The sequence below is a fragment of the Suncus etruscus genome, chromosome 19 (assembly GCF_024139225.1).
Source record: "Suncus etruscus isolate mSunEtr1 chromosome 19, mSunEtr1.pri.cur, whole genome shotgun sequence".
Lineage (NCBI taxonomy): Eukaryota > Metazoa > Chordata > Mammalia > Eulipotyphla > Soricidae > Suncus > Suncus etruscus.
This window is the reverse complement of record NC_064866.1, coordinates 27780517-28064841: the sequence shown is the minus strand read 5'-3', so window position 1 is coordinate 28064841 and position 284325 is coordinate 27780517. Positions and strand designations below refer to the sequence as shown.

Here is a 284325-nt window from a genome sequence, read left to right as displayed (position 1 = left end):
CCTCCCGTCGCTTCAGGGGCGCCTCTCGCTCCCCGCACTCGCGTCCTAGCCGGTCCCCGCACTCGGGAGACGGCGGTGGGAGGCGCTGGGGCTCCCTCGGGGCACGAAGAGCCGAGAACCAAGCGAGGCTGCTTGCAATGGGCGCTGCCACGGGCCGACCTGTGAGGCGCCTCCGCTGAGGCAGGCCGCGAACCCCGTCCTGAAACGCCGAGCAGGTACCGTGAGTGGAGCCCCAGGAGCTGGGGAGCAAATTGCACAGACCCCCTAGCAGACCTCAGGGAGCCTCCCGGTGCTCCTGGGGCGCCCTGCCCCTCCAGGTGCCCTGCTGACCTTTCCTCGAACCCCGCCCCTACCCCCCCATGCTGACACCCCCATTCCTGAGACGCTGGCTGGGCCCCCAGTTTGCATCTCCACAACTCTGCATCCTCCTCCACCTAATGCCTGGAGACCTCTTGCCTGCAGGATGCCCAGGTGAGTGACTGCCGACACCCCCATTCCAGAGACGCTGGCTGGACCCCCAATCTGCACCCTCGCACCTCAGCAACTCCATTCTCCCCACCTAGTATCTGGAGACCTTGTGCATGCTGGGGGCCCAGGTGAGTGGCTGTTCTGCTTCTTGCTCTGCTAGCCCCTAAGGAGACAGACTTGGGGAGCCATGCAGGACAGCAGAGGGGTGACCTTCTCTGCTGTGGCCTCTTCCTGCAGTCTCTAGTGGCACGACCCATCACTTCCCCCCTCTGCTGGCCCCTGAGAAGACAGACTTGGGGGGTCATGCAGGAGAGCAGAGGGGTGACCTTCTCTGCTGTGACCTCTTCTTTAAGTCTCTAGTGACACAGCCCATCACTTCTCCACCACCACCACCACCACCAGAACATGCCTGGGTGAACTCTCTGTGTGGCTCTCTCCTGTGGCCTCCTTAGTCCCATCCGTCCAGCGAGACACTATGCAACCCCAGCGCCATCACCTTCCAGGCCTCTGCCTCCTGCTTCTCTCCTGGTTCCTGCTCCACCTCACAGCAGTCGAAGCTGGACGTCCAGGGGTGACCTGCCCCGCCGCCTGCTTGTGCGCCAGCAACATCCTGAGCTGCTCCAAGCAGCAGCTGCCCAACGTCCCCCAGGCCCTGCCCAGCTACACGGCGCTTCTGGACCTCAGCCACAACAACCTGAGCCGCCTGCGGGCCGAGTGGACCCCCATCCGGCTCCCCCACCTGCACTCGCTGCTGCTGAGCCACAACCACCTGCACTTCATCTCCTCCGAGGCCTTCACCCCCGTCCCCAACCTCCGCTACCTGGATCTGTCCTCCAACCAGTTGAGGACGCTGGATGAGTTCCTATTCAGCGAGCTCCAGTCCTTGGAGGTTCTGCTGCTCTACAACAACCACATCATGGCAGTGGACCGCTGCGCCTTCGACGACGTGGGCCAGTTGCAGAAACTCTACTTGAGCCAGAACCAGATCACCCGCTTCCCTCTGGAGCTGGTCAAGAAAGGAGCCAAGTTCCCCAAACTTACCCTCCTGGATCTCTCCTCCAACAAGCTCAACAACTTACCCCTGCCTGAACTGCAGAAGCTGCCCGCGTGGATCAAGAACGGGCTGTACCTGCACAACAACCCCCTCACGTGCGACTGTGAGCTCTACCAGCTCTTTTCCCACTGGCAGTACCGGCAGCTGAGCTCCGTGCTGGACTTCCAGGAAGACCTGTACTGCATGAAATTCAAGAAGCTCCACAACGTCTTCAACCTGGACTTCCTCAACTGCAGCGAGTACAAGGAGCGTGCCTGGGAGGTCCACCTGGGCGACACCTTTTCCATCAAGTGTGACACCAAACAGCAGGGCATGACCAAGGTGTGGGTCGCACCGAACAGCGAGCGGGTGCCGGACAAGGCGGCCAATAGTTCTGTGACCGTTGAGAACGGCAGCCTTCACTTCCATCAGGTGCAGGTGGAAGATGGGGGTGTGTACACCTGCTATGCCATGGGGGAAGCTTTCAACGAGACATTGTCCGTGGAGCTAAAAGTGTACAATTTCACTCTGCATGGGCATCACGACACCTTCAACACCGCCTATACAACCCTGGTGGGCTGTATCCTCAGCGTGGTCCTGGTCCTCATATACCTGTACCTCACCCCTTGCCGCTGCTGGTGCCGGGGTGTGGAGAAGCCTTCCAGCCATCAAGGGGACAGTCTCAGCTCTTCCATGCTCAGTACCACACCCAACCACGAGCCCGTGGCTGTCGAGGAAAAGGATGATGGCTTTGATCGGCGGGTGGCCTTCCTGGAACCTGCTGGACCCGGCCAGGGTCAGAATGGCAAGCTCAAGCCGGGCAACACCCTGCCTGTGCCTGAGGCAGCCGGCAAGGGCCAGCGGCGGCTGTCGGATCCCGAGTCCGTTAGCTCGGTCTTCTCTGATACACCCATTGTGGTGTGAGCAGGGTGCGTTGGTGGGGAGCTTGTACCCCCAGAGAGGTGATGCACTCAGAAGGCTCTGAGGGGATGGAAGAGAGGGCTGACTGCCTCCAAGGGGTGGGTTCCCCAGCCTGGAGGGAATGGGTCACCAATATAACCGCAGGCAAGACCCCAGCCAAGATGTGGCTGTCCCATTTTTCCAAGGCTGGTGGATGAATGTCAGGTGAAAGCGATACTCCTCCCTGAGGCCTGACAGTCTTGCTTGAGTGGGAGAGGGAGTGCCTGTGTTGGGGAGGCAAAAGGAAGAGTGGAATCCCTCAACTTTTTCAAGGTCATTTCTAGCTTCTTCAGAGAAAATCATTCGGGGGCACCATTTTTTTCATTCCATCTTGGCTCACCCACACCTATATTATTGTGCATGTTGGAGAGAGCTCCCTACAGCAGGCAGAAGCTATGGAGGGGGTGGTCTTCTTGGCCAAGAAGTCATATGTCACAGCAGGGAAAATGGGAACCTTGGGAAAATAAGTCAGGGAGAGGGTAAGGGTGAGATGTTAACCAGAAAACTCACCACAGCTGGGGTACAGCTTCCCACTTCTTCCTTCCTCCTTCCCAGTGAGCTGGGTAGATCTGGGTGGGAGCTCGGCCTCTGTTGGTCGATATGGCAACAGTGTGAGATGGCGGGGCCAATCGACTTTGGCCCAGAGAATAGCTTTGCTGAGGATAACAGTATGAACTAGGGTCCACATCCCAGCACGAAGACATATAGGTGAGGGGCAACCTTAAACAGGCCGATTCCCTGGCTGCTGACACCCATGGTGTGTCAGGTGTGGCCACTGAAGGCAGAGAGAGTGTTGGGGCCTTCTGCCACAGATGTGAGGGGTGAAGCTGCCTCCCACCAGGATGGGCAACTGCCTCTATTATGTAGCACCCACTCGGACCAACCTTATTTTTGGGGGATGCCCTCTCTTCCACGTTCTTATCGTGCCTGGTGGGGTTTGCAGTTTTACCTAATTTGCTGCCCTACAACAGTAGGAGTTGCTGAAAAATCTGGTCCCCCACTGTGTGAGATTGGGCTTGGCCTGGGGAGCAACCCCTGTGCAATCTCCTTAGCTCCAAAGAATCTCACTTTTGCACCAGGCCAAAGCCTGGGACATCACCAGAAGGTTGGGATGGAGTCGTCATCACTTCACCCTTCCCCACATCCCCAATCCTTGAGAAGTTTGGAGGGTGACTGAGTTCTCTTTCCTCTCCACACAGTCCATGTAGCACTTACCTAGAGGCATGAGGACAGCATCAGCCACCACTGTCCCTCAGCCAGACTGGTTGAGTTCCACATTCTGGTGGTGAGGGCAGAGGAACTTAAGAACAGGCCCATGCCCCATCCCATCCAGGATCTAGGAATATTGGGGAGCAGAGATCACAGTTCTTTCTATGCAAGCCTGGCAGATGGTCCCTTAGAGTTTAGGCTTGGGCACTGGGCAGGGCAGATGTGAAAGTGTCTTCCGATGTGGGTCTTTCATGGAGTCTTCTCCTGTCTCCCTGGGTTCCCTTTCTACTGGGCTTGTCCAAATCTTGTTTCTTCACCTGGCCTTTAGGGTCCAACAAACATCACGTTCCTGTGGGTGCAGATGCAGGCTGGGACTGACCCTCCCTGCTGCTTAGTGGGAAGGGCTGCTCGTCCTTGGGTAGGGAACTGCCTGTGTGGAGTGAGCTAGCCATGGGCCCCCCTATGCCCTTCCTCCAGTCCCTGCATGCTCACAGGTGTGCATGCTCGCACTCAGGTATGCATTTTGAGGCGGACATGCACATCTGCACCTGCCTTCCATTGATATGCTGCATCCTACCTCTGCTGATTTCCACCACTCAGAATGGCCTCTCTTTGTGTGCAGCTCATACCCACAAGTTTCTTTCCTGTAGGAGAGACAGTGACCATGCCAGGCTCCCCCATTACAGCTAGTGTTCCCCCCCCCAAAAAAACCGTGTTTTTAATTTCTGAAGTTTCAGAAATTAAATCTTTGTGGCCCCAAATAACTGCAAAGGATTCAGCAGCACAGGTCAAAAGCCTTTGCAGGGATGGGATGGTGAGGAGCCAGTTGTTCCTTTGGGCCCCTCAGGAACCTACCTTGGATCCAAGACTGGAGGAGAAATGAGTGTAGAAGTAGGCCACCAAAGGGCTCAGAAGGGAGCTGGCAGGGCCTTAAGCAGCTGAATTGTTCTTCCTACGTTAACTGCTGTGGTGTGCTAAGGGCATGAGGAAAACGGTTCTATTCCAGAGACTACTGGGGATTTAGTGACAGGAGCAGCAAACAGCCACCCCTTCCTCAGATTCCTCAGGGAACCTGACTGACTTCACACCAAAGTTTCCCTGCTAGGTCTCCTGGATGTCCACTCTGAAGGGGCTGAAAGTAAAAGTGGGAGAAGGGCATTCTTATTGCACTCCTGAGTCAGTGGGCCATCTTCTTCATCTGTCCTACCCAGCTCAATGTGAAACAAGGCCCCCAGACATCCAGTTGGCTATGGCCAACCATAGCCCCTCAGGGGAGATGGTGACTGTCAGCCCCAGGGGGTGGAAATGGACCAGGTGTGTCCATGTTTTCAGGTGACAGAACTTCTGATGGGGGATTGGGTTCTCAGCAGATGCAAGCTGACTGGAACCCTTAAAAACTTCCCATCTGGTTCCAAGGAAAGATGGAAAGCCTCCCTTTAATACTAATAACTAGCCCTGCCTCCTGGGAAGCAGGTGTTTCTGTACGGGCTTTACAATCTGTCAGTCTTCGTCACTTTATCTCTTAGCCCATGTTTATGGCCCTCTTCAGGATGGGCCTTGGGTTGTCGAGCTGAGCTTGGAGTCCAGCTTCCTGTGTGTTCTCACCTCTATGATTCCCTTTCTGGGTCCTGTAGCACACAAGAGTTTGGGACCCCCTCTCCTCGTGTGACCCCAGGCTAGCCAACCTTAGGAGCCTGGAAATTAGACAGTGATCATTAAACCTGGCTTGAGTCTCTTTTAGCAGAGTCTGTGACTGGTTTATTTAGATTTGCAGTATGTACATGGGGTTTATTATGCCTCGGAAGGGTGTCGCATATCTGGGGAGAGAATACTTAACTGTAATTATTATGGGAGACATAGATTCTGCATCTTAGCACTAAAATGACATGGGGGTTCAGCTGTAGCCTTTTTTCTGTAAAGAACCAGACAGCAAATATTTTTGCCTTTAGAGGCCAGAGTGTCTTAGATTTACTTGACGGGGTTTCAGTGAGTGGATGCTGCCACAGATAGTACATAAACACATTATTGTGGCTCAGTTCCATTCAGACTTTATTATGGACAACATTTGAATTTCACGGCATTTTCACTTGGTTTTTGAGTTATTTCAACTATTTGAAAATGAAAGCTCATTTGTAAAATGTATTAGCTCATAAACCACACAAAACCAGACACGGGGTTCATTTGGGCCTATGGATCATTGTTTACCAACGTAGTTGGTAGATTCTTACTGTTTTTTCCTTTTTGGGTTGGTGGTGGTATTGGACCACATTAGGTAATGCTCAGGGGTCACTCCTGGTGTGGCTGGAGGTTGAACCAGGGTCAGCCATATAAAAGGCAAATACCTTAACTATTATACTATCTCTGACCCTCTAATAGGCAGATTCTCAAAGGAAATGTCCCTGATGCTTTAGAAGCATTGAAAAACTATGGGGGCTGGAACTAGTAGATATTGATGGCTTCCTAAATCCCTGGAGAGAGTGTGTCCCCTTATTCATACCCCCCACTCGAGTTCTCTTAAATGTTCACATCAGACCTTACTAATTGCACTTGAGCAAAATGCATGGACTCGGTTTAAAAATGGCAGGCAGATCACTTTCACAGTATTTTAATAACCAGCACTTTTTGATTTGTAAGTGGTAACCATCTTAGTTTGGCCAAGAGTATTTAATCATTTTAATGGGCAGGATACTATCATTGACAGTTCAGTGTGCCCTCTGTGTTGTGTAGAACAGAGACCTGTTCCCATTTTCTTGGTAAAGCCTGCCAAAATTGGACTGGATTCCATTAAACTCTGAACTTGCAAATTCTTTGGCTATTATCTCAGTACTTCTGGAAAGGGGCTGTCATGGTGGACGTCAAAAGTTGGGGGTGGAACTGGTCTGAGAATCAAACAAATGAAAGTACTTGGAATTTGTGTTACTACCTCTTACACTGGTAAAGCTTTGATCAAAGGGCTTCTGACTCTTTCATCTGGAAAGTTGTCTTTTAGACGCAGGACAAACCTGGTAAGGAATAGATACCTCAAAGCCAGCCATACTTGGTAAATCACTCATGTCAGTCAGTAAATTGATGATTTCCCCATAATGGACATCTGTATAGCGTTTGCTTATCTCCTCAAAGCACTTTTTGCCATGGCTAACAGTTTATCTGAGCATTTGAAGCTGGTAAAGAGAACAGGCAAGGGAGAACTCTCCTCTTTTGGCCAGTACCAAGTCTCCAAATGTGCAGTGTTCTGCTCTCCTCACCACTTTTATCTTAGTGAAACCCATGATTGCTTCTCAACCGACCTTCCCTGCCCCTAGTTCCCTAGATCCTGGTCTAGTCTGAAATTCTGTGCTGTGTTTTGCAGCCCTTGGCCTGGCTCTTCCTGGGGGCACATTGAAAGGCGTGGAGGACGACACCAGTTTGACAGAGCTAAAAGTCCAGTGGTGGGCCTTTATGGTCTCTCTCACTCTCACCTCATCTCTTAATTCCTTTCTTTTCAGTAACTGCAGTTCTTGTACTATTTCTCATGTCTTCCTAGGAAATCAGTGGAGAAGCTTCATTTTCCCTGCCTACACAGTAGGGAAGGCTCAGCCAGTGCACAGGAAGGCTTTAGCTTTGGTGGCCTGGCCACAGCAACCCCCTGCTAGCTGCTTTCTCTCCTGAGCCTGAGAGAGGAAAGCTAAAGCTATTACCACTTCAAGTTCCTTCTTCGGACTAGTTATTGTTTATGGAAAGTGGTAAAGGTAGCAGGACATCTCCACTGCCCCCTCCAGGTCAGATTGTCTAGTGGTCTATATGATTACTGCTCTAGAATCCCAGAGTGCATAGAACCAGTGAAAGTAGTTGTCAGTGACCAGGGTAAAGACTCCCAAGTCTCTCCAGCAGTGACCCCAAGGTTGCGGGGAGGACACACACAGTGCACACAGGTAGGAGAGCACTTTATATTGTCTCTCTGCCCAGCCTCCACATTTAGCTGCACTTTTGCTATTAGTGTGGATCTAAGCAAAAGACCTGGCACTGTTAGAGATCCTTAGGAAGCACCATGCAGGCTGGGAACTGAGAAAGGAAGCTGAAAGTGCCCCCCCCCCCCCCAACATCTACTCAGACGGGTCTGAGGCCTGAAGGAGGGAGATTATATGCTTCCAATAGGTTAGAAAGAATTGTCTGGGAGACTGACAACTGCAGGTTGATTTCAACATGTCTGGGGGTGGGAGACAGGCATGAGGGAGACTGGCTTGTGCAAGGTGGCCTGTGTCTGCTTATAGTTTAGCTGGGCACTGAGAAGGCTGAGCTGCAGCCAGCGCTTCGGTGGGGCCTTTAGGGCAGGCTCTGGTGTGTGCTGGGCTGTGCACATATTTGACCAGTGTTCCATTCCTAGGTCCCATGACAGAATCAAACAATTCACACAGAAGGAGCAATAGCACAGCGGTAGGGCATTTGCTTTGCACACGGCCAACCTGAGAGAGATACGGGTTTAATCCCCGGCATCCCATATGGTCCCTGAATCTGCCAGGAACAATTTTTCTGAGCACAGAACCAGAAGTAACATGAATGCCTTGGGGGTGTGGCCCAAAGAAGAAAACAAAAACAACAGACGTGGCGCTAAAGGTAAGGTGCCTGCCTTGCCTGCGCTAGCCTTGGATGGACCGCGGTTCGATCCCCCGGTGTCCCATATGGTCCCCCAAGCCAGGAGCAACTTCTGAGCACATAGCCAGGAGTAACCGCTGAGCATTACCGGGTGTGGCCCAAAAACCAAAAAAAAAAAAAAAAAAGAGCTGGAAGCCCCAGTGTCACTGCTGCTCCTAAGTGTCTTGCTTCAAGGAGATAAGTCACTTGTCCTCAAATAGATGAGATGGAAAGCAGACTTCCCTGCCCTGAATATGGCACGTTTTCTTGATGGATGGTGAATGTATTCCAATCAAGTTTATTCAGTAGGGGAGCTTCCCAACTAGTGCTCGGAATGGCCAGACCTCCCAGTGAGTCTCAGCCAGTTGTGTTGGAGTTTCAATGTGAGGGCCCAAGGATTATGTTCTTGGAATTACCCAGGTTACTGTCAGTGACCAGCAGCCAGTAGGGCTACACCCAGAGATACTTGGGAGGCCGTACAATGCCAGGAATCGAATCTGGATCATTTCCATCAATGCAAGGGATGTGCCCCAACTCCCCCCCCCCCCAAAAGTGCTTTGATGAAAGGACCCTGGAATGTGGAAAAGGAAACAAACCAGTGAGTAAGCCATGGCTCAAGCTCTGCATCTCAAGGGCCTGGTGCACTGGCTGGAACCAGGCATGATTCGGCCTGTGGACGGAGAAGGGCAGGGTGGCCACTCCAGTCCATTCCCTATGTTTCTCACTGTCTGCCTTGTCTGCAAAGAGATAGCAGAGGTTTAGAGACTCTAATCACCAGTTCCAGGACCTGAGGGACCTGTAAACTTGTAAAACGTATCAATTATGCTGTAATTCCTCAGCAGAAAGCCTGCAGCATCCAAGCATTCCTGGGAGGAGAGTTGCTCTGGCATCTACGGAGATGATGTCAAAGATGATGTTCTCCTACAACAGCCCCCAACACAGCTTCTGGGAGACCCAGATCACCTCCCTGTCACTGTCAAATTACCACCTCATCTCCCTGAGAGCAGTGGGAGCCACAGAGCTGGCTGAGCAGTCTGGACAGGAACCAAGAGCAGAGTTAGAGCAGCTGACATTGATTTACTTCCTTTAGTCTCCCAGTGCCTGACTCCATGTGTGTGATTATCCAGCCCCCACCAGATAACCTGGGAGTAGGTTTGAGCAGGAAGTGGTTTGCCCTGGCCACAGACATGTGGGAAGCTAAGACCCCACTTTTCTCATTCCCAAGTCAATACTTGCTTTCACCATCTCTTTCTCTGCCCACCATCAGCAACATTCATCCCCAAGCTCCTTGCCCCTTCAGCCTGCTGCGGGCCGCCTAAACTGCAATGGTGGGGGGCCCTGAGGACCAGATATGTCCCCTGGAAGCCAAGACAGATCAACAAAAAGGGGCAGGGCTACCAGTGGATGTGTCAACATCTGTTGCCTGTGCCCAGCCAGTGCTGAGTGCAGGTAGAGTAGTCCTTTCAATCCAGCCCTGGCTCAGGCCTACAAATGGACCATGTAGTCACAGTCACTTGCTGTTTACTCGAGAAGGCTGGGAAATCTGTGTGTGCCCCCCCCCACCCCCCAACACACTCTGATGCGCTGTGACACTCCGCAGCCCAGGAGAAGGGGGTAGGTAAGGCTGGGTGAGTCAGCCAGCAAGTGCTTAGAGATCTACAGCTGAAAGGCCCTGGCACTGCTCAGCTAATGATTATTATTAACTCGGAACAGGTCTTGACACAACAGCCAGCTGGCTCAGGGAGGATGCCTGGATCTCCCATAGTGAGGTTTGAAAAAACAAGACCCATCGCAGCAATCCGGGGGTGGGTGGGTGGGGACAATGAAAAAGAAGGGGCAGGCCAATGTCAAGGGGGAAGATGAGGATGGGCTGGTGGGAAGCGAAAGGTCCTCGGGCCCTGAACCCCTACGGCCCACACTCCCCCACCCACCTCAGGCTCAAGTTAAGGGGGTAACTGGGGGAGAGCATGGGGATCTGATGACAGCACAATCATCTTTTCAACACTTGGATCAGGATACAAAAGCCATCTCTTTCTAATGGCCTCAAGGTTGAGTTTGAATTCAGTTGTACTTGGAATGAAGACTAGTGAGCCTGATATGTAAATTTGTGCAAATGACACTTTTTTCTTGCTTCATGTGAGCATCCTGGCATTTATTTTAAGGCAAAAACAAGACAGTGTGCCCTTAACCAGGAGACAAGGGCAAAGGGGTAGACTTTTGTCCTCAACCCCGCTTTCTCTGTCTTTTTGCTGAGCAGCCAGCCACTAGCTGGGGAGAGACACAGGCAAGTGGGGGGCCTGGGGTGCTGAGGGAGGTAGTCAGGACACAACAGAAGGCATATGTGTCCCACAACACGCCAGATCCCAGCGGCAGGAAGATCCCAATCCCACCACTGAGGTCTCATGGGGGTCCAGCTGCTGCCCCAAGTTACAAGGCAGGTGGTGGTGTCGGACGAGCTCTAGCTGGTGACCTCACTCTGCTGCATGGATCCAGCTGGGGGAAGACCCGCGGAGAGCCCGCCTCTCCCAGTGCCCTGTGCGGTCAGAGGGGAGACAGCTGGGGCGCCTGCCTCCCCAGAATATAAATGATTTTCCCTTTCCTCTTAGGGCTGGGAATAGGCATCAGCTGGCACAGCCCCCGCAAACTGCAGGCTGTCAGCCCGCCTGCCGGCCGGCCTGCCCCCGCACCACCTGGGAAGAGGCAGCGCCTCAGCAGAGCTGCCTGGGGGGCAGAGCAGGTGAGGACCCCCTCCCCCAAACGCACCCAGCAGGGATATGGAACCCCACTGAGAGGACCAGGCCAGCCTGTCCGGCCTGTGACCCAAGTTCAGACCTTTGAGACAGGAGAGGGGCTGGTGAAGGGAACCTCACTCTCCAGCCCCCTTTGGCAGCTTAGATTCCACGAAGCACCCAAAAACTGCCATCTGACCCAGGAGACACTTAAGTGAGGGTCCCTCCCGGGACTAGGAGGCTCTTGGGCCTCTATTTGGAATTGTGAAGTCAAGCCAGCCTCCTCTGCTTCTAAGCCCAGACAGGAGGCCCTGGTATATCCAAAGTCCAGCCTGGAAGAAGGTAGCTTGGGCCCAAGACACTCCCATTGTGTGTTGCCCACCCCCACCCCGTACCCAAACTGCACCTCCAGCTCAACACCAGCTTTCGCTGGCTCGCCGTCTGCCGTCCTCGCCAGACACACCACAGCTCACCATCTGGCATCCAGCCCTCAGCAGAGGGCAATCTGGGGAACGACTGGCCTTCTGGAACAAGGAGGGGTCTCTGCAGGGAAGAGGCCCTGCCCTCATTGGCCAGCTGGCACTGAACTTGGCCCTTTCCTGGCCAGAGATGATAAATGAGGAAAATTGAGCTGATGAGGTGAGGAAGGGCAACAGGACGACTTGCTTCATTCCCCCAGTTCTTATTCTGTATTAAAGGCTACAGCATAGCTCCTTAGGGGGTGATGTGCTAATAAGGCAGGAAGCTGAGCCCCATCAGGGAGATAGCATAGTGGGCAGGGTGCCTGTTCTGCACACAACCAACACAGGTTCCATCCCTAGCACCTAATATGGTCTTCCATGACTGGCAGGAGTGATCCCTGAGTGCAGAGCCAGGAGTAAGACCTGTCGGATGTAGCCCCAAAATCAAAATGAAAGCAAAACAGCTGAACTCCAAGAAGAGCCAAGTGTGAGATGCCCAGGCAGTTCTACAGCTAAGAAGGAATAGCAAAGGTAGGGGACAGACCCACTGATCGCATCCATCCCTGAAGCCCTGTTCCTGAGGGGAGACGGAAGGGTGTTCTCAGAAGGGGTAGGCTGGCAGCCAGAAGCTACAATCTGGAAAAGGCAACTCCTTCAGCTCCTAAAGTGACTTTAGTGCCTTCCCTGCCCAGCAATTCAGGAGACCCTCACCAGAGTCCCTTCTCTCCACTGTGCCTGACCGTGTGTGCCTCAAGGTAGTAGCCAAGTGAGCAAAGACTCCTGGAAGGAAGAGCTGTCCCAGAAGAGGTAGGAAGAATGGATCTGAGAACTACTTCCTGAGTTGCCAGTGTGGTCCAGGCCCCAGCACAAAGCTGTGATATCAATGTGACCAATGCGGTATGCTGGAGAGGTTTCGGGAACATTTTGACCCAGATAAGGGAGCTCGGATCCTTATGTGCCTATGGGTTCTACAATGCTACACCAGGCCCCAGGGTGTGCCCTGACACCATCTTCTTTGGAAAGTGATTCCAAGAGTCATAGCTGCCATTCATTAGTGGCAGGAACCCAGCTCTACGTCCAGTATGCAAGCGAGAAGTGACTCAACACCATCACCACCACTACCCCACACTCAGTCTCCTATCGAGAGCAGAGACATGAGAACCAAACTCCCTATCACCATCCATGCCCCCCAGTTACAGGTCCCCTTTCACCCACCACACCCTCTTTTAGCAGTAGTTTGCGTTTCTGCAACCCCAGGCCCAGCCAAGAAGTCTGGCCTTGGAATCCCTGGAAGGTGATCAGTAGAACCTATGAAGTCCAAAGCCCTGCCACACCTAGACTTGGAGGTGGGCGACATTCATATTTCTATTTTCTTCCTGGGCAAGTAGGAGCTAGAAATCTGGTGCATGATAACTAGGGCCGGGTAGAGGGGCAGCGCCAAGCATAGGTACCAGGCTGCACCTTTGATCTGGGCCTGGAACCACACTGAGTACATGCCCAGGAGCACCGTGACCGTGGCCATGAGGTAGACCACCAGTCCGCAGGTCAGATGGTAGAGTTTGAGGCGAGCCACCTTTGAGACCCTGGTCGCCCGGGGGAAGAGGAGGCACAGCCCGCACACCGCCTGCCCAGCCGTGGCCAGCAGGGTCAAAGCCCCTGCCCAGCTGTGCCATGACACCAGGTGCGGCAGCTCACTGCGGGTCTTGCTCGAGATGATGAAGCCCAGACCTAGGGCCGCACAGAGGATGGTGATGGCCTGGCCTGCCCAGTGCAATCGGATCCGGTTCTTCCGAGAGCAGAAGAAGAAGAGGGAGTGCTCCGGTGAGAAAAGGAGAATGGCTTCAGCCATGCAGAGGCAGAACTGTGGACAGAGGAGAGGACCGGTGAGCCTCACGTGCATCTTGGAAAGTCGGGAATTCTGGGCATAACTGGGATTTGCACTTTTTGTTATTTTTCTTTTTTGAGGGCCACACCACGATGCTCAGGATTACTCCTGAACTCGGGAATTATTCCTGGCAGTGCTCAGGGGAACACATGGGATGCCAGGAATCAAGGTGGGTGGGCTGGGTGCCAGGCAAGTGTCCTATCCGCTGTACCATCTCTCTGGCCTGGGAATCATGACTTGGGTAGAAGTCATTCAAACCTCTCCCCCATTTCCCAATCTCATCCCCACCCCATGGCTCCTTCCGATTCTTCCTGCTTCTTGACAAAGTTTTAAAAGTTCCTGGTTAGAGAGGAAAGGGGGTGCTGGGAGAGGATGCGACCTCCCTTTTACTTCCTCCTTTCAGGCTCCAGGGTCATCTCCACCTCCCCTCCTCCACTCCACTCCGCCCTTCAACTTCCTGTCACGACCTGGACAAGACAGCCCACGTTTGTTTCCAGGTCCTGCATTTCACACTGACAAGGAAACTCGGGGCTCTGTCTCTCCCCCCACTCCACTCCCCAAACTACCAGCTAACTGGAGCCTTGGAAAGGCTTGATGATTCCCCAGGGCACATCCAAACAAATCAACCATAGAATGGAGCCCGGACTCACCGCCAAGGCCATGAAGACAGGGTGCCAGGAGAAACGACCTAAGAATGAAAGAGAACAGACTGACTCTGGGCACCGGCTTCTGGCTGGGTGTAAGCAATCTGGCTACCGGGGGTAGGTGCAGGTGCCAGCAGCCCCCCAACACTAATTAGAAACGAGTGATCTGGGAATGAAGCTAGTGGCAAGAGGCCACCGAGAAGGCAAACGTCCAGGGAGAGAGGCAGAGACAGAACAGCAGGCTGCCCTGGGCTGGGGTGCACCTGGCAGGGACACCCCCCCCATTTGCTGAATCTTCCTTCCAGCAAGGACTCCATGCAAGGAGTGCATCCAGGGGATTGCCCCAAAGCTCCGCCCACCGCCTCGCTCTGAGCACAGACGGGGAACCCCTCTCCAGTTGGGGGGACTCCCCAAGATCCGGGGTGCAGCCTCCCGGGCCCACTCACTCGTTCCCGGACGGGACAGCAGCGTCAGGAAGAGGGTGAAGCTCAGGGCCACCAGGTGCGCCAGGATTCCGCTGCCCTTCCGCAGCCAGCGCGTCAGCCTCGGCTCCCCCGGCGCGGCGGGAATCGAACCCACATCCAGGGGCTGCATGGTCGGGCCCGGGCCCGGCGGCGCGCTCCCTCCCGCCCGCCCTCCCAGCAGCCGGGCGCGTCTTCCGGGTGTGCGCCCCGGCCCCTCCCCGGGGATGCGGGCTCGCCCACAGCGCCCCCTGCCGGGGATGGGGAGCGGCGCAGGCCCTGCCCATCCACCCACCCACCCCACCCCACCCCACCCCACCCCAATGTCTGCTGCAGCCTCCCCGGTGTCTCCCTCCTTCTTGTCTACCAGGGAGCCGGGTGGATTGACACTGATGGTATATATTTCATCCATATGCCAACACCTCACCCAGGCTGAGGGAGGGAGATGCCAGGCCGGGGAGCCTGGCTTCTTCAGGAGGTTCCCCCCACCTTCTCTTCTATCATGGTGGGTGAAAGGACAAGACCTGTCTCACCCCTGCAGCATCTTGGGTGTCCCAAGGTGATCAATACAAGAATGAGGGCCCTGGGCATCTTCCCAGCCCCACTGCGGATGCTCACCTGGAGGAAGCACGTGCTCCCACAAAGGGCAAATCCGCAGGCCAGGCAAGAGGCCAAGTCTGGAGGACCCCCCACAAGTCAGGGGCTTCTCCTGAGAGGAGTTGGTCCCTCTGTTGAGTAGGGACCAGCTAAGATTCAGGGTGGGAATGGGCAGCCACAGTGGCCACAGGCCTTCCAGGAAAAAGACCCAAGTTTGGAGCCGTAAGTGTGCCTCCTCCCCATTTCCCGTCTCCAAGAACTCAGTCTGGGGGAACCTTATCGGTCATGGCCTGCACCTACTTCTAAAGTCCTCTAGAGCCAGTCATTACATCTAGTGAGACTTTCCCACCGGCCATTCCACTCTGATGAGGACAAAAGATGCCCATGGTGAATTCTGGGCACAGGCTGCCTGGATCCTTTCAGTCTGGGGTGGGGGAGAGGTACCGCTAGGACTGTAAGGACACTCATTTCACTAATGTTCTTTCCTTTCCCTTTCCCCATTTCTGTTTCGTACATTTTCTTAGCAGCAAGAGAACAGGGAGACAGTCTTGAGGTATTTTAAAGACTTTTTTCTTAAAAAAAATAATATAAAGTTATAAAAAGCGGCAGCAGCCCGGGGCCCGGATCTGGAGGAAGGAGGTGCTGGCGGCTCCATCGCAGGCACTTTCTCATCAATGAGCTTTTGACTGTGGGAAGACAAGAGGCAAGAGGGTCAGGCTAGGAGTCCCCCATCTTCCTGCCCAGTGAACTGTGGGACCCATTAGAATTCAAGCTTGATTTCCTCCGAATGCTCCGGAGAGCAAAAGTGGGCACAGAGGACAATGACTCCCATCTTGAAAGGGCAGAGGGAAATAGAACAACACACATGCATGCCTTCAGCAATTTTCAAAATCTAAAATGCTAAATGGGAGCAGGTGTGGTGCTGGCTTTGGCCTGAACCAGGCTGAATGCTCAGCCACAGCATTCCTTGCCAGGGTTTTTGTGCCAGACTTGGCACTTCAAAGCTTGGAAGTGGGCACAGGTACAAGGGTAGTCCCTGTCTTTCTCCTGTCAACAAGACAGCTCCCACATCCAGTTGCCCAGTTGGGCAAATCCCCGCTCAGGGTCCCAGCTCAACTTCACTGTCCTTATCTTTTGGGGTGGGAGGGGCTGTATTGGGCCATACCCAACAGCACTCAGGGATCACTCCTGGCAGGCTCGGGAACCATATGAGGTGCCACTGATTAGACCAGAGTCAACCATGTGCAAGGCAAGCGTCCCACCTGCGGTGCTATTACTCTAGCACCAGCCCCAGTCCTAACCATTATTAAGCATAGCTTGTCAAGTCTTCAGTTCCTGGAGTGAGGGCCCAATCAATTCAGAGAGGGTCTTGGATTAACAGTAAATACAGGCAGTGAGCAGGTACAGGACTGGACCGGAGGAAAAAAAACATCTCATCCCAAGAGAGAGGGACAGAGCTAGGGGAGAGCTCAGCATTAAAATTTGGGGTCCCCTTCTTAAGAGTAGGCCCTTCTTGTCCTAAAAATGATGGTTCAGGGACCGGAGAGATAGCATGGAAGTAAAGCATTTGCCTTGCATGCAGAAGGTCGGTGATTCGAATCCTGGCATCCCATATGGTCCCCCAAGCCTGCCAAGAGCGATTTCTGAGCATAGTGCCAAGAGTAACCCCTAAGCGCTTCTGGGCGTGACTCAAAAAAAAAAAAAAAAAAAAAAGATGGTTCAGAGGCTGAAGAGGTAGCTCAAAGGACTGAGTACATGCTCAGTACATGCTTGTCCAATCCCTGGTTCAAACTCTGACAGTATACAGTCCCCCTGGCACACTATGGCCCCCGAAGCAAAATGAAGGAATCAAAGAGGCAGTTTAGGAACTCTCGCTCCCTTTCTTCCCTGCCTCGCTTGTTCACTTAGGCCCTGTTCACGTGAGGCTCCCAGTGTGCCCACGAGTGCTCATGCAGCCAGACCCTGGCCTGCCCACAGCCTGTGGGGAGCGGGGCTGGTACCTTCAGTGTGGGACACTTCTCCTCAAAGGCGAGGGCTGGGACCGGCTTCTTGCGGCGCACAGAGCAGGCCACATCAGCAGGGGTGCCAACCTGGCAGTGCTTGGTTTTCACCGGCCGGCAATAAGTGGCCAGGTTTTTCCGCTTCTTGGCGACCTCTTCCTCCGAGAGACAAGTGGCTGGCAGGGGCTTAGCTGGGTGTCCAGTCACTCCCCGGTTGTCCAGCTGAGATGCCTTGACTGGTGTGGGGGTGTGTGGGGAGTTCCGGCAGTCCACGGGTCCTGCCCGCTTCACCCGTGGCCCCATGGTCCCATTGAGTCCTAGGTTCAGGGTTGTTTTCGTCTTGGTTGCGAGGCCCCGGCAGCCGGCGGGCTTCCCTTTCCCACCCGGCTCCAGTATGCAGGTCCGTTTGAACATGGTGGGGCTGGGGGACGATTTCCGCTTCCGGGAAGGGGCTTCCATCTCCGGGCCTTCCTTGCCCTTGGAGGACTTGCTGGCCTTGGAGGGCGGAAGTTTGCTGAAGGATGGGGATGGTGTGTTGGCGGGCAGTGGCGAGGTGATGGCCTGGCTCCCACCCGTGCACTCCGCCTGGCTGCAGGCAGCCGCCACGCTTGGGGAGCCAGTAGGGTAGCTGGGCACAAGGCTGTCCTTGGTAGGGGGCGTGGAGGCCGGACAAGCAGGTCTTGGGGGTGGGCCTGGAGGGCGAGGGCAGCTGCCTGTAGAGGATGGACTCAGGGGAGCCGAGAGGGAAGAGCTGACAAAGTGAGATGGAGGCTCAGCCGCTGGTGGTATCTTCCTGCAGCAAAAAGGGGAGCCCTGCTGTGATGCCAAGCACATAAATAAGAGGGGGTACAGGATGCTCTCCCGCCCCACCTAGAAATGGTCCCAGCGCCCAGCACTGCTGCCACCTGCTGTCAGACAGTGGAACTGATGGTTAGGCAGACGGCCCAGGAAGAGGCAGGAATGAATTGGGCCCAGGAACAGTAAGCCAGAGGCCCCATTTTAAAAGGACATCCCCGTTCCTAATTTCCCCAAAGGGAGTGGGAGAGAAGAGTGGAATTCACAGACCATCCCTCGCCATGCTGAGTCTCAGCAGAGTTCTAAGCCTCTGTCGTCTAGCTGGGTCTTATGGGCAAACGAGGAAGATGGGTAAAGAATTCGGGCCAGGAAAGGGAAGCTCGGGGGTCAGGACTCACTTCCACATGTGTGAGCTGAGGTGCCTCTCCAGCATGGAGCTCAGTGCTGAGCAGAACCGGTCCAGCCGGCGGCTAAACACGTAGCATCCCGGACTCACCAGCCGGCTCCCAAAGGTGCAGAACTGCAAGTAGAGGGAAGAAGTTCCGTGGATACCGGTTTCTGGGATGCACTCAAATGATATGATATGACCTGCTCCCCACAGGATGGGCTCCCCCAGCCCCCAGCTGGTCCTTACCGCCTGTGGCCGTGGGGGCCGGGTGGCGTAATGGCAATCTGAGGGGAGGTGGGGGTCGTCGGAAATCCCCTCTTCCTCACTCTCCTCGCTGGAGGCCTGGGCCCCACCGCGGGGCAGAGGGAATGGGAACAGGCCTGGGTCTCCGTCACCACTGCAGACGCCTTCGTCATCCAACTCACTCTCAGAGGAGGCCTGGGACCTGAAGGGTTAAGGGCACATAAGGGCCATGTAACAGGACAAGGTATGGGGTATGTCTGGGGATCCAGCTCAAGAAGCCAGATGGGCAAAGAGACAAGGCAGAGGGGAGACGATTCCTAGGGGAGGCGGGGTTCTCCCCAGACCCTTCACCTCCCAGCCCTGACTCCTCGGGGTAAACTCGGCTCCAGATTCGCCTCCGCCAGAAAATCTTCCGAGTTTAACTGCACCCAGCTTGGGTCAGACCATCACTGCTCTCAACTCCCTTCTCATATCACAGGTTCTGGGGAGCCCTTCTGGAGGCCTGGGTTTGGTGTCTGCCCTTGTGGGACAGGCGGGGGTGTGTGTCTCCTTGGACCAGGCAAGCTCTCCCCAGGCTCCAAAGCGATCTCTGCACATAAAGGAGCCAGTGAGTGAGTGCCCGGGCGGGGGGGGGGGTGGGGGTGGTAGTGGCAAACCTCCCCCAGCTCTTCCTCACGGCTCCCTAGGCACAAGCTCTGGCCTGCTGGAAGCAGCTGAGAGAAAGTTTTCACTCCAACAGAGACTGGGGTGCTTGATGGGGGTTCACCCACCTGTGTGCAGCTGCAGGGGGCCCGTGTTACCCCCAACAAACTCAATACACCCTCAGGCCACTCCTGCACCTCTGTCTGGGGCTCCCAGAGACCAAGGGCCCAGTGTCCCCTGGTGAGAGGGGGCTGACTTACGTACCTGGGTAGTGCAGAACACGGGTAGGGCGGCTTGGCACGGGCCACAAAGACGTTGCTGGGAGCAGCTGCCACTGCCGTGGCCTGGACGGAGGCGGGGGGCTCCTGGGCGGGGCGCTCCAGAGCTGGCTCCTTGCGACCCGGGCTCTTCTCTTTGGGGGACTCCCCTTTGCGGGAGCTGGCCTTCAGCTCTGCCACTAGTACGTCAAAGTCCTTGGCCCGGCCCTGGACCTCCCGGCGCTGGTGCACCGAGTGGATCTAGAACACAGCAGGGTGGAGGGGTGGTGTGGTGTGAGCGGAGCAGGGGTGAGGGGGAGCGGTGTGCTCTGGCCTGGGCAAGCAGAGAGAGAGGGGGGATGAGTGTGTTTTTGGGTACGTCTACAGGCCTTTGTTCCATTCCCCCCACACACAGGGTCAGCGCCCACCTTTGGATGTGTGATGGAATTGGAAGGTCAACCCCTGCCCAACCTTGGGTCTACTAGGAGGGTAGCCGCCTGTCCCACTGCCTGATCGGGCATGACCCAGTCCCTGAGCTGGGTCTTTGCTGCCACGCCGCGACTCCCGCCTTGCTCAGGGCCTGTGTCTGCTGCCCCCTCACCCTGAGCGCCATGGGAGTGGGGCTTACTTTGCAGGTCAGCAGGCGGGTGCAAATCTTCTTGGTCTCAGGGTTTATCACTCCGCACTGCCTGTTGAGGTCGCACTCCTTCCCTGTGAGGAAATGGTCCCTGTGAGGAGTACTGGGGCCAAGTCTAGGAGGCCCACAGGTGGGAGGATGTGGCCAGGAAAAGCTGAGCCTGAGGTACAAAAGCATGGTCCCCCCAGTCTCAGCCTCCAGTGTGGCAGGAAAACTGATCTGGGCCTCGCAACCATCCTCTCCCCAGTTCCTAGTCCAAGCGCTTCTAGGGAGAAGGGGGGTACCTTTCAAGTCCAAATCAGGGAAACAGATCAGAGAGTCAGGGGCCCTGGATCTCAGGAGGGAAGATGGCATAAAGGTCACAGCCCTAGGAGCAAGATAGGAACCTGACCTACTAAAGCACAGGTTTGCTCCTGGGGATTTGGCAAAAGGGTGAATGTTTCTGAGCTGCACAGAACAAGCAGGCTAAGCTCCAGTACCGTGTGGACCACCACTCAGCGATGGCCAGGCAGGGCCAGGCGTATGCATTCTTTTGTTTTGTTTTGTTTTTTGGGCCACACCCTGTGACGCTCAGGGGTCACTCCTGGATATGCACTCAGAAAACAACCCCTGGCTTGGGGGACCCTATGGGACACCAGGGGATCGAACCACGGTCTGTGCTAGGCCTGCAAGGCAAATGCCCTACTGCCTGAGCCACCGCTCCAGCCCCATGAGTCTGCATTCTACCTTCTTGATTCCCAAGACCACAGCTACTCACGAGCCATCTTCCGGTGGGTTTTGAGGGGAAGCCTGGCTCCACTAGGCCCCTTTTCAGGGGGGCTGCCTTCGACCCGGTGACCGCTGGGGCCCTCGCTGGGGATGATCTCAATGTTCTCTCTGCAAGGAGGTTCTTTTGAAGGGGGGGCAATTGGGGGTTTTCCAGGGGAGTCCTTGGTGAGGCTGCCAGGTTGGCTGAGGAAAGAAGCTGGCGGGGCCACCCTGATCCCAGGCCCGTCGGGCTTCGGGAGACTGGACATCTTCTCCAGATTCACCACAGGCACGAAGAGGCTACAGGGGAGAGCGAGTGTGGGCTGGGAGGAGGAGAGGCTGTGCCCTGCACTCCGGTCTGAGCCAACCCCTCCCCAGCCTGGAACCAGACCTGGCTCTAGTCGGGGGTGCAGGCTGGGGGGAAGGGACAACCCCCAATTCCCTGCAGCCCCAGAGAGAGGTAGCAGCCTGTGCTGCAGACTATGCTTATGGCCCCTCAATGGGTCCCCAACTGTGTCTCCCTTCCTTAGGTAGGGCATGTGCTGTCTGAGGGGTCCCCAGCCTCTCCTTACCAGAGGTTGTCCTTCTGGGTCTTCTCAGGAGGTGGGTGGCCACGGCTCCGGGACCCCTGGCCCTTTTCCCTGGATGAGCTTTTGGCAGATCCAGGAGCCCTGCAGGCTGGGCCTTGCCCATTCACTACATGGCATTTCTGGGAGCTGGCAGGGGCTGGAGGGGGTGGTGGAGCCCGGGCATAAAGCTTGCTGAGGGGTCCATGTCTTCTTTCTGTCACCAAGTGAGGTAAGTGGCATCAATGGTTTCCTTCCCCCACGCTTTCCAGCTCTTCACCCTGACTCAGTCTCTAGGTGAATATGCCCTTCCTCTGACTTCACATTCCAACATGTCTCCTCCCTTGGATGAAAGCTTGGAGGCACCAGCTTTCTGAGACCCCCAAGTTCTTGCCTTAACCTCACCACATGTTTAGCAGTTTGTTCCAATGACAATGTGGACCCACTACAGGCCTCTAGACTCTCCCACCAGGACATTCCGACCCCCAACACATCCCTGCACACCTGCCCTCTGACCCTGTGCTCCGAGCCCTGTTTTCTGAATGCTCAGCCCCTCTAGCTCCACCTTGGAGCGCCCCTCACCGCAGTGCTTCTGGAAAGCTTGAGGCTTCACCACTTGGCTGCAGTGGTTACACACAACCAAATAGAAGTCGTCATGGGCAGGGCAGTGCCCGAAGATGGACATGTCTGCAATGACAGAAATCCTAGTCACCTGGGGGGGACGAGCATACAGTCCCGCCTACCTCTAGGGGGTGCTTGCCTTGGATGGGGGTGACCCTGAACTCCTTCAAATCCGTAGCAGAAGAAGGGGTGTCAACCCATGACACAGTCCCAGAGGAAGGGGGCAGTTGGTGGCACCAATCCATCACCTAGGGCGGACCTTCCCCCTTAGATGACCTCAGAGGAATGGCTGCTTGGAGCAGCCACATCCTGGGATGTGGCGGGAGGGCGCTGTCCTACTGTGTGCAATGCCCACCTTCTTTAATCAGGGTCATGGCATCCAGCTTCTTCGTGGATTTGTTACAGTCCTCCAGCTCAGGCCCTGGGGAGGAACACAGCTCAGAAACACCGTCCCCTGGCAGAAGCCCCATGCCTGCTGCTCCCTGTACTGTCTCGGGGAACCCCAATCCCCACAGCGCGTCATTCTTCAGCACCCACTTTTCCTTCATCAGTTCCCACTTCAGGCTTCAGGGGCTGGCCCCTGGGAGGGATGTGGTTGCACCTTCCCCGCCATGTGCTAGGTTGAAGGGTAGGTTTAAGCCCATCTCTGTGGGACCTGCCCTCTACGGAAAAGCATACATTCTCCCACAGCTCTGTCTCAGACAGGTCTTGCCTGCCACTCAGTGATATCCCTGACAGTCACGCTCCCGTGCCACCACACGAACAAAAACTCAATTTTGTTGAGCTCATTATGTCAGTAACCCACCTGGGTTACCAGAGCACTGTCAAAGTGACACCCGGTTTCTTGGGTCCTCCGCTGGATATGATGGCCACAGCTGAGAAACTGCTGCCTTGGGGACCTCTGGCATCTTCAGTGTCCCCTGGGGCAGCTAAGCAAGCCTTTGCCCTTCTCAGGAGGACTTTGGGCAAGGGCTGCCCTTGTTACCTCAGTGTCTGGGTTGATAACAAAAACATCTTAGTCGTGTGAGGTAGTGCTAGCCCCCTCCTCCTACAGAATTTTCCCCCCTCCTTGTCCTTTGGAAGGGGGGAAAAATCAATTCTGAGTCACCAAACCCATCGAATTCCATTTCTGGTGCTCAGTGCACCCAGAACCTGACAATGGTCCTGTCTTCACCATCCAGCACAGGGCACTCCTGGGTGGCCTGGGGGATGAGAAGATTGCTAACAGTCTTATACAATCTCCAGATTTGTGGGGTGGTGGGTGCCTGCTAGAGACCAGGGGCAGGTGGCCCACTCTAAGTCCTTTATAGAGTTGCAATGCAGACAGAACTGAGCTGGGGAGTCCCCGGTCTCAGAGGAGAACAAGAGTCATCATCAGAGACTGCTCCAAGCAGTCTGTCTCCTCCTCCCCCACTTCTGACTTGCAAAAGTTCTTCAGGGGTGTGATGCCTTGCTTGTCACCTCAGAGGCCACGCATGCCAAGAGACAAAGATGAAGAGAAGGGGCTGTCACCAAAGGCACTCCCTTTGAGGGGGGCCGTAGAGAGATGGTTCCAGTCAGGGGTGAGAGACAGAGAGAGAGAGAGAGAGCCAAGAGGCAGGGCAAGAGGCCTGGAAAAAGGACAGGGGAGGAGAAAGGGGGGGGGGGGGGACTGGAGGAGGCGTGGATGGATGAACAGAAGAAGGGGTGGGAGGATGCATAAATGGATGAGACTGAGAACTAATGCAGAGAGAGGAAAGGAAAGGAGTCCACCAGTTATATATAGCCTTGCAACGGAAAAAAGGGAGCAGAAGAAAAGAAAGAAAGAAAGAAAGAAAGAAAGAAAGAAAGAAAGAAAGAAAGAAAGAAAGAAAGAAAGAAAGAAAGAAAGAAAGAAAGAAAGAAAGGAAGGAAACAAGGGAGGTTGAGAAGGAGGAGACACACACACACACACACAAAAAGTGGGGTGCGTGGGAAACACGTGGAGAGTCTGTGATGGATAGGGGAAAGAAGAGAAAAAAAACCCAGCCAAGGCAAAAGAGCTGGAAGAGCAGAAGCTAGAAGCCAGTAGAAGAAAAAAAATTAAATAAATAAATAAATAAAATAAATGCATCAAGCTAGGAGGGCACGGCTAGGAGAAGGCAGGCAGGGGTGAGTAGGGAGGGCTGCAGACGACGGGTCGGCGCTAGGACCCGGAGGCGCGCGGGCGGCGGGGCGGGCGGGCACTAGGACCCGGCGGGTCCTTTGTTTGGGGGGTCGGGAAGCCCGGACCGCGGCTCGGCTCGGCGGGCGGGGGGCGCGGCGGGGGAGGGCGGGGGAGGGGCGGCGCGCAGGGGTGGGGCGGGGGGGCCCCGCTTACCGTCGGCGGCGTGCAAGTCGGCCCGTTCTACCCACGAGCTCCAGCTCTGCCCTGCGAAGTCATCGAGACTCGGCACCCGCCGCTCCAGAGCGGCCATTGCTGCCGCCGCGCGTTCACGCCCCGCCATCACCGCCGCGGACGCGCGCCCGCGCGGCGCCCGGGCCTCGCGCTCTGCGCATGCGCGGCGCGCCCGGAGCCCCGCCCACCCGCGCGCAAGGTCTTCTGGGAAATGTAGTTCCTCGGCGTCGCGCCTTGTCTCCCGCCGCTGAGCTGGCAAGCCAGAGCAAGAGCCCGTGGGCGCCAATGCACTAACCGTTAGAGCGAGGCGACCAACCCCATCTCATCGTTCTTTTCTTCACCCTGGCGCACGCACATGCTTGATGCTCCTTTAATGCATTCTCCCAAGCTCACCCTAATCTCACTTGCCCAAGATTGCCCCTCCTAGCTAGAGGCCCCCCCTGAAGCGACTTGGCTCCCCTGTAGGATGCAAGAGGGGAGGTAGTTGCAAGGGAGGTGGACGCGCTGTGCTGTGTGCATCCGAAGGGCAAAGAGGGAGGTTTGTAGGATGTGCTGAAGGACACACAGGGGTTGGAGTAAGGGGGGGTTCTGGGCTCCTCGGGATGGGAAACCCCATGCTGTCTTGGTGCACAGTGGAGGCTTGGCCTAGGCCTGGGAGGATCTCACAGAGCTGACCCAGATCACCTGTCAGGATGACAGAAGACTCTCTCCAGAACTGGGGTGGCTTCCGAGGCTGCGGGGGTTTTGCAGCATCTCTCTGCCACTCCTTTTTCTCTCCCCAGCACAGCAGATCGATACCCGCCTCTGTGCTTCTTCCCAAAAAATCCTGGCTGGACCTTAACTCTCCATCCATCACTTTGGCTCTTCTCTTTTCTGATGAATATTTTCTTCCGCTGCAAGGGCTCTGTATGACCAGAGCCCCATCGTGAGAAGATTTCTCATCAGATGTGGCATTCTCCTGACTAAGACTGGGAAAATACCTTAATCATCCCATCTCTTTCTCTCTCTCTTTTTTTTTTTTCTCAGCTGATAACATTTCTTCCCACTCTCCCACAATCAAGAGACAAAAGCCTGTGCTCCCCAGCTCCCATGCTCCCCAAGAAAAGAGAAGACTAATTTTATTTTTATTTTTAATTCTTCCTCAGTCTTTACAATCTCACTTCATGTTCATTCCTGCAGCTAAAGTGTAGCCAAATTGAAGACAAATAAATCAAGATCTGGGACTTCAAGAACTCAGACTCCCTTGTCATGTTTACATAGTGAAGGCTTAAGTACTTCAGGGATAATCTCTTGGGCTAGAGACTGAACCTGAGCATCACAGGTTATCTCCAGGGAGTTGAGGAACCAGGTGACATGGAATGTCATTCATCATGCCCACTGTGTTTTCTAAGGAATGTAGATGTAGCATATGATTGTCAGCAAGGGGGCAGAGGGGAAAGTTTGTTCCTTACAGGTCAAACATCTATGGTACCTCAACTCCAGCCAGGAAGGTAGTCTGGATCATATGCAGTTGGAGAGCAAAGGGAAACAGCGTGTGAAGGCCATTTTTTTTTCTTTTAAGTTTGTTCCAAATTCCCTAGTGAGTCTATTATCTCAGCCTAATTGATTCCATCACAAGAAGACAGACATGTGACCCAAAGTCAGAGAGATAGCCCAGTGGGTTGGAGTACATACTTTGCATGCACTCTCCCAAGGGAGACCTGGGTTTGATCATCAGTACTCCAGGATCAATCCCTGAGTACCAATCCGGGAGTCTTTTAGCATCACCAGGTATTAGTCCAAAACAAACCCCCCAAAAGTGAAAGAAGTCACTCAACTGGGCAGGGCAACTTCTCAGTCTGTCAATTCTGCTGGTATATGAAGTGGAATAATGTCTTGGTGGAAATGTATTTGTCCAGTAATTAGTTAGTGTTTGTTTAACTTGAGGCAAAGTGAAGAATTATTAAACAAAACAAAACCAAAAATCCAATCCCCAGAAGGGCTCCAGTCTGGGCTCCTTCATGGCAAATGCTCACAGCACTGTTTTATTCAAATATATAATAACAAGCACCAGAAAACAACATGCAGCATTCACTCCCCTCCCAGTCCCCCCCCCCCCATTTGCAGCCCTGGATATAAGGCTTGTAAATATGATGCTGACAGGAACCCTTGTTCAGAAAAGGTCCTAGATGGACATCCTGGCAGGGTCAGAGTTCACTAGGACAAAAGGCAAGTGTTTCAGCCTCCAAAGAGTGCTGGAGAAACCACACACCTTTTCCTGCCTCAGACTTAGGCCAAGCAGAGATGCCAGCGCCTGGGCGGAGGTTATAACAGTCAGTTCTATAAGGGCAGCCCAGCTCCCTGGATGTAATGAGGTCAGAATGCCTCAGAGAAAGGCCATCGCTGAAATCAAGGCTGTTCTGGCTGAGAACAAGGCAGAAAGTCTGGACTAGAGGCCCAGGCCATAGCATCCTGTTACCAACCTCTCCCATTCCCTTTTCATTCTCTGAAGGGCCCATTCCTACCATCCATTAATCCCCAACCCACCCCAGAATACTTTACCCCTCACATTTCAAATAAATTATAAATACAAACACAGAATTCAAAGAAAGTTCCAGTAGAAAGCTGCTCATAGACCCTGAGAGGAGCCAGACTGAAGGAAAATGGTTACCCCTTTATTCTCTATATCTCCAGCAGGTTGTAGTCAAAACTGCCCCTCTTGTCTTTGAGTAATGAGGATGGCTCAGAAGAGAGAGGTTCAGAATTGGACATAGGCTCTTCCACCTCTCTCCTCCTTCCTCAAATTCCTTTCCCCAAATCTGAAAGGCCCAGTCCAATAAATGACCCATGTTTTTTTTTTTCCACTGAGAGACTCTAGAAAGTCTGGAGCACAGTAGAGGGGAAAAGGATAGAAATACTGTGTTTGTTCCATCAGGTAGGAGAATTCTGAGCCAAAGAAAGTAATGGACCTGATATCTGAGTGCCCCAGTAATGCACAGCGGTGGCAGGAGGGATTGAATCTGTCCTGAGGAGTAAGTGGCCTGGACAGACACTGTTGGGATGATAAATGGGTCAATTGACACTGGCCTAGAAAATGGCTGGAGTCTTCCTTCTACATCCCTCCCAGGGTATCTGTGGCCAGGGCCAACTGAAGAGCTTCAAGTTGGGTGGGAGACCCAAGCAGCTCTTATTCAGTCAGTGCTGACTCTGAAGTCTCAGGGTCCAGAAAAAGCCTGAAGGAAGTTTCAGAAAGAGGGGACACAGCAAAGACAAATATAGAACTGGGTCCCAAAGTGAAGAAGCACCAATAGCATTAGACTGCCCTGGACTGGGGAAGGGATGGCACCTGGGAGAAATGAGGTCTGGCAAGAAACAGAGAGCACAGGGGAATGGGGGGGGGGGCTGTCCTTTTCTAGAGGGGCAGACAGGGAAGGGTAAAAAAAAAAATGGGCCAGAGTGGGATCCAGAAGGGCTGGGAAAGAAAAACCTGAGGGTGAAATGGGCCCATTCATCCATCTTTGAGGGCCTGGACCAACTTAGCTTTGGGATGGTTCTTTGGGTTCTTCCCAAGTCCCACTCTGGTCCTGCAGGAATGAAAGGAAGGCCTGGGCAGACTTTGAAATGAATTTTAAATATCTCCAACCTAAAGGCAGGGAAGGAAGATGAACATCTGAAATGGACCAATTGCTTATGCCCCAATTGTGTGAGACCAGGTCCAAGTAAAAGGGAAAGAGGTCAAAAGGGAAAGAATTTTAAGGGCAAGTGTGAACTCAGACTTGGTGGACAGTTTTCCAGCCCTATCACCCCACAAATTCCACCAGAAATAGAAGAAACTCATTCCCCAGCAAGCTTTCTACCTTATGTTTCTTGAAGCTATAACTTATTCAGAATTTATCTAATTGTGGGCCCAGACTATGTCTAGACCCCAGCAGGTGCCTCTGAATTCAGGGTTGTTTTCAAGGCTAGTTGAACTGCTCTATTTCCAGGTTGGGACTCTGAGGACTGGTCGTGGCTGGAGGAGAATGGGGGTGAGGAAATATTCTGAGCCCGAAGGCTGGAGGTCAGTGCAGGCACAGGTCTGGATGACAGCAATTCAAGAGGGGCTGCTAAACCCTGTGTAAGAAAGCAGGGAGAAGGCTGCCGGCCAATTTCCCCGACCCCCACTTTTATTGAAGCTGGACAGATTGATGGAAAGGCCTGGTAGAAATCGGTCTCAGGACAGTGTTCTGCTCCCACCCCCTCACCTGCTACAGTGGTTGGTGCTCAGGCTGTAAGAAGGATCTGGGTATGACCCTAAGTAAGACGCCTGAATCCAGCCAGAAAAGCTCTAAGCTCCTGCAGTCCCAGCAAGAGGCAAGGGGAGGGTTGCCCAAGTTTTTGCCTCCAAAACTCAAAGTCCAGAATGCTGGGGGAGGGACCTGGAGGAGAGAGAGGGCTGTCCTGGAAGCCAGAAGTGGCTGAAGAGGTGCCATCCGGATCAGGAGAAACCAAGTGGAACGGCTTACTGCTTCTCCACAGCTCCTTGCTCTGCAGCGCTCTCCGGGGTGGGGCCCTGGTCCTGATCTTGCCTCTGTCCATGCCATGGAGTCTCCTTGAACACAAACCAACAGTTCCCAGCCCACAGGAAGAAATTGATGAAGCCGAAGAGCTGCAAAAACATAAAGGCAACTAGTGAGAATAGCCACAGGGCATGCCTGGAAGTAAGGGAAGAGGCATTGAAGGTTAGAAAAATGGAAAAAAAAAAAACGGAAAAAAAAAAAACAACCCAAACAACTGGCTATAAAGTTGTTGGTTCAAGGCTACCATTTTATTTTATTTTTTTTTTCTTTTATTTATTTATTTTTGGTTTTTGGGCCACACCCGGCAGTGCTCAGGGGTTACTCCTGGCTGTCTGCTCAGAAATAGCTCCTGGCAGGCACGGGGGAACCATATGGGATACCGGGAATCGAACCGACCACCTTTGGTCCTGGATTGGCTGCTTGCAAGGCAAATGCCGCTCTGCTATCTCTCCAGGCCCCTAGGGCTACCATTTTCTAAGGGGGATCTCTGCAGGCAGCTGATCTCAGCATGCAACCAACTTGTAGTTTGGTCCCTAGAGGAGTGTAACCCCAGGAGTGAATCTTTGTGGAAAGGAGAAGAGAGATGTGATTAGGGGTGCTTCCAGAGGTTCAGGGAGGAGGGCTGCATGGGACCATTTTCTGATGCATCCTTCCCTTCATCAGTAGGTGTGGGCAGAGCTGTCCAAGGTGCTTCTCACTTAGAGGCCCAGACACTGCCAAAGGTTCTATTCAAATGATTATTTTGGGGGATTGGTGGGGGCATACCCAGTTATGCTCAGGGTTTATTCCTGACTCTGATTAGGGATCACTCCTGGCAGAGCTCAGGAGATCATATATGATGCTGGGAATCAAACTGGGTTTGTAGGGGCCGGAGTGGTGGCACAGTGGTAGGGCGTTTGCCTTGCACGTGGCTGACCTAGGATGAACCGCAGTTCAATCCCCCCAGTGTCCCATATGATCCCCCAAGCCAGGAGCAATTTCTGAGTGCATAGCCAGCAGTAACCCCTGAGCGTAACTGGATGTGGCCCCAAAACCAACCAACCAAACAAACTGGGTTTGTCCTTGTGCAAGGTAGGTGCCTTAACCCCTATACTATCTGTTTGGTTTCACCAGCTATTTTCAAATATTAGGAAGTCTATCAGCAAGAAGCATTTAGGGAGACATGTACTGATGTCTGCAATTCACTTGAAAGGCATTAAGAAGATGGATTAATGGATAGAGAGAGGCAAAGAGACGACAAAACAAGTCTAGAAAAATATTAATGGTACAGTCTGGACGAGGACTATGTGGGTGTTCATTATAAAATTCTTTCGACTTTCTCTTTGCGTGAACATTTTAAAAATTCTTTGGTGAGGGAGTCACACTTAGTGGTGTTCAGGGGCTATCCGTGGCTCTGTACTTATTCCTGCTGTTGCTGGGATCAAATAAGAATCAGTCGTATGCAAGGCAAGAGCCTTAAACCCTGCACTATGTCTTTGGACCTTGTGTTTAACTTTTTGTTTTTGTTTTTGGGATCACACCCAGCAGCGCTCAGGGGTTACTCCTGGCTCTGAGCTCAGAAATTGCTCCTGGCAGGCATGAGGGACTATATGGGATGACGGGATTTGAACCACCATCTGGCTGCGTGCAAGGCAAACACCCTATTGCTGTGCTATCTCTCCCGCCCCAGTGTTTAACATATTTGCAATAAAATTGGGTGTGTGTTGGGTATCTATCAGCAGGACTCTAGAAAGGTTCAGAAAGTTCCCAACTGTGATTCATCTAATTCTTCCCTTGCAGCACACATGAAAGTCTACTGCACTTTCAGGGCCCGGAGAGATAGCACAGCGGCGTTTGCCTTGCAAGCAGCTGATCCAGGACCAAAGGTGGTTGGTTCGAATCCCGGTGTCCCATATGGTCCCCTGTGCCTGCCAGGAGTAACCCCTGAGCACCGCCGGGTGTGACCCCCCCCCAAAAAAAGAAAGTCTACTGCACTTTCAAGGTGGGGCTCAAGCAACTAGATAACAGGGGACACTGGAAAACCTCAGGTCTCAGGTCTTACAAATTGATAGGAAACTCTTTCCATATTTATTGGGGGTTTTTGGGGGGAGGGGTTACACCTGGCAGCACTCAAGGGTTACTCCTGGCTCTACACTCAGAAATTGCTCCTGGCAGGCTCAGGGGACCATATGGGATGGGGGATTTGAACCACCGTCCTTCTGCATGCAAGGCAAATGCCCTACGTCCATGCTATCTCTCCACCCCCCTCTTTTCATATTTAAATAACTGCTGGGATGGCAAATATGTGCATGTCAGCTAAATAACAAACCCCCCTCCAACACACACACAAACACACTGCTCCAAAGCTTTGCACACTGGGACCTGAGTGGCCATGAGCCACTTTCCATCTACTCTGGACTGGCCCCCAGCTTTGAGCCCAGACCCACCCCCTAGACTCCAAGTGCTCACCTGTGTACACATATATAAAGAAACAGGAAGTATGGCTCCCAGAGAGCCCCCCTAGAGGGAGGAGGATGGAGGTCATGAAGGAGATGGAGCACAGGAGAAGAAAGGAAGAAGAGGCTGATGGCTCTTAAGTTTGCCAAAAATGCCTTCCTAGGGTTCTAGGGGGGTGTAAGGGGGACAGATGGGGCCAGGAGACAGCATTGGGCTCAAGGAGCACAGGCTCTGGTGCTGGGACTCCAGCCCTGGGATCATGCTCCTATTTCTCTCAGGTCCTGCAAACAGGATGGGCCCAGGCAGCATCGTTCAGCAGCCCCAGTCTCACCACAGAGAGGTTGGCCAGTCCCATGGAAGGTGTGGCACCGGTGCTGCACACTGCATCGTCTCCATGACACACTGACATGGCTGTGGTCAGGCTGGAGGGCCGCGTGGCAACCTTTACATCTGTCAGGCCCTTGCCCCAGGCTGCTGCAGCGACCAGCCAGAAGAAGGTGAAAGAGACCGTCACACAGAAATCCTGGATAGAGCAGAGGAACAGAAATGGTCATCAGAAAATTCCTTGGTTCTGCTTTTTTTCTTCTAGTCAGATGCAGGGAAATCTTGGCGATCCGAAGAGATAGGCCTCTTCCATCCCAACCAATATTCATAGCCTCCAGGAGCCCTGCTCATCCTGGGGCATCTGTCCACCAAAAAACCTGCCACCCACAGCCAATCCCTCCCAAGTGCTCAGAACTGAGGTTCAGGCTATAGTGTTCCAAAGCTTCTGTTGGTCTGTGTCACCCCCAAGTGGCCAAAATTCTCTATGCCTCTCAATGCCTCCTGTGATCACCATTACTGAGTAGTACACGGTGTGGGAAACAAATAGGGTCCCTCTACATTTCAGGGTTGGGACAGAAAACAAAAAAAGGAGAATTGAAACAACAATGGTTAACATTGAGAGCACATCCTGTGCACCAACCTTTTATGTGCACTTTTGTACTTTATGTGTATTTTCATCCCTAAAATACTAAAAGACATTCTTTTCTCATTTTTTCAGATAGGCTTAATTATTGTTGTTATTAGTGATGGTGGTTGGTTTAGGATTCCCACCGTGGTCTTCACTGACCATGCAGTGCAAGGTTGAACCCAGTCCTCCAGCATACAAAGCATATGCACCACCCTTTGAACTTTCTCCCCAGACCAAGCTTATTATTTTGATTCCATTTGATAGTTGAGAAAACTGAGGTTTACATAGTATACGTTACTTGTTCAAGAGCCCATAGTCAGTGAGGAACTGTACTAAATTGAACCCAGTCAACTCTATACGCTCTTGGTCAGCAATGATCTCTCCCTTCCAAGAGCAGAGAGTAGAGGTGGGAGGTTGTCAGGGTCAACATCCAAGACAGAGCCCTTCACTGGCTGAGCTGCAGGAAGCACAGGTCATCAGCAGGATCAGGCAAGGAGTCAGGAGGTTGTATCATTGGTGCTAGGGACCCAGGAAAGCCACATTGTGTGGTCTCCCCTACAGCTCTGACTTCCTCTCCATATCTCCACCCACACTTTTGACTCATGTTCACTCACCACCAATGGGAAGCGCTGGTTTTCTGTGTAGAGTAAGTGGAAACGCAGGTAGAGGACTAGTGCGGCCATTGTGTAGAAGAAGGAAAAGATGCCCAGGGTCACAAAGAACTCGGCAGGAGCTGAGAAGTCCCCCAAGAGATGCATGGTCTTGGTGGCAGAATCCTCATCACAGAGGGGCATCTCATACTCAACTCGGTTCAACCTGTAGGTTACAGGGGGGACCATCTTGAGCTCTGCTATCCTCTCTCTGGGGAAGCCCTACCTGCCCCGGAAGAGTTCAATGCAAGTTCTCACCTTGGGACTGGTACAGGGAGGAGAAGGGGATGGGGAGTAGGGGATGCTCCTAGAGTTAACCCTGTAGCCTAGCTGGCAAGTTCCTCAGGATTCTGGCAATTCAAACTCATCTTTCATTCAGCCACCACCCGACTCTCATCCACCCTGCTCAAAATAGCATATTTACAAGTATATGGGACCCTTCTGGTCACAACCTTCATATATGTGGTCTATGTAGTTTGGTTGTCATTTGGTGACTGGCTGGCGGCCTCATTCTAGGAAAGTACAAACTCACAGTGACCAAGTCAAGGGTGAAAACATCCATTCTCTGGGGCCGGGAAGGTGGCGCTAGAGGTAAGGTGACTGCCTTGCAAGCGCTAGCGTAGGATGGACCGCGGTTCGATCCCCCGGTGTCCCATATGGTCCCCCCAAGCCAGGGGCGATTTCTGAGTGCATAGCCAGGAGTAACCCCTGAGTGTCAAACGGGTGTGGCCCAAAAACAAAAAAAAAAACCCAACAAAATAAAAACAAAAAAACAAAACAAAAAAAAACATCCATTCTCATATCTTATTTTGACACCCCAGGGAGACTAAAATGAACAAAATAAGTGAAAAAAGTCTCTAATTTGGCGGTTGATATTGGAAATGTTTAGAAAAGAGAATCCCATGCTCTGAACAAGCACATTCCTTTTTCCCAAGTACTCAGGGTCGAGTATTAACTTCTGCCTTCTAGTAAGGGGAATTTATGTATTCTTATGATAGCTGGTGAGCATGCTGCACAGTGCTTCAAGGTTCCTGAGCATCAAGGTTTCCGAGGAAGCCCTGGAGGACAGAGACCTCTCTCACTCTCATATGCCCCCTTGCTCAGAATTCTGAAGTTCTACCCCAAAGTGCATGGGATATGCCCCCAGGAACTTTGGTCACTGCTCTTGGGTTACCCCAGTCCTGGAACAGTATCCTTAGAGCAGCCTTCAAGTTTCCCTGTTTCTCTCAAGTCAGGGTATCTGATTATGAGATGGCAGAAAGGAGCCTGGGTCTTTAATCTAAAGACCATCTTATGGTGGTCTTTCTGTTTCTCAAGAAAGAGGAGACTCACCCAGTCCCACGGGTGTACCTGCTTACCTGAAGGGATAGCCGAATAAAACGATGATGGAGCTCACGTCCTTGGCTTCGTTGTTGCAGCGAACCATTGCTCCTGTCTCCCCGCTATAGGAGCCGCAGGACCCGAAGGCAAAAATAGCAAAGAGCTGAGAGGAAGAGTGAAGCCCCAGGCAAATCAGAAGACCTCAAATGGCCAAGCCAAGTCATCCCAGAATCCCTGTCTGATTGATTCACAATAGGTGCAGTTATGGGAGTGGGGTAGGATTCTCCTTCAGTTGAGTTTTCCTAGGCAAAGACCCTGGCAACCACTAGTCTTTCAAACTCAGGCTACTGTGTGCATTGCACAGGGTGCTACACAAATAGCCCAAAGTACAGGACTGACTTGGAGTTGATTTACATCACCTTGGAGTTGATGTGAGCAGAAATGGACAGTATACAGGCCTTCCTGTTTGATTTCACAGTTGCAGACCAGAGGTACCTTCTTAAGACGATGACTAAGGCAATTTAGGCTTTTGGAAACTTCAATCTCAAAGCTGAACTTGAATTTCCTTCCCAAGGGAGAAGCAGCCTAGAATAGATTCTCCTGCACCAACCTCCATTAAGCAAACATGGAGTGCTTTCATTTCTCCTTTGACTCTTGCTATATTAGCTTGTTACTCCCAGGGACCTCCTGCTATGAGGGAGGAAGAAACTGGAGGGGTCATTTTGGCCAAGTCTTCAAGGGTTCCCCATTGTTGTCCGGCGGATCCCCAACAGATTTCCTCTTCCCTCAGAGGTGAATTTCCTTACAACAGTGCTGGTCACTTTGCTATTGATAGCCCTGGCTCAAGCTCAGGCAGAGCAAAGCATCTTCCACTCGTTTTTATTAGCTTTTGCTGTCCTCAATGCTGCTTCTCTATGTTGTTTATATATGAGTGCTGTCTTTTCACGGCCTTTCAGAGGTGTTTCTGGTTGCTTAAACTATTTTCTCTTCACCTTTTATCACCTTTACGAAACCTTCTTTCTGTCTGTAATGAGGTCAAATTCCCTAATCCAGTGGTATGCAAATCTTTTCCCCAAGGAAAAGACAGCCTTGCTTTGGATTAGGAGTAGAGAAAGTGATCTCTCTCTCTCTCTCTCTCTCTCTCTCTCTCTCTCTCTCTCTCTCCCCCTCTCTCTCCCCCCTCTCTCTCTCCTCTCTCCTCTCTCTCTCTCTCTCTCTCTCTCTCTCTCTCTCTCTTTTCCATCTCTGTTAGATTTAGATTTTGAGCCACACCTGATGATGTTCAGGGCTTACTCCTGGCCCTACACTTAGGGGTCACTCCTGGAGGGGCTAGTGGAACCATATATGGTACCAGGGATCAAACTCAGATCAGTTTGTGCAAGGCAAGGGTCCTGTCCAGCCTCAAAGTTGGAATCATTTAACCCCCCACATCTGTTCAGATAAGTTTACTGACTATTGATTTGTCACTGAGTGATCATAGTTATGAGCCCTGACCTTATTATATCAATCATTCATTTGATGCACTTCTCTAGGTATCTGGAACCCCTAGAAGATAGCTAATCTACATTCTAGTCTAACCTCCAGGGTTTAGAGTTGCATGCATATAATTTCAATAATGCTTGACTTTTTTGAAAAAGACTGGGATTAGCAATCTGAAAATCTGGTGTTGATCCTGGACCTGCTATTCATTAGCTGGCTGATTTAGAGGGAGAGTGGATCTGAGGCCTTTTCAGCTCTGCAAGGCTCTCCCTCTTGCAGGCTAATACCATTACTGTGCTCTTGGCTGGGTTTGCTAGCAGCTGTGCTCTGTCCCTGGGTGGTGTCCGGTGCCATAGCCTCACCCTGAACTGCGTTGCCTGGCAAGATTTCTCCATGCTGGAGTCACTGACCACTTTCTAAAGGTCATAATGGCATCTCTCTATTTCTGGGAAGTTTTGTTCAGACAAATGAGAATGGGCTACCTTCTTTCTTCCATTCATTTTTTTTTGTGTGGTTTTTGGGTCACACCTGGCAGTGCTCAGGGGTTATTCCTGGCTCTACGCTCAGAAATTGCTCCTGGCAGGCACAGGGGACCATATGGGATGCCGGGATTCGAACCAATGACCTCCTGCATGAAAGGCAAACGCCTTACCTCCATGCTATCTCTCCGGCCCCTTCCATTCATTTTTTTTTAACATCAATTTTTTTTTTGGTATGGCCTGAACAACTTCCTCATCTGTCCCCAAAGCCTGAACAACCTTCTTATCTAACTTGCATTGCACGGGGTGAAGGAGGGCCCTGTTTGTTCATCTTCTTGACAGAAGCAAATATTCACCCAAAGCCTCAGCAGCACCTTTCTACACAGTTAGCCTAATAGGTAGAGGAGGGGGAGGGACCTCACTCATTCTTCCTTGGAGGAATTCGCTCATCTATTATGAGCTCTGCCAGGCTCATATTTGATTCCTATCACAAGTTTCTTTATCCTCCCCTCCATTCTGAGAACCAGAACTGGAGACCATTAGGACAGCACATTTGAAGAAGGGCAGCATAGCATGGTTGGATATGGCAATTGTTGAGTCAGTGAAAAGTTTTGAGTAGATTCCCTCACAAAGCTGGGATTGTGGGCTGAAGAGTGTTCTCATCACCCTCCTGGACATCCCCAGAAAGAGGAAACTGTCTGACAATCATATATGTGCTCAACACTGTTCTAGGCATTATCATTTAGTGATGAACAAAAGAGAAAAAAGACCCTCATTCACAGAACAATACTTCTAAAACTGTACCATCCAAGGGGCCGGAGAGATAGCATAGTGGTAAGGCATTTGACTTAGACGCAGAAGGATGGTGGTTCGAATCCTAGGCATCCCATATGTTCCCCCAAGCCTGCCAGGAGCGATTTCTGAGCATAGAGCTAGGAGTAACCCCTGAGCACTGCTGGGTGTGACCCAAAAACCAAAACCAAAACCAAAAAAACAAAAAAACAAAAAACAAAAAAAAGCTACCATCCAGCACACAGCTGCTAACCAAATGTAGTATTACATATAAACATACAATAGTCTCACTCATATGTGGGATCTAAGAAAAATAAAAGACATGGGACTGGAGTGATAGCACTGCGGTAAGTGCCTTGCACTCGGCTTTCTAGGATGAACCTGGGTTTGATCCAGGCATCCCATATGGTCCCTGAGCCAGGGGCAATTTTTGAGCGCATAGCCAGGAGTAACCTCTAAGCATCACTGGGTGTGGCCCCCCAAAAAAAGAAAGAAAGAAAAAGAAAAAGAAAAGACATTATTGTAATAATACCCAGAGACAATAGAGATGGACAAACCAGCACACGATATGAAGCTTACCACTAAGAGTGGTGAGTGCAGTTAGAGAAATAACACTGACAACTATCATGACAATCAATAGTAGTAAGTGAGAGAAGTAGATTCACTGTCTTGAATAGAGCCAGGGTGTGGGGAAGGAGGGAGATGGGGGGCACTGGTGGTGGCAATGTTGCCCTGGTGAAGGGAGTATTCTTTTTATGACTGGAACCCAACTACAAACATGTTTATAATCATGGTGCTTAAATAAATGTATTATTTTAAAAAATTAAAAAAATTGAATTGTAGGGCCAGAGCAGTTAGGGTGTTTGCTTTGTGTGCTTCAGACTCAGTTTGGTCCTCAGCATCCCATATGGTTTCCCCAAGAATAACTCATGACTACAGAATCAGAAGTACTCCTGAACACAGCTGGGGATGGCCTCAAAACCAAAATAATGATGATGATGATTAATAATAATAATAATAATAATAATAAAGAAATTGAGATGCTCAATCATGCTAACCATGATTCAAGTGTTCAAGGTTCACTTGTGACTAGGAGGACACACACTGGACAATACCAGTTAGATAACTTCCCATCCTGAGGGGCCGGAGAGCTAGCATAGAGGTAGAGCGTTTACATTGCATGCAGAAGAATGGTGGTTCAAATCCTGGCATCCCATTTGGTCCTCTGAGCCTGCCAGGAATGATTTCTGAGTGTATAGCCAGGAGTAAGCCCTGAGCACTGCCGGTGTGACCCAAGAATCAAAAAAAAAAAAAACAAAAAACTTTCGGGGCCGGGAAGGTGGCGCTAGAGGTAAGGTGTCTGCCTTGCAAGTGCTAGCATAGAATGGACCTCGGTTCGATCTGCCAATGTCCCATATGGTCCCCCCAAGCCAGGAGCTATTTCTGAGCATATAGTAACCCCTGAGTGTCAAATGGGTGTGGCCCAAAAACCAATAAAGTAAAAAAGAAAAAAGAAACTTCCCATCCTGGGCTGGAGTAATAGCGCAGTGGTAGAGCATTTTTCTTGCATGCAGTTGACCCAGGACGAACCTGGGTTTGATCCCCAGGATCCCATATGGTCCTCCCAAGCCAGTAGCAAATTCTGAGTGCATAACCAGGAGTAACCACTGAGCGTCACTGGGTGTGGCCCAAAAATCAAAAGGGAAAAAATAAACTTTCCATCATGACTGAGACTTACCTGAGATCTAGAATAGTGTCTTCTAATGCACATGACATTTGGGGCCTAAATGATGGTAGGGTACATACCTTGCACTTGGCTAACATGGGCTCAACCCACAGCTTTCCATATGGTCCCCCGAATCTGCAAAGCTAAGAGAAACCCCTGAGCACTACCAGGTATGCCTGCCCCCACAAAAATCTTAAAAGTGACCAAAGAACATAACTCTGTGTGTATGTGTGTGTGTGACAGAGCGAGAGAGAGAACCATGAGGAGAAACAGTTGCCTGAGTGCACTTGGGAGGTGCTTTCTACTTATTTGGTTAAAGAAAGTTTATTTTTAGGGGGTGCTGAGAGATTTTGTTTTATTCTAGGTGAAAAAAAGCAGTAAATCAAATAGATTTGGGAACCCTGTGGTTCTCAAACTTGAATCTTATTTTATGATTCTTCAGAGAATAAAATTATGCCAACAATAACTTCAGAATTACCTATATACTCTTCTTTGAAAGTCAAGATTCACTAAACACCTTCTAGCACTCTTCAGAATATATGGTTAAATCTAAATGTCACACAGACAGCAAGTGCCAGATAACGAACAACTTGCTACATAGATGTAGAAGGGGGAAAGTCAGAGGAGAATCTCAACAGGTTCATAAAACAGCAGAGCATAAAGGAGCAAACCATTTCATTTATTTTTTGGCCACACCCGTTTGACACTCAGAGGTTACTCCTGGCTTTGTGCTCAGAAATTGCCTCTGGCTTGGGGGACCATATGGGATGCCAGGAATCGAACCTCGGTCTGTCCTAGGTTAGCGCTTGCAAGGAAGATACCTTACCTCTAGTGCCACGTCTCCAGCCCCAAACCATCTCATTTTTATGAAAGGTGAAAAATGAGGCCCCAAAAGATTAAGTACTATTCCAAAGTCACCTTTGAATCCCCTATGAAAGGGAATCTCTTCATTGATATATAGTTTTGGCCAGCCCAGTGCTCTTTAACTACTTCACTCATGCATCCATCACACAATGACTGAGAGTCTATTCTGTGCCTAATAAATAGGAAGATGCGAACAAAGTCAGGAGCCTGCCCTCGAGGGCTTACTGTTCATGAACCAGAGATATAGTACAGTGGGTAAGGTACTTGCCTTGCATGCAACCAGCCAGGGTTTGATCTTCAGCATAGCTTATGGTCCCCAAGCCCCATCAGGAGTAATCCCTGAGTGTAGAGCCAAGAATAAGCCCTGACTGCAGCCAATGTATCCCAAAAGCATACAAATTAGTAAAGAGCTTATACTCAGATAGGAGTGTCATACTCAAACAAAACCCTGAATGACAGAGTTATTAAGGGAAAGAAAGAAAGAGAAAATGGGAAAGAAGGGAAGAATGAGAGACAAAGAAAAGGAGAAAAAAAGAAATAGAGAAGAGTAAGAAAAAAGAAGAGAAATAAAAAGAACTAGAGAAGGAGAAAGAAAAGAAAAATAAGAAAGGAAGGAAAAGAGGAAAAAGAAAGAAAAAGAGAACTAGAGAAAGAAAGAAAAGAAAAATAAGAAAGGAAGGAAGAGTGAGGTAGAAATAAAGACCCAAGCAAAAGTACAGTGGGTAGGACATTTGCTTTGCATATGACTGAGCTGGGGATTTTATCCCAGTGCCCCATATGGTCCCCTGGTTCTCTAGAAGTGATCCCTGAGCTTAGAACCAGGAGTAATCCCAGAGCATGGCTGGGTATGACCCACAAACAATAAAAGGGGGAAAGAAAGAGCAAAAAATAGAGAAAGCAAGAGAGGAGAAAGAAAAGAAAGAAAAATAATAAAAGTGATAGAGAAATGGGAAGAAAAGAGAGAAATAAAGAGGAAAGAGAAAGAATAAAATAAAATAAAGATCAGGAAGAAAAAAAGACAATGAGAAAAAGAAGAAAAAGAAATCCCTATTATGCATGGGTTGAATAAGGAAGACCCTCCTCCTCCAGCTTCTTACTGCTGTCTCCTCCCACCACCACCACCCCTCTACCCCCCAAGCCAGATAACTGAGCCACCTGGAAGTGTCACACAGAACAGAAATGGCTCTTGCACTAGAGTCCAGCTGGACTGAGCGAAGAGGCTGAAAGAATCAGAGTCAAGGGGAGGTGACTTGGGAGCTGACCAGCCTTCCTCCATTCTGAGCTGGAAGGCTGAGAATAGTGAAGTTCCCATGTGTATCCTTCTCCTCCTCCTAAGATTCCCTCTCCTTTGGAAAAGGGACAGAAGAACCTGCCATCGGAGGCAAAAGAACAGGCTCCCCTTTTGTGCTGACTTGCTTGTTGGTGATAATTCCCAGAACTCATCTCCTGGGTGAATGCAAACATAAAAAAGACAAATGCTGTTTGTTTGTTTTTCAGGGGCACACTCCCAGGTGCTCAGGGCTTACTCCTGGCTCTGTAGGCATAAATCACTCCAGGGGGGCTCAGGGGACCAAATGGGATGTCAGGGATAGAACCCAGGTCGGCTGTGTGCAAGGTAAGTGCTCTACCTTCTGTATTCCAGCCCAAAAGAATACATATTTTTCCTCCCACATTTCCTGGGGTTTATGGAATCTGGTGATATGTATATTTTTTTCTTCTAGGTTTTTGAGCCACACTTGGTGATACTAAGGGTTTGTTCCTGGCTGTGCTCAGGAATCACTCCTGGAAGTATTCAGGGAATCAGTATTCAGGTGCCTGAGATCACACCAGGATCTTCCCGATACAAGGCAAACACCTTAACTACTGGGCTCCTCTCTGGCCCTTTTGGTGGTCTGCTTCTGCCTCTCCCACAACTTCTTCAAACTACTTATTTTATTTTAATTACAGAGCCAAAGAAATGACTTTGGTCCCCAGAGGTGATTTGTTGGATATGGAACAGTGACTGAGCCAGGAAAAATTTCTGAACCTTATACTCTAGTTGAGGATTTGGCATTGACATTTGAATAACCTCACTAGTGGACACTTCTCCCTGACAGTTTGCCAAAGCTGGGGAAAGCATAGATGCAGGAATGGGAGGAAAGGGAACAAAATCCATCCTCATGGGCTGCTTGAAATCCTGAATACCAGATCTTTGACAGATCTTACTTCTTGCCTGCAGTCCTTTGGGAATGTCAGCAGGCTAGAGACAAGAAAAGAGAGAGCCACAAAGGGCCTGAGAGATAGTACAATGGGAAGGGCACTAGCTGGGCCAACCCAGGTTTGATCCATGCATCACTTATGGTGTCCCCATGAACCCTAAATCCATGAGGAATGATTCCTGAGTGCAGTCAGGAGTAAACTCTGAGCATCTCTGGTATTGCCCATAAAAAAATGGGGGAGAACCCCAGAGATTTAGTCACTTGCCTTAGGTTCCATAGCTTAAGCAGAAACTGGATAAAAATCTAACTTAAATCTAAATTAAATCTTCTGACTTCAAAGTCTGCCTTCTTTCTTTTTTAAAAAAATATTACTTCTTCACCCAGGAGACTGACTGGCTCACATCTTGAAATGTGTACTCTTGACTTTTTTCCTTATGGAAAAGCTTATGTTTTCTCCTTTCTATTTCTTTCCTCTAATATTTCTCTATAACTTTAATTCACATTTATATATTTATTTCCCCAATAATTGATCTGTGCTCATTTTATCACCTTAGTATAGAATAGAATAGATTAATAGAATTAGAATTCAGATGAAATCAAATTTTGAACTTTTTTTTAACTAAGTAGCCAGTGGTGGTTGGAGGCTACTCCTAGCCCTGTTCTCAGGGGTCACTCCTGGTAATGTTTTAGACTCTTGTGATGCCATAGATTAGACAAGGTTGCTACATACAAGGCAAGTCCCTTACCCCCTGTGCCATTTCTCTGCAATTTCTGAACTTTAAAAAGACACTAAAAGGGCTTCAGTAATAGTATCACAGATAGAGAGCTTGCCTTGCATAAAACTGCCTCAGGTTTGATCCCTGACACCCGATATGGTCCCTGGATCCCTGCCAGGAGTGATCCCTGGGCATAGAGCCAGGAGCAAGCCCTGAACATCACCAAGTATGGCAAAAACAAATCCCCTAAATAAAAAATTTAATATTAATAATAATAATAATAATAATAATAATAATAATAATAATAAGAAGAAGAAGAAGAAGAAGAAGAAGAAGAAGAAGAAGAAGAAGAAGAAGAAGAAGAAGAAGAAGAAACACTGAATAAGCTCTAGTAAGTAAAATTATATTTTGGTAGTATGGACAACAAAAAATGTCAATGATTATTTCAATAACTTTGAGATTTTGGGGGGTCTTGGCACATTGTTATTTGGGTATATGATTCCCAAGCAATGTCATTCATGATCCCCTCTTAAGATGTGAGCTCCTATACTTTCCTGCTGAAATGTGTGCTGGGACTCACTCCCCCTTTGAAAAAACCCACACTCTTTACTCTCTCTTTCCCATCTTCCCTCCCCTTCCTCAAAATTTTTCAATAAAATCTTTTTTTTTTTTACTTCAAAAGCAAATAAAAAAAAAAGAGGGGTCTGTGGAGATAGTCCAGTGGATTAGGTACTTGCATTTCATCCTATCAACCTAGTTTTTATACCCAGCACACCATATGCGCCCCCTTCAACTTTGACTAGGAATGATCCCTGAGCACAGGGTCAGAAATAAGTCCTGAGCACCTGTGGCTATTATTCCCCTGGCACATACAACTATAATAATTGTGTTTCTCTTTCTTTTTTTTTTTTTATTTTCTAGTCAGGAGCATTTGATCCCTCCAAACTGAAAATAAGTCAGAATCTCAAATGGCTTTGTCATTGTTATTTCTGACATGGTTCCTATGCACTTTTATGTTAGCTCTTATGAAACTGGGGGCAAGTGAAACCCACACTCTGAATTCACAACACCAAGACTGCAATAAAGCCAACTGTGTCTTTATATGACGCTACTACTTAAATGAAGGCTCAATTCCAAGTGCTGCTCTAAGTTCCTTGTGTCAGCATTATGAGAGAACAGAATAAATTCTCCTGATGAAGTCAAACAGGCTCTATTCTTAGGGTATCAGTATTAACTCAGGATCATGTCCTTGTGTCCCCAGGCTTTGCTTTGTGTGGTCTTTATAGAAATATTGGCAGAAGGAGATATGAGTTGAGCAAAGAACATCAAGTTTGGAGATGAAAGCTTTTTTCACTTTTTTAAGAGATTGAATCTGCGGGGGGGGGGGGCCTTCATCCATGCAAAGCACATACTATAACACTGAGCCATATTCCCTGCCCTGGAAGGAAGCATTTTAGAATTCCCCCATGGAAGATAATTCGATAGTCTAATAACCTCATTGTTTCCTTCATCCCTTGACTGTCTTTTTCAAATTTCCCTTAGAGCCATTTGTCTCGTTTAACGATCAAATTGTACCCTTACATTCAGGTTCTGTTTCTTTGGAGCACTCATAATGGCTCCCCAGTTCTGAATGACAGATATTTGGAGTCTTACAATCACTTTTCAATAGCCCCCTCTGGTGCCCAAGTGGTGGCTGCAAGCAAGGCAAGAGAGCAGGAGACAAGCTCCCTTAGCACTTGGTCCAACTACTCGAGGTGCCAGGGAGAATGGAAAGTCTGCTCTTGGGAGCTCCCCAGACTGACCCTGTCACCCCAAGAAGAATCTCAGTTTTCTGGAAAACAATGTTAAATGTGTTGTTGCCCTTAAATTTAAGACTTGTCAATTCCCACCCATATAAGGAAGGCTTGACACTCTTCTAACTCCTACCTCCAAAAAGCTATAAAGCCTTTTAGAACTCAGTGCTTAGTATGAATGTTAACTTATTCCCTAGCTGAATTCTGTGCTCAGAGTCCATTAAATTATTCACACACCACTTGTTGTACGGATTGTCTTACTTAGATTTCTTCAAAAAGTGACTGCACCTTTCCACATTTCTAAACTGTACCCAGGAAGCCTGGACCTAGATTTTTGGGCCATATACAGCAGTGCTCAGTTAGCTAGGTCACTTCTGACTCTTCCATTCCAAGATCACTTCTGGTGGGTCTTGGGGGACTATATGTGTTGCCAGGAATTGAACCCCTATCTGCAGAGTACAAAACATGTGCTCTGCTATTTGTACTATTGCTCTGGACTGGGTCCTAGGAAGGATAGAGAGCATAGCAATGTCTCAAAGTACCAGCGAAGCATTTCCCCTCTACCAGTATTGGGGAAACCAAAGTTTAGGCAAGACATTACTTCAAGGTCACAGGAAGAAAACCAAGCGAGACCCTAGGAGACCCTAGGGATGCTCCACATGTGGTTAATGACTAATGTTGGAGATAGCAACCTCAAGAAGTGATTTGTCCAAGGTCATCTCTCTGCCAAAGGTAGTCTAGATTTGGAGCTCAGGGTTCCAAGTTCCCAAAGTAATTGAGCTCTACAACCACGTTTTAAGCCACGCTGTGATTTTTATTTTCAGTGTCTTCTCTTTCTTTCTCTTACTCCCAGAGTCCAAAGCGCCATTCATTCATCCACTCCAAATATGCATGATTCCAAGGCCTCAGATTACACTAAGGCGAGGCTGACTTCTGTCCTGTCTCCCCTGCACCCCCATGCCCTCCCTTGCAGGGGGAGTCCACCTCCAGGATCTGGGGGTGGGGGGAGACAGTGAGACAGCCATGGCCTGCCTTCTGCTTGCCCTTGTCCTTCCAGGGCTTTCCCAGTGAAGAAGGTGGACCTCGTCCCTCTGCCCTCCCTCCCCCTCCTGCCACAGAGGAAGTAAGTGGTATGTGCAGGGTCAGAGTTCTGGGAAGGTTACACTCTCCCTGCTCGCTCACGGGGGGTGAAATGTGAACCCCCCTGGGCAAAGGCTCCTTGTACATAGAAGGACCGGACTCTGGGGCTCTCGTAGGCCTAGGCCTTGTCGCTGGCCCTCTGGGCTGGCCAGGGCAGCAGCCCTTCCCCCGCCCACCTGTCACCGCCCCCCAGCTTTCCAGCCCCCACTCGGGCCAAATGTCTCCCGAAATAGCCCTTGCCCAGGGCAGGCAGCACCCCAAGACTCACCCACTGGAGGACTTTGATGAAGCCCAAGGGTTCCTCCAGCCGCCTCCAGCGCAGCCCCACAAGCAGACGGTCCACCTGCAGGGGCAAACAGACAGGCTGTCATTATGGGGAGCAGCCCCAGGATAAGGGGACCAGGGGTGGTAATCCGAGGAGAGAGATCTGGGGGAACAGGGGTACCCACCTGCTGGCGTGGGGACTTGTCCGCCCCACGACTCGAGCCTTCCGTGGAGGACATGCTGTGGGCTCTGAGGGGTCCACGGGTTCGGTTCCCTGGACCAGGGCTGCGGGGGCTGGGGATGTTGGGGTGCAGGTGCTGCCGTCGGGGTCACCTCAGGTCCAGGCCGGAGGAATGGGGTGTTGCTGATACTGAGGCCTCCCTCTGCACCTGCCGAGGTCACCCACCGAGGCAGATGCACCGGCTGCAGGGAGCCCCGAGTCCGGTGCAAACTCCTGCCCAAATGGGGAGAGCACTGGGCAGCAGTCACGTGGCGCCGGGCACCCTCCGCCCACCCAGGCTCTCTCGCCCTCCTGGGGCTCGGCCCAGCCGCGCCCTTAAAGGGACCCGTGGCCTCTCGGGCCGCCCCGTCGAGAGCAGGGAGCCAGCAGTGGCGGCTGAACCCCCAAAGCCCCCCCCCCGCTTGCAGTCCCGCCAAGGCCACAGCCTTGAACCTCCTTCCACGCGGGGATGCCCCAAGCCCAAAGAAAGGCGTTCTCAGGACTGGGATTAAGTTCTGGAATGGAAGGTGGACAGAGAGGGCTTGCTAGCTGCCCAAGTTGTTGAGGGCTGCGTCACAGAACTGAAGGAAGGGGGAGAGGAGAAGGGAGTAAGAAGAGAGAAAGAGGGAGACAGACAGACAGACAGACAGACAGAGACATAGAGACAGAGACACAGGGAGAGACAGAGACAGAGACACAGAGAGAGACATAGAGACAGAGACAGAGACACAGAGAGACAGACAGAGACAGAGAGAAGATGAGACACTGAGACAAGAGAGACAAAGAGACATAGAGACAGAGACAGAGTCACAGACACAGAGAGAGACAAAGACAGAAAGACAGAGACAGAGACAGACAGAGACAGGAGAGACAGAGAGAGACTCAGAGAGACAGAAAGACAGCTGACAGAGAGAAAGAGAGACAGAGATAGAGTCAGAGAGAGACAGAGGCAGAGACACACAGAGCGACAGAGACAAAGAGACAGAGACAGACAGAGACAAACACAGAGAGACAGAGAGACAGAGACAGAGTGAGACAGAGAGTCAGAGAGACATAGAGAGAGACAGAGACACAGAGAGAGGCAGAGACAGAGTCAGAAAGACAGAGACAGGCATAGACAGAGACAGAGACAGACAGACAGAGACAGGTGAGATAGAAAGAGAAAGAGACTCAGAGAGAGAAAGAGAGCCAGAGAGAAAGAGACTCAGAGAGAAACAGAGAATAGATGATCCACCGCTCACTTGTTTTCTATAAGGTGCTTCCCAATCCCAAGCAGCGCTTAGAGGGTCCATGTGCAAGGTGCCCCACAGTTCAGTGTTTCGGTCAGGAGCTGTGGCCAGGTGCTGTTCTGGCTCTCTTTCTCTCTCTCTTTCTCTCTCTCTCTCTCTCTCTCTCTCTCTCTCTCTCTCTCTCTCTCTCTCTCTCTCTCTCTCTCTCTCTCTCTCTCTCTCTCTCCTCTCTCTCCTCTCCCCCCCTCTCCCATGTAGTTCAATTTCCAACACTAACATGTTTCCCAGCATCAGAGCAGGCACTCTGCAGCACACTTAAACACATATCCTGCTCCTTTTAAATTTTGCATTTTTAAATTTTATTTTAAGTTGGGCTTTGGGACTATACTCACCATACTCAGGGGGCTAGTTTGGTTCTGAAGACCCCTGCTGGTACAGGGGAGGCGGGGAACCCATGCCTGGTACCTGGGACCAAATAAGTTGGCTACATATGAGGCAAGCCCCTGATCCCTGATAGAATCTTACCAACCCCATAAAATTTTATTTTATTAATTAAAAGAATTTTGGGGGGCCGGGAAGGTGGCGCTAGAGGTAAGGTGTCTGCCTTGCGAGCGCTAGCGTAGGACGGACCGCGGTTCGATCCCCGGGGTCCCATATGGTCCCCCCAAGCCAGGGGCGATTTCTGAGCGCATAGCCAGGAGTAACCCCTGAGCATCAAACGGGTGTGGCCCAAAAACCAAAAAATAAATAAATAAATAAAAAATAAAAAAAATTTTGGCCACGATTAACAGTGCTAAGGGACTATTCCAGGCTTTGTGCTTGGGGGTGAAGGATGTGGTTACTTCCTTTGATGCTTGGGAAACTGTGTGGTGCCAGGATCCAACTGCTCATGCAAGGCAACAACATTAACCCCTTTCCTATCTTTCCAGCCCCTTTTCTGTTTTATTTCTTTGGTTTTGGACCACACCTAATGATGCTCAGGACTTTCTCCTGGCTCTGCGCTCAGGGATCATTCCTGGCAGAATTCATAGTGCCAGGTGTTGAACCTGGGTCAGCTGCATGCAAGGCAAACACCCTACCTGCTGTACTATCTCTTCATCCCCTTAAATTTTTTAAGAAAATTAATTAAATTTTATTGATTTATTTTTGGTTTTGGGGCCACACCTAGCAGTGCTCAGGAGTTACTCTTGGATCTGCACTCAGAAGTCGCTTCAGGCTGGCTCAGGAAATCGTATGGGATGCCGGGGTTCAAGCCTGGGTCCATCCTGGGTCATCTATGTGCAAGGCAAATGTCCTACTGCCGTGCTATCTTTCTGGGCCCAGAATTAACTGAATTTTAGTCTGAATACAATTTCGTCATTTGGATTTTTTAAAATTTTTTGGCCACACCCAGCAGTGCTCAGGGCTTACTCCTGACTCCATGCTGAGGGTTCATTCTTTATAAGGCTCAGGAGACTATGCAGCACCAGCCACATGTAAGGCAGTCCAGAACTATCTCTTACTGGGTATAAGCCCAATACTTTCTCTTTTAGCAATTATAAGCTGCTAAAAGTACCTCTATCTAATATAATAATCTTTTACAAGATATGTATTTTTCAAATATTTTCTCAGTCTCCTTGTCTCCTTATCTTCCCCAATGCCAATGTCATTTACATAGTAAAAAGTTTTAATTTTAGCAATATTCAATTTGGTGATGGGAGATGGTACATCACTTACCTGCCATGCAGCAGAGCTGCATGATCCCTGGAGCCCCAGATAATTCCTCAAGTCTTCCAGGAGTGAACCTAGAGCATAGAGCCAAGAGTAAGCCTTGATATGCACCAGGTGTGGCTGGACAATAAAATAAAGAAATCAAAAACTTTTGTTGTTTTTCTCATAGACCTATACTTAGGTATTTAAAAAAGTGATTACAGGGCCGGGCGGTGGCGCTAAAGGTAAGGTGCGCCTGCCTTGCCTGCGCTAGCCTTGGACGGACCGTGGTTCGATCCCCCGGTGTCCCATATGGTCCCCCAAGCCAGGAGCAACTTCTGAGCGCATAGCCAGGAGTACCCCTGAGCGTTACCGGGTGTGGCCCAAAAACCAAAAAAAAAAAAAAGTGATTACAAATCCATGCCCATCCAGATATTTTCCCATGTTTTTAATGAATGTAATAGTTTTTGGAGGCTGAACCAGGTTTAATTTCTGGCATCCCAGATAGTCTCCAGAGCAATCAGAAATGACCTCTGAGCACCACCTTGTGTGACCCAAAAACAAAAAAGAGAGAATGTCATAGTTTTGATTTTATATTTATGTACATGATCCATTTTAAGTTTTTTTGTGAAATGTAAGAATTGTGTCTAGATAGTTTTGGGGGGCATTGATTGTCCATATCTTCCAGGACTACATGTTGAAACAACCGTCCTTTCTCTCACTGAATTACCTTTTATTTTTTTTTGAAGATCATTTGCATTTCTTCCTTTCTTCCTTCCATTTCTTTCTTGTTTTTCCATTTCTTCCTTTCTTCCTTTCATTTCTTCCTTCCTTCCCTCCCTCCTTCCTTCCTTCTTCTTTCTTTCTTTCTTTCTTCTTTCTTTCTTCCTTCCTGCTTTCTTTCCTTCTCTTTCTTTCTTTCTTCCTTCTTTCCTTTCTTTCTTCCTTCCTTCCTTCCTTTCTTCCTTCCTTCCTTCCTTCCTTTCTTCTTTCTTTCTTTCTTTCTTTCTTTCTTTCTTTCTTTCTTTCTTTCTTTCTTTCTTTCTTTCTTTCTTTCTTTCTTTCTTTCTTTCTTTCTTTCTTTTCTTTCTTTTCTTTCTTTTTTCTTTTCTTTCTTTCATGGTCAGGAGCTTGGTCCAAAACCTATAACGTGATTTGGAAAATGTTTTCTGTACTAAGTTTTCTGAGAAACTATTTAAAAAGCTGAAACTAGCAGCTATAGAGATAGTACAAGGGTTAAGGTGCTTGCCTTTTATGCAACTTTGGTTTGATCCCTGGCACCACATATGGGATTCTGGGGATTGAACCCAGGTTAGCCACATGCAAGGTAAGTGCCTTACCTGCTGTATGTTCACTTCAGCTCCCCATTTATTTCTGCTTTTATTTTCTTTCCCAATAAAGTTGTATTATTGAATATTCTTCTGAGGTCAATGTCTTGAGGGTCCTGTCCATGTTCTCCTTGAAAAAGAAAATAGTATAAAAATATATACATAAGAATAAAACCCATTTTTTGCAATAAAAATTTAAATCATGGCGCTTATTGTGTGAATAAAGAATGGTAAGATTCATAATTTTTTCTGAAGTAGTGATACAGAAATCATTCCTTCATAACAAAGGCCTGGAAATGTAACCCTGGCAATCACATAAACATCTATTTGTTCTCAAAATGGGCTGTATGAAGAGGGATTATAGAAAATTGAAATAGTGGTTGGGTGTAAGACAGTAAATAATAAGCCTTTAGATTTTATTAATTAATCATTTCAGAGATACACCCAGCAGTACTAAGGGACTACTCTCAGCTCCATCCTTTCGTGAGGGATCACCCCTGGCAGTGCTTTGAGAACATGTGGTACTGGGGATCACAGGGTTGACTACATGATAGGCTTGTGCCTTAACCTCTGTAATAGCTCTCTGGCACTTAAGTTTTAAACAAAGGGGTCATATAGATCATTGGCAAGGATCCAAAATCTAGAGTCAGATGGCTCTGAGAGCCAAACCCAACTCTGCCATTTAGTCTTTATGTTTTCTTTTCGAGAACTGTTATTTATCTATGTTTCTATTTTCTTGTCTTCAAAACCAGGCTAATGGTCAGACCTACTCCAAAAGGCTGTCATGAAGGTTAAATCATTTTTATACAAAGAGCTGATGCTTGGGACGAGGTAGCAAAGGACCTACTTTAAGAATATTAATCTGGCCACAGTAGGTATAAGTGATGTAAGCATATGGCTTTCCTTTTTCAAGTGAAAATGGGAGCTTTCCAAGACTTATGCCAAGAATATTTCAGAAAGTAGAATCTCCAGGAGGAATGGTATGTCTCTGAAATTGAATTAACAAGATTTAGAGGCTACTCTGACTGAAGGTCAGAAAGGGGGAGTTGAGATTTCATTACTGTTTCCTATATCCCATATTCCGGTACACTGTGCTATTTATAAACACTGTGATTTAGGGTTTTTTTCCTCTTTTTTGCTGGTGGAATACCATTACTTTTGACATTGATTATCTGCTTTTTATGCTCTTCTCTCTCTTCAACTCCTCCTGCTTCTGTCCAGCCCCTCTGCTCATCATGATGGCTACAAACCCTCCCACCATCTCTTTATCACTCAATTCCAGTAACTTCCTGCCTCTTCCAACACTGTCATCCTCTGCTACTCTCAACCAAAAGGCTGGGAGTAAAAAGGCAGGAGGGTATTGTGAAGTGGAACATTTCTCTAATGGGGCTGGGGCAGGGGCAGCTGACCCCAGTAAGGCAGTCATTCCAAGGCAAGGAATCTTGAAAACATCCCCCCTACCCCATCCGCTGTCCCCAATCTACACTAAAGCTATTCCAAATCAACTCCAGCTGAACTGATCTCTGTATAAGGGTGTGAGTGCAAGGGCGGAGAGGAGAAGCTGCATAAAGCAACAGACAGGAGTGTTTAAAAGAATTTTTGGTAACAGAGCTATAATTTTTTATTTAAAAATGTGTTCAGGGGCCAGAGAGATAGCACAGTGGTAGGGCATTTGCCTTGTGTGAGGCTAACCCAGGATGGACCAGGGTTCAATTCCTGGCATCTCATATGATCCCCATGCCTGCCAGGAGTGATTTCTGAGCACAGAGCCAGTAGTAATCCCTGAAAGCCATTGGCTGTGGCCCCCAAAAAACAAACAAACAAAAAATGTGTTCAGGAGGCCAGAAAGATAGTACTATGGGTAGGGCTCTTGCCTTGCATGCAGCGGACACAGACTCAATACCCAGCACCTCATATGGTATCCTGTCAGGAGTAATCTCTGTATTCAACTCAAGAGTAAGCCCTGAGCACCACAAACCAACCACAATTAAAATGTGCTCAGAAATATTTCATTTTGCCGGAGTGGTAGCAGAGCCATAGGCGTTTGCCCTGCATGCAGCTGACCCAGGACAGACATGGGTTCGATCCCTCTGGCATCTCATATGGTCCCCCGAGCCAGGAGCGATTTCTGAGCATAGAACCAGAAGTAGCCCCTGAGCACCACCGAGTGTGGCCCAAAAAAACACCAAAAAAATTTATTTCATGTATTATAAAAAATACTTTAAAAATTTTAAATATGCAAAGAAAATAATGAGCATTTTGGCTTTGCAGGTGTGAGGATAGAAAAGTAAAATGACTAAGTTTTACTGTAGTACTGTTAACTACACACTAAGAGAACACAAAGACAGTTTTACTGTAGTACTGTTAAATACACACTAAGAGAACATAAAGACAGTTTTAAACAACAGATTGTTGAAGACACATAAAATCAGGAATATTAGATGCCAGGGAGGAAGGAGATGGATAGAGTGCAGATGGGTAGGGCCCTAAATTCAAGCCCTTGCACCCTTACCAAGCACTGCCTACCCTGCTGGCTCCAGCTCCACCAGCAGGTTGCTGCTAGGACAAGGCATCACACTGAGCCTGGACAATGCCAGGAAGGATTTCATTTAGAAAATCAGAAGTGGAGCCTGAGCTCAAGAATGGAATGGGGGGGCCGGGCGGTGGCGCTAGAGGTAAGGTGCCTGCCTTGCCTGCGCTAGGCCTTGGACGGACCACAGTTCGATCCCCCGGCGTCCCATATGGTCCCCCAAGCCAGGAGCAACTTCTGAGCGCATAGCCAGGAGTAACCCCTGAGCGTCAAGGGGTGTGGCCCAAAAACCAAAAAAAAAAATAATAATAATAATGGAATGGGAAGGGGCTGAAGAGATAACTCACAGGGTTCTTAATCAACCCCTGACACCACATGATCTTGGCAACCATAGTGGAATGACAACCAAGCAGTAAGCTCCCAGCACTGTCATGTGTGGCCCCAAATATCTCCCCTACCCCCATAGGCAGTATTTTCAGGACTAATAGACATTGCCCTGTCCTGTAAGATTCTGTACCATAGAATGTGGTGTTACCTTTAGTGACTCAGACACTTCTTTTCTTTTAGTTTTTTGCAGGATTATTGGGGGGTGTTGGGCCATACTCAGCTGTGCTCAGGGGCTAGTGCCAACTTTTTGCTCAGGAGTGATCTCTGGCAGTCCTTGAGAGACTGGATGTGGTAATAGGGAACAGAATTAGGGTTAGCTGCATGTAAGGCAAGTATCTTACATATCTGCCCCTTCTTAGTTTTCTTTATCTATAGAGTGATGGGTTCGGGCTGGAGCAATAGCACAGTGGTAGGACATTTGCCTTGCACATGACTGACCTGGGACAGACCTGGGTTTAATTCCTGGCATCCCATATGGTCCCCCAAACCTGTCAGGAGCCATTTCTGAGCCCAGAGCCAGGAGTGACCTAAATACCGCCAGGTGTGGCTCAGAAAAAAAAAGAGAGAGAGAGAGAGAGAGAAAGAGAGTGAGGATAGGGGGCAGAGAGATAGCCCAGGGGATTGAGACAAGGCACAGGTTTGACCCTGGTATTGCATAATCCCACTCATCACTACCAGGAGTGACTTCTACCACTGAACCTGGAGTAGCTCCTGAGCACCGTTAGGTGTGTCCCCATCCCCCCTCAAAGAGCAAAAGAGTGGAAAGAATATATGGAAGAAAACATAGACTGAACCCTTCATGGCATCAACTTCAGAGGTGTCCTCAATGATTTTATTCTATTAGAAAAAGCAAATATAAACAAATGGACTACATAAAACGAAAAAGGTTTTGCTTTGTGAAATAAACTGAAGCTTAAACAAAAAGGCATCCAACAGGAAGGAAGGGAATATTTGCATGCACATATCTGATAAGGACTAATATCCAATATAGATAAACTCTGGGGTTCAGCTTCTGACAGACCCTGCAAAAGAGAAAAAAGCATGCTTTTTTTTTTTTTTTTTTTTTTTTTTGCTTCTAAGCAAAACCATCTTCCACTATTGTGTCTAATTTGCTTAAACTAGAAAAATAAATTAGTTAAGACTTTCTTTGGGGGAGCCAGAAAAATAGTAAGGATTTAAAGTTATTGCCTTGCACACCACATATATTATCATAATCATGGTCAGGATTCACTCCTGAACACAAAATTAGGAAAAGCCCATGAATTCTGCTGGGTCTGTTCCCAAACCCCAAAACCCTTGCACCTGAAAAATCTTTCCTTTGATTCAGAGCCTCAGCTCAATAGACCTACAGAAAAGAGAAAATGTTGCTCCTTAAAGCTGCAAAGTACAAGAGTTGTAGTCAAGGTCCCATAAGATCCAAATGACTTGGTTCCAGGTGTTAAGTATGTAGAAGATTTTATAATATTTCTCTTTTGTGTATGTTTGTCTGCCTGCGTTCCCACCTCCGACCTTTCAGGTAGGGGGGCGCTGTTTGGATCTGAGTAAATTGGAGTAAAGCTCCAGTTGAAGTTCTTTGCTGCTGGCTAGCTAGCCCTAGAGTTGGGAGCAGCTGGTGGGTTGGCAAAGGATTTTGTGTCCGACCTTCTTGCCTCAATTTACCCTCTTGCTTTGTGGATTATTTACTGCGGATCTATACAACTGGACTTGCTTCCCCTGTCCTTGTTGGACAGAGGATTAGGAATTGCCTTCTCTTCCTGGGAGCTCTGGGGAAATCAAACCTCAACCAATCTAGAGAACCTGGCCCATCACGAGGTGTGCAAATGATAATATCGTAACTCAGTTTTTTTTTTTCTAGCTCCTTCTGTCTCTTCTCATCTTGACTTCGTTGTCTTTTTTCCTTCCTTGTGTGTGTGTGTGGGGGGGGGTGTTGTTGGGACATACCCAGCGGCGCTCATGGCTTTCTCCGGGCTCTGCTCTCAGAAATCTCCCCTGGCAGGCTCAGGATACCATGTGGGATGCCAGGAACCGAACCGGGGTCTGTCTGGGATTGGCTCTTTGTTGTCTTTTATATGGCATAATTTCCCAGATGATTCTCCCTGAGACTAGAATGCATCTTTCTGGTTTGCATCTTAATATAGCAACCATACAAGAGTATAGGTCAAGTCTTGGGTGGGTCTTTTAATAGCCCCCAATGAGCTATATTCCCATTTTTGAAATCCATCTCTGGGACCCAGAACTGGCCTAGTCTGGGGCATGTGCCTACTTTTAGACCTTCTGAGTAGAATCAATCTGACTACAACTACAGACCAGAATGCAAGAAAGAATTAATTTCTCCAAAGGAAAAGCAGGAAATTTTTGCCTAAAGTATAGACAGTGAATAAGCAAAAACAACAGATGTGAACTGCATCAGATAGAACTGTATCTAGTGTCTTGATTTGGGGGGGGAGCACCCCTGGCAGCACTCAGTGGTTACTCCTGGCTCTGTGCTCAGAAATTGCTGCTGGCAGGCTCGGGGGACCATATGGGATGCTGGGGATCGAAGGTAGGTTGGCCCTGGGTCGACTGTGTGCAAAGCAAATGCCCTACCCACTTTGCGATTGTTCTGGCTTGATTTTTAGAGTCTTGATTTTTAAAAAGTGCAGCCATGGCCATGATTCTATACTGCTGTATATCAGTAAAAAGGAATTAGAAATGTTTCCATATACTTTAGTGAATGGACTCTGCATCAGCTATTTTAGTAATACTGCATGGCTTCATGGGGCTGAGTGCAAAGAGATGGTCTTTTGCAGAATCGCCTTCCTCTATAAGCTCTTTAAGAGATGGCACATTTTAGCTTTTATTTTCTAAATAATTACATTGTCATATAAATGATCTCTAGGGAAGATGGTTGTTCCTATAATCTAACAAGTCACATTTCTCTTTTTGAAATTGCACTAACAATTAGATTCAAGGGGGAACTCAAAGAAGCAGTTGGAGAACAAACTTAAATTCTTGCAGCAAAGAATTTAAGAAGTGAAAGTATCTGAGGTTGTTTTCCAGAATGCAGCTAAATTTCAAAAGGAGGAGTCAGTTTAATAAACACAGCTCAACACTCAGCTTGTCATTACCTATAGCTCCCACAGGATTCATTTCCCCATTTTTCTCACAATAGAACCCAAATTTTGCTTAAAGTAAATCATTTAAATCACACTGCTAAGAGAAGAGACATTTTTACCTCTGGTAGCAGAGGAAGATTCTGATTGACTTATGACAATATTTGTGGTCATGTTGATTCATTGGAGGTTGAACCTATTGCTCAATTTAGGTCAACTATACTCAATCCCACTGACATTAACTTGATGAATCAGACTGTTCGCCTATCTCTTCTCAATTGAATGTAAATGTCTAAGCACAGAGTCTCAGGAACTATGAACACCAGAAAGGGAGAACAGTTTGCAGAACAAGAAGCCAGACTCAGGAAAAAAACAAAATGCAGGTGGGGCTAGAATCACAGTGCATCCGGTAGGGTGTTTGCTTTCCACTTGGCAGACCTGGGTTTGATCCTTGGCATCCCGTATGGTCCTCTGAGCCTGCCAGGAGTGATTCCTGAGTGCAGAGCTCAGGAGTAATCCCTGAGCACTGCTGGGTGTAGCCCCCATATCAAAAACCAAAAACCAACCAAACAGAAAACACCAGGTCTTGGTCACAATATCAGAATTATTAGAATTGGTGGATCAAACTGTTCCCAAAGCTATATATACATGTACACTTTTCAGTAATGTACATTTTATATATATTTTTTCCACCATCACTACTAACACTATTACTTCTATTATTACTAGTGGTAGCCATAGTAGTATTTGCAGTTTTGGGGATTAGTCCCTGGACACCCACACCTGTGAGGCAAGCACTACATTACTGAGCTATATTTCTGATCCCTTTACTTTTTAAAATCAGTTTTGGTGTTATTCTGACTCCAACTCTATCAATGATCCTACTCAGATGTTGACTACCTGGAGGTAGTGTCAAACTCTAAACAGGGTTATTTTTATTTGGAGTAAAATAGTTTTATTGAGGGAAGATTATGTGATATTTCCAGAGTGCTAAAGATAGAAAAAAGAAAGACCAAAGTCAAAGGAAATTCAGGGGACAAAGAGATAGTGTAGATGTTAAGATGCTTGCCTTTCATGCTGTTGACACAGATTAGAGTTCCTGCACCACACATGGTGTCCTGACCCCACCAGAACTCACTCCTAAGCAAAGAGCCAGGAATAGTTCTTGAATGTGCTTTATCCCCAATGGGGCTGGAGAAATAGTTCGATGCCTTGGATTCATTGACCCTAATTCAATCCCTGGCACCACATATATTTTTCTGATCACTACCAGGAATAATCCTTAAGCACAGAACCAGGAATAAGCCCTGAACACTGTCAGGTATGGCCCCAAATCCTTCCTTCCCCAAAAGCAAAAGAAATGTGTGTCCTAAAGAAAGACACAGGCAATCTCAGGGCAGATGCAGTGAAGTAAAGGAGAGATTTTGCATCTATGACAGGAATGTGGATGACCTAGAGTAGATGCCAAACTCCACAGGGTTACGGGCACAGTTCTCAGCAAGATGCCCTTTATTTTGAGTCCTAGCTATATCCTAGGTGTCCTCAGGATTCCTGCCTTTATGACTAATTGGCAAAAGTTCAGGGGACATTGTCACTCACTCAGGATCAATAATTCACAAAACTATGGGGCTTCAGCAATAGTAAGAACAGTGGGCAGGGTGCTTGCCTTGCATATGGCTGTCTGGATTTGATCCTCAGCATTCCACATGATTCCTAGAGTACCACCGGAAGTCACATCCTGAGTACAGAGTCAGAAGTAACCTCTGAGTAGTGGGGAAAAAAAAAAAAAAGAAGTAACCTCTGAGCATCATTGGGTGTGTTCCAAACGCAAATAAAACAAAATCCCCCCCAAATGATTCTACTATTCTTACAGATAAAGTTTGAAAGTGTTAAAGTTTGATTTGAAGGTTATAAATCAACAGAATGAAGTGTCTAAAGCAAGACTTGGGGAGAGAGTCCAGAACAAAGAATTTTCATGGCCTCACACCGTGGCACATGAATGATCACCCACTGAAATCTTCTCTAAGCCCAATATCCTGAAATGTTACTAGGATCCCATTACATAGATAGGATTTGTTGAAACTGCCACATGTTCAAACTCAATCCACAGCACATCAGTGATGCCTGCTAAAGGTCTCCTTCCTTTTGTCTCTTGTGTCTCTATATTAGTTCAATCTCTTATAACCTAGCACTTGAACTGCTGTATTTTGCTCTCATATTAGGTTTCCATGGTTTTGGATTTTCTCTGCAAGTTTCTTTCTCCTTTTTTTATGCCCCGAGAGACTGACTTAGTCTGGAACAACAGGAGTGGAATTTCTTTAAACCTATTTCAACTAACAATTCCACAGGCATTCTTTTCTTGTTTTGTTTTATTTTTGTTTTGGGTTTTCACCCAGCAGCGTTCAGGGGTTATTCCTGGTTCTGCACTTGGAAACCACGCCTTGCAGTCTTGGGGGACCATATGGAATGCCAGAAATCAAATCTGGGTTGGCCGCTTGCAAGGCATATACACTACCCACTGTGCTATTGCTCTAGCCCCACCGCAGACATTCTTAAATATCCTCTTTGTCTGAAATATATTATAAAGTCATTGGGAAATTGAGATTATTCCTCCCCATTACTCCTTTTATTACATTTTTTAGATTCGTGTCACCTACTCATTCATCTTTTCTTCTTTCTCAATGCATTTCTAGTTTCTTAGCAATTTTCTTCATTTTTGAGTGATTTTCAGGCAGCTTAGGATAATGTTCTAGACTCCTATCATATACTACAAAGACTTGCATGAGAGTTCTCTATAGTCTTTCTAGCTTGTTCTCTTACCACTCTCCTTATTCACTGGATTACAAGAAGGTTGTCTTCTTCCTTTTCTGACATGTCAAGCTCTCATGTGCTTCAGAAGGTTCATACATACAATTCCTTTACTTTGAACATTTCTATGATCTGCTCCATCTCCACTTACCTGCTAAAGTATGGCTGGCACTCTGGCCTGAGTGAGGCATATCTTTCTTCCCTTAAGACACTCATGGTGGGCCTGGAGAGATAGCACAGCGGTGTTTGCCTTGCAAGCAGCTGATCCAGGACCTAAGGTGGTTGGTTCGAATCCCGGTGTCCCATATGGTCCCCCATGCCTGCCAGGAGCTGTTTCTGAGCAGACAGCCAGGAGAAACCCCTAAGCAACGCCGGATGTGGCCCAAAAACAAAACAAAACAAAAAAGACACTCATGGAACATCTACATAATAATAATATTTCAGCACAGAATGATAAACATGACAAAAATATAGCTAAAAGAAGAAATATATATGTCTCAAGAGTCAGGAAAGGACATTGAAGTAGAAAATCTAGCACAATGAAGAAGACAGAGCAAAACATATGGAGATATAAGCAGTTTGTTTCTGCTAGGAAGTAAAGGTCAGGAGGTGTCAAGAGAGCTACCTAGCAATGTCTTGGGTGACATTAAGATGCTTGAACTTTACCAAATATGAAAAGAACAAAAAAAAGTATCCTCTATAAAGGTAGAGAGAAAAGAATAGAGATCAATTTTAGTTTTATCAACTTGGTAATAATGTGGAGTGAAGTTTCGGATAGAAGGTTGAGGCCAAAAGTCAAGTAGAGAATGTGGTTCCAGTGAGTGATAATGGCAACTGAACTAAGAAACAGTACTGACAATGGAAGAAATGGGCATGTCTATGTCCATCTTTGAGCATGTTATGTGCATCTCACCCCTGTCCCCAGGAGACTAGTCCTGGTTCCTGTGTTCAAGAAGCCACTACTACTGTTAGTGTGGGTGACTGCCAGTCCCCGATGTGGCCAGGTTACACTGTCACCCTAAGCAACTTTGCCAATACCTTCCAGGCTAGCTCCAAGATCTACAGAGTTCTGGAAAGAGATTGTGCTTTAGAAGCAGGAATTCATTGACCATATTGTAAAAACCCACTCCAATTCTTTGTACAGAGGATCCAGGCTCTAGATGTAGTTTCCTTGCAATTTTGGATAATGTTTTAGGGTTACACCCTGTGGCACAGTGCTGGGATAGTAATCAGGAGATATGAGTAATATAGGAGTAATCAGGAGTAATCTGGCATAGTAATCAGGAGACTATGCAGTTCTGGGAATCAAAATTGGGCCATCAACTACATAGGGTTTTTTGGCGACACCAGGTGGTGCTCAGGGGTTATTCCTAGCTCTATGTTCAAGGGTCATTCCTGGCAGTACTCGGGGGACCACATGAGATACTGGGGATCAAACCTGGGTCACATGTGGGCAGGAAAATGCCTTACCCACTGTGCTATCACTTCAGCCCCCAACCACATAATTTTTTGTTGTTGTCGTTGTTTTAGGGTCACACCCGGCAGCATTCAGGGGTTATTCCTGGCTCTGCTCTCAGAAATAGCTTCTGGTAGTCTCTGGGGAACCATATGGGATGCCAGGATTTGAACCAGAGTCCATCCTGTGTTGGCCGCGTGCAAGACAAATGCTTTACCGCTGTGCTATCGCTCCGGCCCCTCAACCACATAGTTTTTAATGGAAGAATAAAGGCTTTGAATATTAAAATCTCTGCTCATGTTCACTTTGAATAATATAAGAGCCAAGTAGAGTAGCTAGTGGAGAAACGGAGTTCTGAAATTCAGGATTGAGGCTCTGAGTACAAACTTTTTGAATATAAATATATTCATTTCAATATATTAATGTACAAGATATTTTTATGTTTTATTTTTGTTTGTTTCTGGCTGTGGAGATTGAACCCGGTATGTAGAGTACATGCTAAATACTGATATTTCCACATTTCAACATTTCCAACTTAGAAGATTTTGGGGGGGCCTGGCAGTGCTCAGGGGTTACTTCTGGCTTTATGCTCAGAAATTGCTCCTGAAGGCTCGGGGGACCATATGGGATGCCAGGATTCGAACCACTATCCTTCCTAGACCAGCTTTGTGAAAGGCAAATGCCGTACCACTGTGCTATTTCTTTGGCCCCCACTGCCTAGAAGATATTTTAAATGTTTAAGATTTTCTAAGTTTTTTTTAAATATTTATTTTATTATTTTTTTAAGGTTTTGGGCCACATCCAATGATGTTCAGAGGTTACTCCTGGCTATAAACTCAGAAATTGCTCCTGGCTTGGGGGATCATATGGGATGCCAGGGGATCGAACCTTAGTCTGTCCTAAGTCAGCCGCTTGCAAGGCAAATGCCCTACCACTGTGCCACCGCACCGGCCCCAAGATTTTTTAAGTTTTGAGATACTACAGTGGGCAAGATGCTTGCCTTGTACACAGCTGACTCTAGTTTGATTGCCAGCAGCATATAAACCAGAAAACAAAACAAAAATCAATCAAGCAAACAAAAAGAACAGCAAAAAAAATTTTCTAAGCAAAAGCTGATAGAAATCAAGGATAGTGACTGGAGATAGAGAGAGAGATAGAATAGCTGGTTGAATACTTGTCTTGAACATGATTGTCCTAGATCCAATTCCCAGACCTTACATGGTTTCTGTGCCCCAGCAATAAACCCTCAGAATGATACATTGAACCAAGCACTGCTGAGTTTCTCCCTTTTATACCTGTGGAAAAGAAAAGTTAAGATGCACTAGAACGGGGAGCCGGAGAGATAGCATGGCATTTGCCTTGCATGCAGAAGGATGATGGATTGAATCCCGGCATCCCATATGGTCCCCCAAGTCTTCCAGGAGCGACTTCTGAGCGTAGAGTCAGGAGGAACCCTTGAATGCTGTCGATGTGACCCAAAAACAAACAAACAGAAAAAGATGCACTAGAAAGGAAGAAAGATAAGTTTTTATTCTACAAGGGATGCAGATATAATGTAGTTATTGGAGAGTTGTGCCATCAAGAAAGTCTTTTCAAGAAGGGAGAAAAGAGAGAAGCTTGCTTGTGTGACGCCCTGGACTCAATAAATAACATCAGCAATAAGAAAAAAGGAGGGGTTTGATGGAGCGGTGGCACAAGGGGTAAGGTGTCTGCCTTGCCAGTGCTAGCCTAGGACAGACCTTGGTTGGATTCTCCAGCGTCCCATATGGTCCTCCAAGCCAGGAGCGATTTCTGAGCTTATATCCAGGAGTAACCCCTGAGCATCACTAAGTGTGGCCCAAAAAGAAAAAAGAGGGGGCTAATACTATTGGTGTAGAAAGATGGAGAGAAGGGATATATGTGGGCCCATAGTCATTATTTTCTAGTGTTTTTAATGCCCAGGCTTCCTGGAACATCATTCAACTCTCATGCACAGAAAGCTTTCCCTCTTCTGGATTCATCCTTCCCTCTCCTAGCACTTTATATTATATATAACTTTATTAGCATTTATTTCACTGCATTTACATGGTATGTCTGGTTTTCCCATCAGCCTGAAATCTCCCTCTGCCAAAAATATTCCTCTTTATGTCTTTATCTCAATATAGTGTATAGTAGGTGCTAAATGAATGATGCATAGAAGAAGGGGAAAATTAAGCCACAAATAGAGAGTGTGATATATAAGCATTAGAAAGTGTGAATACATCTTTTATGCTCCTCTAAAAGCAATATAAATGTTGGAAAGATTTTTACCAGTGAAACCATCTGGAGTTTTTCTTTGTAGAAAGATTTGTAATTATGAGTTCAAGATATAAAATATAGATAGTTCTATTTATCTGGTTTTAGCCTTTTTAGGTTTTGTTTTGCAATAAAGTTTTTCATTTCATTTGAATTGTCAAATTATTGGCATTAGGTTGCTTGTAAGATTCTCTTATATTTATGTCTCTAGGACCTGTAATCATGTCCAATTTTTTACTGCTGATATCGGTAATAAGTATTCTTATACTTTTCCATGAGTAGTGTAGAAAGAAGTTGATTGGTTTTATTTATATTTTTGGAAGACTATCAGGTTTTAGTTTTTGTTGATTTTCTTTATTATGTACTTACTTTTTATTTCATTAATTATTTTTGTTATGGGTCATACCCATGGTCCTCTTTTTGCTCTACAGATGTACTTTGTCATGCAGGTATGGAGAAGAAATTTTCAGATTTCCATAAGTCTCTCATCCTAAAGGAAGACTTAAATTAGGAAGGTTGGGATGGAGAGACTATACCAGGCTAAGGTGTTTGCCTTGCCTCAATTTGGTCACTTTAAGCTTTTAAGTTCACTCCAGTTTGGTGTGCTAAGCCCTTCAGTGACTATCTCCTGAGGGTTCCCAGGTGTAGCCCAAACCCTCCTCTGCTTCACCAAAAAGAAAACAAAACTGTATTTTGTTTGTTTGTTTTTTGGTTTTGGGACCACAGCGGTGGATGCTCAGGGGTTACTCCTAGCTATGCGCTCAGAAATCGCTCCTGGCTTGGGGGACCACATGGGACACCGGGGGATTGAATTTAGGACCATCCTAAGTCAGCAGTGTGCAAGGCAAATGCCATACTGCTGCGCCACTGCTCCGCCCCAAAACTGTATTTTAAAACCTTTTTTGACACCCATATCCATTTACATGACCTGATATGGGGCCACAACCCCTAGTTTAAGAATCTCAGGTCTCTAGTGGGTGGGTGGTGTGCAGGTAGGAGGGGCTGTTACATCCACTCCTTACTTCATGGATGCAGGTGGTCTTCCTATAAGGTCGAAGAGCCAGTGATTTGATGTGATGACACATCTTGAACAGCATCCAGTTCTTTAGAGGCTTGGCTTTAGTGGTACATTGCCTAGATCTTTGATTTGTGGGGCCTTCAACAGCAAAGCTCAGGGCCCTGGGGCCACTCTCAGTGATATTCAGCCTGGTGATGAGTCCAGTGGTTCAGTGCTTGGTCAGGTGATATTAAATTGCTCAGCCTGGCAGTGTCAGAGGCATTCATGGCTGGCCAGTGAATCTGGGGGACCACCGGGGCCACACCTGGGAGTGGAGTGGGCCACCAGGGATACACTTATTGGTTTTGGATGTGTCTTATAGTGCTGAATATTCAACTCAAGACTTTGCACATGCAAGGCACAAACTCCAGCCCTTAGACTTGTCCCCCTGTCTTTTTATTTATACATTTAAAAAGCCATGTTTAAGGGTGCCCGGAGCAATAGCATAGCAGGTAGGACATTTGACTTGCCCATGAGTGCAGAGTCAGGAGTAATCCCTGAGCACTGTCTCGTGTGGCCCCAAAACCAAACCAAAATAAAGCAAAAAGTCATGTTTGAGGCTGGTGAGATAATATAGTGGGTAAGGTGTTTTTCTTGCATGTGCTGACAGATTTTTAATTCCCAGCACTACATATGGTTTCTCGAGTTGTGCCAATCTTCACTTGTGAGTGCAGAGCCAGGAGTAATTGCTGGGCATTGCCAGGTGTGGCGCCTCCACCCCACCTCCCGGAGGGATTTTTTTTTTTTTTTGCTTTATTTAAGCACCCTGGTTACAAAATTGTTCACTGTTGAGTTTAGTCATACAATGTACATCATCCTTCATCAGTGTAGTGTACACTTCCTGTCACCAAAGTTTCCAGTTTCTCTCTCACCTCTGACTGGCTCTAGGGCAGGCAAATTGCTTCTCTCTCTTTCTTTCTCTTTCTTTCTCTCCTACCCTTCTCTGTCTCTGTCTCTCTCTCCCCTGTCTTTGTTTCTCTCCCTCTCTTTGCCTCTCTCTCCCCTCTCTGTCTCTCTCTACATCTCTCTGTCTCTGTCCTCTGTTTTTCCCCCACCTCTCTTTGCTTTTTTTTATTTTTATATTTTTTTTCTCTCTTTGTTTTTTGATGCTGTGGTTTGCACTATTGTTAATGGAGGTATCCCTTGCCTGCCAGTTTATCCACTTTCAGCACCTAGTTCTTGTCCAGAGTGATAGTTCCAACTATCATTGTCCTAGCGGACCCTTCTCTACTCTAGCTACATTCACAGCTCTTTGTGGTGTGGTCCCTGGGCTGGACCTCCTGACTTTTATCTCTATTGTCTTCCGGTTTCATTATCTCTTGATTGATTGATTGATTGGTTGTTGGGCCAATATAATATCTCTTAGTAATAACTCTTTGCACATGCAAAGGTAATATCTCTTGCTTTTCTTATATCTCACAATTGAGTGAGATTATTCTAATCTTCTGACTCATTTCACTCAGCATAATAGTCTCCATGTTAATCTATGTAATAAGCAAATTTCATGACTTCATTTTTCCTAATGACTGCATAGCATTCCATTGTATAGATGTATCACAGTTTCTTTAGCCACTCATCGGTTGTCATTCACCTAGGCTGTTTTCAGATTCTAGTTTTTCCAGATTTCCAGTTGTTTTTTTGAAAGAAAGAAAGAAAGAAAGAAAGAAAGAAAGAAAGAAAGAAAGAAAGAAAGAAAGAAAGAAAGAAAGAAAGAAAGAAAGAAAGAAAGAAAGAAAGAAAGAAAGAAGAGAAAGAAAGAAAGAAGAAAGAAAGAAAGAAAGAAAGAAAGAAAGAAAGAAAGAAGAAAGAAAGAAAGAAAGAAAGAAAGAAAGAAAGAAAGAAAGAAAGAAGAAGAAAGAAAGAAAGAAAGAAGAAAGAAAGAAAGAAAGAAAGAAAGAAGAAAAGAAAGAATAAGAAGAAAGAAAGAAAGAAAGAAAGAAAAAAAGGAAGGAAGGAAGGAAGAAAGAAAGAAAGAAAGAAAGAAAGAAAGAAAGAAAGAAAGAAAGAAAGAAAGAAAGAAAGAAAGAAAGAAAGAAAGAAAGAAAGAAAGAAAGAAAGAAAGAAAGAAAGAAAGAAAGAAAGAAAGAAAGAAAGAAAGAAAGAAAGAAGAAAAAGAAAAAACATTCTAACTATAAGAGGTCTTGGTTTACTTTTGCTCTATGGTCCATGTTCAACAGTATTTGAGGACCTTTTTTTTTGGGGGGCCACACCCGTTTGATGCTCAGGGGTTACTCCTGGCTAAGCGCTCAGAAATTGCCCTTGGCTTGGGGGGACGGAACCGAGGTCCTTCCTTGGCTAACGCGTGCAAGGACAGACACCTTACCTCTAGCGCCACCTCACTGGCCCCAGAGGACCATTTTTGTAGTGCTTGGGAAACTGCATGCCTAGAAGTCCTGGTGGCAAAACCGCCACTTCAGTGCTTTTTGAGCCATCTCCCCAGCCCATTTGAGGTCATTTTCATCAGATGAGGTTTGACTATATTATGTCAGTCATTGTCCCATCCCCTCACTTCTTTGACCAGGAAGTGAAAGTCTGGTCAGATGCTATTAGGTATAATCTATGTCTGAGGATCCGGTCTTCCCAAAAGTGCCATAGAGAGGAGCTAGCTGACTATTTGAAGGGAAAAAGAAACCCCAAATCCCACATGAGTGTCTATCACTGTGACAATGAACACAGTCCAAAGAACACATTGTCCAAAGACAATGGTCCTTCCAGGAGGGAAGGACTCCATGGGAGTCAAATTATCAAGTGGCCAGTTAGTGTACTTGTGTGAGAGCCCAGGCCTTTAGGTGTCCACAGCAAGAGCAGTCCTGGAAAGTGGTGATTCTCCCTCTTGGGGTCTGACCATGGCCTCTATTTCTTCACTTGTCATATAGACTTAAATAGAGACATAAATAGGCGTTTATGTGCTCAGGGGTGAATTAACAAAGTTGGGAGCGGGGCAGAAAGATAAAGCAGCTGTATGGTGTTTGCCTTGCATTTGGCCCATCCAGGAGGGACCAGATTCCTGGCATCTATATGGTCCCCCAGCCTCCCAGGGGCAACTTCTGAGTGCAGATTTAGGGATAACCCCTGAGTATCTCTGGGTATGGCCCAACAACCAATCAATCAATTAATCAATCAATAAAGTTTAAAAAGAGTTCTGGGCATTCAAAGAAAGGAAATTAATTTTCTCATTGTTCTGAAGAGGCTGGAAGCCTGAAATCGAGGTGTCTGTAGCTTACTTAATTCTTGGGACTGTGACGTTTTATCTGTTCCTCTTTTTTAACTCTTCTTTTGGGGGGCGGGGCTGTGGGTCAGACCGAGGATGTTTAGAGTTTAGTTTTGGCTCTGTGCTCAGGAGTAACTTCCGGAGGGGTGTTGGAGTTTATATGTAGTGCCAGGGATTGAATCCAGATTGGTTATGTTCAAAATAAGTGCCTTACCTTCTGAATTATCTCTCCAGTTCTCATTCTTTGGGGGAAAAAAAGTATTTTAGTTCATTTTCCTTTTCTCTTTGTTATGGTGGTGGCAGTGAGTGTTATACACCTGGGTGTGGTATACCAGGAGTTGTGTTTGTCAGTGTGCTGAGGTCACAGCAGACAGAAGTGGGTGATCACACTCAGAAATACAAAGCATTAGAGCAATTTATGACTGAAACTCAATCGTGAGCAACTTTGTAACTGTCTACCTCACTGTAATTCAGTTTTAAAAATTTTAAAAATGTTTAAAGAAATACAGTGTAGTGCAGGCAAAGCAGGCTCTCCACCACTGAGCCCCATCCCCAGATCCTTCAACATAGGAATGGGGGGAGGGAGTGCACTATAATAAAACAAGATATTCCTCAAGTCTGGTTCCAAATGAGCTAATTATTAAGGCAGGTCAGGACAATTAGATAAGTCCTTTTTTGTTTGTTTGTTTGTTTGTTTTGTTTTGGGGCAGTCACACCTAGCAGCAGTCAGAGGTCACTCCTGGCTCTAAGCTCAGAAATCGCTTCTGGCAGGCTTGGGGGACCATATGAGATGTTGGGATTCGATCCACCGTCCTTCTGCATGCAAGGCAAATGCCTTACCTCCATGCTATCTCTCCAGTCCCAGATAAGGCCTTTTTTTTAGTTTTTTTGTTTTGGGGGACTCAGCTTATGGTGCTTGTACGCAGAGATAACTCCTGGTGGGGTTCAGGGGCTGGTATTAAACCTAGATTGGTGTCTGCAAGGCAAGTGCCCTACTTTCTTTCAGGCAAATCATTTTATAAACTTGATTGATGCTTCTTCCCTGGTGGATGCAAGTGATACCAAAACCATTACAATTTATAGCCTATATATTCTTCCATAGCACAGTGTTCCAGAACTTCATGTTAGGACAGCTTGAGAATATATATTATATATGTACATACACATATATATCATACTAGTCTTTTCCATATACACAAAGTAGAAAACAAGGGCAATGTTGGCAACTCTCCCCATTGCAAAGACTTACTCTTTCTGCTGTTTTACAAAGTGTCTCAAGAATGTGAGGTAATGGCCCAGCCATCTAGCTTTGATTCATACTACATTTTATTTTATTTTATTTTATTTATTTTTTTAAATAATATTTTTATTGGGGCCAGATAGATATCATGGAGGTAGGGCATTTGACTTGCATGCAGAAGGACAGTGGTTTGAATCCTGGCATCGCATATGGTCCCCCGAGCCTGCCAGGGGCGATTTCTGAGCATAGAGCCAGGAGTAACTCAGAAGCCCTGAATGCTGTTGGGTATGCCCTCCCACAAATAATATCTTTATTTAAACACTATGATTACAAACATGATTGTAGTTGGGTTTCGGCCGTGAAAAGAACACCCCCTTCACCATGCAACATTCCCATCACCAATGCCCCCATCTCCTTCCTTCTCCACTCCCACCTGTATTTGAGACAGGCATTCTACTTCCCTCACTCATTGACACTGTTATGATAGTTCTCAGTACAGTTATTTCTCTAACTGCACTCACCACTCTTTGTGGTGAGCTTCATATAGTGACCCGCTCTTTCTGGCCCTCATCTCTGGAAATTATTTCAATAATGTCTTTTATTTTCCCTAAAAGTCATAGATGAGTGAGACTATTCTGTATGTGTGTGTCTCTCTGACTTATTTCACTCATCATAATAGATTCCATGTACATCCATGTATAGGAAAATTTCATGACTTCATCTCTCCTGATGGCTGTGTAATATTCCATTGTGTATATGTACCACAGTTTCTTTAGTCACTCATCTGTTGAAGGGCATCTTGGTTGTTTCTAGAGTCTAGCTATTGTAAATAGCGCTGTAATGAATATAGGTGTGAGGGAGGGATTTTTTTTTTTTTTTTTGGTTTTTGGGCCACACCCAGTGACGCTCAGGGGTTACTCCTGGCTATGCGCTCAGAATTCGCTCCTGGCTTGGGGGACCATATGGGACACCGGGGTCCGTCCTAGGCTAGTGCAGGCAAGGCAGGCACCTTACCTCTAGCGCCACTGCCTGGCCCCAAGGGAGGGATTTTTGTATTGCGTTTTTGTGTTCCTAAGGTATATTCCTAGAAGTAGTATTGCTGGATCTGAAATTGAGAAAAAGCTAAATTTCCAGGTGTTTTTTTTTTTTTTGAGGAATTTCCATGTTGTTTTTCATAAGGGCTGGACTAGACGGCATTCCCGCCAGCAGTGAAAGTTCCTTTCTCCCCACATCCCCGCCAGCACTGATTGTTCTTGTTCTTTGTGATGTGTACCAGTCTCTGTGGAGTGAGATCATAACCACATTTTAAACTATAAACAAACTCTGACTTTAACCCATTTCCTTCAGTAGGTCATGGTACTGGTAAGGTAGATGATGTGGGAGTTTGGATTTTGGATCATGTGGTTGGCATGTATCCTGGTCATGTCTGAATTCCATTTTATGTGCCATTTCTATTTTTACAGTACATGTGGCTGGGTCTACCCAAACTAATAGACTTCAATCCATCATAGAAGTTCTGGAGGGCACGTGGTCACTTAGTATTCTATAGAATTTAGTATTCTTAGAACTCCAGTGTATCACACTAGAGTATCACTATCACTATCACTATCACTATCACTATCACACTAGTAGCTTGTTTGTAATAAATAAATAAATAAAAAGTGTGTCATTTTCTATACTACATGTTATTGTCTTAGCTATTGTCTTAGCTCAGAGTATCAGAAGTTGCACTATAATGTTTCTATTGAGGCTTGTTTTGAGCTCTGTCTGCTCTTGCTGCCACAACAAAGTAACACAGACTGGATGTATTTAAAGCAGAAATGGGAGGGCCTCAGGCAAATCTGAACGGGCTGGAGTGTGTGCTCTGCATGTAGGATTCTTAGATTGAATCCTTGGCACTGCCAGGAATGACCTCTGAGGATTAAACTAGGAATAACCCCAGAGAAATGCCAGATGTAGCCCAAATCTCTCTTCCTCTACCCCTCCAACCCTCCTACAATAACAAAAATTGTTTTTCTCCCAGTTCTGTAAGCTGGAAGTTGGGAGCAGGAGGCCAGCACGGTCAGGGTCTGGTGGAACTAACTGTCTTCCTCACTTACTGATGGCAACCTTTTCTAAGAAAGTGCTGAGGTCAGAGAGATAGAACAGAGGTTTTGGCCTAGCACCACAAAATTCCTTCAGTATCACTGGTATAGCTCAGGTCCCCCAGGCACTGCTGGCTGAAGCCCTGATAATCCCTGATAATCCCTGACAAATAGGACTCAAGTAGCACTCTATCCTTGGATCCTTGCATTGAACAGCTAGCCTGGTTGGCCTAGATTCCCAGGCGAAGATTTTGAATCTCTTGTGAAACCCACAAAAGCAAAACAAAACAAAAAATCTTAAAAAATAAACCAGAAACAAACAAAAAGGGCAGTAGTTCAGCACATATAAACTTATAAATTTTTCATCAACTATAATTAATCATTCCTTTGGTATTTTCTTTAGAATATTCCTTCCCAAGTTATTAAACTAGATATATACTACAAATTTTCTAAATCATCCAGTTCTGCTTTCTTTTTTGCATAATAATTTGTTCTTTAATTTATTTTTCTCTTTTCACATTTTACTCTAGTTAGGAAAAAGGTCTCTCACATCACTATTTGGCTTAGAAATCTAATTTTTATTTTTTTGTTTTTGTTTTTGGGTCACACCCGACCACGCTCAGGGGTTACTCCTGGTTCCATGCTCAAAAATCGCTCCTGGCAGGCTCAGGGGACCATATGGGATGCCGGGATTCGAACCACCGACCTTCTATACGCAAGGCAAATGCCTTACTCCATGCTATCTCTCCGGCTAATTTTGATTTTTTTTTTTGAGGGGAGCACACCAGTGATGTTCAGGTGTTACTTCTGGCTCTGCACTTAGGAGGAGTAACTCCTGTTGGGCTTAGGGGACCAGAGGGGATGGTGGTGACTGAACCTGGGGTTGGCTGCTTGTAAGGCAAACACCTTACCTACTGTACTATCACTCCAGCTCCAATGATACCTAATACTATTGTTCATAATCATGCTGTCTTCAAAACACCACAACCCAGGTAAACAAATAATTTGCTACCGCACAACTATATTTATCTTTCTTCCAATCCCTTCCAATGTCTGTCATAACCAAGCTCTCAGAGGAATTTCCCTCTAAATATTTATTCTTGACATGCACTTAAAAACTTAGTCCTTTTCCTTAGTTCGTTTCCAAAAGCCAAAGCTAAGCTTACCTTTCAATCAAGGGGTGGGTGTGTTGGGCCACACATGGCAGTTCTTTTTTTTGGGGGGGGGGGCACACCTGGCGGTGCTCAGGGGTTACTCCTGGCTGTCTGCTCAGAAATAGCTCCTGGCAGGCACAGGGGACCATATGGAACACCGGGATTCGAACCAACCACCTTTGGTCCTGGATCAGCTGCTTGCAAGGCAAACCGCCACTGTGCTATCTCTCCGGGCCCCACATGGCAGTTCTCAGGGCTTACTCTTGGCTCTGCACTCAGAAATTATTACCACAGGCTTGGGGTACCATATGGGATATTGGGGATCAAACTTGGGTTGGCTATGTATAAGAAAAACACTTTACACACTGTACTATTTCTCTGACAATTTCAATTTTATTATTGCTATTATTGGTGCTATTTTATCTGTTGGGTCACTCCAGTGATGCAAAGAATTACTCCTGCTTTGGTGTTTAGGAGTCTCTTCCACTGGTGCTTGAGACAGTACATAGTCCAGGGGATCAAACCTATGCATGCACTCATCCTATTGAGCCATCTGTCCAACTCTAATTCCACATTTTTTGATGTTTTTATGCAGCAGCACCCCACTGCAGTACAAAAATCTGAATTGGTAATGATTCTCTAGAGAAATACAAGGAAAAAGAGTGATGTTTATTATAATTCTTCAAATGATTTATTATAATTCTTCACATGAAGTACCCACATCTCTGGTCAGCAACTTGGAGACCAGAATAACCACTCTGTGTTTCCACTTTGACTTTGAAGATCTGAAAAAGTGAAAGAGTCCCTACTTAAGGTTTCAGTGTGAAATCTGGCAGACTCAACATTTCAGAAGAATTTTAAACTTAGTATGAATGCCAGAAAAGACAAACATCTGAGCTCGTCAATCAGGAAAGAGTCCCTATTGGCGTTTACCCATACTGGGAAGGCAGTCTGCTTTACTCAGTCTACCAGATTGAATGTTTATTGCATCCAGAAACACACTCCTAGACCCACCTAGAAAAATGTTTGGGGGTGCGATAGATGAGGATGCCAGGGCATGGTCAGCATAAAGTTATTCATCATGATTTAAAAAATATTGTAGGTTTTACCACTCTGTCTCCTCTAACCCAGAGAGCCAGTAAAATTTATAATCAGGGGCCGGGAAGGTGGCGCTAGAGGTAAGGTGTCTGCCTTGCAAGCGCTAGCGTAGGACAGACCGGACCGCGGTTCGATCCCCTGGTGTCCCATAAGTTCCCCGCAAGCCAGGAGCGATTTCTGAGCACATAGCCAGGAATAACCCCTGAGTGTCAAACGGGTGTGGCCCAAAAACCAAACACAAAAAACAAAAAAACAAAAACAAAAAAAAAAAAGAATTTATGGCCAAAGTGGCAGAGTTGCATACACTGTAGCTTTGACCTTCTAAAGACCTCTTCTTCTGCTCTGGAGTCCACTGGTATATAGTAGACTGCAGCAATATTTGTAGGTATAGAAATATGCCTCGAGACATTAAAGGACTCTTTCTTTATGCTGGAAGAATGTATTGCACAGATCTTCTATTTGACCCTTAAAAACCATTTAAGTGGCCTTTCCTTGAGTCATTATAGCATTTTATTGTCTACTCTCTGGAGTGTGGGTCTTCCTAATGCCTTTAGCATACTAACCACCTCTTGCTTGTGCTGACTGACTAGCATTCCAAATGACTGATGCAATGAATCAATATGGCATTCTCTGGTATGTACAAGAGGGACATAATGGACTATATTATGGCAGAGGTCAGAATGTTAACCTACAATGATAATCTATTTATAAATAAATGTTTTCTGCCCTACATATATGTGAACCATTTCTGATGATCTTCACCAATTAGAATGGAAAATTCATTCATTCAACAAGTCACACACAATATTTTAAATCTTTTAAATCTGTTATGATGCCATCACCACACCACACCCAGCAAAAGTGATTAGGATTGTTACTTCGTGAAGCCTGAAATAGTTCTTCAGTCATCCTCGAAGATGGGTCTATTTTTGTTTGTTTGTTTATTTGTTTTTGTATAACACACAGCAGTGCTCGGTAATTATTCATGACTCTGCATTAAGAAAACATTCCTGGGGCTGGGCGGTGGCGCTAAAGGTAAGGTGCCTGCCTTGCCTGCGCTAGCCTTGGACGGACCGCGGTTCGATCCCCCGGTGTCCCATATGGTCCCCAAGCCAGGAGCAACTTCTGAGCACATAGCCAGGAGTAACCCCTGAGCGTTACCGGGTGTGGCCCAAAAACCAAAAAAAAAAAAAAAAAAAAAGAAAACATTCCTAAAAAAAAAAAAAAAAGAAAGAAAGAAAGAAAAAAGAAAACATTCCTGGGAGCTTGAGTGACCATATGGGATGCTGGGGATTGAACCCAGGTTTGCCACATGCAAGGCAAACACACTACCTAGCTATATTGTTGCTCCATTTCTGATTTGTCTAATTTCTACAGGGGTCATTCCAATGACTAATAAATGGACATATAACAAGAACTGGCTCTGTCTCAGTCCATCCTTTTGGTCTTTAATGGGGACATTAATTTCTACCATGGGCCTTGATAGGTAATCTTTTTATTATATTGGCAGGGGAGAGGTTTTAATTTTTTCCACCAATCTGATAGCTCTTCTTTCACAGAGATTTCATAGGAGTATTTCACCAACTGCTGAGTAAGTTATTTCCAATTACACACTCTAAACTTGGAGAATCAATGACTGGCTGAGTCCACAGATGTGACCAACTGTCATCTGGTTTATCCAGAACTTTATGCATTCCCTGACTGCCAGAAGACTCACTCTAAAAGTGCATCCCCATTACTAAGATTCAGAGTCCAATAGTCTTCCTAATTCCTGGTATTCCTCTCTGTACTGTTACCAAGTAAATGGCCACAGAGTCTCTTTAGGGAAAGGACTAGAGAATTCATTCTCTATAGGACTGCAGCATCAACCATGTCCTAACTCAATGTTTCAGATCTAAAAAGGGCCTTGGGATCAGACCATATCACAATCCTCAGGCAGTTGCTCTTTTACCTTCTCTTGAAATTTTTGGATTGTTTTTATGTTAGCAGGTTGCCTATTTCACCTTGTGGATGCCAAGGTCTATATCTATCTTGACAACTTGTGGGCAAAGTCCTCATGGCTGTCACTCTTGTAATATTTTTTCTTCAATAATTGTGACTTCCTGACTAAATGCAAAGCATATGGCCTTAGGACATGGAGGACGTAGACTGTAAGTTACTGAAGGACCTAAGCTCTCTGTTCTTGTCTGTTGTCAGCCCAAGGCTGCAAAGAACTTCTTGGGGTTGCTGTTGCTTCTCTAACTAGAGGCTTCCTGGTAGCATTTTCTGAGCTTTTTTTGTGGAGCATAAATCTTTGCTATGTCTCTGTCCCCACACATATATAGTCTTGTGTATCCACTTGCTTGTCTTTTTATTCATGTCACTACCATATTCCAGAATATCTGTGACATTTCTACCTTGCTTGGCATTTGCCATCACTTTCTCATTTCTAAGTGTCCCTTAGCATTGCCTAATCCCCAGAAGTCTCCTTGCCTGAGTGGTCAATCTTGTGTCTCAAGAAAGTAGCTCTTTAATTATACCTCAAAGTAAAAAAATGAAATGAAAAAGGGATAAAGTGGGATTGGAGAGACAGTACAAAGACTAAGGCACTTATGTTACAAGCTGCAGGCTCCAACACTTGATCCCCAACACCACATAAGGTCTTTTGAGCAGAGGCCAGGAGTAAGCATTGAGCACAGTTGGATGTGACCCCAAAATAAAAATAAGGAAATAAATCATGAAAGTGTCCCAAAATCAATACATTCTTGACTACCTGGTCAGATGAACCAGTTCTCTAAAAATATTTTTTTTAATTTATCCCCAGTTGAACCCTTGGTTTCAGTTTCTCTCTCTGTTTCTGACTTTCTCTGTCTCTGTCTGTCTCTTTCTTTGGTTTTTGGCTTTAGAGTCATAACCAGTGGTGCTCTGGGGTTATTCATGACTCTATATTCAGAAATTATTTCTCACAGGCTTGGAGGACCACATGGAATACTGTGGATTAAAGTTGGGCTGACCATATATGAGGCAAACACCCTACCCACTGTGCTGTTGCTCCAGACACCTGTCTCATTTTTACAGCTCCTTTGAGAGAACCTAATTATTTCCTTTTGATGGTCCCAAAATGTTTTCAGTTAGATGATGCTAGGATTTAATTCTAGTCATTAGCCTGACAGTGAGGAGAGGAGGTTGAATCATCTTCTGGCAGAGCTTAATGTGGAAATGGTTCTGCAGTGTCCTGCAGCTTGGGGCTAGGGAAGAGCTCCTAGTGTGAAGAGGTGGACCACCTCTATCTATAAGCTTTTAAGCTATAGAAATGATCCATGGTTGCCAGGGTCTGCAGATGTCCTGCTCTGATTCAGGATCTCAGGTTTTCTTAGCCAAGATCCTTATTTGTTTGCTCTGTACATTTAAATGTCTCGAGTGCTGTGCTTCTAGTATGCTCTGAATCTGCAGTTTAACTGAGTCAATTCTAGGAGCAGGAGAGAAAAGGCCTCTTTGTAAGCTAAAGAGGCCCACTGTCTCTCACACTTGGCTCTTACCCATTGGAGAGCCTCGTATTTCATCAGTCCTCTTCAGAATGTCAATATAACGTAGTGGTACTAGCTGTTACACTGTCCTCATAGATGCTATTCCTTTTATGTATTTCAAATGCCTAAAAGTGTACCTGTAAGAATTTTTTCCTCCACTTTGATACGTTCCCCAGATAACCACTAAATCTTTAAAAACCAGGTCAGCATTGTTTGCTAGAAAATACCCTTTTATTATTATTATTATTATTATTATTATAACAAAATACTACAAATTGAAGATTTAAATAGCATAAATTTATTTTCACAGTTCTGAAGGGGATTTGTCCAAGATCAAGTTGACAATAAGTTTTTTTTTGTTTTTTATTTTGTTTTGTTTTTTTCGGCCACACCCGTTTGATGCTCAGGGGTTACTCCTGGCTAAGCACTCAGAAATTGCCCCTGGCTTGAGGGACCATATGGGACGCTGGGGGATTGAACTGCGGTCCTTCCTTCGCTAGCGCTTGCAAGGCAGACACCTTACCTCTAGCGCCACCTTGCCAGCCCCAACAATAAGTTTTATCCTGGGCATTACAATCTCTATATCACCATCTCTCTACATCACCTCTTTTTTTTTTTTTTTTTTTGGTTTTTGGGCCACACCCTGTGACGCTCAGGGGTTACTCCTGGCTATGTGCTCAGAAGTTGCTCCTGGCTTCTTGGGGGACCATATGGGACGCCGGGGGATCGAACCGAGGTCCGTCCTAGGCTAGCGCAGGCAAGGCAGGCACCTTACCTCCAGCGCCACCGCCCGGCCCCTCTACATCACCTCTTACCATCTCACTATGCCAACAAGGTCCTTCTTTTGTATCTTAGTGTCTCTGTGTATCCAAATTTTTTTTTTTTTTTGGTTTTTTGGGCCACACCCGGTGGTGCTCAGGGGTTACTCCTGGTTCTCTGCTCAGAAATAGCTCCTGGCAGGCACGGGGGACCATATGGGACACCGGGATTCGAACCAACCACCTTTGGTCCTGGATCGGCTGCTTGCAAGGCAAACACCGCTGTGCTATCTCTCCGGGCCCGTATCCAAATATTTTTACAAGGAGAAGAGTCAGACTTAATTTGGCTTAACCCTATAGGCTTCACTTAGTTGCCTTTCTAAAGCCGTGTCTTAGGCCAGAATAATAGCCCAACAGGCTGGAGCATTTGCTTGATCCCTGGCAAGTCATGGTCCCCTGAGCACAGCCAGAAGTCCCTGAGCAACACCAGGTATTGTCCCCCCAACAAAAGACTCTCTCCAAATATAGTCACCTCTGAGGTTAAATACGTACATTTCAAACCTTTAATAAATAAATTGGGGGACACAATATAGCCAATAAAACATGCAAAGAAATTAATTAGGGGGAAACCTGTAAAAGATAAAATGGAAGAGAGCAGAAAGTAGGAGAGTTTGGAAACTGTAGTCCAGGTCTGAAAGCTGTATAGAAGAGAATAGGCCAATTATCCTTTCACGTGGTAGCACCCATCAATTAAACAGGATGGGTGCTTCTCAGTATATTCAATTGCAATGGAGGAACAGTCCACTGTGGTGATGTATTTTCTCCTCAGGGTGTACTGCTGGCAGTGTTCTAAGTTCTCCACGAGATCCCCCAACCCAGTCATAAATAAATAAAGCAAGCAGACTTGGATCCAAAGCAAGATTGTATCAGAATTGTGTGTGGCAGTGACCACAAGTGTTTACTTGTTAAGGGTGTAATCTATGACAAACTTGTCATGCTGTTTGATAGGTAAAGTTTCTGAATTCTTTAGGCTGTTACTGAAAAGAAGCCAGTGTACGGCTCTAGAATTCAGGGGTCTCAAACTCGCGGCCCATGGACCGCAAACAGCCCTCCGTACAACATTTTGTGGCCCTGCCCTAGAGGAATCTTTTTTTTTGGTTTTGTTTTGTTTTAGTTGTTTGGGTCACACACCCCCAATGCTCAAGGCTTACTACTGACTTTGCACTCAAGGATCACCCCGACTTTGCCTCCTGCGGCCCGCAGGTAAATTGAGTTTGAGACCCCTGCGTCTAGATGATGAATTTTTACTGGTCTGGTAATGACTTCATATACACATTCTTTGAAGTTCTCCTCATTGATTCATTTTATAAAGCCATCAAAAGACTTTCTGACACCCAGAAGATCATCTAATCTAATCCCTCAGCACAGAGTTAAAATTTGCAGGTTATTAGAGCCATGAGCCTGGAAAAGGTAAATTCTATTATACTATTGATGGTTCTTCCGGTACAGCTTGAACAAAGTAGATTTTCTTTTTCTTTTCTTTTTTTCTTTTTCTTTTTTTTTTTTTTTTTTGTAGTTTTTGGGTCATACCCAGCAGTGCTCAGGGGTTATTCCTGGCTCCAGGCTCAGAAATTGCTCCTGGCAGGCACGGGGGACATATGGGACGCCGGGATTCCAACCGATGACCTCCTGCATGAAAGGCAAATGCCTTACTTCCATGCTATCTCTCCGGCCCCGACAAAATATATTTTCATTTCACTTCTGCTCAATAATGTTTGTAAAATTCTTACCTAATAACAATTTAAGTGAAAAAAGAGAAAGTAAGGAAGGATAAGAAAGAATAAGCAAGCAAGGAAGGATGGAAGAAAGGAAGGAAGGAAAGAAGTTTAGAAGAAAGGATTTAGGCAGTATTTCAGAGAGTAGCACAATTGTAAGGAAGTTTTGCAAAGGCTAATTGGAAACTCTCAAACCAAAGCTTCCCATAAAAGAAATCTCAAATACTGGGCTGGAGCAATAGCACAGGGATAGGGCCTTTGCCTTGCATGCAGCCAATACAGAATAAACCTGAGTTTGATCCCCGGCACTCCATATGGTCCCCCAAGCCAGGAGCGATTTCTGAGCACAGAGTCAGGTGTAAATCCCTGAGCATCACTGGGTGTGGCCCCCCCAAAAAAAGAAAGAAATCTCATGGGGGCTGGAGAGATATCACAGCTGTAGTGCATTTGCCCTGCATGCAGCCAACCCAGGACCTATGGTGGTTCGAATCCCGGCATCCCATATGGTTCCCTGAGACTGGTTGGGGACAATTTCTGAGAGCCAGGAGTAACCCCTGAGCATCACCAGGTGGGACTAAAAAAAAAAAACTCAAATATTTTAGCCATGACTCTGAATTAATAATTCTACTCTATTCACTTATTGGCCCGTTACCATGTCCTGAGAGACTTTCAAGAATCAAAGCTACTGAAGCCACAGTGATTGTATACTATATTGCATATTAGGTATTAGTGATTGTATATTAGATAGGGCACTTGCCTTGCATGTGGCCTAATCAGATTTAATTCCTGGTACCACATATGATTGTCCAAGCAAGCAGGAATGGTCCCTGAGCACAGAACCAGGAGTAAGCCCTGAGCACCACTGGGTATGATCTCCAAAACAAACAGAAAAGAATCAAAGCTACCTAAACCTCTCAATAGCCTTTTTATAAAACCTTTGCTTGTTTACTCAAGAATGGGGCCAGAGAGATAGAACAGTGGGTAGGGAAATTGCCTTGCACACAGCTAATCAATCCCAGGCATTCCATATGGTCCCCCCCATGCCTGCCAGGAGTGATTTCTGTATCCAGGAGTAACCCAAGTGCTGCCGGGTGTAACCCAAAAACAAACCATGAACAAAAACAAAAAAGATAAAATTTTAAGTAATAAGTTGAAGTACTGAAATGTCCAATCTAATCCTCCAAGTTACACACACATATTAATCTCCATGTGGCTAGTATACTTGTAGCAATCAATATTTACTTAAATATTTACAAGGTATTAACTACATGACAGATGTGAGGCTCGCTAAATCACAGCACTGGCCCTCAAAAGCTCATATTTCAGGGCCTGGATAGTACAGAAAGCAGAGCTCTTGCCTTAAATGTGGTTATTAGGTCTTGATCTGCAGCACCTCAGAGGATTCTCCAATCTGCCAGAAGCGATCCCTGAGCTCAGAGCCAAGAGTAAATATGCTAGTGTGTCCACCTCCTCCCAACCCCTGCAAAAAACAGAAACCTCGGGCCCGGAGAGATTAGCACAGCGGTGTTTGCCTTGCAAGCAGCCAATCCAGGACCAAAGGTGGTTGGTTCGAATCCCGGTGTCCCATATGGTCCCCCGTGCCTGCCGGGAGCTATTTCTGAGCAGACAGCCTGGAGTAACCCCTGAGCACCGCTGGGTGTGGCCCCCCCAAAAAAACCCACAAACCTCTTTATATTTTATATTTTTTAATTTGGGTATTTGTAGACACCTCTAGCTAATTCTTAGATCACTCCTTGCTTTTACTTTCTTCCATCCACCTTTTTGAGTTGTAAAAAATCCTACCTATGCTTGATAGAGACCCACCTAAGTTTGATTTTTTGTTTTGTTAACTATGCCCCCCCACAAGTAAATTACCTTTGTTCTGGTCAATAAAAGTTGTCAGGCAAAGCTGGCTTGGCTCAGCTTGATTCATGAAGCTGGAAGCATCCTGGCCCTAGCCTCTTCTCTCTTGAATCTATTTTTTGTATGTGCGTTGACTCTGCTGCAGACCATCCATCCGAGGTTGGACTATGGCAAGGGAAGGGAGCAGCAGCAGGTATAATCTATTGTCCACTCTGATCATCACTTTCCCTTTAATTCATTCCTTCCTGCTTTAAGTATGCTCTTTTCCTTCCTGCCTTACATGGTTCATTCTTCTTATTTTTATTATCTTATATGACTCACCTTTACACAGAGGGATATCTTTTTATTTAATTTACTTTATTAAAAAGCATATATCGGGGCCGGGCGGTGGCGCTGGAGGTAAGGTGCCTGCCTTACCTGCGCTAGCCTAGGAGACGGACCGCGGTTCGATCCCCCGGCGTCCCATATGGTCCCCCAAGCCAGGAGCGACTTCTGAGCGCATAGCCAGGAGTAACCCCTGAGCGTTACCGGGTGTGGCCCAAAAACCAAAAAAAAAAAAAAAAAAAAAAGCATATATCACATAGTTGACTAAGTTATAATACATTTGTTTCCAGAGAAGTGAGAACAAAAAAAGCAAGCAAAGAAAGATAAGGGAGAGGAAAAACAAACAAAAAAGAATTACAGTGACAAGTAAATGTGTTATTCTATCCCCCCAATGAGGTCATTAAGTCATTGTCATACTTAGCTGCTTAGTTTAGTTTAGCTGTCTAGTAACCTCTTGTTACTAGCTGACCATTCTGATACTTTGTTCCTGAACATTAGGTGACTTCATATAGCATTGGCATCTAAACTGGTGTATTCCTATGGGGAGGGATGACAGTATTAAACAAATGAAGTGGTTGCATGGCTGCAAATGTAGCCCCATGCTCCAGGAATTCAAACCACTATTGTTGGTACTGTGGTTTTTATGGGTGTAGTCACAGCTGTCCCGTCTCCTAAAAGTAGGAAATGGGAGTTAGGAGGCAGGGGCAGTACCTATAATCACTCCAAAAAAGTCCTGGTGATATCAGCCCAAATACTGGCATACCTGGAGTTTGGTTAGATTGGTATCTCTGAAGAGAATTTTAGAGGAGTGGTGAAGCAGGGCCATGATAGATGCAGCAAGTTTGGCTTTGGAAGGACAGGGGCTTGGTCTGCCCTAAGAAGGATATCTTGTTTGTTTGTTTGTTTTTGGTTTTTGGTTGTTGGTTGGTTTTTGGGCCACACCAGTCAGTGCTCAGGCATTACTCCTGGCAGGCTCAGGGGATCATATGAGATGCTGGGAATCAATCCAGGTCAGCCGTGCACACGGCAAATGCCCTTTCTGCTATGCTATCTCTCCAGCATGAGACATATCGTTGTTGTTGTTGTTGTTTTTGGAGGAATATCTTTTTATAAAGTTTTATAAAATAAAATTATTTACTAAGTTGAATTATGGACAAGAAGCTTTATTTGGTGCTAAATTTCATGTCATATAGATTCCTCTTCTAGGGAGAACACTACCAGACTATCCATGTTGTTCCTTCATTTTCTATTGACAGCACGAAACCACATTTATTTAGAGGAGAGTCGACATTCAAGCTATTTTATAAAAGTTATGACTAAATCTAAAATTAGTCACAGAACACCTTGCATGGCCAGGTACTCAGGAATGACTGTTCCAGTAATTAAGCTAGTCATTTATTCAAAGGCACTACTCACTAGATATTTAAAAAAAAAAAAAACTTGGAAAGAGTAGTGTGGTGGGAAGGGACCTTGGGAACATACACTGAAAGTGGTGGTAGAGGGGCTGGAGAGATAGCATGGAGGTAAGGCGTTTGCCTTGAATGCAAAAGATCACTGATTCGAATCTCGGCATTCCATATGGTCCCCTGAGCCTGCCAGGAGCAATTTCTGAGCATGAAGCCAGGAGTAACCCCTGAGTGCTGCCGGGTGTGACCCAAACACCCCCCCCCCTAAAAAGTGGTGGTAGATGTAGAGATGGAACATTGTGTGCCTGAAGTGGCTTTATAAATATCCAATGCTTATTTACTAAAAAAAATTCTGAAGAGCAAACCTAGTGAATTTAACAAATCTACTCAGAAGTTTTATTTTTTATTTTTCTCTAGAAATTCGGTCCCGTTTCTAGACTAGAAATCTACCATTTTTTCCCCCCTTGGAAAACCAACAAACGGATTTCCCCAAGGATCACTATTTGGATTTTTCCCTGTTTTACTAGTGTCAAGTACCTGGCTAAAAGCAAAATGCCATTCCGGTGGAATGAATTAAAGTTGAACAATTAATGATGGGAGAAACAGACGATCAATACTCAAAGGCACGTTTCTTTATTTACCTAGTCTAGTCTAGCTGCAAATAGAAACTTGACCTGAAAACTAGCAACCTTGAAGTTAATTAAGGACTGCACCAGCCATGTCAAAGCTATGCAGGCATTTCCTTTTCGAACATGCAGTGCCTCTAAGTGTCCAAGCAATGTGCTTTCTTTCCAGAACAAGACCTTTGATAAGCACTTTTAAAAAGCAGTAAGCTGAGGGCCAGAGAGATAATCTGAGAAGTGGTAGGGCTTTTGCCTTGCAGGTAGCCGACCCAGGACAGATGGTGGTTTGAATCCTGGCATCCCATAGGGTCCCCCAAGCCAGGAGCAGTTTCTAAGCACAGAGCCAGTAGTAACCCCTGAGGGCCACTAAATGTGAACCAAAAACCAAAAATAAATAAATAAATAAATAAATAAATAAATAAATAAATAAATAAATAAATAAATAAATAAATATATAAACGCAGGCAGCCGACCCCAGGACAGATGGTGGTTCCCCAAGCCAGGAGAAATTTCTGAGTGCATAACCAGGAGTAACCCCTAGGGGCCGCCAAGAGTGACCGCAAAATTATTAAACAAACAAACAAACAAATAAATAAATGCGGCAGCCGACCCAGGACAGATGGTTTGAAACTTGGCATCTCATATGGTCCCCCAAGCCAGGAGCAATTTCTGAGTGCATAGCCAGAAGTAACTCATGAGGGCCAAAAACTGTGATCCAAAACCCAAAACCATAAAATAAATAAAAATAAATAAAATAATAAATAGATAGATAAATAAAAGCAGCCCCCTAGTCACTGCATTGGAGTCCCTGCCTCCTACAAGCAGCACCTCCAAGGAGGCCGCAGCCTTGGCCGGAAGTACAGGGGAAACCCAGGCAGAGGCCACTGGAAGTGGGTAACGTGGCGGAAGTAGAACCACAAAACTTCGGGCCTATCAAAAGAGAGTTCAGACATCTTCGCTCTCTGGATAGGTTGTTTCAGCTGCCAATCATCATGTGAGGTCACGCCCCTTCCCTAAAAAGGAGCATCCGGGCCCTCTCACAGCGCCCTTAGCAACCACGGCGGTCGCCAGCGGAAGTACGCATATGGCCACGCCCTCTGGCCAATACGTTCACCCAATCATATTGGCAGGAGTCATGATTAGCCAATTGGAAAGAGGCATTGGGTGGGCGGGCTAAAGGGATCGAGCCAATAGGAGAGAGGCACTGGAGGGCGGGCTCTAGGGGTCGGCGGCGCATGCGCAGGAGTGCGGGAGCAGGACCCGAGTTCGGAGGCGGCGTGGACTCGTGGTGGGCCCCGTCAGAGATTCCCGCGTCACCGCTGCCGCCGTCTCCGTCCTCACCATGTTTCTCACCCGGTCTGAGTACGACAGGTCAGTGCGGCTGAGGGAAGACATGCGGGAGGCGTGAGGGGGAGCGGGCCCGGGTTCTGCAGTGTCATGGGGATGCCCCGGGAACTCGCTCTGGGCCTCTTTCCCGGCGTCTCCAGCCGCCCACGGCGAGGGCCTTCAGGTAAAGCCAACGCCAGAGCGTCGGACGAAGCAACCGCTGAGTCACCACTGGGTCCTGCCTCAGTGTGGGGCATCAGTGTGGAAAAACTACGGGGGACTTCCGGGGTCTTGACCTCTGACCTTTGACCCGGAAGGACTCCGGCCTGGTCTCTTGCCTGGGGTACTGCATGGATTTTGGAAAGTCTATTTTTTTTTCCAGGTTAGTTTGTTTTTTATTTATTGTGACTGATGGACTTTATTTACTTAGAACTATATTTGCATTTAAAATTTTAAACCTATGTTACTTCACTCAGACTTGGATCATCTGCTGTCATTGGATTAGAGCATGACATTCATTTATTTCATCTTTTTTTTCCTATAAGAAAGTCCATTTATTTATTTATTTTTAACAAAACTCCTGATTTCATGTCCCCCTCAGTACTTTTTTTTTTTTTTGCAAGTGTCGCATGTAAGAACATCGGAGTGCTCCCTCTGCTCAAGGGTGTCAGGATGTTGATTTTTTTAAATTATTATTATTATTTTGGTTTTTGAGTCACACCCGGCAGCGCTCAGGGAAAGTTTACTCCTGACTACGCTCAGAAATCATTCCTGGCAGGCACGGGGGATCACATGGGGTGCTGAGGATCGAACCTGGGTCCATTCTTGGTCGTCTGCATGCAAGGCAAATGCCCTACCGCTGTGCTATCTCTCCGGCCCCTAATTTTATTATCTTCTTAAAAACTTGATTGGTTGGTTGGTTGGTTGTTGGGCCACACCCAACGGTGCTCAGGGGTTACTCCTGGCTCTGCACTCAGAAATCGCCCCTCTGGCAGGCTGGGGGACCCTAGGGGATGCTGAGAATTGAACCGGGTCCCTCCTGGGTCCACCGCATGCAAGGCAAAATGCCCTACTAACCGTGCTATCTCTCCAGCCCCGATTTTTTTTTTTTTAAACAGGAGCTGGAGTTTAAAGGGTTTGTATGTATGTGTTGAAGGAAGGCCTCGTGTGATGTCTGCGAGAATCACTGTTGAGAACTTTTTGAGTTTTTTGTTTTTTTTGTTTTTGGCCACACCCGGCGGTGCTCAGGGGTTCCTCCTGGCTGTCTGCTCAGAAATAGCTCCTGGCAGGCAGGGGGGACCATATGGGACACCGGGATTTGAACCAACCACCTTTGGTCCTGGATCGGCTGCTTGCAAGGCAAACACCGCTGTGCTATCTCTCCGGGCCCTTGAGTCATTTTTTTTAAAGACTGACTTTCGGGCCCTGGAAATACTCGTGTTAAACTGCACATTCATTGCACTTTCATGCTTTCAGTTTCTGTTTTGATCATAGTTTCAGTTCTCTTAAAGCTATCAAGGTGTGAGTGAATGTGTGTGTGTGTGTGTGTGTGTGTGTGTAAATATTCGTGTTAAACTGCACATTCATTGCACTTTCATGCTTTCAGTTTCTGTTTTGATCATAGTTTCAGTTCTCTTAAAGCTATCAAGGTGTGAGTGAATATGTGTGTGTATGTGTGTAAGTGTGTAAATATTCGTGTTAAACTGCACATTCATTGCACTTTCATGCTTTCAGTTTCTGTTTTGATCATGGTTTCAGTTCTCTTAAAGCTATCAAGGTGTGAGTGAATGGGTGTGTGTGTGTGTGTGTGGCACTTGTAAGCTATCAAGGTATGAGTGAATGGGGGTGTGTGGCGCGTGTAAGCTATCAAGGTGTGAGTGAATGGGGTGTGTGTGTGTGTGTGTGTGTGTGTGTGTGTGTGGCGCGCACAGTAGCTTGAGATGCAGCATTTCTTTTCAAGTATGGTGTGTGTGTGTGTGTGTGTGCGCGCAGTATCTTGAGATGCAGCATTTCTTTTCAAGTATAAATGGACTCTGTCAGAAGTTTGATTAGCTATTCCTCGACTTCGAGGATGTTTTGAAGTTTTGAGATGGCTGTATTTCCCTACTTTTTCTATAAATGGCTTCAGTATTCAGTGTTTTACTTTCAGAATTTACAGAGAATCCTCTTTGAGTGATACAACTTTGGGTTGGGCTGTGTATGATATTGTTATACTTATCAAAAATCTTTTTCGGATGGATCCCAAAGATAGATCTCTTTTGAGACAGACAGACCTCAGCAGGCTTGAGCTCATGCTTTGTATCTGGGAGTCCCAGCCTCAATCCCCACCGCTGTTTGGCTTGACCCAAAGCCAAACATTGTATTGTGGATTTTGATCATTTTCATAATATCTTTATAAACTGCTTTGTTATTCTTTTTTTTGTATCTTAATACTTAAAATATACCCTTTATGGGGCCGGAGAGATAGCTTGGAGGTAAGGCGTTTGCCTTTCATGCAGAAGGTCATCAGTTCGAATCCCGGTGTCCCATATGGTCCCCCGTGCCTGCCAGGAGCGATTTCTGAGCATGGAGCCAGGAGTAACCTTGAGCACTGCCAGGTGTGACCCAAAAACCACCAAACAAACAAAACAAAACAAAACTATATATATATATATATATATACACACACATATACCCTTTATAGTCACTTAGCTAATGATTATTTGTTGCAAAGAGATATTTTCGGGTACTAGTCTTCTGAAGACATAGTACAGCAAATTGGATGTTTGCCTTACATGCTGCTGGCCCTGATTTAATCACATATGATTCCCCCTCCCCTAGAGTACTTTGGGGCAATAATTCATAGGGAACTGATAGCCTTGAAACACCAGTTTCACAAAAAAGCATTTAAGGAGCTTCTTTTTTTTTTTTTTTTTTTTTTGGTTTTTGGGTCTCACCCGGCAGTGTTCAGGGGTTATTCTTGGCTCCACGCTCAGAAGTCGCTCCTAGCAAGCACGGGGGACCATATGGGACGCCGGGATTCGAACCAATGACCTTCTGCATGAGAGGCAAACGCCTTACCTCCATGCTATCTCTCCGGCCCCTTAAGGAGCTTCTTAAAAAGACAAGTCAAACTTCTCAGTACTTTGCCATGAGTAATAGCATTTACTCATGGTGCTTATGATTGCCCCTCCTCATGCCCCAAATCAAGATCCTTCCTCTTGGGCAACTTTTTTTTGATTGCTATTTCATGGGCCACACCCAGCAGTCTTTTGGGCTTACTTCTGACAGGGTTGGGGGACTGTAAGTGATGTTAGATGTCTAAACTGTGTTGACTACAACCTGGGTCAGCTACCTGCATGGCAAATGCCCTACCTACTTTACTACTTTCTCCAGTCCGTCTTTTAAAGAACTTTATTCAAAAATTAACTTACATGACTTATGTATTGTCATCAGAGAAATTCACATCAATACGTGGAGTTTAGATGAGATCTTATTCAATATTATAGAATTGTAGAAAGCTTCACAAAGGAGCTGATCTTTACTTTGAATCTTGAAAAAGTTTCATTAAGTATGAATTTTAAGAGTCAGTAGTTTTGAGACAGAGTTTTAGGTAAAGGAGGGGTAGTAGAAGACCTCAAGATAATGCCAGATCCTGGATGTTTATTTTGGGGTGGATGGGTGGGATTAGGAGAAGAGTATTTCAAATAGTCGTCCGGGGCTCCACTCCTGGTTATTGGACTCTTGACCTATGGTTTAGTGCTGGAGGCAACCATGGTTTACTGGACCATATGTGGCAAGGTTTAGGAGGCCTTAGGATCAAAACTGAATTGGATGAATCCTAACCCCTATACTAATCCTCATACTGGATGGTTGTTTTTGTTTTGTTTTTCTCTTTCTTTTGGAAGCATCATGATTTACAATACTGTTAACTGGGTTTTGATGCACACAACCAAATGTTCTTAATATAGGGTTAAGGAGTTTGGGGCTTATTGTGTAAGCAATTGTGTGCGTTACTTTTTGTTTTTCGAAGTTTTGTAATCGTACTTGTGTTCTATAGCATTGGTTGGATTAGATCAAAGAGGTAGTCAGTGCCAGTTAGAAGATCATTACAATATGTAGGTGAAAGGTAAAGAGGTCATTGAGAATTGAAAGAAGAGAGTGTAAATTACTGTTCAAGAAGAGTTGATATGCTTTGACATATGGTTAATTATAGGAGATGCTGAAGGGGAATAATTCTGATTATTCAGAACTTTCTAGCTTGGGGGATCTAGGAATTTGAAGCGCCTTTGCTACTGAAGTAGGAATAGAGCTGGTTTTGCTATGGTGGCTGGATTTAAATATATTTCAGGGCCAGCAAAATAGCATAACAGGTAGGGTGCTTACTTTGCACTAACTCCAGTTTGGTCCCTGCATCCTATACAGGTCCCTAAGTACAGCCAGGGGGTGATTCTCAAGCACTGTTACTGTGTCCCTTCTAAGTGCCCCTCAATTTTCTTTTGAACTGGAAAATGTTGAATGGTGTTTAAGGGTTATTACCAAGTGGAAATGCTCAGGTGGTATTTATGATAATCACGAAAGAGGTTAACGTGGTGAAGATTTGAAATTAGTTAAAAATAACTGAGATAGAGGAAATAACCTAGGGGAAAGTTTTAGTAGAGGTTTAGCAGAGCTTGTACTGGGGAAAACTACTTCACTAAGGTGAACTTTCTGGACTGGGGTGAAATGCTATATATTCACACAATGCTGTCACTTTACAAAATTCTTCTATATATTACGTAAATCAGTTCTTAGTGTTTTATCACAGAGGCAGGATAAGTTTTCTTTTCTATTGGAAGAAATTAAAACTGTCAAGTAGCAAAATTGGAATTTAATCCTTGGTCTTTTCCTAGACTTTCTTCAGTGATTGGGGTAGGGTTGGGCCACACCCGCTGTGCTCTGGGGTTACTTCTGGTGGAGTCGGACAGTATATGAATGGGATGCCAGGGATCAAACCCAGGTTGGCTGTGTGTAAGGCAAATGCCCCACCTGCTGTACACTGAAGAGGGGCTCTGTATTCTCCAGTGATTTTTTTTTTTTATAATTGTTCTTTAAAATTCCTTTAGGTGCACTAAGGGCTATTCTTCTGAGACTAATGGGAGTATGGGATTGTAGGAGTCTCATTTCATCCCGGATTTAGCTAGAATATAGAGGAAAGCAAGGGTTGAATGATTTAGTCTCTGTCATCAGATTGTATAAATTTGAAAAAAAAATTTTTTTTTTTTTGCTATTTTTTGGTTTTTGGGTCACACCCGGCAGCGCTCAGGTTACTTCTGGCTCTACACTCAGAAATCACCCCTGGCAGACACTGGGGATCATATGGGATGCTGGGATTCGAACCACCATCCTTCTGCATGCAAGGCAAACACCTTACCTCCATGCTATCTCTCCGGCTCCATAAATTTGAAATTTTGATTCCATTTCACTTTATATGCTGAGTAATTGTACAGATTACTCAATGTTAATTTTTTGCTTTAACTCAATCAGGTATTGATATTACATGTTAAAAAAGTATTTCATAGAATTTGTTATGAGAATTAAATTATCATGCATATAAGTGTCGTGCATATTTGAAAATTAGAGGTTTTTATAAATATGTAATATATATGCTGTATTGTATATCATGTTACATATTATAAAATCCAGACTCTAGTAAGCCAAGGACCATAGTAGATTCAGCTATGGTTCAGATTCAGCGAGCCCAGAGGCTACTCTCTGTGATATGCCTGGGACAAGGGGCAGTGCTAGGGTTCTTAGCTTGTCGTGCTGCTTGGCCCTACAGTGGTGCTCAGGGACCTGCAGAACTATACATATCAATCAATGCTCACTCTGGAGGCTTTGTGTATGGGATCAAATGGCATTTCCTCATGGACGTGCACCCTTACCACTCACTATACTGTCTCTAGATTCTTGTTCAGATATTTATTTTGTTAAATTTAAATGGGGGTGGGACACAAGGGGGATCAGGGATGATAACTGTCTCAGTACTTGATTGCTTAGGGGACTGCCTGGTGTCAAGGATTAAATCTGTCTGCTGTATGCACAGCACATACTTCTCTCTGTACTCTGTTCCCTCAGGTATTTTTAAAGTAATCATTGCATGCTGAAAACTTTGGAGCTCAAATCATGATTGGGTTTGTTGTTTTTTTTTTTTTTTTGTTTTGTTTTTGGATAGGAATTTTCAACAGAATGAAACGAAAGGTGGGGAATGTTTTAGAGGAAGAATTATAATTGGTATAAATACATATTGTATGAATAAACTAGGCTAAGCTTTAGGAACTCCATCGGTATAACAAAGAAAATCATACAAATTCATTGCAGCTAGAGAGATAGTACAGTGTGGAAGGTGCTTGCTTTGCATGTGGCCCCTCCGAATTTGATCCTCAGTATTAAATGTGTGGTCCCCTGAGCAATACCAGAAGTTATTCCTGAACACAGAGCCAGGAGTAAGCTCTGAGCACCTCTAGGAATGACTCATGTCCTCCTTTATCCCCCTAACCCCCACATATTTATATATACAAATAAGTAGGGAAAAACACTCGTGGCTGTCTTTTAATAAAATAAGAGATATTTTCATCAAATGAGCATAAGTTGTGAAGAAGATAAAGATAAGTGCACATTTTGGAGGGGATTGCCTGAGAATTTGTGGGTATAAATTTACTACTCAAGGAACTCTAGAAGATTGACTAAGAATTTAGGTGGAAAATCATAAGCTATCGTTTGATCAGTTTAAAAAAACTTGGAACTGGGGTAAAATGCTGCCTAACATTCCCTAAATAATGAATGTAGCATTAAATAATTAACGATGGGGCTGGATGGCGGTGGATTTCTCTCCGTGCCATCCCAGTCCACGTGGCTCTGCAACCTCCATGCAGAGTCCCAGGCCCAGGTGAAATCACTCACTCACAGTCAGGCGTCAGGAAGCAACAACTTTATTCAAGCCCTAGCCACCACGTGTGTGTGGCCTATTCATAACCTTTCAAGCACAGCAATATTTTGCTAGCCCTGCATCTTATTTCCTGTTAGCCATCTTCCCTTTGGGCTTCATGCTGGTCAAAGACCAGAACACAGAAATCCAGAAGCCAGAGCGCACAACAGCGCAAAAAGGGCAAGGAGCCAAAAGGGGGCAAAAAGCCAAAAGGGCCGAATTCCCTTGGTCCAAGCCTTATCTAACATTTCCAAGACCCCTCCCAGGAATGGGAGGGTCTCGCAGGTAAGGTTACACCTACTATCCGGTTCCCAAGACCCCTCCCAGAAATGGGTGGGTTTCAGGGTCTTAAAAAGGTACACCCACAAATGAATACAAAATATTGGAAGTGGGACCATTGTGTCTCTGAAATCCTATTGAAAACAACGTTGTAAATTGTGGTGTCTAAATAAAAATTTAGTGTAAAATCTTTTTTTTCTTGGATCACACACACCTGGTGGCGATCAGGAGTTACTCCTGGCAGATTTGGAGGACCATATGGGATGCCGGGATTTGAACCGGTGTCTATCCTGTATTGGCCTCATACAAGGCAAGCACCTTACTGCTGTGCTATCGCTCCGGCCCCAGAGTGTAAAAACTTTTTAAAAGTTTAAAAAAACTGAATGTAAAAAAATATAGCTACAGATTGTGGTTGGCAAATGAATACTATTAGTATGTATATCTTGTAACCATTTGAAGTAGATATCAAAGGATTTGAGTTTAGTTTTCATTATTACTTTTTCTAATAATTTTTAAAACTTTTTTTTTTAATTATAGGGGTGTGAATACTTTTTCTCCTGAAGGAAGATTGTTTCAAGTTGAATATGCCATTGAAGCTATCAAGGTATAGTATCAGGTAGCAATATAATGTTTTACTGACAGAATAATTCGAATATAATTTTAAACATTGCTTAGGAAATGTTCTTTGCTGTCCTTTAACCAGACACACTAACTTTTTAAAATAATTTTAGTTAACATACCTAATATCTATTTTAAAGCTTTGGAACAGATAATTGCTTTACAATTATGTGGGATGTTTTCTCAGTGACATGGAAGAATAAGTTTGTATTTATAATTATGGCTATAGAAACAGAATATATATATGTATAAATATATATGTTTCAGCATATTCTGAAAGATATTTTATTGCCTGGAGCGAGTTTGTAAAATAGTGTTAGTAAAATAGTGAATTATATTAGACACTTTTAGGACTCAGTAAAGATGTGTTCACGGGATATAGTAATAGGTTGAGGGACATTCTTTGCATGCAGCAGACCCCAGTTCAATCCCCAAACATCACTGGATGCAACCCTGGAAGCTCACCAGGGTGACCTGGATTTAATCTGTGGCACTGCAGGGTTTAAGCCTTTTAAGATCTTTTAGATCTTACATTGACTTGTTTGCCTCATTGGCTGAAAACTGTTCAGAGTGGCTCCTGGGCCTTCTGAGCACTGCTTGTGAGACCATTCCCAAACAAAACGATGTATATTGTAATTTAGTAATAAAATAGAATAGTAGCTATCTGTACTTAAAATTACTTACCATAAAGGAATCTATATTTGTTGTATTGTAGGTAATTAAATTCTGACTTAATTTATCTTGCATAGGTCCAGGCATGGTTTTCAGGACTTTCCAGTAAATTTAATGTCTAGTAAAAGTTGATATAGCCGAGATCTTAGTTCTGTGCATTTACTTTCACCTGCCCATTATTTGTCCAATTTTTTTTTTTTTGTTTTTTTTTGGCCACACCCATTTGATGCTCAGTGGTTACTCCTGGTTAAGCACTCAGAAATTGCCCCTGGCTTGGGGGGACCATATGTGACGCGGGGGGACGGAACTGCGGTCCTTCCTTGGCTAGCGCTTGCAAGGCAGACACCTTACCTCTAGCGCCACCTCACCGGCCCCTATTTGTCCAATTTTAATGACAATATTTCTCATTAACTAGTTTTATTAGGAAACACTTCATAAGGGGCCGGAGAGATAGCATGGAGGTAGGGTGTTTACCTTGCATGCAGAAGGACAGTGGTTTGAATCCCGGCATCCCATATGGTCCCCTGAGCCTCCACGAGCTATTTCTGAGCGTAGAGCCAGGAGGAACCCCTGAGCGCTGCCGGGTGTGACCCAAAAACCAAAACTAAAACAACAAAAAAAACCAAAACACTTCATAAAAGGTTTAGGATGATACTACAGTAGGAAGGACGCTTGCCTTGCGTGTGACTGACTCTAGTTCTTTCTCACCATCCCAGAGGTCCCCTAAACACCACCAGGAGTGACCCTTAAGCATCAGTGGATATGGCCCCAAAAACAAACAAACAAAAATATCACTTTATACAAACTTAGAAATGCATCCTTTTACTGAATAAAAATTAGGTTTCCTGGAGGTTTCCTTTAGTTCTTCTTAATTTTGCCTTTGAATCACAGTAAGATGTTTATAAAAGTAACTGTTTTCCCCCTTCCTTTCCCTTTGGATTCCTTTCCCTGTCATTGAATGAACAGGGGTTTGCACAAACTATTCACATTTTTTTGTGGCGCTGGTACACTTTTAATTGCAATGGTAACCAGGGATCACAGAGTTTTCAGTCGTGGTGCTTATTTGCTCTTTGTGAAGATGGCATAGTATTTGATGTAGAACTAAAAATTACTTAGAAACTCTTAGAATGGCACTTAATATGGGATGGTGCCAAACTGGGACTTCATGCCTAAACACTGGACATTGTGCGATTGAGTGGTCCCCACATAGATGTTTTTAAAAAAAAACAAAAACAAAAAAAACTTGATTGATTGATTGGTCTTTGGGCCACACCCAGTGGTGGTTAGGGGTTACTCCTGACTCTGCACTCAAAAATCACTCCTGGAAGGCTGGGGGACCACATGGGATGCTGGGAATCGAACTAGCTCCTCCCAGGTTGGCAACATGCAAGGCAAATAAATACCCTACCCCTGTGCTTAACTCTCACACACACACACACATAGATGTTTAAACCTTGCATAATTGAAGAGATTTACTGTGTGTTTCTCCAAGTTACCTCTTCTAGAAAGGCTATAGTGAGGCAAGCAGTTGATTGAGAAGAGGATCAAAGAGATTCTGATTAATTGAAGACTTTTTGAAGTGAAGGTGGAAGCACTGTAATAAATAGTGAAAATGAAGGGCCAGCTACAAGCATCTATTTTTGTTTCTGATCAGCTTTGACTTACTATAACGTTTGAAACTGTCAGTTCAAAGATGCCACACCAATCTGAACCTCATTTAAGAAATCTGATTGCTGGGGCTGGAGTGATAGTACAGTGGGTAAAATGCTTGCTTTGCATACAGCTGATGAGTTTGAGTAAATAAACATCTATATAATCCCCATAGACTCCCAAGTGCTGCCAAAAGTAGTTCTTAAGCATAAAGCCAGGAGTAAGCTCTAAAGATAGCGAGGCATAAGCCCTAAGGATAGTGAGGCATAGACCTAAAAACAACAACAAACATTGTGGGACAGAGACAGTTCATTGGGTAAAGGTACTTGCTTGCCTTGTACATAGCCAGCCCTGCTTCAGTCTCTGGCAATGCATCTAGTTCCCAAACACTGCCGAATGATCACTGAGCACAGAGTAGTCAAAACAAACAAAAATTTCCCCTATGTCCAGGACAAGAATATCCTCAGTTTGGGTATTCTCCTTTAAGCTCCTTAGCACTAATAGTTTTCAGATTGCTTAGAGATGATGGGGGGGAGGGGTGCCTAATCTCTATAGCATTAAAACTTGAGAGAAATGGGGCTGAGGAGATAACTGCGAGGACTAGTGCATATGCTTTGCATACTGGAGACCCAGATTCCATCCCCAACTGGACACAGTTGCCTAAGAACCTTGAGTTAAGGTATGGCCTCAAGAGTTAGTACAGCAGGTGGATGTTTGTCTGGTTTCGATCCCATATTCGATCCCCTGGACCCACTCGGAGTAATTCCCAAGTGCTGAACCAGGAGTGACTTCTGAGTACCTCCAGATAAATCCCAAAAACCAAAGAAGAAAAGAAGTAAAAATAATTTGTGTTCCATACATGATGAACCTTAACCTGGTTGAAAATGCAAGCTCCTTTGAGTTTAGTTTGTTTTCTGTTGGCTTGGCAATGTAGAAGTATTCAGAAGAGAACTTTTGGGTTTTTTTGTGGGGCTGAGGGGTTCGAGCCATACCCAGTGGTGCTCAGGGTTAACTGGCTCTATGCTCAGAAATTACTCCTGGCAGGCTTGTTGGACCATATGGGATACCGGGGATCAAACACGGGTCAACCACATGCAAGGCAAATGCCCTGCCGGCTGTGCTATTGCTCCATTCCTAGAGGAGAACCATTTGATTACCATATGGTGTTTATAATATTAGAGGACTATGGAAATGACTAAAATTATCACATGGAAATGCTGTATGGATCACATTGGTGAACCAGCCAGCTGATCTTTCAGAATGTATTTCTTTTTTTTTTGTTTTTGTTTTTGTTTTTGGGCCACACCCAGCAGTGCTCAGGGGTTACTCCTGGCTGTCTGCTCAGAAATAGCTCCTGGCAGGCACGGGGGACCATACGGGACACCGGGATTCAAACCAACCACCTTTGGTCCTGGATCGGCTGCTTGCAAGGCAAACACCGCTGTGCTATCTCTCCGGGCCCCAGAATGTATTTCTAAGGGAAGGTAAAGAAGTCTCTTAACTTGTGTTAATTATTATAGGCAGAGGTAATACAGGGTAGGACATTTGCTTTACATGTGTCCAACTCGGCTTTGGCCCCAACACCCTATATTGTACAAGCCTGCCAGAAGTGATCCCTAAATTTAGAACCAAAAGTAATCCCTGAGGTCCATTGACCTCCAAAACAAATTTTGGTCCCAGAAACAAATTATTGGAATACTATGTTATCTCACTTTGGTTACTGTAAGTACACTAAAGAAGTACTGCTGAGAGACTGTTAAGTTGTTCCTTTTCCTTCTTCCTCACCTTAGTTTCCAGTAAAATGGGAGAAAGTAGTTTAGGCAGAGTTGTAATATTCTAGGATCTGATGTAAGCGTATAAAAGAAAATTGCGTTGAATCACCTATCTCAGACCTGAGAGATAGCATGGAGGAAGGGCGTTTGCCTTGCATGCAGGACGGTGGTTCGAATCCCAGCATTCCATATGGTCCCCTGAGCCTGCCAGGAGCGATTTCTGAGCTTAGAGTCAGGAGTAACCCCTAAGTGCTGCTGGGTGTGACCAAAAAACAAACAAACACCTGTCTCTAGGGCCAGAGAGAAAGTTCAGAGAGTTAGAGTGTATACTTTGCATGTAGGAGTCTTAGGTTAAGTCCCCAGCACCACATGGTCTTGATCTCTGCCAGGCATTCTGCTTCCTTCAAAATACTATACTCAAAAAGCAAAACATGTCTCAAAGATAGTGATCTTTTTTTGGAATGGAAACTTTGAGCTTTGAAGATAGAGGATGGATTGAACAACTTGAGAATTTGCTCCCAGACTCTGAGAACACTTCCTTCAAAAAGTAATTGTAGGGGGCCGGAGAGATAGCATGAAGGTAAGGCGTTTGCCTTTCATGCAGAAGGTCATCTTCCCGCTTCCCATATAGTCCCCCGTGCCTGCCAGGAGCAATTTCTGAGCATGGAGCCAGGAGTTTCCCCTGAGCACCGCTGGGTGTGACCCAAAAACCACAAAAAAAAAAAAAAAAAGTAATTGTAGTACCCAGGGACTGATGACCTTTTGAACCAGAAAATTCCTCTTGTGAAGGTTTATCAATATCCCTGGCTTTTTATCTATTTGATACCAGTAGCACTCTTCAAGTTGTGAAAACCAGAAGTCTCCCCAGACTTACCCAAATTTCTTTTAGGGAACAAAATGCGCCTGGGTCAGTGGTTCAGAGCAAGGGCCCATGTTGGTTTAAGTCTTGTAATGTTGGGGAACACCTGGATGACCCCAGAGGTGTTGGGGGTCTGCAGGGCTGCACTTTATGATTCTTGGAGGACCAATGATACTGGGCAATCAAACAAAGGTCAGGCACATGCATCTATCAGCTAACTTAACTGCTGCTGGCACCTATAAATGTATTTAATATAGATTCAAGCCAAAAGGTTATATAAGAAAAAAAAAGCTTCCAGCTTTGTACCTGGAGGGTATTTTTGTGAGCTAAATGGGGAAATAATTATGAAGTTCTAACATGGAATTTGTTATATCCCACTTTCCTTCACTTGGTTGTTGCAGATATGGTGTCATTAGGAGTTACTTTATTGTGGTACATTGGAGAGTGCATATTTGTTGTGGGGTTTGAGACTAGAATTGCTGTAAGCAATGTGAAATAGTGCTAGAATTGCCTACGCATCTTCAAAATAGGCAGCTGTTAATACCACTGAACCACATCTCAGTGCCCCAAGGGGGTAAATTTTTACTTAATTCCTTTTTTTTCACTGTAGTTTTCTGCTTCTGACTTTGTTTGGTGTATCCTTTTTAAAGACCCTCTGTAATATACTCTCAGTTCCTTCAGGAATGGGGTTTAGGGATGCCATCAAGTATTTAGGGGAAGGGATCTGGAAATCTTATTTACTGCAGTCATTGATCTAACCTTAGAATTTTTAACTCCAAAACAGGAAAGTGATAAGGGAGAGAAAGCTTAAAGATGAGAAGATTAGTTGATAAACCATTTAAAATATTGTATTCAGGGGCCAGAGCGGTGGCGCTAGAGGTAAGGCATCTAGCTCTAGTCTAGGACTATCCTCCAGTGTCTCATATGGTCCTCCAAGCCAGGAGTGATTTCTGAGCACATAGCCAGGAGTAACCCCTGAACGTCAATGGGTGTGGTCTCCCAAAAAATAAAATTAAATGCTTTAGTCAGTTTTGTGCTTACCCTTCTTGATGTAGATAACGTTTTACTTATTTTTTGGATTTTGAGCAGCACCCAGTGATGATTAGGGCTTACTCTTTTTCTTTGGTTTTTGGGCCACACCCGGTGGTGCTCAGGGGTTACTCCTGGCTGTCTGCTCAGAAATAGCTCCTGGCAGGCACGGGGGACCATATAGGACACTGGGATTCGAACTAACCACCTTTGGTCCTGGATCGGCTGGCTGTGCTATCTCTCCGGGCCCCTAGGGCTTACTCTTGACCTTCAAGGATCACTGGCAGAGCTTGGAGGACCATATGGCATGCTAAGGACTGAACCCAAGTTGACAGCATGCAAGGCTAGTCAGCTACCCGCTGTACTGTCCCAGCCCACTTGTTTTAATATTTTTAGAGGGGCTGTACCTGGTACTTTTGGGCGTAGATAGGAGGACCCTGGGGCCAATCCTAGCAGTGCTGTAGAGCCACCAGGGCTAAACCCAGCAGTGCTGAAAGACCTAGGGTTACAGTACTGGGAGCTCAGATTTAGGGTTATCACGTATGTGATACATGCATTCTACCTCAGAGTCACATTCCTGGTCCCATTTTTTTTTTTTAAGTAACTTTCCTGGGAGTTAACATACATTTGTGGCATAATCACCCCTTGGGTCAGAGATAATAGCAGCTCAGGGGCAAAAAGTTAATGCTTTCCTGTCCAGTATGCTTAAAAGTTTTTAGAAGTTTAGAATCAACCTTATTCTAAAATACTGACTTTGGAGTTGATAATTTTATAGATCTTTTCTAGGCCGTTATTGAACTTACATAAGTCAGTGCTTTTATTTTGTTGTGTTTGGTTTTGGGCCACACTCAGTGGTGTTTAGGGTTTTTTTTCTGGGTTTATACTGAGGACCATATGGGATACTGTTAATCAAACCTGGGCTCAGCAATGTGCAAGGCAGGCATCTTGCTTGCTTACTGTACTATCACTGTGGCTGTAAATCAGTGCTCTTGCCTTTTATTGAAATAGTAATTACTTTATAGCATGCTCCATATTCTCTCTGCCTATTAGAATATTGTCTGTGAAGATCAACAGATTCCTGGTGAGTAGGTGATACTGGTCTTTGATCTGTGCATAATAACCATCATCTTTTTCTCTTTAGCTTGGTTCTACAGCCATTGGGATCCAGACATCAGAGGGTGTGTGCCTAGCTGTAGAGAAGAGAATCACCTCCCCGCTCATGGAACCCAGCAGCATTGAGAAAATTGTAGAGATTGATGCTCACATAGGTAAGGAATAGAAGAAAGTTAGCATAGATGAGAAATGTTGCAAGGAGGTTTGTTAGATGAACATTGTATCCCCTTGTTAGCTATTGTTTTACAGACAATAGACTCATGTATTATTTCAGGGATAGGAAGAAGCAGTTGCAGAACTCATTTGTGTTTAACCTGCTCCTGAAGTAGATAAAAATAAATAAGTCAATAAAACTGATGTAAAAGGTTCTAATTATTGACTTAACAAAATCAGATTAGAGTTTTAGAAACACCTTGACAGCATTGGACATGGGGGAAGAAGGAAGGGCCTGAGACTGGAGGTAGGTAAAAGTGTTTTATTTGGCCTAATAGAGGATGAAGACTAAACAAGGCAATGATCAGAGAATAAAGAGATTAGAGCCAGAGAAGATCATCTTTTAAGAGAGTGATAGAATTTGGGATCTGATTGGTTATGTGGGACAAAGGAAATGGGAGGCTTAAAGAATCTCTACCTTTTACTTGAGTCTGTGGCATATCCAAGTACATTTAATAAGGGGTCATTGGTTTCATGGTCTGAAATAATGGGCCTAACTATAATAAGAGATTTAGGTTTGAGTTCTGATATATAAAGTAAACCATAATGTTAGCATCTGGGACTGTCAGGCAAACTTGCTAATATGACCAGTAGATTTGTGCTAGGTTAGGGAGGTGGAAAAGTCTTACTCTAGGATCTTCCTAGAATTTAGAGATTCTAGGATTACTTTTGTTCATGGAGACATTTTTTTAATTCTATTGAGGTGTTAGTTTTTACTGGTTTTTACTGTTAGTACATCATGATTTATAAGGAGTTCTCAAGTTATCTTAGTGATGTGATATGTGAAAATTTGTAATTGATTAGCTGTTCTTTTAGTTTGTTTAGTTTTTGGTTTTTGGATCACACCTGTCTGTGCTCAGGGGTGACTCCTGGCTCTGTAGTCAGAAATCGCTCCTCAGGGCTGGAGCGATAATAGCACAGTGGAAGGGTGTTTGCCTTGCACACATCCAATCTAGGATAGACCTTGGTTCGATCTCCCAGCATCCCATATGATCCCTTGAGCCAGGAGCGATTTCTGAGCGCATAGCCAGGAGTAACCCCTGAGCGTCACTGGGTATGGCCCCAAAAGCAAAAAAAAAATAAATAATAATAATAATAATAATAATGAAATCGCTCCTGGCTTGGGGGACCATATGGAGCATTAGGATTCAAATCCAGGTCTTTCCTGGTTTGGCTGCATGCAAAGCAAACCCCTTACCCACTGTGTTATCTCTCTGGCCCCAAGCTGTTCTTTTTAAAAGGCTGGGCTTCTTTGTCATTGTTGGGTTTTTTATTATATTTTTAATATTATTATGCTTGTGGTTAGTGCATATCATTTCCCATCCAGTCTCAGGTATATATATAGGGAATGGCTGAATGACTATAATGATACTCTGCTTCAGAATTTCAGTATTTCCTGAGTGGATGAAAGAGTTCTATAGGTTTGACCTCTGGTCACTGTTGCTTTTACATTGCAGGTTGTGCCATGAGTGGGCTAATTGCTGATGCTAAGACTTTAATTGATAAAGCCAGAGTGGAGACACAGGTAAAATTAGCATAATCTCTCCTTTTAATCTTGATAATGCTTGAGTTCCCCTGGTTAGTAATGATGCAGCCATCTGGACTGGACTGTTGGTATCTGTTAATATCAGATGCAGTTCTTGGGAGGTTTTTTTGATCAGAATATCTAGTTATAACTTTCTGAGTCTTGGAGTGTAGGCATTCCACTGAAGCTTTAAGAAAGCCATGGTAAATAGTGTTGTCAGTCCCTTTCTTTTCTTTTTTATAAATTCTGTAAATAGAGGGGCCGAAGAGATAGCACAGCGGTAAGGCCTTTGCCTTGCACGCAGCTGATTAGAACAGACAGTGATTCAAATCCCGGCATCTCATATGGTCCCCCAAGCCTGCCAGGAGTAACCCTGAACGCCACCAGGTGTGACCCCCCCCCCCAAAAAAAATCCAAAAAATCTCTGTAAACATTGCATTGTATTCTGTTCCCTAGTTGATTTTCTGTGGGAGTGCCCTAGCAAGAGGTGGACATAGCTAAAGGACATTTTCTCCCCCAATGCCTCTGCTGTTAGACTTGTGAAGAGCAGCTCTCCTGTGTAATACTATGTCCAAGTGACAGATATTGGAATGCTGAGATTTCATTTTTTGGGGGTGGGAGGAATTGGGATTCTGGGTCACAGCTGGCGGTGCACTCAGAAGTCATTCTTGGCAAGTTCAGGGGACCATATGGGATGCTGGGATTTGTCCTGTGTTGGCCACATGCAAGGCAGATGCCTTCGCTCCAGCCCACTAAGATTCTTTTAACTGCAGCTGCTGCTATCTGCCGGGAGTAGACTAGTAACAAATCATTTAGGGGCCAGAGATATTGCACAGTTGGTAGGGCATTTGCCTTGCACGCAGCCAAGCTGACCCAGGACAAATGGTAATTCCAATCCCAGCATCCCATATGATCCCCCGAGCCTATAAGGAGCAATTTCTGACTATAGAGCCAGGAGTAACCCCTTAGTGCCGCTGGAGGGAGGGAGGGAGGGAGGGAGGGAGGGAGGGAGGGAGAGAGGGGGAGAGAGAGAGAGAGAGAGAGAGAGAGAGAGAGAGAGAGAGAGAGAGAAAGAGAGAGAGAGAGAGGAGAGAGAGAGAGGAGAGAGAGAGAGAGAGGAGAGAGAGAGAATTTAAATAGCATTAAAAAAGTAAATGTCAATAGAGTGTGTTTGCAAGTAAAAGGTGTACTCATCTATTAGTTAACAATAGATGAGGGGGGTTATTCCATTTTACAAGGGAGTACACTGTTTTGTCATTGTTTAGATTCCTTTTTTTGTTGTTGTTTTTGAGTTACTCCTGGTGACAATCAGGGGTTACTCCTGCTATGCGCTCAGAAATCGATCCTGGCTTGGGGGACCATATGGGACACCAGGGGATTGAACTGCGGTCTGTCCTAGGCTAGCGTGGGCAAGGCAGATGTCTTACTGCTTGCTACTGCTCTGGCCCTAGATTCCTTTTTGATTAATTTATTGCCAGAACTGTTTTTCTTCCTCTTGTCCCAAGTTTTGTGCTTAGAAGAACACACTGGAGCTTGATCCTTCAGGTTCCTTTTTCTTTTTTGGGCGGGGGGGGGGGGGGGGAGGGTCATACCCGACAGCGCTTAGGGTTACTCCTGGCTCTACACTCAGAAATCGCACCTGGCAGGCTCGGGTGACCATTTGGGATGCCGGGATTCGAACCACCATCCTTCAGCATGCAAGGCAAACACCCTGCCTCCATGATATCTCTCCGGCCCCAATCCTCCAGTTTGCAACCACAAGGGAATTTGTGTAGTGGCATGGTGGCTGCTTTAATGCTCTGATTTAAAAGATGATTCGAAAGGTGGACCACATTTTGCTTTTCTTCTAGAACCATTGGTTTACCTACAATGAAACAATGACAGTGGAGAGTGTAACTCAGGCTGTGTCCAACTTGGCTCTCCAGTTTGGGGAAGAGGATGCAGATCCAGGTGCCATGGTGAGTGTAATGCTTGGGTCAGTTTTCTTGCTCTTATTTGGGTCGTCAAGGATATTTGTCCTCTGAACATCTTTTCCCAGCAGGTTTCTGGTGTCACACAAGTGCTCACTGTGGGGAGAGTACTCCATTAGTTGGGCTTGCACATGGATCTGCTGGCCATCATACTTCCTTTCAGTTGTGTTTGTGATTTTCTGTTAGTGCTCACCAGGGATTGTCATGTGCTCATACACATACTTGTATGTCACACTTTCAGGCCATGGTGCATACAAATAATTTTTTGTTAGGTTGACTGGAGATCCCCCTTTTTGACTTATGGGTGTACGCATCTGGCTGTAGAGTGTCTGGAAATTGTTTTCTGTGTCAGGGATCGCAGGCAGCATAGCTGCCTGGCACAGCCAGCAACACTCTTGGACTCCTCCCAAGCAACACTGGGGATTGAACTCTTTATGTGGGGAAGGCACACCCGACTGGCTTAGAGGTTACTCCTGGCTCTGCACTTAGGAATGACACCAGGAAGTCTCAGGGACCATATGGGATGCTGGGGATTGAACCTGGGTTGGTTGCATGCAAGACAAATATCCTTCCCACTGTGCTATCACTCCATCCCCAGGAGGTTGAACTCTTAATGGTACATTCCAAAGTGCTTTTAAGTTACTAGTTCCTGGGCCCCTGATAGTTTCTAATACTTAATAGTTGCTTGATATTTCTTGTTTTTTGTTTGTCTGTTTGGTTTTTTGGTTCTAGTCTCGTCCCTTTGGAGTAGCACTCTTATTTGGCGGAGTTGATGAGAAAGGACCCCAGCTGTAAGTATTATTTTTGCTTTAATATTCTTGATTTATTCTGGGGTGAATTGTTTTTACTTGGGGGACTAGTAGTTTAAATCAGTTAACATTTTAGAGCTGTAAAAAAAAAAAAAAGGAAGGGGGCTGGAGAGATAGCATGGAAGTAGGGTGTTTGCCTTGCATGCAGAAGGATGGTGGTTCGAATCCTGGCATCCCAAATGGTACCCCAAGCCTGCCAGGAGCGATTTCTGAGTGTAGAGCCAGGAGTAACCCCTGAGCACTGCCGGGTGTGACCTCCCAAAAAAAAAAAAAAAGGAAGGGCTTTCATTCTGTACCTCTTACACAAAATGGCGCACAAGAATTTTGTGAAGGTTCCCACCCCCACCCCCTGTTGCAACAATATTAATTATTGAAAGAATAAGAGATGTTAAGATATATTTTACAACCATACTTTGGAATATTGATTTCTTTTTTTTTATTCTCAGATATTTAGATGTTTTCTACAAATATATGCTACATATGCTATATACTATTCTAAATGTCTGAGGAAATTAGTTTTGCTTTGTTTTACTATTTTTTACTGCTAATATCATGATTTGCAATAGTAGTAATAAAATGATAGGCATACACTATTATGACACCACATTAAACTATCTTTTTTTTTTTTTTTTTTTTTTTTGGTTTTTGGGCCACACCCGGTAACGCTCAGGGGTTACTCCTGGCTATGCGCTCAGAAGTCGCTCCTGGCTTGGGGGACCATATGGGACGCCGGGGGATCGAACCGCGGTCCGTCTCCTAGGCTAGCGCAGGTAAGGCAGGCACCTTACCTCCAGCGCCACCGCCCGGCCCCACACATTAAACTATCTCTTTTTGAAAAAAATCACTTTGGGGGCCAGAGAGATTGTACTGGAGGTAAGGTGCTTGCCTTGTATGTAGTTGACTGCTGTTCTATTCCTGTACCACATATGGTCCCCAGAATACTCATCCTGGTCAAAGAGCCAAAAATTACTCCTCAGTATTGCCAAGTGTGCTCTGTTTTCTCCAATCATTGAAAACTTATTTTGAATTATGTGATTCAGTTTCTTGACTGCAGTGCCAAGCACACACATTTTTAGTGACAGTTATACTTCATAGAACGCTACCATTCTTTTTTACCTCTTGGTTCATTTATTTTGTGCTGCTAGGGATGGAACCCAGGCTTCACATACATAAGGCAAATACTCTACAGTTGAGCTATATTCCTAACCTGAAATGCTACCACTCTTAAGTGTTTTAATGATTTCTTTTTCATGTGGCATGGTGCTTTATAGGTTTCATATGGATCCATCCGGGACCTTTGTACAGTGTGATGCCCGAGCCATTGGTTCTGCTTCTGAGGGTGCCCAGAGTTCCTTACAAGAAGTTTACCATAAGGTAATTAAGCATTCTGACAACTTTTGTTATATTTATAAGTGGAGATTTAATTTCCAAAAACAAATGGGGTATGGAGCCTTGGCACATTGGGTAGAGCACTTGCCTTGCATGTAGCTGACCTGGATTTGATATCACTGAGAGTAAGCCCTGAGCATTGTTGGGTGTGTCTCCTACTCATCCCTCCCAAAATTTAAGTGAGTTTTTGAATAATAAAATGTTCATACCTTAAGATTTAGGAGACAGCTGGAATGATAGCATAGTGTGTAGTGTGTTTGCCTTGTACTCGCTAATCTGGGTTCAATCCCTGGCATCCCAAATGGTCCCTGAGCCTGTCAGGAGCAATTTCTGAGTGCAGAGCTAGGAGTAACCCCTGAGTGCCTCTGGGTATGACCCAGAAACCCCCAAAAATAGATTTAGGGAACCATACAGAGGTTAGAGGCCACAGAGGATAGATCATTTGCCTTGCACATGGCTGACCCAGGTTTGATCTCAATATGGTTCCTCAAATACTGCTAGGAGTAATTCCTGAGTGCAGAGTCAGAAGTTACCCCTGAACACTACCAGGTGTGGCCCAGAGAAACAAAAGGGAAAAAAAGTACAATTTTGACAATTATATACAGCCATGTAATCACTAACTACAGATAGAGACTATTTCCATCACCAAATGCTGTCTTCTATATTCAGTCTATCTCCTTTATAACTACATTTAATTTTATAAGTATAATCATACTGTTAGAATTTTTGTGTCTGCCCCTATTTTTTTGATTCGACATACTGTTTAAGATTTGATATCTGGGGGCTGGAGTGATAGCACAGTAGTAGAGTGGTTGCCTTGGGCGGGGCTGATCCAAGACAGACCTGGGTTCGTTCCCTGGCATCCCATATGGCCCCCCAAGCCTGTCAGGAGTGAGCACAGAGCTAGGAGTAACCCTGGTGTGGCCCAAAAACTTTAAGAAAGAGAGAGAGAGAGGTGATAGAGGAATGAGGAGGGACGGAAGGAGGGGGAGAGAGAGAGAGAGACAGGGAGGGGGGAAGAGAGAGAGAACTGGAGATCTAGACTTTCTTTTTACTATTGAATGGTATAGATGGCAGAGATATGCCACAATTAGTCCTATATTTCTATAGTTTTACTTCCTATTCTAGTTCTTGAACAAGTGTGTAGTTGGCGGTTTTTATCTTTGTCCAGAGGCAAGATTTAGCTTTGGATAATCCAGACTTATAATTACTCAGATGAGCCACCTGCATGATAAGTCTGGAAACATAATGAGATGCCTGCTCACATCAATCCTTAATACTGATTTTACCTGGGGAGGAAATTGAAAATAAAAACAAGGTAAAAAGGAGTTTTTCTCTTTTTTACTTGAGATTCTCCCCCTCCCTTTTTTTGTCCCCAAACTGAAGGAACAGATATAGAACATGGACTTAACTTCATCTTCAAATTATTATTTGTAAGATATTACCAATATTGTCTAAATTAAAATAAACATTGGGAGTATAGCTCTTTACCAACTTCTTCGAAGATTATTTATATGAAAGTTGGTGAAATGTGTAAAGGTTCAGCAACTTTCTCTGGATAAATTGATTTACCACTCACTGGAGTGAATTCTGGACATCCCTGTAATGCACTCTACTTAGTAAGATTTAAGACTAGAGGGCTTAGAGTGATAGTATATCATGGGATATATTCAGGGGCCAACCTGGATTTGATCCCCAACATGTTGCCATATGGTCCCAGAGCCCTCCCAGAAAGATTACTAAGTGCAAAGCCAGGACTAGATCCTGTGCCCCCCCCTCAAAAAAAAAGGAAAAAAAATAGAAAGATTTAGGATTGAAGAGATAGTTCAAAAGACTAGAGTGCAAGCTTTTTGTGTAGGATGCTTAGGGTTGCTCTCCTGAGTACTGCCCAAAGCAATGTCTGAGCACCAAGCCAGGAGTAGCCCCTTATAGTTATAGTCCTTCTGCTGCCCCACCCAACAAAGCAAAAATAAAGAATCTTGTTTATTTGTTTGTTTGTTTGTTGGGTCACACTTGGCTGTGTTCAGGGGTTCCTCCTGGCTCTATGCTCAGAAATTGCTCCTGGCAGGCTTGGGGGACCATGTGGGATGCTGGGAATCAAACCACTGTCCTTCTGCATGCAAGGCAAATGCCCTACCTCCATGCCATCTCTCTGGCCCCAAGAATCTTTGATTTATTAATTACTAAATCATTTCTTTTTTTTTTAATTAAATCATTTCTTTAGGGAGTTACAGGGAACTCTGATGAGAGATTACTTATAGTTAATGATTACTCTTCTTAATTTTTTTTTCAAGTCTATGACACTGAAAGAAGCCATCAAGTCTTCACTCATAATCCTCAAGCAAGTAATGGAGGAGAAACTGAATGCAACTAACATAGAGGTATTTTTGTTTGTTTGTTTTACTGCTTTTTTATTGTGATGTGTACCTCTGAGCATCACTGGGTATGGCTCAGAAGCAAAACAAAAAAGAACAGATTACTTTTTTTTTTTTTTTTTTTTTGGTTTTTGGGCCACACCCATTTGACGCTCAGGGGTTACTCCTGGCTATGTGCTCAGAAATCGCCCCTGGCTTGGGGGGACCATATGGGACGCCGGGGGATCGAACCGCGGTCCGTTCCTTGGCTAGCGCTTGTAAGGCAGACACCTTACCTCTAGCGCCACCTTCCCAGCCCCAGAACAGATTACTTTTATAAGGTCAATGAAATGGTTTTATCTCTGGCACTGCATGTGATCACCTGGACACAAAGCCAGGAGTAAGTCCTTGGCACTGCTGGGTATGACCATCAAACAAACAAAAAACCCAGGAAGCAGAGGTAAAATAGAAAGTATCTTCCTCATATATAATGTATTAAGTATCATTCTTTAAAATGCAAAAGGTTGTTTTTAATTATCTAGTGATAAATGCTTCCTGAAGGTAACACTTGGACTAAGTCCTATTCATATTGGCTTACAGCCTGCTTCTATAGGACTGTTCCATTCGGAGTCTGTACAGTTGCTGCCTTGAGGCTCTGCAGTGGTTCAGAGATACTGGCAATGACTAGCCATGAGCCTTGAATGACTTGGCAGAAAATTCTGTAGGAATTCTCTCTCTTCGTGTCCCTAAGGGAAGTAGTAATCACATTCTTGTATTTTTAACTTGGACTAATATTTTCCTTGGACTAAATCCATGGTCTCTATGAACACGAGTTAAAAGTATACTTTGCAAATATATTTGGTTTTGTTTATTTTGTTTTTGGGCCTCCCTTGGTAGTGCTGGGGGAGAGAAGCTCCTCCTGACTTGGTGCTTGGGGTCATTCCTGGCAGTGCTGGAGACTGAACCAGGTTTCCCTTGTGAAAAGCATGAGTTCATTTCATATTACTGGATAAATTTCAAATGGAGACTGCAGACTTTAAAAGAATGCTGGAGCATTAATGCATTGGATAGGGTGCTTGCCTTGCACACACCCAACCCGGCTTTGATCCCCGGCATTCTAAATTCCCAAGCCCCCCAGGAATGATTCTTGAGTGCAGAGGCAGAAATGACTCCAGAGCATTGGCAGTAGTGACCCACAAATTAAAAAAAATAAATCAAAGAGACAATACAACAGCTCGAGTGCTTGCTTGTCTTGACAATTGACCTGATTCATTTCTAGCACTACATATGGTGCCCCAAGCCTCATCAGGATTGATCCCGGAGCACAAAACAAGGAGAATGTTTTGAGTGTGCCTGGGTGTGTTTCCCCGAACACCCTCCCCAAAATAAAATAATTTATAGTCTGATTCAAGATCAGATCTTAAAGTGTTTTGGGAGATGTGTAATTGTCTTTTTCTAAATTTTAAATGATACAGAGAATATTAAGTGCTTCTAAATTTATTTCTAGAGGAATCTTTTTGTTTGTTTTTTGACCACACTTGGTGGTGCTTGGGTTAGTCCTGACTCTTTGCTCAGAAATTGCTCCTGGCAGGCTCATAGGACCTTATGGGATGCTGGAGAACTAAACAGGGTCAGTCTTGGATACGCTGCGTGCAAGGCAAATAGCCTACCGCTGTGCTATTGCTCCAATCCTATTTCTTTTTTTTTTTTTTTTTTTTTTTTTGGTTTTTGGGCCACACCCGGTAATGCTCAGGGGTTACTCCTGGCTATGTGCTCAGAAGTCGCTCCTGGCTTGGGGGACCATATGGGATGCTGGGGGATCGAACCGCGGTCCGTCCAAGGCTAGCGCAGGCAAGGCAGGCAGGCACCTTACCTTTAGCGCCATCGCCCGGCCCCGCTCCAATCCTATTTCTAAAGAAATCTTAAAGAGGAAAAACGTGGTGACTCCATTTAATTTGCTATTGCCTTTGTGATTCTTGTTGAAATAGTATCAATCAATGACTGATAGCATTTAAGCCATTTAAGGCCAACACTGATTTAGTCCCAGGCATCATATATGGTCCACTGAGCACTGCTAGGAGTAAACCCTGAGTTAAAACCTAGAGTAAGTCCTGAATACCACCATGTGAAGCCAAACCACCCCTTTTTCCACCAAAAAAAAGATACAGCACTGATATCAGAATTTCGGCTATAATGTGGTGGGTTGACCTTAAAATAGAAATTAGGTCGATGAGAAATTTTATTTTCAAGTCAGATCTATTTTAAGAGCTCACTGCTGGATAGGATATCCTTGGATAGCAGCTCCCTTCATTCTACTGAACAGCTGCATCACCCACAGAACTTTGACCATACTAGGGCTATCAGCAGGGTGATTGAGCCCAGCTTATTAACCCTTCTCTTTCTTTTCCAGTTAGCCACAGTGCAGCCCGGCCAGAATTTCCACATGTTCACAAAGGAAGAACTTGAGGAGGTTATCAAGGACATTTAAGAAGTATAATCCTCAGGATTTATCTGGAAGAAATTTCAGTTCTCCACATTTCCCTTAACCTTTATTTCCGGCTGTAATTGTCTGGAAAAATCCATTGTTTGTGCTTTTTTTTAAAATGATATGTCTGTACATAAAGGCAATTCTGAAATAAAGGAAACTTTAAAATATTTGGTAATAGGCTATTCTAATGCAGTCTTTTGTTTGAAATGCTTTTATTAGGGAGAAAAGGGACAATGGTATTTTTATCCCTGTCCTATCAGGATATCTAAGATGAAAATGTTCCTGTGGTATTATACCCATGAATCCCTTGATATGTTGGCAAGTAAAAAACCCAGCTACTCTCAGTGGTTTATAGATGTTAATATCCCTGAGTTCATTTCTGTCCTGTAGTTTCTATGGGTATATAGATACTTTTTTGCTTTTCTTGGACAAAGCTGCTACTAGTTGATCATCAGAATATTTCTATGTTTTCCCTTAAAACAGATGGGTTTGGGGCCAGAGTGAAAGCACAGTGGCAGGGCATTTTCCTTGCACGTGGCCAACACAGGATTAACACTGATACGAATACTGGAATCCCATATGGTTCCCCAAGCCTGTCAGGGGTGATTTCTGAGTGTAGAGCCAGGAGTAACCTGAGCACTGCCTGATGTGGCCAAAAAACCCAACAAACAAACAAAAAAACGGATTTGCTAAGTCAGCCACAGTCCTATATCAATTTGGGTCTTACTAGATAATTTAGGAAGAGTTTTTTTACATCTTCAGATTGATCACAATTCCCAATCTAGTGTTGGAAATCAATGTATTAAATCATTTAAACTTACTGAGTTTGGGGCCAGAGTGACGAAATGATAGCACAGTGGATAAGCAGTTTGCCTTGTACACGACTGACCCCAGTTCGGTCCTCGTCATCCCTTATGGTTATCTCCAGGAATGACCTGAGTACAGAGCCAGAAGTAGTCCCTGAGCACCACGAGGTGTGGCCTCAAAACAAACTATACAACTTACTGGTAAAGTAACCCTTTCACCAACTTCCTTTTTCCCTAACCACTTCATTTGAGTTGTTAATCCCACCTGGTTGATCAGACCTGCCCACATCTGGGATGGGGTGGGCTGTTGTAAATAAAGAATAAAAGATGGTGGGGGGGGGGCAATAAAGAAGGGACAAGAAGAGAGAGCGGCAGCAGAAAGTTTAGCAGAGTAGTGAAGGAAAGCATATGGCCGAGAAAGGCCATGGAGTAAAAGCAAGCTAACTCCAACGAAACTTGGACTGCTTTTGAATTACTTCTCTTATGCTGTTACCCTGTTTGATCAGATCTGTCGGCCTAAGTGGTTGGAAACACGATGCCTGAGGTGGCCTCACCCAACGTGGATTTTATATTTTTATATTTTAATTCAAAAATGTGTTCCAAGTGATCTATTATGCTTTGGGCATAGAGCTATGAAAATACTAGATAATTATGATGGGGAAAATGACTCTTGAGAAAAACTGAGATGAAATATGTGTCTCTGAATCAGATATGTAAGAGGGAAAATTTTCTAAGGAATTTTCAAGCCTTCCCTAACACCATTTTACTGCATGGGCAGCATATATAAACCTTAGACTACAGCTGGTAAAATTGCATAATTAAAAGAAATTATTGCCCTTTATTCAAGTATATGATTAAAAGATAATTTTGATTTTCTGTAGAATTTGTTTTGTTTTTGGGCCACACCCGGTGGTGCTCAGGGGTTACTCCTGGCTGTCTGCTCAGAAATAGCTTCTGGCAGGCACGGGGGACCATGTGGGACACCGGGATTCGAACCAACCACCTTAGGTCCTGGATCAGCTGCTTGCAAGGCAAACGCCGCTGTGCTATCTCTCCAGGCCTGATTTTCTGTACAATTTTAAAACCACATGGCAGGAGGATGGGAAAGGGTGGAGGGAGTTAAAAGGAAATATTACAAGTAAGTTTTTTGTCTAATAGACTGAGAGAAAACTTTTAAATGGAATCAATATGAATTACCAAGTTAGTGATAAACAAGTTTCAGGCATACAGTATTTCAATATGAAAACCACCAGTGTTCCCAGTTTACTTTGCATCCCCCTGTGTACCTCTGTGGCCCGGATTTTTCTATTCCTCCTCACAAACACAAACACCCACACCCTGCGGTGTTTAGGGTTTACTCCTAATTCTCTGTTCAGGGATCTCTCCTGGTACACTTGGGAAACCAAATGTTCTGCTAGGGATGGGAGTACATGCAAGGCAAGTGCCCTATCCATTGAACTATCTCTACAGGTCTAAATCAGAGAAGTCATTAGGAAAATATAACAGCTGCTCCACCGCCGATGCCTATTGGTTCAGTCTAGCAAGGGAAATAAAATGGTTTGGTGATGTATAATTGCTTTCTTCCCATCTTTCCATTCTGGTATTTATCCTGGTGGGGTGGGGATAATTTGGGGCCTTGCATTTGGTTGATCCCAGTTGATGCCCCCATAACTCATAGTCCTTCGAGCACTACAGAATGACCTTCCCAACAAGACCACCTTCCCATGGGCTTAGGCTCCCTTATTGCCTGGGGCATTACTGAATATAACCTAATCTTACCCACCAAGTACAGGTTTTAGTAAATTTAGTCCTGCAATTAAGATCTTATGTGGAGTGTTCCACAAAGAACCAGTACAACTTTAATCTTTAGTGCCTGTGTCATTAAGTGAAGAAAAAAAATAAAAGTTTTATATATTATCTCAATCTAGATGCAAAGTACTGTTTCCCAAAACTAACTTTGCTTTTGCTTTTGTTGGGTTTGGAGGCCACACTTAAAAGAGTGTTGGGAGTTCAGGATAACTCCTGGTGATGTTAAGGGCAGAGTCTGCTGGCAATGTCTGGGGTTGAACCCAAGGTTTTCTACAGGTGAAATATGTGCTCCAGCTGAAAGACAATTGACGAGTGTTTGAAGGAGAAAATTTGTATTCTGGAAGCATGCCATAACTACAAGCAACAAATTAAAATACAGGGGCTGGGGAGATAATATAGCGAGGAAGGCAATTATCTTGCATGCAGTGGACCTACGTTCGAACCCTGGCACTACATATGTTTCACCAAGCACCATCAGGAGGAAATCCTGAGCTTAGAGCTAGAAATAAGGCCTGAGCTCAGCCATGTGTACCCGCAAACAAAACCGAAAAGTAAGGTACCCAAGCTCCCTTGCCACAGATTAGTAGTTTTAAGGTGTACTGGGCAGTTTCTCCAGAAGATGGCACTGTTGAGTTAATCTTTTTCTTTCCAGATAGTAAGACAATAGACCATTCATCTTTGTGTCACCCAAACAAAGAAATATTCCTGTATGGCCCTTCTCTACCACCCCCCTCACCCAGCTATCACATGCTGTTGGAACTGACTGTCTTGTGATCTACTCCGTAGCTGACATATATTAAAAACTAATCAGTACTTTAAAAAAATAAGTTGACACATGGAAGATAATAGAAAATTTGTATTGAGTTTCCAGGGAGTTTTATATTGTTAGTTCAGTAGCTTGAGAACTACTGGAAGACTAACTTAGCTGGAAGACTAAGACATTTTCCCATCATCTTGCTCGGGTGCCATTCAAATACCTTTTCACTTTCCAGGTCTTAGTTGTTCATGTGACTGGAAGGATTATAATGTCAACATTGGATAAGGCGCACTGAAAATACTTTGCCTTTTAATGACTACATTGTCTTCCGGGGTTTCTTCCACTTATAATGAAATATTTTACTTGTATAGTTTCCATATGCTACCACTTCTACTGAAACAATTTCTAGCATTCTAAAGGGACAGTGAGTAATATGCAGAACTGGTTTTACTTGCAAAGCATGTTCCAGAAATTAGGAGTAGTTTCTATGATAGAGGAAACAGCACGTAGGGGTTTTGTTTTATTTATGAGAAGTGGGGTGCTAAGAGACCACATTTGAGGCCAGACAGATAGCATGGAGGTAGGGCGTTTGCCTTGCATGTAGAAAGATGGTGGTTCTAATCCCAGCATCCCATATGGTCCCCCGAGCCTGGCAGGAGTGATTTCTGAGTATAGAGCCAGGAGTAACCCCTGAATAGCTCTGATGACCCACAAAATACCAACCATATGATTAATCTCTCAGAGAAAGAGTTTAGAATAGAAATATGGAGGATCCTCATGAAAATCAAAGAAAATATAGCTCTAGCTGAACAGAACACAAAGACACAAATCAGAAAACTCCAAACCGAAATAACAGATCAGGAGTAACCCCTGAGCACTGCAAGGTGTGCCCCCCCCCCCAAAAAAGAGGGCACATCTACTGAAAAATCAAAAGTGTGGGATGCATGTATTACAACATTAAGGTACTATGGCAAAGACAAAATTAGTGATAGCACAGCAGTAGTAGGGGCATTTGCCTTGCACAAGGCCCACCCAGGATGGGCCTAGCCAGGTTCCATCCTCTACATTCCATATGGTCCCCCGAGCCAGCCACAGAGCCTAGAGCCAGGAGTAACCCCTAAGAGCCGCCGAATGTGGCCCCCCTAAAAAAAATAAAGAATTGGGGGCAGGAGATTTTTCACTGTGCTTAATGTCTAAAGCTACTTGATAAATGCAGCTAGCAATTTCTTCCACAGAAGGAAACAAAAAGGGGCTCCAGGTGGGTGTGGAGGAGGAACTTTTCTCTTGCAAGAGTCAAGGACACCCCAAAACCTGTAAAGGGTTCAGCCAACACGGGGGTGCATCTTCCATGACTTTGATGCGAAAACCCTGAAGGAAAGCACTTGGGTCCTCCACAAAGCCCAGTTCCCTCAGCTGAGGTGAGCAAAGAGGGAGAGAAATTCCCTGAGGAGAGAAAACAGGGGGGCATCCCTCAACAGGAGCGATTTCCCGGGGGGGATTGCAGAGTGGGGACCGACTCGACTGCAATTTGGGGGTGCAGGAAACCACTTGGGTTCTCCACAAAGCCCAGTTCCCTCAGCTGAGGTGAGCAAAGAGAGAAATTTACTGAGAGAAAACAGGGGGACATCCCTCATCAGGAGCGGTTTCCCTGGGATTGCAGAGTGAGGGGGACCGACTCCACTACAATTTGGGGGTGCAGGAAATTTGCTGGGGTGCCTCAGGAAAAAAAACGAACAAACAAAACAAAAAACAAAAAAAAAGAGAGAAAAAGTGAGAACTCCTACGCGCACTCCAGGGCAGCTCAGGAGCGAGGGCGAGGGGCGGGGATGACCTCACCGCAAGCCCCGCCCACTCGCCTAGGCCCCGCCCTCTAGGCTTAGCGCCCAGCCCATCAGCGTCGCGCTTCGGCCTCCGAGTCCGGGATCTCCGAAGCCCGCCAATGAGAAGCGCGTCGCCGGAGAGACGGACAGGAGCAGCGACCAATAGGCGCGAAGAGGCCCGGCCGCGCGCGGCCAATCAGCGCGGAGCCCCGGCGCCGAGGGGGCGTGGCCGGGAGTGAGCCGAGGCAGGCGGGCGGCGGGCGGGCGCGCTCGCTGGGCGGCAGGTGTCGGCGATGGAGCGGCCCCGGGGAGCTGCGAGTGCGGGCGGCCTGCGCCTCCTCGTCCGCCTCGTCCACCTCGTCCAGCTCGTCCTCCTGCTGCTGCCGCCGCCTTCCACCGGCCTCGGCCTCGACCGGCTGGACGCGCCGCCGCCCGCGCCCTCGGCCCCGGTGCGCTGGCCCCGGCCCGGGAGGGTCGCGCAGCCCGGACGCCCGCTGCCCCCGCACGGAGGCCGTTGGCGCCGCAGCGTCCCCCGAGGGCCTCGCGACGGCTGCGGCCCCGACGGCCCCGACCTGGCCGCCCGCCTCGCCAACAACACGCACCAGGTGAGCCGGGCCCGAGGCGGACGAGGAGGAGGAGGAGGAGGAGGAGGAGGAGGAGGAGGAGGAGGAGGAGGAGGAGGAGGAGGAGGAGGAGGAGAAGGACGAGGCGGCGGCGGCCCGGTGCGGCGCAGGCCGACACACACGCACGCACGCACACACACACAGACAGACAGACACATACATTCTGCAAACTGAGGCAGCCCGTTCACACACACACGCACCCGCACCCGAAGCACTGCCAAGAGTGACCCTAACACCGAGTCAGGAGCAAGGCTGGATGCCTCCCACATAGACAGAGACACACACACACCCCTGGAACTGCACTGTTGAATAGGCAGACAGACACACACACACACAACACACCCCAAGAGTGACCCCAACACCAAGTCCAGGAGCAAGGCAGGGTGCCTCCCAAACAGACAGACAGACAGACAGACAGACAGACACACACACACACACACACACACACACACACACACACACACACACCCCAAGAGTGACCCTAACACCAAGTCAGAAACAAGGCCTCCCAAATAGACACACACACCTGAAGCTGCACTGTTGGACAGACAGACAGACAGACAGACAGACAGACAGACAGACAGACAGACACACACACACACACACACACACACACACACACACACACACGGTTTTGGTTGGTTTTTCTGTGGCATCAATAATCCTGATTCGATCTCAGTGTTTTGAACCCATCCTGGAAATGATGGGGGTCGGCCTGAGGGGTGTAACCGCCATCTCTAGAAGTTGGCTTGTTGCAAAGCCAAGGGTCCCGACTTACTCTGAAGGCTGGGCCCAGGCGACAGATGACGGATTTCCCCCCACCTCGGGTGACTGACTGGGTGCCATTTAAATAGGATGAAGAATGAGAGCTCGGATGCAAGGATGACATGCATGAGCTCGCATATATAGACATACATACATGCATGCTGTTGATTCTCAAAGAGCTCCCAGAATGAGAAATTGATTCCATTCCCCTATCCCCTTGGAGGGGAAAGAGATTTTGGTGATATTTTTTCATGGCAAATAATCCACACAGACAGGAGGGTAAAAGGGAGCAAGAAGGTTGGATGTAAAGTCCTTTGACAGCCTACCGCCAGCTCCAAAAAACCTCGAGCCAGCTAGTAAAACTGCCTCAAAAGACCCCGAGCACCTCGCTCCCAAACTATTTATTAGGCTCTCCACAGCATCCCCCACCTGGCAGGACATAAGTGGGAAAACAGGAAGAGATAATAGTTTTAAGAAAATGCTTTCATATGTAACACATATGTATATGTATATATATGTCGCTCTATAAGAGTTCTTTCTCCTTTACCTGCTCTGCTCTTCCATCCTGTTTTTAGAAATCATAAGAAATCATTCTGAGCTTTATTAAGGAAATCTAGTGCTTCTGGACCCTTTATAAACGATGAAATGAAAGTATCACTGTGATATATATGTATGTATGTATGTAGGTTGTTGCTTAAGGTTTTCAATATGACCTTCTGTTGAGACTTAGGACTGGCCAGGATGTCCTGATGGGACAAAACCTCTCCAGCAGTTAAGAAACAAGAGATATTTATTTGGTTTTGATCTGGTTCCTTTTCTACAACTTTACATGCTTTCTTCAGGGGCGAGCAGTTCAGGCACTGCACACTTTGGAAGTACAATATTTACTTGTTAGGAATCTCCTGGTTCCTGCGCGGTATAGTCATTTCTCTCTTTCTGTTTATCTCTTTCTCTCTCTCTTTCTCTCTCCCTCGTTTTGCTCAAACGAATGGATCTACCTATGTTAGCATGACATGTTTTTAATTTAGTCTGTTAGCCTTTTTACTGTGCCCTTTTCCTCTTTCGATAAGAGTTGCCTTAGGTGAGTGATTAACTGCCCTTGTTTTTGTGTAGATGCCAATGAGCCTCAGCTCAGTCTTCCCTCGAATCTCTTTTTGCTTTCCCTCCCTGGACTCTATGTACCCTACATGTTTCTCAGACCCGGGAACAGGATGCCAACAGTTGAAGCACAAGCTGTTAGGAATAGCTCTGCCTGATGGAGTCCAAGAAATAGCTGCTTAAAGATGACCAAGCAAGTGCAGAGGGTGTGACCGGTTGGGAAAGATGGGGTGGAGTGAGGCTATCAGAAGGCTTCCTATTTGATGAGTGGGAGAAAAAAAAAAAAAAAGTCAAACCACTGGTGTACCATTTCATAGGCAGAAACATTTTGCAATACTGATGCTTGATATATGGCAGGACTACTTCCTTCCTTGAGCTGTCCGAGTACAGTACTCTTACTCTAAATTTCTGATTTTTCTCTTGACCTCTCCTTGCCTACTACTGTGCCTGCATATTTTTTAAAACTTTATTTAGTTATTTATTGAATAAGTGGTTGGTTCTTGGGCCATACCCAGTGGCGCTCAGGGGTTACTCCTGTCTCTGTACTCAGAAATCACCACTGGGAGGCTGGGGGACCACATTGGATGCTGGGAATCGAACTAGGTCCCTCCTGGTCGGCAGCATGCAGGGCAAATGCCTTACCACTATGCTATCTCTCCAGCCCCTGCTCCTGCATTTTTATTTCTGTAGTCAAAGTCTTTTCTCGTTAGTTTGAGATGATAGTCATATGTATTCAAGGAAGAGATGGATAACCCTGATATACTCAAGAGCAGATTTGAAACCACTTATTCTTCAGTGTTCCTATGATGCAAAGTTTATTTAATTACTGTTTCGTACTCCCCTTCTCAAAGTAACAATCTTAAACAACTCTTTACATTTGTTCATCATCCTTGATGTTGCTTTCACAGCTTGTAACATTTTGGTAAGATGTATATGAGGTAAAAGTGTATCTAATAGTCTTCACCTTAGAAATGGTTGGTTCAAGTAGCCCTGTAATAAATAGGTCTCTCTCCTTTACCTGCTCTGCTCTTCCATCCTGTTTTTAGAAATCATAAGAAATTATTCTGAACTTTATTAAGGAAATCTAGTGCTTCTGGACCCTTTATAAACAGTGAAATGAAAGTATCACTTTCATAGGCAAAAAACAACTAGAAAACGTCATGCCATTAAGAGCACTTTTCCGGGGCCGGAGAGATAGCATGGAGGTAAGGCATTTACCTTTCATGCAGAAGGTCATCGGTTCGAATCCCGGCGTCCCATATGGTCCCCCGTGCATGCCAGGAGCAATTTCTGAGTGCAGAGCCAGGAAAAACCCCTGAGCACTGCCGGGTGTGACCCAAAAACCACAAAAAAAAAAAAAAAAAAAAGAGCACTTTTCCTATATATGCTTATTATGTTTATAGGACTTAATTCCCAAGAAAAGCCAAATGTTCTTGGTTTTCTTCATATTTTTTTAACTTGCTGTTCATTTCAAGCCACATTAATCCACATTTTTAATGTATATGAATGCTCTCCTAAAACACTAGAGCCTGGTGATGCTAAGATACAGAGAAAAGATAATTCAGACAGGAAAATGAAAAGTCCAGGAGGTTTTGGAAATCTCCTAGATAATGTTTTTATAGCCTTCTTGATGTAAGAAAACACATTAGTATTTAATCTTTTTTAGGAACCATAATTGTGCTTTTATATTCTCTTGGTTTTAGGCCTGGGCTTTAATAGCTGTAACTCGGATTTCTTCATTCATGGAATCCAAGTATATGCACTTTTTCATAGATTCAATGAATAACCTTCCCTTTGCCGTAAGTTCTGAATGGACTGATGCCACTGATCCCTTCAAGTGTCTGGGGTTTTCTTAACATGCATAACCTTTGTACACAAGAAAATTGAGCAAGCCTTAAAAAAAATTAATTTTTTTAATGTTGGTTGCTAAGTTGGATTGCTTCAAAACATTCCTCCCATAAGCACCCCTTTGAGGTTAGGCATGAAACACTGTCTTAAAGAAACAGATGATATATCTTGGCCAGAGTTATGGTGGTGGCTGAGATAATTTCCTTCTCATTCTCATGTTCAGCCCATTTGACAGTTTCCTTAAAACTTTTTCAACTTACAATTAATAAAGCCAATAACGATTGCTCATTCTCACCCATCATTACTTCTTGACACATAACTTCCCAACTTCTACTTCAGCATCAAAGCATCTGGTTACTTAAATAAACAAGTGCTGTAGAGAGACTGTGCTGGATGGTGGTGTCAGCTCTGAGAAGAATGTGAGTGTTTGTTTGCTGGGGCTGGCATGGCTGAGTCCAGGCTGACAAGACTGAATGTGCCTTTGGAGGCTTCAGGGAGCTGCTGCTCTCCACCTGTTATGGATCATTTTAATACCCAGAGCTTTGAAGGTCAGTACCTTTAAGTGATCTCGAAACTTTCTAACTGCCCCATTTATTCCACTATTGAGCCTCTCTCCATACTGCCTTACCAAGCACTCCACATCACCCCTCTCTGTTTGAATCTTTGGAATCCTGTTTTATCCATTCTTTCTGGGTCAAGAAAATGAATTCTGTTGGTCTAGGTTAGAAGAAAGAGCAAAATTTTCACGACGTTTCTACCCGCTATTAATCATTCTTAAGTAGTGGAATTATCCAGATGATTTCTGAGTCAGTGGTCTCAGAAATATAGCAGATTTAATAAGGTATGCTATTTCTTTGTGGAAAGGCAGTTCTTCACCTGCAATTTGCTTGAGGTGAGATGGAGAACTAGTCAGTAAGACTACAATGGCTCCCAAAGAGGGCATTGTGACAATAAGTTCTCTATTGATTCAAATATTTGGCTCTGTGCATAGTGATTTTTAATTAGAAATCAAAGAGTCTCCTGTTAGTGGAATAATTGAAAGAAGTCTTACATTCTGCTCAGTTACTAATGATTTTCTTTCTTTCTTTTTTTTTTTTTTCAATAATGGTCATGATACCAGTAGGCTCTTCATCCTCCTGTTTTGATCTGATCTTTCCCGTCAAGTTCACAGAGGTTATTAACCATTTCTTCACCTCTCTCTAATTTCCAATCAGCCCTTGCCAACAGGCATTGAACTCTCAGCGGGTGTCTGCAGAGGCTGGTTGGCCAACTTTGTCCTAGTTGGCTTGTTCCCCTTGCGTGATCCTCATAGGAAGGGCAGTACTTCACGCTGAGTTGTAGCACTCAGAGAAATGTTTCTTTTGCTTCTTCCCTTCCTCTCTCACCCCAGCTCACAATTTTGCATAAAGCGAGCTGTCTTTTACATAAAGGAGGCTGTACTTTGAAACTTGAAAAACTATGATGTGCAGATAATTTTTTGTTTTGTTTTGTTGTATGGGCCACACCCAGTGACACTCAGGGATTACTCCCGGCTATGTGCTCAGAAATCGCTCCTGGCTTGGGGGACCATCTGGGATGCCAGAGATCAAACCACAGTCTGTCCTGGATCAGCCATGCCCTACCACTGTGCTCTTGCTCAGACCCCAATGCTCAGATATTTTATATGTTCAGACACTAATATTAAGATAGATAGGACTGTCAACTTTGACATTTAGTTTACAATCCAGCTTTCCAGGTGGTCCAGAAAGATCATTCAGAAGGTAGGACACTTTGCACATGGCTGACCCAGGTTTGATACGCTGCTCTGTGCCTATGGTCCCCGAGCAACATAGGAGAGATCCCTGAGTACAGAGCCAGGAGTAAGCCCTGGACATCACAGGGTATGGCCATCCCAAACAAAACAAAACAAATACAATTCAGCTTTTTCTACCAAAGAGCTAGATGGAGTAAGTCCAGAAATATTATGAATATGAGGAAAAAATTGGTCAATTTCTAAAACTGTTCAGTTCCCCTTTGTAACCCAGTTTCTATTGCATCTTTAAATCCTCTTTTTTGGAAGTTGGTCAAACATTTTTATTCCTAATCTTTCAGGGGCCTCACTCATCTGTATGTAGGCGAGTTTGGGGGGCAATGGGACTTGAAGAACAAGCTGGTTAATTTCAGTCAGTTCTAAGAAGATTTATTGGTTTTTATAATGGTGACTCTGGTCACAGTGGGGTTGGTAATAAGTGGCTCGAACTTGCCTGAATTGAATGAATTTTTATGGCAGACCCTCGCCTAGTGATGCTGTTGGGTGAATGCTGGGCATGTATGTTGTCTTGTTTTGTTTTTCCAAGATCGAGGCTATTTTTTTCCTCTGTACCCTCAACCCAGACTCAGGAAACCACAGGAACAAAATCTTCCATTAGAGTCTGTAGTGTTTTGTTGAAGAAATTTTCTGTGTATTTATTTTCTGCATTGCATTTCAGTATCTGGCTCTAATTCCTCCTCTATAATATTAAAAGTTTTAGACTAGATTTAAAGTGTTCTTAAAAGTTTTGCGATTTATATGGAAGAAACAGAGGCCAGAGGTTGTGATCACAAATGTTTATTGGTTGATCCTAATTTAGAAGCAAATTGTGGTTATTCTACTTCCCAGTGGAACTTGAACATAGCATAGATTTCACATCTGGGGGTAATTTGTTACCACTTCCAGAGCTTACTTAAGTGAAATATGAGTTTTCTTAAATATAGGCAGAGCCTTCCCCCTATAATTTTGAAAGATATTTGACTGTTATTAATTATAGCACTTTTCTTTCCTTATAAGATAAAACCTATAATGCTAATTAAAGCTCTAATTTAGATGGTCTAAAAGCAAACAATAGTATTACAGAATTGTTTTTCCCTTTCCCTAGAGTATTTGGTTAAAATTGAAGCTTCCCCCCTTTCTTGTTGCTGTCTTGGAAATAGTCATCTTACACTAGCATATTAACCCTGAGCTAATTAGAAACCTAGGGATTTTTGTTACTCTTTTTCTTCGGAGGAGGGCACTTGCCCTCACCCAGATGTGCTCAGGGCTCTGTGCTCAGGGATCACTTCTAGTGGTGCCAGAGATAGAACCCAGATGCCCTACCTGTTGTACTAGTTCTTTGGTCCCTAGAATTTAGTATGTTTAATAAGATGTCATGATTTATTTTCATTTGTAAATAATGTGTTTGCCATCTTATCGAAACTAAAAATTAGTTTGGTTTAGTTTTGCACAGCGGGTAGGGTGTTTGCCTTGCACATGGCCTACGCAGGTTTCATCCCAGGCATCAAATATAGTCCCCTATGCCTGCTAGGAGAGATTTCTGAGCATAAAGCAAGGAGTAAACCCTGAGTACTGCCAGGTATGGCCCAACAACAACAATAACAACAACCATAGTAATAATAATAATAATAATAATAATAATAATACAGCACGTTGGATGTTTACTTTGTATATGTCTGACTCAGGTTCTCTCTCAAGCTCCATACATATATGTTTCTCCTAACCCTGCCAGGGGTGATACCTGAGTGCAGAAAACCAGGAATAAACTGCAAACACTGTTTTGGTTGTGGCCTGAAAACAAAACAAACAAAAAAGAAAATGTATGTTTACCCTTCTTAAAAAGGTAAACTTAAGTGTCTCTCTTGTTTGTTTTGTTAACAGGTTTGTTATTTTCTTCTAGTATGCTCTTAAAGTTTAGCTTCTAACATTACAGTTGAACCAGTTTGCTAGTCTGTTTTTGTTTTTTGTTTCTGGGCCACACCTGGCTTTGCTTACAGATCACTTCTGGCAGTATCCAAGAGGAACATATATATTGTTGGGGATCAAACCAGGGTCAATTGCGTGCCAGGCAAGCACCCTACCTATTGTACTAGCTTTCTAGCCCCCAACACTATTTTAATACCAATATTTGAGTCCTAACTCTGCTGCTTCATAGCTGTGTAATGATAAATAATTGCTTCACTTCTATCACCCTTTAGTTAAAAACATTTTTTTTAACTAGAAAAGGGGTCAGAGAGATGGTACGAGGAGTAAGGCACTTGCTTTGCAGTGGCTGACCCTGCTTTTATTCCCAGCACTGTATGGCCCCTGGGTACTTCCAAGTACTGAGTTCCTTCCAAATAGAGAACCAGGAGTAGCCCCAGAGCATTACTAGGAATGGTCTCAAACTTCCTCCTTCAGGGGCCCCAGAGATAGCATGGAGGTAAGGCATTTGCCTTTCATGCAGAAGGATGGTGGTTCGAATCCCGGCATCCCATATGGTCCCCTGCGCCTGCCAGGGGCGATTTCTGAGCTTAGAGCCTGGAGTAACTCCTGAGTGCTGCCAGGTGTGACCCCCCACCCCCCCCCCCCAAAAAAAAAAGAAACTTCCTCCTTCAAACAAATTAGAAAAGAGACTCTTGGATTATTTGAAGGGTCAACTGAGAAGTTTTGTTTTTGTTGCTTTTCACAGGGGAGGAAGGTGAGTTCACACTTGATGGTGCTCAGTGTTTGGCTTTCTGCTCAGGAATCACTCCTAGTGGTCCTTTGAGGACCATATGTGATGCCAGGAGTTCAAATTGGGGTTAGCGCATGCAAGGTAGTTACCTACTTGCTGTATTACTTTCTGACACCCTACAAATGGGTTTTTTCTGAACACTTGTGAACAAGGTTATCTCTTGAAACTGCTCTTGCTGATAATGGTCTTAACAGTTTGATTTTTCTATTGATTAGCTGATTAAATGTCTTGTTTTCACTAAGAAGCTATGTGACTTATTTGCTTATGGGCCGAGAGCTGGAATAGAACACAGATAGATGTCTCATAACATGGAATTACATTTGGAAGTGTTTCACAAATATTGTAAGTCAACATAGGGATGGAGCAGAGCTGTATACTGGAATTGTAAGTCATCTAATTATGAATTCTCTCCTGCTCCTTAAGGTTATAGTACCCTTAACAGAGCACAGTGATTCTTTTTAAGTCTAGTTATATAAAGTAGAAAATTATCATAAAGTTTTGAAGAGGGCATGTGTATGAAAATGTTTTGAAACCCTACAAGTACCACATGTATAAAAACGTGTGTGTGTGTGTGTGTGAGAGAGAGAGAGAGAGAGAGAGAGAGAAAGAGAGAGAGAGAGAGAGAGAGAGAGAGAGAGAGAGAGAGAGAGAGAGAGAGAGAGAGAGAGAGAGAGAGAGAGAGAGAGATTTGGAGATGCAGGAAGGGTTTGGCCACACCTGGAAGTGCTTCGACTCTACTCCCAATTCTGTGCTAAGGAATCATTCCTGATGACATTTGGAGGACCACATGTAGTGCCAGGAATCAAACTGAGAACTACTGCATGCAAAACAAATGTCCTAATCTCTGTATCTCAGGCTGTGTATGATTTGTGTCATTCCTTAATAAGCTTATTTACTTGTTACTGAATCCACATGACCCAATTATCAGTGAAATGATTTGATAAATGCAGTCCTGGAACCAACTTTAGAGGAACATATGTATAAAACAGATGAGGCACAAATGTATTTAGTTTTATCACTTGGCAGGGTTGAGAGAAAGCTTGAGTAGAGGTGGCAAGAATGAGAGTGAGTCAAGATGGGCAGACGTGGCAGAAATGTTAAGAAGCAAATGTGTTCTTTCAACCTTCATGAGTGCATTAACATTTTTCTTTTGTGGTGCTAGGAATTGAACCCAGGACCTCATACCAGTGCTCACTGATGAGCAACATCCTTGGCTGTGCATCAGAATTTTAATTTGTTACTTTGAGAGCTGAATGAAACAGTGGTTAATTGGGATCATAAATCCAGGCCTGTGGTGACACTGGACACATAGTCTCAGCTGAACCACCTTCATCCTTAATATGCAGTGATGTCTTAAGTATCACAATTGCTCAGGAAAAGTGCAGAGGAAAGTCTTAGGTTTTTTTTTTTTATATGAGATGGATGTACTAATAACATCAGTAACTCCAAGTGGAGCTTGAAATAATATGGAATTTAATATTCATCTGTTTTTACAAGTATCTGAAAGTTTTGGATACATTGATACTTAGATGCTCATATGTGTATATGCCCTTAAATTTTTTCCCCAAGATTGCAATTAAAAAAAATTTTTTTTTGGGGGGGCTGGAGAGATAGCATGGAGGTAAGGCGTTTGCCTTTCATGCAAGAGGTCATCGGTTCGAATCCCAGCGTCCCATATGGTCCCCCGTGCCTGCCAGGAGCAATTTCTGAGCATGGAGCCAGGAGTAACCCCTGAGCACTGCCGGGAGTGACCCAAAAACCACAAAAAAAAAAAAAAATTTTTTTTTGTTTTGTTTTTGGGTCACACCCAGCAGCGCTCAGGGATTACTCCTGGCTCTACACTCAGAAATCACTCCTGGCAGGCTCGGGGGACCATATGGGATGCCAAGATTCGAACCATCGTCCATCTGCATGCAAGGCAAACGCCTTACTTCCATGTTATCTCTCCGGCCCTGCAATTTTTAAAAAATTTTTTGGGTGGAGCTGGAGCAATAGAACAGTGGGTAGGGCATTTGCCTTGCCAGAAGCCCACCCAGCTTCGATTTTGACATCCCTTATGGTCCCCTGGGCCCACCAAGAGTAACTCCTGAGTGCAGAGTTAGGAGTAACCCCTGAACACATTTTTTTGGGGGGTATAAACCAAAAACAAAAAAACTTATAGGTACTCATAGAAATAAAGTCTTAATTATGAGATATGTACAATTTGGGGTTAGGAAAGTAGCTCAAAATTTGGACCCTGTCAGGTCCCCCAAACACCTCTGGGTATGGCCCTGGTAGTACCCCAGCATAATTTGGGATGGCTTGGAGATTCATGTTACTACAGGGCCAAGAAGCTCCACATAGTTCTGCCTGAAGTGGTTGGCTGAATAGTGCCTGGAGTGGCTCCTGGCAAATCCCCTGAGCACTGCTTAGGACCTCCCCAAAATGCAATAAAAAATAATGTACACTTCTTATGTTCTTGGACTTATAATTAAAGAAAAGGGAGGATAAGATGAAGGATACTTCTTCAAAGGCTCTAGATTACTTAGAATTGATGGCTGTAAATTGACAGGGTCTACTCTTTTCATTAACTCAGAGGTTCCCAAACTTATTTGGCTGCCTCCCCCTTTTTAGAAAACAATCACTCAGCACCCCTTTGGAAATATTCCTTCTATAAGCTAGCAAAAGGAAGCACTCTCAGTTGATCCTGCAGCCACTATGGCCTCCCCCATCCACCAGTATCACCCCTATGGGAAACACTGTCCACTGTGCCTTGCTGACCCCTACAGTCTAAGAAATATTCATGAGATGTGATAGAAGTCTCTCAAGAACTTTGCTTGAAACCAGAGCAGACTAATGGAATTTTTTATTACATGCATATTCTTTAAGCTACTCTTGCTTCATCTGCTGGCCTGTGTTAACCCTCTGTTCCAATTTCAATGACCTCATCAGTCTCTTCAGTTGGCCTTGTGCTCTGTTGCTTCCCCATCTTGTTCTCATGGCCTTTTTCTGTCCGAATGGTTGCCCAACTCTGTTTTTTTTTCTGCTCTCCTACAACATTCAACAATACCACTAATACAACACTTATCTGGTATTCTGATTTGTATTGCAGTTTCATTTTTTAATATTTCTTCCCTAGATTATAAACTCCTTAAAGGAATACCACACTTGTACTTTAGTTCCTTTACCACTTTTGCATCAGAGTGTTGGAGAAAGAATACACATTAAATGTATGGTCTCAGGGCCCGATAGTAAAGCAGGTAAAGCATTTGCCTGGCACGGGGCCAACCTGGGTTTGGTCCCCAACATCCCCTATAGTCCTCTGAGCCCACCAAGAGTGGTTCCGGAGCACATAGCCAGTAGTAGTCCCTGAGCATCATCAGTTTTAGCCCCTGCCTCCAAAATATAATATGGTCTAGACGCAGTGGTCCTCAAAATTATTAAACAGGGGGCCAGTTCACTGTCCCTCAACTCGCCGGACTATAGTAAAAACAAAAACTATAAACAAATTCCTATGCACACTGCATATATCTTAATTTGAAGTGAAGAAACAAAACGGGAACAAATACATATGTGGCCTGCGGGCTGTAGTTTGAGGACCACTGGCACAGAGCCTAGCTTCAGAAACTGGTCTACAGCCCCATGTGGGGTTGTGTCACTGAATGTGGGAGATGTAGAAATGTTTTAAAACAAAATATTCTTTGTTATCAGTAAATGTCTGAGTTGTACACCTATTTTATTTGTCCAGGGTTGTTTAAAATTTCCCTCGGCAGAAAGGGAGTGTAAGTGGGAAAGCTCAAGAAGTTCTTGGTTTTGAGTCAGAGCTGAGTTTGAATCCTTGCTCTACCATGTACCAGCTCTCTGCATATGGATCACATATTTGCATTTTAGAGACCTGGGAACTAATGTGTGGCCCAACAGATCAGATCCCTGACCTGATGAACCCACAGACATTAAACAAATATGTTATTATAAATGTGATAAGTGCCACAAAGAAAATAAATAATATGAGAGAATTATCAGCAGAGGCTTTTATAGTGGATACTTCAGGAAGGTCTCACTGAGGCATCATTTAAGTAGATCCTTGATCATGACTAAATGGTTGCCAAGCATTCTTTATAATAGCCAAAATCTGGAAGCAACCCAAGTGTCCAAGAGCAAATGAGTGGATAAAGAAATTGACTCAGATAGATAGTGGAATACTATTCAGCTTGAAGGGAAAAAAAAAGTGGTAGGATTTACTACCATGTGGATGGATATCATGGAGAATTACATGTTGAGTAAAGGCAGCCAGAAAATTTCTCTTCCATTTGGAATATGAAGAAACAGAATTGAGAAATAACTAAAGGCTCAAAGTCAACAGAAACTGAGAATTTGTCTTTAGCAGGAAGCTTACCACAAGGGTGGGGAAGGTAGGTGAGAGACCCTGGGACAGTGGTGGAGGGAAGTAGACAGGCACATGGGAGGAGGATGTGTTGCTGGAATAGTTCCTGTATGAAGTCCTTTTTTTTTTTTTTTTTTTGGTTTTTGGGCCACACCCATTTGACGCTCAGGGGTTACTCCTGGCTCTGTGGTCAGAAATCGCCCCTGGCTTGGGGGGACCATATGGGACGCCGGGGGATCGAACCGTGGTCCTTCCTTGGTTAGCGCTTGCAAGGCAGACACCTTACCTCCAGCGCCACCTACCCGGCCCCTTATGAAGTCCTATTAATAACACTTTGTAAACCACTGTGCTCCCCCACACTCCAAAAAGAAGAAATATAAAGTTGCCAGTGAACTCTCCCCACTGATGGTAACATGTTCAAAGGTGGGGGGCTATATAGAGCTTAGTGTGCCCAAGCACCATGCAGTGGGTGAGCACTGAGACTTTATGGTCCAGTCACCCTCAACAGAGACACTTCTAGTCATGACTTTCTTTTCTTTGAAATGAAAAAGACTGAGTTATGGCAATTAAATGTGAACATTTTAAAATTTGCTAATTTCTAGAAGTTTTTTGGTTGCATCTTTAGGGGTTTCTAGATACAGTATCATGTCATCTGCAAACAGTAAGAGCTTGACTTCTTTCCTATCTGGATGCCCTTAATATCTTTTGCTTGCCTAATCACTATGGCAAGAACTTTCAGCACTATGTTGAATAGGAGTGGTGAGAGAGGGCAGCCTTGTCTTGTACCAGATTTTAAAGAAAAGGCTTTTGGTTTATTTCCTTTGATAATAATATTTGCCATTGGCTTGTGGTAGATAGCCTTGACTATATTGAGAAAAGTTCCTTTTATTTCCATCTTGATGAGAGTTTTTATCATGAATGGATGTTAGACTTTATCAAATGCTTTCTCTGCATCTATTGATATGATCGTATGGTTTTTATTTTTCCTTTTGTTGATATGGTGTACTATGTTGATTGATTTACATACGTTAAACCATCCTTACATTCCTGGAATGAAACCTACTTGGTCATGGTGTATGACCTTGATGAGGTGTGTTGGATCCTATTTGCCAGGATTTTGTTGAGGATCTTTGCATCTGTGTTCATCAGGGATATTGGTCTGTAGTTTTCTTGTTTTCTTTTCTTTTTCTTTTTTTTTTTTTCAGTTTTTGGGTCACACCTGGCAGTGCTCAGGGGTTACTCCTGGCTCTACGCTCAGAAATTGCTCCTGGCAGGCTTGGGGGACCATATGGGATGCCGGGATTCTAACTACTGTCTTTCTGCATGCAAGGCAAATACCCTACCTCCATGCTGTCTTTCTGGCCTGAAGTCTGTAGTTTTGTTTTGTTTCATTTTGTTTTGTGGTTTTTGGGTCACACCCAGCAGTGCTCAGGGGTTATTCCTGACTCCATGCTCAGAAATTGCTCTGGCAGGCACGGGGGACCATATGGGACACCGGGCTTCAAACCAATGACCTTCTGCATGAAAGGCAAACACCTTACCTCCATGCTATCTCTCCAGCCCCAGTCTGTAGTTTTCTTATTTTTACAGTATCTCTCTCTGGTTTTGGTATCAAGGTGATGTTAGCTTCATAAAAATTATTTTGAAGTAAAACTTTTTGGAATGTTTATGTTTCTTCAATTTCCTGAAAGAGCCTGAAAAGTATTGGTATTATTTCCTCTTGAAAGTTTTTTTTTTTTGGTTTTTGGGCCACACCCAGCGGTGCTCAGGGGTTATTCCTGGCTGTCTGCTCAGAAATAGCTCCTGGCAGGCACCGGGGACCATGTGGGACACCGGGATTGGAACCAACCACCTTTGGTCCTGGATCAGCTGCTTGCAAGGCAAACGCCGCTGTGCTATCTCTCCGGGGCCCCCCCTTTTCATTTCTAATCCAGTTTATTAAGTTTCTTTCTCTCCCTTTCTTTGTGAGTTTTGCTAGTGGTTTATCAAACTTGTTTATTTTTTCAAAGGACCACTTTTTGCTTTCATTGATCTTTCTGATGGTTTTTGGATTTTCACCTGGAAGCAGAGAAAAACAGATAGGACTATATTAATCTGAGAAGCTTCTGCACCTCAGTGGAAATAGTGACTAGGATACAAAGGCAACCCACAGAATGGGAGAAACTTTTCCCAAACCCATCAGATAAGGGGTTAATATTTAAGATATACAAGGTACTGACAGAACTTAACAAGAAAAAAACATCTAACCCCATCAAAAAATGAGAAGAAATGAACAGACACAACAGAATACAAATGGCCAGAAGGCACATTAAAAAATGCTCCACATCACTAATTATCAGGGAGATGCAAATCAAAACAATGAGGTATCATCTCACGCCACAGAGACTGGCACACATCACAAAGAACAAGAACAATCTGTACTGGCAGGGATGTGGAGAGAAAGGAATTCTCATTCACTGCTGGTAGAAATGCCGTCTAGTCCAACCTATATGAAAAACAATATGGAGATTCCTAAAACAAAAATTAAAAAAACCCTGGAAATTGAGGGGCTGAAGAGATAGCACAGCAGTAGGGCATTCCCATGCATGCTGGTGACCCAGGACAGACCTGGGTTTGATCCCCGCACCCCATATGGCCTCCTGAGCCTGCCAGGAGCGATTTCTGAGCACAGAGCAAGGAATAACCCCTGAGTGCCACTGGGCTTGGCCCAAAACAACACACAACCGAAACCTGGAAATTGAGTTCCCATATGATCCAGCTATACCACACCTAGGGATATACCCTAGGAATACAAAGCACAATACAAAAATGCCTTCTGCGGGGCCGGGCGGTGGCGCTAAAGGTAAGGTGCCTGCCTTGCCTGCGCTAGCCTTGGACGGACCGCAGTTCGATCCCCCGGTGTCCCATATGGTCCCCCAAGCCAGGAGCAACTTCTGAGCACATAGCCAGGAGTAACCCCTGAGCGTTACTGGGTGTGGCCCAAAAACAAAAAAAAAAAAAAATGCCTTCTGCACACTTATATTCATTGTAGTGCTATTTACAATAGCCAGAATCTGGAAACAACCAAGATGCCTGACAGCATATAAGTGGCTAAAGAAGCTGTGGTACATATACACAATGGAATACTATGCGACCATCATGAAAAATGAAATTCTGAAAATTTTCCTATACATGGATGGACATGGAAACTATTATGCTTAGTGAAATGAGTCAGAGGGAGAGAGATAGACACAGAATAATTTCACTCATCTGTGGGATTTAAGAAAAATCAGGGGCCCGGAGAGATAGCACAGCGGTGTTTGCCTTGCAAGCAGCCAATCCAGGACCTAAGGTGATTGGTTCAAATCCCAGTGTCCCATATGGTCCCCCGTGCCTGCCAGGAGCTATTTTCTGAGCAGACAACCAGGAGTAACCCCTGAGCATCGCCGGGTGTGGCCCAAAAACCAAAAAAAAAAAAAAAAGAGAGAGAAAAATAAGACATTATTGTAATAATATCCAGAGACAAAAGAGATGAGGCCTGGAAGGACCAGCCCATGATATGAAGCTTACCACAAAGAGTGGCGAGTTTAGTCAGAGAAATAACTATACTAACAAATATTATGACAATGGTAGTGAGTGAGTGAGTGAGTGAAAATAGAATGCCTGTCTCGAAGGGGTAGAATTTTCCACAATTATGTTTCTTTAGAATCGAAGCGCATCATTTGAAGTGCAAATGGCCTAGGTTTCCTTGTCTTATTTTTATGGAAAACTTTCCAAATGATTTATCTGCCTTTTTAGTTAGTCTCCCTTAATGATGTGGCTCATTAGAAATGATGATATTTTTCTGTAGCATGACTAATTAATTTTAATATGGTATGGCATTTGTTTCAAACCTGGCCCCATATGTGGTCCCTGAGCACCACTGGGAGTCCGTCCTGAGCACAGAGCCTCATTAGTCGGCCTTGAGCACGGCCAGGTAGGACCCAAATCCCACCACAACCACCACCAAATAGTACCATTCAGCAGATTTTCTCTCAATTCTAAGAGCCTAATTTATATATCTAGTGTTACGATTTGTTTTAAGTTCACTTTTTGTTTTGTTTTGTTTTTTGGGCCATACCCGGTGATGCCCAGGGATTACTCCTAGCTGTGCGCTCAGAAGTCGCTCCTGGGTTGGGGGACCATATGGGACACCGTGGGATCGAACCACAGTCCGTCCTAGGCTGGCGCTGGCAAGGCAGACACCTTACTTCCTGCGCCACCACACCGGCCCCCCAGAAGTAATTCTTGAGTGCAGAGCCAGGAATAGCCGTTGGAGGTCACTGGGTGTGGCCTGTGTGTTGTCACAGGGTGTGCCCTTCCTAAAACAAAACAAAACAATAAAATCAAAATTACCCAAGGAAAATATAATTATGTTGGGAAAGAATTTAATACCAGAGTGGTAGTACAGTGAGAAGGGCTCTTGCTTTGCATGTGGTTGACCTGGGTTTGATTCCCAGAAATCCCATATGATCACTTAGCCCCACCAGGTGTAATTCTTGAGCACAGAGCCAGAATAAGTGCTGAGTACCACTGTGTGACCCCCCCCCCCACAAACACAAAAAGAAAAAGTTAAAATGTTATATAACTTTTCCTCCTTAAGTCAATGATTTTTTTTTTGCCCTTGGGTATTTTTGTTTGGGGTCACGCCCAGAAGTGTTCTCTGGCTCTGCTTTCAGGGATCCCTCTTAACAGGGCTGAGTGACCTTATGGGATGCTGGGGATTGAACCCAGGTTGCTTCATGTAAGGCAAGCTCCCTACCTGCTGTACTATCGTTCTGGCTCAAAGTCACTGAATTTTCTGTAGTGCAGGGGATTAATATTTAAAAAAATATTATTTTGAATCACCATGATTTATAATACTATTAATGATAGTAGGGTTTCTTGCATACAATATCCCAGTATCACACATTCCACCAGATTGTTCCAATATTTCTCTCTTCTCCATCCTGCCTACCCTCCATAGCAAGCTCAGTTTTGTAGACCAGGTTTTGTTGCCTTTGACCACTCATTATCCCATTACAATACTTCCTTATATCCTATGCAGGAGCTCTTAAGATAACTCTGTAATGAGTCATATAATTTTAAAACATAGGGATAAGAAAGATTGGAGGCAGGGCAATAGCTCAAAGTACTAGTGTGCATACTTTACATGCACAAGCTTGGCTTTGATCCCTTTTACAGCATGGTCCCCTGAGTAGCTGCAAGTGTAGCCCCAATTGCCCCATCCCACCCCCAAAATAAAGGAAAGGAAGATTGGCTTTTCAGCTCCCTTGTCCCTATGATAAAGTTAAGTTGTATTGCTTAAATTCACACCAGTTGTGGTAGAATAGGAAACAAAATTCATGACTGATTATTAACTGTGTGCTTTTTTTCCATATCATTCTGCCTCAGAAAACTCTTAATAATTGAGCAGATTTGAAAACTTTTATAATGTTGCATGTGTAACATTTTCATGTCTAAGAATAGTTTCCGTGAGGACTGGAACATTTGTGATCTTATTTTTGACTCATGTTTTATGACCTTAGCAATGTTGTATCTAACAGAACTGTAGTCTGATAAGACTTCCTTCCTGCTTGTAAGGACTTCACCCAGGTTGTGTTCCATATCTCCTTTGCATACCACTGCTTCCTACCTATGATCCCAGTGTTCCCTCGATGGGGATCTGGAAGCCTCCTATTCTCAGGCTTCAGGGATCACCAGTACCTTGGCTTTTTGTATGTTGTCTCATTTGATCCTTATTGTTTCAGTGGGTTAGAGAGCATATTTCCCCCCGAGGAAATGGATTATCAAGAGAAAACGGTATGTGTAGGTAGTTTAAAAAGTAGACATTTTTGTTTGTTTTGGGGCACCCTGCTTTGTTCAGGGCTTATTCTCTTCTTAAGCTCAGAGATGATTTTTGACTGGAATTGAGCCACATAGGGTGCTAGAGATCAAAGTGGGGTCAGCTGCATTCATGGAGGCAGCTGCATACATGATGGCAGCTGCATACAGAGGCACCCTTCCTCTGACAACGAATGGGCTCTTAATTTTATCTCTCTGCCCAAGCTATAGGCTCTTAATATCCTTTGGTAGTCATAGTTTCACTATTGATGGGCTGTCATCTAGAGAATGTCTTAACACTGAGCCTTAGTTTTTAGATTTCTGTCAGAAGTTTTTCCAGAGGGTAAACTTCACGAACCCAGATATGTGTTGTAACTAATGTTTCCCAAGTGCCCCATGTGGCAGGTGCACAGATACATTTGTTGGAGAAGGAACATATGCAGGGATGGTGCTTTAGTTCATTAGTCTTCAGCTGCTGGTCTGTGAACTTGTGCTGCTCTGCATGTGTAGAAAGGCTGCTTTAGTTCACTCCTTTTCTTTAATTGCTTGATAGTGTCTTTGTTTGTTTGCTTGCTTTGTTTTTTTTTTTTTTTGGAGGGGGGGCCCACACCCAGCAATACTCAGGGTTTACTCCTGGCTCTATGCTCAGAAATCACTTCTGGCAGGCAAAGGTGACCATATGGGATGCCAGGATTCGAACCAATGTCCTTCTGTATGCAAGGCAAACACCCTATCTATGTGCTATCTCTCCGGCCCCTAGTTTCTTTTCTTAATTTATCTTTATTTAAGCACTATGATTACAAACATGTTTGTAGTTGGGTTTCAGTTATAAAAAAAGAATACCCCCTTCACCAGTGCAACTTCCCACCACCAATGCCCCCATCTCCTACCTCTCCCACCCCCTGCCTGTATTTGAGACAGGATTCTATTTCTCTCACTACCATTGTCATGATAGTTGTTTGTGCAGTTATTTCTCTAATTGCACTCACCACTCTTTGTGGTAAGCTTCATATCGTGGCCAGTTTTTCTAACCCTCATCTCTGTTATCTCTGGGTATTATTACAATAATGTCTTTTGTTTTTCTTAAATCCTACTAATAGGAGATTATTCTGTCTCTATCTCTCTCCCTGTGACTTATTTCACTTAGCATAATAGTTTCCATGTCCATCCATATGTAGGAAAATTTCTTGACTTCATTTTTCCTGACAACTGCATAGTATTCCATTGTGTATATGTACCACAGTTTCTTTAGCCACTCATCTGTTGTTGGGTATCTGGATTGTTTCCAGATTCTGGCTATTGTAAATAGTGCTACAATGAAGATAGGTGTGCAGAAGGCATTTTTGTATTGTTTTTATGTTCCTAGGGAGTGATATACATACTAGGAGTAGTCTAGATGGATCATATGGAAACTGAAGTTCCAGGATTTTTGAGGAATCTCCATATTGTTTTCCATAAAAGCTGGATTAGACGGCATTCCCACCAACAGTGAATGAGTTCTTTTTCTCCCCATATCCCCACCAACACTGATTGTTCTTGTTCTGATGTGTGTCAGTTTCTGTGGCTTGAGATAGTACCTCATTGTTGTTTTGATTTACATCTCCCTGATGATTAGTGATGTGGAACATTTTTTTTCATGTGCCTTTTGGCCATTTGTATTCCTTCTTTGAGGACATGACTTTGAGACTAAAGGCATCTTTAAGAAGGAAACATCATTGTCCAAATAAGTGAAAGCAGAGATAAATAGATGGGATTATATTAAGCTGAGAAACTTTTGCAACTCAAAGGAAATAATGCCTAGGATACAAAATCCATCCACAGAATGGGAGAAATTACCCAATACCCATCAGATAAGGGGTTAATATCTAAGATATACAAGGTGCTGACGGAACTTATGGAAAAAAACATCTAACCCCACCAAAAAAGTGGGAAGAAGAAATGACCATAGTTTATTTTCTGATTAGGTGTAATAACCCTGAGAGGCAGACAATTCATCTGAGTTTTTCCAAGCTATACCAAGCCTTAGGACCACTTTTTACTACTTCATGCCATAGTAGTATTGAATTCAGCTTTGGGCTTAAGTAGATGGTAAGAGTTATTTTCATAAAGAACTATGTTTTGCCATGGTTCTCTTTTTTGTAGATACAACTAGAAATTTACCATATAACACATTTAGTTATTTTTGTTTATTTGGGTCACACCCAGAAGTACTCAGGGCTTACTCCTGTGGTCAGGGATCACTACTAGTTTTGCTTGGGGGACCATAAAGAATGCTGGGGATCAAATCCAGGTTAATCACTTGCAAGGCAAGTGCCCTACCCACTCTGGTCCATATGATCATTTGTGTTCTTTTTTTGTGGGGTATTGGGTCACACCCGGCAGCACTTAGGGGTTATTCCTGGCTCTGCACTCAGATATCGCTCCTGGCAGGCTCAGGGGACCCTATGTGATGCCGGGATTCGAACCACCATCCTTCTGCATGAAAGGCAAATGCCTTACCACCATGCCATCTCTCAGGCCCCTTGTGTTCATTTTTGGTCTAATTTTTGCACCTTATTGCTTTAACTGTAAACAGTAAGAGTTGAGGGTGCTAACTGGCTAAAAGTGCTAGAGCATTTGCTTTGCACGCTGGCAGCCCAGCTTCTATCCCTGGTATCCTGTGGGCTACTAGGCACCTTCAGAAGCAATCCCTGAGCACCAACCTAGGAGGAGCCCCCAGAAGTAGGCAATAGATGTCGATGTATCTTCTGTCATCAGCTATTTGTGTGGCGCAGGGGGTTGTGTATTTTGAGAAGGTGATACAAGTTGTTCCACATTTTCTAATATGAGCTCAAACAGTCAGTGTAAATAGAAAGCCAGCCAGTGATTTTCTATTCATCAGACTTCTCTGGGAAAGTCTGGAAATGTAAGGAAATGATTGTTTTATCCTCTGGAAAATGAAAAATTCAACAGGTAATGAGCAAAAAACTCTGAATATGACTCAGAAAAGATTAGTTTTTCAGTGGACACCCACTGAGTTGAGTATACCTACCTGAACTCATTGGACCTACTAATAACTCTGTAATCTATACTATATCTGTTACTGGCATATTAGAAGCCAAAGCAACATGTTCCATATTTACCTTTCACTGCACCCTTTCAGAAGCAAATAACTGATATGGGTGGGAGGCAATTTGCTCACTTTAGAAGACCTATAAAGAAAAAAGTATCATCATGTATTCTACCACTCCTGACAGTTGCTATTAACTTCTTTGTATGTTTTTGGGCCACACTCACCAGTATTTATTTGTATGACCACGTGAAGCTGGATTTAATCCCAGGGCTCCTGCATGCAAAGTATGGTCCCTAGCTCTTTGAACATCTTCTTAGCCTATTAGCATTTTGAATACTATCTTTCCAGATAACTCCTCCCAATTTTTTATTAATTAAGGGAAGCCTCACAGTAGTGCTCCAGGGCTTGGGGACCAAATCTGTTGATAATTGGTCTGGTGGTTAGTTGTTGCAGTAGACCTGTTCAGACCAATAGTGCTGGGGAAATCAAGGATACCCCAGCAATACTCAGAGCTAACTGGGACTGTACTTCATGCTTCTCTGGGACCACGTGGTACTGAGGATCAGATCCTAGTCCTCAGATATTTTATAACTATAAACATATATGAGAGATTGTATATTCTCTTTTTGTTTGTTTTTTTGGGCCACCCCTAGTGATGTTCAGGAGGTTATTCCTGACTTAACACAGAGAAATTACTACTGGTGGTGCTTGGGGGATGCCAGGGATTGAACTCAGGTTGACTGCATGCATTGTAAATGCCCTGTTCGCTTGTCTATTGCTCCAGCCCCAAGTATCATTTTATGCCTGAAAATGCCAAAAATATTCTCATTAGCCCCTAGTTTACTGTTTTACTACACGACTTAAGTTATTTACATGTAAGAAATTAAAGATTAATCCATATTTCACACCTTACACAAAAGTCTATTCAAAGAGGATTAAAGACCTTGCGATTAGACCAGAATTCATAAAGTTCATTCAGGAAAACAGGCAGAACAATCCAAGACAGACCTCAAAGAAGCCTTTGAGTACTAGCCTAGGACAGATCTTGGTTCGATCCCCCAGCATCCCATATGGTCCTCCAAGCCAGGAGCTCATAGCCAGGAGTGGACCCTGAGCGTCACTGGGTGTGGCCAGGAAAAAAAAAAGAAGCCTTTGATCAGGGGTCTTCAAACTACGGCCCGCGGGCCACATGCGGCCCGCAGAGGAGTCTGATCCGGCCTGCCAGCAGTGAGCGCTGTTTGGTTGCCGAGATACCTGCCAGCATATACACTCAGTGTATATCCAAATATCAGGAACCATGCACTCAAAATGGTAACCATCTTTGGTAGCACTTATGCCTGTGAACAGACTTTTTCAAGAATGAAACATCTGAAATCTCCAACCAGATCAAGATTAACTGATGCCCACTTGCATCACTTGTTACGGCTGGCAGTGACAAATATGGAACCGGACATTGACCATCTCATTAGCCAAAAGCAGGCCCACAGTTCCCATTGAAATACTGGTGCGTGATCTGTCTATTTATAAATGGCTTTTATTTTATTTATATAAGATATGTGCAGTGTGAGTAGGAATTAGTAGCTCATATAGTCCGTCCCTCCAGCTCTCTAAGCAACCGTAATCCGGCCCCCACTTTAAAAAGTTTTAAGACCCCTGCCTTTGATGATAGGATACCAATGGCAAAGGCTAGAGCATCAAATCTGAATAAAGGGAGTACATCAAACTAAAAAGTTACTTTATGGCAAAAGAAACAAGGGCTGAAATTAAAAGACGGCTAACTGAGTGGAAGAAAATGTTTACACTAAAGATACCAGATAAAGATTTGATATCTAGGAAATACAAGGTATTCACAAAGGTTAACTCCACAAAACCAAAAAACACCATAAAAAAATGGGGAGAAGAAATGAACAGACACTTCTCTGAGGTGGTTATGTGAATAAAATGGTACTATGTGCATGATGCTTAGCAGTTTCTAGCCTGTAATATAAGTGCTCAGTGTGACAGCAAAAGTTATTTACATCTAGGGGCCGGAGAGATAGCATGGAGGTAAGGCATTTGTCTTTCATGTAGAAGGTTGGTAGTTCGAATCCCGGCATCCCATATGGTCCCTCGAGCATGCCAGGAGCGATTTCTTAAAATCAAGCCATGAGTAACCCCTGAGTGCTGCTGAGTGTGACCCACTCCCCCCCCCCCAAAAAAAAAACAAAAAATAAAAGTTGTTTACATCTAGATATACAACATCATTTAAAATATATTTCTAAATTATCCCCCTTGCAATCATCTCTAAAAGTGGGAATGCTAGTTCCCATGATACAGATCCTTCCAGTTTTGTTTTTTGTTTGTTTGTTTTTGTTTTTTCGGGCCACACCTGTTCGATGCTCAGGGGTTACTCCTGGCTAAGTGCTCAGAAATTGCCTCTGGCTTGGGGGGACCATAAGGGACAACGGGGGATGGAACTGCGCTCCTTCCTTGGCTAGCGCTTGCAAGGCAGACACCTTACCTCTAGCACCACCTCGCCAGCCCCAGATCCTTCCAGTTCTTATTCATATCCATTAAATAGTTCTCCGACAAGGTGTAGCTTTGGTCTCCGCACCCCCAAACACACAGACAAGTGCACACAGTGCTTCTGTTAGCCACACCCTCACCAGGTACTTTGTCAGGCTTCTCTGAAAGCTGCAAAAGTGTCATTACAGGGGCGGAAGAGATAGACAGCGGTAGGGTGTTTGCCTTGCACGCAGCTGATTCAAGACAGACGGTAGTTCAAATCCCAGCATCCCATATGGTCGCTTGTGCCTGCCAGGGGTGATTTCTGAGCGCCGCCACATGTGACACAAAACCCAAAAAAATAAGTAAATAAATGTCATTACATTTTGTCTTTGATTTACTTTCAATTCTTCTTGAGATTCAGTAGCTTTTCATGTACAGCCACTTAAGTGTCCTTTTATGACATGCTTGTTCTTGCCCTTCACCTCTTTCTATTGGGGTCTTTGTCATTTTCTTATTATTTGAAAACATTATGTTACCCTTGTAGTACAATAATTCTTTTTTTCCACTTCTCTTTGATAGATTTGCTTTAAAAATTTTGTTTGTTTTTGGGCCCGGAGAGATAGCACAGTGGCGTTTGCTTTGCAAGCAGCCAATCCAGGACCAAAGGTGGTTGGTTGAATCCAGGTGTCCCATATGGTCCCCCGTGCCTGCCAGGAGCTATTTCTGAGCAGACAGCCAGGAGTAACCCCTGAGCATAGCCAGGTGTGACCCAAAAACAAAAAATAAAAATAATTTTTTTTTTGTTTTTAAAAGCCTAGCAGAAGGTTTAATAAGCTTTTCTTTTTTTTTTTTTTTAAGGATAAGTGAAAAACAAAAAGTTAAAAAGTTAGGGGCCGGAGAGATAGCATGGAGGTAAGGCGTTTGCCTCTCATGCAGGAGGTCATCGGTTCGAATCCCGGCGTCCCATATATGGTCCTCCCGTGCCTGCCAGGAGCAATTTCTGAGCCTGGAGCCAGGAATAACCCCTGAGCACTGCCGGGTGTGACCCAAAAACCACAAAAAAAAAAAAAAAAAAAGTTAAAAAGTTAAAGCAAAAACAGTGTTAGAGTGGCAATTGTTGTTTGCATAGGTACAGCAAAATATGGGGGACATGGAAAGGAAAAGCCTTGGCCTAAATACAAGGAGACCTTATCCCTGAAGTTTTCTGGCATAAGACCATTTCTAGGCTCCAGGCATACTAGGTTGTCCAACCCAAGTCTTTGTCTCTAGTGCCAATAAACCTCTCCACCCCACCCCCAGTCGCTGTTGTTGGTGTCAGGTTTCTGTAGTTAAAGATCCTGGAACCTTTGCATATCCTACAATGAAGTCAGGATGATGTGGAACGCCCTCTAGTTTCACCTCACAATTAGAGGGCAATGCAGATAGCCCTGCCCTGAAAGCAGGTTGTTATTAAGTCTTCTCGGTGTTAAGGGAAGTCTCTTTTGAGTAGGTCGATGTCAGAGCAGCAATAGGTCTTCCCTGGTAAGAGGATTGCTTCCGGGTGATGTTATAGACAACCCTGGTTGTTTCGTAGATGGCATCTCTGGTTCAGAGGTGAATGGAGAATGCCCATTCTTCTGAGGCCTGAGCCAGGTCTTTATGACCATGTTCAAGGTGTGAGGCCCCACTGCATTACAGGATTTGTGTGTTCTTATCTCTATTAGATAAGAACTTGCCTGTATATATAGTATTTTCCCATTTTAATGTGCCTATGCAAAAGCGGAAATCGCTCCTGGCGGGTTTGGAGGACCATAAGGGATGTCAGGATTCGAACCACACCTTCCATCCTGGATCCGCTACAGTGCAAAGAAAAAGCCCTGCCAATGAGCTGTCTCTCCTGCCTCCAAGTCTTGTTTGTTCGTTTGTTTGTTTATGGTCACATCTGGCAGAGTTCAGGGTTTACTCCTGGAACAATTCCGGGATCATACAGTGAGTTGCTGGGGATTGAACCCAAGTCAGCTTCATGCAAAACAATTGTCCCTTAAATTTTTGTTTGTTTGTTTTGGGTTGGGGTTGGGCTATACCCAGCGGAGCTCGGGGGTTATTCCTGGCTCTGCACTCAGAAATTATTTCTGGCAGGCTCAGAGGACCATATATCCGGGATGCCAGGGATCGAACTTGGGTCAGCCATATGCAAGGCAAATGCCCTACCCACTGTGCTATTGCTCTGGTTCCTCTTTAAAATGTTTTACATAGACAAACAATCATTCTATTATTCTTATTTTTGTATTATTTTATAATTATTTTAAGGTAAATATTCACTCTTCTAGGATTTTTGTTTATTTATTTTTGACCCACACTTTGTGGTTGGGTCTGTATGCTCAGGGTTCGCTTCTGAGGATGCTCGGGTTCCCTTCTGGGGTACTGGGGATGCAAATCTGCATCAGCAAATTGCAAAGCAACCCCTATACTATCTCTCTAAAACACTAGAATCTTTTAAAAAATGTTTAAATCTTTGCTCGTGGTGGACTTTATTTGGGAGTAGTGATAAGAAAGGAATTATGAATTTACATGTCTTCTTTGTTTTTTGGTCACACCCAGCAGCGCTCAGGGGTTACTTCTGGCTCTATGCTCAGAAATTGCTCCTTGCAGAGTCGGGGGACGACATGGGATGCCGGGATTCGAACCACCATCCTTCTGCATGTAAGGCTAATGCCTTACCTCCATGCTATCTAACCGGCCCCAGGAATTATGAATTTAGCTTTTAGTTTTCTGCCCCAAAATTGGGTTTTCCTATTTATCCAAAAGGATGTATGCAGATTGCTATTTATTGCAGCACTCAGTACTGTAACCAAGACTTGAAATCAACCTAGATGTCCAACAGCAGATGAGTGGATCAAGGAGATGTAGTGCATATACACAATGGAATACTACATAGCTGTAAGGAATGATGAAATTATGCAATTTGCCGCAACAAATGAAGTAAGCCAGAAGAAGAAAGATAAATACAAAATGATATTACTTATATGTGGTATTTAGAATAACTGCATGAAGAAATGCAATGGTCTAAATGGGAGTTGTCTCAAACACCCTAGGCCCCAGAGTATAGCGAGAAGAAGGAAAGAAACTGAGTGGAGGAGGAAAAGCACAATATGAAGGTATGGGGGCCAGGGGCCAAGTGGTCTCAGGTGCATTGGTGGTGTTAAAAAGAAAAAGACAGAATTAAATATCCAACCCAAAGTCAACAACAATGGGATTAAAAGACCCAAACTAACGATCTAAACTTAAAATGACCCTGTTATACTGGCAGGCTGGGGGGCAAAGGGTGGTGGTATAGGATACACTCTGGGAACATGGTGGAGGGAGAGCAACATTGGTGGTGTGATTGGCCCTAATATATTGTATGCCTGAAACCCAACTATGAAGGACTTTGTAAGCCACAGTGGTTTCAATAAAATAAAATTTTATTTTTTTTCATGCAACCAATTTAAGATTGAGCTGTGAAACCACAAATAGTTCCCTAAACACTGCCAGGGGTGATCCCTGAGTGCAGGACCAGGGTAAACCTTGAGCACACAGAATATCAGCCTAAATCAAAAATAAAGAAAAAATAATATATTTTACTTACATCTAGAAAAAGAAAACAATAGAATGTGTTTACATTGGTTTACTTTTTTCCACAGACTTACCATCTTTAATATTTAGAACTGATTTACATTTCATATTTCTGCCTTCTGTTATTTCTGATTGTAAATCTATAATTGATTACTCTTATTCTTTCATATCAACATTTTAATTTATATTATTAGCTTGAAATGTCTTGGCCTCTAAAGAGAATAACTTTAATCATTTTATTATAACTTTTGTTTGTTTGTTATGAGCCACATTGGAGGTGCTTAAAACTTATTCTTGGCTCTGTGCTCAGGAATTACTTCTAGCAGGTCTGAGGGACCATAGTGAATGTTGAGGATTGAACACTGGACCACAATGTGCAATGCAAATACACTATATTCTGTACTATTTCTCTACTACTACTGAAAAAAATAATAAAATAAAATTTTAAAAAAATAATAAAATTAAAGGTTTGTAATGAAAACAAACAAACAAAATTGGGATTTCCTAGCACTTTTTCTTTATCATCAAGTTGAAATGCTAACTTTTATCCTATGCTAAAATTAACTTTGTTCTTTTTTGGGATTTGTTTTGTTCCATTGCTCAGTCCTGTTTATTCCTGTGCCAGTAACTGTGCTAAGAGTTAATAAATCTTTCTAGAAGTGACACATTTCAGCTCATCTGTTCCTGATACAACCAAGCCCACATTCTACATTGTCTTTTTTAAATTGCTTTTTGTTGTGGGGTCACACCCTCTGATGTTCAAAGGTTACTTCTTGCTATGCACTTAGGAATCAATCACTCCTTGCAGCACTTGGTGGACCATGTGGGGTACAGGGAATTGAACTAGGGTTGGCTGTGTGCATGACAAACACTCTATCCATCTTACTATCTCTCCAGCCCAGACATGGCTAGTCTCAAACTCTTGATTCCTGAGTTTCCTATCCTAGAATAGGAATAGGAATCACTATATTTCTCTGGATACTGACTTTTGAATTGTTATACACTGTGTTTTGTCTTTTTTTTTTAAAGCGTGGTTTCAGTTTTGACCTTCTAGATCTTATATTTAGCTGCTTAACAGAATGTAGTGACCAGATCATACTCTCATTGTGGTCAATAATCTACCCTTTAACTGTGGAATACAGTGGAATACAGCTGTTGTTTACCAGAAATTACGTTTCGTCTCTCCCCCACCTCTTTTGTTTCATTCCATGTATACAACATCTAATATCTTTTTTTTCTAATAGTGCTTGAGGTACATTCACTCTGTCATCTGTTGACTGATGTCCTCACTGCCTGGTTGTTCTTCTCTTCTGTGTATATTCAGTAGTTTTATATTGTGAGATCTTGTGATACTGAATGGGAGGTTTGAGGGCTCTTCTTTTCCTACGGGGATTATTTTGCCTTTTAGTTCTTTGTGGCTACAACACTTTGTCCTTGCTCATATTTCTTTTATCCATCTTAGTTGCAGTAACTGGGATTGTTGAACCAGAGCTTACTGGTTGATTATACACAGTTGAATAAACCACTGGAAGCCGTATCTGTGTGATAAATGATTCCATGGCTTCATCTCAACTTTCTTTTGGTATTTCAAGGAGAAGTACTTTTCCCCCCATGCATTTTCTTTTTTTTTTTTTTTTTTTTTTTTTTTTTGGTTTTTGGGCCACACCCTGTGACGCTCAGGGGTTACTCCTGGCTATGCGCTCAGAAGTTGCTCCTGGCTTCTTGGGGGACCATATGGGGCGCCAGGGGATCGAACCGCGGTCCGTCCTAGGCTAGCGCAGGCAAGGCAGGCACCTTACCTCCAGCGCCACCGCCCGGCCCCCCCCCCATGCATTTTCTTCTCTTATTGTATTCCTTCTGTTTTCACCTTAACTTGTTTATCTCTGATAGTCTAATTGTTAGTTTACTTCAGTAATGGCATCTGCCATTACTAGTTGGTAATATTAATATAAACAATGTGTTTCATCTTTTAAAATTAAAAAGTACTGGGGCCGGCGAGTTGGCGCTGAGGTAAGGTGTCTGCCTTGTGAGCGCTAGCCAAGGAAGGACCGCAGTTCGATCCCATGGCGTCCCATATGGTCCCCCAAGCCAGGGGCGATTTCTGAGCGCTTAGCCAGGAGTAACCCCTGAGCATCAAACGAGTGTGGCCCGAAAAAACAAAAAAAAAAAAATTAAAAAATATACCACCATGTTCTGCTTCTGTAGAACTAACTTCCATTTGCCATCATTTCATCATTGCTTATTTCATCAAATATTTTAGTTTCTCTTTTCTGCAGTCCTCTCCTGACTAATATCTCTAAACACTTGGATATTTTTTTGTTTTGTTTTGTTTTGTTTTTGGGTCACAACTGGTGGCGCTCAGGGGTTACTTCTGGCTCTATACTCAGAAATCACTCCTGACAGGTTCAGGGACCTGGGATACCAGGACTTGAACCACACCATTCGTCCTGGATTGGCTACAGTGCAAGGCAAATGCCCTATCGCTGTGCTATCTCTCTTGCCTTCAACTCTTGGATTTGTTAAAGAGCAGAAATTTTCCCCAGTTTTTGACAACATGGAATCAGTGGTCAGTTCAATGTAAAGGAGAAGATGGTTTAAGTTCATTATTATATGTGTGAACACCCAAGAATATATACTCATCTAACAATTTCTTTACTGACCGTGAAGGATAGAAAGAAACCCCATGTGGCCATGATATGATAGTTAGCACTTAAAATGTTTAAGGCTTATATGAGGAATGACAGGAAATACCAATGCTTGGGGTTTACTCCTGGTTCTGCACTCATGGGTATCTTCTGGCAGGCTTAAGGGACCATATGGAGTGCTAAGGGATGAACTGGGTTTAGCTACAGCAAGGCAAGCACCCTTTTACTTTAGCCTTTCTTCTGTATGGTTTTAAGATTTACGTCACTGGTCTTAAACAATTTGAATATATTGGGGCCGCAGAGATAGCATAGTGGTAGGGCATTTGCCTTGCATGCAGAAGGATGGTGGTTCAAATCCTGGCATACCATATGGTTCCCCAAGCCTGTCAGGAGCGATTTCTGAGAGCAGAGCCAGGAGTAACCCCTGAGCACCACCAGGTGTGACCCAAAAACTAAAAACAAACAACAAAAATAATTTGAATACAGTGTGCCTTTGTATAGATTTTTTTTTTTTTGGGTGGAGGAATCACACCCAGCAGCGCTCAGGCGTTACTCCTGGCTCTGCACTCAGAAGTCAATCCTGGCAGGCATGGGGGACCATATGGGATGCCAGGATTTGAATCACTGTCCATCCTGGGTCAGCTGTGTGCAAGGCAAATGCCCTACCACTGTGCTATCTCTCCAGCCTCCTTAGTATAGTTTTAATTTTGCTTGTTGAGTTTGGCTGTTGTGAGTATTATCAGTTTCTGGGTTAATAATATATTTTATTAAATTTGGGAAATTGTAGCTATTTTCCCCTCAATTTTATTTTTTATTCTTGTCATCTTCTAGACATTTCAATATTATATACATAATAGATTCTTTGAAGTTCTACAGGTTTTTGGGGGGGTGTTGAGACACATCCAGTAGTGCTCAGGAGTTACTCCTAGTAGTCTCTGGGGACTATATGGGAGACCTGGGATCAAATTCAGGCCATACATGTACATGCATAATGGAGGATAGCCCTAGGTAGCCCTAGAATAGCTCTACCCACAGTACTATAGCTTCAGCCCCTTCAGTTAATTTTCAGTTAATATATTTTGGGGCCCCACCTGGCAATACTCAGGGGTTACTTCTGCTTCTGCACTCAGAGGTCATACCTATTGTGCTCCAGGATTATTTGAAATGCTGGGGATTGAATTTAGATCAGTTGTGTGCAAGGCAAGTGCATTACCCTTTGTACCATCTCTCTGGTCCCATTATTGTTTTGTTTGGGGGCCCCACCCAGCAGTCCTCAAGGGTTGCTCCTGACGCTGTACTTAGGAATCACTCCTGGATTGGGGAGTCATATGGGATGCCAGAAATTGAACTCAGGTCAGCACATGCAAGGCATGTGCCTACTGTACAGTCTCTCTTACCCTCTCTTCTTTATGTTTAACTTTGGACAATTTTTATTTATATCTTCAGGTTTATTTAGGAGCTTTTTTTGCATTGCCTTGTTAGTCCTACCCAGTGTAATTTTTATACCAGCTACAATAGTGTGTGTGTGTGTGTGTGTGTGTGTGTGTGTGTGTGTGTTTTGCAGGGATTGAACTGAGGACCTCAACATATGGAAGGCAAGTCCTCACTACTGAGATACATCCCTACATTGTAATACTTTATTTTTAATGTTTTAATGTTTTTAAATGTTTTAATATCTTGGCCTGTTATATTATCTGTTATTTCTGCATCATTTTGATTGATTTTCTCCTCAGAGGAATATTGTTTTGTTTCTTTTTATGCCTGGTTTTAAATGGAATGTAGGGCACTGCCAATTTTATAGTGTTGAGTCCTGGATATTTTTTTAGTTCTATTAAAAAAATTCTTGAACTTTGTTTTGGGACATAACTTATTTGGCAGTAGTTGGATTTGGAGGGTGGGTAGGTATTGCTTTTAAACTTTTAAAGACAAGATTACAAAAGTTTGGGGGGGAAAGATTACAAAAGTTTGTAAGCTTAATTTTTCTCATTACTAAGGTACAGGTTTTATGAATACTTTCCAATTCCTTGTAATTTATGTTGTCAGAGACAGGAATTATTTCTACTCTGTGTGAGACACACATATTTTTGCCTTTAGTTCATCCAAATGGCAGTTTCCCTGGTCTCAGGTAGTTTCCCCAGGAGCCTGTGCTCTTCAGCACTGAGTGGAAGACAGTAGCATGATGGGAGAGCTCCAATCTACAGATCTATAGAGTTCTTGCTCCTCTCCAGTTCCCCTCCCTGGAAACCCCAGACAACCACTCAACTCTTGAATGCAGCAGGCTTCTGGGTACTCTGTCTTGATACCTCTTCCTTGCACTGTGATCTGGAAATTCTCTTCATGGCATCCTTTTCTGTCTGAATGTGTCTTGAGCTATGGTTTCATGTGTTTTGTGTTTTTCAGTTGTTTTAGATGGCAGAGTATACTAGATCCCCATTACCCTATCTTGCCTAGAAGAAGAAATACTGTCAAAGTAGATTTTTACATGTCTACTCATTTCCAGGGCTGTGGAGCCGGTAGATAAATGCTTTGACTCTTGACTCCTCAGGTTTTTTTTGTTGTTTGTTTGTTTGTTTTGTACTTCCGACTCCGACTCTGCAGCCCTGCTCTTTTCTGTCTTGCTAACACAGGTGAATTGTTTCCTAATCTTGATCCGTCATCAGTCCTCTCTGGACATCTGAGTTTATTTTTCCATAGATGCCTACAATGATGTCATCCCCCAAACCTCCTGGATTTGTATCTCTTTCACAGGAGCTTTTCCTTTCAGCTGAGCTTTAGTCTGTGGTCACATATTATCCCTTTATTGTCTCTTTTACTTTCACTAGTAGGAGATATTAAAAGAATATCAAAGATTGAACTGTATAAAAAGAAGTTGCAGTTTTTGGGTAGAGTCTTTTTAATGAGTGTGCTTATTTTCTAAAGGAAAAGTTACTTTATTATTGAGAATACCGTGGAAAGCAGAATTAAGGGCAGTATAGTTAATGAATCTGGTCCATGTTTTAGAGGTGAAGGAGGATTGAAGTCAGTTATCCTTTGAATTGTGAAGCCAAAGTAGCTAGTAGCTTCTAATAACCTTCTTCCTCCTCCTTCCCTCCCTCCTCCTCTTCCTGCTCCTGCTTCTCCTCCTTCTCCACCTCTTCCTCCTACTTCTCCTGGGTGTTGGCAGTAGCAAAAGAAAGGCGTGCCAGTGCAGTGCTGATATGGGCATGTGAAGCATTGCCTGAAAAGTGAGCCACGTTGTGGGGACTGATGGGCTCATAACCAGTTCTGTCAAGACCAGTTCACAGCCCCAGAACTCCAGTGTTGGAATTTTCCTTTTAACCTCATCAGTTGCTGTGCTAGAAACTCCCTTAGAAAAACAGTCGATGATTTGATGGCTGAGCCCATGTGGTCTCTTTGGTGGTCCTTTGGTGGTCCGGATCATCTACTTCTCAAGGGATTTACTGATGTCATTTCGGACCCCAAATAAATACTCGTGCTGAAGACTGCATCTTGTTCAGTGTGGACTCTCTGAGAAGATAAACTGTGTTGGATTTGAAGTTTCTGGTTCCAGCTGTCTCTCAGAGCTCTTTTCCCCACTCTGTTTCTCAGATGTATGAATAGCCTTTCTGTCCTGCAGAGGCTGAGACACTCTGCCTGAGTATTTGTGAGTTAACCAGCCAACACTGAGCAAGTCTCAGTGGGGTCTTGGTGGTGCTATTTACAGAAAGTAAACGAGAGATTCGGCAAGCCTCAAAGTTCCATTCTTGGTGGAGGACCACAGAGAAAATGAGATATGCAGTATTTCCTCTGACTTCTCTGTTGGAATTGGCTTGGCTGATGAAGTGGTTGGCATTCCACCATTTATAGACATGTTCTATTTTGAGATTGGGTTTGTGGGTTGAGGAGGATATGTAATCATTTTAAACAAATGCTTACTAAATATGCAAAGGATCTTGGTAGGTACAAGGAATACCAACAGATGCCTAGCTATGTCCTCTGTTTCTAAGAACAGAAGTTTACTGTGTTTGGAAAGGCAAGACATGTTCAAGATGGGAATCTTAGTAGAGATAAATCTTCATCAGATAAGCATGAGTAGAAATACTAAATCATTAACTGTCTGGGAGTGGAACTTGGAGTCACTGGCCATTGGCAGAGGAAAAATGAAAGCTCTTCCTTTTTCACTGTACACATTTTTCTGTGGATCAATATTTTACCAAGGTGGTGAAAGGATGAATATTGGAACTTATATAATTGAAATTCAAACATGAACTACTTTGCAACTGTGTATCATTTCATGGTGATTTGATTAAAATCTTTATTAATTAAAAATACTTTACTCAGTGCCTATTGCCTTTTTTGTTTGTTTGCTTTTGGGCCACACTTGGCCACACACTTAGGGGTTATTCCTGACTCTTTACCCAGGAATTACTCTGGTGGTGTTCAGATGACCATATAGGATGCTGGGAATTGAACCCAGCTCAATCTCATTCAAGGCAAACACTCTACTTGCCTCTACCCTCTAGCTCACATTCTGTAATTATTTTTACCCTTATAGGTTAAAAAATGGTGGAGACTAAAGTATAACTCTATACACACATATATAATGTTAACCTTGTGTTATAGGAGTATGTGATTTGTATTTGCATGATTATGCCTCTATTATATTTCCCTAGTGGATATATATATTATATATAAGTTTACAATCTGTAATGACTATAATAACTATATTTTAGCATATTTACCATAGTTTGAATATAGTACACCAGTTTTCTTATCATTCATACCACAGCCACAATAAAATTGTTCTTTAGTTATTATTATCTTAATCATCCTCATTATTATTTAATGAAAAGGTGAAGCAAGGGCAATTATCCCTGTTTTTATCCCCTGTCTCTTTGAATGAGTTGGCCTAGAAGCAAAAGGAATCCAGTTATTAGCTATTCAACTATCCCCTGAAGGCTCCTTAGAAAAATTAAAATTATGCTGATTAAGTTACAATTATATCTGTCAATGTGGGCTGTGATCTCTTGTTTTAAAGCAGCCTAAGAATACTTTCTGTATCTTTATATTTAGTTCTCTTGGAGAAAGCACTTAGGATTATTCCTTCTTTCCATCTGGTACAGTGAAAAAAATGCATCTGTTTGGCTGACTTTGTATGAGAAAAAAATTTAGATTTCCGAGTAATTTTTAATTCAGGCTAAGTAAAGTTTTAGCTCTCCCAGCCCTGGGAATTTACATCTTCCTAATGATTACTTTAATTATTTTGAAACTGTTGTGTTGTAAATTATTTAAGGACGTTAGAGATCGAAAGAAAGATGTCATTTCTAAATAGTCCTCTCTTCTCCCTTACAGCATGTCTTTGATGATCTCAGTGGCTCAGTGTCCTTGTCTTGGGTTGGAGACAGCACCGGGGTAAGTAACATGTTGAGTCTTTTTGTTTTGTTTATTTTGGGGCCACACCTAGTTGTGCTCAGGCATTACTCCAGACTCTGAACTCAAGAATTAACTCCTGGCAATTCTAGGGGTATCAAATGGGGTTTGGGATTTAACTCGGAAGCAAGCACCCTACCCACTGCACTATTACTCCAGCCCCTATTTTTGAGTCCTTTAATTCACCCAGCAAGAAGATGGCAGATTTGCTTGCTTAAGCATGGAATGTTGATAGTTTCTGGAAGTGTCTCCAATCTATAAACACATAGAAAAATACATGTTTGTGCTTGTGGTCAGTTTGGTGTTTTGCTCTAGACTAGGAACATTTTGTGACCACTCCTTCCATTGGAAGACAGATACCTTTTTAGTCCTTGGTAGCTACTTGGCATGAAGAAAGGGGAGAGTGCTGACTCTTGAGAAGGGAACCTCACAACGCTAGGAGAAGCCCTGCTGGAAGCAAAAACTGCACAGTACACTTCATGGCACATTTCCTTCAAGCTATATTGTTCCTGTGTTAGCATTAGACAATATTGTTCCTATGTGAGAAGTTAGACACTATCGGCACAGTTAGTATCAATATCAAAGGACTGTGGCATCCTTGGGCTCATGGTAGTTCTATTTCATCTGTTGTTCTTCCCCCTACTACAGAGGAATGGGGTGGAGGTAAGGATGGAAAGCCAGTTACTCAGTTCTTTGTCTCTTACAGGATGTGGCATCACACAGAGGAAGGTGATGCTCAGGCTGCATTGGTCTGAGGTCTTGAGCTGGGTTGATGTTATTAGGCTCTGGGACTCTTTCAGACAAGGGGTATGCTGCAGCTCTGACACTCTGGCATTCAGCAATGTGCATATCACAGCATTGAGTCTCATGTTAGCTCTGTCCGGTCCTCAAAGAAAATTCATTTTTCTTCAAAACAGCAAGGTTTTCATGTATTCTAATGAATCTTGAAGCATCAGACAGACATGGCTCAGCTTCTTCTAAAAGTTGAGTTGTGTGGCCTGGGAGATGATTAAATAAATGATTAAATAATTTAATTAAATAAATAAATACTTACTCACTATAGGCCCACATGACCTCTGAGGTCTGATGTTCTCACACTGGAGACCCATCAGCACCCTTGTCTGGTGGATTTGCCTCCAGCACCATACCCCAGGGTCCTAACAGTGAACCAGCCCAGTAGCAAAATATGACCAGAGTGACCCCTGACCTACTAAACACTGCTCAGTCCTCCCAAAAAAAAATTTATTAAATTATTAAATTTATTATCTAAATTTCCCTAGGAGTTGCTATATCGCCAAGATTTCTTTTTATTTGTTTATTTTTGCTTTTATTTTGAATAAAAATCCTGGTAATACTCAGGGTTATTTCTTGTTCTACAGCCAGGATTTACTCCTGGCAGAGCACAGGGGGACCATATGAGATGCTGGAGATTGAATCCAGGTTTGCCTCATGCAAGCAAGTTGCCCTAACCACTGTACTATCTAACCACTGTACTCCAGCCCCCTCACCAAGATTTCTTATATGACGGAGAATGGTCTCTTTACTATCATTTTTCACCTCATGCATATATTTCTCTAGAAAATTACTTAAAAAAAGATTTCATTTGGCGAGATAGTACAGGGGATAAGGAGCTTGCCTTGCTTGCCACCAACTCTGGTTCAAACCTCACCATTGCATATGGTTCCCAACTACAGCAAGGAGTGATCCCTGAGCACAGAGCCAAAGTAAAAACTCTGAACAAAAACCAAGAAAGGAAGGATTTCAGCAGGGGAAATAAAAGTACAGATATGTGTGACTCTGTGATCACAGTTAGATTCCCACAATATCTGACTTTTGCAAACAGAAAGAGATTATTCTGTTTAAGAATTATCTACAGTGATTTTGACACAAAGGGGTTAAATCCTTCCTCTGTTGTGATGTGTAGTTGATGGGCTCTGCCTTACATTAGATGATGGGTGATGGGGTCATTGTGATAAAATGGGTTGAGATATTGAATCATTGCAAGTGTTATTATAAGCGTTACTACAAAGCAGGACTGAGATATTGGCAGTCTTTCCAATACCAATTTAATTATATCACTGAAAACCAGCATTGCACTGTTGTATTTTTTTATTGACTATTTGCTTTTGTCTCTCTCTAGGTCATTTTGGTTTTGACTACCTTCCATGTGCCCCTGGTAATTATGACTTTTGGACAGTCCAAGTTATATCGAAGGTAAGATGTATAGTATTCATAGCTGTGACATTATCTGAGTAATGCAGTATAAACATAACTTTTCTCCCTTTCTTAACTTGATGGAGTTAAAATGGAAAGTTTTCTGATCATCTCAAAATTTCACTATACTGTTACACTCAGAACAAGTTTTAGTATCTCCCCCAGCAACCTAAAGAAATGTAAGAAGAATTACTTCTTCCAGGAGGTTTTAAGTTGACATGACTGCATGACAAAACTAATAAAACCTGGAAGAAGAGTCTAAAGAGAAGTGTGCATTAACTTTAAAAACCTTGTTTTGGGGGCCCGGAGAGATAGCACAGCGGACGTTTGCCTTGCAAGCAGCCAATCCAGGACCAAAGGTGGTTGGTTCGAATCCCGGTGTCCCATATGGTTCCCTGTGCCTGCCAGGAGCTATTTCTGAGCAGACAGCCAGGAGTAACCCCTGAGCACCACCGGGTGTGGCCCAAAAACAAAACAAAACAAAAAAATCTTGTTTTGGGTTTTGTTTTTGGGCCACACATTGCAATGGTCAAGGTTTACTCCTGGTTTACACTTGGGAATGACTCCTGGATATTTCAGGGGATCATATGGGGTGCCAGGGATCAAACCTAGGTTGACTGTGTGCAAGGCCCTTTAAATATACTAATTTGTAGGAGGGTAGCGTGAAACTTAACCATTTTTTCTTTTTATCAGGAAATTAGAAATGGTTTTGAGATCCCTGAAATAAAATATTTTGCCTTATATATTGGCAATAATAACCTATACTGTGACATCCATAATATGTAGAGTTATCTTCTTAGAGGGGCATTTTGGTTAAGTAGTAGGTTATTTTTCTTAACCATAAGATTTGAGACTAGCTGATCCTAGAAATTACTGATTTACCCTCTCATTCATTTATGATTTATCACGTTTTCTCATAAGGGACCTAAGGAAACATGAGCTACCCAGTGAAATGATACAGAATCAGTCTGTTTCTAGGTCCATGGAATCTCCTCAGAGTCATTGTACTTTCTCAGCATTCTTTATTGGACTTAAGTCTTGGTCTAAATCTAATCCTGAAATGAACCCAGCCACAAGTTGGAACACACCTGTCTACCCCAGTAGATATGACATTTGATTGTTGCTGCTCCTGAGCTTGAGCTAGCACTTTCTGCACTTCAGTTCAGAGATGTTGACTGAAAGACTCAGTCAAAGAGATTGTATAGTGGGTGTGGCACTTGCTTTACTGTGGCTATTCTAGGTTGTTTTTTTTTTTTTGATTTTTGGGCCACACCCAGTAATGCTCGGGGGTTACTCCTGGCTATGTGCTCAGAAGTTGCTCCTGGCTTGGGGGACCATATGGGACACCGGGGGATTGAACCGCGGATCGTCCATGGCTAGCGCAGGCAAGGCAGGCACCTTACCTTTAGCGCCACCGCCCGGCCCTATTCTAGGTTTTATCCGTAGAACCCTATATGGACTCTTGAGCCCACAAGGACTGATCCCTGAGCACAGAGCCAGGAGTAACTTCTTAGCATTGACAGATGTGACACTCCCCCCAAATAAAGGTAGGTCAGGAAGTAATTGTTGGGACCAGAAAGATAGTACAGTAGGAATGGTGCTTGTCTTGTTTGCAGGGATCCTGGGTTCAATCCCTGGCACCACATATGGTCCCCTGAGCATAGAGCAAGAAGTAAGACCTTGAACACTTCTAGGGTGGCTCTGAAACAAAGCACGGAAGTAATTGCCTTCTTGGAACTGTGTGCTCCAGAAAGGCAGGGATCTAGATCATCTTTGGGCTCTCTCGCTTCTAGCAAAATGACTGGCACACAGCACGTAAGCTGCACATATTTTGGGGAACCACACCCAGTGATGCTTAGGGGTTCTTCCTGGCTCTGTACTCAGAATCACTTCTGGCAGTGCTTGGGGAAACGTTTGAGATGCTGGGATATAACCAGGTTGACTAAGTACGAGGCAAGTGCTTTATGTGCTGTATTATCTTTCCAACCCCAGGCTGTGCATCTTAAGTAAATGAGTGAATAGGTAAATGCCTGGCCCCTCAATAATTTTTATATTTAAACACCATGGTTATAAGGTTATTCATAGTACACTTTTTCCACAGATAAAGTTGTTCATAATGAGTTTCAATCATACAGTGCACAGTAACCTTCACCAGTGCGCACTTCCCATCATAATGTCCCCAGTTTTCCTCCCACCCTCCTTGATGCCCACACCCCTTCCTGTCTCTGAGGCATACATTTTTCTTCTCTCTCTCTCTATTCTTTCCTTCTTTCCTATTAGACACTTTGATTTTTTTAGTGCAGTGCACATTTCTTGCCCATAATGTCCCCAGTTTCCCTCCATCCACCCTCCCCTCGCAGGCATTTTACCTCTCACTCTTTCTGTCTCTCTTTCTCTCGCTCTTTTCTTTTTGACCATGTAGTTTGAACTATTGTTAATGAAGGGATTCCTTGCGTGCCACTTTAACCCCTTCAGCATCCAGTCCTTGTTCAGAGTGATCAATTCCAGCTGTCATTGTCATAGTAGACCCTTCTATAAAAATTATAAAATTATAGTAAATAGAAAAAAATTATACTATAATTTTTAAACTGATAATTTTATTTGTTTTGGATAGACACTACAATATACTTATTGCATTTATTTATTTTTTAATTGATTGATTGATTGGTTTCTGGGGCACACCCAGTGGTGCTCAGGGGTTACTCCAGGCTCTGTGCTCAGAAATCACCCTTGGCAGGCTGGGGGACCATATGGGATGCTGGGAATCAAACTGGGTTACTCCCGGGTTGGCTGCAATGCTCTACAGCTGTGCTATCTCTCCGGCCCGCATTTATTATTTAGATCAACAATTGACCTTATTCATACAGAAGAAAAGTATCCTGTTTGGGGAAGGGAAATAATTCTATAAGAAAAATTTGTGGGACCAGAGAGATAGTACATCTAGTACAGGGGTAGCAAACAGGATTTTTACTCTCACTCAAAATGGCAAAATGCAATATGTGTTTAATATATTAACGTTAAAATTATATGCTTTTGTGTGAGTGTTTGTCTGTTTTGGCAGGTCACTGCTTGGTGTGGCTCTCTGACTCTCACAGTTTAAAATTTTGGCTCTTTGTGTCGAACTTGTTCGCCACCCCTGAAGTAGGACAATGACTTTGCACACATATGATCCAGTTTTGATACCCAGCAGCCCATTTGGTCCCCTGAGCACTTCCAGGAGTGCAAAGTCAGAAGTAACCCTTGAGCATTTCTGGGTGGTTAGCCCCTGCAAAAAAGAAAGAAAATGTGTAACTTCATTAACTCCAGTCTTTAAGAAACTTGGTGATCATAAAATGTTTCCTGATAGCAATTTCTCTTTCATTATAAAATCATTATATTGATTGTATAAAATATTCGTAAATTTAAATTCACATATTTTGAGCCACACACTCAACAGTACTTAGGGATCCCTCCTGACTCTGTGCTCAGAGATTACTGCTAAGAGGGTTTATGGGACCATGTGTGATGCAGAGATCAAACGTGGATTAGCCATGTACAAGCCAAGTGCCCAATCTGTCATACTATTTCCCAGCTCTATTGGGAAACTTTAATTTTACTTTTTTATTTTAGTTTTTGGGCTACACCTGGTGATGCTCAGGGGTTACTCTACACTCACAAATTACTCCTGGCAGTGCTAAGGGGACCATTTGGGATGCTGGGTATTGCTCCAACCCCTTTATTTGGGTAATCTTAATTTATTTGCAGCTTAATTCTTTTTAATGTCCTAGTTAGTGTTCCAGTATATGGCTGGCTACCTCATCTTGGGAAGCTCCAGGATACAACATAAAGTTGTTGCCAGATTTTGTTGACAAATAGACCAAGGATTGAGTCTCATCACAAGTACAATGGACTCGGATAAGTCGTTTTATCTCCCTCGGTCTTTTTTTTTTTAATTTGTAAAAGTTGATGAGAAAAAGTGACTCCTTTTGAGCTGTTGTTCCTTGTGCTTTGCAGTGCGTTACACAGCACTATTAGCTGCTGCCTTGCCAACAGCCAATGTGGAATGTAGCCAGCCCATACTGTGGGACTGCAGTACCAGTTGTTAAAATGAATTGAAAGCCTTCCCTGCCAGTTGGTAAAACGTGAATGCCCATCTCCAGATGCTTCCACTAATTCTATAAATAATTCACTCTCTCTCTGCCAACATCTAAGCGTTACTAATGCTTGGCATTCTGACCTATATACATTCGGGTAGGTCAGTACTTAATAACATGGTGGATTTCATCTCCTTTGCTCATAAGCCATCACTTTTATTAAACTGACAGGGTTTGCACAATCATTACTTTCAGACATTTAGGCTGTAGCTGTAAAGCAAAGTAAAACAAAATGAGATATGCCTATGTTACTAATGCTATTGTCATAAGTATCATACATCTATTCTCAGAGAAGATGCTAACTTTCATTTCTTTTAACTTTATGTATTGATTGGTTGGTTTTCGGGCACACCCGGCAGCGCACAGGGGTCACTTCTGGCTCTGCACTCAGAAATTATTGCCCCTGACAGGCTGGGGGACCATATGGAATGCCAGGAATCGAAGTGGGTCCCTCCCGGATGGCCACGTGCAAAGCAAACACCCCACTGCTGTGTTATCTCTCCGGCCTCATTTCTTTAAAAAAAAATTATGCTTTGCTTTATGTAGATTTTTTTCTTGGGGTAGGGGCACACCCAATAGTGCTTAGGGTCTGGTCCTGACTCTGCATTCAGAGATCACTCCTGGCAGGCTTGGGGGACCAGATGGGATGCTGGGATGGAATTGGAGTTATCCAAGTCCTACCCACTGTTCTACTCTATGGTCTTATTTAAATACTTAAAAAATTATATATTTTGGGGCCGGAGAGATAGCATGGAGGGAAGGAATTTGCCTTTCATGCAGAAAGATGGTGGTTCGAATCCCAGCATCCCATATTGTCCCCTGTTCCTGCCAGGGGCGATTTCTTTGCCTAGAGCCAGAAGTAACCCCTGAGCACTGCTGGGTGTGACACAAAAAAAATTTATATATTTCTTTTGAGTCACACCTGCAATGCTCAGGGATTATCCCTGGCTCAGGGGCTCCGGGGTAAAACCTAGCAGTGTAACCATATGTGATGCAGGTGTTTGAACCAGAATTGTGGTCACTGCTACATACAAGACAAGTGACTTAACCTTTATATTATTTCTCCAGCTTCCTCCCCAGCTCTTTTTCTGTTTTTGAGCCAAACTTGTTAATGCTCAATTCTTACTCTTTGCTCTGTGCTTAGGAATCATTCCTGCCAGGATTTAGGAGGCCTTATATGGTACCAGGGACTGAGGTTAGCTGCATGCAAAGCAAACGTCCTACCTGTTAGACAGTCTCTCTTACCCTTCTCCCCAGCCAGTTCATTTTTTAGTAGCAGATGCATATCTTCTTTCATGGTTTTGTTTCGTTTTGATTTTGGTTTGATTTGGGGGCCATTCCCAACTGTGCAGAGGGCTTATGCGTGGTTCTGTGCTTAGGGACCACTCCTGGCAAAGTTCTGGGCACCAAATGGGGTGCTAAGGATCAAGTCCAGGTTGGCTCTGTGCAAGGCAAGCACCCTACCTACTGTACTATTGCCAATCTATCTATCCCTATATGTTTTGAAGGTATTTACAAAATTCCTTTTCCAGGTTGAGTCATTTTCTCTACTTGCTATTTCAAGCACTATTTTGCTTGCCTTCTGAATTTATTCTTTATTCTATACATTGCTCTTTTTTGGCTATCATTTTGGTTTATTGTTTGTGTGGTGCTGAGGATCAAATCAGGGCCTCATACATTGCTATCAAATGCTCTGCTGATGAGCTACATTCCCGGCCCTCAATACTTTGAATCATGCAGCTGTCACTGGGCTTGACAGGATCCTGAGCCCTACTCATGGCAAGTGACATGTATTTTCATGACTGTATTCCTAAGTCTTTTTTTTTTTCTTTGGGGGGGGAGGCACACCCGGTGACGCTCAGGGGTTACTCCTGGCTATGTGCTCAGAAATTGCTCCTGGCTTGGGGGACCATATGGCACACTAGGGGATCGAACCGAGGGATAGAACCTCGGTCTGTCCTAGACTAGTGCCTGCAAGGCAGACGCCTTACCACTCTGCACCACCACTCTGGCCCGTCTTTTTCTTTTTGATATTATGCTTACTCTTGCGGGGGAGGAATAGGACTTGGGCCATTCTTGGTGGTACTCAGGAGCTACTCCTTATTCTGTACTAAGGAGGCCATATGCCAACTAGAGTTGGCCACCCTGACCCTTGTTCTATCTCTCTGGCTACTTTATGCTTTTTCTAAACCAGCCATAAACAAACTAAGACAAGATTTCAGTCACAAGGTTTTAGATATTTAAATATCTACCACAAGCTGACTTGGCTTTTTTTTTTTTTACTTTTTTGGACCACATATGGCTGTGCTCAGGATTTATTTCTGGCTCTACTCTCAAAGATCACTCCTAGAGGTACTCAGGGGACCATATGGAATGTCAGGGATCAAATCCAGGTGGACTATATGTACCTACCTATACTATATAGATAGGTGCCTACCACCTATTGCTCTGGTCCCTTGACCAGACATTTTTCATCCTATATTTATTTAGGCTTGTAAGGAAGCCCCTAATACAGACTTCACTTAAGAAGATTTCTGTTTTGGTTTAATAAAATGCTACTAGAGCCTTCCCCCCCCCACACACACACACACAAAAGAAGCACAACAGGATTTATTTGTTTCTGTTTTTAACTAGAGTCATTTAAACATTATTTATTTGCTCCCTGTTGTAAAGTGAAAAGTCTTCCAGAATTTAGGTGGAAGCTGTAAATAATGCTTTGTCTTCAACTTGGCTTGTCTCGCAAGGTCTGAAATGACTCGTGTTACATACTCTTGCCAAGAGCACATGTTCCTTCAGTATGGAAAAGAGAGAAGTTTGAGCGAGTTATGCTAAATGTGCTTATGTCCAGCTGAGGCACCCATGGCATCTACTTTAAAGACTGTCCTGTTTGTCTCAAGAATAATGATTTTATTGTGTATTAGGTCATTTTTGTCTGCTAGACCTTATTTGATCAAAGGTTCGTTTAGGAGACTGGAGTGATAATACAGCAAGTAGAGCATTTGCCTTGCATGGAGCCAACCTGGGTTTGGTCCGAGGCATCCCTGAGTGCTGCCAGGAGTAATTTTTGAGTGTAATTCCTGAGCCAAGAGTAAGCCCCGAGCAGAGATGGGTGCGCCGCCTTCCCCTCCAGATTTGGGATTCAAATCAGAGACAGCTGAACACATGCTCCCTGCTTTAGAGGAGTTTGTCATGGCGACTCACAGTAGTGGGAGGATGCGCCCTCTGTCACTGGGCCAAGTTGCAGGGACCAGATTTTGGTCTTTGGAAAAAAAATTTTGAAATGATTTAGAAATAGTAAACTGCCTGGGCATTAGTGGGAAAATAGCATAGTATTTTAATATTCTTTATTTGGGAAAGAGGGCGCTCCCAAGCCGTATATGACCAGTTAGTTCAGTGCTTGAACTTTCTGTGTGGTCCTGCTTTAGCCCTTTAATGCTGGGGGGGGGGGGGGTCATTGGGACCAGCCCAGTAGTGCTTAGGGAAGCCTCTGGAGTTATACCTAGAAGTGCTGAGGGTTTGATTCCAGTGCCAGGAATAAAACTTTGGGGTCTAATGTGTGCAAGGATCCCTGAACCCTGTGCTGCTTTCCTGGCCCCAATGTCTTTATTTTTTTTCTTTTTCTTTTTCTTTTTCATTTATTTAAAAAAAATGCATTACATAATTGACATAATGGATCACAATACATTATACGATTTTACACAATACAACATGATTTTTAAAAATAGAAAATTAAAAGAAAAACTAAAGAGATGGAAGAAAAAGGAAAGAAGAAAAAGTTCAGTAGCAAGTATATTTTTGAAAATTATTGAATCAATGACTTCATTAAAGCACCAACAGAAAGTTTAGTCAGCCCCCCAAGTCTTTAATTTCAGGGATTTACATTTTGATACAATTTTGTTTTTTGTGTTTTGATTTGTGTTTTTGATTGTTATATTCTTCCTAAAGTGCTGTTATCCTCACTTATAAATATAAAGTTAAGAGGAAATATACTAGCTTATATAACTCATAACTGTTTAAGATAATAAATAGATGTTTGGCAACTGAAAAGATGTTTGTACCATTTTGTTTTGTGATCTGAGTCTAAATGTTCATTGTAAGATCAGCTTGGTGATGTTAAATTCTGTACCTGTTTACATAGGACTGTGGGGCAGTTTTGTGTGTGATGTTTATTTCCTGTTGAGAGTTGTTCAAATTTTAGAAGTTAATGGGGAATGACTCTGGAGATTGCTTAAAGGGCCGTATGTAGAACATAACTTGCATGGAGGAGCCCCACTTAAATCTGTGACCCCACATGATCGCTGAGCAACAAGCTGTGAGGAGCCTCAGATCATTGCCAGCTGTGATATTCCCCAAAACAAAAACCCAGAACAAATGAAATGAAGTTAATAAGCCAATCTATAGAAAACTATACAAAAGTTTATTTTGTAGTGTAACTTTTTTTAATTTTGTTTTTGAGTCACACCTGGCGATGCTCAGAGTGTGATTGAAATTGCCCCTGGCAGGCTAGGGGAACCATATGGGATGCCAGGAATTTGACCATTATCTGTCTTGGGTCGGCCGTGTGCAAGGCAAATGCCCTACCGCAATGCTATCTCTCCAGCCCCTGTAGTGTGACTTTTTCAGGACTTTTTTTTAACCTGAAAAGTAAAAAAGGTGTAAGGGCCAGAGAGTTGGCTAAAGAGGCTAAGCACATATATTACTTGCTGGAAACCTGGAATTAATTCCATAAGGTCCTCTGAGCCCAGGTAGAATCCCTGAGCATAGAGTCAGGAGAAAGCACTGTGCACAGCTGGGTGTGGCCCCCAAGCACAAACCACCAAAAAAAGTTTAACAGATCAGAACAGAATAGAAGAGAGCAGCTTTCTAAAGCTTCTTTGAGGACAGCTGTTCAGTGCTTCCACCCCACTAGAGCATTGACTCTGACTGCTTTTCTTTTCTGTTTTTTGGTACTGGGGATGAACCAGTACCAAAAAAAACTGGCTTCATCGGTGCAAAATGTGTACGGTACTACTGAGAATACCCCTGGCCTTGACTGAATATTTCTGTTACAAAGCTAACATACATTTCATTTTTAAAAATATTTTCCTGGGGGCCGGAGCAATAGCGCAGTGGTAGGGCATGTGCCTTGCACGCAACTGACTCAGGATGGATCTTGGTTCGATCCCCACATCCCATATGGTCCCTCAAGCCAGGAACGAATTCTGAGCACAGAGCCAGGAGTAAACCCCTGAGCGTCACCGAGTGTGGCCCAAAAACCAATTATTATATTTTTTTTCTTAAAAAATAGTTTATTGAAATGTGTGAAGAAGGATCTGTCTTGATATTTGGCACCACATGGAATCCCCAAGCACTGAGCTAGGAGAAGCTCTCAGACTTCACTAAGTTTAACCCCTACCCCAGATAATAAAAATAAAAATAAATGTATAGTAAGGGGACCAGCTGTGGCCCGAGAAAGAGCATATGTCTTGCATGTGGGAGGCCCTGAGCTCCATGTGACACCTGAACACTGCTAGATGGTCCCTATACACTAATGATAACAGCAATACCCAAAAAAGGAAAAGCTGTAGTGAAGGTGGCATGTTTGGGTGTGTTTTTATTTGGGGACCACATCTGGCAGTGCTTGGGGATAGAGAGTAGATCAACTCCTGATGGTGCTGGGGAACCATATGGTGCTTGAGATCATTGAACCAGGGTCATGCATATTGACCAAGTTTACACTTCAGCCCTGCGAATCGTGTCCCTGGCTTCTGTGAAGATGACAGCTTACTGCAGCTTCACTTTCATATGTAGCGCCTCTTAAAGACCATGAAATCAGGCAATTATAAGCTCTTGGAAAATATTACCTGTTCTCAGAATTGTCTTACTTGTCAGCAAAAAGGGCTCCAGATATGTGCCTTCTGATAAAATGTTCTGTGATTTCATGTACAGTACTAACCTTATTCTTTATTTTCCCATTCATATTTTAAAATTTTAGACAGAAAACATGCATCTTTTTCCAGTAAGGATAAAATGAAATAAAATATTAACCTGAAAACCCAGAACTGGAAAAATAGCTCAGTGGGCTCAGCAACAAGCTTTTGCACACAGGAGGCCCAAGTTTGATCCTGCCACCACAAAGTTCTCTGAGCATTGCCAGGAACAACCTCGGAGCACAGGTCCAAGATTAGTCCCCAGTACCAGCACTGTGGCCCACAGACAGAAAAATAATTTTGAAATGTAAGAAATAAGGCTAAACATGTGCTGGGGAGATAGTGGACTGAAGCATGTGTTTTACATGCCCAGATTCAATTCCTAGCACCAAATGATTCCCTGAGCTCTCCTAGGAGTGATCCTGCAAGCTCCTTCTCAGAAGTAGCCCTGAGCACTGCTGTGTATGGCCTCCAACAAACACACAAGACATAAAGAAGCCCATTATACAGCTGGGTTAAAAAATATAGACTGAAGTTAAATCTAACTGTGAAAGACTTGTAATTCACATTGGTCACAATAAAAATTAAAAGAGAGAGAAAAAATAGACTGAAGTTTAATGTGAATTCAATATCTGCCTATCAGTTAGTGATTTGGGGTCTGTGATTCCTTTAGCATAAGTTAATGATAATCATGTTTTAATGCCTGTCTATGGATCTTTTAACTGAAAACCTAAAGTCAGTTTTTCATTCCAGTTGTTCATATTTTACGAAGTCCCCTTGAACTGAATTGGGGGAATACTGGCTCATTGCTCCCGGGAGAAGAAATGCAGGAGTATTTTCCTGCAAACCTCTGGTCACAACATTCATTTTTGTCATTCTGTGTGTTTTCTGTTTAAAGACATCATTTAATATGTTAGTGATTTATTCATTGAGCTCACCACTAGCTCATCTTTAAAAGATTACCTAGCTCACATATTTTCTTCATAAAGTACATGAAAGCTTAGGAACATCAAATAGCACTTTCGCACTATGACTGGGGATATTTCAGAGAGCAGAATCACCAACAAAAGTAAAAAGTACGAAATGGCTGCATTAGACTACAAAAGTAGAAGAGCTGTGAACACAGGCGTGGTCAAGCTAGGCCCAGTTGGTGGCTGACTTCATTATCTGCTGCCTTGTGTGTCTGCAAGCAACTGAAAATGTTGATTCAGGTTAGAAATACTTTGAGAGAGCAAATATGCAAGTATGAAATTTGTAAATAATGAGGATAAGGGCCGGAGAGATAGCATGGAGATAAGGCATTTGCCTTGCATGCAGAAGAACAGTGGTTTGAATCCCAGCATCCCATATGGTCCCCCAGGCCTGCTGGGGATGATTTCTGAGCATAGAGCCAGGAGGAACCCCTGAGTGCTGCCGGGTGGGACCCTCCCCCACAAATAAAAATAAATAAATAATGAGGATAAACTATATCAGTGTTTCCCAAGGTGGACCATATTGTCCCACTACTCAGTAATGCTGGAACAACGGTAGGGGAGTAACCTCAGGTACAATTAGGGAGTAGTTTTTTTCTATTTGCTTAGTGAAGGTAGAGTAGACATGAAGTTTATGTTCTGGAAAAGGGGCTCTAGGGCTGATACCCTTGAGACCCTCTGAACTATTATTAACAAAAACTACAAAACTTTTTAGTTTTTAGTTTAGCATCACCATTGTTGTGGATTTTATGTTGTTATATAGTGATTTAATCCTGAAAAGTGAGCTAAAGAAATAGGACAAATTATGAACTAAAGAGATAATACAGTGGGTAGGGCACTTTTCGTACACATGACTGACTGGGTTTGATTCCCAGCACCCCGTATGGTCCCCTGAGCCCTGCTATGGGTGATGCCTGAGTATCGAATGAGGAATACGCTTTTGGGCTTGTTGATTGCTTTTTTCTGAAGAGCAAGGAGATATCTATTGTGCCAAGTTCTTTAAAAACAAATGTGTTTGGGGCCAGAGAGATAGCACAACAACATTTGCCTTGCAAGCAGCCGGCTGATCCAGGACCTAAGGTGGTTGGTTCAAATCCCGGCATCCCATATGGTCCCCCATGCCTGCCAGGAGCTATTTCTGAGCAGATAGCCAGAAGTAACCCCTGAGCGCTGCTAGGTGTGGCCCAAAAACCAAAAAAAAAAAAAAAAAAAAAAAAAAAAACCAAGTGCGTTTGCCAGTAGGTTTGTGAGAGTCACTTTGGACAGCATGGGGGAGATTATTAAATTAGCAGTATGTTAATGAAAATCAGGTTGCCCTTTTGAAGATTGCTGAGCTGTTTATTTGTTCTCTGTAAACTAGGAATTTCAAAAGCAGGAAAGATAGTACAGTAGGTAAGGCTCTTGCTTGCATTATGTGGATGGACACAGGTTCAATCCGCAGCATCCCATATGATCTCTAGAGACCCTTAGGAATGAATGAGAGCTGCACCAGGAGTAACCTATTAGCATGGTCAAGTGTAGCTCCAAAACAGACAAACAAAAACCCCCTAGAAATTGCTTATGCACATCCTTTAGCCTGCTGACAGAAAAAGAAGAACTAATTCAAAACTAAAGAAAAAATAATATAGAAGTGTGTTGGGTCATAAAATGAATCAGAGGGAGAGAGATAGACAAAGATTAGTCTCACTCCTCTGTGGAATATAAGAAAAAAAAAAAGACAGGACTGTAATAGCATTTAGAAATAATAGAAAGGAGCTCTAGAAGGACCAGCCCTGAAATGAAGCTTATCAGAGAGAGTGTTGAGTGTAGTTAGAGCACTACTTGCACTGACTACTACCATGACAATGATAGTGAGAGAGAGAGAAGTAGAATGCCTGCCTGTCTTTGGGACAGGTGGGGGAAGAGAGAAATGGGGGACATTGGTGGCTGGAAAGTTACACTGGTGGAAGTTACACTGGTGAAGGGTACATTTTATGTCTGAAACTCAACTACTATTTTTATAATCATAATTTCTTTTAAGAAATTATTAGAAATGTTTTCTCTGTGTATCTGATGGGATACAGTCACATGGTGTTTGCTTAAACTCATACTGTCAGAGACCTATGCAAATACTTAAAGATACTTCCCTTCCCTTTTCTCCCCCTTACCTGACCTTACCTGGGGCCTGTGAACCTGGCAAGAAAGAACTGGAGCTTGTGGAAAACTTCTCACAAACAGTTAAAACTCGTCTCTAATTTGGTACTGAGTGCTAAGAGTACTGGATTGTAGTTTCAATTTTGCCCTTGACTAACTGGTTGACTTTTGATAAATTGACTCCCTTCTACCTCCTCGCTGTGAAATGAGAGAGTTGAACGCTATGTTCTCTTCAGTCCTTTGCATCTCTCATATTCTGTGGTTCTGTGATTCTGTGTTAAGACTGAATTCAAAATGTGTACCATTATTTCAAGTAATGTATTTTTATCAATGAAAATCCATTGCACATGTCTTTTGTCACTGGACTATTAACTTGCACAGCACAGTGAACTTGACAGGTAGCACTTAAATTTAAGACTGTTAAGGCTTAACACCCTAGCTCATGGTTTGTTTTTGTTTGGGGGCCACAGCTGGTGATTCTTGAGGGTTACTTCTGGCTCTGCACTCAAGAATCACTCTGGCAGTGCTCAAGGAACCTGATGGGATACTGGGGATAGACTCCAGGTTAACCATGCGTATAAGGCAAGCACCTTATTTTTTGTACTATCTCTCTAGCCTCCCTCTAGAGATCATGGTTTAAGAGATCTATACTTCGTATGCAGTCTATCAGATAGCTGTTTTTAAATTTTATTTTTCAATGTTAAAAAAGATCTCAAAAGATACTGTTTGAACTTTTAGGAAAAGCTTTGATAATCCAAGAGTTGAGATTATATTTGTTTTTTCTGGCTAGTTGTGCATGTTTTATGCTTTAAAGGGCTGACAGTCTCTTGAAAGAGAACTTCCAGACTTCTCCTTAACATTCATCTTATCAGGAGTGCTGTGCCTTAACAGAATTGTTTGGCATTCTGCAGAGATCACAACTCCAACTCGCTAAAATAGGACTGAAGAGACGACTCACAGGCATATGCCTTGCATGCATAGGCCCCAAGTTCAGTCCCTAACATTGTGTGGCTCCTGAATGTGTGGCAGGAGTGTGGAAGGAGCCTGACACTGTCTGGCTGACACTGCCTGACTCTGTCTGGCTCCTGCCAGGCCATAGCATTGACCTCTGCACCAGTTGACTACGTATTATCAGGAGTAGCCTCCTATCCTCTGAGCATTGCTTGAGAGAACCACCCCCCTTCACCCACATCATACACTAATAAACTAGTTGAAATTAAAGAATAAGGTTACTCCGGGCTCTGCACTCAGAAATCACTCCTGGCAGGCTCAGGGACCATATGGGATGCAGGGATTGAACCCAGGCCAACCTCATGCAAGATAAGTGCCATATGAATCACAAGTAAGTACAGAAGATGCAAGGATGGGTTTTAGGGTCAGTGGAGTCCAGAGTCAGAGATTCTGTTCTTCAGAGTTCCAGAATTCAGCTGTGCTCTCCACTTTTATAGGCTTCACTCTTTCAAAACTGCTTAACAATCACATATAATAATGGCATTTGGGGACAGATTCTTTAAAAAATGCATAACTATCCTGCGCCTTGTAGGATATTTAATCTCTACCAAGTAAAGCTACAGAATTCCCTTCAGGCTGGTTAAGACACCACCAGGGCTCAGGATGGACATGTGTCATCTGAGGCCAGTGGCCAGGAAGGGAGGGTCCTGGACTCACTAATGTGAGTCCTGGACAGGAGATCAACAGCATCCAGGACCAATGCATTTTCAATGTGTCTGTTTTCTTCTCCCAGTGAGGACTACGGAAAGAACTTCAAGGATATTACAAATCTAATCAACAACACCTTTATTCGAACGGAATTTGGCATGGCTATTGGTCCTGAGAACTCTGGAAAGGTGAGACTCATTTAAGCATATGTAAAATTGAACTTAATGACCAAGCACAGGGTTGTGCTAATATTGAGGCAATCCACTGATGCACAGCAGCATATGCATTTTACAGTACTATATTTTACAATAGGACAATTCGATATTGAGCATTAAAGAATGGAATTCACACAGGTTCTTTTTTTTGTTTTGTTTTTGTTTTGTTTTGTTTTGGAGCCACTCCTGGTGGCACTCCAGGTGGCACTCCCAGCTCTGTGCTCAGAAATCATTTCTGGTAGGCTCAGGAGACCATATGGGATACAGGGATTGAACCCAGGCTGACCTCATGCAAGGCAAACATTTGTGCTATTGCTCTGGCCCCAGGTTCTTTTTATTTTTTTCCTTCTCTTCAGGATGCACCAACTCAAAATTATCAATTGTTTTGTTCCAATGTGTGCTCATAAGGACAGCATTTTAGTTTAGGAAAAACTGGTTAATCAAATTAAGCATGATCAAATTTATTGATGTGTGTCCCTACCTCAATTCAGGATAATGTTTCAAAGACCACTTAAGGCTAGCTGGTATCGTATCATTCTTATCTTGCACATAGCCGGCCTGTTTCAATCCTTGTCACGAGAGATTGATCTCCTGAGTGCAGAGCCGGAGTAAGCCCCAAATACCACTAGTTGTGACCTAATAGACTTAGGCAGAGTGGAGCAAACCAATCAGTCTACCTTTATAACTCACACTTTATAACTTTATAGCCCTTCAGAACCCTTTATAACGAGCTTAGCACTAAAATACTCTTAACTGATGTCTGCTGAAAATGGAGTAAGAACTTTCTGTGTCTTCAGAGTTTATACTGATTCTGAACTGCCTTCTTCCTTGATTTGACAAAGGTGATTTTGACAGCAGAAGTCTCAGGAGGAAGTCGAGGAGGTCGAATCTTCAGATCATCAGATTTTGCAAAGAATTTTGTTCAGATCAACCTCCCTTTCCACCCTCTGACTCAGATGATGTACAGTCCTGAGAATTCGGACTATCTTCTAGCTCTCAGCACTGAAGTAAGTCTAGTTTTATATTCACAGACTACATTGTTCCAAAGGACTTGCTTTAGATTGCACTTCTTTCTAGAGACTTCCTCTGAGAGGAGGTCTGTACTTGCAGTTCTCCCCCCCCCTTTTTGAAAAAGGACATGCTTTTCTCTTATTACTGGTTTAAAAAAATATGATGTCTAGTTACCAGTTCCATTTTTTTAAGTGGGTAAATGTGTGCCATTGGTGTGATAAACTAGAAAAGTTTAATGTGATTGTTCTGGTCCTGCAAGAGACAAGAATAAACTCTCAGACTCCCAGGGCTGTATGTGGGGTGTGTGTGTGGCAATAACCAAAATTGTCAATATCCCACTGTTGTCACAGCGGCCAGGAATTTTTTTGGTTAGTTTTTAAAGTATATTAGGCATATTAATTTTTTCTCTGATACTCATATATTAATATCCATAGCCCGTACCACATTCATATGCCTATACCAGAAGCCAGTGTCCTTCCGTTCATCTTCCTCTTCTCTCCTGAAAGGCCCCTAGAAACTCATTCAGCTTTTTCTTTCCTGTAGGATAAGGTTGTCATCATGGATGTTCAGGCAGCTGAGTTGCCAGGCTATGATAACTATAATTATGCTACCTTTTTATAGATCCTGCCATCTCATTTCTTAGAGGGTGGTCTACTGATTGGCAACAGGAGATAAAACTCCCAGGCTGACTGGTTTAAGATGTATGTTCTCACACCCTGATCCTGATCGGAGTGAGTCAGGGACCTTTGAATGTCTCCTCCACTGCATGCTGAAATGTGAACATCATTGCTCCAATGACTGTCCAGGAGATAAAGCACAGGGTTGTGGCATGTGAACAAAATTTTTTTGGGATCTGCAAAGAGGTGGCATAGGTAGGATGGCAGACACTGAAAGAGTCTGAACCCTGGGCCCGCATGGACAGAGCTTTGATCAGACTGAAGGACTCAAAATGGCCAGAGCTGAGCAGAGCCACTGGATCCAGAAAAGGAAAGCTCATCCACAGGGGAGGCTTCCTATTTCCACAGTGATTCCTGGAAATTGTTGCTTGATCCTAACACCATGTAAGGGAGCAAAGAATCCACCACGGGATAGAAAGAACCTAGATCTCCCATGTCCATTGCCATTACTAGGCATTTTAAGGTCTCTCAACTGACTATCCCCAGGAAGAAGCAGGCATAATATTTTTATTCCTGAATTTTCTTCTAAGTAAGGAGAAGTTGGAAGTACAAATACCAGGGTGGAGAGAATGTTTGTACTAAAGTTCAAATAGGTGATACCAGACCTATCCCTGTCTTTCTGGGTAGAATGTGTTGGGTTACAGATGCTGGGTGGTGAGCATTAGCAGAGGAGGAAGAGAGGGAGGGAAGGGTTTATAAGTGAAGAGGGAGCAGCTCAGACGAATTCTCTCTAGCTCAGCACCATTTTATACCAGCATGAAGATCTCTTCCCTCTCCACCCAAACTGGGCCCAGAAATATGTGTTTCTAATGTGATCAGTTTGTCAGTCCTTATTTTGTAAGTCTTTATTGCATTTGCAAATGTTGGTTCATCCATCCTTTTGGCAGCTCCATTTGCTTGACTGCTCTGGTGTCATGTTTTTAGAGTTCCTACCTTTCTGACACCTTTTGGTTGTTTTTTTTCTTACCCATCCCTAAACCCCTATTGCTTATTTCACTCTAAGCACTCTCTCTCACTCCTCCTATTTCAAACTACCTGCTATAATACATACTCTAGATTCTTAAGTCCTTCTCACTGGCCCTAGCTTCCCCTTTGGATTCTGTCTCTCTAGCTAGATGGACATAGGCATCTCATACTCAGTTTGAAACTCTCTGTGCTCTTCTCTCTGACATTAGTTTTTAATGTCAGAATTTCTCCTTAATATTAACTAAAGTTTCCATAGTACATCTTATCTCCCCCTGCCCACTTCATCCTTATGTATAGGAAATCATCCACTATTGCTGAATCAGACTTTTTTTTTTTTTTTTTTTTTTGGTTTTTGGGCCACACCCAGTGGTGCTCCAGGGTTACTCCTGGCTCTGAGCTCAAAAATCGCTTTTGGCAGGCTCGGGGGACCATATTAGATACAGGGGATTGAACCCAGGTCGTCCCAGGTCTTCTGCATGCAAGGCAAATGCCCTACCACTGTGCTGTCACTCTGTGAATCAGACTTTTAAAGTCTTAAATTTATTCCTCTTAACATGATTTAGAGCAGGGCTTCTTAAGCTTTTCTTATTCCTGACCCCTTTTCTCCTGAGAAATTCTACAAGCCCCACCATTTAAGAAGTTAGGGTTTAGAACCTCAGTAATTCTTATCAATTAAGGTAGTAGTCACTCACTACTTTTATTACTTCCAGTTTGGATCCTCTGAAATCTACCTTTTCCATTGTAAAACAAATACTCCACCCCCCAAAATGTAAAACTATGTCACTTTCCGACTTGAAATACTTTCCTCTACTCCCAGAGCCCAGAGCCTCTGACAAAGTAAAGACCAGATTCATCAGTGCTGAAGAAAGGTTCTCCAAGAGTTGTTCATCCCCTTCCTCCTCCCGGACCCTGCTTCATCAGGATCTGGAGACTTTCTGTTCTCTGCACACATTGTATGTTTTATCACCTCTCTGCCTCTACTGGTCCTGCTCTGTCTTATCTCTTTGTTTGCTTTCTTTTGGTCATGTTACTATCCTCCTCACAAACCATCTCTAATTCAGTGTTCTCTCCTCTCCTTTCTCTTACACCAGAGACTGTTTTCATCACACTTAACCATGTGGTTTCAACTGTACCAGTTGTTAAATTGCTTAAAGCAGGAAGTGTCTCTTTTTCATCTTTGGATCTCCAGTGGAACATCTGGTACAGTGCCTGGCACACAGTGGACACTTTAGAAGCATTTGTTATTCTGACTTTCAAGATCCTACAGGGCCCCCCCCCCCATAAGCTATATGTGTGTATGTGGAGCTCTGGCAGCTTGGGCAGAACATCAGTGTGTATTTTTATTGTCCTGAATGACTGGAGATGAGTTATTAAAGGTCATACGAGCAGCTGCACAGGATAAAGCTGGAATTTTGATAAGTCATTTATAATCTTTCAGAATGGCCTGTGGGTGTCCAAGAATTTTGGGGGAAAATGGGAAGAAATCCACAAAGCAGTGTGTTTGGCCAAATGGTGAGTAACAGAAGACCCCGTCCACGCAGAGCCCCAAACCTTTCCTGGCAGTGTTGCCAAAAGTCACAGGAATCAATATCACATCCCTTAACTTTGTGCCAAGGACTCTTCAGGACTAAGGGACAGGAGACTGAGAAGCAAAGTGGGACACAGATCTTGATCTGGAGGAGCCAGGAAAGAGGACTTAGTTCCATGCAGTGTTAGGATACAGAGCAAAAGCCAGAGAGATGATTGAGTAGCTTCTCCCCGCAAAAGGAATATTCGCCATAAATAGTGACATCAGTTGGAACCATATAAAATACAGCTTTGGTTTGAATTCTTACAGCGTCCAGATTTCCATTCCCTAGTCTGAAGCTTCATTTCAGTTGTGGGAGTGGAACGAGGGATCAGAAGAAAGCCTGGAGTTTTCAGGCTGCCAGGTTTTGTGCTGACACCAAAACTCATTCACTTCTCTTGGTGGTGACTCCCCCGCCCCAATCTTGCCTATGTAAAGATGGTCTAGACAAAGTGGTCCTCAAACATTTTAAACGGGCCAATTCACTGTCCCTCAGACCATTGGAGGGCTGTGGACTACAGTAAAAACAAAAACTATGAACAAATTCCTATGCATAGTGCATATATCTTATTTTGAAGTGAAGAAACAAAATGGGAACAAATACAATATGTGGTCTGCGGACCACTAGTAGAGGAAGGAACTCTTGGAAATCAAGACTTCTTTGTTCTCACCTGGCTTTGCTGCTATCAGTGGCTTAATCTCCCTAGGATTTACTTCTTTTCCTTCTGTGAAAGATGATTTATTTTGAAATTTGGGAGGGGGGAGATTTGAGTAAGACTTGAATTAAGAGCCTCCATCTCAAATTCTGATGCGGCTCAAACCCTTTAACCGTCTCTGACTGATTTGAACAAGTCTGTTCACCTGGATTCCAAGTGGAGGGCAGCTTACTGCCAGAGGTGGGTGTGTAAATTTGGAGGGGCACATGCTGCACTGTGACCCATTGACTGAGCTGCATTTCAAACTGAAGAATTAAAAGAGCAGATAGGGCCAGAGTGATGGCACAGTAGTAGGGCGTTTGCCTTGTGCGCAGCTGCTCAAGATGGACCTGGGTTTGATCCCCGGCATCCCATTTGGTCCCCTGAGCCAGGAGCAATTTGTGAACGCATAGCCAGGAGTTACCCCTGAGTGTCACCAGGTGTGGCCCAAAATCCAAAAACAAAGAAAAAAAAAGGAATTAAAAGCAGATAGAAACAGAGTGCACTTTAGCAGGACAAACTGTCTGAATGGCTGATCAAGAGAGAGCACACATATCTCAGTAACTCCTAATGGGAACACTGCGTTGCAGTTGATAGGGTTGGCAGTCAGTGACGGTCACCCAGGATGCTAAAGAAGAGGCTAGAAGTTAGTGTCCTCGATGGAGCGAGTCAGAGAAATGTGAACTGTCAGACAATTACCAAAATTAACTAAAATAGAAATACCTACTTAAATTAAGTGGCCTTTTCTGGAAGATACTGGTTAAATGAGGTCCTACAGCCCCATGCCCACACTCACACCACACCTGCTTTCATTTTGTGGACTTAAATTCATTGTATGTGTACCTTATGCTGTATTATCAGAAGGAAGCTATTTTTAAAACAACCTAGTGAAATTGTTTCACTTGTGGTGGTCTTAAACTCATCTTAATGCTTGGATACCAAATCATCCAACTTACACTTTAAATAGCTTAGAATTTGTCAGTTATAGCTCAGTAAAGATAAAAGGAAAACTTTAAATAAGGCCAAGACAGTGATCTTTAAAACTACATTTCTAGTAGTCGTTTGTATCCTCTATGATGCTCTTTTACTTATGTAGCTTATTTTTGCGTGTGTAGTGTCTGAATATAAGATAACTGGGCTGCTGATAATTGTTTACTTACCTTTAGAGCTATAATTCTGAAATGCACCACCTGAAGTTCTGAAAGAGCTGTGCTCAGACCCAGTTCCTTTTGCTGTTGTTGATCTCTAGGTCTCTCAAGCTCTGAGTCGGACTTTCCCGCAAACTCCCTTCCAAGTCAAAATTTAAATAATTCAGTCTCCGACCTAGTTGCCTGCTTGAGATAAAGGAATTAAATTATTTAGCTCGGGGCCGGGCGGTGGCGCTGGAGGTAAGGTGCCTGCCTTACCTGCGCTAGCCTAGGAGACGGACCGCGGTTCGATCCCCCGGCGTCCCATATGGTCCCCCAAGCCAGGAGCGACTTCTGAGCGCATAGCCAGGAGTAACCCCTGAGCGGTACCGGGTGTGGCCCAAAAAAAAAAAATTATTTAGCTCATGTCGAGCATCAAACTTAGGTTCTGAGGGGGAAACAAAGTTTAAAACATAATACCTGTCCTAAAACAAACCTATAGTTAGAAGGCAAGACCTGGCAAACACTATACAATTAAAGTCATTAGACAGTGAGTAGACTAAGGAATGCCCAACAGCTGGTGTAAATAGGCTCAGGGCTCTGCTATAGGCTCCTCAGCTGTAGTGTGTGGTATTTGCATCTTTGTCATCACAGCTGTGCTGGGCATTATAAGATGTTGAGCAGTATCACTGGCATCTACCCATGAGATTTTTGCAATAAATCTCCATTTGTGCCAATAAGAAATATCTCATACATCTCATATTGTCATATACTCCTTAATAGATAAAATGCTCCTTGTGGAGATCCACTGTGTCAGAAGTTTGCAGCAAAGGTGTTTTCCAGTAGGAATGGCATGGAAAGCTTCATGAAAGAGATGCATTTTAAGCTAAGATTTTGTTTCATGAGAGAAAAACATTTTAAGAAGGGAACACTGAGCAAATCCAAAAGGGACATCAGAGAGGAAAGCAGCTGTTTGTCCAGTTGAAATGGTTCCAGAAAGTGGAGGTGGGCTTTGTGGGTGGAGAAAGCCTGGGGCCAGACTGGGGAACCTTGACTATGAGGCTATCAGTGCAGAAATACGTGACTCGAATCCCAGGGACTGGTCCAACTACTGCCTAGAGCCTAAGCTTGTTAGACTCGCTTGGAGCTTTGTGACTAAGATGGACACAGTTCATTAACCATTTTGAACCATGTCTTTTCCCTGTTTTTGCTTCATTATAGGGGACCAAAAAACATCATCTTCTTTACCACCTTTTTGAATGGCTCTTGCAGTAAGTATGTTTAGTCACAGACAAATGTATCCCATTATCTGTTCATGGTATCTGTTCATGGTAGAATGTACTGGGTTGTCTGAGGTAGAAATGCCAAAAGACCTATTTGTGTTCCTAGAGTTTTGTTTTTCTTTTGGGTTTGTGTTTTGACCCCACCCCCACCCAGCAGTATTCAGGAGTCACTCTAGCAATACTCAGAGGACCACATGGAGCCAAGAATTGAACCAGGGCCTCACATGTGCAAAGCCGACCTGCACGTTTAGCCCTTTGAGCATCTATTCAGCCTTTGCTCCTGTAATGTGTTTTGTGGGAGTTGGGACACACCTGGTGGTAATCAAGTGCTATTACTGTCTCTGCTCTGTCGTGACCCCTGATAATGCTCCAGAGACCAGTTGTGATGTCAGGGGTCAAACCAGGGTCAATTTACAAGACAAACACCTTAATCCATGTTCTAGTTCTCCAGCTCACACTCATCATTTTAGATGGCTGTTAATGATATTCTTAATCTTGAAAATAGAACCAAATTACTATGCATACTGTACCTAGTAAAATTTAAATGCAGGCTATACACAGAGACAGCATACTTAATTTTAACAATGTATTTACATGAAGTAAATGCTAGACTATAAGCAATAAAAAATGGAAATAATTAGAGACCAGAGAGATAGTACAGCACATGCCTTTTACACAACTGACCCAGGTTCCATAATGCCCAATACCCCGTATGGTCCCCCAAGCACCACCAGGAGTGACCCCAAATACAGAGCCAAGAATAAGCCCTGGGTACTGCCAGGCATGCCCCCAAATAAACATACAAACAAAAAGGAAATATATAGTTATTTTTGGGAAAAATGGATTGGAATTGGCACAGTGGCAAAGTCTCAAAATATAAAATAAAATGTTATTTAATTTTTGGGGGTCACACCCAGCAGCTCTCAGCTCAGGAGTTACTCCTGGCTCTACACTCAGAAATCACTCCTGGCAGGCTCAGGGGACCATATGGGATGCCGGGATTCGAACCACCATCCTTCTGCATGCAAGGCAAATGCCCTACCTCCATGCTATCTCTCTGGCCCCAAAAAGTTATTTAATTTTATTTAGTAAATTTTATTTATCCATTCATTCATTTGAGCATCTGCTGTAGAATGCTAAACTCAGTCTGTGGATGACAACTCTGAGGACAGACACCCAAGGCTTGCTTTTGGAGAGCCTAAATTCAAGTTGGAATATTGGGTGATCAAACAAAAACTAAATTCAAATGAAACAACTTAAAATACAGTAAAGTGATTTTAAACAGTCATGTAGAAGGTAAAGAAGGATGGCATGACTGAGTCATTTTTAGGCAGCACTTCACTGGAATTAAGTCAGCTCTATCTGTTCAGTGTCCAATGTCACATTTATAAAATAGCCCAGGACAAAGGCATTGTAGAGCAGGTAGGGGACTTCCCTTGCATGTATGTGACTGATGTGTTCTAACCAAGACACCACATGTGATCCCTGAGCACAGAGCCTGGAGTCAGCCCTGCGCACAACCTGGTATGGCCCACAAAAACCAAAAACTTATTTAAAAAATAATAATAAAAGAAAGCAATATGTGAATCTCATTTGATGCCATGCTACACTGATATTGTTACAGGCTCAACATGCATAGGATTAAAAAATAAATTTTAGCTAAGAACAGCTCTAAAATATTTTTAATAGAGGCTCACCAATAAGTGAAGTTTTTAATTCATACTTTGCTTTGTTTAAGAAGCTGATCTTGGTGCACTGGAGTTACGGAAAACCACAGACTTGGGGAAAAACTTCAAAACCATTGGTGTGAAAATCTACTCATTTGGTCTTGGGGGACGTTTTCTTTTTGCCTCAGTGATGGCTAAGGTGGGTCCTTGCCTTTTCTCTCTGGATTCTGATGTTTCTATAAATGTACCTGGCATAGTTTCCTTTCATTACTAGTACCTGCCTTTTTGCAATATTTAAAATACTGTGGGATCTGGGAATGTTATTTTACTGAAATTGACTCCTCTAGCCTATTTTGCCATTTCACCTATTGTTACAGCATGAATTCTGGCCTCTGTTTCAGAGTCAGAAGACCTAGTTGAGGGCTCTGATCTACTTGAATATCTGAAAAAAAGGCAATGTATCTGCTCAGTGCCCAAAAGCAATAGTAGTAGTAGATTACAACAAGAGTCTACTACATGCTACGCACCACTCTACGTCTCAGTAAAGTCACCATCTACATAACAGGAAAACAGCCCACTCCTAAAGCTTATATTTCAGATATGAAACTAATAAATATGATAAAACCTCAAGGAATGGTTAATACTCAGAAGAGACCTAAGTCAGCATATGCAAATAAAAGTGACAGGAATGCAGTTTTATATTAGAATGGTTTGAAGGGATTCTCAGAGGTGTCATGGCCATGTGTTCAGATCTTACAGGATCTTTATCAACCATACCTTGGTTAAGACCTTGGTTCTTACTCCTCATGTCCTGGCAAGCTACAAAAGGGTGCGGAGGGATTTTCATCTATTTCCATAGAAAATGCAGGCAGAGCAGCCTTGCCATGCAGAAATGAAGGGAACAGCAAGAACGGCTGGAAGGCATTTTGAATGAGAAAGGTGACTGATCAACAAACTGCTAACAGTGAAGGAGTGATACTAAGGAAGTGTATATAGTTTTAATGAATTGCCAATAGGATTTGTTGATGGATTAAATGTGGATTGTGAGAGATGGGAGAGACCAAGGATAATTTAAGAGTCTTTGGGCTGACTTTGAATGATCTTTGGGATCATTCACTCTACCATGATGGCAAAGACTTCAGAGGAAGCAGAATTGCAGAAGGAAAATCAAACTTCCAAGCTTTGACTATGAGGTGCCTCATAGATATCTAAGTGAAAATGTCAAGTAAGCATTTGGGAATACAAATCTCCCCCAAGGGCCGGGCGGTGGCGCTAAAGGTAAGGTGCCTGCCTTGCCTGCGCTAGCCTTGGACGGACCGCGGTTCGATCCCCCGGTGTCCCATATGGTCCCCCAAGCCAGGAGCAACTTCTGAGCACATAGCCAGGAGTAACCCCTGAGCGTTACCGGGTGCGGCCCAAAAACCAAAAAAAAAAAAAAGAAAGAAAGAAAAAAAAAAAATCTCCCCCAAGTTATATGTCAGTTAGAACCAGGTTGCTGGATGGTATCTTCTAGAGAAATGAATAGATAGAGGCGGATTGGGAGACCTGAAGCACCCCCAACATCTAAAGATTAAGAAGAAATAAAAAGCTAGCAGCAAAGACTGCAGGGAGGCAGGGTGGGAGAGAAAGTCTGATGTGGGGAAAGCCACAGGAAACAAGGAAGAAAGAGGCTGTGATCAGCGAAAAATTAACCTCTACCAAAAGGTTAAATTTAAGGAATTCTGAGATTATCCACTGGATTTAGCACAGGAAATGTTGGAGACTGCTGAAAGCAGTTTTGATGAAGTGGTGAAGTTAAGATGGTGACTAAAGGGAATCCAGAAGAATTGGAGATGGGGAAGTAGATACAGCAGGTAAATTCTTCCAAGGATTTTGTGCTAATCCTCCTCAAACCCTAGAAATGAATACTGTTATCTCAAATTGTATAAGCAACTTGCGTAGGGCCAACCAGGGCAGTAACTTAGTGGAAATCAGTGAATTCCAGAGATGGTCTTCTAAACCCTACTACAGCTATCTGCAGAATGAAAACGCTATGTGCTTTTGAACTCTTGTTTCTTCCTGTAACAGTAAAATTCAAAGTAAACATTTAGGTTTACTTTGAGTTACTCTAAGTTAGAAAAAAGATTTAAGTGTACTTTAAGCTTTAAAGAGTATTTAACCCAAGGAAACCAAGACCATTTCTCATGCTCTTGCTGTGTTCTACAGTCTATTTTCTTTTTGTTTTGTGTGGGGACCACCACTGGCTATGCTCCAGGGCTTTTCCTAGCACTGCATAGTACTGGGGCCAGGAGGGCTTCATGTGGTTATGGGGCTTGAACTAGGGGCTCCCACATACAAAGCATGTTCTCTAACCCCTTGAGCCATCTTCCCACCTCTGGGGAGGTATTTGTTTGTTTTGGAGTACTCAGAGCTTACTCCTAGCTCTGCACTTAGGAATTACTCCTTGTAATTCCTTGGGCACTTGGGGAATCACATGGGATGCTGGGTATTGAACCTGAGTTGGCCATGTGAAAGGCAAATGCCCTACCCATTGTACTATCTCTCTGGCCCCTCTCTTTTAAATTATCTGCCAGAGAGTAGGTTTTTTTTGTTGTTTTTTTTTGGGGGGGCCACACCCTGTGACGCTCAGGGGTTACTCCTGGCTATGCGCTCAGAAGTTGCTCCTGGCTTCTTGGGAGACCATATGGGACGCCGGGGGATCGAACCGCGGTCCGTCCTAGGCTAGCGCAGGCAAGGCAGGCACCTTACCTCCAGCGCCACCGCCGGCCCCAGAGAGTAGTTTTTAATTGCCTCCTTAACAATGAAATACTTGGGGCTGGAGAGGTAGCATGGAGGTAAGGCATTTCCCTTGCATGCAAAAGGACAGTGGTTCGAATCCCGGCATCCCATATGGTCCCCTGAGCCTGCCAGGAGCGATTTCTGAATATAGAGCCAGGAGTAACCCCTGAGCGCTGCCAGGTGTGACCCAAAAACAAAAACAAAAACAAACAAAAAAAACAATGAAATACATGATTCACTTCATATTAATTTCTACCTCTCCTTTGCCTCTACTCAGCCTGTCCCTATTACAGTCACTATGGCAATTTATGGGAACTTTCTTAGGGACAGCCTATAACATCTTGATTTCCCTTGTGATCTCCATATATATATATATTTATATATATATATATATATATATATATACAGTCTAATACTGGGATATATTTCTATTTTTTAGACCGTTAATTATGGGACTAAATATGCAAGTATTGTTTTAAGAATTACCTGCACCAACCAACATAGCTATGAAAGGCTATACAGACCAGCAAATGCTCAAATCCTCAGTTCTACAGAGGAAAACTGGGATGTTAGAAAGTGAGAGAGGGGTAACTTCTGGGGCACATAACAGTGAAAGCCAGGATTGCCTTACTTAATGATGGGATGGATTTGACTTTTTACAAAACTTTGCTAATGGTTATGAATTGCTTTGGTAATTGGTATTAAACCTTTCAATTATGACCTTTGTACCCAGTGGGAATTGATCAGTGATATTTGTAATTCTAAGTTAATAGTATTTCTACTCATGTCTACACATGGCATCTTGCTGGTATTTGTTCCAGGATTCCACAAGAAGGATTCATGTATCAACAGACCATGGGACTACATGGAGCATGGCCCAGCTTCCCTCTGTGGGGCAGGAACAGTTCTATTCTATCCTGGCAGCTAACGATGACATGGTGTTCATGCATGTAGATGCACCTGGAGGCAAGTGGTCTTCGTGGCCTACTCTTGAATGCAGTGATTTAACTTTGAACCCTACTCTGACTAGATTTTTCTTACTTTTTCCCCCTCCTAGTCTCTAGGAATTTATTACTGTTCTACTGAATACTATTCAGGAGATATAATATGTAGCTTCCGATAAAAGGCCATTTTAAAAAACATTTTTACACATGAATATAGTTTGAATATTCAAGTGTTCAGAAGTCTAGTGTTGATTTGTTACCTAATAAATACAGAAATTGAGAGTATAGAAGCTCTAGTAGTTATTGAATAACTACTAAGCTATATATAAGTTTATATTTATTAAATCTAATAATAGAAAATTTGGAGACTGTACTTTATTGTATTTTTCTAGTCATTTTTATATCACAGAATTTTTGCTTCGTGATATATTGGACATTAAAAAAGTATTCCTGGGCCCGGAGAGATAGCACAGCGGCGTTTGCCTTGCAAGCAGCCGATCCAGGACCAAAGGTGGTTGGTTCAAATCCCGGTGTCCCATATGGTCCCCTGTGCCTGCCAGGAGCTATTTCTGAGCAGACAGCCAGGAGTTATTCCTTTGCTACTTGTAATTTGAGAAATATTATAGAGTATAAATTTTCAGAGATATAAAAATAAAAACAAATGTGATTCAAACAAAGATTCAGAGATATATAAAGTATATAAAAATTTATGAAAAAATTCTTTGTTTGTTGTATGTTTGTTTTTTGCTTATTGAGCCACACCTGGTGATGCTCAGGGGGTTCTCCTGGCCATGTGCTCAGAAATAGCTCTTGCCTTGGGGGAACCACATGGGACACCAGGAGATTGAATGCCATCTATCCTAGGTTAGCGAGTGTAAGGCAAATGCCCTACTGCTTGCGCCACCACTCTGGCCCCAGCCACTTTGTTGTTGTTGTTGTTGTTGTTTTGAGTCATACCCTGCAGCATTCAAGGGTTACTCCTGGCTCTGTGCTCAGAAATTGCTCCCGGCAGGCACAGGAAACCATATGGGATGCCGGGATTCAAACCACTGTCCATTCTGGATCATCTGTGTTCAAGGCAAACGCATTACCACTGTGCTACCTCTCCAGCACTATAAAAATTTTTTATAAAAAAAAATTTTTTTTTCGGTTTTTGGGCCACACCCGGCGATGCTCAGGGGTGACTCCTGGTTGTCTGCTCAGAAATAGCTCCTGGCAGGCATGGGGGACCATATGGGACACTGGGATTCAAACCAACCACCTTTGGTCCTGGATCGGCTGCTTGCAAGGCAAACGTCACTGTGCTATCTCTCCGGGCCCCTTATAAAAATATTTAAAAAAATTTTAGTTTGGGGCCCTCACCTGACTCAGTGTTCAGGAGTCACTCCCAGCAGTACTTGGAATATCAGTAGAATTGGAGATCAAACCATGTGTCAGGGCTATCTCTAGCCCATTGAGCTCTCACCCTAGCCCTAAAATATAAAGATAGCTAACCTGCCACCAAAATACATCTAAGAAAAGCTTTGCTTAGCATCTCATTTATTCATTCAACAAAGTTGGCATCTACTATTATTTAAACTGGGTACTAAAATAAAAGATAAATGCTTTTAGAATAAAAGGTGTTGAATTTCACACTTAAATCTCAGGTTTGGGCTCCATCATGAAGAGAAATAATAGACTGATCTGAGCAATTAGTCTGGTTGGTGACATTCCTGTTTGTCTCTCTGTTCTCTTCCAAGTCTTAGTGTGTTTGTATGCATGTTTCAGATACTGGGTATGGCACAATCTTCACCTCAGATGACCGAGGCATTGTCTATTCCAAATCCTTGGACCGGCACCTCTACACCGCCACAGGTGGAGAAACAGACTTTACCAACGTGACTTCCCTTCGTGGGGTCTACATAACAAGTGTGCTTTCTGAAGGTGCGTCTTCACACCCCGTCCTTCCTGGTCATGCTGGGAGTTGAGGCTATGGGGGAAAGTGCTAATCCTGTGCCCCCAACTCCCAGTATATATTGTGTGTCTACTTGAGAAGCCTACCCATAAAAATTCTCACTGTCTTATATAAGTTATGGTAAATAGAATAAAGGTAAAGTTACTATTAGACAGAAATTTTTCTGTCGGAAGAGTCTTGAGTTCCATTCATTTGTAAAATTAACGGATCCTCTAGATTAGGAGATTAATTCCTACTGGAATGTGCTTGACTTTGAGTATGTTTAGCCTGCCAAGATTTTTCTTGTGTTCAGTGGGGTTCAGTACTCATCTAATGCCCTGTGTTTCAAACAAATTCCTTTAAAATACAGACTTAAGATTTTTGGTTTTCTTAGATATTTATGCTTTGGTAGAAGGTAGGGGACATTTTTTTTTCTTCTTTCAAGAACTTGCAATGAGTTAGAAGGAATCTAGTGATACTGACTGCCTGTTTATCCCCCTTGCCTCCAGCCCTCTCTTTCTCCTCAGTGCACTCCCATCCATCTAACACTCTGACAGTTCTTTTTTCTTTTTTTTTTTTCTTTTTTTTTGGTTTTTGGGCCACGCTCGGTGACACTCAGGGGTTACTCCTGACTATGCGCTCAGAGTCACTCCTGGCTTGGTGGACCATATGGGACTCCGAGGAATCGAATCCGTCCTAGGTCAGCTTATGTAAGGCAAATGCCCTACTGCTGCACCACTGCTTCAGCCCCAACTCTTGACAGTTCTTACACCATATTTATAGAACTGTAATTTGGAGATTGACATTGACCTATTTCCTTCCCCTTTCTTTTCTTTTTTTTTTTTTGTTTCTTGGGCCACACCCGTTTGATGCTCAGGGGTTATTCCTGACTATGTGCTCAGAAATTGCTCCTGGCTTGGGGGGACCATATGGGACACCAGGGGATCGAACCGCGGTCCGTCCTACGCCAGCGCTTGCAAGGCAGACACCTTACCTCTAGCGCCACCTTCCCGGCCCTTGCCTTCCCCTTTCTAAGGCTGCTGATACCTTCCTTCCTTCAGCCCCTGCATATTTATTATTTTCTGTATGAGACCTACCCTGACATTTATTTTAAATTTTAGTCTACCCTCTTGCACTCATAGATACACACTCAATTGCCCCTTTATTATACATGTTTTTTCCCGTAGAGTTTATTTACTAATGTTAGAATGTTTGACCTCTTTGCAATGTTTTGTATTTGTCACATCTAGAATATACATACTAGAATATATATTTCTTGGGTTTTTGTCTTTTATTCACTGACAAATTCTCCCCAAACTTTCCATGGTTTTATTTGATGGATCTTTAAACTTAAGTAACTTAGTAACTTGAGTAACTTAATTTTTCTTCATTTGCTTTCCTGTTTTATTTCCCTTAGAAAAACTGAAAACATTTATCTCTGAATTTAAATCTCCTAATTCGGGGTTAAAGCACTTGTCTTTCATGTAGTCAATCTTGATGGGATCCCATGCACCACATATGGTTCCCCAAAGAGCACCACTGGATGTGACCCAAAAACAAACAAAAAAAAATTATAATAATTCTATATCTGATTATTTAACATGGAAACTAAGAGATGAGGAAGAACTGTTAGAAATAAAGAGGCTAGGATATTGGGTAAAGGAGACAGTAAAAGTAAGTAATTACTAATTCATACTTACATGCTTATATTCATATTCCCTAAAATATATGCTCAGGGTCAATGTCTGAGTAAAAGCTAGGATGTCTTCTCTGTAGATTTTATTTCCAAAGTCAGAACATAAGGAAAGGGAGTGAACAGCCTTTTTTTTGTTTTGATCAGACAATAAAAAGGCATTTGTTTTAAAGAGTGTCAATTTGATGATTTCTCTATTCAGGAAGGAAGCCCTTTTCAGGAGTATTGCTAATTAACCTTGAACCAGTTTGTCAACTATTTTGAGCGTATGGGACTACAGGAATATGATACAGGGTTTTATACAGACCGAGGAACTGTGCAATGGTAAACAGAATTTAAAAGTATGCTCTAGTGTGTCAGGCTTAATATTCTTCTTTTCCCATTCAGATAATTCTATCCAGACAATGATCACCTTTGACCAAGGAGGACAATGGAAGCACCTAAGGAAGCCTGAGAACAGTGAATGTGATGCCACAGCAAAAAATAAGAATAAGGTTTGTCTCCCTGCAGTTGTCGGGTCCTAGGAGCAGAGTCCATTCTTCTCTGCCTCTTTCTTAGATGCTAACTTTTAGAATAATGAGGTTTTGCCCTTGATTATGTTTTATGGTTAAAGTAGGAAAATTCAGAAATGAGAAAAATGAAATAGAAGGGAAGGAATAGGAACTGTGAAGAAAGGTCAAAGTCTGTATATTATTTTGTCTCTGAGGTTTTCAACCAAGATTAATGGTGGATCCTTTTTGTTCTGCAGAGGGTCAGAAACCTTAGGGTGACTTCATTCAGCTCAGAGCAGTGATATCTGAATACTAATTCAGACTAATGCTGGTCAGCAGGTTAAAATACACTATTTGAGGTGGAAATACAACTAAAAGTGAATAATTTATGTTTCACTAAATAACAATAAAATCAATGGACAGACAGCTGGGCTACCAAACAGCTGTGAGACTTAGGAAGCCACGAAGCCACAGATCAACCATTCAGGAGCAGAAGCAGAACTGAACTGATCAAAAAGTAGGAAAGAGCTTGGCCTTCTTCCCCTTTGCTGAGCTCCATGCACTAATAGGTAGGGTGGGGCCCAAAGTACATGTGGCAGCAAATGCTTGCTCCACAAGATCCCAGAGTCATGAGTGGCAGGTTTGACAGGTGAAAGAGAAAAGAAAAATTGGGGCTGTAGCCATGGTACAGTGTGTAGAGTCCTTTTTTTGCACAGTTGACCTGGGTTCAATCTCTAACATCCCAAATGTCTCCATTCCTGTCAGGAATTATATTTGAGTACAGATATATTTGAGTACAGAAACAAGAGGAAGCCCTGCGCATAAAAAAAAAAAAAAACTTTGCATTTGGCTCTTAGAGGTACAGATTTGAGAGGTGCTTGAGGGAATAATGTTGGGAACTGATCTCAGAATTTTTTTGTTGTTGTTGTTTTTGGGCCACACCCAGCAGTGCTCAGGGGTTACTCCTGGCTGTCTGCTCAGAAATAGCTCCTGGCAGGCACGGGGAACCATGTGGGACACCGGGATTCGAACCAATCACCTTAGGTCCTGGATCGGCTGCTTGCAAGGCAAACACCGCTGTGCTATCTCTCCGGGCCCTGATCTCAGAATTTTTGAGACTGATATGTACTTTGCTATTCAAGCCATTTTTGTTTTGTTTAAAGATCCTCAGACAGAGTGAGATAGTGTGGACACTATCCTACCCGATGGCTCTCCTCGCATCTCTCTGCTGGGACCCTGCCTTATGCCTTCCCTCCTCACTGTGGGAAGGCTCCGTGGCCACTCACTTTGCCTTTGCCATGCATTGCCAAGTCTCTCCACCTGCTCACTACTGTGCCATTCCCCTATGCCTATAAATGTTGCCTGTGTCTATGTCTCTTACCACATATGAAAGTCCTCTCTCTCCCTGTTGGACTTCCTTGGTCTGCCTGTTCTATCACATGTATAGTCCTGGTAACCCAAGTTCACTCCATACCTTGCATGTTCCCCACATTCTGTGACCATGCTTATATTGTCCCTTGGAAAATGGGGCAAACCCTACCCTGAATTAATTAGAATACTTATCCTCAGAGTTAGTCATTCCTCTTTTCACTAAGAAATTGCTTAAACCTCATTTTTCGGTTGCAGTAAAACATATATGACGTAAGATTCTCACATCAAAGATTTTTTTTTTGGCCGAAGATTCTTATTTTGGTCAACTTATTTGTGGGGGGTTAGCTTTTAGCTAACCAGGCAAGAAGTCCAATGTGAGGCTAAGAATGTATTGCTCCTCAGGTCAGGGGTGCCATGGGCCACTTGTGCCACCCCAGTAGTGTTTGGGGTACTTCAGGGCAACACCTGATGGTGTTCAGGGACCTCTAGGGCTACTGCTGGGCACTGTTCAGGGATCATTCAATTCTAGGGATCAAACTACATCCAAGGCAGGCTCCTTACCCCCTGTACCATCTCTCTGGCCCCTTATTTCTTTTAATGCACTTACTTTGGGCACAGAGAGATTATACAGCAGTTTGGGTGTTCGCTTTACACATGGTCAACTCATTTTGGATCCCAACACCAAATATGATCCCTGAGAAACACAAGGAGTAATCCCAATTCAGACCCAGAGCTTTGACAGGTACAGAGCAAAAAACAAACAATAAAAAAATAAAACATTGATTTCGATCTCTTTCACATGTCAAAGAATTTCTGCAAATTATTATTTAAAAATAGTACTGAGGGGCTGGGCAGGAGACATAGCATGGAGATAAGTCATTTGCCTTGCATGAAGAAGGTCGGTGGTTCGAAGTCCCTCGAGCCTGCCAGGAGCGATTTCTGAGCGGAGAGCCAGGAGTAAGGAGTAACCCCTGAGTGCAGCCAGGTGGGACCCAAAAACCAAAACAAAACAAAACCAAAAACAAGGGACCATACAGAGTGCCAGGGATCAAGCTGGGGTTAGCTCATGTTAATCAAGCACTTAAGCCCTTGCACTCTCTTTCTTTGATTCCTAGACTTTAAATATTAATCAGACTTTGGTATAATACAGAAACAAGATAAACTAAGATAGTACATGAAGATCTAGTTATGATATGACCAGCTTTGATCCTGGCACCCCACTTAGTTCCCCAACCCCACCAGGTATAATTCCTGAGGATAGAGCTAGAAGTAAACCAAAAGAAATAAATTGATTAAAGACTTGAATAAACATTTTGCTAAAGAAAATATAAGCAGATATCAAGATGTTCAATAAAAATTATGAGGAAAACGTAAATAAAAACCACAGAACGTCACTTTACATCCTTTAAAATGACTGCCATAAATAATAATTACAAGTGTTGGCAAGGATGTCAAAAACAGGAACCCTGTATACTGTTGGAATGAAAAATGATACAACTGTAAAAAACATAATAGAGATCCTCAAAAAATTAAGTATAGAGTTATCATAGGAATCAATACTTCCACTTCTGGGTTTAGAATCAAAAGAGCATTGGTAGCATTTCAAGACATATTTACACTGGCAGGATTGTATGTTGGAAGCAACCCAAGCACCTTTGGATGGATAAGCAAAATGTGTATATGAAATAGTATGCAGCTTTCGGGCCGGAGAGATAGCATGGAGATAAGGTGTTTGCCTTGCATGCAGAAGGTCAGTGGTTCGAATCCCGGCATCCCATATGGTCTCCTGAGCCTGCCAGGAGCGATTTCTGAGCGTAGAGCGCTGCCAGGTGTGACCCAGAAACCAAAAAGAAAATAAGAAATAATATGCAGCTTTCAAAAGGAAAGAAATTCTGTCACATGCTATCACATGGACAACCCATTTTGCTAAATGGGTTCACAAAAAGACAAGTCCTTCTTGGTTTCACTGACAGAAGATAACTCAGTCACTGCATTTTTAATGGCCCAATGAGAAAGGATTTCTGGGCACAGAGAAAACGAGAGTTCTGTCATGTGTACAGCTTGCAGATATGTAGGATGAAGACATTCGGGAGGGGCCGGAGAGATAGCATGGAGGGAAGGCGTTTGCCTTTCATGCAGGAGGTCATCGGTTCGAATCCTGGCACCCATATGGTCCCCTTGTGCCTGCCAGGAGCAATTTCTGAGCCTGGAGCCAGGAATGACCCCTGAGCACTGCTGGATGTGACCCAAAAACCACACACACACACACAAAAAGACATTCGGGAATGGGGTACATAGTTATTTGTACAGCAGCAGTAGTGTATTCAGTACTGCTTTGCTGCTTGTCTGAAGCTAATACAAGTGGTCAGTTTTATGTTGTGTGTATTTTACCACAGTTAAAAAAATATGTACGTATTCTACCAAGACTGACTTTTAAAAACATACACATCCTACTGAGCTCCGACTTTAAAATATATATATTCCACCAGGTATGACTTCTAAAATATGCGTTGCCCACTGGGGGTCCGACTTATGCTCAAAGCTTTATCAAGATTTGTGAGGTGAGAAAAAAAGTGGTTTTAATATAAGCCTTGATTTCTCTTCACAGTGCAGCCTTCATATTCATGCCTCCTACAGCATCTCCCAGAAACTCAATGTGCCAATGGCTCCACTCTCAGAGCCCAATGTTGTGGGTATAGTCATCGCCCATGGTAAGCAGCCCTCCCTCCGCTCAGCTCTTTACTCTGGAGTCACTGCACATCCTGAGACTTGGGATCGCCTTGACAGAAAACTACTAGAGATTGGGTCGGAGTGACAGCACAGTGGTAGGGTATTTATTTGCCTTGCACACGGTTGACCCATCACAGACCTTAGTTCGATCGCCGGCGTGCCATATGGTCCCCAATCCAGGAGAGATTTCTGAGTGCATAGCCAGGAGTAACCCCTAAGCATCCAGAGTATGGCCCAAAATGCAAAAGAGGGAGGGAGGGAGGAAGGGAAGGGAAGAGAAGAGAAGGGAAGGGAGGGAGGGAGGGAGGGAGGGAGGGAGGGAGGAAAGGAAAGAAGGAAAAGAGAAGGGAGGGAGGGAGGAGAAAGAAAACTACTAGAGAACCCCTCAGTGCCTTTCATAGTCTTGTGGAATTTCCTGAATGAACATGACACTTGAACTATCATCAAATAGAACAGCATAATTTTCCCAAATTTCGCAAATTTCAGTAATCATTTTTTTCTTGGAGGCATAATCAGAAATTCTAATGAGAATAGTGGATTGAAAATTTATTTTGCCAGAAGTGACTTCTGTTTCATTGTCACTTTGTACTGACCGAATGACTCGTGTTTCAGGTAGCGTGGGGGATGCCATCTCAGTGATGGTCCCAGATGTGTACCTCTCAGACGACGGCGGCTACTCCTGGGTGAAGATGCTGGATGGGCCTCACTATTACACCATCCTGGACTCTGGAAGTATCATTGTGGCCATTGAGCACAGCAGCCATCCTATCAATGTGATTAAGTATGCATGAGCTCAGTCCACCCGCACTCTTTGCATGGAGGGCCCGGGGATGTTTTCAGTGTGTTGGGCAGAAATCCAATCCCCGTCAGACATGTACATTCTACAGAACTGTAGGGGAAAAACTTGAAGGGATTGTGTTTAGTATAACTCAGGCTAAACTGGCTTTTCTTTTTTCTTTGGTTCCCTCTAACACATTTTGTCACTCTTTAAAACTATTCTTTCTAGGGGCCGCAGAGGTAGCACAGCAGTAAGGCATTTGCCTTTGCATGCAGAAGGACGGTGGTTCGAATCCCGGCATCCCATATGGTCCCCTGAGCCTGCCGGGGCAATTTCTGGGCATAGAGCCAGGAGTGGCCCCTGAGTGCTGCTGGGTGTGACCCAAAAACCAAAAATAAAAAAATATTCTTTCTGGGGCCGGAGGTAGGAGGTAGGTCATTTGCCTTGCATGCAGAAGGATGGTGGTTCGAATCTCGGCATCCCATATGGTCCCCCGAGCCTGCCAGGAGTGGTTTCTGAGCATAGAGCCAGGAGTAACCCCTAAGCGCTGCCAGGTGTGACCCAAAAAAAACAAAAAAACAAAAAAATATATTCTTTCTATTCCCAGGAATATAGTGGAAGTATTTAAGCACTCAGAATAGAAAATGATCTCTTAAGTAGAGTCATGAAATAGTTTATTTAGCAGCCCCATTTTTTCCTGGATTTCCACCCTCTTTTTTTGGCGGGGGGGTCCACACCCAGCAGCACTCAGGGGTTACTTCTGGCTCTATACTCAGAAATTGCTCCTGCCAGGCTCGGGGGACCATATGAGATGCCGGGATTCGAACCACCGTCCTTCTGCATGCAAGGCAAATGCCTTACCTCCATGCTATCTCTGGCCCCTCCACCCTCTGTTTTAAAAAGAAGTTTTATATTATCTTCCACAACCTCTCAGAACGATTATTTTGTCCTCTATTATAGGTATTGAGATTAATATAATTATTAATCAGTTATCCATTGCCTGAATATGAAGTGTTGGGATTGAACACCAGAGTGACTTTTCAATATCCCACAAATAATGGTCCTCTGTCATGAACTTTCTCTGACTTGGTTTTAGGTATTCCACAGACGAAGGTCAGTGCTGGCAAACCTACACGTTCACCAGTGATCCCATCTACTTTACTGGCCTGGCTTCCGAACCTGGAGCTCGATCCATGAATATCAGCATCTGGGGTTACACAGAATCTTTCCTGACTCGCCAGTGGATCTCCTACACCATCGACTTTAAAGACATTCTTCAGAGGAACTGTGAGTGTCTTCTTTACTCTTTCTACTACAAGCTTGTAAATCCATTTTCATCGATAATAAATTTGTCTTAGTTTCTTTTTACCTAGAATAAGAAAATTTAGATGAAAGAGGATGGAGGAAGTTTCAGGCAGTTGAATGTTACATAACAAGATCAATCTCTCTCTTTGTCCAAGAGAAATAAAATTAGGGCCACACCTCAACTTAAATTATTCTATCAGCTACATTTTAAAAATAAAAGAGGAAGTCGGTGTTAACTATTAACTCAGCATATCCTCAGAATCTGCTCTTCACCAGACTCTGTGTTGCTTATTATATTCCAGAGGATAAAAACCTATTTTACAATCTTTAGGCCATTTTTCTAGGAGTAGATAAAATAAAAGTATCAACAGGCCAGGTTGCCTGTCCTTAATTGTCTTCATTTGTAAGCCAGCCAATTAGAACTCAAGTTTAGGAAGGAAATGGTTTTTCCTTTCTGCTTAAAACAAACTAGTTCTTGGTGAAATCAAATCCACTCTGGAAGCTTCTGACAGCACCTGCTGACTGAAAGCCAAGGCCACAGGTGTCAGAGTACCTCAAGACAGCAGGCCCTTCAGGGAGAAGCTGTGGTGGAGTGTCCCACCTCAAAGCAGAGTCCCCCGACCCCCAAAAAGGGCAGCATTTCCCCTAGTATGCAGATTGTGGTAATATGGAACTCTCCTCCTTTGGCTTTATTGCTAGTAGTTCCAGGTGAACATAATTTGCAGATCCAAAATAGAAGTGGTAGATTGAGCCAGACACACTACCCACCACTCTGTTCATCCTGTAGGTGAAGAGAAGGACTATAGCACATGGCTAGCCCACTCCACCGACCCTGGAGAGTACCAAGATGGCTGCATTCTTGGTTACAAAGAAGAGTACCTTCGGCTCCGCAAGTCATCGGTCTGTCAGAATGGACGGGATTATGTCGTCACCAAGCAGCCGTCCGTCTGTGTCTGCTCCCTAGAAGACTTCCTCTGGTACGAGCTTCCCTCAGACCCTTTAGCCTGTTTCCTGGGCTAGAGGAGGGGAAAGAAGTTCCTTTAATTTCCCTTTTTATCCTTCTTCCCCAAAACTGACAGTAAGCTACTTCTTAGGAAAGAAATTGAGACACAGACAACGGGAACAAAGGTGTTAATAACCAAATCATTAATACTCTTTTAGACAATTATCAGGCAGAAGTAGCAGCAATCTTGATCAGTAATGGTATAAAGGAAACGAGGTAGGGGCAGGAGAGATAGCATAGTGATAGGGCTTTTGTCTTGCATGCAGCCACCACTGGGTTCAATTCCCAGCATCCCATATGGTCCCCCAAGCCTGCCAGGACCAATTTATGAGAGCAGAGCCAGAAGTAACCCCTGTGTGCTGCCGGATGTGGCCCCCAAAAAAAAAAAAAAACAAGGGGCAAGTGAGGTGGCGCTAGAGGTAAGGTGTCTGCCTTGTAAGCGCTAGCCAAGGAAAGATCGACCGCTGTTTGATCCCCAGCGCCCTATATGGTCCCCCCAAGCCTGGGGCAATTTCTGAGCACTTAGCCCTTAGTAACCCCTAAGCATCAAACGGGTGTGGCCAGATGGCGTATAGGTGTGAGTCCACCTTCAAACTCTGAACGCTTGAACCAGAGAGATAGCTCTGGGGTTAAGACACTTGCCTTGCATGTGACTCACCCTAGTTTGACCCTACTTCAGCCCCTGGGACCACCAATGATGAGTCCTAAGTATAGAGCCAGGAATAAGCCCTAGGCACTTCCAGAATAACTCCAACCCCTTCCTGGTTATTTTTAAAAACAGACTTCATCTTCCTTGAGGAAGGTATATTGCATTTGATCATCAAAGAAGTAGTAAGTGATAATAGCTGATGTGTATTAACTGTCCCTAACCACTATCCTAACTCACTTCACCTCCGCTGCCCTGTACAATAGGTAATGTTGTAATTTCCATTTCACAAAGAGATGAAGCTGCAGACTGGAGTGACTAACTTGCCCACTAATCTGTCCAGAAAGTGGTTAAGGTGGGATATGAAGCTGGCAGGTGCCATGTACCATACACCCTAGGCCATGTATGCTGAAGAAGCAAGAAAGCATTTGCCCTGGAATAGGACCAGAGCTGTCTCACAACCTCTTCACTGCATATTTAAAATAGTTACCAGAGTATCCCCTGCTGTTAGGGGATGGTGTTTTCCGCATACTTTTTTCTCTCCATCCTCTCTGCTAGATATCTGTCAAAAATACCTGTGTGCTTCTTGAAGTATACACAACCTCTTTTCAGTTGTAAATACTGAGTGTGCACATGCTGTACACAAAACAATGAGAGTTAAGTTACCATCTTCTGGTTAGATGCATATTGCTGTGTCATGAAACAGAAGGTGCTAGTGCCTTGAAGAGCTGGAGGCGGTCGAGCTTCCTCCCCTCAAACTGAAAGGGAAGTACAAAGAAGGCTTTGCAGGGCCTGATGGGTCTGACCATATGCATCTGTGAAGCAGGTCAGAGAAGGCAGGAAGTATGTGCTCAGAGAAAAACCACAATAAGCCATGACCATCAGGATAAAGGAAGGAGCTGGATACAGACAGGGAGACTTGTGCTGTTTCCAACAGAGATGATTGGAGGAAGGTTGTGCCGTGGACAAACATGGGGCGTGATCTGGAGTGGCATTCATGAGGCAGATGATGTGCCTTTTTTACACATATTACTAGAGTTTCTATTTTAGGCAGTCCTTAGAAATGTAAGATTAGGGGCTGGAGAGATAGCATGGAGGTAAGGCGTTTGCCTTTCGTGCAGAAGGATGGCGGTTCAAATCCCAGCATCCCATATGGTCCCCCGAGCCTGCCAGGAGCGATTTCTGAGCATAGAACCAGGAATAACCCCTGAGTGCTGCCGGGTGTGACCCAAAAAGCAAAAAAGAAAAAAGAAAAAAAGAAATGTAAGATTAGAGCACAAGAGAGGGGAAGCAGCCACGAGCAGTTAAAACTCATGAAGGAAGAAGAGACACAGTAGGAATCAGAGAACCTTGCACGATTGCATTGAGGGATTGGGAAGAGAGATGAGCAGCAGTGACAGAAACAGCCAACTAACAGAGGGAAGGGGCACTGGGGACATGATGCATCGGAGAGGGTGCGATTCTTACACAAGGCCTACCCTGGTTCTGTCCTTCCCCTGCATCTTGTGTTTTTACCCCCAAGAATCACCGGGGGTCACTATTGAGCATAGAGCCAGGAATAGCACCAGGGCCCAACTCTCCCAAACAAACAAAAACAATAAACAGAAAATATAGTTCTGCATTGCCAAGGTCAGAGTTTCCAAAAGCTACAGGAAGTCTGATGAGGTATCCAAGGCCAGAGAAGGCTCCTCTGGGTTGAATGATCATGAGCCATGGTAAATGAGGGGACTTCCGCCATTCTTTTTTTTGTTTTGGGTCACACCCGGCAGTGCTCAGGGGTTACTCCTGGCTTAGAAATCGCCCCTGGCAGGCACAGGGGACCATATGGGATGCCAGGATTCGAACCACCGCCCTTCTGCATGCAGGGCAAATGCCTTATATCCATGCTATCTCTCTGGCTTCTTCAACCATTCTTAATTGAGGCAGTTTGGGTCACAACTGGCCATGTTCATGAGCTAATCCTAGATTTGTCCTAGAAGCAACCTTTGGTGGTACTCAGGGGACCATGTGCAATACTAGGAGTTTAAACTGGACTTGGCTTTGTGCAAGGCAAGCACTTTAACCCCTACGCTATTTCTTGGACCTCGGTGTTCATTGTTAAGGATGGTGTGTTGTATGAAATCAATGTGCACAGTATAAAAGTGCATGAGTGAAATAAAGCAAATGGGGAAAAATTCTCTCTTTGGGGGAATCCCTCCCCATCTGTACCAGGAGAACCAGAGCTATCCTCAGTGGTGTTGGGAAGACCCTGCAGTCTTGGGTTCTCTCCAATCTGCACTCCAGGTCTTGAGCCATCTCCCTGGCCTGAAAATACTATATTTGTGTCTGGGGATAAGAGGGCATCCCACACCCAGTGGTGCTAAGGCTTACTCCTGGCTCTGTGCTCAGGGAATCACTCCAGGTGGGAATCAGGAGACCATATAGGATGGTATTGAACCCAGGTTAGTTGTGTGCAAAGCAAACATCCTACTTTCCATACTGTCATTCCAGGCCCTGAAAGTTATTTGGAAAAAATCTGACCAGTAATGGAGAGAAGGATGAGGGGAAGACAGGTGGCTGCTAAGCAATTGCTGTCAAGCAATTGGCAGACCCCTCTCACTGTGAGAAAGCCAGGTTCCAAGAAGGGGGGTCACTATGCTATGTTTTGGAGGAAATAGGAGTTGGGGACATCTAGGAGGGTGGGAAGGTCATTCCTACTAAGGTCTGGGTCATCAGGAAGCACAGAAGCAGGCATAGGCACAGGAAGGTGTGACAGGACTTTCAGATGGCACAATAGTGACTCACTGGGAAGTGACTGGACAAGGCTAAGATCTCTGAGTCCAGATCTGTCACTGGCATGCCCACTGTTCTGGGTCTCAGCCTGACCCTCCCCATTCCAGCCCCCCTTCGTGAGCTTTTGCCACCAATAAAGCCTCTCCATGTCTCTCTTCCCTCATGGACGTAGGTTCAGGCCCCTAAGCTACTTCCTTGCGTTAAACACCCACTTCCCATGTTGACTCTTACCACCCACTGCTCTCTACCTTCCAGAAGATTTATAAAATAAATTGGTCTCGTGTGTGTGTGTGTGTGTGTGTGTGTGTGTGTGTGTGTGTGTGTGTGTGTGTGTGTGTGTGTGTTGTGTGTTTTTTGACTCTTGCAGTGATTTTGGCTATTTCCGTCCGGAAAATGACTCCAAATGTGAGGAACAGCCAGAGCTGAAGGGCCATGACCTTGAGTTTTGTCTTTATGGACAAGAGGAGCATCTGACCACCAACGGGTGAGGCGACCTATTCCCCATCCTCGGGGTAGGACCACTGCTACTTAGTGTAAAATATTGCCCCTGCCCAGGAAACTGAGCAGAACTTTTGAACTCCTCAGAAGGTGGAAATGCCTAGAATCTGCTGTGTCTGCACCATAACATGCTACTCACATTGACATTTGTGCAGCTGAAGGACAGTAATTATTATTAATTAATAACTCTCACTTAAATAGCCCATGTCAGTGCCCCTGCACAGAGGCCTCTGGACCTTCCCATCCTGAGAGATTTTTCCACACCCAAGGAAAAAGATTTCCCTGCCTCTGTTGCAGAGGGGTCTCTGCAGCGATGCCAGGCCCTCACCAACACAGGATTGTCCCCAAACATCGGGAAAGGTGGTGGGAGGACAAGGAACTTCTATGTGGTTTTTTATATCTTGTTCTCAGGAAACAGACAAGAATCCAGGAATGTGTCCTTGTAGGCTGGTAATAAAATGTCTCTGCCTCTCAGGTACCGGAAGATTCCTGGTGACAGATGTGAGGGTGGAGTGAATCCAGTTCGAGAAGTCAAAGACTTGAAAAAGAAATGCATAAGCAACATTTTGAGTCCAGAAAAGCAAGTATGTGGAAGACCGAATAATCTCTGCAAGGTTTTTTGTTTGTTTGTTTGTTTTTGTTTGACTCCAGGAAGAGTCAAAGCATTGAGATTTTATTCCTGGATTCCAAGTAGCCAGATCACTTCTGTCAAGCTTCCCTTCACTGCAAACCTTTAGGCTAAAGGAGAGGTCCTTTCCCCCCCGTGGTATGTGCATCCTCCTGAAACTTCCTGGAGGAAAAATAATGCTCCATAAAGTTGATATAAACTCAAGTTGTTTGGTCATACACCAGAGCTATAGATACAGAGGGGTGAGATGATTGTGTTGCATGCAGCTGACCCCAGTCCAATCCCCAGAAACCCAAATGTTCCCCCTAATCCCTGCCAGAAATGATCCCTGGGTATAGTCAGTAATAAGCCCTGAGTACTGGCCAGGTGTGGCCCAGAAAAACAAATAAGCTTGGTTGTAAGGGCCAAAATATGGTGTCAGACACAGGAAGAGAGAGAGAAAATAAGAGAGAAAAAGAAAAAGCTCTTATAGGACTCTGAAACACAGGTATAAAATAAATCCCCAGGGTTTGTAAGGTCACCCCATGCACCATATCTCTAGCCCCTTGCAGACGGGTCTGAAGATGCAGGGTAGCAGCGAAGGATTCATAAACCAAGCCAGTCAGGAAAGGATGATCATAGCGTCTGTGGCTTTTCACTTTTGTTCTCTGCCTGAGCCAAAAGCCAGTACAGCCTCTTTCTTTATTAAACCAATACCCGTACACCAGGAGTGGGAAGGCCAAGAGTAATCCAGATGGGCTTTTACATGTCAAAAGAGAGATATGGGTCAGGAGCAATAACATAGTGGTAGGGCACTTGCCTTGTATGAGGCAAACCTGGGATGGACCCAGGTTTGATCCCTGGCATCCATTTGGTCCCCCAAGCCTGCCAGGAATAACACCACTGACTGCTTCTGAACACCACCGGGTGTGGCTCAAAAGCCAAAAAAAAAAAAAAGGAGAGAAAGATATATGAGAAAGAGGAAGATGGGGAACACCTTTGTTTTGGGTTAATGGCTGGTGTCATCTTATACCCAGCTGCACCTGCCATTCCTCAAGTCCAATTCTGTCACTTCTTCAGCACACTAAAAACATATACACTCCCTGTCTCCCATCGACACTTGACTAGTTTGTGAAAACATCCCAGAAATGATGTGCTAAAGGAAGTCCTGTGTTCAAGAAAGGCCAGCCGGCCTGCCTGCCTGAGTCCTGGCTTATGTCTTCCTGGGTCATGACCCTGCCCTGTTGTACATTCCCATAGCCCACTGTGATGTAGGCTCCCTGTAGTTTGTCTAGAAGTCGCTGACATTGGCAGGTATTGAGGACCAACTAGTCCCATTCGAGGTGGTGGTTCCCAGTACCACTGGGTCCCCCAATTGGGTAGCGATGTTTCACTGCATCAAGGCAGGTTGGGCTCTGGTTACTTGTGGCCAGCTGTGATTTCCTGGAGCAACGAGACATCTCTTCATGGAATGGTATGGAAATAACATCACAGGCCTCAAGACTGTAGGTCACTCACAGAAAAGTCAGGGCACTGAGCAGCCACTTTGGATTGAATGCTGAGATCTGTACCACTAACATTGTTTTCTGTTTTGCTTTATCTAGAACTCCAAGTCAAATTCAGTTCCAATTATCCTGGCCACTGTGGGGTTGATGCTGATCACAGTTATAGCGGGAGTACTCATCGTGAAGAAATACGTGTGTGGGGGAAGGTAAGAAAAAAGGAAGCCCATTACAGGTATTAAGTTCAAGCCAGAAGGTCAACTAAGTGCAGATTGTGAGACTCTACTTAGCCAAACAAAGCTTAGTAGAAGTGATGTTCCAGAAACGTCAGACCCAAATCCACCCAGCCCTTTTCTTTTCTGGCTGAGTACGTTTCCTGTATACGTGACTTAATCTTTGAATGCATGAAACCCGGAAAATTGGGCCAGAGAGATAGTACAGGAGGGAAGGCACTACTAGCCTTGCATGAAGCCCAATGCAGTTTGAATCCCTGGCACCATATAGAATACCTCAGTATCTCTAGGAGCCACTACAAAGCAAAGAACCAGGAATAGCCCCTAGAACTATGAGATGTGGTTCCCCCAAGCTCCTAAATCAGTGGTCGGCAACCTTGTTTTTCAACTGAGCCAAATCTCGCCTAAACCACGATTGAAATTTATTTTGAGAGCCACACAGGGCACACACTGACAGAGGCTAGGAGCAGAGTCCTGACTCCTGGAGCTGCCGCTCGGCACACAGAAGAGCCAAATTCAAAGTGTAAAGAGCCACATGTGGCTTGCGAGCCGCAGATTGCTGACCACTGCCCTAAATGAAATGAAACTCAGAACCTCATCCCCCGATGCTGAAGAAAGGTGGCCCTCTGCCCCACAAGAGGCTCACATCACTCTGCTCTGCAGGTTCCTAGTGCACCGGTACTCAGTTCTACAACAGCATGCAGAAGCCAACGGTGTGGATGGTGTGGATACTTTGGACACTGCCTCCCATGCTAACAAGCGTGGTTACCATGACGATTCTGATGAGGTGAGTCTCTCCCTTCTGGCAGGGGGATGAGGGGTGAGAGTGGTCTGGCCTGGATCCACTGAGGTCCAGAAGGCTGAAGATTGAAAGCATCAACTTAATGCCTGTAAGATTCAGCCATCCCAGGGGCCGGAGAGATAGCACAGTAGTAGGGCATTTGCCTTGCATGCAGCCAATCTAGGACCAATGATGGTTCAAATCCCCAGCCCCCTGAGCCTGCCAGGAGCTACTTCTGAGAACAGAGCAGGAGTAACCCCTGAGCACCTATGGGTTTGGCCCCAAAACAAAGATCTGCCAGCCCCAGAATCTGGGCAGTTGCACAGAATTATTTTAGTCAATAAATAAAGGCACTACATAAATCTATGTCTGTCTCCTCAGGACCTTCTGGAATAACTCGGCAAAGGATCTGGGCCTGAGCACGGATGGTGAATCGCAGTACCTCTCATACTCCCTGTGGCTACGACTTTGGGAAATAAATCTCCCATTTCAAGGGACCCAGCTCTGTTTCTGCTGCTTCCGTGAAAGCCTAAAGGAGCGATGCTAAAGAAATTCAGGGTAGGGGGCTCCCTAAAAGCCCCCTAATATTTGGCTACAAGGAGTGGGAAGAGGTTTTTAATTCTTTAACTTTTTATTTCAAGTTCTGTCTACTTGCAAAGTTTTGGCTCTTTGGGTTTGAACTTGGATCTCTAATGGAAGAAACTGGAATGTTAAGGGAATGTTTTACCAACCCCGCTGCTGCATGTTTGCATGGCGCCTGTCCCCCGGGCACCTGCCAGCTCTAGCATCAGCTCTCATAGCTCTTGGTGCTGTCACTGGGCTCTGGGCAGGGAGGCTGCACTCACTGGCACCAGTTGAGCCACCTCTCCCGTCTGAGGATAGCCCAGCTTCAGGAACACCAATACCCACTTTGTACATGGAGCCCGTTTTTTGTCAGGGACCATCGCCCGCGGTGATTTTTCTTTTCTTTTCCTTTCCTCCTGTTTCATTAGGCAGCCCCTTGTTCATTGCCCTCTGGCCATTAACTTAACCATGTGCTTCCAAGACTCTAAATCAGGAAAACATAAAGGGCAATATTTTTAACTTTGGGCAGAAGAAGGGGAGTAGTCAAGAATCGACTAGATTTAGCACCTATTAAAGGGGAAATTCTTTCTTCTTCCGAGGTCTTTCAAGTCAGGCTTTGTGTGTGTGCCAGTGGACTTGCTCAAGGACAGGGTCAGGCGGCCCTGGGTGTCTGCCCAGGCAGAGCAAGCAGGCTTTGGAGGAGGATAGTGGTGTGCAGGGCGCAACCAGGGAAGACTGGCACAGTCTTTGTCTCCATTTCCTTCCTCCTTGTCAGGGTGGCTTCTTGGTGCCTCTTTGCTTCCTCTTAGGTTGCTGTTGTCTCTGGAACCAGGTCTGGACTTGCTCTATAGACTTTTTTGGGGGGTGGGCCACACCCGGCAGTGCTCAGGGGTTACTCCTGGCTCTATGCTCAGAAGTCGCTCTTGGCAAGCTCTGGGGACCATATGGGATGCCGGGATTCGAACCATCATCGGTCCTGGATCGGCTGCCTACAAGGCAAACGCCCTACCGCTGTGCTATCTGTCCGGCCCCATCTATAGACTTTTTAAAAGCAAAATTCCTTTTGTGATGAGATTCCCATCATGTTCCTTCCCCCCCAATTGCTACTTGCTTGCTGACTGCACCATTGGAGAACCCATGTCCACTCTACACTACACTTTGGCCACTCACTCAGTACATAGCTAAAATCCTGGCAAGTTTCCCCCATTGACCTTATAAAAAGTACATGGATTCAGAACATAGGTGAAATCTGGGTGGCTGTCTCATAACGGGAAGCTGTAACAGTTGGTTTTACTGCAGGTAGCATATTTGCTGCACCGGAACAGGATGTTTTTGTTCTTACTGTACCTGCCGAGCTGATCACAGTTACTCCCAGTAACTATAGTGGGACAGCCTTTGGTAGTTGCCACTTGGCTGCTAGTTCATTTTATGGCTAGAAAGTTCGTTTTAAAAAGTAAACGTGCCAAATTAACTTCTCTGTCAGAATGCAGGAGCAGACAGCTGTTCCTGTCCACACCAGAATGAGTTCAGCAGCAGCAGTGAAGAGAGGAGAGGAGAAAGGAAATGGAGACTTCTAGAGGCCTGGAAACCACAGTAAAAATGAAATACATGAGGGAGCTTTAGTGAGGAGATTAAGCGAGGGCAGTTTTTGTGAGGAGAACTAATATTTGTTAGAGCCAGAGCACTAGAATTTTAGGAAAAGTGCATTGCACCGTACATTTTTCTTGATTTTTAAGTTCAAAGGAATCCCAAAGATGCAGCCTCCCCCCCATGACGGTGCTGCGCCTTCACCCCACCTTCACCCACCCAGAGTGAACTTGCGCTTCGGCAAGGCCTGCCAGCCTGAAGGCCTTTGCTTTACATTGAGGCCTGTGTGCTGTGGTTGGCACTGAGGAAGCAGCGCCTTCGCCCTTACGCGGGTGCACTTGTGCCCTTTGGCTCTCAGGGCAGGTAGGGCTTCTGTCACCATGTTTGTGGCACTGAGGTGCAAATGTGGAGTTAGCTGTGTGCCCGTGTGTGTCACCTTTAGAGCTCTAGGCACCACCCAGACATACAAATGACCCACAGTTCTTCAAAACAGGGAGCGAGAATTTCTCTCAGAGCTGGAGTTAGTGTCTTTTTGCTACCTTGGTGAACAGACTTTTCTTCTCCTGTTTATCATGCTGAAAAATGGCGGGGGTGGGGGGACGGGCAGTTTTGAATATATGTTTAGTTGCTGCCCTTTGCCTCATAGAGGGTCCTGGGTCCAGAGCATGGGCATGAGAGGATCATTTAGACGGTCCCAGTCTGCCCAAGCCTAGGGCTCTGAGGACTGCTGACATGGCTGGTGATCCCCTTTCTTGGCTTGTTTACTGGCTGTCAGTCTGCTCACCCATAAACATGTGCTCTCAGCCAGAGAAAAATCATTGGACCTGTACCCCTAAGGAAATAAAAAAGACTTCAAATCTGTCCCGATATTAGGTTAGGGTTCTTTCAAAGGAATAGAGTGCCATGTAAACACCCAGGAAAGGTGATTTCTGGAGATCTCTCTCAGTAATAAAGTGAAGCATTAGAAGAGAGACGGACCTTTATCAGCATGGGAGTGGTCTGCGTGCTTGAGCCCACTGGGGAAGACTCCAGCTTCCCACTTTTGGGCAAAGGGAGCTTTGGGCTCTCAGCAAGCCCAGAGCCATGCCTCCATGGGTGTTAGCTGTAGGGGGAACCAGTTAGGAGAGTGGCAGTCTGAGGAGTGGACACAGGAGAGGAAGCTCAGCAGCTCTGCCATGTCCCCGCGTGGTTTTCCCGTTCGGTTTTCTTTCTCTCTCACACCTGCAGCACTGGCTGCAGAAACCAGAGCTCTTCTTCCCAAGGCAAAGAAAGCTTTGTGCCTCTGGCCAAGCAGGAAGGAGTATGGGACTGTTCACTGTGGCCCAGGGAACCTTGCTCCTGCCTTTATCCCCTAAACTGCATATAGGCCTGGTGTTTTCCTTTAGGGGCAAAGCAGTCTCTTGCCTGCTTGGCTATCAAAGATGCTTGGAAGTGCTAGAATAGGAAAGCAGTTCCACTTTTCAGTTACTACTTCCTTCCCTCAGGTGGAAAAATGAACATGGACTTTAACGTCCTTAAAACAAAACCAAAGTTTCTGATTGGCCATGTGATGGTGTGCAGGGGAGGGCCACTGTCACTGTCACAAGGGTCCTGGAATAGGCAGGCACATCTCCATTTCTTAATCCCACCGCATCATAACGATAAGAACCAGAACACTCATTTGAAATAGTTTCCAACTTGCTACGTGCATTTTTTCACACAGATCCATTCTCAAGCATTTATATAGAGCCATAACAAACTAATCAGTACCTCTATATATAGAGATGTGTAAATAGACACATGTATAAACTGTATAGTGTCCATGTTAGTGATTTATTGCTAGGTCCTCAATCTCTGGTGCCGTTCTCACCCTCCGCATGCCCTCAGTTTGTGGTCAGGTGACTCGAATGTGCCCGGGTTCTGCCCACCTCCGGTTCGGATGTCTCGGGAGGAGGGTTCTGATTGTGCCCTCCTTGCCCTCTTGCACAGAAATGCTCAGGGTTCTCTTGTGCCTGATGTTTGGTCCTCTCGTCTCTCGTTCCCTTTCTGAGCATGTGGTCCTCCGCCCCCACACCCCGCTCTGTAACTTCTGTCCCCCTCCCCAAGCTGGGGCACAGCCGCCTCCCGACGGAAGTGTAAAGCAGTATTACATCATTACTGCATGTGCGCTAAGACCCCAAGTTTCCTGTTCTCTGGAACAGAAATTGCATGTGAGGTTGGAGAATCAAGTTTCAAACAACCTCTGTCAGTTCCCTAACGGAACCAGACCCCTTAATAAAAGTTCACGACGTGGAAATAAAAACTCAGATTTCTTTAGCGTTCTGTAAATAAATCTGGATGTGTTTTAACTTTGTACTGGTCATTTTCTGTACATTTGAAATATTTGGGTTAGAAATAAACCAGGGGGCCGGGTAGGTGGCGCTGGAGGTAAGGTGTCTGCCTTGCAAGCGCTAGCCAAGGAAGGACCGCGGTTCGATCCCCCGGTGTCCCATATGGTCCCCCCAAGCCAGGGGCGATTTCTGAGCACATAGCCAGGAGTAACCCCTGAGCATCAAACGGGTGTGGCCCAAAAACCAAAAAAAAAAAAAAAAAAAAAGAAATAAACCAGACTGGACTTTGTAACCTGACCTACTAAATGATGACCAGGCTATAGTTTGTTAACAATGGGATAACTTTTCCAGGGGTCTTACTTAAAAAATAAAAATAAGGTAGAATTCCAGCAACCAAAGAGAATAATGCACTTAAGAGCCAGCACTGCCCATTTGTAGCATGAACAATAGGAGATGGTTTATGGGGGAAACGACTCACTTTTTTATTGATCTTTGGTATGTGCATACAGATTTAGCTCCCAGGGCTGGGAGGATCACTTAGAGCTGTATTCTGAGGCCTCAAGTGTGATCCCTGGGTGTAGCCCGCTGGTCCAAGCAGGCATTAAACCTTCAGGTGGACACGACCAAGCCAGATACTGCCAGGAGTTCCCCCAAACTGCATATGGCCATGACCCATACTTCAATGGACCCCTGGGGCAGTTCTTGGGAACAACCCCTACCACCACCCTAAATACCTACCCCCCATGGGCATGTAAGAGTGTGTCAGTCTCAGTTGCTTCCCACGCTATCTCAGTCCTCACTTTCTGCTTGACCCAGCAGCACAACTGCTCCCCAGAGTTATGCATTTTATTTCTACTTAAGAGGCTTGTGAGGCCCACACTCTTGCCAAGCTGCTACCCAATTGCCACCTGTGGCTCTCTTGCTCTTCTTAATCAGGGGTCACCCTGGTGTGTCCCACTAACTGCCTTCAGCGAGCTGTCTCCTCCTCCCATCATTTGGTTAGTTTGGACATTTAGAGGCCAAGATGCCCTGACCTCTTGCTCAGGAATGACCGCATCACTATCTGTGAAAGATGGGGATCAGCTGTGTGCAAGGCAAGTGCCCTGCCTCCTCTCTCAGGGCTTCTTTCAGGAGCCTTGAAACCTTTGCCCAGGCTTTAAACACTGGTCTGGCTCCTTGGGCCAATATGCCCACTAAGCTCCCATGGTCAGTCTTTCTTCTTTTTTGTTTTGTTTTTTTGTTTTGTTTTGTTTTTGTTTTGGGGCCACACCCGGCAGTGCTCAGGCGTTACTCCTGGCTGTCTGCTCAGATATAGCTCCTGGCAGGCACAGGGAACCACCTGGATTCGAACCAACCACCTTTGGTCCTGGATTGGCTGCTTGCAAGGCAAACGCCAATGGGCTATCTCTCCCGGCCCATGGTCAGTCTTTCTGACAGATGAATGCCCATCTCAGGTGAGTTTCTCCGGTTGCTTTCTTATCGGGGGGGGGGGGGGGCAGGGGGAAGGAATTCAACAGTGGTCTAGGATCCCCCCACAGTCCATCCCCCACACATCACTTTTTAAAAATGTAGATTCCCAGATTTTTTAATTACCACAAGTCTGCATCTTAAATTTTCTCTACCGCATTATTGCGACATAGAACTAAACTTATAGCCCTTCTCCCCAAAATATATCTTTTTTTTCTTTTTTTTGGTTTTTGGGCCACACCCGGCGATGCTCAGGGCTTACTCCTGGCTGTCTGCTCAGAAATAGCTCCTGGCAGACACGGGGGACCATATGGGACACCGGGATTCGAACCAACTCCTGATCGGCTGCTTGCAAGGCAAATGCCGCTGTGCTATCTCTCCGGGCCCCCAAAATATATCTTACATGAAGTTTCAAAGTGGATGTTTGGAGTCCCCTTTGTTGGAATGAATGTGGGCAGCCTCCCACCACTCTTCTGTACTTCCAAAAGCCCTGGTAGCCACAGACAAACATCATAGCTGCCACCATGTCATCCACAGAACTTGGAATTCCTGGATCGTGTGGCCGTGTGTAATTTTTTTTAACACATCTCAATAGAAACACACCTAATTAGATGTCAAAATTTAGAAACCATCTAAAGCTAACAAAACCAATAACAGAACAATCACCTAACAACAAACAGTAAAACATCAATGATTTAATGACCACATTGTGAGATATAATAATTTTCACTAATTTTCTTTTGCTATAACTTTTTCAATACTTCATTAGAATCTGAGGGCAAGAGTGGAAGGAATTTTACACTAGTGATGGGATTGGTGTTCGAACATGACATGGCAGAAACAAACATAAGCAGCTGTGCAAACCAGTGTTTAAATAAAGCAACACAAATTTAAAAAAGGAAAAACAATTCAGGAGGCTTCATAGCCCTCCTACTATGCAGGTTCTGGGCCTCACCCCTAGACAAGTTGGCAAGGAGGTCTGTCCCACACTAACTTTTGAGCCTATCTTCAAATTGAGGGTGAAAGAGCAAGGAGCTTGTTTATTCAACAACACTCACCTTTTTCTATGACAAAGGGAAAAGATGCAGGAGGCTCAGGTTTGATTCCCAATACCATGCAGCCCTCCTGAGCCCCACTAAGTGTGGCCCCAAAACAAATCAGGGCATATTTGCTCAATTTAGTTATGAAAACAATAAAGTAAATATAAAAAATAGACATTGGGGAGCTGGAGATGAGGTAGGGCATTTACCTTGCATGCAGAAGGACAGTGGTTCAAATCCCAGCATCCCATATGGTCCCCTGAGCACTGCCAGGTGTAACCCCCAAAAAAATAAAAAAAAAAGACACTGGACCACACTATGACCCAGAAATAGAGAACATTCCTCAAGTGTGAGACCCTGGATTTGATCCCTGGCACAACAACAACAAAAAAATGTGTCTATGTGGACCCAGGGGCAGCTCGATGACAGAAGCACCTGCCATGACAACTGAGCTTGGAGATGCCACCCACAAACCCCACGTAAGGTCCCAGTACCCGTTGTCCAGAACCAGGCACCGCAAAAGACCACCACACCACATGCGTGTGAGCCCCGATCATAACAGCTGCAGGGAAGGGCTGGGGGATGAAAGGCAGAGAAAGAGGAACCGTGACTTCAGTGGTCAGATGCCATGGGTAAGGGGATGGCTTAAAGGGAGCCTGTGGCACTCCACAGCAGCAGCAGATCAGACAGACCATTTTGCCCCTGAGTCCTTGAGGCCACAGCATCTCTCTTTTCTGAGCACAGGAGGTTTTGCCCAGGGACACTGTGCTCAGGAGCCAGAATAGTGTCAGTGCCGCCCTCCCTGCACCTTCTCTCTGCTCAGAGAAGCACTGGCCTGAACTAAAAATAGGGCCTGTCCCTCCCTCTCAGTCAGCTCCCCTTCCTAAGTACTTTCTCAGCAGATGGGCCCCTGATCTCTCCACCAAAGTGCCCAGTCTTGCTTATCTCTCTGTCACACTTGGGGAACCAGACGGAGGAGAAAGCTGGCAATCACAAGTCACAAGTCACCCAGGAGGTGGCAGAGAAGCCAAAGCAGCTCAGGGCAGGCTCAACCTCCCCCCTGCCCATAGGGGTAGCATAGGGAGGCGCAGGGAGTGAGGGTGGAGCAGGTCACTGAGGGAACACTGACAACTTGCTGGCTGGCTTTTGGGGGGAGATAGAGCAAGGTCCAGCCCCCTCCAGTCCTGCTGAGGTGAGGGAGAGGCTCAGTTACATAACCCCATGACTTGACAGGGACCCCAGAAAGCCAGTTAGGAGCAGGTACTCAGCCCCTCCTTCCCAGCTGTGAAGATCCTCCCCTGAGTCCAGTCTCGGGGTGACCCACCATGGAGGCAGTCACAGTGCCTGAGGTGACCTCAGGAGTTACCCTGAAGGTGCAAGAAGCCAGAACTGCGGACACAGTGGAACCCCAGGATTGGCCTCGACAGGGTGCTGGCAGCACCCTTCCCCAGCCTGTGCCACCTGTGGAAGGTGATGGGGGTGTCGAGAGGGTGAGGGCTTGGGGGAGTATTGGAGAAACCCCTTACTCCTGTCTACAGCTGCATGGATTTCTGTTATGCGAAAGAACTTCGTAGGCTTGGTGCTTAAGATGGGGCAACATTTGAGGGAAATCTCAATTCTTCTTCAGGTCTTCTTGTCACTCAAGTGTCCGCATGTTTTGCTTTTATTTATTTATATTTACTAGTTTGGGGGCCACATCTGGTAGTGCTCAGAGCTTACTTCTAGCTCTGTTACCAGGGAACACACCTGGCAGGCTCTGGGGCCATATGGGGTGGCAGGAATCAAATCATAGTCAACTGGAGCCGGAGAGATAGCACAGCAGTAGGGTGTTTGCCTTGCATGCAGATGGACAGTGGTTCAAATCCGGGCATCCCATATGGTCCCCCAAACCTGCCAGTATCGATTTCTGAGCGCTGCCTGGTATGGCTCAAAAAAACTCCACAAAAACATGGTTGACCTGGTACAAGGCAAGTGCCTCCCCTCTGTACTATCTCTCCATCCTACTTTGACGGATTTTTGGAGGTCATTCCCAAGAGCACTTAGATGCTCAGAGATACTGGGGTGTTGTGATGAACCTGGGGTTTCCACATGGGAAGCTGCATCCAGCCTGGGCTCTGTTCTAGCCAAGAGATGAGTGACTACATTTGTGGCAAGTCAGTGACTGTAAAAAAACATTAATGTTTGACTGTGAAAGTGTCTTTCTATCAGCAGGGTGAGTAGATGACTGGTCCAGAGAATATGGGTCACCATGTTAATCATAAGGGGTGGAGATACAAGGGAGGCCTGCAGCAGGGCAGCTGAGTGGTGATGGTCACTCGGCTCTCCCTGGCAGTGACGGGTTTCCAAGACCTTCTCCTCTGCCCCTCTGGTTCTATGGGACCTTCCCACCTCTCCTGGCTGGGAGACACTTCTGCTCCTTTCCTCCATGGCTTCTCATTGCAGAGGCATTTGCTGACAGGAGGTGATGGGCATCAGCCCTGGGATTCTCTGCCAGCAACCTGGGCCCCCCTCAACTGCCCCTGGCCAGAGCCTTTGTTTTTGTGAGGCTGGCGGTCTCAGACTGATACAGGTTGGGGGGCATAATCTTGCTTTCCTCCTTTGTGGGAATCTGGCAACCAGCGGAATCAACCACCAGAGCTTTGTTTAGTTTTGGGGCCACACCAGTGATGCTCAGGGGTTACTCCTGGCTATGCGCTCAGAAATTGCTCCTGGCTTGGAGGACGCCGGGGGTTGAACTGCTGTTCGATCTGGTCCCACCAGAGCTTTTGATGCATTTATTTCTCTGTGGGTGATGCAGCACAGAGCACACAGCTCAGGGTGGGCAACTCCAAGCTCAATGCTTAGGAGGCCAAAGTGTGCTGGAAAACAAATCTGGGATTCTTGAATGCAAAGCACAGTCCCCACAGGCTAAGCCATCTCCCAGCCCCTGCTTTTATCAGCTCTACAAAGCCCTTCTACAAAAGGTTTCTTGTTTGTTGATGTATTTTTTTTCTTTGTGGCCAAACTGTGCTACTCAGGAGCTACTCCTGGTTCTGTGTTCAATGATCTCTTGGCAGTGCTTTGGGGAGCATATGCAATGTCAGGGATCAAACTTGAGTCAACTGCATGGAAGGCATGTACTATCTCTCCAGCCCCTGGTTAGAAAAAATACAGCGACCAGAGAGAAAAAGTCTCTACATGATTCTAGAATGTGGCCTAGACAAAAGGCTTTTGAATTTTATATATTCATTTTATTATTATTTCTTTAGGGAGGCCACATCTGGCAGTGCTCAGGGGCTATTCTTGACTTTGTGTCTGCATTCACTCCTGGCAGCACTGAGAACCTATGTGGCCAAAAGCTTGGCCCCCAGAATATAGAGCATTTGCTCCAGTCCTTTGGACTCTGTCCAGCCCAAAGTCATGATTTAGAATCAATCCACAATCCCCATGCTAGCTGCTCAGAGAAGCCCTCAGCTGCTTCCCTCACCTCCTCACTTCCTCTGCAAAGTGCTGCTTCCTCTTCTCGGCCTAGTCACTAATGGAAAGGACTTAAGAGCATTCAATGAAATGGAGGAAGTCAAGGCAAGATGTGGAGAGTGGATTTCCAAGTCAGGATGCCTGATTTCAGCCCTACTGTCCAGGAGTTATGCAGAGAAAATGGCCACAATCTACCGTGGTGAAAAAGATGTGGGGGGGGGGGGTTCTCTCTTGGGAGTCATCTCCAATATACTTCAACAGGCTCGCACCTTTGAGATAGACATAGTGAGAGCAGAGTTACTGGGAGCATGTCAAGCTGGAATGTTCTGGAAGGAAGTTAGTTTCTTCATCTGAAGCAGACTGAGCACCATGGTGCAGCCTCTTCTGATACTCTCTCTCTCTCTCTCTCTCTCTCTCTCTCTCTCTCTCTCTCTCTCTCTCTCTCTCTCTCTCTCTCTTCCCCCCCCACTGCAGAGGGTGGGGCTGGGGAGCGCTCATTTCATCTCCCCTTTACACAAGTTCAAATCCCAACTCCATCCTGTGACCCTGCACCACCCCTTTGGCCTTCTAGCCACTCCCCTGTAAACTCCAGCTGAACTAAACAAGGCTTCTTGGCTGCTAGATGGATGTGAACTCCCAGGAAATCCTAGCAAAGCTCTGGGGATAAATGAAAATTAAGATCTGGGACTTCATAGCACCCCTGAACTTTTCAAAATCCCCTAGATGGGATATCCCCCATGCCCTTGTTCCCTTACTGCTGAATAAGCAGTGAGTGGCCAGCCTTGAGCAAAGCTATGACCTCTGGGATAAAGAAAGGGCACAAGGGTAAGGCACTTCCCATGAACACAGCCTACCTCGTTTGATCCCCAGCACTGAAGATGGTTATCTAAACATTACCAGAGTGATCCCTGAGAACTGCCAGGAGTGGCCCTCCAAAAATATGTGTTCCTTCGGTGGTACAAATGCACCATGACCCAAAGATGGCACCCAGAGCTAAGCACCCAGCAGAGTGAGGGCAGGGAATCAGGCTGCATTCTTGTTTTGTTTTTTGTTTGTTTGTTTGTTTTTGTTTTTGAGTCACACCCGGCAGCGATCAGGGGTTACTCCTGGCTCTATGCTCAGAAATCGCTCCTGCCAGGCTCGGGAGACCATATGGGATGCCCGACCTTCTGCATGCAAGGCAAACACCTTATCTCCATGCTATCTCTCCTGCCCGAGACAGCATTATTGAGTGTGCGTAATGAGCCTTGGACACAACATCTCGGCATCACTGATCCAGTGGACTGGGAGCCTCTCAAACAGTGCTCCTGCCTCCAGGATTTGGAAAGCTGAATCCCAAAGCTAAAAGTGACCCTACCTTCCCTCCCATTTTATTCCTCTGTCTTTCAAACCTTCTTCCCTCCCACCCTCCTCCAATCCTGCTTTCCACATACATGTGTTTCGTGCCTATTATGTGCCCAGCACTGGTACAGAAATGACAGAATAGGCAAAAATAACTTCCCTCCTGAAAGTGGCATCCATTAGCGTAAAGAGAAAGAAAATAAACAAGTCATTTTTTCAGGGAGGGACTTCAGAGCATAAAAGCCGGCTATCCTTTGCAAAAGCTGGCTCCCTGTGTGTGACACCAGGCGGGGAAAATCCGCGAAAGTACACCGGCCCAGTGGGGCTCAGCTGTGAAAGACTGTGAGTGTGACCTGTCTATGTCTGTCTACTGTCCTCTTGCGTGAAACTCTTGCGAGTGGGGCAAAAAGAGGCTCAGAGGAGCACGGCCGCTCCACTTCGCTACGCGGCCGTGCACTCTTTCTAAGGAAAGAACTCCATTGCAACAAGAAGGAAAAATCACACTAAGAACGGCGCTATATCACAGAAGCAAACATTTCTCTCTGGACTGTCTTCTCTGTTACATGCTCGGGCCTAAGATTTGACCCAGTGTGAGGCTTCATCCACGGAGGACTCCCCTCCCTTAGAGGCAAGTCAGCCCATCCAGAAAGGGAGGAGCCAGAGGAGTGTGCTGCCTACATCATATAGACAATGAATACCACTACAACACGTAGAAAAACCCACAATACAAATGTGACAATGGGGAAACAGCGCAGGCCAGCATCAGACATAGAGAATGAAGATGACAATTCTGAGGACCAGATAATGACTGAACAACTAATCAACCTTTCAGATAAGGACTTTAGACTAGCAATATGGAAGGTGCTCAACAGACTCCAAGAAACCATGGATCGAGTTGAACAGAACACTAATAAGAACCAAGAAAATATGAAGGCAGAAATGACAAAACTCCAAACTGAAATAACATGTCAACTAACAGGCCTGAAAAACTCAGTAAACGAAGTGAATGACAAAATGGATAAGCTCTGGGACAGGGTATCAGAAGCTGAGAATAGACTTGGTGCTGTGGAAGATGAGATACATAACAATTCCATACAGCAGGAGAGATTGGACAAAAAACTTAAAGCAAATGAGCAGACAATGGAAAAATTAGTCAAAGAATGGGAACAGACGAAAATAGAAGTCTATGATAAGATCAACAGAAACAACTTAAGAATCATTGGAGTCCCAGAGACCCAGGAAGAAAATTTCCAGGAAGAATCAATGGTCAAGAACATCATTAAAGAGAAACTCCCAGAGCTAAAGAATATATGTGATCAAATCCTGCATGCCCGAAGAGTACCAACCAAAAGAGACCCCAGAAAAACCACCCCAAGACACATCCTAGTCACAATGACAAATCCCACAGATAGAGACAGAATTCTGAAAACAGCAAGATCAACAGGGGAAATCATGTTCAAGCAAGCTTCCCTGAGATTTACAGCAGACCTGTCACCAGAAACGCTCAATGCCAGAAAGCAGTGGTGGGATATTGTGACAAGACTGAATGAAATGAATGCTTCACCCAGAATACTATACCCAGCAAAACTCACTTTCCGGTTTGATGGAAGAATACATGGTTTCACAGACAAAAAACAGCTCAGAAACTTCACAGACACAAAACCAGTCTTAAGAGAAAAACTGAAAGACCTAATCTAAGACAAGACTACCCAAAAGACACACCAAATTTTGAAATAAAGATGGCGTTAAATCCCAGGACAATTCTTTCTCTCAACGTCAATGGACTAAATGCACCAGTTAAGAGACACAGAGTGGCTAAATGGATCAAAAAACTCAATCCAACCTTCTGCTGCCTACAAGAAACGCACCTGAATAGTCAGAACAAACATAGACTCAAAATAAAAGGCTGGAGAAAAGTTATCCAAGCAAACAACACCCATAAAAAAGCTGGAGTGGCCATACTAATATCAGATAATGCAAACTTTATACTCAGGAAGGTTGTAAGGGACAAAGACGGACATTTTATATTAATCAAGGGGTACGTAGAGCAGGAAGAATTCACTCTCCTAAACATATATGCACCGAATGAGGGGCCAGCAAAATATTTAATACAACTGCTGACAAATCTGAAAAATAATATCAACAACAACACAATAATTGTGGGGGACCTAAACACGGCTTTGTCAACACTGGACAGGTCAACCAGACTGAAACCCAACAAGAATATACTAGACCTGAGGAGAGAAATGGAAGAAAGAGGCCTAGTGGATATATATAGGACACTCCATCCCCAGAAACCTGGATACACATTCTTCTCCAATGTACATGGGACATTCTCCAGGATAGACTACATGCTGGCACATAAAACATACCTCCATAAGATCAAGAGGATAGAAATTTTGCAGACTACCTTCGCTGACCACAAGGCTCTGAAATTATTTGTGAACTCCAAAGGGACTCAGAAGAAACACTTTAACACCTGGAAGTTAAACAGCCTCATGCTCAATAACCAGTGGGTCCGAGATGAAATCAAGGAGGAAATAAAAAGGTTCCTGGAAACAAATGACAATAAAGACACAAACTCTCAGAACTTATGGGACACAGCAAAAGCAGTACTGAGAGGAAAATTTATAGCTTTGCAAGCACACATCAGGAAGGAAGAAGGAGCTTACCTGAGTAGCTTAATGACACAGCTAATAGAACTAGAAAATGCTCAACAAAAGGACCCAAGAACAGGAAGACAGAAGGAAATAACAAAGCTGAGAGCAGAAATCAACGAAGTGGAAACTCAAAAAACAATCCGAAAGATCAACGAAAGCAGAAGTTGGTTCTTTGAAAAAATAAACAAGATTGATAGACCACTGGCAAACCTAACAAAGAAAGAGAGAGAGAGAAACTTGATAACTCGTATCAGGAATGAAAAAGGAGAGATCACTACTGATATGACAGAGATTCAAAGGGTAATCAGAAACTACTTTGAAAAACTCTACGCCACTAAAAATGAGAACCTGGAAGAAATGGATAAATTCTTGGACTCTTATAATCTTCCACGGTTGAAGGAAGAGGATGTAGCATATCTAAACACCCCCATCACCATTGATGAAATTAAAACAGTAATCAAATGTCTGCCGAAAAACAAAAGCCCAGGTCCAGATGGATTCACTAATGAATTCTATCAAACTTTCCAAGAGGAACTACTGCCAATCTTGGCAAGACTCTTTCATGAAATTGAACAAACAGAAACACTTCCAAATAGCTTTTATGAAGCCAACATCACCTTGATACCTAAACCAGACAGAGACGCTACCAAAAAAGAAAATTACAGACCAATATCACTGATGAATGCAGATGCAAAGATCCTCAACAAAATCCTGGCAAATAGGATTCAATGCCTCGTTAAGAAGATCATCCACTACGATCAAGTAGGTTTCATCCCAGGAATGCAAGGCTGGTTTAACATCCGTAAATCAATCAACATAATACACAACATCAATAACAAGAAAAATAAAAACCACATGATCATATCAATAGATGCAGAGAAAGCATTTGATAAGGTCCAACACCCATTCTTGATCAAAACTCTCAGCAAGATGGGAATGGAGGGAACCTTTCTCAATATAGTGAAGGCCATCTACCACAAGCCAGTGGCAAATATTATCCTCAATGGAGAAAAACTGAAAGCCTTCCCTCTAAATTCTGGCACAAGACAAGGCTGTCCTCTCTCACCACTCCTATTCAACATAGCACTGGAAGTACTTGCTATAGCGATTAGGCAAGAAAAGGATATCAAGGGAATCCAGATAGGAAAGGAAGAAGTCAAGCTCTCACTGTTTGCAGATGACATGATACTCTACTTAGAAAACCCTAAAGACTCTATCAAAAAGCTTCTAGAAACAATAGACTCATATAGCAAGGTGGCAGGCTACAAAATTAACACACAAAAATCAATGGCCTTTCTATACACCAACAGTAATAAAGAAGAAATGGACATTAAGAAAACAACCCCATTCACAATAGTACCACACAAACTCAAATATCTTGGAATCAACTTGACTAAATATGTGAAGGACCTATACAAAGAAAACTATAAAACTCTGCTCCAAGAAATAAGAGAGGACACACGGAAATGGAAACACATACCCTGCTCATGGATTGGCAGGATTAACATCATCAAAATGTCAATACTCCCCAAGGCATTATACAGATTTAATGCCATCCCTCTAAAGATACCCATGACATTCTTCAAAGAAGTGGATCAGACACTTTTGAAATTCATTTGGAACAATAAACACCCTCGAATAGCTAAAGCAATCATTGGGAAAAAGAATATGGGAGGAATTACTTTTCCCAACTTTAAACTGTACTACAAAGCAACAGTTATCAAAACAGCATGGTATTGGAATAAGGATAGGTCCTCAGATCAGTGGAATAGGCTTGAATACTCAGAAAATGTTCCCCAGAGATACAACCATCTAATTTTTGATAAAGGAGCAGGAAATCCTAAATGGAGCAGGGAAAGCCTCTTCAACAAGTGGTGTTGGCACAATTGGATAGCCACTTGCAAAAAATTAAACTTAGACCCCCAGCTAATATCATGTACAAAGGTAAAATCCAAATGGATTAAAGACCTCGATATCAGCCCCAAAACCATAAGATATATAGAACAGCACATAGGCAAAACACTACAGGACATTACAGGCATCTTCAAGGAGGAAACTGCACTCTCCAAGCAAGTGAAAGCAGAGATTAACAGATGGGAATATATTAAGCTGAGAAGCTTCTGCACCTCAAAGGAAATAGTGCCCAGGATACAAGAGCCACCCACTGAGTGGGAGAAACTATTCACCCAATACCCATCAGATAAGGGGCTAATCTCCAAAATATACAAGGCACTGACAGAACTTTACAAGAAAAAAACATCTAACCCCATCAAAAAATGGGGAGAAGAAATGAACAGACACTTTGACAAAGAAGAAATACGCATGGCCAAAAGACACATGAAAAAATGTTCCACATCACTAATCATCAGGGAGATGCAAATCAAAACAACGATGAGATACCACCTCACACCCCAGAGAATGGCACACATCACAAAGAATGAGAATAAACAGTGTTGGCGGGGATGTGGAGAGAAAGGAACTCTTATCCACTGCTGGTGGGAATGCTGTCTAGTTCAACCTTTATGGAAAGCGATATGGAGATTCCTCCAAAAACTGGAAATCGAGCTCCCATACGATCCAGCTATACCACTCCTAGGAATATACCCTAGGAACACAAAAATACAATACAAAAACCCCTTCCTTACACCTATATTCATTGCAGCTCTATTTACCATAGCAAGACTCTGGAAACAACCAAGATGCCCTTCAACAGACGAATGGCTAAAGAAACTGTGGTACATATACACAATGGAATATTATGCAGCTGTCAGGAGAGATGAAGTCATGAAATTTTCCTATATATGGATGTACATGGAATCTATTATGCTGAGTGAAATAAGTCAGAGAGAGAGAGAAAAACGCAGAATGGTCTCACTCATCTATGGGTTTTAAGAAAAATGAAAGACACCCTTGTAATAATAATTTTCAGACACAAAAGAGAAAAGAGCTGGAAGTTCCAGCTCACCTCAGGAAGCTCACCACAAAGAGTGATGAGTTTAGTTAGAGAAATAACTACATTTTGAACTGTCCTAATATTGAGAATGTATGAGGGAAATGTAGAGCCTGTTTAGGGTACAGGCGGGGGTTGGGTGGGGAGGAGGGTGATTTGGGACTTGGGTGATGGGAATGTTGCACTGGTGATGGGTGGTGTTCCTTTTATAACTGAAACCCAAACACAATCATGTATGTAATCAAGGTGTTTAAATAAAAAAAAAATTAAAAAATAAATAAATAAATAAAAAAAAAAAAAAAAAAAAAAAAAGAATACATTTAAGAATACACAAATTTGGTGATGGAAATTACCCTGGTTCAATGTTAATATGTACCTAAAATACTACTGTGAAAGATATGTAAGCCAATATGGTCAAAATAAAATTACAAAAAAAAGAAAAAAAAGAGAAAAAAAAAAAAAAAAAAAAAAAAAAAGAAAATAAACAAGTGACATGTATGACTATCAGATGGTGATAAATGCTAAGCCAAAAAATTCCAAGAGTGCTGAGGGTGGGAGGTGAATGGTGTATTAAACGAAAGAATCAGTCTAGGTCTGGTTGATGAGCTGCTATTTGAGCAATGCAGGCAGATATCTAGGGCGCCTGCTGCAGAGAGTATGTGCTGTTGATGAACTGAGTTCTCAGTGGCTGTAGCAAAGGCAGGGTGGAAGGAGTGGACTTTGGATCCAAAAATATCACAGTTGCATTGCTAAGTACAAGCTGGACCTGGTGGATTTGAGCTGAGAGCTGAGAGGTTCCTGCCTAGGCATGGTTTGCAGACAGGTTTGAAAGAATAGTTGATCACTGGGCTGGGCAGATCACACAGCAGTAGGACGCTTTCCTTGCACGCAGCCAATCCAGGACAGATGGTAGTTCGAATCCCAGCATCCCATATAGTCCCTTGAGTCAGGAGTGATTACTGAGTGCAAAGCCAGGAGTAACCCCTGGGCACCGCTGGGTATGACTCAAAAACAAACAAATAAACAAACAAACAAAAAGAGTAGTTGGTCACTGTTCTTAACCCTTAGCAAACTATTCAGTAAGAGGATTGGGAGAATGGGCCATGTTTTTATTTGATTGGGGTGACTACACCCGGCGGTGCTCAGAACTTGCACCTGCCTTTGCACTCAGGGATCAGTCCTGGTGGGGCTCAGGGAAACCTATGCAGTGTTGGAGATGGAACCAAGCCCAGCTGTGTACAAGGCAACTGTGCTATCACTCTGGCCTTGAGATAAAAGTTTTAGAGGAGGGGGCCAGAGAGATAGCATGGAGGTAAGGCGTTTGCCTTGCATATAGAAGGACAGTGGTTCGAATCCCGGCATCCCATACGGTACCACAAGCCTGCCAGGAGCGATTTCTTAGCATAGAGCCAGAAGTAACCCCTGAGTGCTGCTGGATGTGACCCCCCAAAAAAATATTTAGAGAAGCAGCAGGGAGAGTAGTAGCTGCCCAGGCGACCAGCAGATTGGACACAATGTCTGACTTACCCTGGTCATAGGGACCACCTGTAGCAGACGTTAGTAAGACTCAGCAGTGTCCCTTGTCCCACCTCAGATTAAACATGAGTAGTGAGTGGGTGCTACTGGGCTTGGGTCACTGGAGGAGGCTGCAGCGAAATGACTGGATTAAGGGATTTGCTTGGCTAGGCAGGGAGAGAGTGTAAGGATAACCCAGGCTTCCAAGCGAGGTGAGATAGTGATGGTGACAGGAGGTGGCATAAGGTCCTGTTGGCTCGGGTGAGAGCAGACAGGCCTTGGGGCACTGAAGGGCATCTGGAGATGGGAACAAACAGACCTCAGTGTTTAAGCCTCGGTAAGGCAAGTTGCTTATTTTTAACTTACAACACGCCTGAAAGTAAATGTCTCCTAAAGCACCAACTGGCTTCCATCTGCCTCTCCCAGGTCTCCCAACCTGAAATCATCTGTTTTAAGCTGGCAGAAGGGGAAACAGAAAATGTGTTTCTTTTCTTCTTGGTAATATCTTAAATTTTATTTACTTAGAAAAAGTGTTTTGAGGGGCCGAAAGTGGTGGCACAAGCGGTAGGGCTTTTGCCTTGCACCTGGCTAACCTAAGACAGACTGCGGTTCCATCCCTCAGCGTCCCATATGGTCCCACAAGCCAGGAGCAATTTCTGAGCTCATAGGTAGGAGTAACCCCTGAGCGTCACCGGGTGTGGCCCAAAAAAAACAAAAAAAAAATGAAAAAGAAAAGAAAAAGTGTTTGTTCCCACCTCTCTCCTCCGCCCTGTCTTCTTTGTTACTAATGTTACTTTGATGAGGGTCTCTCTCTCTCTACTCTCTCTCTCTCTCTCTCTCTCTCTCTCTCTCTCTCTCTCTCTCTCTCTCTCTCTCACACACACACACACACACACACAGCTGTGAGGCTCCCTTCATTGTTGGAAGAGACAATCAGGTTGAGGTATTCTACACTTGGCCTCAAGGCTCTCTGAGGTCAGTGATACTGCGATGACCTTGAACCCCCTCTTCCTGGCCATGGTGCTAGCACCTCATCCTGTTACCTTTGGTGCTTCCAGGGATCACACCCCTCAATAGTTGCACTGCTGACTCACACCTGACTGTGAGTACACTCTGAAATCCTTTGCAGTGTGTGTGAAGGGGTGGGAGATACAGACAGCCAAGCTGCTAGGATCATACTCAATACCTGTGGGACATTAGAGATTTGAACTCATGACCATATGTTTGCAAGAAATATGCTCTAAAATCTCTCTGGGTTATTATTCTGGGTCCTTACTTCTTTTTTATTTTTCTACTTCCCTCCCCTTCATTCTTGTCATGATGACTGAAAATCACACATACTTGAGTGTAAGATTAGCAGGTGTTACCAGTGGGTCACACATTTTTGCTATGACACCAGGAATCGAGAATGACTATGTTGCTGGGACCACTCCTGGCATATGGGGCAATGCCAAGGATCAAACTCTTCACCTCATTCCAGCAAGGCAGCTCCTCTCCTGGAGGCACAGTTTCAAGCTCAAGAACTAAATTCCTTAAAATCATGGCTCAGAAATGATTCTTAGAACTAGAACAATAGTACAGTGGATAGGGCTCTTGCTTTGAATATAGGTGACCTAGGTTCAATTCCCAGCATCCCTTATGATTCCAGAGCTTGCCAGAAGTGATCCTTGAGTGCAGAATCAGGAGTAAGCCCTGAGTATACCAATGTATCAACACACACACACACACACACACACACACACACACACACACACACACACACAAAATATCAACAAAGGGGGTTAGAAAGATAGAACAGTGGTAGGGCACTTGCCTTGCATGTAAAGGCCAACATAAGTTCGATCCCCATTATTCCATATAGCCCACCCAAGTTTGCCAGGAGTTATTCCTGAGTAAAGCCTGAACACTGCCAGATGTGACCGAAAAACAAATAAACAAAAAAAATTATTCATATTCTGTGCTCACATATCAGTGGCAAGTGCTACTCTTATGGGGCCAGAGTGATGAGGTTAGTACAGACATAGGGCCCTTGTTTTACATGTTGCTGACCCAGGTTTTATTCCCAGCAGCAGCAGCAGCAGGTTCTATTCCCTTAGCCCCTCAGAAGTGATCCTGAGCACAGAGCTAGGAGTAAGCCCTGTACACTGTTAAATATGGTCTAAAAACTAAAAAGAAAAAAAATTTTAATTAAAATATACACATCCTGGGGCCGGGTAGGTGGTGCTGGAGGTAAAGTGTCTGCCTTGCAAGCGCTAGCCAAGGAAGGACCTCGGTTCGATCCCCCGGCGTCCCATATGGTCCCCCCAAGCCAGGGGCGATCTCTGAGCACATAGCCAGGAGTAACCCCTGAGCGTCAAACGGGTGTGGCCCAAAAACCAAAAAAATATATATATATACACATCCTAATCTTATGATCCTATAGGATTTGGGCACTCTTCTCAGAGGTAACTATGCCAGGAAAAGGGTGATGGAGGATTGTATGGGCAATTAGCCATCAGAGTCATAGAGATGGTGTTGAGAATGGGGGGAACCAGGGTCTGCAATGGGGAGAAGGTGAGCCCTCTAGAGAGAGGGTGTGAGGACACCATAAATCAGGACTGGAGCAGGCTAGGGGCAAGTGCCAGGCAGCCAGGGGCTCTAGCCAACAGCAGGCAAGAAGAAAGACACTAGAGGTAGGAAAGGTATTTCTCAGAGCAGCCCACTATGATGGGCTCATTTACCTCTGAACTCAGTCTCCTGATCTTGAAGTAAAGGACACACCTGTCCTTTACACAATGCCTCATAGAGATCACATGTCTTTATATCCTCCCGCTTCTGGCAGGCATGGGTCATGTTGCAGGCATCTGAGCATGTTTCTCTATGAATTTTGATGGTTCTACATCCCTAGAAATCTCTGGTTTTGTTTCAAGTCAGAGTTTTCCTTATGCGTTTTGTGTTCTTTGGGGCAATTGTGATCAGCACACATATACATATTTGCACACATGTAGACATTTTTGTGCACATGTATGCAGACATACATACCTATATTTTCATGCACATATACAATTTTTTGTTGCTTTTGGGGGCCACACCCAGTGACGCTCAGAGGTTAGTCCTGGCTCTGCACTCAGAAATCGCTCCTGGCTTGGGGGGACCATAAGGGACACTAGGGGATCGAACTGTGGTCCATCCTACATTAGCATGTGCAAGGCGAACACCCTACCATTGTGCCACCTCTTCGGCCCCACTTACACACTTTTAATCTTTTCTGTCCCTCCACTCTTTCAATCATAATTGTCTCTCATTTCTTCACTCACAGAGCCTTAATTAATCACATCAATTTAATTCTAGACTTCAGAGAATTGCTGGAGGAAAGTCTTTAACCATGTGAAAGGAATTTTGAAAGAATAGGAACCATGATATCCCATGAGATTAGAATACAGAACTAGGCATAAATCTTAGAAATTAGGATAGAATCAGAGAAACTCACTATCCAGAAAATTCTTTAGATCAGTGGTAGAACCACTTACTTTGCATGTGTGAGGTTCTGGGTTCAGTTCTTGGACTGCAAGCAAACAGAGAGAGATAAAGAGAAAAAGAGAGATTCCTCCACCAAATTTTAAGAAAACACAAGCCTTTTAAAGAAATCCAGCACTGACAATAGCTGTATTCATTGGCTCAAAAGCCAATGGCTCTCAATGGACTTTTCAAAATACTTCCTCATCCCCACCCCAAACTCAACTGTGGCTTCTCCAACCTGCTCTTAGAAATCCTTATCTTGGGGCTGGGAAGGTGGCGCTAGAGGTAAGGTGTCTGCCTTGCAAGCGCTAGCATAGGACAGACCGCGGTTCGAACCCCCGGTGTCCCATATGGTCCCCCCAAGCCAGGGGCGATTTCTGAGTGCATAGCCAGGAGTAACCCCTGAGCGTCAAATGGGTGTGGCCCAAAAAAAAAAAAAGAAATCCTTATCTTGGGGACTTGGGGATAGCACAGTGGTAGGGCGTTTGCCTTGCACGAAGTTAATTCAGGATGGACCTGGGTTCAATCCATGGCATCCCATATGGTCCCCTGAGCCAGGAGCTACTTCTGAGTGCAGAGGAAGGAAGGAAAAAAGGAAGGAAGGAAGGAAGGAAGGAAGGAAGGAAGGAAGGAAGGAAGGAAGGAAGGAAGGAAGGAAGGAAGGAAGGAAGGAAGGAAGGAAGGAAGGATGGAAGGAACCCTCATCTTAGCTCAGCTTGTGGAGGAGGGAGGAAGGAATGGAGGAAGGAATGGAGGAAGGAAGGAAGGAAGGAAGGAAGGAAGGAAGGAAGGAAGGAAGGAAGGAAGGAAGGAAGGAAGGAAGGAAGGAAGGAAGGAAGGAAGGAAGGATGGATGGATGGAAGGAACCCTCATCTTAGCTCAGCTTGTGGAGGAAGGAAGGATGGAAGGAAGGAAGGAAGGAAGGAAGGAAGGAAGGAAGGAAGGAAGGAAGGAAGGAAGGAAGGAAGGAAGGAAGGAAGGAAGGAAGGAAGGAAGGAAGGAACCCTCATCTTAGCTCAGCTTGGCTCACTTTGGTTCACATTCCTCCTGGGATCTGAGGAGAAAGACCTGGGGCTTCAGGGAAAACCATGTGTGCCCAAGGTCAGTACAATTAACACCCCACTTGAAGTGGCAGCATGAAAGGAGATGTTCCCCCACATAAGCCCTCCTAGGGGCCCTCCTAAGGGCCCTTCTTAGCAAGAGGTCAGGTTGCTGTTTTCTTGGCAGGAGGGAGGCCAGGGGTGAGCTGGCACCATCCAGAGGCTACACCGCACCTGGCACCTGGAGCTGCCAAACTCTCATCCTTCTGGGTTTGGTCAGCACCTTCGGCCTTAGCCCCAGCACCCATCTGGGCACCTGGAGCCTGCTGAGGGCAGAGTTTTTGTTGCAAATCCTCTCAGAGTCAGAATGTCCTAGTAGCTTGAGTGTGATGTGTGCTAACCCATCCTCTTATCGGAGAATCCCAGAGGCCCTGAGTGAACACACACATTGGGTTCTGGGTCCTAGCCCTGGCGCCATATGGCCTAGAAGTATCTTAAGGCATAGTCTTGGCTCCCCTAGCACCACTGGGCAGGTCCCTCATTCCCCCAAGCACTGCTAGGAGAGCCCCTGAGTACTGCAAGATGTGACCCTCAAACCAAATAACAATATTAAAATTATCTTCAGCCTGTCACTCATCTCTCTGTTCTCATTGGGATCCCCCTCAGGATCTTATGGCCTATTTCTCCTCCTAAACCCCAGTAGAATCTCTGTGGTCATAAAAACCAGTTTCTTTCCTTTTTCTCATTGGTCATCCGGTCTCTTGCTGTGTCACCGAATGTGGTGGGCGGGTCAGCCACAGTGGAGAGTTGAAGAGATGTTGTCACCCTTAAGGAAGTAACTTGGGGGGGGGGGTCCCTAAAAGTCTTATGGAAAGTGCTAGTCTGCCCCACTACACATCTTCATCCCACAGGAAGGCTTGGCCTCAGTGTGGAGCAAGGAATTGCTCTTTGCAGGGAGAAGAGTGCCAATCTCTGCCATGATTTCTCAACTTTGGCACTGACCCTAGCAGAGAAAAATATTCAGGAGACAAAAGTCAAAGTTTTTTTTTTTTCTCCTACTTTGGGTCACACCTGGCAGCGTTCAGGGGTTGCTTCTGACTCTACGCTCAGAAATCGCCTCTGGCAGGCTCGGGGGACTATATGGGATGCTGGGATTCGAACCACTGTCCTTCTGCATGCAAGGCAAATGCCTTACCTACATGCTATCTCTCCGGCCCCAAAGTCAAACAGTTTTATTTTGAGAAACAGGAGGCTAGAGAGAGAGAACACAGGCTTCTCTGGCATGAGAGCCCAGAGGGTGCCCCTTAAAGGAAAGGGAAGGACAATACGAAAAGAAGGTGAGATGAGGACCACTTGTCTCTACCCAGTGGCTTTTCACACAGTGCCCTCACCTGGATCTTTTGCTGCTATTAAGTCTGTTATTAGGGTATTGTCCAGGAGAACAGCTTGGTATTTGGGGTGTCCCTACCATTTTCCCATAGCAGTTTATTTCTCCTTTTCTTTTTTTTTTTTTTTTTTTTTGGTTTTTGGGCCACACCCGGTAACGCTCAGGGGTTACTCCTGGCTATGCGCTCAGAAGTCGCTCCTGGCTTGGGGGACCATATGGGACGCCGGGGGATCGAACCGCGGTCCGTCTCCTAGGCTAGCGCAGGTAAGGCAGGCACCTTACCTCCAGCGCCACCGCCCGGCCCCTATTTCTCCTTTTCTAAGGAGGTTCATCTTTCTCTGGGTAGCACCTCAGGACTGCCACCTACACAGCTTCTGTCTACCTGTGATGAGGCAACTACCCTAGACCTCCTTGAGAAAGTCTATATAGGTCCCCCTTTCTGCCTGTCTATTTTCAAAATAATGCCAGCATTGCCAAAGATCCGTGCCCAAGAAAACAGTGAATGGAAACTCTGTGTCCATCAGTGTAGATAAGTCCAGAAGCCTGAGGGCTAAGCATGGGACAGACAGGACCTGCTAGCCAGGTCTGCCTGGTCCTCTCCTCCCTCCACCTTTCTAGTCCTGAAGGTTGACTCTGCCTTCCCTCCCTTCCTTCCTCTCTCCTTCCCTCCTCTTTCTTCCCTCCCCTTCCCTCCCTTCCCTCCCATCCCTTCCCTTCTTCCATCACTTCCGTTCCCTTTCCTTTCCTCCCTTCCCTCCTTTCCCTCCCTCCCCTTCCCTCCCCTCCCCTTCCCTTCCCTTCATTTCCCTCTCTTCCCTTCCCTCCCTTCCCTTTTCTTCCTTTCCCTTCTCTCCCTTCCTTCACTTTCGTTCCCTCTTCTTTCTTCCCTTCCCTTTCTTTCCTTCCTTTCTCTTCCCTTCCCTTCCCTTCTCTCTTCTCCCTTTCCCTTCCTTCACTTTCATTCCCTTTCCTTCCTTCCCTTCCTTCCCTTCTCTCCATTCTCTTCCCTTCCCTTCCTTCCCTTCTCTCCATTCTCTTCCCTTCCCTTTCTTCCCTTCTGACCCTGCTTGAGCCCCATCTCTTCCCCCTTACACAATACCCCTCTTCTGTGGCAGGTCCAGGGATCTGCTTTCTCCCTAGCAAGGACAAAGGGTTATTTCCTCACCCATCCCTGGGGAACTGAGTCTGACAAGATGAGGTTCAGACCCTCTTTCAATAGTCACCATCTTTGCACTGTCCCCCAAAAAACTTTTTAGTCATATCCACCTATTCTCAGTGCTTTGATTGCTGGCCAAGACACCATAGGAGAAGAGAAGGTGACACAGACAGGCTTCTGTTTCTCTCAGCCTTCCCCCCTCTCCATCCCCAGACTGAGGGAAACAGGGCCCCAGACACTGCTGTCAAGTCTCTGAACAGCAGACTTTGTGAATGCCTGTTGGGTCAGGGCAGCCTGAGATCTGGGCTAGGAAAGTACAACTCATAAATGCCTGGTGTCCCTGAGTATGTGTGTTCATCTTCCTTTACCAAGGAGAGAGACTGGGGACATTCTGATAGGCAAGTTCCTGGTTCCTAAGCCACCATCTGCAAATTGATGGGTAGATGGAGCATCATAGAAAATCTACAGCTTTGTTTATTTCTTTGGGGGGGTGAGGGTAGACCCAGAAGTGCTCATTGCCCTGAAAGCCACTCCTGGCAGAACTCAGCCTGACATTGCCAGCCTGATGGTTTTGGTGTTCAAAGATTCTCAGCTCAGGGGACCGGAGAGATAGCACAGAGGTAGGGTATTTGTCTTGCATTCAACTAATCCAGGACAGACAGTGGTTTGAATCCCAGCATCCCATATGGTCCCCTGAGCCTGCTAGAAGTGATTTCTGAGTGCAGAGTCAGAAGCAACCCTTGAGCACCATCAGGTGTGACCCAAAAATTAAAAAAAAGAAAAATTTCAGCTCAGAATTGCTGAGGGTCACCAGGCCCATATCTAGGTGTGCTGTGGAGCTGACAGGAGATAGAATTTGGGGCCTCTAGCATGCAAGGTATGTATTCCTATCCTCTAAACTATCTCCCTGTCCCTTTACTCAGTTTTTAAAGGAGATGGAGAAAGTGGGAGAGTGGGTCATACCTAGTACTCGGGGGCTATTCCTGCCTCTGTCTTCAGAAGTAACCCCTGCTAGTGCTCCAGAGACCATAGAGGTCTCAAACTTGCGGCCTGCGGGCCGTTAGCGGCCCTCTGTACAACATTTTGTGGCCCTGCCCTAGAGGAATATTTTGTTTTGTTTTGTTTTGTTTTAGTTGTTTGGGTCACACCCCCCAATGTTCAAGGCTTACTACTGACTTTGCACTCAAGGATCACCCCGACTTTGCTTCCTGCGGCCCCCAGGTAAGTTGAGTTTCAGTCCCCTGCTATAGATGGTACCTGGCTTTTAACAGAGGAAAACTGCACGTAAGGTAAGCACTTTATCTCTTGTTCTTTTACTCTGGCCATCTTCATTCCTCTTAGTCTGTTGTTGGATGATACTTGGAGCTGCTCAGAACTTACTCTTAGCTCTGCACCCAGCAATCACTCCTGGTGGGACTCAGGGGACATATGGGTGTGAAACCCAGATTGGTTGTATGCCAGGCAGCCGACCACTGTACTATTACTCAAGCCTCAATATTTTAAAAATTTACTTTTTTTTTTTTTTAGGGCCTGAGAGATAGCATGGAGGTAAGGCATTTGCCTTGCATGCAGAAGGACAGTGGTTTGAATCCCAGCATTGCATATGGTCCCCCAAGCCTGCCAGGAGTGATTTCTGAGCGTAAAGCCAGGAGTAACCCCTGAGCACTGTCGAGTGTGACCCAAAAAATAAAACAAAAAAAAAATTTTTTTTTACTTTTTTTTTTTTTTTTAGTTTTTGGGCCACACCCTATGACACTCAGGGATCATTCCTGGCTCTGCGCTCAGAAATTGCTCCTGACTTGGGGGACCATATAGGATGCTGGGGGATCAAACTGTCCTAGGGTTAGCGTGTGGAAGGCAAACAAACACCCTACCACTGTGCTACAGCTCCAACCCCAATATTTAAAAATTTTAATGATTTCGGGGGGCACATTCAGCAGTGCTCAGGGCTCACTCTTGACTGTGATCAGGAATCTCTTCTGGCAGTGCTCAGGGGATCACATGTGGTGCCGGAGACTGTGCTGAGGTCAGTTGCATGCGAGGAAAGTGCCTTTACCCCAGTACTTTCTCTCTGAACCATATATCTAATTTCTTCAAACCAGTTTCACCTTAAAATGTTTCCTCGGGGGCCCGGAGAGATAGCACAGTGGCGTTTGCCTTGCAAGCAGCCGATCCAGGACCTAAGGTGGTTGGTTCAAATCTCGGTGTCCCATATGGTCCCTCGTGCCTGCCAAGAGCTGTTTCTGAGCAGACAGCCAGGAGTAACTTCTGAGCACTGCCGGGTATGGCCCAAAAACAAACCAAAAAAAAAAAAATGTTTCCTCAGGTAGCAAGCATGTTTAAGCAGTTCCATGTTGAAATAGGTGCTCAGGATGTGGTCCCAGGGTAGAGGGTAGAGCCTCTCTGGAGTGGCTGAACTTGGGAATTGGGGTTTGCTACACTTGGTAACTGGGTTAGCATTTTCCCTAGTGAGTTATGGTACTGAACAGGGCACTAAGGTGCTTTTACATTCATTCCTCTGCAGACAACAGCAGCAGGGGACTGTCTTTGCTGAAGAAGCCCTACAAAGGCTGGAAAATAGAGTCCAGCCAGCCAGGCCCCTGGGAAAACCCAGGGAAGGCTCTTCTCCAAACCCAGCACTCAGCACTTCCCAAACAGCTCTGGCACTCATGCTGAGAGCCAGCAAACAAACTCTAATCTCCTTGTCCCTGGAACTGGCCAGGGAGATCAGGGGCTGAGAGCGAGAGCGTGGACTTCATCTCTCCTACACTTTGTACAAAGTGATCCTCTGGGATCAGAGGACACAGTGCAGACACCTATGCAGGCTGTCAGCTCCCTTCACCAGGCTGCTGATCTGGAGACCAGGGGGTAGGATTCAGGGTACAGAATTGGATGCTTCTTCCTCCAGGCTCCTCTGGGGGTAGGTGTCCCCAAGTCAGAGGTCACACTGCAAGAAAGGTTAATAAAGGGAGTGCTGTCAGGAAGAATGTCACAGAGGGGTAGAAAGACAGGCCAAGGGCCCGGAGAGATAGCACAGCGGCGCTTTGCCTTGCAAGCATCCGATCCAGGACCAAAAGGTGGTTGGTTCGAATCCTGGTGTCCCATATGGTCCCCCGTGCCTGCCAGGAGCTATTTCTGAGCAGACAGCCAGGAGTAACCCCTGAGCATCGCCGGGTGTGCCCCCCCACACACACAAAAAAAGAAAGACAGGCCTAGCATCACAGCATCACAGTCTAGGCTGGTCTGTCTGCTAACTGGAGTTAGCAGACAAAACACAATTGATCCCCTAGCGTCTCATTTAGTCCCCTGAGCACCATCAGGAGTGATTCCAGAGCACGGAGCCAGAAGAAAGTCTTGAGCACTGCTGGGGTGTGACCCAAAAACATAAATAAATGAATAAATAAATAAGTGAATGAGTAAGAGAATAGCAAAGAGCTAGTGTTCTTTCTGCCAAGACATCACTGTTCTCCAGAGACTCCTCATGATTCAGACTGGATCCCCAGTGGGTTGATGGGCCTCGTCTTCCCATCCACAATGTGGTTTCAGAGTGCCACAGGGCCACCAGCACGGAGCACAAGTGGAGTCAGGAAGCCCTTCCCTTCCCATGTTCTCTTCCTTTCTATTCCTCAGAACCCCCCAAGATCTTACTCCCTCGGATCTTGAAGCAGACCTACATCAGGAAGGTGGGGGACACAGTGAACCTGCTCATCCCTTTCCAGGTACCAGAGCCTTAGGGGGGTCTCGGGTGTGATAGGGAAAGGGGTTTGACTTTAGAGGGGGACTAGTCCCAGAAGCCTGAAGCCCAATGACTTGGCCACTAAAGGGCTGGGGCTGCAAAGGTTCATACTGATCCGTGGTCTCTGTCTGCCCAAAGGGGGATTTGCCTATCAGGCTTTGGGGGAAGGACTTGGGGCCTCAGAGTAGCAGGACTCCCCTCCATCTGCCCTCCCCAGCTTCCTCTACTATGGTTGAATGGAGGTTGAACCCAGGGACTGCTCTGACCCCAAGAAGTAGCAGGTGCAAGTGACCCCATGTGACACCATGGTGGTCTCAAGCCACAGCAGGGAGAGTCAAGATTGAGGCCCAGGGTCGTGGGGCACTCACACTCTTCTCCACCTCTCCCAGGGTAAACCCAAACCTCGAGCCATCTGGATGTATGAAGGCCGTGCATTGGACACCAGCCGTGTGAGCGTGAGAACCGGGGAGCAGGACTCCGTTCTCTTCATGCGTGAGGCCCAGCGGGCTGACTCGGGCCGCTACCAGCTGCGTGTGCAGCTGGGTGGGCTGGAGGACACAGCCACCATCAACATCCTGATTGTGGGTATGAGGGCTGTGGTGGGGAGAGGCACCAGGGGCTTCCTGTCCTCTCCAAGACCTGGGGGAGATAAGCTGAACCCACACACAAAGTGTGGGAAACACTAATGTGTCAAGAGCAGGGCAGCTGAGTGGACAGGGGAAAAAACATGCTAGAGGCGATTTCCAGACACATGGGTGAAGCCAGAGCCTTGCACTTGCACTTGCTAACCTAGGATGCACCACGGTTTGATCCCCCATATGATCCCCCAAGCCAGGGGCGATTTCTGAGTGCATAGCCAGGAGTAACCCCTGAGCATCACTGGATATGGCACAAAAAACAGACAGACAAAAAAAAAAATACAAGTAATGTTCAACCCAGGGTGTTAGCCTGAGGATTCAGTGCTTAGCCCAGCAGAAAGAGGGAGCCAGCATGGCCACTCTGGTGGTGTTTGGGAGTCCACACGAGGCCAGGGATGATACTCAAGCCTGGTGCTCAAATCTCTCCCATGCTAGACAATGCTTCTCTGTTTTGCCTTTGCAGAGAAGCCTGGCCCTCCCCAGAGTATCAAGCTGGTGGATGTTTGGGGCTCCAGCGCTTTTCTGGAGTGGGCTCCTCCCCAAGACACAGGCAACACCGCCCTGCTGGGGTACACGGTACAGAAGGCTGACACCAAATCTGGGGTGAGCTAAGAGTGGAGGTGGGGTCGGGTGGGAGATAACAGCGCATTCTGGAGGGGGCGGCAGTAGCTGCAAATGGGAAGGGGCTGAGGTGTCTTGTCTCCTGGGTCCCTGCAGCTCTGGTTCACGGTGCTCGAGGGCTACCACCGTACCAGCTGTGTCATCTCTAACCTCATCGTCGGCAATTCCTATGTCTTTCGAGTCTTTGCTGAGAACCTGTGTGGGCTCAGCGAGATGGCTGCAGTCACGGCCGATGCAGCTCATGTGCAGAAGGCAGGTAGGTCCTGAGTCCCCCGGCAAGAGTAGGGAAGGGGCCAGAGCCGTGGCGCAAGTGGTAAGGCATCTGCCTTGCATGCGCTAGCCTAGGACAAACCAGAGTTCTATCCCCAGGGTCCCATATGGTCCCCCCAAGCCAGGAGTGATTTCTGAGCCCATAACCAGGAATAACGCCTGAGTGTCACCAGGTGTGGCCCCAAAACAAACAGACAAAAAAAGAGCAGGGAAGGTGGATGGGGGGTGAGGTGTTCAGTCCCTAGTACACAGCTCTTCTCACTCCCCCTCAGTGGCTGTGTACAAGACAGAAGGGCTTGCACTGAGGGAATTTTGGGAAGCTCCAAAATTCACCCAGCCGCTAGCTGACTGCTCTCCTGTCTCCGGCTACAACACTCAGCTCTTCTGCTGTGTCCGTGCCTGGCCCAAGGTGAGTGGGGGCAGCTTTCTATTCCTCCCCTGACCTTTCCTCAAAGGCCCAAGAGCTTTCAAACTGGGGTCTGAGCAGGTAGGGCCTTGTCTTGCATGGGGTTACCACCAGTTCTGTATCCTGAGCACACCCCAAAGTGAGCTCTAAAAAAAAAGAGTCTGGAAAAAGCCCTGAGCACTGTTGGGCATGGCCCAACCACCCTCACTCCTCACCCAAAACAACAACAAAAGAACCAACACATTTGGGGACCCCATCCTCGGCCTCTGACACGGCAATGGAGTTGGGGAAGGTTGAAGGGACTAAGGGATCTGCTGCTCCTCTGGCTCATTGCTCATATCTGCTGGTAACCTCCAATAGCTAGGCACAAGCCTCTAGCATCCATCTGGCAGTAACCAAGGCCTCTAAACAGTACCACATTGCATCTGAACATAGTTTTCACTTCAACCTTTGGCCACTCCCAAGCATCTGTGACGACGCCTACACTCTAGTTTCTCTGCCACCCACAGTAGGACCCTGTGCCAAGGACCTGTGGGTGATGAGTCCTGAGCCAGACTAGAAGGGTGACATCACAGAGAGAGAAAGAGAGAGAGGGGAGAGAGAGAGAGAGAGAGAGAGAGAGAGAGAGAGAGAGAGAGAGAGAGAGAGAGAGAGAGAGAGAGAGAGTCAGGCAGTCATGAGGGAAGATTTTTAGATTTTTACTTGCTATGTGGAAGATAGGGGAGCAAACCACTACACAATTGTGGGGCTGGAATATGAATAATTGAACTTCCAAACACAAAGAGAGCCTAGTTCCCAGAGCCTCAGTTTCCATGAATGGTTGCTTGCTCATGATGGAAGAGAAATTACAATCCCCTCCCTTTTCTAGTGAGGAACACATGACAATTCCACAGAGGGAAGAAGGTGTTTCAGGGAATTTTGAGGGGATAACAAAATGTAAGGAACATGTAAGGAACCATGATTGCCTCTAGCTTACTATACTATCTATTCTTTTTTTTATTTGTTTGTTTTGTTTTGGAGCCACAACCGAATACGCTCAGAGGTCACTCCTGGCTATACACTCAGAAATCGCTCCTGGCTTGGGGGACCAAATGGGATGCCAGGGGTTAGTGCATGCAAGGTCGACACCCTACAGCCTGCACCAGTGCTCTGGCCCCTGTACCATATATTATTTAAAGGCCTCTCCTGAAGCCCAGGTGATAGTATAGCAGGTAAGGCACTTGCCTTGCAAGTGTTTGACTCAGATTCAATCTCCGGCACCACATTGGGTCCCCCAGTCCCCACAAGGAGAGATCTCTAAGTGCAGAGCCAGGATTAAGCCCTGAGTACTATGATGTGTAGGCCCCAAACCAAAAATTTAAAACCATCAAATCAAAATAATCACAATAACAAAACACTCTGCTCCCCCTTGCTTCTTTAAACCGTTATGTACTAAAGCCTCTTTGTTTTGTTTTGTTTTGTTTTTTGGGGGCCACACCCGGCGTTGCTCAGGGGTTAGTTACTCTTGGCTGTCTGCTCAGAAATAGCTCCTGGCAGGCACAGGGGACCATATGGGACACCGGGATTCGAACCAACCACCTTTGGTCTTGGATCGGCTGCTTGCAAGGCAAACGCTGCTGTGCTATCTCTCCGGGCCCACTAAAGTCTCTTGAGTGGGTAGATGGTACCAGAGATCCAGAGATCAAGTTCAGAAGGAACAATGGTTTTCGCTACTCCTTTCTGACCCCTGTCTCCCTCTATAGCCCAAGATCATCTGGCTGAAGAACAAGATGGAGATCCAGGACAACCCCAAGTATCGAGCACTGACGCAGTTGGGAATCTGCTCCTTGGAGATTCGCAAGCCCTGTCCCTTTGATGGAGGCGTCTACACATGCAAGGCCATCAATTCCCTGGGAGAAGCATCCGTGGAGTGTCGAGTGGACGTGCAAGGTAAGGGCAGGACAGTGCAGGAACATCACCTCCTCTCCACTCATGGATAGTCAGAGCAGGCACTCCAGTCTTCGTGGACAAGATTTTACTATTTTTGCCTCTAGCTTTCACTGCTATCATTGAAATGTTTTTTTTTTTATTTTAATACATAAATTGTTTTTATTGAGAGAAAACTTTCTATAGTCTTTCCATTGTACTTTTATTGAAAACAAGAGTTTTCTTTTCCCCACCCCATTAAATAAATATGGAATAAATATTATAGAAATTAGACCTGACCTGGTCAGTTACGTGACTCCACATGCTATAGGGGTTGGTTTAGAGTTCATTCAGGAAAGGGAGCAAAGTAAACCACAAAAGGGGTTATTAGTGTCTCTGGTAGTTCCATCTAGCTTAGACCTCTGTCTGCCTGGATTTCTAAATAAAACTTTCTTTCTGAATTCTTCAGTCTTGTGTCCCACTTGTTGGGATAATCATCACTTTTAGAATCACTAATGCTCATTTTCCCCCACTAAATCATACATATTTCATTTCACCACACATTGGCCACCCTGCAAAATCATCCCACCCTGTTTTGTTCTGTTTTCAGTTATACTGCTACTTTTTATTTTGTATGTTTTGTTTCAGTTTTGGTTTGGGGCCACATTCAGGGTTTACTATGCAAGAATCTCCATGTGCCACAAATGACTAGTTAGAACCCTTTCTGTCTTAAAGAGGTAGCCACCATCACTTTAAGTTTTTTTGGGGGGGAGGGCCACACCCAAAAAATGCTCAGGATTTACTCCTGGCATTCTGTTCAGGGATCACTCCTATCAGAGCTCAGTGTCCATATAAAATGCCAGAAATTAAACCTGGGTTGATAAGGCAACAAGTACAAGGCAAGCATTATACGCACTAGCCTACTGTTCCTTCCTGCATTTTAACTTTTTTTTTTTTTTTTTTTTTTTTTTTTTTTTTGGTTTTTGGGCCACACCCTGTGAGGCTCAGGGGTGACTCCTGGCTATGCGCTCAGAAGTTGCTCCTGGCTTCTTGGGGGACCATATGGGACGCCGGGGGATCGAACCGCGGTCCGTCCTAGGTTAGCGCAGGCAAGGCAGGCACCTTACCTCCAGCGCCACCGCCCGGCCCCCACATTTTAACTTTTATACTTGTCTTTATTTCATGACGTTAGGCTGAAATGGTTTTTGGTGGTTTTCTTTTGTTGTTATTGTTGTTGCTGTTTTTTAAGCAGAGTTCAGTTTTATGGCCACACCCAATGGTGCTCAGAGGCTATCTTGGTTCTGTGCTCAGGAATGACCCCTGGTGGCTCTTGGTAGATCACAAGTGGTGCTGGTGACGAAACTGGGATTAGCTGCACACAAGGGAAGAGCTTTCCTTAACTTGTACTATATCTTCAGCCCTATCATCACAAAATATTTTTAATTTGTTTTGTCTTGTTTGGGGGTCACATAACCATGTTTGGGGGCAACTCCCATGTCTGTGCTTGAAGGTTTCTCCCCTTGGTGCTCAGAGAACCATGCAGCATTGGAAAGTGAATTCCAGTCTCCCTGTTGCAGACCTGTGCTTAACCCGTTGAATTATCATGCTGAGGAACCTTTTCAATAATCTGCTAACTTGTTTCTCCTCATCAAAATTCTATAATACAGAAAGAAATATTTGCATTATGCATAGGAGAAACAAGATACCCACTTTTGGGGTCCGGAAAGATAGCACAGCGGTGTTTGCCTTGCAAACAGCCTATCCAGGACCTAAGGTGGTTGGTTCAAATGCAGGTGTCCCATATGGTCCCCCGTGCCTGCCAGGAACTATTTCTGAGCAGACAGCCAGGAGTAACCCCTGAGCAACGCCGGGTGTGGCCCAAAAAACAAAACAAAACAAGATACCCACTTTTGTCACTTTCAAACCAATGAAGCATGAAGGTAAAAAGTGTCAGTCCTCACCATCAGCTCTGGGAGTGAGCTCAGTCTTTCTTGTTTTTCTTTTCTTTTTGCTTTTTTGGGTTTGTTTTTGGGCCACATCAGCAATGCTCAGCAGTTACACCTAGCTCTGCAAACAGGAAGCACTCCTGACAGGCACAGAGAACCATGTATGATGCTGGAGATCGAACTTGGGTCAATCCCAGGCAAGTCAAGCACCCTCTCTGCTGTACTACCATTCCAGCTCCAGCCAGATAATTGTTTGTTTTCTTTTTTCAACTCCCTAATCTCCTGACTCACTCTAGGAAAGCTGCAAATGTTTATTAGGAGTGTATTTTGCTTCCCTGCCTGATCTGTTTAAAGAATATTTCTCTTTCACTCTCTTTGTCTCTTTTTCCCACTGTCTCTCTCTCTCTCTCTTCTTTTTTTTTTGGGGGGGGGGGTGTCACACCCGGCTGCGCTCAGGGGTTACTCCTGGCTCTACACTCAGAAATCGCTCCTGGCAGGCTCGGGGGACCACATGGGATGCTGGAATTCAAACCACCATCCTTCTGCATGCAAGGCAAATGCATGCCATCCCTCTGGCCCACCTCTCTTCTCTCTCTCTAATCTATATATGTATTTATGTATATATATATAAAGTATTCACTCCTTTATCAATTGCTGTTCCCTTGCTCTGCCCTCCATCCCTACATTTGGTGTGTGCGTGTGAGTTTCAGTTCAACCAGATATTTATGGAGATATCATGATAGAAAAACAGTATTAAGATCAGGGATGTGGCTCAACCTTCCTTGCATGTGTGAGGCTTTGGATTTAATCCTAGCACCACATACCAAAAAAAGAAAAGGGTATTAATAGCATTATTAAATACTATTAATAGTATTGTCTCAGATACACTGTACTACGTCACACCTACCAGATTCCTGCACCACTCTCCCTGCTTCCCATCAGTAAGTACCAGGCTTGCAACTCAGTTCTGTAAGACAGTATCTCAGGGTTCGTTTCTGTTGAACACTGTTTCCTTGTTTTGTTTCTTTGTACTGCACCTGTAAGTGGGATTATCCAGTATTTGTTCCCTTTCTTTCTCACTTCACTTAGGCATGATGCCTTCCAGTTATACCCACTTTGCAGGAAAACGAATAGCTATAAGATTCTCTGGGTTCAGGGAGTGGAATGGCTGGGTCAGAAGGATGCTTTCCTTTTTATTTTTATTTTTTTTGCCAAGTCTCCATATTGTCTTTTGTAGAAGCTGCATGGTAAATATTGCTTCACAGATTACTTGTCATCTGCTTCCCTCACACTGAGCTCTCTGGGGGTGAGCTCAGTCTTGCTTGTACTTAGAGCCTAGCAGTTTCTAAAAATGCCACAGACACTCTTTGAACACAGGTGTGTGCAGGAGGACTGAGGTATAGCTGAGGGGTGAGAAGCACACGCTTTACATGCACAAGTCTCCTATTTCCATCCCAGGTACCACAAGAGTCTTCAAGCACTGTTGGCTCTCCTTCTGAGCAACTCCATATCACTGCTCCCAAGTGTTGAACCACTGCCTGATTGGCTGAGTATTATGTGGGAATTACCTGTTGTGTTAATTATTAATTATAAAGTCCCAGTGGCAGATGGATGGTGAGGTCTTTCTCGGTTCTATCCAGCGCTTGCAGCCCCTTCAGCCAGCAGGTCTGTAGGTGCAGAGTATTGGCGAAGAAATGATCCACAGGCAATCAGATGAAGTTAGGAGAAATCCAGCTTTATTACAAGGTCCTAATCATCATGTGTTTTTTTCACACGACCTCTAAATAAGCAGCCTCTTTTCTGTTGTTCAGCATCCATCATGTGTCTGATTTTCCTCCTTGCTGCATCTCTCCCCTTTCTTCCCCCCAGGCAATCCCTAAATTACCAATCACAGAGCCCTCCCAGCTGTGGATGGGTCTCACCATCCAGTTGAGGTGCCTCGTTTAAAAAAAATGTGGGGCTGGAGCAGTGGCACAGCAGTAGGGCATTTACCTTGCACATAGCTGACCTAGGACATACCACGGTTCAATCTCCCGGTGTCCCATATGGTCCCCTAAGCCAGGAGCAATTTCTGAGCGCATAGCCAGGAGTAACCTCTGAGCGTCACCGGGTGTAGCCCAAAAATCAAAAAAAAAAAAAATTGTGTGCAGGAATAATGAATGAGCCATTATATTTTATAGTTTACTTTTTTTTGGGGGGTGGCTATTTCTGGAAGTATTCAGGGAATTATATGAGGTGCCAAGGATCTAACTTGGGTCAGCTGTGTGCAAGGCAACTGCCCTGCCTACTGTGCTTTCACTCTGGCTCTCTAGTCTTACTTATTTGTGATTCCTAATTAATTAGTATACCCCAATTAATTAGCAGTGGCCCCAAAGGAGGTTTCCTGAGGTTCCTGAAATGTTAACACTGAGAAATGTTGGGGTTCTTGCAGCTCCTGTTGAGGATCCCTAGGAGAATATGAACCCTACGAGGAGGTAAGGAAGGGGCCCTCGGTGTGGAGTGAAGTACCTAAAGTTTATGACTAGGGTTGTTGAATCTGGGGGAAATGTGTCCTTTTAATTCCATTGACTAATTTTATTTATTTATTTATTTATCTATTTATTTATTTATTTTTGGTTTTGGGTCACACCCAACAGCGCTCAGGGGTTACTTCTGGCTCTATGCTCGGAAATCGCTCCTGGCAGGCACGGAAACCATGTGGGATGCCGGGATTCGAACCACTGTCCTTCTGCATACAAGGCAAACACCCTACCTCCATGCTATCTTCCAGCCCTGACTAATTTTCTAATGTAAGCCATCTCCCTCTTTCAAACATGCTTTCTAAAATATAATTTATTGGGGCCGGAGAGACGGCATGGAGATAAGGCGTTTGCCTTGCATGCAGAAGGATGGTGGTTTGAATACCAGCATTCCATATGGTCCCCTGTGCCTGCCTGGGGCAATTTTTGAGCTTAGAGCCAGCAGTAAACCCTGAACGCTACCGGGTGTGACACCAAAACCAAAAACCAAAAAAAAAAAAAAAATAATAATGATGATGATTTATTGATTGATTGATTGATTCATTTTTTTTTTTAGCCACACTCAGGGGTTACTCCTGGCTCTGCACTCAGAAATTTCCCCTGGCAGGATGGGGGACCATATGGGATGGTAGGAATTGAACCAGGTCCTTCCCTGGTCGGCTGCCATGCAAGGCAAATGCTCTACCGCTGTGCTATCTCTCTTGATATGTGAATGTGCTCATCTCAGGGGATGGCATTTAGCCCAGATGAAGTCCTCTTTTGTAATGATGAAAACAATGACAAAAGTCTCCTAAAGAAAAACAACTACATGGGCTAGAGATAGCATGGAGGTAAGCCATTTGCCTTGCATGCAGAAGGACGGTGGTTTGAATCCCGGCATCCAATATGGTCCCCCGAGCTTGCCAGGAGCAATTTCTGAGCATAGAGCCAGGAGTAACCCCTAAGAGCTGCTGGGTGAGACCCTCCCCCCCACAAAAAAAAAGCAAACAAAAAAAGAAAAGAAAAGAAAAACAGCCACAGCCTCCACCTCATTAAAAAGGGGATGAAGAGATTCCACTGAAAAGGAGGGAGCCAGGCACAGTAAGAAAATGATTCGAGAGGTCAGAGTGACAGTATAGCAGGTAAGGCACTTGCCTTGCATATGGCTAATCTGGATTCAATCCTGGGCAACATGGGTTCAGTCCCTGGCATCCCATATGATCCCCAGAGACCCATATCATCCTCCAGTCTAGTCAGGAGTGCAGAGCCAGGAGGGATCCCTGAGCATTGCTGGGTGTGGCCCAAAAAACAAACAAAAAAAGTTTCTACCTTGATTTTGAAGCTTGCTAAGAAATACATTTGCTGTTTTTTCTTTTTCTTTTCTTTGGTTTTTGGGCCACACCAGATGATGCTCAGGAGTTACTCCTGGCTATGCGCTCAGAAATCACTCCTGGCTTGGGGGACCATATGGGGATGCCAGGGATCGAACCGAGGTCCATCCTAGGTCAGCCACATGCAAGGCAAAGGCCCTACAGCAGCGCCACCACTCCGGCCCCTATATTTCTACTTTAAAGCATATTGATTTATTCCTATTCAAGAGAAGAAAACCACCATTATCATCTTCTGTCAATAATAATTCAAATCTTGGACATGTGGTCCTAAGCAACACTCTCTAGCAAAGGGGAACTATAGGCACAACTTAAAATGAGATTGTGGGGCCAGAGCGATAGCATAGCGGTAGGGTGTTTGCCTTGCACACAGCCAACCTAGGACGGACCCAGGTTCAATTCCTGGCATCTCATATAGTCCCCCGAGCCTGCCAGGGGTGATTTCTGAGCACAGAGCCAGGAGTAACCCCTGAGCACTGCCGGGTGTGGCCCAAAAATCCCCCCAAAATAAATGTGATGGTCTCTCCAGATTGTAAAATTTTCACCGTTGTGCATTGTGAAACAGGTGTATTGTGAAGAAAGAAGCTCATGAAAGAGAACAAGCCCCTGTCTCCTCAATTCCAGGCTGGGAAACATAAATTAAGGATGAATTTGATCCTAGAAGCCCTTTATTTAAGCCAACTACTGAAACACAGAAAATGGAAAACATGAGGAAGAGTCTGAAGTTTCTACCACTCCCTCTGCTGCCCCATCGAATTGGCGTCATTTTCCCAAGTGGTTCGTGTACTCAGACTGGGCCTGGAAAGAAAGCAGGAAAGAAGAGAATTCACAGCCTGCAGGAGCTCCCACCAGCAGAGTCACAGACCTGGCCATTCTCAGGAAGTTTGCTGTGAAACGCCATTGTAACCTCTTCTCTGTGCTTCGAGGCAGTCTGATCATGTCAAGACCATGTACCATATTTGTAAAGAGTTTCAGCCCCACTTAGGGTTTGAACACATCTAAATAAATGTGTAGATCCTCAGTACATAAATGTTCATTTTTCTAACATTTTTATCTGGAAAAAACATTTAGAAACTTGGAATTCTCTTATTGTCTTTTCTTTTCTTTTCTGGCCACACCCAGTGTGGCTCAGGGGTTAGTCCTGGCTAAGCTCTCAGAAATTGCTCCTGGTTTGGGAAACCATAAGGGACACTGGGGGATCAAACCTCGGTCTGTCATAGGTTAGCCACATGCAAGGCAAACACCCTTCCACTTGTGCCACTGCTCCAGCCCCTGTTTTTTTTCTTTTCTATTCAGGGAAGGCCTCCTGTTAAATCATCCTATGTGCTGTATCTCTAACCCCAGGTGAATGAGTCGCAGAAGAAATAATCCAGACCAGGCTGAGGGTAAAACACGTGTACTCTGGCAGTCTTCGATCTAGTATAAAGAGAAAGCTGCCTGCCAGAACTGCCTTTTTATTGAGTACAAGGACCATCCTGGTAGGGCAGTAAACCCACCCAGGTTTACATGTAAGACAATCCCTGTTTTGGGGTAAATCCAAATTGTAAACAAACATACAAAGAAACCAGGGATGATCTCTGTTTTGGGTAAAATAAGGTGTAACCCAACAGTTTCCCGAGCTATGTTCAGAAAGTCTGAGAACCATTCCTGGTAGTTCTCAGCCAATTGGGACAGATGGTTCAATCCCAAATCCAAAAATGTGATGCGGTTTAGGCCTCCCTGTGTGCTCGGGATTACACCACAATCCCCAGCATCCCATATGGCCTCCTGAGCTCCACGAGGAGTGATCCCTGAATGCAAGACAGGACCAAGTCCTGAACACTGCTAAGTTGTACCCTTCATCCCTCCTTCCAAAAAAAATATAAATAAATAAATAAATAAATAATCTATACGATGCTCTATCAGGCTGAGCAAAACTCAGGGAAGGAAGGAGTGACTGTTCTTTTTCTTTGTTTTTGGGCCATACCCGGTGATGCTCAAGGGTTACACCTGGCTATGCACTCAGAAATCGCTTTTTTGGCTTGGGGAACCACATGGGATGCCAGGGGATCGAACTGCAATTCATCCTAGGCTAGCTCAGGCAAGGCAGATGCCTTGCAGCTCCGAGCCACCGCTTTGACCCCAAGGAGTGACAGTTCTGTGAAGGAGAGTTTGATGGCAGCTCCAGCTCCCAGGTTCTACTGGCCCTCCAGTGCCATCATTTAAAGTCTATATATTCTCAACTTTCATGGTAAAGGGGTAAATCTCCACTCTGAACAAGTCATAGTCCCACTGCATGCAATAATTGCATGCATGCATTCAACATTCTGGAGAACCTTATATTTTCATTTTGGCCCACATCTGGAATTATTCTGAAAGTATTCCCAATTTACTGCTTAGTGTTCAATTCCAGCAGTGCTAAGAGAATCACATGTGGTCCTGAAAGTTAAACCAGAATTCCTGCATACAAAGCAAGCATTCTAACCTGTGAGCTTTCCAGCCCCAGAAGTTTGAGCTTCTAGGAGGAAGTAGAATTTCTTTATTATTTGTGAAAGGTTTGTTGTTGCTGCTGTGTTTTGTCTTTGCAGTGCTGGGATCAAACCTGAAGTTTCTCAATTGCAAGGTGCTCTATCATTAAGTCACATCTCAGGTCTTGTGTATTCTAAATTTATCCCAACACTGAAGCATAGATGTCAAGTATTTTATAAATATCATTTTGAGTTTGAGCCAGGGTGGGGAAAATATTCCATAGATTAGTGCATGTGGGCCCACATGTGGCCCACTCAGGACATTTATCCAGCCTACTGGTTGTTTTTGCTGCCACGGTTTGTCCTGCTTAGCAGCCGATTAATCCCTGCTGGCAGTGCACAGTCCAGATGTGTAGGATGGGCACTGTACTCTCTGACTCCTCTCCTTTCTGTCTTTGGCAGGGGTCCTCAAATTATGGTCCTAGGCTCACTACTGTTTTTTTAATAATATCTTTATTTAAACACCATGATTACAAACATGTTTGTAGTTGGGTTTCAGTCATAAAAAGAACACCCCCCCTTCAACCAGTGCAACATTTCCACCACCAATGACCCATATCCATCCTCTTCCACCTCCTGCCTGTATTCGAGACAGGCTTTCTACATCCCTTACTCACTGATGCTGCTATGATAGTTCTCAGCGTAGTTATTTCTCTAACTGCACTCACCCCTCTTTGTGGTGAACTTCATATCGTGAGCGGGCCTTCCATATGGGTTTTAAGAAAAATAAAAGGGTCACTATTATTAATAGTTGGGGGGTTTTTTGTTTTGTTTTGTTTATTTTTTTTGTTTTGTTTTGGTTTTTGGGCCATACCTGGTGGTGCTCAGGGGTTACTCCTGGCTGTCTGCTCAGAAATAGCTCCTGGCAGGCACGGGGGACCATATGGTATACCGGGATTCGAACCAACCACTTTAGGTCCTGGATCAGCTGCTTGCAACAAACACCACTGTGCTATCTTGTTTTTTTTTTGTTTTTTTTGTTTTTTTTTTAACTATAGTCTGGCCCTCCAACAGTCTGAGGGACAGACAGTTCACTGACCCCATGTTTAAAAGTTTGAGGACCGAGGCCCGGAGAGATATCATGGAGGTAAGGCATTTGCCTTGCATGCAGAAGGTCAGTGGTTTGAATCCCGGCATCCAGTATGGTCCCCTGAGCCTGCCAGGAGCGATTTCTGAGTATGGAGCCAGGAGTAACCCCTGAGTGCTGCCAAATGTGACCCAAAAGCCAAAAACCAAAGAAATAAAAAAAAAGTTTGAGGACCTTGGAGCCAGAGAGATAGCACAGCAGTAGGGCATTTGCCTTGCATGCAGCCAATTCAGGACAGACATGGTTCAAATTCTGTGCAGAGCCAGGAATAACCCCTGAGCGCTGCTGGGTGTGACCCCCAAAAGAGTTTGAGGACCCCTGGATTAGTGGTTAACCTCTGTGAAGAATTCTTGTGCTAGAAATCTTTGTTTTTTGGCTTTGTCATTTTTTGGATTTTCCCCCCCTGCAACATTCAAACTATTTATTTTTTTGGGGGGGTCACACCTGGCAGCACTCAGGGGTTACTCCTGGCTGTATGTTCAGAAATCACTCCTGGCAGGTTTGGGGGACCATATGGGACACTGGGATTTGAACCACCGTCCTTCTGCATGCAAGGCAAATGCCTTAACTCCATGCTATTTCTCTGGCCCCTCTTTTTTATTTTATTATTATGGTTTTGTGATTTAAAATACTGTTAATGGGGGCCGGGCAGTGGCACTAAAGGTAAGGTGCCTGCCTTGCCTGCGCTAGCCTTGGACGGACTGTGGTTCGATCCCCCGGCGCCCCATATGGTCCCCCAAGCCAGGAGCGACTTCTGAGCGCGTAGCCAGGAGTAACCCCTGAGCGTTACCGGGTGTGGCCCAAAAACCAAAATAAATAAATAAATAAACAAATAAATAAATAAAATACTGTTAATAATGGTTTCCCATGTATTCCAACACCACACACATCACCAGTGTACCCACCTCCCTCTTCCAAGCCCTTTCCCTTTAATCCTCCTAACCCTAATACACTCAGTTGTGTGGATCAGTTTACCAGTTGTACTGCCTTTGGACCTTTGTTGACAGCTTTCTTCTTGTTTTTGTTTTTGTTTTTGGGCCACACCCGTAAGCTCAGGGGTTACTCCTGGCTATGCGCTCAGAAGTCGCTCCTGGCTTGGAGGACCATATGGGACACCGGGGGATCGAACCGCGGTCCGTCCTAGGCTAGTGCTGGCAAGGCAGGCACCTTACCTTTAGCGCCACCGCCCGGCCCCGACAGCTTTCTTCTTTTGTTTGTTTTTGGGGGTCATACCCTGCGGTGCTCAGGGGTTACTCCTGGCTCTGTGCTGTGAAATCGCTCCTGGCAGGCTCGGGGGACCATATGGGATGCCAGAAATTAAACTGGGGTTAGTCCTGGGTTGTCAAGGCAAACACCCTACTGCTGTGCTATCTCTCTAGCCCCTGTTGACAGCTTTCATAATCTTAATTTGGGGGGACTGGAGAGATAAAACAGGTAGTTTTATCTTTATAAAGCAATTAGGGCACTAGACCTGCACGTGGCTGTCCTATCCCTAATATCTTTATGGTTTCCCAGTCAATGCCAGGAGTGATTTCTGAGCCAGAGCCAGGAGTAACCATCCAGAACTGCTAGGGGTGGCCCAGGAAACAAATGTAAGAACAAAACAAAATCTTAATGCGGGAATAAAAATTCAAAGGCTTCCTTAGAAGAAACTAACCTCTCTAATGGTGAGTGAAAGAGTAAGTGGAGAAATGGTACAGAGGATAAGACATTTGCCTTGCTATGAGATCTTTTCAAATTCTTGGGGACTGGATATGCCCCTCCCCTCCCAGAGCACTGCCAAGAGAGACTCCTCAGTACAGACCCAGGAGTAGCATCATATGTGGCCCCAAACCCCTCAGCCCCGATTTCCCCTAAAAAATATAGCTGCTCAGAGAAAGAAGCTCAATAACAGCTCCTTGGGCTCTCTCTGGTTCATATTCTGCCACGACCTCCCTTGCAGAGATTTGGAGCTGTGGCTTCTGGCTTTCCCACTTTGCTAGTTGAATCCCACATGCTGCTAAAAAAAATTCTGTTTACCAGCAAGCCTACAAGGAAAAAAAAGAGGCTTTTCTCCCATTTGATCACCTCACAAATTCTGGGCCTCCCCACCTTTCATTATCACCTCACTAAATCCCAAGGTTTCTTCACTCCTGTGATATTTCTGATAAATCCCAGCAGCTGAAGACAAGGAAGTAAACAAAGCCTGGAAATGGCCATAATTATGGTCATAACCACCGCCCCCCCCAAGAGTTAAAAATTCAGGTTCTAGGGCTGGAGAGATAGCATGGAGGTAGGGCTTTTGCCTTGCATGCAGAAGGATGGTGGTTCAAATCCCAGCATTCTATATGGTCCCCTGAGCCTGCCAGAAGCAATTTCTGAGTGAGAGCCAGAAGTAGTCCCTAAGCACTGCCGGGTGTGACCCCTCCAAAAAAAAACAAACAAAAAATTTCTTTTCAGGTTCTAAGAGCTGGAGAGGTGGTGCAAGCAGTAGGGTGTTTATCATGCACACAGCTAACCTAGGACAGACTGCAGTTCAATCTTCTGGCGTCTTATATTGTCCCCCAAGCCAAGAGCAATTTCTGAGCGCATAGCCAAGAGCAACCCCTGAGCGTCACCCGGTGTAGCTCAAAAAGAGAAAAAAAATTCAGTTTCTATGAATCAGGAAAGAGACCCAGCCATCCTTTTGGGGACATCTTAAAATTTTAGAGCCTAAGAAGCTGGTTAAAGGATGATCACAGGCAATATTTGAAGTCAGCAAGGAGAAAATCCCTAGTAATTTGGTGTTGAAGCATTTCACAAGCATAGCTGGAGAGGGAGTTCTGTGCCACAAGCCCCTTGAAAGCTGCAAGGTACACAGTGCAAAAATGGACGCTCATCATTAACCTCCTAATCTCATACCAGGACACTCATGAACTTCCGAACCTGGCTTCCTGATAAAGCCTGGCTTCCTAGCTCAACAGGGTTCAGATCTAATCTCAGAAAGGTCAAATGCATTTGAATTTGCAGAGCTGGGCTCAGATTCCAACACATCCATTGTTTTCTTTGCACCTTGTTAGGACAAAGTTCCGCCTTAAAAGGCAATCAAAGAAAGGGGTCCAGAGACTGTAGGGGGTTAGGGCGCTTGCCTTGCAAGCGGCAGACCTGGGTTCAATTTCTGGCATTTCAGAATGGTTCTCAAAGCCCGCCAAGAATACTTCCTAAAGCAGAGAGCCAGAAGTAACCTGAGCACTGCCAAGTGTACTCCCCTCCAAATAAATAAAAACATACATAAATAAAAATAAACAAAAAAGGCAATGAAGGAGAGAGCTAGTACAGCAGGGAGGCTGCTAGCCTTTAAACCAGGGCCACCCTAGTTCCATCTCTGGCATCCTATTATGGTCCCCGGTGTCTACCAGGAGGGATTCCTGAAAGCAGAGCCAGGAGTAAATCCTGGAAAACAAAAGCAAACAAAACCCAAAGAAGATAGAAATGTGCCAAAGGTGTTTATTTCCAATTTCTTCCATATTTTGCTGTGCCTATGCAAATGACAATTGCTACACACAGACACACAGACACACACACACACACACACACCCCACATTTTTAATGCATTTTTTAATGTATTTCCCATCTCTGGAAAAAAATATGGGAGCATACTAAATCTTCGGCTATTGCATTAATGACTTATAACTGATACAAGTTTCACAAATATAACTGCTAATGAATTCTCTCCCTTCTTCCATTATTATTTTTGCTTTTTAATTCTCTGCCCTATTTCTCAATCACTTTGCTTTCTGTGATCCTGAAAAAACAAATGTATTATGATCAGTTATGTCAACCATGTGATACATTTTCTTTAAATCAATAATTTAAATATAAAAAATGTACTTTTTTTTTTTTTAGAGAACTGCAATAGGCCTAAAAGAATTTAGGGGGGAAAATCAATACATGAATTTCTCAGAAATTGTTCCTGGCTTGGGGCACCATCTGGGATACCGGGGAGTTGAACCGCGCTCGTCCTAAGCTAGCAGACGCCTTGCCACTTGCACCACCGCTCCGGCCTCTTCCAGCGGGATTTTTCTCCTACCAGGGACTTGCAGACTTCCGGCTGATGCCTGCCGACACGCCCCGCCCTAATGGGCGGGACAACGCCTGGCTCCACCTATCCGCGTGCGTCTAAGGCAGCGGTGGGCGGGGCGTAGCGGGATTCGAAAGGCGCCCCGCCCCCTCGAGCGGATTCCCGGGATTGCATTCCTCCTTGCACTTTCCTTTCAAGAGATCCGTGCAGGGTCCTAGAAGGGGGACCCCGATTCCTGCTCCGGGCATTCAAGGTTGGTGGAATTTAGTGTGGAGAGGAAATGAGGGAGGCCCTGGGAGAAGAATGCATGCCCAGGATGGTGGAGAGAGAAGGAGAAAAATCTCTGGGCCTGGGGACAGGCTGATGGCCCAGGGGGCGTGCAAGCAGATGGCGGAGAAGGGATGGAGGGCCAGGGCCGGGCTTTTAGCATCTTCCCTGGTGAGGATAGAAATAGTTCCAGGTGCTACTTCTCCCTTGGGTGCCTGATTTGTTCTAGCATGCCCAATACCTCCAGGCAGTCTTGCACTCTGCAGAACTGGGGGGGCCTTGAACTGGAGGAGACCTGACCTGAGTTCCACCTTCTCTTCCAGACTGACTTGATCCTGATTGGCTATGGAGGAGTTGGAGGAAGGTAAGGGACCCCTGCAGAGGACAATGAGGTCCTCCGGTTGAGAGAGGGCCTGTGTTAGCATGACTTCTTTGTTCCCTCTTCAGATGTCAAGTTTATTGTTGATGAAACCTTGGATTTTGGAGGGTCGTCGCCATCAGACAGGTACCAGCCTCTTTCTGACTTTATTTCCTTCAGTGTTGCCATTTTTGTCTTTTTTGTTTGTTTGTTTGTTTGTTTTGGGGTGGCCACACCCAGCAGCACTCAGGGGTTACTCCTGGCTCTGTGCTCAGAAATCGCCCTTGGCAGGCTCGGGGGACCATATGGGGTGCCGGGATTTGAACCACCAACCTTCTGCATGCAAGGCAAATGCTCTACCTCCATGCTATCTCTCCAGCCCTCAGTGTTTCCTTTTTATCTTTCCCCATCTGATGCTGTTATTGGCTGCAGGGACCAGGGTTGGTTGGGCCTCTGTGACATTACTATAGGATGGGAGCTGGGATGAGATTTCTGGGTGTTTATGGGGCGTACTTCCTGGCATAGTTCCACATATGAAGGTTGCGTGTCCCAATCATGTGGGAAGAGAGTGGTCACGAGGAGGTTATTCACTACACTTTGGTCTATAAAATTTGTACTGGTAGTGTTGGAGAAAAGAAACAGCAAAAGTAAGCGACAAAGATAAGTGATTGCTACCACTTTTCATCCGTTTATCCTGGCATAATTTCATTCTGAAAGCCATATTAGTCCTCATAAGAACTCATGTCCCAGAGACCAGAGCGGTGGCGCAAGCTGTAGGGCATTTGCCCTGCACGCGCTAACCTAGGAAGAACCGCAGTTTGATCCCCTGGCATCCCATATGGTCCCCAAGCCAGGAGTGATTTCTGAGCACATAGCCAGGAGTAACACCAGAGTGTCACCGGGTGTGCCCCCTCCCAAAAAAAAACTCATGCCCCCATTCTTTAGCCACATCTCCCAGCTAGCCCGATGCCTGGGGGTTTGGGTCTGAGTTCCCTGTTTTACTGTGCAAGGGGAGGGCATTATCTCCCACTATCTCTGTTCTGTCTCAGCCGGGAGGAGGAAGACATAGCCACGATGGTGACCCCAGAGAAGCCCTTTCGCCGTGGCCTGTCCCATCGCAGTGATGTGAACGCAGTGGCCCCCACACCCCAGGCTCTTCGACTCAGCTTGGGCCCCCTCAGCCCAGAGAAGCTGGAGGAAATCCTGAGTGAGGCCAACCGGCTGGCAGCTCAGCTGGAGCAGTGTTCCCTCCAGGAGCCCCAAGGTGCAGGCTCAGTACCCCGAAAGGTGAAGCCCAGCCCACGGCGGGAGACCTTTGTGCTGAAGGACAGTCCTGTCAGGGACCTGCTGCCCACAGTGAGCTCCTCCTCATCCTCGCGGAGCTCCCCCCACTCCAGCAATCTGACGCCCCGACTTGGGAGCAGTGATCGGAAGGGGTCCGCCAGAGCTCTCCGTACATCTGGGAAGAAGCCGCTGAGCACCAAGCGAGTGAGTCTAGGTGTTTGCATTGGGCCTAGGGGCTCAGTCAGTGCAGGTTTTGTGATTCGGGGTGGGAGGGGCTGACTATCCCAGGCATAGCATGGATCTCCCTGCACCTCTAAATGTGGCCCCTGAGCACCATGGGTATGGCCAAAACCCAAAAACCAAAATGCCACAGTATTGGGCTGGGTGTGGTCCAGATTACAAATCCACATGCCCAGCAGCACTTCCTTGACTGCTAGAGGCCATCAAATGACCCATGGGGCAGGGAATGGCCAAGAAAAGATTTACTGGCAACATAGCTGTGGTTTGGAACATGGTGAACTCTTGTCCTTCAAACAAGCATCTTGTCTGCACTATCATAAGAGATAGGGAAAGAATAGGGGAGATTGTGTGAGCTGTAGCCTAATGGGCACTGGAGTAGCAATGAATCCTTTAATGCAGGGGTCTCAAACTCAATTTGCCTGGGGGCCGCAGGAGGCAAAGTCGGGATGATCCTTGAGTGCAAAGTCAGTAGTAAGCCTTGAACATTGCGGGGTGTGAGCCAAACAACTAAAACAAAACAAAACAAAACAAAAAAAGATTCCTCTAGGGCAGGGCCACAGAATGTTGTACGGAGGCCGTTTGCCACGAGTTTGAGACCCCTGCCTTCATGCATACTTTATATGGGGGGCCACACCACATGATACTCAGGGATCACTCCTGGCTTTGTGCTATTCTCAGCAATGCTCAGGGTACCATATGGAATGCCCAGGATTGAACCCAGTTCAGGCACGTGCAAGGCAAATGCCCTACCCACTAGTTTATCACTCCAGTTCCATGAGGCATGTTGTCTTATCTACAGATGGAAACAATCCAGGATTATTAGGCTTTGGGGAGAAGCTGAATTGAGGATAAGCTGAGCTTTGGGGGGCTTTGGAGTAAGGACAGGTGTGTTTTAGTGGAATACTGATCGTGCATTTCAGCGGTAGAAGTCTGCAGAACTGTTGGAATTGAATGAGATCTCATTAGCAGACATAGCAGAATGGAGGCACGTTTATGTCAATAATAATCTGTCAGCAGTTAGTTTGATGAGGATCCTGGCAGCCCCGTCCACCCTTCTGTGGTGGGATGCAGGCCACTCTCCGCCTCCATTCCTTCCCCAGCCAGTGGAACAGATTCTTCTTTCTCTCTAGGATGTTTTTTATCCCCCTCTTTGTGTTTCAGGAGTCGCCCACTTGCAATCTGTTCCCTGCATCCAAAAGCCCAGCATCTTCTCCTCTTGCTCGATCAACGCCTCCCAGCCGATCAACACCTCCCAGCCGAACAACACCTCCCAGCCGATCAACACCTCCTGTCAGGCCTACTCCTCCCAGCCGGGGCCGAGCTGGGCCCAGTGGGCGAGCAGTAGCAAGTGAGAAAACCTGGGCAGCAGAATGTCACAGAATACACAGAAGCAGGAGGAACTGCAGTTGACCCTGGAACTTCTCTCCTCTTCTCTCTTCCTGCAGGCTCACTCAAGCCCATGCAACCCGTTCTGGCCCCTCGGTCTTCCACCAGCAACTCTCAGCATCTGTCTCGGCCACTGGGCACAGCTAAAACTTCCAGTAGGCTGCCTGTCCCTTCAGCCATCCCCAGGCCAGCCAATCGGATGCCACTGGTCAGTCGGGGTGTCCCACCGATCAGAGGGGCCCCAACCCCAGAGTCTCTGCCTGCTCGGAGAGGACTTCCCAGATCCAGTGGCCTGGGGCACAGAGGTGAGGTGGATTGGACAGGTGGCTATCAGGGTGGGAGCTGAACAAAGGTTGCTTTTCCCAAAGCAGCTAGCATCTTTCTCCAGCTCCTTGAGCCAACAGTGAACCTGGGCAGAATATGTGGTTTTCCGATCTCTGATTTTTCCTACCTGGGGTGGGGAAGTGTGGGGTACAAAGCACTAATTTCATATGTCCTTGGCCTTTATCTAGATTTTCTTTTTGAAACAACCACTGGAACATTCTGTTAAATCCTCTCTCTCTCTCTCACTTCTATTTTTTGGTTTGTTTGTTTTGGGGCCATACCTGGCAGTGCTCCTGGCTCTTCACTCAGGGATCACTCATGGCAATGTTCAGGGAACCATATCTGGTATCAGAAATGAATCTGGGTTGGCTGAATGCAAGGCAACACGCTACCTGCTGTGCTATCACTCTGGCCGCTAAACCCTTTCCTTTTTGTTTACCCCCATCAAGTTCCTGTTTCCCAGCGACCAAATCTTCCAATTCCTGGTTCCACTCGTAGCAACCTTCAGCCTCTTCGGAAAGGTGCAATGCCAGCACCTGCCAGGTAAGACTGATTAGAGAAGTGGAGACTGTCTTTTCCCCCTATTGTCTGGATTTTCTGACTGCTGTGCTTGTCATGTCTGAATCCTGGGTGACAATATGGGGCTGATTCCCAGGGGATCCTGAACTTAGCTGAAAGTCATGGGAGGCTGAGGGCCAATGCCATTGAAGCAATTCTTTCTGTATCTTTAGGTAAAGAGATGAGACAGCCAGCAAAAATTCAGCAACAAACTTCTCCGGTCACTGCTTGGATTTGCCTCTCCTCGGCCCCTCCCACCTTCTTGTTGGAGGCAGGTCCTGATTCCTGCAGATTCTGGCCTGAAGATGCTGCCAGGGCTAGTCCCCCGGTAGACACCAGGGGAGGAGTGAGGTATTTTAGGAAGATCCAACTCTCTGAGTTGAGAAATTAGGGTGAAAGAGGTCTCCCAGCAGTGAAATTAAATAGAAAATGAGAAATGCAGGTGAGTGGATTGTCCTCATCCAACTGCCCTCACTTTCAGCCTCAGAGAATTCCATCTGACTTCCAGGCTTTGGTTCATTGGACGTTTCCATGTGAATGGCCTCTGTAGCCAACCTCCCTGGTTCTCTGGGGAGCCATCCTTTGCAGCCACATCCTCTGCTGGACTCAGGCCTACTTGGAGAGGCGAGACAAGCACCTGGACTCCAGAACCCTTTTCCTGTGAACTCTGTGACTCCTCATTGACCAGTTTATAATAGGCTCATTCTATTGGTCAGCCATTTTCTAAAATAAAATAAATGTATTTTTATATGCTGCCTCTATGTGAACGATTCTGTAGGATTTCTAACTTATTTGGACAAAACTTGTGTCATTCCAGGGAGGGAGCCAAGATGGATCTCATAGACAGGCCTGATGAGGTTACAGGACCTTAATTAAGGGCCTAATTCATTGAAAGGACCAGGAGGGCTGGAACAAAGTACCCCAGGTTTGATCCCCACATGGTTAGGAAGGACCCTCCTCCCCAAAACGATTTTCATTCAATTGTGACAGTCTTGTTTTTATGTTAGTTGGGAAAAGGCTGCTTATCCCAGGACTTTGGAGGATGGGGTAAATAGGATTTATATTATAAGAAGGTTCAGATCAAAGCTTATTTCACAGTAGGTGACATTTTCTTTTATTTATTTATTTATTTTATTTATTTTTGGTTCTTGGGTCACACCCGGCAGCGCTCAGGAGTTACTCCTAGCTCTACGCTCAGAAATTGCTCCTGGCAGGCTCGGAGGATCATAGGGGATGCCAAGATTTGAACCACCGTCCTTCTGCATGTAAAGGCCCTATCTCTCCAGCCCCTAACGAGAGAATGGTTTTTTTATGTTTGGGGGTCACACCCGTCGGCGCTCAAGGGTTCCTTGTGATTCTTCAGTCAGAAGTTACTCCTGGCAGGCTGGGGGACCATCGTATGTGACATTTTCAAGCCAGAGTTGGCCACAGTTAATTATTTCCTTCCTAAACTCAGACAGCTTTTCCTGGCAAAGAGTTAAGTCTATTTGCTTATTTGCTGTATTAATGAGATGGGGTTTGGTGGGTCCTATAGCATTTCTGTTCACTCTTTTGTTGTTTGTTTTGTTTTGGGGCCACACCTGTTGATGTTCAGGGAGTACTCCTGGTTGTGCACTCAGAAATTGCTCCTGGCTTGGGGGACCGGACCATATGGGATGCCGGAGGATCTAACCTCGGTCCGTCCTGGGTCAGCTGCGCACAAGGCAAACACCCTACTGCTGTGCCACCACTCCGGCCCCTTCTGTTCACTCTTTCATAAAGCAAGAACACTCATCAGAACATCTCATCTGGCATTACAATTGCCTGTGGGGGCCACAGATATATAGGGGTTAAAGTGCTTGCCTTGCACATGGTAGACCTGGGTTTGATGCTCCAAGCCTCACTGAGCATGGCCGGATATGACCCAAAACCCCCCCAAAAAGAAAAAATTTAAATGGTCAATGTCCTATTATGTGGCAGAGAATTTCCTTTATTGAAAAGTGTTTGAATGCAGGAGGGTGGAGGTTTGTTGAACGAATGACAAAGACTTCATTAATAGACTCAGCCTGAAGCTCCCCTTTCTCACAGCCTTTGACCACTTTCAACCAGAATGGCTGATTCCTTGCGAGCATGCAGGGAAATTGCCTCCCTGAAGGTCAAACCATGACCTATTCAGGCCACTGGGAAGAAGGAGGGGCCATGCCAGCAGTTGCCCCCATTCCTTACACCCACATGCCCATAGATGCCAGGGATTTTCCAGGCAGGGGACCCTCCACTCTCTTCTTTCTCTGTGGCTCATCTTAAGGTTCATTGAATACATTCACTTTGCTCCTGGTAACAGCTGCTTATATATTCACCGTGAGCCTTCTGCTGTGTTGGGAGGTTATGGGAAGTGAGTTGGGGATGGGGGTATGGAGATAAAACTCCCAAGGTTTGTCTGTCTTTGTCAGAGGCAAGACAAGCTTGGGTGAGATTTCCAGTGGTGTCCTGCCTTGGTTTCTAGTGAGCCCGTTGTGACCTACAGCTTTGACACACTGAGATATAGCCAGCAGATGGCACATTGTGTAGCCTGGTATACGCCATGCCCGAAGCCCATGTGCTGGTGCCATCTGGTGACCAGAAAGGGAAAGGCAGGTTCCTTGGGCTTCCAGGGGACTTGAGATCCTGTAACAAACACCCCCCACACCCAGTGTCCCCACCCCCAAACCTGCAGAAGCAGCTTTCTTAGAGCAATACCAGTCAGGCGTGCCTGCCACGGCGGCCACAAAAACCACACTTATGCAAATAAATGCCCGCTTCTTCCCCTTTGAGTTAATCATTCTAGTTTTGGGTTTGGGGGCCTCTTATTATGCACTGTGAATTGTTCCTAGCACTTTGCAGTAATCTTCCTAAAAGCTCTATTAGGCAAATGCTATTAACACCCTCACTGGGCTGGTGGAGAAACCGGATTCCCTGAGTTTGTCTTGGATCGCTCTCCTCCAGGGAGGAGAGAGAGGCCCTGCCTAGTTTGTTTATTGTTTTGTTTTTTATTTTGGGCCACATCCAGTGATGCTCACAGGTTACTCCTGGCTATGCACCCAGAAGTCGCTCCTGGCTTGGGAGACCATATGGGACGCTGGGGAATGGAACCGTGGTCTGTCCTAGGTCAGCTGTGTGCAAGGCAAACGCCTTACCACTTGCGAAACTGCTCCAGCCCCTCTGCCTAGTTTGTTAAACAGACCTTTGGAAGACAAAACCTGTGGCCAATGAACGAACAATTGAGGAATATCTGAGGAACAAATTGCCTCAAGAAGTTAGAAGGCCCCACCCATCAAGCACTTCTGAATTCCCACTCAGGCCTTCCTCTCTTTTTTTTTGTTTTGTTTTTGTTTTTGTTTTTTTTGGGCCACACCCGGCGGTGCTCAGGGGTTTCTCCTGGCTGTCACGGGAGACCATATGGGACACCGGGATTTGAACCAACCACCTTTGTTCCTGGATCGGCTGCTTGCAAGGCAAACGCTGCTGTGCTATCTCTCCTGGCCCAGGCCTTCCTCTTGAATTCAGACCCTAGGGATCTTGCCCGCCCCCTTTTTTGGGGGGATTTTTGGGTCACACCCGGCAGTGTTCCGGAGTTACTCCTGGCTCTACGCTCAGAAATCGCTCCTGGCAAGCTTGAGGGACCATATGGGATGCCAGGATTTGAACCACCATCCTTCTGCGTGCAAGGCAAATGCCCCACCTCCAAGCTATCTCTCTGGCCTGAATCTTGCCCCTTCTAGCATCCAACCCTCTGTGCCTTCCCTCTGTACTTTCTGCATCTACACCTGCTCTCCTCTCCTGAAGAAAAGGCCCCTCTGTCCCCACCTGAATCTTCCTTGGATGCAGCCAGGACATGGACTGTGGGTAGAGGGACTAGCTTCTCAGCCACCTTCTACAGGGTCTTCTGACCTGGCAGTGCCTGCCCCAACCCTTCTGGGGCTCCTGCCTGCTCCTGCTTCTCACAGATTTGGTCTCCCTCCCTCCAGAGGGCCAGAGAGCCCTACCAATTGGACAATAGGGTCTGACCCGCACAGAACTATTTTATTCAGTAGGAGAAGGAAAGTGACATACCGTATTTACAGTAACAATCACACTGTACAATTCGATGGTTAGTATCAAGTTAGCATCCAGCATCTTTGTATTTCTTAAGTTATCAGTAGTAAAAACCAGTTAAATTTTAACCCTTTACAGGAATTGCTGAAGGGAAAGGGCAAGGGGAGATGAGCTTTATAAGGGAGGAGGAGGAACTTTTCTGCCCAGAGCCTCCTATTCTAGCCCCTGGTTTCAGAGGGGAGGTGGTGGTGAGGTTGGTGGACACATGCTCAGCATCAAAGGGTATGGGGGCTCCTGTGAGGAGCAAGTGGCAAAATCTGGAGGGGGGAGAAAAGACAGGAGATGACAGCCTGGAGATAAAGGGCAGAGCCTAGGGAGGAGGGATGAGCCCCACTTTAGGATATTGGAGACAAGCCAGGCCTGTCACTTGCCTCATCAGACCCCCCCCCCCCAGACCTGGACAGGAACTCCTCCCAGACAACACAAAAAAAGCAAATAAATAAAAAAATATATTAACTCTCTCTTCGCAGGGAGTGGGGAGGGCTGGGGGTACGGACAAAGGAACAGGACTGATCCTTTGAAGAAGAGAGCCAATTCCATGAAGGGGTTAAAAATAGAACACATCTCAGAGGCCACAGCAGGTCAGACAAAATGGGGAAGGGGAAGGGGATGGTCTGATCTTCGGGTTGGGCAAGGCGGGAGGTGTACACCAGAATCCAGACTCAAAACCTGTGCTTGAGACCACTTTCCCCGTTCCTCCCCTCCCCTCCCACCCCCTGCAAAGAAGCACAACAGAACACGGGCAGGGCTTCCCGGCAGCCCCAGGAAGCACTTTGGGGGTCAGCAAACAGCAAATGCCTGGGCAGCAGCGGGCAGCCATAGTCCAGGGAAAGAAGAGGGTTGGGGGCCTTGGCGGTGCTCCAGGGCGTGGGTTCCCCTCACATTGTGTTCATGCAGCATTTGGGGGTCCAGGGGCGCTGAGTCCTTCTGGGCCCCTTTCAGACGGGGCTTTTCCAGTTCCTGGGAGGCTGGGGGGCGGCCAGGGGGTGCAGGCCCGAGAGGAGGCATGCCAGCCCACCTGCCCCGGGAGCAGCCTGCAGGGCGCCCTGCCCTGGGCGCATGTGGCTTGGTCCTTTCCTTTTGGTGATGGCATCAGAGAGGCAGGGCCCCACCCCAAGCCCCTCTCCTCCCAGAGGCACAGCAGATGGGAAACTGAGGAGAGGCTGGGGAGCATCCAGGAAGGTCCTATCGTCTTTGGGGAGGGAAAGGGGAGTCAGTTTCCAGCGTATAAAAAGAAAAACAATCAATCCCTGAAGTCATGACGAGTGGAGAGCTTATTTTTTTTTTTTTTAGTTTTTTCCTCTTTTTCTGAAAAACTTTGTCTTGGAGATGTTGGCCCCCAGGGGTCCAAAGTGCAGTGAGGGGATGGTGTGGGGAGAAGGAATTGGCACTAGGCGGCCTTGAGGGGAGGGTACCCCCTCCCGGCAAGGCCCGGGCTCCTCAGATGGGCGTTTCAGCGCTGTGTTGACTGTGGGCAGCACAGTGGCACAAGAGCAGGGGCAGCAGGATAAAGCACAAGACAGAAGCAGGCGTGAGTGCAGCGGAGGGTGTGCGGCGCCTCGGGATGGAGGGACCGCAGCCCGGGGTTAATGCAGGAAGTTAAAGAAGAGAAATCTGGAGAGGCAGGAGAGGAGAGTGACAGAAAAAAGGCAGAAGGAGGGTTAGTGGGAGAGAGGAGAAGGCGAGGCCAGCAGCTCTCGCCAGAAGGAAAAGTCAGAGAAGCAATCCAGAGGCCCTGCTCACCCGGTGCCCACCTGGGCCGAGCCTCCCACCACCTTGGGGTGTGGAGGGATCTTCAGATTCCCCCCAAGAGGCCTGGGGACAGCTGGTTGAGCCGGGACCAGTCCCCCTGCCATCCCCTGCCACACTCACTCGGAACCGGAGGAGTCCTCATCCACGGTGCCTGCCTTGATGCTCATGGCAATGGGCATGACCCCGTTGAGCTGCTCCTGGAGGCTCTGGCGGGGTGGAGGTCGGGGTGGGAGCATGGCACGGCTGCCCTCGCTGGCTGAGGAACCCCGGGAAGACGCTGTGGCCTGCTCCACTGGCAGCCGCAGGAGGCTATTCTTCTCACCAGCTGTGGGCAGACACTTCTTCTTGAGGATGCCTATGGGTGCAGGAAGGCAGGGGTCCTGAGTGGCTGGGCACACAGTGGGGCCCATCCCAGAGCACCCCACCAGCCCCTCACCTTTGTGTGGCTGAGCAGCAGGGCCGGGCAGGGGTCCCAGAGAACCCTCCCGAGGCAGCACGTCTCCATTCTCCCGCAGCCGTTCCTCAGGACCCCTGCCACCTCCACTGTCCTTCACTGCAGTCCCAAAGTCTCCTGGCCAGGGGACTTTGGCAGAGCCAAGGCCCCCATCTGGGGGAGCAAGGCAGGGATGAGGAACGTGGGAAGGCACAAGCCAGCCCTGTTCCAACTCCCTGTCTCCTGCCACAGCCAACAACGCACCCTTAGTTGTGCAAGACAGGCCTAGTCTCTCGGCCCCTGGCCCTAGCAGGCTGTCCCAGCCCGGCTCTCCAGGGAAGGCAACACCCTCTTCTTCCTCTTCGCTGTCCGAGGAGTGCGTGGAGGCGTATGACCCACTCTGGTCATCGTCCAAAGACAGATCACTGTCAGAGTCAGTGTCGGGGTCTGAGGAGGGAGCGAGAGATTGTGTGGACTCTGAGTCAGGCCAGCACCCCCCCCCCCATTGGAACCAGGGGTCTCCAATGTCCTCACCATGCTGCTGTTCCTGTCCCTCCAGAAAGAGGCCCCCTGGATCTGCCAGGCCAGGGGGAGCCTGTCCAGGGGTCAGTGTGGACTCCTCCCTGAGTAGACAAGATCACAATAGAGGGACCAGGAAGACTGGCTAACAGGGTGCCCCAAACCCAGCCAGGAACAACCCCAGGTAGCAAGCTGAGAATAGCACCTGCCTGTGACCCAAAGTGGCCCAAACTGCCCCCCAACAAAACCAAAGATGATACTGTGTCCCCCACAGTGTCCCATGTTTTCTCCAGGCACTCTAGTTCCTGCCCTCTTTTCTTTTTTTTAATTTTATTGATTGATTGATTGATTGGTTTCTGGGCCACACCCAGCAGTGCTCAGGGGTCACTCCTGGCTCTGCATTCAGAAATTGCCCCTGGCAGGCTGGAGGATCATATGGGATGCCGGGAATCGAACCGGGTCTGTCTCATGTTGGACGCATGCAAGGCAAATGCCCAACTGCTGCGCCATCTTTCCAGCCCCACTGCCCTCTTTTCTAAGAATGCTAATTCACACTGCTACCTGGCTCCTCACAGTTGGACCCCCACCCCTGCAGCCAGCGGTGGCTTCACCTCAACAGGAAGGGGATGTAGCTGGGTTGACTCTTGCCCGAGCGGCTGGCGCTGTGCAGGGATCCGGCTGAGTCTCCATAAGGCTGGTAGAGCCGCCCATCGGCATAGGGACTGGGGCAGTTATAGGACTAGACAGGGAAGGAAGATGTCAGGGGGACAGGCTGGAAAGAGGAAGCTGAGGAGCTCCCCTACTCTTCCCCCACCCTCCACACACCCACACTAGGAACCTCTCATGACAGCTATGCCACATTAGTCCCCCACACCTTGGATCACCAGAGATGGGCTGCCCAAGAGCTCAGTGATCCGAGAAGGAACCAGAAATTGGTTTTTGGGTCACACCCGGCAGCGCTCAGGGGTCACTCCTGGCTCTACGCTCAGAAATCGCTCCTGGCAGGCTCGGGGGACCCTATGGGATGCCGGGATTTGAACCACTGTCCTCCTGCTTGCAAGGCAAACGCCCTACCTCCATGCTATCTCTCCAGCCCCTAGGAACCCGAAATTGGGAGATGGAAACTTCCCTGCTCTGCCCAGGGTTGTCCAGGATTCAGATCTCCCAGGTCACAATCTTCCTCTCCCTATCCTGATCTCCCACCAGGCTCCTGCTTCTTCTGGCCACATGCTCCCTTTGGGGCAGACGTGAGCACGGTGCAAAGGCGGCACAGATTGCAGAGAAAGGGCCCCCCGGACCCCCCTCACCGAGGTCAGCGTGGACTTGGTGGTCAGAGCAGGGTCAGGGCTGGGCTTGCGGCTGCAGGCGAACTTGAGCGCCTTCCGGACCTCCTTGCTTAGCACCACGTAGGAGAGGAAGATGAAGGGGCCCTGACCAGCAAGGAGCAGCTCTGAGTGCCTGCTTGCATTCTGAGCACCATCACCCCAAACCCCATCTCCCTGGGCCTCCCACCTGCCCAGGCTGGCCACTACCTGAATGCAGTTGCAGGCGGCAAAGAGGTAGTGGAAGAGGAGGGTGTCGCTATTAACGGAGAGCAGTGCCAGCAACCAGGCAGCGCTCAGCAGCAGCAGGACGGCAAAGGAGGGCCGCACACCTGAGCTGGGGGACCATGGGGGGCTGTGAGTGACAGGACCTCCCCCCTGAACAAAACCAGTCCTGCCCATCCTTTGCTGCCCAAACTCACACAGGGCCTTTCTTCTCGAAGCCCTGCCGCTGAGCCGCGCAGGAGGCCCTGGCCGCCAGGATGTACAGAAAGACACTCATCTAGCAGAGAAGAGCAGGTGTGAGGGTCATGGGGTCCCTTAGTCAGCGGCTCCTCCAACCCCCACTGCCCAGCACTTACTGAGACAGCAAAGGCCACAGGTCCGGCGAAGCTCCAGATGAGGGTGTCATAGATGGAGAGCCAGCAGAAGTCGGGGTTACCATAGCCCTCAGGGTCCAGGCCCACTGCAAGACCTGGGATGAGGGGCCGGAGAGATAGCATGGAGGTAGGGCGTTTGAATCCTGGCATCCCATATGGTCCCTCCCCAAGCCTGCCAGGAGTGATTTCTGAGCATAGAGCCAGAAGTAACCCCTGAGTGTTGCCGGGTATGACCCAAAAACCAAAAATAAAAAAAAAAAGACCTGGGGTAAAGTGAACACCACAACAGCCAGGGTGGGAAGGGATTCTGCCTTCAGGCAGGGGGTCACAGTATGGGGTGAGGTCAGGGTCAGAGGGATGTTCAGGAAGAGGAAGCTGTGACCAGCAGGTCATGGCAGGATACCTGTGATGAAGGCCGGCACACCCCAGCCCAGCATGTAATAAAACCGCATGGGGCCAGCGTTGACATCTCGCACCTCGGTGAGGGCACGGTACAGGTGTAAGGCTTCCAGCAGCGCCCAGGAGAAGGTACACAAGTACAGGAAATGCAGCAGGATGGCGATAACTGTGCAGGCAAACTGGGGGCCCAAGCCACATCAGGTCAGCGTGGCCAAGGCCCCCCGAGTCTGCATTCCCGGGGACCAGGGTAAGGTAGGGGAGCTGAGTAATGCCAGGGGCACTTCCAGGCAAGTCTGGGACAGATTAAGGACATTTCAGGGGTGAAGAAAGGGACAGCTGCAAGGGAAGAGCCTGGACCAGACCTGAAGCCTAAAGGGCCAGAAGGTGAGGGCTTTGGGGACCCTTACAGGGAGGTCGGCCTGATTGATGCCCAACAGGAAAACCAGCTGAGCCAAGCCCAGGGCAGCAGTCAGGTTGCGGCGGATGCCGTGCTGGTTGGAGCGCAGAGCCCGCAGCAGGGAGAGGAAGAGAAAGGTGAGCAGCAAGGCGGCCAAAGTGACCCCAAGGGCCACGTAGGTCAGTGTCTTCAGTGGCAGGATCTCCCCATTCTGTAGGGGGGGGGCATGAAGAAGGACAGAACCTGCGTGTCCAACCCCAAGCTCCACCTTCCCCAACACTTGTAACCATGGTGGGGGTGAAGGCCTGGCTCACCTCCCTCCGGGACACATCCATGAGCACAGCGAAGCTCGTCATGTGGTTGCACTGGCAGCTAACATGGCTCTCGTTGCGGAAAACAACCTCACAGCCACGGGCCGACCAGCCACCGGTGCCACTGACCCTGCTCCAGGGATGCGAGGTGGTCAGGGCGATTGGGGGTAAGGTGGGTACAAGTGGGCCAAGGGAGGGGTGCAGGGCAGGGGCTAGGGTGCTATGACAGGTGCAGGCAGCCGATGTTTATGGGGTGCAGAAGGGAGACTCACAAAATGGAATGATTCCAGAAGACACAGATGGGCTTGGTACGCTCCTCCGTCTCCAGCAGCCGGAATTGCACGGTCACTGGCTTGTCCAGAGCACGGGGCAGCAGTTCCTCATCGTCGTGAATGCTGATGCTCACCACAGGCGTGTTGATGACGGGGCGCTTGGGGACTCTGAGTAGAGAGGGGCATGGCAGAAGGGCCACCTCTCTGTCCACTGCCCTCCCATAACCCCTTGCCTGCCACCCAGCCCTCACCTCAGACTCCTCTTGTCCGGGTCATAGTTATGAGGTAGCAGCCCGGCCAGCGTGCGGTAGATGAGGACGCTAGCCACGGCCTCCCCCTGGCTCAGCTCTGGATGTCGCCGCTGTCGCCGTGCCAGTTCCTCTGCCTCCGGGGCCTCTCCTGGGCCCGCAGGCCTCACCAAGGGCAGTGTTTCTGGGTGGGAACATAGTCCACTTAGTGGGGAACATGCCATCTGGCCCTCACCCCACAGCGAGGGCCCCACTGACCTCTGAAGACAGACTCCGGGAGAATGACAGTTGTCTCTAGATCTGGGGGTCGCTCACCCCGTAGAGCCTCGTAGTGAGGCAACTTGGCCCCTGCAAAGTTCCCTTTGTCCAAGCGCACCACAGAGATGACTGGAGTGGGAGGGGGGGAGGGTTATAGATCAGATGAGCCATCATCCATGGTGACCCGAGTCCCCCCCCCCACGTCCCCATGGGCCCCTCACCGATGTTGGGGGTGATGATCGTGAAGGGACTCAGGTAGGTGTGGCGCATGTTCTGGGCCAGGGCACTGGCATAGGCCTCGTAATGCCGCAGCAGCCAGGCAGTGCCACCCTCTGTCTGCTGGATCAGCTCCCAGTGCCGCCTGTTGGCCGCGTCCAGGAGGGCACTGCCCACTCGCAGCAGATTCTAGGGATGAGATGGGCATGGTGGGCTGTGCCCAGGCCCTCCATCTTCTCTCCTCTCAGCCTTTGTGGGGCTCAGTCCTGGCTCCCTGCCCCCTTCCCCACACATATCCCCATCTCAACCCAGGTAATACATGGTCATCACACCTCCCCTCTGCCATCTCTGGACACCCTGCCATGGGAAGAGGCAGTCAGTGGTTTCTAACCATGGGGCCGCAGTCTACTGCCTGTCCACAAGCATAAGAAGGTTAAAAACCTTTGGCTGAGATGGAGAAATGATACAGCAGGTAAGATGCTTGCTTTGCACATTGTCAACCCAGATTCAATCCTCAGCATCTTATATGGTCCCCTAAGCACCACCAAGAGTAATTCCTGAGTGCAGAGCCAGGAGTAACCTCGGAGCATTGCTGGGGTGTGGCCCAAAACCCAAAAATAACTAATTAAGTAAATAAATAAAAAGGCAAGAAAACTGCAGCATGGGCCGGAGAGATAGCATGGAGGTAAGGCGTTTGCCTTTCATGCAGAAGATCATCGGTTTGAATCCTGGCATCCCATATGGTCCCCCATGCCTGCCAGGAGCAATTTCTGAGCGTGGAGCCAGGTGTGACCCCTGAGCACTGCCAGGTGTGACCCAAAAAACAAACAAACAAACAAACAAAAAACAACAAAAAAAGAAAGAAAAAAAACTGTGGCTGGGGATAGAGTTCAGAGTTGGAGCATAGGAATGCCATGTGTAAGGTTTGGAAGTCATTTTTGGGGCACCGTAAATTGTCACCCCAAGTAGCACCTTTGTGACACCAAACCCCAAGCATCTAGCATAGGTCAGAGCACTTAACTGTCAGGCCAGCATGTACAGACAATACACAAAGTGCTCCTCAGCATTGTAGAGTCACCCCAATCAAAAATCAGTTGAAGGGCCAGAGCGATAGTGCAGCGGTAACATGCTTGCCTGGTATGCGGCTGACCCAGGATGGACCTGGGTTCGATCCCTGGCATTCCATATGGTCCCCCAAGCCAGGAGCAATATCTGAGCGTATAGCCAGGAGTAACCCCTGAGCGTCACTAGGTGTGGCCCCAAAACAAAACAAAACAAAAATGAGTGGACACTAGCGATGGCCATAGATCACCATTATTGATGAAAAAAAAAAACAAAACAAAACAAAACAACACTACCCCACCAAGATCACTTAAAGGGCTGAATCATATGTTTTGTGACTCCACCATTCTACCACTGCAGGGTCCCCTGAGCACCACAAGAAGTGAACCAATGCCACCCCCCCCCCCTTCCAAGGGCAGCCTCTGGGCGTTGCTGGGTGTGGCCTCAGAACCAAACAAAGTAAAAGGCTGAGCCACTGCTGAAAGTCACTCAAGTGTTGATCTCGGCTGGCATCATGGCATCCCAAAGGGCAGGGTGGGGCATCCCCTTTCCTCCCAACCCTATGCAACCAACCCACCTCTGTGAAGTGCACGTCCTGCGTGGCCGACAGCCCAAAGCCCCGCTGCTCACTCTCGTGGGCCAGCAGCCGTGTGGCCAGCTGATAGGCCACCTTCACGTCGCTGCCGAAGTAGCCAGCCGTGTGCTGCGTGGCGTTGCGCAGGAGAAGGGCTAGCTGCTGGGAGCGCCCCGAGTCGAGGCCTGACTCGTTCCTCTGCAGCCGCTCAGCCTAGGGTAGAACCAGCCAAGAGCAGCAGTGAGGAAGGCAGGGACAGACCCTAACTCTGCAGTAAAAGGGCCTTGGGTAGGGCCGGAGAGAGAGCATGGAGGTGAGGTGTTTGCTTTGCATGCAGAAGGTTGGTGGTTCGAATCCCAGCATCCCACATCCCCGAACCTGCCAGGAGTGATTTCTGAGCACAGAGCCAGGAGGAACCCCTGAGCTCTGCCGGGTGTGACTCAAAAACCAACAAAACAAAACAAAAGGGCCTTGGGAAAACAGACAAGGATTTCCCAGGGTGGGGACCTGAGCCAGAATTCCAGAAGCTTCATTCTCAAAATTAGGAGTGAGGGGCTGGAGAGATAACATGGAGGTAGGGCATTTGCCTTGCATGCAGAAGGACAGTGGTTCAAATCCCAACATCTCATATGGTCCCCCGAGCATGCCAGGAGCGACTTCTGAGAGTAGAGCCAGGAGAAACCCCTGAGCACTGCCGGGTGTGACCCAAAAACCAAAAAACCAAAAAACAAAAAACAAACAAAAAAAAAACTTAGGAGTAAATCTGGGGGGTGGAAAGGTAATACTTACAAAACCCTTCAGCTCTGAGAAGGTGATAGAGGTACAGTTGAAGAGGTTGGGGGGTAGCCACCCCCTGTGCTCATCACAGTGGCGCACAGCCGTTCCTGGGGAGAAAAGCAATATAAGTGGGGTCAGGAGGGACAGATTCCCCCCCCCATAGAATGCTTCTTCTGCAATGGGGGAGCATTAAGATATAGCTTAGTGAGAAGCTGAAGAAAGGGGGACACTGAGCCACAGTCTGCTCAATGACCAGGGGACTGGTCCTGAATTTCTGGGGCAGAGCTTCCGTGATGGAAAGTGATGAAAAGGAATCCAGTGGGGTTCATCAGAATCTCTGAGGGGGCCAAGGGAGATAAAGAGAGTTCCTGCTCCCCACAAAATCTGGGCAATTGGGGAAATGAAAGGAAGGAACAGTGATCCAAGGAATAATGAGACCTGGAGTTTCTAGACTCAGAGCCCAGAAAATGGACCCCAGAATCTGTGACCAGGTGCCTTCCCATCCTCGTGTGCCACCTAACAAGAGGTGTGATCCTGAGTGGCCTCTTGGGCCCATGGCACCTACCGAAGGAGCCTTTGGGGCAGGGAGCAACAGCGGGCAGCCCGAAGCGGGTTCGGGGCCACCAGATTCCGGCCTCGATGGCCCTGGGACAGCTGTCATAGTTCACTGCAGGGAAGATCAGCGCTTAATTGGGGGCATGGCCCCTCACAATTGTGTCCAAGCTCCCAGCCCTCCCTTGCCCACTGAGTCCTCCAACCCCTGCCTCCTGGACCCAAGGGACCAGGCACCCAGTGGGGAGGCCACATGTCCATCCCAGGAGCCCCACCTTCACAGCCATTGGTGGTAACCTCAGCAAATGGGTTGTCACAGCGGTCACACTGGCGCCCGATGACTCCTGGCTTGCAGGGACACTGGCCATCTTCAGGGTCACAGACTCGGGACAGAGAGCCCGTAGGGTAGCAGTCACACAGGAGGCAGCTGGCACTGCCAGAGGGGCGGTAGTGGTTCTCCTGGGCAGGAGGACTGGGTCACTGACTCCAGCCTTCCTCCCTGGGCCTGCCTGAATAGGTACTTCCAGTTGGGGTCCCTCTCAGAGGCTCCCTGAGCCAGGAGGTGAAGTGAAAACATTTCACAACTGAGATGAGGGGCGCAGCTAGGTGGGCTTTGCATGCAGGAGACCCCAGGTTGGTCCCTGGCACTGAAGGGTGTCCTGAGCACCACTGACAGCAAGCCCAGTCACTGATCTGGGAGTACCACCAGGTGTGACCCAAAAGTAAAAGTTTCACAAACAAAGCTGGAGAGACAGTGTGGTAGGCAGGACATTTGCCTTGCACATGGCCGTTCAATTCCAGGCATCCCATATGGTCTCCGGAGTCCACCAGGAGTAATTCCTGAGTGCAGAGCCAAGAGTAACCCCTGAATACCACTGGGTACGATCCAAAAACAGAAGCATAGATTCCACAACTAGTTTAGATCTGAAGTTGAACCCATTCCCATGAGGTGGCCACTGATGCCACGGGGGGGGGGGCATAAAAATGGACACTCAGGACACAGCTGCATGAGTGGCCCTTTGCACTGGGCCAGCTGGGGGCTCTCCACATCTCCCCTCCAATCTAGGAATCAACCATCACAAGGCACCTAGTAAGGAGCAGGGAGAGGGGTTGTTGGCACCTTGCAGTGACACTCGCCGCTGGTCTTGTTGCAATCGGGGTCAAAGCCTTTGCTAGCATCACAGTTGCATGGACCACAGGTGGGGTGTCCCCACCAGCCTCGGGGGCAAGGCTGATCAATCCTACAGAGAGAAACCCAGGAAGATATGAACTCCCTATGCCCCAAACCCACCCACCCCAGTTTGACCCTGCCTGTGGCCTCCAGGCTCAGAAGAATACTGCAGACCCTTATTTGTTCACCTGGTTTCACAGTAGGGCCCCAGATAATTTGGGGGACAGCCGCAGGAGTAGCCATGCAGGGCACTGGCCTTCCGGATGCATATGGACTGGTGCTCGCAGGGATTCAGGTCACACACATTAGTACAATTGTCACCGTAGTAACCTGAATTGGAAGGGGGAAGTTGAGGAATAGGGTCTGAGCTGGAGAAGGAGAAGCTGGAGAGCTGCACCCCAACAACCACCCTCCTGTTTCCAGGGTCAGCAGTGCACCTGGGTCACAGCTGCAGGAGTAACTGTCCCAGTCGTCACTGCAGAAGCTGTTGGCAGGGCATGGGCTCGAGTCACAAGGGTCTGGCAGGTTGCAGCCAGGCTCCACATTGATGCTTTCCGCGCGGCCAAGATCCAGGCTGCTGACACCCTCGGAGGTCTCACTGACCCTTACACCCTGGGAGCAACAGGGGATAACGTTGGCTCAGCTGTAGGATGGACTTGAGGTGCAATGGGCCCCTCTCACCCCAAAACCAGACACTCACCTGCAAGCAGCCCCTGAAGCCACGGACCACCCCACCAGCCGCCCCCTGAGTGCCGCCCACAGTGATGTTGCTCAGATGTAGGCCATGCAGCCGAGGCCCCAGGTTGCCCTCGACCCGCTGCTGCCCGTAGTCCAAGGACAGGATGGCGTGACCCGGGCCCCCACTGGCACCCAGGGCCAGCTGTGCATGGTGCCAGTCACCGTCATTGGCTCGACCAGCTTCGAGACGGAGAGATGAGGCCTGGAGCCCGGTGCCCTCCACACTCAGCACCACATGGCCTTCCCGCAGCTGCAAGCCAGAAACAAGTGGGGTGAGCAGGTTAGTCTGGGGTGGCATCCTGCAGCCCACAGCCCCCATTCTGGACCACCCAAAACGTCATCTCTCAGGCCCAGGGAGGCCAAGAGCAGGCACAGAGGCATCATTTCCCTAAGGCTCCTGCAGATGGCACCAGCGCCTCGCCAGAGCCAAGGGAGGCAAGTCTGCTTGTGTAGGAGGAAGATGGGGGACACTGGTGGTGGGAATGTTGCACTGGTGAAGGGGGGTATTCTGCTTATAACGGAACCCAACCCAACTACAATCATGCTTGTACTTAATGGTGCTTAAATAAAGATTAAAAAATATATAAAACTATTCCACAGAAAAATGTAAATTTTCAAATCTGATCATTTTTAGTATGCAAACCTTTCAGTTTGGGGAATATATATATATATATATATATATATATATATATATATATATCATTGACACATAAAAGTCTGTGCCTGCAAATTATCCATCCTCACAAAATATAGAATATATATATATATATATATATATATATATAGTAATGGGAGTCAATGTTATACATGGTAGTGTATCTCAAACAATAAATAATAGACATCAGAAACCGAGACAGGAATGCAGCAAGCTCCAGCAGCAGTGGCTTAGAGCAGACCAAAGCCACGCCCATTCATTGGACACCACGCCCATAATTTCTCTGACCACGCCCACTCAATAGAACCCATGCCCACACACAACCCCTCACGCTTCCTGAAGGTCACGCCCATATAGCCACGCCCACTCCCAGAAGGACACACACACATGTTGCCACGCCCTCAACTACACCTACTCCCTGAAAGACACACCCACATATGACCCCGCCCACTCACTGAAAGCCACACCCACAGGCAGCCTTGCCCTCAACCATGCCCACCCCCTTTAGACCACACCCACACGCAGCCACGCCCATCTCCTGGAGGCCACACCCACCTCGCATGTAGCCCCTCCCTCAACCACATCCACTCTCGGGAAGACACACCCCATACATAGCCACGCCCAAGTATGAGACCACACCCACGTTATCCCCGCCCATTCCTGAAGGTCAGGTCTCGCATGTAGCCCCGCCCTAAACCACGCCCACTCCCTGAAGGCCACACCCACACTGTAGCCCTCCCTCTCAACCACGCCCACTCACTGGAGACTACATCCACACTGACACCGCCCACTCCCTGAAGGCCACGCCCCACGTGTGGCCCCGCCCCTCCACACCTGCAGCGTGATGGTGCTGCGCCCCCTGGTGACGGCCTGCAGCAGGACACCGCTGGGTTGGCGAGTGCGGAACATGAGGCCCAGGTGCCAGGGCTGGGAGATGGGCAGGGAGAGCCCATACCAGGCCACCAGGCTGCTGCCCAGGAAGCGCTGCGGGTTGGCCATTTCTGGGGAGACAGAGAAAGGGGGCGATGCACTCTCAGAGGCGGGGCTCTGCAAAGGCAGTGCACCACCACCCTGGGGCCTTCCCCTGCACCAGGGCCTGCCCACACTGTGCCCAGGCAGGCCTCAGACTGAGCCAGCCCCTTTGTGCCTTGTGCTCCTCGCTCCTGCCCAGGCATGTCCTCCACCCACGGCCCCACCCGTGCTCCGGGCCTGCTGACGGTGCCTCCTACCCTGGCCACAGCTCTTGCCCCCGAAGCCCAGGGGGCACTGGCAGCTGAAAGCATCCCACTGGTTCACACAGGTGCCTCCGTTGTGGCAGGAGTTGCTGTCGCAGACATTCTTCTTGGCAGGACAGCCTAGGACAGTGTGGAGATGGCTCATGTCAGGGAAAGTGGGGGTTCCTGGCATACACCCCAATCATCTGAGACCCCCCCCCCAACATCAGCAGCTGAGCTGTCTCCACCTGGACAGCCCTGCTTGTGCCATCATCTCTCCCTCCATCGTACCTGGCTCTGTGCCGTTGTTGGCGATGAAGTCGGCCATGTCCACATGCCGGCTGTCCACCTGAAGGTTTCTCATGCACCCAACAAAGTGCCGTGTGCGCACCGGGAAGCTCTCGGGCAGGTCTGGGACCCCGCCCAGCAGCAAGGGCCCGGTAAGGTCCAGAGACCTAGAGGACAGCATCCATGGTGGCAACATGAGGGAGAGTTGGCGTGTCTAGGTCACCTAATGCCTGGGCACCCTGCCACCAGGCTAAGAAGGACTAGGCATCGTCCAGGGGGGACTCAAAGACATGCCCAGGGCTGAGGGGGGCCCCCAAGTCAAGCTTCTCCTGTTGAAATCTCCCTTAACCTAATGGGGTTCTTTTTTTTTTTTTTTTTTTTTTTTTTTTGGTTTTTGAGTCACACCTGGCAGCACTCAGGGGCTACTCCTGGCTCTACACTCAGAAATCTCCCCTGGCAGGCTCGGGGGACCATATGGGATGCCAGATTCGAACCACTGAGCTTCTGCATGAAAGGCAAACACCTTACCTCCATGCTATCTCTCCAGCCCGCTAAGGGGCTTCTAATGTGCTGATTTGGCCCACTCCCTTCATCACCCTAACACCCCCCCCCCATACACTGCATGCTTCAGAGGGCTGAGGAGTGGATCAAGGTGGTGACACCCCACTTAGACCAGTTCCACTTCAGGGCCCAAGCTCTCACTCCCCTCCTACCCTATATCCAACCCTCCACTCACTTCTTTTTGTTTGTTTTTTGTTTTGTTTTTGGACCACACCCAGTGATGCTTAGGAGTACCTGGCTATGCACTCAGAAATCACTCCTGGCTTGGGGGACCTGGCTTGGGGGATGCCAAGGGATTGAACCGTGGTCCATTCTAGGTTAGTGCATGCAAGGCAAATGCCCACTGCTCTGGCCCTCCACTCACTTCTTGCTGCCACTCTGGGTGCCTTGGGCAGCGCAGGAGTAGTTGCCCAGCACGGCTCCGAAGCGCAGGGCCACTCCTGAGTCACAGCCATCCACGGTCACCACGGCTACCTTCTGCTCTGATGGACCCTGCGGGAGTCCCGTCTGGCCCAACAGGGGCTATAGACAGGGCAAGCAGAGGATGTGGTGTGTGAGGTGCCCAATACAAGGGGCCAGCACTGACCCTTCCCACACACAGAACAACTCCTGCACACCTATTTCTAAAGGCGACTCAGACCACCCCACAAGAGGGGTGCTCCCCGCCACACACCCACCTTATTGTAGTACTTGAGCTGCACTGTGTGCCACTGGCCGTCACTGACCCCTCCGGGCACGAATGGGGACACAGTGGTGGTTGATTCCCCTGGGGAAGGATGCTTTGGTGAGGTGGGGCCCCAGAGGAGGGACAGGAGGGAGTTAGGACAAGCTGGGCTGGCCGAGTGGGGGACAGGGTAGGGGTGCGGGTGCCGGGGGTCACCTGCAGAGAAGGTGAGCTGGACTTGTTCCTTGATCACCTCCAGTGCCATGAAGTCATGCTTTTCGTTGAAACGTCCATTGTATAGTAGCAGTCCGTCCCGAGCCTTGGTGGCAAACCTAAGGGTGGAGCGAGAAATAGGACCCACACTCGGAGATGACACCCCTCCCTACCACCTCCCTGGAACCTTGCAGAAGGCTGAGAGACAATTCCACCTTGAGTAAGCCAGAACCAAAATCTGGAGGGGCGGGGGACCAGTAAGCAACAGGGCCACCCTTGGGGCCAGAGAGATAGCATGGAGGTAAGGCATTTGCCTTGCACACAGAAGGACGGTGGTTCGAATCCCAGCGTCTCATATGGTCCCCTGAGCCTGTCAGGAGCGATCTCTGAACGTAGAGCCAGGAGGAACCCCTGAGCACTGCCAGGTGTGACCCAAAAACCAAACCAAACCAAACCAAACAAAAAACAGGCCCACCCTGATAGGCAGCCATCTCAGGTCTTGGGGATAATCACCCCGCCCTGCCAACAGCGAGCGGGCCACTGAGCTTGCACACAAAGCAGGACCACACACCCCACTCTCCGACACCCCCAACTCACGTAAGAGCCAGGGTGAAGTGGAAGCGCTGGCGCAGGCCTCGGAAGGTGACAAAGGAACGGGCAGGGAAGCTGCGTGTGGTCACCTGGCAGTAGGGCTTCTCGAAGTCTCCTGATGGGCAGGCGCACTTGAAGCCCCCCACCAGCAGGTTGACACAGGTGCCCCCATTCTTGCAGACTCCTGGGGTGCAGCGGCCGGAACGGGCGCTCACCTCACAGTGCTCGCCTGGGCCCGTAGAAAGACAGTGAGTGTCGGGGACCTCTTCCCTGCCAACAATGCTTCCCGTGGTCTGTTATCAATTCCCACACTAGTTAGTCCTAACCTCTTTTTTGTTTGTTTGTTTGTTTTTTTGGGTCACACCCAGCAGTGCTCAGGGGTTACTCCTAGCTCTCCACTCAGAAATCGCTCCTGGCAGGCTCGGGGGACCATATGGGATGCTGGGATTCAAACCACCAACCTTCTGCATGCAAGGCAAATGCCTTACCTCCATACTATCTCTCCGGCCCCTTCCTAAACTCTTTTCAAGAACCTCTCTTGTGTAAGAGCCATAAAAGTCTGACCTTTCTTGGGGCTGGAGCAGTATCTGCCTTGCCCTCGCTAGTCTAGGACCGACAGAGGTTTGATCCCCCGGCATCCCATATGTTCCCCCCAAGCCAGGAGCGATTTCTGAGCGCATAGCCAGGAGTAATCATGGTTGTGGGCCCCCAAAAGTGTCTGGCCCTTCTGGACTTGTGCTGGCCCCACTGTGCACCCTCAGTCTCTTTGCTGCTCCCCAAATACTTGAGTCTCAAGAGCATAGGCTGTCAGACCAGACTTGCAAGCTTGCTAAGATGCATTGTCCTCTGCAGAGGTGATGGTACAGAGAAGGAGGGATGTAGGGTGGCATCAGAGCTAGGACCAGCCCCCTTCCCCCAATTGCTCCCTCTCTCCCATTAATACTTTTGCCATCAGTGGAGACCAATCCGGTTTCCACTTGGATCTATGAGAGAGGGACGGGCAGTGTGGGGGATCCCTGCCACCAGGGGCCAAGGGGTGCAGATGATGCTGACACTGGAGGCCAAATGAACCCTGGATACAAACTAGGAAAGAGCTCACATGGGAAAACGGGCTCTGCTCGCCCTCCCTCCCTCCCTTCCCAGATTGTAGAGATAGGTTCTCAGCTCCTGGGCCTAGATACTGGCTCCTGTCTCCATGGAAACCGTTGTTCGCAGACTCTGAGTGCCCCCCTCCCTCCCTATCCCTGTGGACAAAGACTCTTCCCCCCTACCCCAGGCATGGGGAGAAGTCTCACAAGTTCTGGTAGGGCAGATGCAGAGAAAGGAAGGGAAGGCCAGGAGAAGTAAGAATGGGGGGTGTATGGGCCATGGCACAGGGGAATGGGAGAAGGGTGTGGGCCTAAGCAAGTATATAGGAGGGCCTGAAGAAGTAGTCAGAAGGAAGGAGCATTCTGGGGAGAGACAGAGACTACTAGAGGCCTCTTGATCAGCCCCCCCTCTTATCAGCATCTGGGCAGGGGATGTTCTGAAATTGCCCAGTGCCTGCACAAAGCCCCCTCTTGTCTCCCCAGCTCTGCTCTGCTCAGTGCCTGCTTTGCATGCAGGAGTCCTAGGTTACGTTCCTCCACCCCTGCACCATACGGTCTCCTGAGCACTGCCAGCTGTGTCCCCAAAACCTTTTTATTTTTAAAGAAAGGAAAAGATAACTGGCTCCACAGAAGGTGGGGGGAGCCTAGGCTGGGGAGCCCAGCATCACTCCCTCCTCATCAAACTGTGGGAACAGTTCATCTGTCTCTGTTTCTCTTCCAGTGCAGGCAACACTTTCTACTGGTCAGGAAGTTTTTTTGGGGGGTGGGGAGGAAAAGGATGGCGGTTAGGCCATACCCTACAAGAACTCCTTTAATACCAGAAACTGAAGGGTGGCTGCATAGGAAGGTGGTAAGCAACCCTAACCCCCTGCACTGCCAGGAACCACTGGCCAGCTCTTTATGTTTTAGATGACTCCCCATGTGGGGAGATAGCCATGATGCAGGTATAGACATCACCTCCAGTTAAGACATTGGCCCCGGGCCCGGAGAGATAGCACAGCAGCGTTTGCCTTGCAAGCAGCCGATCCAGGACCAAAGGTGGTTGGTTCGAATCCCGGTGTCCCATATGGCCCCCCATGCCTGCCAGGAGCTATTTCGGAGCACACAACCAAGAGTAACCCCTGAGCACAGCCGGGTGTGACCCAAAAACAAAAACAAACAAACAAACAAACAAACAAAAAGACATTGGCCCCAAGTTGCATATCTCCTGGCTGGGCAACTTGGGCTGCAAAACCCAAGTGGCCTTAGTCTAGAGCTTGCTAGTGCTGGGCTCAGCAAAGCTGTCTTGGGCTGAGGTAGAAGAGGATCTAGGGGTGAGAGGTGGGGGAAGAAATCTTCCAAAGAGTGGGGATTTGGGGCCAGAGAGATAGCATAGCAGTAGGGTATTTGTGTTGCATATAGCAGACCCAGAAGGAACAGTGGTTCGAATCCCAGCATCCCATATGGTTCCCCAAGTCTGCCAGGAGCAATTTCTGAGCAGAGCCAGGAGTAACCCCTGAGCGCTGCAGGGTGTGACCCCAAAACAAAAACAAGAGTGGGGGGGGCCCTCTCTGCTGCAAGGGGAATGTGCAGAGTGGAGAGCTCACCCGTGTAGCCGTCACGGCAGAGACAGGTGTAGCCGCCTTCCCGGCTGCGACAGCGGCCGTGGGGGCCACAGGGCCGGGAGTAGCAGAGGTCCACCTCAGTCTCGCAGTAGTCACCCGTGAAACCAGCCGGGCAGCGGCAGCGCAGCCCACCCACGGGATGGATGGGTCGGAAGAGCACCGAGGAGGAGGCGATGAAGGGTGCAGAGGAGTCGAAGCGCAGCACGGACACGCAACGCATGTAGTTCTCACAGGGCTCACGCAGGCAGATGTTGTCATCGAAGGGCAGCACACGCTGGGCCGAGATGGCTGTCAGCAGGCTGCGATTGAGGTAGAGGCGCTCCTGCAGGTCCTCGGAGGGCAGGAAGGGGGGACCACCCCCAGGCCCCGGTGGCTGGCCCACTGACAGGCTCACGTTGAGGATGTGGCCACCCGGCGCGTCCGTGTCCCTCTGCACGTTGAAGACCACCACATGGTCCGGTGGTGTGGCCAGTGTGGCTGCCACCGCCTGGATGAAGAGGCCCAGGAGTGGTGACAGGAAGCGCTCAGGTGACATGTCTTCCAGGCGCAGAGTGATGCTGTGTGTAAGCATTTCATCCGTGATGATGGTGACCCGAAGGGCACACTGGGCCGTCACGCTGTGCACACCGTCTGCAAGAGTGGCAACAACAGACAGATCAAGCCCTGGACCTAGAACCCCACGATGCCAGCACATGTACCCAAATCTTTTGATGGGATGGAAGGAGGGATGGGATGGTGCAGTGCTCCATCCATAGTCAACATGAGGCCCTGGTTCTTTTTTTGTTGGTATTGTTTGTTTGTTTGTTTTTGGTTTTTGGGTCATAGCTCTGGGCAGCGCTCAGAGGTTACTCATGCTCAAAAATCGCTCCTGGCAGGCTCGGGGGACCATATGGGATGCCGGATTCGAACCACCGTCCTTCTGCATGCAAGGCAAACACCTTACTTCCACACTATCTCTCTGGCCCTGTTCATTTGTTGTTTTGGGGGAACCACACCTGGCAGCATTCAGGGGTTACTCCTGGCTCTGCACTCAGAAATCACTCCTGGCAGACTCTGGGGACCATATGGGATGCCGGAGATCAAACCCATATTCGTCCTGGGTCGGCCGCATGCAATGCAAACTGTGCTATAGCTCTGGCCCCGAAGCACCCAGTTCTAAATGGCAGAAGGATGTACCTATGCACAAGTCATTCATTCCTTGAGGGATCAGTGTCCTGCTTCATACAGGCCCTTACAGGGACTGGACTTTCAGAGGTCCTCTTTGCAGGCTTCCTCTTGTGATATATTTTTAGTGTGTGCCCCCTTCCAGCCCACGCCAGGTGCCTGTCTCCTTTCCCCCTGTTCTGTCTTTGCTTATCTCTCTGTACCTCATGATAAATATCCAGAAAAATGTCCTTCCTGCCTGCCCCCTCCAGGAAGCATCGACTCTCTGCCTCCCACACTACATGACCCTGACCTGGCAGGGTTCCCCTTCCCTACAGAGGATGGCAAGCAAGCGGGGAGAGATAGGCTGGGCCACCCAATGCCCCTCCCACCAAACCCCTGGCTGCTTGGGCACAGCCCTGCTATCCCCATGGCAACACCCCACACAAAGCATTCTTCCCGCCATTCTCTGGGCTGCAGGGAGGACAGGGGAATCTGGGAAGTCCCACCCCAGGAAATCTAGCTAAGCCACTTTACCAGTAGCATAACCACCCTGCTGCTCTGGTATTCTCGGAGGTCCTGGGCAACTTGGAATCGAAACTGAGACCCATAGGCCATTTTGGCCTAGGGCTTTTATCATGCCCTCAGCACCCCACCATTACCAATGCTTGCCACACCCCTGCAGTCCAACCTGCTCTGCCAATTGTAGTGGCTCACAACAGGCCCAGAAATCCACAGCACACCTGAGTGCACAGACATGGGAATGGAAAGGGGCCAAGAGGAGGAGACACAGCACAACTGGGAGGACCTTTTGTTTTTACTTCTAGTGCTGTTCCCATACATGGTAGGTGGGTGTCCAGTAAGCAGGAAGCTGCTGGAGAATCCAGCCAGAAAAAGTTTTTACATGCAACCCCAAGGGGACAAGAGATGGTACAGGGGCTTAAGCACTTGCTTTGCATATGGTCTGGGTTTGATTCCCAGCACCCCATATAGCTCCCCAAGCACCACCAGGATTAGTGAGCACAGAATCAGGAGTGGTTGCTGATCACTCCCTCCCCCACCCCCAGTTAAAAAAATAGATAAATAAACACAGCCTGAGGGGCTCCAAGTACACAGAAAACATACCCTAGCAGGTTTGCCATAGTCTCTGGCATAGTGTGGGAGGAGATTTGGGAACCGATCCCACATTTTCTTAGGAACGGGGGCAGGTGTGGCCTCCCAGCCTGCGCTTAGTCTGGGGACCCTTTCCTGAGAGGCCTGGGGGTGCTACAGCATGCAAGGAAAATCTCTTAACCCCAGTCCTATCGCTTCAACCCTCCATTCCATTTCTGTGCCTTCTGGAGTCCGGGTGCCTGGAGACCAACGATGGACCCTGTGGCCCTGGGCTTTGCCCCCGGCAGCCTACCCTCCCGGCCTCACTGCTCAGCCTGCCTGGCCAGCCTCCTCTCACCTGCAGCCTGCTGTAGTCACTCAGGCCTGCTTCTCCCACTCTAGTCTGGAAGCTAGAGCAGGCTGTTCCTACTCTTCTCCCCATATGCTGCCTCGACACTCTTCTACTTTTCCACCCTACGCTCACCTCCTCTCGGAAGCCTTCTCAGACTGACATCAGGCCTTCCTTTCTCAGACTCTCTTTCTGTGTCCACCCAACCCCAATAAGTGCAGACTTGGTACAGTGTATGCTTGCAGGCACCCTAGTCTGATCCCAGGAGTCCCTTGCTGAAAAGCCCCTCTTGCAGAAATAAGCCAGGAGATCCCTAAGGGGACACCCAACTGCTAAGGAAGTGATAGGGAGCAGGCCAGCCAGCAAGAGAAGCTTCCTTGCCCTGCAAGGCTCCTCCCTCCCTGTCTCCACTCCAGCCTGTGCCCCTCATTCAGTGCCCCTGTAACTTCCCATCTGGCCCACCATCTGTGGCCACCTGTCCCCTCTGCTATTGTCCTCCCATCCCCAACTGCCCCTTTTTTGCTCTCTCCTTCCTCTTTGTTCCTCTCTTCTGCCTTGACCCAGGGCACCCCTCTAGTACAGGGAAGGCAGTGGAGAACTAGGGTGGGAGTTGTGCCTGGCTCGACCTGCCTCCGGGACAGAAGAGGATCAGGGATCACAGGGGGCCCCCCAGGAAACATTGCTGGTGTTGTCACTGCCCTCCAAAGCCAGGCTGTCCTGGGGAGGTATAGATTCTGTGACTCTGGGACTCCCGTGTGTCCTAATGAGTGAAAGAGGCAGGAAGGACACAAAACTTCAGGAGTGTTCCCTGGCCCAACAGGGAGCAAGAAGGGGTTGAAGTCACAGGGGCATCACACCAGGGAAGACAAAGGCCAGGGCAAGAGGCAGCCGTGACGGCGAGGAGGACACCACCCAGGAGCAGGGGAGCAGACAATGGAGGGGCCAGTGTGGAGGCCTCCCCAGACAGAGGCCGGGACCAAAGAGAGACAAAGAACGAGAGGAGGAGAACAAAGAGGCGGTGGCAGTCAAGCCCCCTCACCCCCAACCTCCCTGAACTTTGAGGTTGCCGTGGTGATTGCCTGTGAGGGTCAGGGCTGAAGGGAGCGGGTGGGGCTCTGCTAAGGGGGCTTCTCAGTTTGAGGGGAGCTCAGAGCCGAACCGGGCAGGAGCCTAAAGCTGGGCAGGAACCTCCTCTGTCCCCATCCCTCAGAGCCTGTCCACACCTGCCCAGGGCAGAGAGGGGGAAGGGTGGGAATGGGGAGGGCACCCCAATCAGCCTCCAGTCTCCCAGCACCCATAAGGTTGCCATACAGGAACTCTGGTCTGGCACTTCCTGCTGTGGAAGGGGAAATGGATGCACCAAGAAGCTCTGAGCCAGTTTGCACAGGGTCCACACTGGGGTGGGAGGGGAGTGTTTGTGCTGGGAGACCCCAAGTAGGGCTGGGAGGGGCTGAAGCAGTGCCTGGCCTAGCTGTTCCCAGCCTTGGGGAAGGGGCTCTGCCAATTGTAGGGGGGTCCTTCTTGCCTCTGGCTCTCACTCTCTGCAGCTGCCTGGAAGACCGCATGGTGTAAGGCTGAGCGCTTGGCCGGGCAGCAGGAATGCCCGCCTGGGTCCCCGCCAGGATCCCGCGCCCTGAGACTCTCCTTCAAGTTTCCGTGACCCAATCCGCCCGATTCCTGAGCTCCAGCCTCCGGAAGGCCCAGCCTCCAGAGAGCCAGTGGGGCAGGGAATGAATACACATGGCTGCCTCAGTAGGCCCCAGACTCAACTAGTCTCGACCCCAAGCTGGACTCCGAACTTTAGCCCGGCCTGACAGGGGGATCTATTTGGACAGAAACAATAAGCCCAACCTCACTTCCTGTGGGCACCATGGGGGGGGGGGGGGTCTGGCCAAGCTCTTTCTGCCCGGAGGGAAAAGAATGCACCAGACAAAGTCTCTCTCAGCTGAGAGCCAAAAAGGCCTGTATGCAGGGCTATGACCCCTAAAACCCTGGGCCCCCAGAGTTCCTTGACATGAGCTCACAGGAATATTCATCAGGGCCTGAAGGGGAATATTCCCACACCCTTCCCCAGTCTTCCTTGCAGTGGCCCCCCTTGCAGGATTCCATGCGCCTTTTTTCCATCTTTCTTGGCAGCCTGAACCAAGGCTGCCTCTTTCCCCACACGCCCCCTCACCTCCACAGGCTGGCAGGAAGGGGGATTGCCAACAGGAGCAAGGGGCCCAGCCAGATCTGGAGTGGGTGCTGCAGGTAGGGGGCAGGTTCCCAGAGTTCCCAACAAGCCATGCCACCCAAATTTAATCTTCCTTACCGGACACCAGCACGCTCATAATGGCCTCCAGCGGCCGGTTGTTGTCCAGGGCCCGGCTCAGCCGCAGCTCGCCCGTGGAGGCATTGAGCAGAACCAAGCTCAGCTCGTTGCCCCGCTCAAAGCTGTAGGTGAGGCTGTCGGAGACATCGGGGTCATGGGCAGGCACGCGGCCTATGGAGCCGCTGGGAAAACTGCTGGAGCGGTTGGTGATATAGTTGTTGAAGAGGATCTCAAAGTTGCCCAGGGCAGGAGGGTTATCATTACGGTCCAGCAGGCGGACATGGACGGTGGCACGGCTCACCAGAGGTGCCGACGTGGCCTGAACCACCAGAACGTACTCGGGCCGGTCCTCGTAGTCCAGATCCACCAGGGCGGTCAGCTCCCCCGAGAAGATGTCCAGCTGGAAGACCTCGGGGATGTTGCCCTCCACAATCTGGTACATGATCTGCGCGTTGGTGCCCTCGTCCGGGTCGGTGGCAGTGACCCGGGCTACTGCCAGCCCAATGGGACTGTTCTCTTCCACAAAGACATCAAACTCGTCCTGCTCGAAGACAGGTGGGTTGTCGTTTACGTCCAGCACGGCGACGGCCACATCCACGGGAGTGCGTGCAGGGGGCATGCCCTTGTCCACAGCATAAGCCCGCAGAACATACTGCGCCACGTTCTCCCGATCTAGCCTACGAAGCGTCCGCACGATGCCAGACGTGGACTCCACAATGAAGTCCCCGTCCCCGTCATCACCTCCCTGGAAGGTATAGAAGACCCGGCCGTTGAGGCCTGAGTCCCGGTCGGTGGCAGAGATCTGCAGGACACTGGTGAACGGGGGGACATCCTCGTACACGCTGCCCTGGTAGGAGTCCCGCAAGAACTGGGGTGCATTATCATTCACATCGTTCACTAGGATCTCCAGGTAAGTGGTGTCGGATTTCTGGGGGATACCGTTGTCCCGGGCGGTGATGGCGAGAGTGTAAGACACCTGGTCCTCGTAGTCCAGCTCTGCCTGGGTGGTAACAGCTCCTGTGTCTGCATCGATGCGGAACTGGGGGATGCTGTCCTCCATGAAGTACGTGATGCGGGCATTCTCACCCGTGTCCTCGTCCGTGGCACTGATGAGCACCACCGTGGTGCCCGCCGGCCGGTCCTCGTTCACATTCACAGTGTAGTGGGAGCTCTGAAAGACGGGGCGGTGGGTGTTGGCATCGGTGACATTCACCACGACCTGGGCCGTGTCCTGGCGTGTGCCATCAGAGGCGGTGACAGTCAACACATACTGTCGCTCCAGCTTATAGTCCAAGGGCAGCGCCAGCGACACCAACCCACCACCACTCTGGCTGGTGATGGAGAAGCGGTTGCGGGTGTTGCCACTGGCGATTTGGTAGGTGATGACACTGTGGGCATCCCGGTCCACGGCAGAGACAGTCACCACGCTGGTGCCCACCGCCGCATCTTCGTTCAGCCGCACCGCATATTCAGGTTGCGTGAAGGCCGGGTTGTTGTCGTTCACATCCAAAATGGTCACACTGACGCTGGCTGAAGCTGTGAGCGCCGGCACACCATGGTCTCGGGCCTCCACCCCAAAACTGTAGAAGTCTACTTCCTCCCGGTCCAGCTCGGCGGCCACCGAGATCCAACCAGTGCCATTGTTGATGGTGAAGGGGAAGCCAGGCCCCACGCCAGCCAGGCGGTACTCCAGGTGGGCGTTGTCGCCAGCATCAGCGTCGATGGCCTGCACATGGAGAACCTGGTAGCCCAGGGGGACACTCTCCAGCACCGTGGCCTGGAAAGGAGTGCTGACAAAGATGGGGGCATTGTCATTGATGTCCAGGACCTGCACGGTGACAAGGCCAGACACGTTGGAAAGCGGAGGGCGGCCACCATCTTGTGCCCGGATGCGTAGAGTGTATTCCTTGGTGGTCTCGTAGTCCAGGGGGCTCACCACATCTAGGGCCCCAGTCTGGGCATCTAGGTAAAACTGGCCCCGTGCATTGCCGCTCATGATGCTATAGTGAACCAAGGCATTGCTGCCCTTGTCCCGATCTGAGGCGGTGACTCGAAGGATGGGGGCCCCAGGGGTCACATCCTCTCGGACCTGGACCACGTAGCGCTTCTCGCTGAACTGGGGGGCATTGTCGTTATCATCCTCCACGGAGAGGAAGACGGCGGCCGTGGCACTCCGTGGCCCTGGGTCCCGACCCTGGTCACTGGCCTCCACAGTCAGCTGGTAGGATTCCACCTCTTCCCTGTCCACAGGCCCACGGGTGCGGATCACCCCCGAGCGAGGATCTATCTCAAAGACCTCAGAAGAGCCACGTCCGGGCCTCTCTAGAAGGCGGTATAGGATGTTGGCATTGGGGGGCGCGTCCCCATCCGTGGCACGCACAGTCAGCACCTCGTAGCCCACCTCCAGGTTCTCTCGGAGGCTCTCCTTGTACTCCTGCTGCTCGAATACAGGGTCATGGTCGTTGGTGTCTGTCACCAGGATGGTCAGAGTGGCCAGGGCACTGCGTCGGGGCAGCCCATGATCCTGGGCTGTCACCCTGAAGACGTGGGTGCTCTTGGTTTCTCGGTCCAGCTCCTCTGCAGTGCTCACAGCACCGGTGACTGGGTCCAAGGAGAAGAAGTGGTTGGAGCGGCTGTCGAAGAGGGCATCCATGGTGTACTCCAGGCGGCCTGCCTCGCCTTCATCTGGATCGATGGCCCTCAGGGAGGCTACAGGGGTGCCAGCAGGCTGGTTTTCGGGCACGGTGGCCTGGTAGCTGGGAGGCTGAAACTGGGGGGCTGTATTTACATTCCTTTTCCGACGCCCTCCAGGGGATTCTTCGGGGCTCCCTGCTGCTGCTGCTGCTGCCTGGAGAAGCCCGGGAGTCTGTCCCAGCTTGCAGGACTGGCATCGCAGCTGCGGGGCCTTCAGGCAGGGGTGTTCATGGGGCAACATAAGCTGGCCTTGTGGGGAAAGCTGGCCCCCGATGCCCAGCAGGCGGCAGCTCCAGGGACAGCCATCGGGGGCTGGTGGTAGGGGTATGTGAGCTCCCGATTCTGGACACCAGACCCGCAGACCATCGTGGTGGGGTACCAGGTGGCCCGTCAGCTCTATGCCCGTCTCCTTGCAGCGGCTGGTATAGAGCCAGAGGTTGGAACCCGAGGCCGGGCAGAGCCACCCTACTGGGGTGCAGGTGGTCCCTGAGGTTGAGGAGCCCAAAGCACGGCAGGGACCCACCTGATCTCCCCGCAGAGGGCTCGGGGGCAGCAGGGACAGCAAAAGCAGCAAGGAGAGAGCCTGGCTCCGCATCTCTGCGGGCCTCTGGGCTACCTGGGTCAACAGAAGCAGTGAGGGCTCGTCCTCTGGCTCTGGCTCCGCGTCATGCCCAGGCCAAGACAGGGGCACTGGTCCCTGGGGGAGGCCTCGCTGTTGCACCCCAGGCTGGCCTTGCTGCTGCACCGAAGCTCCTCTGCGAGGCTCTGCGATGCTCTGCAAGCGGGGCCCGGGTCGCCCCGATTCTTGCGGGCCGCCGCCACCTGCTCCTGCCGGCCCCTTGCTCCCGGCCTAGGCGGCGGGCGGCCCAGCTCTGCGGCTGGCTCAGCAGCAGCTCATTAACATCGGCTTGCCCACGCCTTAAAGGGGCGATGCCAGCCGCACCGGAGTGGGTGGGCCTGGCTCAGCACCGCCTCCAAAATGCAAGTGCACCCCGGGAACCCAGGGACGCTCCAGGGTCCCCTGACACACACACACACACACACACACACACACACACACACACACACACACACTCTCCCCCCCCCCCCCAGCTCCCTACTGCAGCCTGCAGAGGAATTTTTCTTTTTCTTTTATTTCCAGTGTTTCAGTGGGGTATGCACATATAGGCAGGCAGGTTTGGAATCCTCATGCAGAATTTCATTCTTCTTAATGAAGCAAGCAGTCCATCCGTGGGTTGCTTATCTATACACATCTATATGTTACAGGAGTTCTATCAGATCTGGTATCTGAAGAAAAGAAGATACACATATACTAGGTTAGTTTAAGTGACCTATCTTCCAGAAAGATTAAAAGATTCGAGTCACATAAAACTCAAAAAAGAAAAAAAAGATGGATGGGCCGGAGAGATAGCATGAAGGTAGTGCGTTTGCCTTTCATGCAGAACGGTGGTTCGAATCCCAGCATCCCATATGGTCCCCCAAGCCTGCCGGGGACAATTCTGAGCATAGAGCCAGGAGGAACCCCTGAGTGCTGCCGGGTGTGACCCAAAAACAAACAAACAAACAAAAAATGATGGTATTAAAAGTTGGAGTCTAAAACTCTGGGAGATCCATCTGGAATGACTTGAGAATGGAAGTGCTGCCCCATTGGTTCTTTTGGGGGGGGTCACACCCGGCAGTGCTCAGGGGTTCCTCCTGGCTCTACACTCAGAAATCGCTCCTGGCAGGCTCAAGGGACCCTATGGATTGCCGGGATTCGAACCACCATCCTTCTGCATGCAAGGCAAATGCCCTACCATCATGTTATCTCTCTAGCCCTGTAATAGTTCTATTGCCCAAAACTCCTGATGAGTTAACTAGCTGGCATTTCTTGGGCCATAATTGGGTTTTTCATCACTGACAAAAGTGCCTCATCATGAAAAAAAAAACACATCTTTTTTAGGATGCCCTATTGTTAAAATTAGATGATGTCCATGGAATGATAGACCTTTTATGGGTAACAAACCCCACACTGTTTTGCCAATTTTATCACAGGCACTTGCAGAGGAATTAACCTTACCCAGGCTCTTATAATGGTGGCAGTGGCCTAAAGTGTGATGAGCATTTTGCAAAAAAACATTTTGCAGGACTTTCGGGCCCACTGCCCACCACCACCATCACACAGAAAGAACCCCTCAGTTGCTGTCCCACCTGCAAGGCTTTAAAAGGCCCTACTTGGCTAAGAGATAATGGTCAAAGTGTCCTGAGTATTCTGCAATAAATATCAGACCCCCTCCAACAGCTTGGAGCCAGAAAGAGCCCCCCCCCCAAGCACCTGGGTTGGGGAAACCCACCATAAAAAGGAGCCTGCTTAGCAATATAAAGCTTTCTCTTTGGGACAGGCACCACTATCTCTCTCAGAGTGAAATGAGGTCCTGAACCCAAACCCACTCTTCAGTCAGGGTCCCATCTTATCAATACAGACACCTCAACTTTTGTGAGGTGGGGACTGTGGGGAATAAGCTGAGAATGTCCAAAAGAAGCCAGTTTATAAAACATACTAACTTGGCCCAGGGGACCCTGGTTCATTCTGGGAACATATGTCCCCAATACTGATGTGCACAGGCCCTTGCATTAAATCTTACCTCCTGGTTGACTGGAAATGGTCCCTAGTCTCCATGGGCACTGCTTGAAAACCTCCAAATAAAAAGAATAAAAAACAAGGGGGGTGGGATGGAAGTGGGAATGGCTCCCATATAGCAATGCGCAGGGCTCTATGCTCAGGCTTCATATGTGGCTCCAGGATTCCTACCTGGGTTGTGACTAAAGGTTTTGTTTGTTTGTTCTTTGACCACACCCAGCGGTGCTCAGGGGTTACTCCTGACTGTTCAGAAATCACTTCTGGGAGACTTGAGGAACCATATGATATACCGGGAATCAAACCTAAGTTGGCCACGTGCAAGTCAAATACTTTACCCGCTGTGTTATCGCTCCAGCCCCTTGATTGAAGGGTTTGAGGGTTGTGGCTGAAAGGTTTGAAGGATTTTATTGGAGTTGAAGACAAGTGCCTCATCTCTTGTACTATCTCTCCAGCCCAAATTAAAATATATATAATGTAAAGAACTCTAACCCTGCATCCCAATGAAAGTGAGACTTGTTTAGGGTTACAAGGCTAGTTCAGAGTGGAACTGAGGGGCCAAAGCGATTGTGTACTCTTTGCCACTCCATATGGTCTTCTGAACCCTT

At 46.3% G+C, this 284325-nt stretch overlaps 9 protein-coding genes across 14 annotated transcripts; 5 read left to right on the top strand and 4 right to left on the bottom strand.

Annotated features, from left to right (window-relative positions):
* Positions 1–746: 746 nt before the first annotated feature.
* On the top strand, positions 747–4364 carry AMIGO1 (adhesion molecule with Ig like domain 1). Its single transcript, XM_049765741.1, has one exon. The coding sequence runs from the start codon at positions 944–946 to the stop codon at positions 2423–2425; it is 1482 nt and encodes a 493-aa protein (XP_049621698.1). The 5' UTR covers positions 747–943; the 3' UTR covers positions 2426–4364.
* An 8392-nt stretch (positions 4365–12756) lies between these two features.
* LOC125997357 (probable transmembrane reductase CYB561D1) lies at positions 12757–14604 on the bottom strand. The gene is made up of 3 exons (XM_049765804.1): positions 14447–14604; positions 14007–14044; positions 12757–13332 (listed from the first exon to the last, which is right to left on the bottom strand). The coding sequence occupies exons 1-3, from the start codon at positions 14592–14594 to the stop codon at positions 12829–12831; spliced, it is 690 nt and encodes a 229-aa protein (XP_049621761.1). The 5' UTR covers positions 14595–14604; the 3' UTR covers positions 12757–12828.
* A 1002-nt stretch (positions 14605–15606) lies between these two features.
* Positions 15607–24419, bottom strand: ATXN7L2 (ataxin 7 like 2). Its single transcript, XM_049765690.1, has 11 exons — positions 24293–24419; positions 22310–22375; positions 21916–22020; positions 21340–21550; positions 20778–21067; positions 20012–20094; positions 19391–19644; positions 18488–18686; positions 18252–18373; positions 17059–17851; positions 15607–15744 (listed from the first exon to the last, which is right to left on the bottom strand). The coding sequence occupies exons 1-11, from the start codon at positions 24417–24419 to the stop codon at positions 15730–15732; spliced, it is 2265 nt and encodes a 754-aa protein (XP_049621647.1). The 3' UTR covers positions 15607–15729.
* A 4371-nt stretch (positions 24420–28790) lies between these two features.
* SYPL2 (synaptophysin like 2) lies at positions 28791–45896 on the bottom strand. Its single transcript, XM_049765799.1, has 6 exons — positions 45843–45896; positions 45662–45736; positions 34245–34369; positions 32851–33052; positions 31616–31807; positions 28791–28937 (listed from the first exon to the last, which is right to left on the bottom strand). Exons 1-6 carry the CDS (start codon positions 45894–45896, stop codon positions 28791–28793), a joined length of 795 nt encoding a protein of 264 aa, XP_049621756.1.
* A 38108-nt stretch (positions 45897–84004) lies between these two features.
* PSMA5 (proteasome 20S subunit alpha 5) lies at positions 84005–109948 on the top strand. 2 transcript variants are annotated; one of them, XM_049765801.1, is made up of 9 exons: positions 84005–84140; positions 91858–91924; positions 99062–99188; positions 100704–100771; positions 102622–102729; positions 103474–103532; positions 104822–104924; positions 107234–107320; positions 109704–109948. In XM_049765801.1, the coding sequence occupies exons 1-9, from the start codon at positions 84112–84114 to the stop codon at positions 109779–109781; spliced, it is 726 nt and encodes a 241-aa protein (XP_049621758.1). In that variant the 5' UTR covers positions 84005–84111; the 3' UTR covers positions 109782–109948. The 2 variants fall into 2 exon arrangements, with proteins under 2 accessions (XP_049621758.1, XP_049621759.1); XM_049765802.1 differs by lacking the exon at positions 91858–91924 and having other exon boundaries at positions 84046–84140.
* A 5293-nt stretch (positions 109949–115241) lies between these two features.
* On the top strand, positions 115242–199992 carry SORT1 (sortilin 1). Its single transcript, XM_049765841.1, has 20 exons — positions 115242–115578; positions 151126–151185; positions 153344–153417; positions 168308–168410; positions 169280–169444; positions 172530–172603; positions 175702–175751; positions 177502–177629; positions 181030–181174; positions 182920–183075; positions 185166–185272; positions 189249–189351; positions 189983–190151; positions 191245–191435; positions 192241–192430; positions 196242–196358; positions 196848–196956; positions 198584–198690; positions 199378–199501; positions 199877–199992. Exons 1-20 carry the CDS (start codon positions 115267–115269, stop codon positions 199889–199891), a joined length of 2499 nt encoding a protein of 832 aa, XP_049621798.1. The 5' UTR covers positions 115242–115266; the 3' UTR covers positions 199892–199992.
* Positions 199993–207787: 7795 nt separating this feature from the next.
* Positions 207788–246608, top strand: MYBPHL (myosin binding protein H like). Its single transcript, XM_049765604.1, has 9 exons — positions 207788–207932; positions 229096–229184; positions 229591–229786; positions 230303–230442; positions 230557–230716; positions 231003–231139; positions 232879–233065; positions 239569–239823; positions 246499–246608. Exons 1-9 carry the CDS (start codon positions 207788–207790, stop codon positions 246606–246608), a joined length of 1419 nt encoding a protein of 472 aa, XP_049621561.1.
* A 510-nt stretch (positions 246609–247118) lies between these two features.
* Positions 247119–250912, top strand: PSRC1 (proline and serine rich coiled-coil 1). Of its 2 annotated transcripts, none has more exons than XM_049765782.1 (7): positions 247119–247137; positions 247221–247278; positions 248181–248619; positions 249817–249884; positions 249951–250003; positions 250101–250376; positions 250815–250912. In XM_049765782.1, exons 1-7 carry the CDS (start codon positions 247119–247121, stop codon positions 250910–250912), a joined length of 1011 nt encoding a protein of 336 aa, XP_049621739.1. The 2 variants fall into 2 exon arrangements, with proteins under 2 accessions (XP_049621739.1, XP_049621740.1); XM_049765783.1 differs by having other exon boundaries at positions 249951–250027; positions 250185–250376.
* A 4073-nt stretch (positions 250913–254985) lies between these two features.
* On the bottom strand, positions 254986–281756 carry CELSR2 (cadherin EGF LAG seven-pass G-type receptor 2). 4 transcript variants are annotated; one of them, XM_049765655.1, is made up of 34 exons: positions 278407–281756; positions 273494–274141; positions 270826–271048; positions 270232–270347; positions 270029–270117; positions 269716–269873; positions 268794–268957; positions 268518–268643; positions 268123–268289; positions 266596–266883; positions 266333–266507; positions 266084–266225; positions 265845–265965; positions 265000–265183; positions 264738–264839; positions 264185–264279; positions 263399–263608; positions 261765–261948; positions 261544–261672; positions 261289–261469; positions 261038–261205; positions 260769–260898; positions 260465–260665; positions 260062–260236; positions 259641–259753; positions 259482–259561; positions 259270–259396; positions 259045–259167; positions 258349–258476; positions 257753–257841; positions 257483–257665; positions 257222–257392; positions 256906–257140; positions 254986–256647 (listed from the first exon to the last, which is right to left on the bottom strand). In XM_049765655.1, exons 1-34 carry the CDS (start codon positions 281693–281695, stop codon positions 256620–256622), a joined length of 8742 nt encoding a protein of 2913 aa, XP_049621612.1. In that variant the 5' UTR covers positions 281696–281756; the 3' UTR covers positions 254986–256619. The 4 variants fall into 4 exon arrangements, with proteins under 4 accessions (XP_049621612.1, XP_049621614.1, XP_049621613.1 ...); XM_049765657.1 differs by having other exon boundaries at positions 254986–256225; XM_049765656.1 differs by having other exon boundaries at positions 260769–260895.
* Between the last annotated feature and the right edge of the window lie 2569 nt (positions 281757–284325).

Bases quoted from the DNA above. Each gene is read 5' to 3' on its own strand.
- AMIGO1 (XM_049765741.1), top strand. From the start codon at position 944: ATGCAACCCCAGCGCCATCACCTTCCAGGCCTCTGCCTCCTGCTTCTC.
- LOC125997357 (XM_049765804.1), bottom strand. From the start codon at position 14,594: ATGCAGCCCCTGGATGTGGGTTCGATTCCCGCCGCGCCGGGGGAGCCG. The intron at 14,045-14,446 runs GTGAGTGGGCCC...TTTCATTCTTAG, and splicing joins GCTGTCCCGTCCGGGAACGA to GTCGTTTCTCCTGGCACCCT. The intron at 13,333-14,006 runs GTGAGTCCGGGC...CTCTGTCCACAG, and splicing joins CTGTCTTCATGGCCTTGGCG to TTCTGCCTCTGCATGGCTGA.
- ATXN7L2 (XM_049765690.1), bottom strand. From the start codon at position 24,419: ATGGCGGGGCGTGAACGCGCGGCGGCAGCAATGGCCGCTCTGGAGCGG. The intron at 21,551-21,915 runs GTGAGGGGCGCT...ACTTGGTGACAG, and splicing joins AGCTTTCCAGAAGCACTGCG to AAAGAAGACATGGACCCCTC. The intron at 18,687-19,390 runs GTACGTAAGTCA...TTAACCCTTCAG, and splicing joins CCGTGTTCTGCACTACCCAG to GTCCCAGGCCTCCTCTGAGA.
- SYPL2 (XM_049765799.1), bottom strand. From the start codon at position 45,896: ATGTCCTCCACGGAAGGCTCGAGTCGTGGGGCGGACAAGTCCCCACGC. The intron at 34,370-45,661 runs GTGAGTCTTGGG...TCTTCCTCTCAG, and splicing joins TCATCAAAGTCCTCCAGTGG to CTCTTTGCTATTTTTGCCTT. The intron at 31,808-32,850 runs GTGAGTGAACAT...TGCTCTATCCAG, and splicing joins ACCAGCGCTTCCCATTGGTG to GATTTCTGTGTGACGGTCTC.
- PSMA5 (XM_049765801.1), top strand. From the start codon at position 84,112: ATGTTTCTCACCCGGTCTGAGTACGACAG. The intron at 102,730-103,473 runs GTGAGTGTAATG...TTTTGGTTCTAG, and splicing joins ATGCAGATCCAGGTGCCATG to TCTCGTCCCTTTGGAGTAGC. The intron at 103,533-104,821 runs GTAAGTATTATT...GGTGCTTTATAG, and splicing joins GATGAGAAAGGACCCCAGCT to GTTTCATATGGATCCATCCG.
- SORT1 (XM_049765841.1), top strand. From the start codon at position 115,267: ATGGAGCGGCCCCGGGGAGCTGCGAGTGCGGGCGGCCTGCGCCTCCTC. The intron at 169,445-172,529 runs GTAAGTCTAGTT...ATAATCTTTCAG, and splicing joins TTCTAGCTCTCAGCACTGAA to AATGGCCTGTGGGTGTCCAA. The intron at 196,359-196,847 runs GTGAGGCGACCT...TCTGCCTCTCAG, and splicing joins GAGCATCTGACCACCAACGG to GTACCGGAAGATTCCTGGTG.
- MYBPHL (XM_049765604.1), top strand. From the start codon at position 207,788: ATGGAGGCAGTCACAGTGCCTGAGGTGACCTCAGGAGTTACCCTGAAG. The intron at 229,787-230,302 runs GTATGAGGGCTG...TTGCCTTTGCAG, and splicing joins CATCAACATCCTGATTGTGG to AGAAGCCTGGCCCTCCCCAG. The intron at 231,140-232,878 runs GTGAGTGGGGGC...CTCCCTCTATAG, and splicing joins GTGTCCGTGCCTGGCCCAAG to CCCAAGATCATCTGGCTGAA.
- PSRC1 (XM_049765782.1), top strand. The intron at 248,620-249,816 runs GTGAGTCTAGGT...TTTGTGTTTCAG, and splicing joins AGCCGCTGAGCACCAAGCGA to GAGTCGCCCACTTGCAATCT. The intron at 249,885-249,950 runs GCCTCCCAGCCG...ACCTCCTGTCAG, and splicing joins TCTCCTCTTGCTCGATCAAC to GCCTACTCCTCCCAGCCGGG.
- CELSR2 (XM_049765654.1), bottom strand. From the start codon at position 281,695: ATGCGGAGCCAGGCTCTCTCCTTGCTGCTTTTGCTGTCCCTGCTGCCC. The intron at 271,049-273,493 runs GTGAGCTCTCCA...CTACGGGCCCAG, and splicing joins CTGCCGTGACGGCTACACGG to GCGAGCACTGTGAGGTGAGC. The intron at 261,673-261,764 runs GTGAGGGGCCCA...CTCCCACTCCAG, and splicing joins GATCATCACCCCCAACATCG to TCATCTCTGTGGTGCGCTTG.